The 288,358-nt window shown below is 44.5% G+C and overlaps 1 protein-coding gene across 1 annotated transcript; it reads right to left on the bottom strand.

Moving 5' to 3' along the window:
* Positions 1-53,917: 53,917 nt before the first annotated feature.
* HS3ST2 (heparan sulfate-glucosamine 3-sulfotransferase 2) lies at positions 53,918-250,755 on the bottom strand. Its single transcript, XM_069209664.1, has 2 exons — positions 247,521-250,755; positions 53,918-54,770 (listed from the first exon to the last, which is right to left on the bottom strand). Exons 1-2 carry the CDS (start codon positions 248,090-248,092, stop codon positions 54,152-54,154), a joined length of 1,191 nt encoding a protein of 396 aa, XP_069065765.1. The 5' UTR covers positions 248,093-250,755; the 3' UTR covers positions 53,918-54,151.
* Between the last annotated feature and the right edge of the window lie 37,603 nt (positions 250,756-288,358).

The raw sequence follows: 288,358 nt of genomic DNA, 5'->3' as shown, positions 1-288,358 counted from the left end.
GCTTGCCAGCTTGTGTGTGCTGGTGAGAACAAAACGAGTAAGTCGACATGGCACTCCCCTCAGGGTGCCATGCCAGCCTCTCACTGCCTATGCAAGTATAGGTCAGTCACCCCTCTAGCAGGCCTTACAGCCCTAAGGCAGGGTGCACTATACCATAGGTGAGGGTACCAGTGCATGAGCATGGTACCCCTACAGTGTCTAAACAAAACCTTAGACATTGTAAGTGCAGGGTAGCCATAAGAGTATATGGTCTGGGAGTTTGTCAAACACGAACTCCACAGCACCATAATGGCTACACTGAAAACTGGGAAGTTTGGTATCAAACTTCTCAGCACAATAAATGCACACTGATGCCAGTGTACATTTTATTGCAAAATACACCCCAGAGGGCACCTTAGAGGTGCCCCCTGAAACTTAACCGACTGTCTGTGTAGGCTGACTAGTTCCAGCAGCCTGCCACACTAGAGACATGTTGCTGGCCCCATGGGGAGAGTGCCTTTGTCACTCTGAGGCCAGTAACAAAGCCTGCACTGGGTGGAGATGCTAACACCTCCCCCAGGCAGGAGCTGTGACACCTGGCGGTGAGCCTCAAAGGCTCACCCCTTTGTCACAGCCCAGCAGGGCACTCCAGCTTAGTGGAGTTGCCCGCCCCCTCCGGCCACGGCCCCCACTTTTGGCGGCAAGGCTGGAGGGAACAAAGAAAGCAACAAGGAGGAGTCACTGGCCAGTCAGGACAGCCCCTAAGGTGTCCTGAGCTGAGGTGACTCTAACTTTTAGAAATCCTCCATCTTGCAGATGGAGGATTCCCCCAATAGGGTTAGGATTGTGACCCCCTCCCCTTGGGAGGAGGCACAAAGAGGGTGTACCCACCCTCAGGGCTAGTAGCCAATGGCTACTAACCCCCCAGACCTAAACACGCCCTTAAATTTAGTATTTAAGGGCTACCCTGAACCCTAGAAAATTAGATTCCCACGACAACAAGAAGAAGGACTGCCCAGCTGAAAACCCCTGCAGAGGAAGACCAGAAGACAATAACTGCCTTGGCTCCAGAAACTCACCGGCCTGTCTCCTGCCTTCCAAAGAACTCTGCTCCAGCGACGCCTTCCAAAGGGACCAGCGACCTCTGAATCCTCTGAGGACTGCCCTGCTTCGACGACGACCAGAAACTCCCGAGGACAGCGGACCTGCTCCAAAAAGACTGCAACTTTGTTTCAAGAAGCAGCTTTAAAGAACCCTGCAACTCCCCGCAAGAAGCGTGAGACTTGCAACACTGCACCCGGCGACCCCGACTCGGCTGGTGGAGAACCAACACCTCAGGGAGGACCCCCGGACTACTCTCCGACTGTGAGTACCAAAACCTGTCCCCCCTAAGCCCCCACAGCGCCGCCTGCAGAGGGAATCCCGAGGCTTCCCCTGACCGCGACTCTCTGAAACCTAAGTCCCGACGCCTGGAAAAGACCCTGCACCCGCAGCCCCCAGGACCTGAAGGACCGGACTTTCACTGGAGAAGTGACCCCCAGGAGTCCCTCTCCCTTGCCCAAGTGGAGGTTTCCCCGAGGAAGCCCCCCCTTGCCTGCCTGCAGCGCTGAAGAGATCCGTTGATCTCTCATAGACTAACATTGAAAACCCGACGCTTGTTTCTACACCGCACCCGGCCGCCCCCGCGCTGCTGAGGGTGAAATTTCTGTGTGGGCTTGTGTCCCCCCCGGTGCCCTACAAAACCCCCCTGGTCTGCCCTCCGAAGACGCGGGTACTTACCTGCAAGCAGACCGGAACCGGGGCACCCCCTTCTCTCCATTATAGCCTATGCGTTTTGGGCACCACTTTGAACTCTGCACCTGACCGGCCCTGAGCTGCTGGTGTGGTATCTTTGGGGTTGCTCTGAACCCCCAATGGTGGGCTACCTTGGACCAAGAACTGAACCCTGTAAGTGTCTTACTTACCTGGTAAAACTAACAAAAACTTACCTCCCCCAGGAACTGTGAAAATTGCACTGTGTCCACTTTTGAAATAGCTATTTGTCAATAACTTGAAAAGTATACATGCAATTGAAATGATTCAAAGTTCCTAATGTACTTACCTGCAATACCTTTCAAACAAGATATTACATGTTAAATTTGAACCTGTGGTTCTTAAAATAAACTAAGAAAAGATATTTTTCTATAACAAAACCTATTGGCTGGATTTGTCTCTGAGTGTGTGTACCTCATTTATTGTCTATGTGTATGTACAACAAATGCTTAACACTACTCCTTGGATAAGCCTACTGCTCGACCACTCTACCACAAAATAGAGCATTAGTATTATCTATTTTTACCACTATTTTACCTCTAAGGGGAACCCTTGGACTCTGTGCATGCTATTCTTTACTTTGAAATAGCACATACAGAGCCAACTTCCTACAAACCCTCACAGCAGAGGTCCAGGGGAGCCCACGTCCCTCCACCAGTGCCGCTCTAGTCTTGGGTGGAGGGGGAGAGAGGCCAGCAACGGGCTGTCCCTGGCAGTCACGCAGGACCAGGCGGTCCAGCTTTTCAGGCTCGCCCGAGGCCCCTGTCACCTGGGGGCCTCCGAGGTGTGTAGGCCAGCGGGCTGCAATATCAGTGGCGCCTGCAAACTCGCAGCCACGGTCCCCCGTCACCCCCCACTCATCACCGAAGTCACCATCCATCTGCCTCAGGGTCCTGGGTGTCCTCTGCTGTCGTTATGAAGGAGCTGCCCGGCCATTTCGGTCGGCGGCTTGGCCACGCCCTTCAACAGCCAAATCTTTGATGGAAAAAACATGGATAAGTTATATTAGTGACTACATAAGTTCGATAAAACCTCAACAGAAAATGAGACAATGAAACAGATTGAAGTAAAATAGGAATCCAGGTTGTATGGTCAAGTGGATGGGTGAGGGAAACAAGGCAGAAGATTGGGTTACTTTATCAACCAGTATTCAGACAGAGGAAGTTTTAAAATCCTTGAAAAGTTCAAGAACCAGGGAGTATACGATCCTTAACAATAAAACTCCAGTTTTGGCCTTGTGTCTAAAACCAGCTTGTACAAGTATTATAACCAAGGGAAGAATTCCACAATTGTTTTAGGGGGTATTACAGTCCTTAGCCACATGAAGGAAAAATAATGAAGCCCCGACCTCCCCACAAATTATAGGATGATCATCTTGGAGGAGAACTCAGGTAAAATATTAATCACGGGTAGAGGAAAATATTGTCCTAAAAAACAGATTGGGTTCCAAACTGATACCACTGCATCACAGATGGTTGCCTGGTACAGCACATGTTGACAGAAACATTTGCTGGACAGAAAAATGTACATTTATCTCTTGCACATGTCGTCCTTACTTGAGCTTTGACCTAGTCAACCAAAGAAATTGATGGGCTAGCATGGCTAAATAGAGGAATCCCTAGCTCTTTATTAATCTTAGTTTTTAGAGTTCATGAAAAATCATGGACAGAAGTTGTGACTTTATGCCAGAGTCATTGGCCAAGGTGAAAAGCAGAATACAGAGCATAATGACAGCTGCAATTTAAACATTGAAATCAATAAATGACTTTTTCTCCTTAGGATCTACTTTTTTGAAATGAACAATGTTTAGCAAAAAGGAAATCTTTATTGCAACATGTTTATTTTTTGCACACTGTAAGTCATTACAGGAAATATAGCATTCCTCTGTATATATCTACACATAATGAGCTGCAGCACTTTTTAAATCTCATTTACATTAGACTGATTAGACAAAGAATTCTAGTGGTTTGTGGGAAAGGTGATGGTGTGACCATCCATCACAAGGAATAAAATAGCTCTGGCTATATGTTAAAAGGCTATTAGAAATGGGGTATTTGGTTGGCAGTCAGGTTGTCCCTGTCCAAACAAGGATCCTCACTCTAGTCAGGGCAAAGGGGAAACACAACCAGTTAACCCCCGCTCACTCCTTTGGTAGCTCGGCATGAGCAGAAAGGCTTAACCCAGAGACAATGTGTAAAGTATTTGTACCAACAAACACAGTAATATAGTGAAACCACCACAAAATGACTCAACACCAGTTTAGACAAATAGCCAATATGTATCTAAGCAAAAGAAGACCAAAACAACAAAAATCTAACATACACAAGTCAAGATATGAATTTTTGAAAGATTAAACTTCAATATAGCGCTCAGATACACAAATGCTTCAATTAGGTGATATCGCAGCATTGTGACGGAGTTATTTCCACACTGCAATACCACTGGTGCCGTCTATGGAGTCACACGGACCCCCAGGTATAGTACCTTAGCAAAAATGTGAAAACAAACCGGTGTACGGAGTTGGGGATCGTGGCGTTGCTGGATCCGAGGCGGCGTGGGTTCCGGTGCTGTGGAGCGAAGGAGCAGAGGCATCATGAAGGGGCGTTGGGTCCTTGCTGCGGAGTGGTGGAGGTGAGGCGGCGTCGGTGCGAAGCGTTGATTCTTTACACTTCGGGCAGAGTGGATATCCGGCAGTCACGACGTGGTGCGGTGACTTCCACGGAATCGCAAACTTCAGCGGGGCTGCAGCGGTGTCAGGCCTGCGGGGTCGTCGCACTCCAGCGAGGACCACGGCTTCGGTTGCAGGCGGCGTCACAGGATTTGGCAGCAACATCAGTCTGGAGTCATCCAAAGTTGGTTCACTTTGTTTTCTTTGGTTTTCCACCAGCTTCTCCTTTCAAGGGCCCAGGGACTGGAGTCTTAGCAGAGAGTCCAGATGTTGGCAGAGGAAGTCTTTGATGGCCCTGAGACTTCAGAACAGGGGGCAAGCTCAGCCCAAGCCCTTGGAGATTCTTCTCAAGCAGAAATATACCTCAAAGTCAAGTCTTTGTCCCCATTCACAGGCAGAAGCAGCAAATGCAGGATAGTCCAACAAAGCACAAGCAGGGACAGCACTTCTCAGCTTTTCATCTTTTTTCCTTGACAGGGGTTCCTCTTTGGTTCCAGATGCAAATCTTGAAGAAATCTAAAGTCTGGGGTTTAGGGCAACTAGTTATATCCCTTTCTGCCTTTGAAGTAGGAAGACTTCAAAGGAAGGTCTCTGTTGTTCACAAGATTGTGCCTTGCCCATGCCAGGCCCCAGACACACACCCGTGGGTTGGAGACTGCAATGTGTGAGGACAGGCACTGCCCATTCAGGTGTAAGTGACTGCTCCTCCCTCCCCGCTAGCTCAGATAGCTCATCAGGATATGCAGGCTACACCCGAGCATCTTTTGTGTCACTGTCTTGAGGGGATTCACAAACAGCCCAACTGTCAGTCTGACCCAGTCTGGGAATACACAAGCAGGCAGAGTCACTGAATGGCTTAAGTGAGAAAATGCCCACTTTCTAAAAGTGGCACTTTCAAACTAACAATCTAAAAACCACCTTCACTAAAAGATGTAATTTTAAATTGTGAGTTCAGAGATCCCAAACTCCAATCTCTATCTGCTCTCAAAGGGAAACTACACTTTAAGGATATTTAAAGGCAGCCCCCATGTTAACCTATGAGAGAGATAGGCATTGCAACAGTGAAAACCGTATTTGACAGTATTTCACTGTTAGGACATGTAAAACACATCAGTACATGTCCTACCTTTAACATACATTGCACCCTTCCCATAGGCCTACCTATGGCCTACCTTAGGGGTGCCTTACATGTATAAAAAGCGAAGGTTAGGGCCTGGCCAGTGGATACACTTGACAGTTTGAATTGGCAGTGCAAGGCTGCACACACAGACACTGCAGTGGCAGGTCTGATACATGTTTACAGGGCTACTTATGTGGGTGGCACAATCAGTGCTGCAGGCCCACTAGTAGCATTCGATTTAGAGGCCCTGGGAACCTCTAGTGCACTATACTAGGGACTTGCTAGTAAATCAGAAATGCCAATCACGGATAAACCAGTCACCAATATAATTTGCACAGAGAGCATATGCACTTTAGCACTGGTTAGCAGTGGTAAAGTGGCCAGAATCCTAAAGCCAACAAAAACAGGTCAGAAAATATAAAAGGAAGGAGGCCAAAAGATTGGGGATGACCCTGCAAAAAAGAGCCAGGTCCAACAAAGGCTATTGGAAGTCACCTCAGTGTTCCATGACTGTGTAAAGGAACTTGGCCTTCGGACTCTCTATGGCCATGCAACTTTTTGGTGACGCACAATATTCTTTTAATGCTCAACAGGGGTCATTTTTTGCATCAATAATTCTCACTAGATAAAATTGTCAGTCTGACGTCATGACTCCCTTTAATTTTGCCCTAATGTTTTTTTATATTTCATCTGCATTTACCCGAGCCACCCCACCACACCTCTGTTTTGTTTCCGACCACCTTTTGTATTTATAAAGAGGTTTCCTTGGGGAGGGGGATCAAATCGCTATTACTTCTGAGATGCACCATTACCTTTGGGTCTGTTATTGCTAAATACATGTAGTTTTTGTGTTTAAGTATACATCGTGTGAGTAGCGGAGGTATTTAGCGGTACTTGATATATTCTGCTGCTTTGATCAATTGTCAGAGGAGTTACACCGATTTGCGTACTAAGCAAGGCAGCTTCAATTATGTAAAACAGGCCCCGGGTTTCCTTCTGAGCCTATACTGCGAATGTAATAACTAAATGCTGGTAAGTGGTTTTGCCATAGTGCGTGAATATTACAAAAACCAAAATGTAATAATTGAAATCAATGAGCTGCGTCAAGTAATCTGAAGGCGAGAATCGCTTCACTCTCCCCCTGACTGGTTGTCAGCAGACAGGCCTGCTCGGCTGACAGTTCTCTGATTTATGTTTGTCGGGATGTGCATTTGCCAGAACTGTGTGCTGTCTGTGTGCTAATTGCTAGCACAAGCATTGGCACAGCCCTCAACGCCAAGACAACGGGAGCCAACATTTGATTTCCTCCAGTGTCAAGCTCTGCGGCCTCCTCCTCAGCATGTCAAGGCAGCCATATTTCAGTGTTTAACACCTACAATAAAGAAGTATCCACATATAATTGTGTTGTGATTTTTTATTCGCAGCGTACAATAAGCAAGCACAGAGAGCTGGAACATGAGGATGTGGCCTAACAGACAGAGCCGCCGACTTTGGAGCTAAGGAACCAACTTCAAGTCGCGGCGTCGGCTCAACATCCTGTGATTCTGGGCAGATCACTTAATTTCCCCATGCCTACCAAAAATGAATGTATCCTTGTGTAATGTCACTGGTGCTCGTGTAAAGTGCTCCAATACGTTTGGGTCGAGTTCACGCTATATAAAACCACAAAAAAACAAGCAAATGTGCTCTGAGGAGGTAGAAGAGGGGCACGAACAGCAGCTTTGAGAGGTAGGACAAAAGATGAGTCAAAAAACCAGCACGAGGGGGAAAAGAAAGTCAAGGCGAGTGAGAACAAAATGGTAGTCAGAAGACGGGAAAACAATCGGAATGAGTAGTCACTGGAAAGCATGGGCAAGGCCTATGGAATTATGTGGCAGAGCAGGACTAAATTATGTGGAAGGTTTGACTAAATTATGATGAAAGAAAAGGCAAAATATGCGACCTAATGTGGCACATTAAACAGGTCCAGGGGACGCAATTGCAGACTAGTCTTCCCCTCGGATTTTCGCGAATGAGACGGGTTAGGGCGGGGATAGGTAGTGTTAGGGGGAAGGGGCGGGTGTTTAGAGAGATATAAAGGATCCAGGAGAGGCTGGTTCAGCCTCTTCCTTACTCCTGAGCACCACCAGAGGGTTAGGGGGATAAATGCTGGAACCACACACCCACCCTACAGATGTATGTTAATGGGTGGAGATTTGCTCTACCTGGTTGCATGGGTGTAGGTGGTATTTGGTGGGGGGATGGAGAGTCAAATGCACATATATCCCCGCTGTAGGGTATGAAGAGAGCACAGGCAAAGGAAGAAGTTGTGGGGGGTTCTTTGGAACTGGACAAAGAGATTTCATTGGCTTACCTCGTTAGGAAGTGAGAGAGAGATTGGGTAGTGGAAAGAGGTCAGTGAGTGAAAGGGGAAGAATGAAGCAATGTATGGAGCACTTGGGTGAAAGTCTGGTGAGAAGTGTGACTTGTTCGCTGAAAGAAATGACATTTTAGGGATGTTGGATACTATGTTAATGTTGTGCTAAAGTTGTTTAACTGTTTTTGCAACCTTGTCCTAATAAGTGGCCTTTTACGCTATGTGAAGGTATGCTGTGTGATTATTTCGCAATTTGTGATAGTAGTCATAATTTTGTCATTATTTCACGTTAACACAAAGGTTTCACCTCCTCTGTACCAGTTTAATATGCAAATTCAGTAATAAGCACTGGAAGATGACCAGACAACCTTGGCATAGGGATATCCACTATGCTGCAAGTTTAGTAACTTTTGATCCACTTCAGCCAGAAACATTTTCTTTTGTTAAAATCTGCAGATTACGCAGCAGACGATGGATTAAGCTGCAAATACATAATTATGGAAAAAACACTGCAGATGCAGGATCACATAATTCCAGTGGTCCTGAGTATGGGAAAGCAGCAATAAAGAGGAAGACGCAAGGATCTCTTAAGGGAGTCTGCGTGCAAGACACAAAGAGTCCAGTGGAGGACCATGTTTGCTGATCGATCAGGAATCACTTTAAGCCTTACTTAAAGCTGGCAAGTTTGCTGATGAGTCTAAGGTCCTTGAAAAACCTCTAGACATTGCTGCCTTCTGCTCAACTCAGCAGGTTTGCTCCAAAGCAAAGCTGGATTCTCCCTTTGGGGGATCTGGTGAAGGCCACAGAAATAGGCTGTGATTGTTAAGATTGCTTTATTGTCGAAACAGGACAGAAGTCTCAAAATCACATCCTCTGCCCATTGCCTTTTACACTAGAATAAATCCCTAAGTGTCAAACTTAAGCATCATTTTCAACAATTATTCTCGCACCTAAACCCATCAACTTTCCACTTGGTTCCAACACTCTCTATCCTGTCCAACATCTACAGTCTGATGAACATTTGACTTCTCTGCACCTCCTGGTCCTCTGTCTAGTCTCCTCGCTATTTTACCTCCTACTTTATCCTGACCTCATGGGCTTTTCGTTCTACCAGTTCACTGCCCAGGATGTCCACACAATGGAGAAGTGCTTCCTGCCATCCTATCACTCTTTTCCCCACTTGGATCTATGAGTCATACAGCAAGCTTGCCGCTCATTGGACCAGTGCTGCCTACCAGTCACCTTCCGTTCCGCCGGTGAGCCCACCCAATCTGAGGACCAGTGAAGCTGTAAACTCCAACCAATTTTGTTCATCTCTTGCCCCCAACAAAATGAACACCCTTTTAACAAACTTGAAGCTAATTTCGTTCTCTGGGCATTTTAAACAACCACCAGAAAACTAGCAGTGGGTGACACTTGTATAATTATGTGTATGTGCAATCAAGCTAAAAAAAATACATACAAGATTGTATTGGAATTATGCAAGAAGAGTAATTTTGCATTCAGAGCCAGTTTTGTAAAGCGACATGCACCCCATGTACATTTTGCATTTTGTGCTAAGAAAATAGTGCTAAATGCAACATAACTTAAACAGCATCACATTTGCTAAATGTGAGCTTTGGGTAGGATTCCCCCCTCCCAATTACTTTTTGTTATGTGATCAGACATAATCACATTATTACCAATAATTTTGGGTCAAAGCGTAATGAGGATGTGCCAAAATTACTCAGATTACTCCTGCATAATTGAAATCCCACCCAGGACAACAGAACTGTAGTGTTTTGTGGTTATTCCTCCAGAGATGTGTTTGTGAGCATGGTTGTAAGTTCACTGAAATGCCGGGTGAGGCAGGAATGACATCACACGCACTTTGACCTGCACTTTCACTCACACACACATACTTACACATACACACAAATTCACACTTACATACACGCTCTCTCTCACATAAAAACCCTCTTATCCGCGAGCACGATCACAACATACATTTAAAAGCATTTTTTACCTCAGCTGCCAGGGAAGGGCATGTTCCGGCTAAGTTTACTCCATTTTCATTACACTAATAGTGAATAATTTTATTCACTATTAGTGTGAACTGACAGAAAACAAATAAAGTGGAGCCCCTAAGGAAGAGCTGCCACTGTGTTACTGGCACTGATTTTGCCACTTCTGAGGCCTGGGGCTGCACAGGCAGTGCCAGGGGTAGCAAATGGCAAGCCGGGGTCACCGCTGCGACCCCTAAATGACCTCCACATTTATGGAGATGTCTGTAGGATGCAGTTCGAACACAATTTATGTCAACTTCAGCACAGGCCGATCCATCATATCCATGAATTTCAAAGCATCAAAGTACATTCCACTCAGAGTGTTTACACAAGATGGGAGCGCGATGGAGCGAAAAATAACACTGGTGCTGGGAAGGGAAGTATTTTAAACTCACATCAACAAGTTGTGCTCTTGCTTGCTTGAAGTGATGCAGAAATGTCATGCCCATTGGTGTCAATTCAGCAAAATGCCAGGGTTAGCAGAAGTGACATCAGACAGTATTTAATCTTTAGTTTGCTTCACACATACATTCTTACATATACACACACACAAAATTACACTGTCTCTCACATCAACATACTCTCACTCACAAGCGCACACACAACATACATTTAAAAGCATTTCTACTGAACTTAGCTGCCAGATAGTGTTCCATTCCGACTAGTTGTACTCTGTTTGTGTGACACTAATAGTGAATAATATTGTTCACTAAAAGTGTAATTACAAAATTGGCAGAAAACCAGAAAAATCAAGCCCCAACCAACTTCCATAAGGACAGCTATCATGGTGTTCCTGACACTGAAGTTGCCACCTCTAAGGCCAGGTTTCGCATAGGCAGTGCCAGGGGCAGGGGCATAGGAGACAATACATTTCTGGGGGGGACAGGGACAGCCTTGGGGACTTTCAATCAACCCTATACAAATCGCTCGTTGTTTACGAACTGCAGGCTCCGATAAATATACACAATCATATATATTGGAAGTGAAATAGGGAGAAAGGAAGGCATGTTTACACAGTCTGAAAGTATCTTTTATTGTTATTTATATTCACAAAGTAATTAGCTCAAATGTGAAAATAACATGTTGATTAACCTTTCATCTTCATGCACCAGGCAAATAAAGGTAGGAGGGTAAAGAGGAAGAACATACCCTTTGCGCCCCACACCCATCATGCCCTTCGCCTCATGCCAATTGGAACCGCACTGGAGAGATCAAAAGCGATTAGGTACAATAGTTGTAAACTGTGCTCGGAAACCATAGTTCTAATAACACTTCTACTCCTGTTTGTGATCTTGGGAAGCTCAGCTCCACATCAGTCATAACTAGAAGCATTTCAACTGAAGAAACTCTTGGAGTTACAGTCTATATAAACATGGATTCTCTAATCTCTGTATAAACTGCAGTCACTAATTTCTTTAGAAATGGCTGTTTTTGATGCACCAAGTCACAGCGTAAAAAAAGAAAAGACATTCACTGATTATAAAGAAAAGACATCAGAAAATGACTATGATAGGGTTATTACAGTCGAGTTCTGACATTACAATGCCTTCTGCCAGAGCTAGCAGCCAAGGTAAAAGGCGGATCAGGTCAAGGAGCATAATTAATAAAGCTGTTTAAAGCAAAAAATTGAATGTTGCTTTTCTTTCTTCTGCTCTACTTTAGTAGCTTGGAATGACAGAACCTATGCATTAAGGTTTTAAGTGGTTTGTGGGAAAGTTGGTGGTGTGACCATGTATTATATGGGGTAAATAAGGATATTACAAGTCACCTTAAAGTTCATACCTTATAAACAAGCAGTGGCAAAGCCAATAGGTCTCGCCTATGTAAGTTCTATTGCCTTTGCCAATGTGTTTTAGCCATGCTGTACACTAGTGAGACTACTATTCAGCATGGCTCAAAGTTAATGGCATAAAGGGTAATGATGTGTCATCGACTGGTGTGGCGTAGTGTCATGGAGTAAGTAGAGTGTCCTAGAATGGAGCAGTAAACTTAACTTTGAAGGAACAGGGGTCCCTGGAAAAAAATGCAACTCCACTCCCATAAACAATATTAAAGTAGTATGTAAATGGAATGTTTTATGCATTTATTCAATCAAAATATAAAAGATCAAATGTAGTGGGAAAACGTCAACAGGGGAAATTGAGAAAGACTGGTATTCGGGCATTACACAAGTTATCTGGATGACCCAATGTCGCCAATTACAAGAAAAATTTAAAAAGTAACCTATATAGTACAGTGGTTTGGAGGAGGCTGGCCTGGTTTGTTGTGGGTACCTATGGTACTTACACCTTATACCACATCCAGTTATCCCTTATTAGTGAAATGTAGGCAGTGCCTAGACGCCAGGCTCTCTAGGGGTGGCTGTAGCCAAGGCTTATCTAGGAGACATGCAAAGCTCATGCAATACCACTGTAGTCACACAGTACTCACACACATGAAAGAAAATACTCAGTGTTACAAAAATAAAGGTACTTTATTTTAGTGACACAAATGCCAAAAATACCATAGAGACTATACTCCCTTAGGAGGTAAGTAATACACCAATTATATACACTAGTATGCAACAATAGCAATAAAAACAGAAAACAGTGCAATTAGTGAAAATCACAATGGTTAGAAATGGGCCTAGGGGAAACACAAACTATGTACTAAGAAAGTGGAATGCGAATGTCGGTTTCCCACCTACGCAAGTGTGGTGTGTAGAGGGGCGCCGGGAGTATTAGAAAATACCAAAGGTAAGTAACAGAACCCACCTCAGAGCCCAGGAAAGCAGGAGTACATCACAGTAACTTTCCCAGAACACACAAGAACATGAGAAAGAAGATAATGCAAGAACCAGAAGATACTTCAAGACACAAAGGGTGGATTCCTGGACCTAAAGACCTGTGGAAGAATGGGACTAAGTCTAAGAAGCACAGAAGAGTCCAGGGAGGACAGGAGCCCCCGCTAACCCGAATCAAGGTGCAAAAGCACAACCACTGGTGAAGAACAAAAGTCAGTACTGCACCCAAGAAGATGGATGTGGGTTGGTGCAGATGATATCCCACACCGGATGGATGATTGCAGTCTGGTTTGCATCGCTGGATTCCACCAACAAGCCTTGGCACCGGCAAAGCTCATGGTTAGTGGAAAATGGCACTGCCAGGGACCTGGTGGACTCTACCCAGGAGGAGGAGTCAGAGGGGGCTCTCAGCAACTCAGTGAGCCCACAGAATACCAGCCAGCACACACAGGAGTCCCCCCAGCACGGGGACAAAGAAGTTGCAAAAGGAGGCCCACGCAGCACAAAAACACAGGATCCCACGCCGCCAGAGAACCACTCAGAAAGCTGTGCATCTCAGGAAGGAGTGCTGGGGGCCGGAGCTACATTGTGCACAAAGAATTTCATAGAAAGATGCCACACGCCTTGGCCTTGGCAACTGAAAAACATGTGGTGCACGGGGTACTGTCTTGTGTGAGAAGGCAAGCTCTTACCTCCACCAAAGTTGGGCAGTAGGACGTCAGGACCATCGGGACCACTTCAGTCTACCACCTGTGATGCAAGATCCATGCAACTCGTCAGGAGAGGGGACCCATGCAGATGGTCATCATTGCAGAGAGGTGCCTGCTGAAGCAGGGGAGTGACTCCTTCACTCCAAAGGAGATTCGCTCATTCTTCTGGTGCAGACTGAAGACAGGCTGTCCTCTGAGGATGCACGACCGGGAAACAGCCGCAGTTGCTGGCAGGAGCTGAAGTTACAATGTTGCAGAAGTCGTCTTTGCTTCGTTGTTGCAGTTTGTGGAGTTCCTGGAGGGTCCAGATGCAGTTTCTTCGGTGAGAAGGTGAAGTAAAGGATGCAAAGGATTCCTTCTGGAGTCTTGCAATCTGAATTTGAAGATCTTCCCAAAGGAGAGACCCTAAATAGCCCTGAGAGGGGGATTGGTCAGCTAAACACTAAGCACCTATCAGGGGACGGCTCTGACACCACCTGCTGGCACTGGCCACTCAGATGCTCCCAGAGTTTGCTACCAACTTGGAATCCAAGATGGCAAAATCCAGGGACCCTCTTAAGGAGCTCTGAGCACCACACCTGGGGTGGTGATGGACAGGGGAGTTGTCACTCCCCTTTCCTTTGTCCAGTTTCGTGCCAGAGCAGGGACGGGGGGTACCTGAACTGGTGTAGACTGGATTATGTAAGGAGGGCACCAAATGTGCCCTTCAAAGCATTTCCAGTGGCCTGGGGAAGGAAGCTACCCCTTCCAAACCTATTTTCAAAATGGGAGAGGGTGTAACACCCCTCCCCCAAAGGAAATCCTTTGTTCTACCTTCCTGGGCTTGAGCTTCTCAAGCAACAGGAGGGCAGAAACCTGTCTGAGAGGTGGCAGCAGCTGGGGCTGCCTGGAAAACCTCAGAAAGCTGGAATGGCAATACTGGGGGTCCTCTAAGGAGCCCCCAGAGTGCATGAAATCATACAACCAATGCTTGCAAAAGCCTTGGGGTATGATTCCAACATGTTTGATACCAAACATACCTATGTTCGGAGTTACCATTATGTAGCTGGGAATAGGGAGTGACCTATTTCCAGTACACGTGTAAAATGGCATCCCCGCACTCCTGAAGTCTGGGAAAATGGTCCTGGAGGTCGTGGGGGCACCTCTGCTAGTGCAGGGGTGCCCTCACACACAGGTACTCTGCACCCTGCCCTCAGGGCTGGAGGGCCTGCTATAGGGGTAACTTATAAGTGACCTGGTGCAGTGCAACTGGCAGTGAAAGGGTGCATGCACCTTTTCACGCAGGCTGCAATGGCAGTCCTGCAGAAGCCTTTGCATGGGCACCCTATGGGTGGCAAAAGAAATGCTGCAGCTCATAGGGATCTCCTGGAACCCCAATGCTCTGGGTACCCAAGTACCATATAATAGGGACTTATAAGGGGGCACCAGTATGCCAATCTTGGGTGAAATACAGAGTTACCAGTATGCAACAACCGTAATTTAAGGGAGAGAGCATAACTGTTGGGGTCCTGATTAGCAGGATCCCAGTAGACACACTCAAACACACTGGCAAACAGGCCAAATGTGGGGGTAACCAAGCTAGAAAGAGGCTACTTTCCTACAAGGTCAGCATCCACAATAATGATTTACAAGCTTTTATACACCCACTTTTACATGAATGACTCAAATAGTGAATCAAGAAGTCATTAGCTCATAGTACCTATGCTTATGCCAACTTATGTACAATATCACAAATTCAAGTCAAGGTACTTTGGCCGACTAATTTCGATCCCCTAGACAAGTATCAGGATCATCCTAAGCCTTCGTTAAGCTTGAGTTAAAAGGGTTACAGAGTGCTTGTAACCAAAACGGCCAAGATAAATCTGACTCACGTCTCATATGAGTGACAAGGCAATTAATGGAGATCTAAATCTCGAATCAAGCGCCAATGCCATAAAGTAGTAGTAGAGTGGAGTAGTGTCACAGTGTAATAGAGTGTCGTAGAGTGGAGTGGCAGAGTGTCGTAGAGTGGAAAGGCATAAATATGAGTCAACTGGAGTAGAGTGAACTAAAGTAACGTGATCTTGCATAGAGAAGTTGGGTAGAGTGCTGTTGAGCATAGTACATTGTTGTATAGTGGAGTTGCATAGAGGGTTGTGCAGTGGCGTTGAGTAGAGTATCGTAGATTGAAGTGGCATAGAGTGGTGTGGAGTGGCATAGAGTGGAGTAAAGTGGAATGGTGTGGCGTATAGGGAGTTGTGTAGGGAGTTACAGAGTGGAGAAAGTGTTAGAGTTTAATGGAATAGAGTGTCAGAGTCTAGTATCATGGAGTGTAATGTCAGAGTGAAGTGTCATAGAGTGGGGTTGGGTGGTCTACAGTGAAGTGGCATAGAGTACAGTGGTGCAAAGTAGATTGGTGTAGAGTGTAGTGGTATAGAGTGCGTTGGTTTTGAGTAAAGTGGTGTAGAGTGCATTGATGAAGACTGCACTGGTTTAGCGTACAGTGCAGTAGCGTAGAGTGGTGAAGAGTAGAGGGGAGCAGAGTGGAGTGGCACAGCATAGATTGCAGTGGTTCAGAGTGATGTGTCATAGAGTGATGCAGTGCATGGTAGAGTGGAGTGGTGCAAGGTAGAGTAGACTGGTGTAGAGTGCAGTGATGCAGAGTAGAGTGGCATAGAGTGTAGTGGCATATAGTACATTGGTGTAGAGTGCAGTAGAGTGGCATATAGTTGAGCGGTGCAGAGTAGAGTGCCGTGGTGCAGAGTAGAGAGGAGTATAGTTCAGTGGCAGAGTGCAGTGTTGCAGAGCAGAGTGTCATAAAGGGTAGTGGTGTAGAGTAGAGTGGCATAGAATGCATTGGTGTAGAGTGCAGTGATGTAGAGTAATGCAGAGTAGAGAAGAGTGGCTTAGAGTACAGTGGTGCAGAGTAGAACAGAGTTACATAGAGTGCCGTGGCATAGAGTACAGTATAGTGGTGAAGAGTAGATTGTTGCAGAATGGAGCATAGTGATGTAGAGTGCAGTAGCATAAAGCAGTGCAGAGCAGATTGGAGTGGCGCAGGGTACATTGGAGTGGTGCAGGGTAGATTAGACTGGCATAGCAAAGAGTGGAATTGCGTAGATTGCAGTGGCATAGAGGAGATGATTTCAAAGTAGAGTGAAGTGCATACAGTGGAGTGGTGTAGAGTAGAGTAGATTAGAGTGCCATGGTGGAGAAAAGAGTGCATTGGGACAGAGTACAGTGGCATTGAATGCAGTGGTGCAGAGTAGAGTGGCGTGGAGTTCAGTGGCAGAGTGTAATGTTGCAGATTAGAGGGTCGCAGAGTACAGTGGTGTATTGTAGAGTGGCATAGAGTGCAGTCGCCTAGAGTGCTGTGGCGCAGAGTACAGTGGCATTGAAAGCAGTGGAATAGAGTGCTGTGGTGCAGAGTAGATTGGCATAGAGTGCAGTGGCATAGAGTGCATTGGTTTTGAGTAAAGTGGTGAAGAGTGCACTGGCAGAGTGCAGGGGTGTAGTGTACAATGGTTAGAGTAGAATAGGATTGATTGCAGTGGCGTAGTGTAGAGTGCTGCAGAGTAGAGTGATGTAGAGTGGACTGGTACAGCATAGATTGCAGTGGCGTAGAGTAGCACAGAGTGGAGAAAAGTGGTGTAGGGTGCAGTGGCATAGGGTAGATTGTTTCAGAGTAGAGTGAAGAAAATATAAAGAAAAGATAATATACTTCAATATGCTTAAGTATGTAACGATAACAACAGCATAAATAATAACGCTAGGCATAACGGCCCAAAATGAAATATGGCTTCTCCTTGTTAGCCACGCTATAATCAAGCCCTTCATTACCTAGATAAAAAAGCATTAAGCATAAATCTTAGAAAAATATACCCTTCTAATAGCTAAATTGTTGTGGGAAAGGGTAAAATCTGGGCCCAATTTCGACTTCACTGTTTCACCAACTGGTGTGATCTTAGGCAAATACAAATACTGTGTTTCACAGTCTCCTTTCTAGCCTGCAGGCACCAGGCTGAGTGGGACTCTGTTTCCTCTTTAGATCTTCCTCATTGTTCTGCAGCTCCTCTTAAAGGCCTCCTGCAGTGCTCCTCTTCAAGGCGGCAGCACGTGATACAGACAGTAATCATCCAAAACTCTTCTCCTCCTCGTGCCCTTTGTTCTTATGAGCACCCTTAATGCCCACAGCTGTGAACAGGACAAACAAAATGGCAGAGGGCCTCCTGACTCACCTTCATTCTGTTACCATCAGATTGGAGGATGGTCCCTACAGGGCTATTAAAAGTAGCGCTTTTGTGCGCCTTTGAATAATAGATGTAAAAGGGGAAATTATTTTGTCCCCTTGTCCCCCCCACCTTCGTCTCCCGTGTCCCCCACCCTCCAAAGTCTGGGGGGGATACATCCCCCGCCTCCCCCACACTTCCTACGCCCATGGCCAGGGGTCACCAGAGGCAAGCCGGGGGTCGCTGCTGCGACCCCTAGCAACCCTTAAATGATGTCCATGGTCATGCCCCGGCAGAGGACCTCCTCAAAGGAGGGGACGTGTTAGTGGCTAGTTGCTGTTTTGCTCTGCTAGGAGCTGCCCCCAAGGACACTCAATCTGCCATTCATTTGTGACTTAAGATCAGGCAGGGTGTGAAAATAAGCTCCAGGGAAGGCTATAAATAACTACTTTTTGGGCTTGTCATAGTTGCCGAAGTTTAAATGTTCAAATCACTGAGCCTTGTTTGGTGTATGTAAACCGGTTCCACGTCTTTCTTTCCTTTCCATCCCTTTGCTGCGTACGACACCAACAGCACAGAAATCGACATTAAACCAATCACACGCCCAATCTTCTCCAAACCTATCTGGGATCCCTATGGGGAATAACATTTCCAAGCTTTTTTTTTTCTTAGCACTGAGGACTAGGGTATTGGTTGCAACATTAATTTCAAGGCGATAACCACATGAGTATTTTTTGCTGCAGGGTAATAAAAACATAAATTACAAGCAAAGCTACTTTCTACCCGTTCTTGTTTGGATTACTTGCCCTCAGGCGGGATGTTTCTGGTAGTATTCACATTACACATATTAGTATAGTGCATGCTATGGCATAGAAAAAATGCTAATTATAATTGGTGCTAACCTACTAACTACTAATCCTGGGTTCCAGAGTAGCATGCTACTCACCGAAAAGCACTTCATTGCCTCGTCAGGGGGTGTAGGGGCTATATATATATACATATATATATATATATATATATATACATTTACAATTTACATTGGCAAAGACCAATAGAGCTCGCATATGCGAGAGCTATTGGGTTTGCCAATGCTTGTTTTCTTTCCTAGAGCACCCTCAACACGTTTTGCCAGATTGGTCCCCCATCCATGTTTTCTACCCACTTCATTCGATATTCATGCCTGACAGGTAAAGAGTTCTTAAAATCCTTTGCTGCTACTTCTTTACAGACAGACAGATACATCAGCTTACTTTCCTGTTCATAATCTGGTTGGACAATTAAGCCAATAGTCTGAAAGGCAGCCAGTATCCAAAGGCCAATAAAGCATAAGCATTTAATTATATCATTACACCGCAATAATTATTTTGCAATTTAGTGAATAATTGTACAATAACCTTTGCCTTCATATTGTGGGCTAGCCTCTTATTTTTAGTTTTATGTTTTCCAGCCAGGCGTATGTCTTTCACATTCATTGAATGGACTAAGGAGGTAGCTATCACTAATAATCAGTCATTTGTATGGTATATGGTATTCCATATCATATCTCTTAGAAGGGGGTCATATTTGTGGAGAGGAGGCAAAGGGTCCTATTAGAAGATTAAAAATAAGAAAAAAGAATATTTAAATGTGTACCTAAAAGTTCCTTAAAATCTGTTGGGTCCACTCTCGATGTACAGTATACAACCCAAAGCTCTCATAAAGCAGGTAGGTCCCTGGCTCAAGGCTGTTTCCTGTGAGACAAAAAGGTGCATTACTGTATGTTCTTCGCACAATGTTTTCAATGGCTGTTGAGGGGAATGCTAGTGTCTAACCATAAAAAAATAAAACAATGATTTATTAGAAAATTGTGCACTGTTGGTTGGGGCAGGTAGTGCTCACATAAATTGTTGTCTAGAGGTGGCAATGAATGCCATTCCTTGGGAATAATGGTGCACTCTTCATTGATAATGGTCAATGCAGTGTGCTTGATGGGTGCGCCAAGCGACCATTCCTCTTATACCTTGGGGGGGACACAAAAGACGGCATGGCTGCTGACCTGTTTGTTAATGAGCTGAAACACAGGTTAGAGTTTGGCATGTGGGAAATGAGGTGCCCTAAAATAGTTTATTTGATGTTTTGTGCTATAAGGTGAAATCTAGTTGGAATTTACTCACCTTTATTTTGTTCTTTGTAGGGGTGGATGTCTTCCCAGCAAGGGACTGTCTTCACTTTCCTGGCAGAAGGCTTCCAAAAAGTTTTATCAGTTATGATGAATACTGATTGGCAGATATACACAAGCCTTATTGGTCAGATGCTAAAGGTTGGACCATCTTCTCAACTGGCCTACAAACTTTTTCATAACAATGTGCCAGATGTATGAAAAAGGCCTTTTGCGAATCGAAAATAGCGATTTTTAAGAAATCGCTATTTCTGATTCGCAAAATGCAATGTATCATATTTGCGATTCGGTAATAGCGATTTCTTAAAAATCGCAAATGCTATTACCGAATCGCAAATTGCGATACAGCCCCCATTCGCATCTATGTGCCTGTCGGCCCATATTTGCGAATATTTTGCATGTCCCAAATTGCGAATTCCTAACTGGAATTCGCAATTTTGGGAAATGCAAAGTCCAGGGTGCTGGGGGCCTCTGCTGCACCCCAAATACATTTTTTAGCAACATGTAAGGTGCACACATGCCAAAAGGGCATGTGTGCTTTACATGTAAATTTTAAAAATGCATTTTAAATACATTTTTAAAATTTGCACATGGTTACCACCAAGTTCAATTTGGTGGTAATAGCGATTCCTTAATGCCCAATTCGCATTAAGGAATTGCTTCATACATGTGCTTTAGAAATCGCAAATAAGGACTCCTTATTTGCGATTTCTTATTTAGAGAGTCACAATTTGCGACTCTCTAAACAGGGTCGCAATTTTGAGGAATTGCTATTTTTGCGATTCCTTAAAATTGCATTCAGAATGCCTTTGATACATTCTGAAATAGCTTTTTGCGTTCGCAAACTGGCATTTGCACTGTTTGCGAATGCAAAAAGCTTTGATACATCTGGCCCAAAGTCTTTCTTATCTGTGTTAATCCTCTAGTGGGACTAATCAGCAACATTTTAGTTGATAGATTAGAGTTGTACATCGCTCTATACTCACAATCTCATCCTATTCACCACTGACGCTGGCCTTAGCTCTCAGTGGACATTATTTGGAATGGTTTGTTTACTACCTTTGGATAGTCACAGAATATGAGTTCAAAGTTAATCAAAAGAGTAAGAATAAATTACACATGTAAGTTACTCAAGAGTGTAAGTTACCTTTGTGTATAGCCTCTACAGCTTGTAAATAGTCTTCAGGCGCTTCAATTTGGTGGAGACTGGTAAGTTACACCTTTGGGGTAAATGTATTCTCTGGTTTTGTGAATAACCCAACTAAATTTACTCAAAAGAGTAGGTTGCCTTTGTGAATCAGGCCCAAGATCTTGTTTGTGTTGTGCGATTGTGTAGGACCAGTAAATGTCATACAATTACTCTAATCCCCATCTTTAGAACTCCACTGGTACATCACTAGTTTTGAGTTTGTCTCTGGAATGTTTTTTCCTTGCTTCTTTTCCTTCACACTTTAAGAGACAACACTTAAATGTCTAACAAAGGATAAGGGCTACCTGTAGGTAGGATTTAGGGATGTTAAAATCACCGTTCCTGAAACAATTAATGTTTTAATAGTACAACTGCATCCTTAGGAAGACATGGGGAAGAAAACTTAGTGGTAAAGTCAATGATCAAAGGCAGATTCAGGTTAATAAGGTCATGGGCTACATCAATACAAATTAACATTTTAATTTGAAGAAATGATTCCTCTCAAGCGATGTTTTGCCAATTCAGTATTTATACCCTTCAGGGTGTTTGAAAGGATTTTGAGCAGGACAGCCATTGATTAGCTCAGGAAGAAGGTAACAATGGAGGTGAATGTGCAGATGCTGTCTCAGAACAACTCATATGGCAGTAAACCAGGGGGTCTTGATTAGAGAAGCTTAGTGCATTTGAAGCAAAGGAGCTATGTATATGTTTCTAGACGTGTTGCTGAAGGTGCTGTGGAAGGTGGTTGGTAAGTGCCGACTCAAGATTCTGAGAAACATTTGTTGGATTTTTGTTAGAAACTCACCCCACACAGGTGGTTTACTGGCTCTGTGAGGAGGCTGTAATGTTAGTTGTGAGCCTGCTGATTTATGTTGGCATGCCCCAAAAGTTAGGGAAAATTCAAGGATATGATTCTTGTGGAACAGATCATAGTTTATGTTATGCTGCCAAGGATTTAGAGCTCGTTCTTCTTCAATAATGTCAATGTGTTTTAGGAGCCCGTTGGAGAAGCTGCAGTGTATTGACATGGCCCTGTAAGCGTGGGCTCCCTAGTCATGTTGCGGAATGTTGACTGTGGATGTTGTGAGAATGTGACTATGCATGGAATGCTTGGTCTGGGTGATGGCATCGGCCTAGAGATTAATTTCAGCTGGAGTGAGGATGGCTCAATGCAAGGAGTTATGTGAATGTGGCTGGACCACCTACCATGGAATAACCTCCTGACCTGGTGGCTCCAAGTTCTATATTTAAAAGCCTGCCTTCCAACTAGGACAGAAGCCTTTTCTACACAGGGGTTGTACATGAAGTGGCACAAAGGGACACTTATTACAGACTAGGTACCTGAGCAGGCTCTGAATGCTGGCCTTTTATTGCAGCAAATGACTGTCTGCTCTAGGTCAGCAGTAGACAAAGCCCATTAGAATTGGGTAAGAACCGCTTACGCTTGATAAGCACAGAAAAAGAGGAAAAGGCATTTGTGCTCGGAGAGCACTGCTGACTCCCTTCCCTCTGGTGAAGGCTGTCTGTGCTAGGACCTCAGTAACACAGACCGTAGGATGCTTGCACTCTCACTTTGCTTAACGCATCATCGTGACGTTGTGACAGGGCGAACATTGCAGATATACCTTAGAATCCACTGGCGGCTGTCTGTGCTGACTCAGCAATAAACCCCTTCCTCATGATGCTTGCACTGACACTTTGCTAAACACCACATCAAGACCGTAGGGCAGAGTGAACATTGCAGACACACCCCAGAATGCGCAAGAGGATTTTTGTGCTTAGCAAGCACTGAAGACACATTCTACTGCAGGGTAAGGGCTGCTTGGTAAGCTAAAAAAAAAGAAAACAAGGGCACCCAGTATTCCTGGGACCCTGGGTACTAAAGTGAGAAAATTACAATGCTCCCTCCAATATAAAAACACAATCAGATAGTGTGTCTGGGGCCACCCCTAAATGACAGAGCCACAAGCAATAACACATATATTAAAAGGTTTTCATAACAGAATAAACTTGTAGTGCAGAAAATCACATTTAACAGACAATGTTGCGGTCTTGATAAGGGAGGTGCTCCGTGTGACACCGAGTGCAAGTAATTGATGAGTATGAAGTGAATCTGCAGAGCAAGAAAATTGAAAGAAAACACAGTATTGAGTGTATATAACAAATACTTGGAAGAGCCTGATAGCAATATAAATCTAGGCCCTGTAAGTCTATAAAATCGATGTAACCAGTGTGTAATTAACTTTGCGGGTAAGTCGATGTTTCAACCGTAAGGGGTATTTAATTATAGTGTCTTCTTCGGGACAAGAGATGACAGGATTCTACAAGTTGTGTAATAGAGACATAAAGGGTAATTTTATTTGTGTAGCCGAAACTATTGTCAGTAACACAAATTACTAATAGATGCTTACCTCAAAATTGCTAGAAAATACTACTTGTATGCACTTTGGACCCTCTTCCAGCATTCTAGGTACAAAACGCCCACGTAATACAACTTGTAGGATGTTGACATACAGTTATGAGGAAGGAAATCACACAATGTACTTCTTAAAGGGGCATATCACATGCCCCATTTGGAAAAATAAGTAAAGACGACTATGAATTATTAATTAATGAGGATCCTAGATGCGTGAAGCAATAAAGCATGGGAATACCTTTCATCCAATTGCAATTGGTGAATACAATCACACAGGCAAAACAGGATCACATTCACCAACTATGCAAAAATTGAAAGTATTCTTTTGAATCTATGAATTGGGTGATCTCCCAGGTTCAAACAAAAATCACGAATCGCATGTTTAAATAATGTTCATCAAAAATAGGGAAATTGTGCCACTGAGGAATGCGAAAGACAAATTTAAATCACAATCTTTAAATGGAAATAAGTTCATGCGGATTTACAATGGGCAATAATAAGGTATATGCATAATAGTTTCACAATAGGCGCAAGATTGTGGTTAACACATGGAAACTGAGGAATTGTGCATAATTATTAAAAAGTATAAGGGCCATATATACGAACGGTTTTTCCCATAGACACAGAATGGGTAAAACCCTTTGCTACATCTGGACCTAAGTGACACCTCATTATGGTTCTGGTTGGAAAAAAGATATATGGGTATGGTTGTGGCCATAAAAACCATACGGTACCGTACTGTAATTGCAATTATTTCAAGGGGCCAGGCTGAAATACAATATACAGTAGAGAAAACACCGGAGTTAGGAAACTTGATAGACAAAATTAAGTGGGCCTTGAATATTGTAAATGATCTCAAATAACAACTTAACAGAAACTATTTGCAAACCCACAATGAAAACCTGTTTAAAACCTGGTATATTGATTTGACACGGCCAATCCATTAGAATTCGTAAGGTACCAAGCAGACTACAAAGTTTACACCGTCTGGGTTTACCAACACCAATTCATCAACTTGTTAGCCCAGATCCTCAGAGGCATGTCCCAATGTCCTGAAGTGCTTGACCAAAGATGCTCCCTTGATTTTGCACTTGATCCTGCTGATATACTGGAGGATTCAGGCTTTGCTGGTTTATATCGTCCGACCAATATAGACCAGGTTGCAAGAACACCATATAGCATATATTAGGCCACTTGATTTCCAATTAGTGAAATATTTCAATTTATACTTGAGATCGTTATTTTAAAAATGTTTCTACGCTAATCTATATTGAGCACATTCCAACAGTCTAATGATCAAGATGTTAGATTCATAAAAGTAGTCTTCCTCTTTACAACAATTTAATCTAACTTGAAAAAATTGTCCAAAAGTTAAACTATCATAGAGACTGCATTGGCGGTGACCATTGTATCTTAGTAAGGTATTGTGCTCTATGGCATTCCTAAATAATGCTGTGTACAACTTATTGTCATCCACCATTTGGTCCAATCCAAAAAGGAATATTTTGGGTATTGAAGGATATTATAAATGTGTTATAATTTGAAATGGAATTAGCCCCATTAATGGAAAGACTTTAAAAAACGACATCAATATATCTCCACAAGGTGTTGATGTGGGAAAGGAAAGGATTATTGTTAGTGTAAATGTGTGTCAAAATCACTCATGTCGTGGTTAGCCAGATCTAGCGAAAAGACTGCCCCCATAGCCACAACTTTAACTTGGTAGTAGAAACCATTAAGGAATTTAAAGGAATTCTTGGTAAGAGCTACTTCAGTGAGACTGACAATTAAGTCGTTGTGGACATGGCATGGATACTGATGTTTATCAAAAGTTTGTTTTATGATTCTCAAAGCCTCTCACTGGGGTAAGTTGAGTGGAACAGTTAAAATCAATATTTTCTACATTATTAATAAAAAAGGGTGTCACTGATAATTGTCTGTGTTTCTGTTGCAAAATATTTAACAAAAAATATACATGCTGGCAAAGTGGTTCTAAAACAGAACCACATCTCGAGACTGTTGGTCAGCCTAGAGGATTAAAATTATTTTGTGTATTTTGGGTAGCAGGTAGAACTTAAGAATATGCAGACGTTTTTAATTGAGAAAGTCATATTCATTCACTCTTACTCAGGAAACCAGAAACAACTGTCTTACTAGCAGCTTTGACGTACAAATTTCTGATGTTCATCACACAATCCTTGGTAAGTTTGACATAATGATCTGAAACTGAACGCTGTCTAAGAATTGTGTTTGTTTTCTCAAGGGTGTCCTTCCTTGTCGACTGATTTTATAACACTAGGGGTTGTTTTTCAAAGTCTGAAGAGCATTATTCTCCTCTCTTGGCATGTTGTACTTGAAGTAGAACCTAATGTTAATCTTTGAATTTGATGTAAGGTCCAGTGTGACTCAGAGATTCACATTGTTTTCAATTGCAAGAATCTCAGTTGATAGTAGACGTGAGGATGGATGGAAAGAAGTGGGTGAAGTTAGGCCAGTAATGTCACACGGTCGTATGTAAGATTTGTCAACAAAAAACCAGAAGAAATCACCTGAGTTTGTGAAAAAAATGATGCATGTTTGCTTCGAGGTTGAAAAAATGTGGTCTGGTCTCAGGTACAAAACTAAGACCTCTGTTTAAAACAGCAGTCTCAGAAGATGACAAAGTATGCTTCCATAAGTCAAAATTGGGGGTGGGGCCAGATGTGTAGAAAGTGATGTTTGTTTGTGTGGGCCGGCCAGAGTTTATCACATGTAATGTCTGTGAGTCTGTCTCTATCCATGCGCTTCTTGGTGGTAGTAACCCCGCCTTACGCCTCTCCCTTTGCCGGCTCTGTTTCTCTAGGAGACCTCTCCTCGGCCCACAAAGGCAGTTTATCTTGTTTGTAACTGATAGGACTGAGGGCCCAGATCAAGCACTGGTACCAGACTGATGATTGTCAGAAAAAGTTACAAAATGTTTAGGGTAGCCCCTCCCGCTAATAAACGACGGCCTGACGATTCCTCTTGATAATATTCGACTATCAAGTATGAATATCTTTTTAATTTGTCATTATTTTTTTGTCTTTGGCTAATTTGCCAAGCACAGGAATCAATATGAATTCCCGTGTTGTAATGTATCACACCTCTAGGCCCCTCATTATCCCCACGCACTAATTAATATTAGCTCGGCTATTTTTCTACTGGGGCATGTGACACGCCCCCCCACCTAAGCAGCACGTTATGTAATTTTGCTCTTATAATAGCATTATACAACATTTGTCGGGTAGCATTATTGCATTATTTGTGCTTCTTGTACTCATATTCCTGGAAAAGGGTTCAGGGGGAACACAAGTGTCTTTTTTCTTGCAATTTTCAATTAAGCTTCTGCCAGTAACTTGTGTTACTAACAATCATTGCTGGTGTAGGAAATATAATTCCCCCTTTCTATCTCTATTACACAACTTACAAGATGCATCCCTGTCTTGTGCTGATGGAGAAGAAAAGTCAACTGCTCACGATGTTGACTAAACATTGACTGTATAGAATTGCAGGGACTAGAATATAGTAACGTAATAATAACAATAACGATAACAATGATATCATTATTATTATTATTAATTATTATTATTATTAATAATAATACAATTAAAGTAGTAATAACAATAATATGTATTACTAATAATATTGTTACTATTATTGTACTATTATTGCTAATATTGTTCTTATTATTATTGGTATTATTGTTATAATTATTATTGACATTATTGTTGTTATAATTATTATTTGATTGTTTGATAGAAATAGGGACTGATAAGCCCCGGACACACACTATGATGATGGTAAGCAATGTTAATGCTTGGTGAGCACTGGAGACAGATCCTGTGATTGGGTCACTCCTGCTTGTGTTTTGTAAGCACCAGGCACATGCGCAGTGCTAGAGGTAAAGGACGCTTGTGCTTGCGCATCCCAAGGTACGCGATGGAACGGTAAGATATTTGTGCATGCTAAGCCCCGACCGCATGCAGCTGACTGTGGTGATGGTTGTTGATGCTTGCTAGACTCCATACACAAGTACTATGTTTGTGATAAGGGTTGCTCATGCTTGCTAAGCACGAGCAACAACTGCTGTGATAGAAGTAAGGATTATTTTTGCTCCCGAATCACCATCTATGTGATGGAGGGGAACTATATTGCACATGGTAAGCATCAGCCACAGGCAGCATGACAGCTGAAGGAGTTGCTTGTATTTGGTAAGCACACAAGTTTATGTGTGCACTAGTTGATGGTTGTAGTTGGGAAGTACTGGGGTAGACCTTTTGGATGGGTAGTTGCTATTTGTGTTAATAAGCTCTAGACACAGACTGATAGGGGAAAGGGATTTTTTGTGCGTGACCACTAGAACCAGACCCTATGGTTGAATATTTGTTTGATTATGGGTTAGGCACAGAGGAATGTTGCCTGTGGTGTGAGTACTGTTGGAGTAAGGTTTAGGTTATTGAATCTTTAAGAATAACATTGTCCTGATTATTCAAGATGTCTAGTTTTCATTTGCTACATACATTTTAACAGGAGTCTGCATTCCCTGCTGTGTTTCATTACCAAGAGTTCAATCATGGTTGACAATAGTTCCTAGCACTCAAAACTGTGTTGTTCTGGTATTTGAGTATCATTTTTCTTCAAAGGATACAGGTTGCATGGTAAAACATCAAATTTGCAACTCTGATTTGCTCAATATTTGGTTGGATGTGGAAACTCTAGAAAAGGCAGTTGTCAAACGTGGGAGCAGCCTTGAATTCACAGCACCTTTGGACATGTGCACGAAATCTATTAATACCACCCGCCCCCACCAAAGAGATCCTTGCAACCTCCACCTGTCAATTTCTTATTTCCATCTGCCAATTTACTGTCTGTTGCTTACCTCCATCTGCCAATTTACAAATGATCTATTTCTTATATGCTATGCCCATTCTCTTCTTTGCAAATATGTTGACATATTCTAGATAAACAAAATATGGTGTGTTTGATATGATACATACATTTCTTTGGCAGAATCCATCAATCGTACATGGTAATATTTCATCATTTATAATTTCTTTATGCACGGGAGCATGAGTGTTTGCATTACGAGAGCAAAATGCAAATCTGACATTTAGCGTTATATTTTGGCATCATTTTTGTTCAGCAAGAATGTTTTTTTACACTAAAAATACTTAAAAAAAATAAATAGCTGCAAACAAGAGCCGAGCAGGTTGTGGTTGTTTTACTTGTTCCTGTGCTTCCATGCCACAATTTTGCAGCAAATGGTGGTTTAATTACAGGATGTGGCGTAATGGCCTCATTTCAGTAATTTTGCGTAAAAGCATAACACAAAATTTCCAAAAGTACACGAGCTGCAACAGAGTAGTTTGCATGTTCCCACATTAGATGTTAAGAAATCACAAGTCGGTTGTGAATGATGTATCTGAGTTTAGGGTCTTCAGAGCTGTGTTTCAGGGACTGGCTCTTTCAATCACAGTCAGCAGAGCCTTCCTATGTTTACTTATGCCTCAGTCCACAAAAGCTCAAAGGGCTGAAAGGGCATGTTTCCAAAAGAGCAGGGCTGATTACATATGTAGTTTCTGGCTCCTGGGAGCTCCTTGCAGACACAGACGTGGAGTGTCCAGTGTTTTCAAGGCGTCAAGTCTACAATAGTGCACAGAGATCAGGAAGAAACAAGGCCAGGAGATGTGAACAAACATCAGATATTAATGGATTTCACAGAGCCAGTGCTGGGGCCGGTGCAGCTGAATGTCTTATGTTCTGAATGTGCACATATTGCTCCCTCTGTGAACATCTAATTCAGTGCTTAAGTTGTAAAACAGTAAGTGCTGGGGCCCAAAGTTTTGATCAGAAGCCTGTGGCTTGCACAACCAATATCAGGGTGCTCAAAACTAAGATGTGCTATGATCCTATGATATCCTATGGTGATCGTAATACGGTGGACAGGATATCCCTCACTTTTGAGACTGATTATTCCTTCCACCAACATCTACATCAGGCCTCAAAAATCCATAGCATTGATTACTCCTTATGCTTCATTCATTTACCACCAAACACTCCCCGCCACTTTATTTCACTATTGCAGGTTATTTTTCATCACTGTTTTCTCCTTTATCACAGTTTTTCCATCTTTCTCCTCCAATTTCTTTCCTTCGTTTAGTGTTTTTCCCTGTTTTGCTCTGGGTGAAAGTCTGGTGAGGTAAAATAAGCGAAGATTCTCAGAAATGAGTGCCTGTGCCAACAATTTGAAACGGAGACTCACCAAAAACTCCTTTAAATACAGTCAACTCTTACCAGCAGTGAAGATTACGCTAGCTGTGGCCTATAGTTGTATAGAGTCACACTGAAACCTGAATTATAGGCCCGGGACACCAGATTTTTGTAACCTTGTGCTGTAACTTGCACAGTTACTATGCTTATCGATACTTTAATTTGTTGCGTCTGTAACTATATGTCCCCTTTCGCGGAGTCAGGAGGATTATTCGTTTTAGCGCAATGTTATGCCACATTTTGTACAGTTACTTTCCTTAATGTCACTTTGATCTGTTGCATGTCTTATTAAATGGCTCCTTGCTCAGAAACAAAAATGTCTGCACATATTGGACCAGAGTAGGGTCATTGTTCATCCCATAGCATCTAGGTGTGAGGATACACTATACAAATGCACTGTGGTTGGCGCTAGATTTTACTGGCCCTTATGCACTTTATCTCATCATCTTCCCTTTCAGTTCTTGGCATTGGTTTGTCACCCCAGTGAGTGGTTTTATCATGTATGGCACTTGTTGAAGTGAAGTGTTTTTCCTTTTTATTTGTAATCACTGATTGGCCTGTCTGTAATGATATGACTGATTTATCTTGCTATCCCCAGCACTAAGGTTTCTCACTTGTATGATTTTTATTATGTGGGGAGTCTGTTATCTGTAATGATATTATGGAATTTGTTCTATTTTAGATATGATGTTTGTACTGTGTGCTTTCATGGTTTCACAACCGAATAAAGATTTTATGCTACTACTACAGTCGACCCTTACTTTATGTACCTTACCTAGGGTATACGATGGGACCCGTTCTTGAAATTCAGAAGGATGAAAAACCACAATAAAGGTTCAGACAAAGGTTGCTTCAAAAACAGTAAATATGTATTTAATGGAAGCCAATAAAATGTTGAAGACAAATATGATATGTAGGAAATCTGTTTTTTTGTGCAGGGTCACCCCAGATTTTTCACCTTTTTAATGGACCCTATTTTTGCAGGATTTAGAACTCTGTGCAGGGTTACCCCATCAAACATGAGTAAAGTGTCCATGCTTCTCCTTTAAACATGGTTAAATTAACTTATCCTTAATTGACCTGTTTAACAACTTGCCTATAAGTTCCTAGTACATGATATATAGAATATAAATACAGGGCCTGGAAGTTTATTGTCACTTGTGAACTGCAGCACCTATTGTGCCACCCACAGATTGGGCCTGGAGTCAGGAGGATTATTCGTTTTAGCGCAATGTTATGCCACATTTTGTACAGTTACTTTCCTTAATGTCACTTTGATCTGTTGCATGTCTTATTAAATGGCTCCTTGCTCAGAAACAAAAATGTCTGCACATATTGGACCAGAGTAGGGTCATTGTTCATCCCATAGCATCTAGGTGTGAGGACACACTATACAAATGCACTGTGGTTGGCGCTAGATTTTACTGGCCCTTATGCACTTTATCTCATCATCTTCCCTTTCAGTTCTTGGCATTGGTTTGTCACCCCAGTGAGTGGTTTTATCATGTATGGCACTTGTTGAAGTGAAGTGTTTTTCCTTTTTATTTGTAATCACTGATTGGCCTGTCTGTAATGATATGACTGATTTATCTTGCTATCCCCAGCACTAAGGTTTCTCACTTGTATGATTTTTATTATGTGGGGAGTCTGTTATCTGTAATGATATTATGGAATTTGTTCTATTTAAGATATGATGTTTGTACTGTGTGCTTTCATGGTTTCACAACCGAATAAAGATTTTATGCTACTACTACAGTCGACCCTTACTTTATGTACCTTACCTAGGGTATACGATGGGACCCGTTCTTGAAATTCAGAAGGATGAAAAACCACAATAAAGGTTCAGACAAAGGTTGCTTCAAAAACAGTAAATATGTATTTAATGGAAGCCAATAAAATGTTGAAGACAAATATGATATGTAGGAAATCTGTTTTTTTGTGCAGGGTCACCCCAGATTTTTCACCTTTTTAATGGACCCTATTTTTGCAGGATTTAGAACTCTGTGCAGGGTTACCCCATCAAACATGAGTAAAGTGTCCATGCTTCTCCTTTAAACATGGTTAAATTAACTTATCCTTAATTGACCTGTTTAACAACTTGCCTATAAGTTCCTAGTACATGATATATAGAATATAAATACAGGGCCTGGAAGTTTATTGTCACTTGTGAACTGCAGCACCTATTGTGCCACCCACAGATTGGGCCTGGAAATCATGGCTTTAGGCCTAACATTGGTAGTCTAACAGCAGCCGGTTGAACCCTGCAGCTGCACAGACCTGTTTTTAAATATTAAATAAGTCACTCCTAATCACACAGTGTTGCCCGCAAAGTAGGGTGCATAACATGTAAAAGTGGAACAAGTGTGACACTAGATCCAAAGACTAGTCCCAAAATGGCATTGTCACTGGTCAAGCTGTAACTAAGAGAAAAGAAAAGTCAAAATTTATATTGTACACTTTAAACTTTAGTTTTTGGCCTCTACCAGTTACATACTCCTTTGAAAGGCTTATTTTTTTATGTTTAATACAACTCTCATCAATCTAATGGTGAAGTCGGATTTGTATTGAATATATTAGAAACGTAGCTGTTAGAAAACTTCTTTACCCTGCCTGAAGCTGCTGAGGCTAATTTGTGTTATCTTTCCAGCCACTGCCCATCCTGTAATTGGTCTGAACAGGGTCTAAACGAGGTGTGAATCATCTCCCAGAATACAAACAATGGCCTGGGAGTGGAAATTTGTTGTATTTTCCCTGACAGGCAGACCAGTTGTGGTGGACCTAGTAACTTAATTATCTTCAAGTAAATTTCAGGTGGTGCATGCAAAGGCCCCTGTCTTAGTCCTCCTAATCAAGTTGATACCAAAACAACTGGCAGGAATGTTACCCCCAGAACCTGTTTAGAGCAACTACAGAGGAGGGGAGTGCTCATTACTCTATTGACACCTCTGGTTGGAGGGCCATGCACTGCACAAGAGAGACATTGTTTCCAATCTTAAATTTTGAGAGTGAGGGACACCGTTGGATGGTTTGCAGTATGGTAAACTTCCCTGGGACCTTTTGCCCCATTGGTTAGGAAGTGTCCACGAGTCATCCTCACCCCCTAGCTAGTGCCAGCCATACATGTAGCACCTCAAGGCACTTTCCTTAGAACATTACTGGACATGCAGAAAGATTAGAAGAGGGCTGGGCCTCCTGTCAGTGACCTGAGAGGTCCCTAGAGCACTACTGGACATGCAGAAAGATTAGGAGAGGGCTGGACCTGCTGTCAGTGACCTGAGGGGAGCCCTGAATGACTGGACCTATCCCTTGTGTGCCTAGGACAAAGGAGTTGACTTCTGTGTGGCTACAGGGATGCAACAAGCTGCAAGAGGCCTCTTTCCGGAAGTGTCCAATTAATCAGTGGTAACTGTACCTGGACTGGACTTTGCTATTGGCCTCTGCTTGGCACACTGAGAGTCTCTAAATGCCATCCCCAAGGTCCTGTGGGCCTTAGACAGGTACTCCTGTGGTGCAGAAGAGAGTTTGGAAACTTTTGAAAACTTTTCCACCAAGAACATCAGTGGAACCCATTTCGATAAAGTATACTACCAATAGTTACACAGAGTTAGATTGGATTTCAGGTTTGTCCTGCTGAAAGGTCCTCAATTCCCACAGCTCAGAAAAAACTACTAAATCCTATTCTTCTTCAGTACTTTAAAACATTTTCAGTGAAAAATCTTCAAAGCTCCAGCGGGACAAACCTGCTTCAGGTATCTGGTCTTTGGTTCCACAGTGGCAGCCACAATTCCAGTGGCAGCTTGTGTGGAAAGATTTTCCTTCTCAAAAAGTCCCATTCTGCTTTGGAACGTATAAGAAATGTTAACACTTTTAAAAAAAATGACAATGCCCCTTTCTGAAGTGTGACTTAGAGGAAATGTCAGCACTTTTCTTTAATAAAGTGACAATGCCCATTCTGTGTGGGGACTTAGAAGAAATTTCAATGCTTCAAAAAAGTGCTGAAGACACTTTCTGAAGAAGGACTTCGAAACTTTTTAGAATGTTTTGACTTCCAGACTCACCAGGACCTATCCACTTGGTGTACGCAAACAAGATTCTGTCATGATCTGCCTCAAATCATTGCTTAGATCCTGGCCTACCAGTTCCACAGACCTCCATTGGGGCTTAGTGCTGTCTAGCACTGTTTTTACTTTAAGCTTTGAACAAATCATATCTTCAGTTCCCCTTACTGGATTTGTGTCATTTTGGTGTCATTTTGATGATTAAAGTTTACTCCATTTTTTTATTTCAATTTGGAGTTTTTATTCCTTGGTTAAGGCTTTATTACTGTTTTGGTACTTTATAAATACTTTACCAGGGCGGTAACTCCACACATAAAAAGAAAGGACTTGCCTTTCTTTTTATGTGCGGAGTTCTCCAGCTGAACTGCTAAGTCTCCAAACTTGTATGCTGAAAAAAAATGAAAACTTACATAATGTGTTAGTTTTCCTTTGTTATTCAGGCCTTTAAAGTCTTAGGGCCTGATTACGAACCTGGCAGTCCCATGACCGCCAGGTTTGGGGTGGAAGTCGGACCGCCGCCAATGTGGCGGTCTGAGCACCACATTATGACCATGGCAGTTCCTGGTGGTCTGGCAGTCCTGGTGGTCCTAATTTGCAGACAGTGAACATTGCGAGGGTGCTGGTCCACCCTGTGCACTACAGCATTGCCACCGGCTTGATTACGAGCCAGAGGCAATGCTGTAGGCCATTTTCCGCTGGGCCTGCAGGTGGAAACAGAGGTTTCTGCCCGCTGACCCAGCGTGAAACTCGTAATGGACCGGGCGGTGAGGCAGCCCCAATGGCAGAAACTTTCCCATCTGGATTTTGGCAGACGGGGTTTTCCATCCGCTGAAATCATAATAAGGCACTTAGTATCTTTGGTAAGTCAGAATCTTGCACTTGTAGAGGTTCAGAGGGTTTCCACCATTTGCGTTGGTGTCATTTTTCTCTGGTTGATAAAAGGTGGTACTTGACTTGATACGTTTTTGCCTTCTAATGTGGGGTAGTGAAATCTTGTTTATGGTTGGGAAGGTATACGATTGTCTTTGTTGGAGGAACGTAACTTTCATTTACAATGCAGGTTTCATATTTTTATTAGTTAAACAATGTCTTACACTATCTTTTTAAGTGTAATCATTTAGCGTTTGTGAAAGGCAGTCCTCTACTGTTGAGACATATATGGCCCTACATTGGTAGACATAGTATGATCTTCCAACTTGTACTAAGTACGAAAGCATGACTGTACATCAGTAGTATTGTACACATTTAGGGGAATAGGCTTTCACTGCCAAAAGTGGTGTGGTCAATAAATGGGTTTCATGATGTAATGTTGGTTGAGCTTTGCATGTCTTGGCTTTTATTGGTTTACGAGGTGCAATTGCTGACACTTGTGAACTTGTGCTTTGTAGGAACTGAGGGAATAGAAACATTGGTGGCATTGCACTAACAGAGGAGGTGTGGTTTTGAGTTAATTGTAGATCCTTGGTCTTTTTTGTCGCATCAATGGTGGTCCTGCTTTACATTTTAGAAACAAGTACATGGACTGTTTGGGAAGGCTCGTTTTTCACTATAATTGGCAGATTATGTCTGCACCGCTTAAGATTGGTGTTTCTTAAATTGGTTTTGGACACAGAGGTCTGATTTGATCTGTTTTTAAGGTGTGGGGTGTCAGTGTCTGTAATACTATTATCAAGCCGTGTTTTATGAGTATGATATTGCACTTAGTAGGGTAAGATTGCCTTACTATTGTGCCTGATTTGGAAGACATGTTCTTGCAATCATTGGGAAGCTGCTGCCTTGCATTTTTCAGGGGGGTTATTGCACTGCTTGGGTGTATATGACTCTGTAATCATTTGTGAAATGTGGTTCATAAAGTGTCGTATTGTATATTCAGGCAATTGTTCTTTGACTAGCTCTAGACATGTGGTCCCACCCTGACTGCGGAGATAGGATACTGCACTGACTGGTGAATTCTGGTGGGCGTGAAATATTTGTTTAAAAATGGAGAGGTGTTGTGCAGCGGCTGAAGCCGTGCATTTGTTCAATGATAGTACATTATAATATAGGGCATCATTACGAGTATGGCTGTCTACTGACCGCCAGACTTGGGGTGGCAGTTGGACCGCTGCCACATGCCGTGGTCTGACTGCCACATTATGACCGTGGTGGTTACGCCGCAGTCCGACCGCCAGCACCGCCAGGATTTGTGGTCCTGGCGGTCAGGCGGTCGTGGCAGTCCTAATCCACCAGGGCAGCGCTGCAAGTAGCGCTACCCTAGGGATTACGACCCCCTTCTCCGCCAGCGGTTTCATGGGAGTAACCCTGCCATGAAAAGGCTGGCAGAGATAGGGTGCAGGGGGCCCCACCACGGCCCCCTGCACTGTCCATGCACTTGGCACTACAACAATGCTGCTGGCTCTATTATGAGCCGGAGACAATGCTGTAGGCCATTTCCCGCTGGGCCAGTGGGCGCTGTTCCGGCAGGAAACTCATAATGGGCCTGGTGGGAAGGCTGCTGTAACACTGGCGGTAACCGCCCCGTCAGAACTTCTGTAGACGGCCTTTTCTGTCAGCCGAAGTCATAATGAGGCCCATAGTGTTGAAACTTTCTGAAATTTGTGGTTTGGGGTGGTAAATAATTTGTGTGAAATAATCATTTTGAAATGACTTAATTATAACTTTTTGAAGTGTGGTTAATAATGTGATATAGTTTTGCCACTTTGTATGAGACACCATTTTATTAAATGAATGTGGCTTTCTGGTATTTTTCTGTTCTTCCTGCTTCCTGCTCATCCCCCCCCTCCAAATTAGTGTCCCGCTGCAAATTATCTCTATCCACAGTTTCCGCAGAGCACGGAGTGGTGATGTAGTTAGTAACTTTCCTTAGAAAGCGTGAGTTGTGAATGAAGCTTTCTATCATGTTCTCCATGAATCATTTTGAAGGACTTTTGAGTTCAGATGTAGGCCTGGCGAGGAACAATGATGTATGAGCTTTTGTTAAGAGAATATTTCATATTGTATTTTACATCTCGACTGCAGTTGCTGAGGAAGCGAACAGAAGAATCGTTTCACCTTAGGAAATGAGCTAGTGTTAGGGGCTATTACAATGATGACTTTGCTTTTGATTTGCTCAATGTGATCTAACCATAATCATGTCTTGCTGAATCTGCAGTTCTACTAATTATTATGAATAGTGTTTATAAAAACCTCTGGTTTTGGGGGTTTGGGCGCAACTTCTGATTTTCCTCCCGTCATTGTCCGATTTACTTGACACTTTTCTCTTTAGGATGCTGTCAGTACTCTATGTGAGTCTGACACTTTGAATTTGTAGTGATTTAACTGCTTAAATATGAAAACAGGGAATGCTGTCACCTTGCCTTTATCAGGGAGGTTATTGCACAGCTGGGTGTATATGGCTCTGTAATGATTTGTGAGATGTGTTTCATGAAGTGTGCTCCTGCCTTGTTCTGGCACTTGTTCTTCGACTGGCTGTGGCATGTGGTCCTGCCCTGATTGCACGAACAGGATTCTGCACTGGGTGGTGAATTCTGGCTTTGCACTAAAGTGTTTAAAATGGAGAGGGTGTTGTGCAGTTTTAGAGCTGTGAGTTTTTCACTGATGTTAAATCATAATACAGCACTGGTTATAATACTTTAGTTTGCACTTTTTTCCATGCACTGGTTAAGTAATCACGGTTGTTATAATTTTCAAAGGTTGTGGTATCCAATTATTTGGGGAGGAGTGACTTTGCATTGGCATGTGAAGTGTTGTCTTGTTTTGATTGGAAGGCTATAGCCATATACTGACTGAAGATGCATTTCGTTTTCCTGATTTATAACACTTAAGATAACATTGATTGCAAGAGTGTGGAATTAGACTAGTAGGACAGGTGTGTTCGTCTATTAGTTACACATGCAGGTGATATTGCACTGACTTGGGACTAGTGTTTCACTCATTGTGTTTTATCACCCCTGCACTTGCTTTAGATTGACTAAAAAAAGACCCTTATGATGCTTTCTGTGACCCAGCAACCAATGTTTTTTTTCCTTTTTATGTCAGTCACATTATTTTTTTTTCTCCAAAAAATAGTGTAATTAAGATTATCCCAAGATCCTGGATTTCAACTAAAATCACATCAATGTTCACCTGCGGGGCCTCATTGACGTGAAAGCTTTTTTTAAGAAGAGATTAAAAAAATCAAGTTTGTGATGGTCATTTTTCATAAAAGTGTGATTCAGATCTGTGTAATTGTGCTATATAAGGCTACGATGGAAGACACCACTATAAAATAGAAATTAGGAACTGAGTAATTGGAATAAACATGACTTCTCTAACATCCATGTTTAAAGAGTAATCTGTCTCTTCCCTTGTTCAGTAACCCTATATTCTGCCACACCTTTCCCTTGCCTCCTTATTGCTTCAGCAAACTATATTTGTGTGATGTGGGCTTGAGGTCTGTATCAGGGTTTGACATAACTTAACCTCTTGTTCCCTCGTGATTAGGTCTGGGCAGAATTTAAATTATGGCAGAGTACTGTAGTAATTTCGGAAATTCTGTGTTACTTTTTACCATGAAATCATCTTTAGCGAGATTGAGTGGTCGTGCTCACTATTCGTATTTTGCTGCATTTATTGCTGTTTCTTAAAGCATTCTCGCCCTCATTTTAGAGACAGGGGTGCATTTTGTGCTAAGAAATTAATGCTAAATGCCGGAAGTAAGTCGGAGGTAAATCCTATCCCAAGAGCATATTTCACGCCCACGAGTGGCTACTCATTCCTGCTATTCATGTTCGGTTGCATTTAGCCCTATTTCTTATTAGCAAAATACATCCTTGCATCAACTTTAGACATGAGGGTGCACTTTTGCACTAAGAAATAGTGCTAAATGCAGAATTACTGTTTTTGCGTAACTGAAGAGTAATCTCAGTGAATTCTTAGGTAATTCCACATGACTGATTTACACTGAATTATGTGAGTTAAACACACCCCTGCTTATGATTGTCCTTGAGAAATAGCATTCCTTAAAGCTGGAACGCCCTCTGAGGGCAGTACAGCGCTTCCCTTAGGTGCTAGCCTTGGTGAGCCTGATTGCGTTCCTTATGTCACATGACGATATGAGCATCAAACTTGATGTCAATGGAGGCACAGGAGTAAGTTTCAGCTGGCAGCTTGTAAACGCTGGTAACTGGAGAATAAGGGCCAGATGTACTAAAAGGCAATTTTGCATTTCCTAAATGGCAACTTCATAGAAATCGCTATTTAGGAAATGCAAAATGCTATGTGCAGAGATACTAATTCCCTAATAGCGATTCCTACAAGTAGGAATCACTAATAGGAAATCGCAACTGAGGAATCCCATTGCATTTGTGTCAATGGGCCAATAGCTAGTAGGATATCACCATTTGGGAAATGCAAAGCCAAAGATGGCAATAGACAAAAGCCCACTCTTGGTGCACTCTAAAAATTGTGGTGCACACGTAGGGCACACACATGCCCATGCGGCATGTGTGTGCTCTATTGCAATTTTTTTTTTAAAGCAATTTATGTTGCTTTTTTCAAATTGCACAAGGATACCATCGACTTCAAGTCAATGGTAATTACATTTCCTAAATGCCCAAATCGCATTTATGAACTGCTTCGTACATTCGATTTCCTATTCTGGGGATCTCAAATTGGGGATCGCAAATTGCGATTTCTACAGGGTATTATTACAATTTGCTATTTCCTAAAGGCCTTTGTGCATCAGAAAAGGCCGTTTTGTATTTCTTAATGGCCCAAAATACCGATGCGGGCAGTTAGGAAGTGCAAAGGGGCTTTGTACATCTGGCGCCATATCTTTAACCCTGGCAGCTCAGCATTGCAGATAGATGGCATCCCCATCCTGAAACCCAACTCTAGTTAAGACTTGCACAGTACACCTATACAGGTCCTTTAAGTACTACGCTTATGTAGCTTTCAGTGATCCAGCTGACCACTCCCTTTAAAACGTGTGCTATGGGGTCTCAATGATTACTTGGGTTCCATGTTCAGTGTCTGAGCCCAATGTTTGCAAGACAAAATGGTTGCAAGTAAAAGGTTCACAATGCAAGCAGGTATGTCTAGATTTACTATTCCTAACTCAGCCTCTGCTTATTTTGAAGATATACATACTATCAAGTTACACAGGTGTTTAGTTAAATGTAGTAAAATTTTGCATACCCATGGAAATTCACATTCACAATATTTTTGTCCTCAATATTTCTGCCAGGATATTTCTTTCACATGATATTGTTCCTTCTGTATTCTGGTCAAACACCATGTGGCAGACAGACTCAGACTGGCCAACCGGGAATTTTGATGAGCTAGCAGGGAGGGGGCCAGTTTCACTGCGGGTGGGGGCTGGTTTTGTTGCTGGGGACCTGCCAACCACGTTGCTACATGCATCGCTTCTAAATAAACAATGCAAAAACAAATTGTTTTAAAATAACCTTTAAGCATGGTTTAAAACCATTTGTGCATCTGTTTTTGCACTGTGCATTTAGAAGAGCTGCTCATAGAAACAAGGCTGGTAGGACCCCAGCATCAAAACCGGCCCCCACCGTGTCAGCTCACTGGAACACCTGGTAGCAGTCTGGGCCTGGTAGAATAGGGTGTATTCCAACAGCAACCCCCCCCCCCCCCCAAGGAAAAGTACTCATAAACAGCAGGTTTCCTCCCTGTGTGATGGTGCAGGACGCCTACAGTGCTGCTGTGAGTGATATGGTGAAAGCCCTGGGTGAAAATACATGGATGTGGTTAATAGACTGTTTTACAGTAAGAAGCTCACAATTCTTTCTGACAATCCTACTCTAGAAATCCCAGGATAAGCACAGGATTCTGAAAAGCAAAACAGTGCTTAATGCCTCAACAAATCTTGTTTTTATTACAGTTCAATGTTTGCGTGAGGTGTGGACTGATAATCTGACTGGTCTGTGTTGTAACCATCCAAACTCTCCAGCCCGTCCATGCCTTAGGCAAGTGATTGTGCTTCTGTTTTTCCCCTAAAATTTGGAGGATGGTCAAAGAAATGCAGCAAAATAGTCAAGGCAACAACCATTTACTATTCCAACTCCAGTGCCTGAATATTCAGGAAAGGCGTTGCAACATTTATCTAAATCCCAGCATTTCTTTAAATTTCACCAAGAGTGACCACAAGCGAGAAAGATCTGCATGGGTGTCCATGAAAGGAAGCATGTTGTGAGTAGGTGGTGCTGTCCACTGGAGTAGTTGTGCTCTAGCGGCACGTGGGAGAGTAGTCATTCTCTAGCGGCATGTGGGAGAGTAGTCGTGCTCAAGTGGCACGTGGGAGAGTAGTCATGCTCTAGCGACACTTAGGAGAGTAGTCATGCTCCAGTGGCACGTGGGAGAGTAGTCATGCTCTAGCAGCACGTGGGAGAGTAGTCATGCTCTAGCGGCATGTGGGAGAGTAGTCGTGCTCTAGTGGCACGTGGGAGAGTAGTCATGCTCTAGCGGCATGTGGGAGAGTAGTCATGCTCTAGAGGCACGTGGGAGAGTAGTCATGCTCTAGTGGTGGCACGTGGGAAAGTAGTCATGCTCTAGTGGCACGTGGGAGAGTAGTCATGCTCTAGTGGCATGTGAAAGAGTAGTCATGCTCTAGTGGTGGCACGTGGGAAAGTAGTCATGCTCTAGTGGCACGTGGGAGAGTAGTCATTCTCTAGTGGCACGTGGTAGAGTAGTCATGCTCTAGTGGTGGCACGTGGGAGAGTAGTCATGCTCTAGTGGTGGCACGTGGAAGAGTAGTCATGCTCTAGTGGCACGTGGGAGAGCAGTCATGCTCTAGTGGTGGCACGTGGGAGAGTAGTCATGCTCTAGTGGTGGCACGTGGAAGAGTAGTCATGCTCTAGTGGCACGTGGGAGAGTAGTCATGCTCTAGTGGCACGTGGGAGGCAGCAGCAGGAGCTCTGGGAGGTGTGATCTCAAAATGAGCACAGCTCTGTCTATGTGGAAAGGGTGGTGGCTCTGTGGTGTTAGGAAGGACACAAAAACCCCGCCACAGGGTGCACATCCCTGGAACAGTGACCTCAGATCTGAGGGTGTTGTGGAGTTACTGTGAGTGTTTAGTGGCCGCTGGGTCAACCACAGCAGTTTTTGGCACTGATTCAGTTGGATGTGGCAAATAAAGCAGAGCGTGGGCAGTGGACTGTGTAAGAAAAGCCCATGGAGAGAGTAAGCATTGCAACTGCGTAGCACTCTCAAATCACCTACCTGAGGTGCATCATTGCAGGTCATCTTTCTAGTCTCGAAGGAGGAAGGTTGGGTGGTCCCCAGAAACAACAAATGTGCAAATCGGGAATGCTGCCAGTGCTGAGGTTCGAGAGCTAAGGGGTTTGAGTTTAGGAATGGTAGTCATTCATATCCATTAAACGGGGTACAGCCAGTCACCAGCTGAGTGTCTGCAGACAGGGATGAGGCGGGACAGCAGAGTCGAGGTATACAGAGGTATGGGTGGGTATGGTCCGTGTTCAGATTTAATGAACAGAAAGTCCCTAGTCTTCCTGATCATTGCAGGTGAGATTTCAGGATTATGCCTCAGTTTCACGTGGAACTGGTTCTATGACCAGCCTGCAAGAAAATTAAGAACAAGATATTAAAAGAGTTGATAAAAAAAGCAAGCGAGGTTAAGGGTAGCATCTGCAGATTTCTATCAGCGACCTTTTTTGTATTGCATCACCACTTTTCCCTAATATTTTATTTGAGTTGTGTTGTGGCATCATAATGCCTGCTGCCACAAACAGAACAGTTTATGAAGGCTGATTGCAAAGCATATTTAAAACTGTCAGCCTAAGGCATACCTAGGGTTTTCACCTTCTTTTCTTGTGGACTATCTTGCATGCAATTGAGTCACTAGCCATGGGCAGACATTGGTGGCAATGTTTTTATTTACTGAACTACATGAGTTCATTCCACGAAATCCAGTAGCCTGTTGTTGCATATTCTGAACTACAGACCATTTTGAAAGTGGCTTACATTAAAGTTCTTAAACCTTTTTTTTTACCAGGGCCTGGTGGTTCAGGTAACTATTGCATCCACTGAAACAATCTGTCTTTGACTTTATAGTCAAAGGTTTATTCAGAGTGGGGCACTGATATATTTACCTTCTTGTGGTGGATTAAGATGAATTCCACTATGCTGGATAATGGTTTTATAATGTGCCATAATGAATAAAATGCCCCCACTGTACCTTAAATGAGGATCAAAACTTAACTCAGAGCTGCGTGACTTTATGAAGGAACTAACATTCAGCCATGACCTGCAATGGTTACATGTCTCCCAAAATTGAAGGGTATAATAATCTGGATAAACAGACATGGGGACATCATAAGAAATCTAACTTGATGGCAGTAGCTTGACAAGTGGAGCAAACTGCATGAGGAGAGATGGCTTTGTTGAAGCACGTGGGTTGCAGATTTGGAGAACTGATTGTTTACATGATCAATAGTGGTAGAATGATGTAGGGCAAAGCTGTTTACAAAAATGACTCGGTGATACAGAGACGAGCAGTTCCAGATATGGACTACTACATCTGGTGGGAAACAACACGGTACGGCGCAAGAGTTTCAGAAAAGAAAGGATTACAGAGGTACTTGACGACAATGGGGCAGTATTGGCCTAAGAGTAGGCTGGATTGGGTGAAGCAAAGAAGCTGTAGCCAAGAGAATACCTTGATGAAGAGTCATTAGGAAAATGCTTGCTTTCGGGGGGAATGCTGAAAGATATCTGATGCTCAATGGGGTTATGTTTCATGCGAATGAGATGTCTAGGCATGATGGATTCACCTCCCCTCTATTCTCATACATTAATAACTGATCAGGATAGAAGAGATCATTGGGAAGTTTGTATTAGAATGAAAGTCTAAGGCAGAGGTGGGTTGAAATAACAACTCCACTCACTCGAGCGTATAGTTAGGTAACTAGTTCCACCAGTAAATATCCCCTCCGGCCAACAGGCTCCTGTACAAGTGCAGATGACTCGTGTGGAGGCTTCTCCTAGGTCTCTGATTAGTGACAGGCCCCACCCGGCGTCTCAAGTGCCAGGGCATCCGTCTTGCTTGCAGATGGCCACAGCTAGGGTTGGGGGGCAATCTTTAAATGGCACACCTTCATCAGTAGGCTAAAGTCCCTGACCAGTAGTCAAAATCCCAATTGAATCTTCCCCCTGACCACTGCGCTTATGTTGCCTTTCTCACTGAGCCCGCCCCCCACTCCAAAAGTCCAGTAATGAAACTCTTGCGGTCCTTAAAAATAATGTCTGTCACTGGTTGGTGCAACACATGGATTTTCATCTGTCTGCGTATGATGACATTCTGCTTGTTAGGAGGGTGGGTTGGGTCGGCCCTATGATACGGAGCATTGGTGGGGATTGTGTAGTCATCAACTGCAAGAGCCCTGGACTAACCCATCAGTTGATCAAGAGTGCAATGGGGATCTGTATGAAGAGAGCTGATATGGGTATTTTTCCCCTGGGGTTCTTCTACAAACACCTCCAATCTGAGAATAGAAAAGACCATGGAGCTCTGCCACTAAGGGTAATTGGCAATGTGGGACCCCCATTGGTGACTACCAATAGATTCCTGCCTCTAGGCGACTTGGATGGCTTAGATTGATGCCTAATATCAGCCAACAGTGAGCCCTCAGGCAATGGATTAGCTGGGAATCAGGAGTGATTATTCCTACGTTGGCCTTACAGAAAGTTGTACCCTATCTGACTACCTCTACCTGTTCTGAGGTCGATTCCTCTGGCCTTTGTGCATCACCATCTAAGAGTAAAGGTTTATCCTCCACACTACGGGTACCATCTGGCCTACGTGAGTTTGGTGTTTCCACCCTTCGGCTCCCGGTGCTATTAAGTTAGTTGCTTGTAATGTTGCTGAGTTACCATCTAAGCTTGCATATCCGATTTGAGGCAAGTGTATAGCTTCATTTGATATCTATATTTTACAGGAGACATGGGCATTAACCCCACACTTTTGCGCAGGGTTTGTCACTTTCTTTGTGGCTGCTATGACCGCGGGGAAAGTGAGGCCCTCTGGGGGATTATTACTTAAGGAAATCGATTTGGGCAGTTCATACAGCCAATGTGTCTCTCTATCATTTCCGGGTGGTGGGGTATACTATTTGAACATTTTGCATTGTAGACCTGTGGCAATAGTGATAAATGCGGGCAATTGATTTGATTAATGGACACCTGACAGATCTCGAAAAGGACTTTTTTTTTAAAGTGGCAGGAGATTTCAATTGTAAATTTGAGCCATTGTCCAGCTCCCATAAGGATTTTAGCAATGACAAGGACCAAGCCTGAGGAGTCCCCGGCATTTCGATCTCTCCTGTGAAAAGGTGGTCTGCTGCTATATTGCAGTTGAACACGTTCATGCTTCATAACTGTTTACGGACGTGTAATGGGAGAAATAAATCTGACTTGGAGGGGGGCACATGTTTTATCACTTGCAATTCACTAGCATTATTGATCACATTCTCCTGGATAGCAGGCTGTGGGCAGTTTTGGTTGATATGGAAGTAATTCCAAGCCAGGATAGTGACCACAACGCTTTGGGTTTAATGCTGGCAGCCCTGGGAGACTCTTTAAAAACCCAGAATGAGGTTTTAGATCAAAGGCTGGTTTCCACTAACAATCAGCCTAGGCTCAAGTGGAGTGTGGTGGCTGACTCAAAGGAAACTTTGGTAAAAGTGTTAGAGGTTGTACCTGCTGGACTGGATGCTGTGGTAACTTAAAAAGTATCAAATGAATGCCTCGACTCTCTGACGAATTTGTGTGCAATTCATAACTCCATGTTTGATTCCCTAAGAAATTTACTCACAAGGAAGTCAAAAGGTACGTTGAAAATAAATAGGAAGACTTCATGCTATACAAAATTCTGCGGGGATGCTAGACGAGGCCCATTGGAGCAGGGTCCAGAGAGGGCATTCGGGTACCTAGGTCGCTTTATAAAGCCATCATTTCAAAGGCAAAAAGAGACTTGGAGTGTTCCAAATGGACCACAATGCTGGACGCCATCAAAGGTAAAGGGCCATCATACCTTTTGGGGAATAGTTGCGGGTGGCGACTCAGAAATGTATGCGCCGCTTGATAGCGGATGCTTTGGTTGAACACTTTTCCCAGCTATACTCTGGAGATATAGCCTGGGAACTACCTACGGTACCCATGGTAAATACAGTACGGGAACCGACTTGGGCCAAGATCACTGTTCAGGGAACCAGGGTAGAGAACAACAACCTCTCTCTTGTAGCCTCTGATGCCCCCCCTTGACGAGGAACATTCCCATGCCATTTCTGGTGGTGAAAGATCCTTGTGGAAGGGCGGTATATCTGTTGATATGATGCCTGTCAAATCCTACATTGAATTAGCACCACAGCAGGTACCTTATATATCTAGTTTAAAGATTCCAAAGCCCTGGAATCAATGACACCGAATAAGGCATCAGAGCTGGATAAAGTGCCTAGGGACCTATTTAAGATGTACAGGGATATATGGTGCCCTTACTTCGTCTTGTTTTTTAATGCTCCACTGGCTGGTGCGTCCATGCCCCGCACCTGGGTAGGCAGAGATTTTTCCAATCTTTAAGAAGGGCTATAGGTCTTTACCTGCCAACTACAGGTCAATTAGTCTCATTGATAGTGCACAAAAATTGTTTAGCCATATAGTATTGAATAGGCTGAGTTAGTGGATTAGTGAGACAAATGTTCTGACCCCACTGCAAGCTGGATTTAGAGAGAGTGTGGGAACGATTGATCAGTTTTTTCGCCTGCAGTTGCTGCACTGGAAGTATGTTCCTCTGAGGGGAGGCAGACTTTATGTACTTTTTGTGGATCTTTGATCTGCTTTTGACCTCGCTCCTAGAGAGTATTTATGGAGGGTGTTGCTGGAGATGGGGGCCCTGCCTACCCTCTGTAGCCATCATTAGATTACCCACAAAGAACTACACCCAGGTTAGATGTGGGCCCCAGGGTGAACTGACTGACCCAGTTCCTGTAAACCGGGGAGTGAGACCAGGGTGCATATAGGCTCCATCTCTTTTTCTCCTTTACATTAATGGTTTAGCATCTCAATTAAAGAAATGCAAGGGTGATGTTCCATGCCTAACTGGGCCTTACTGTTTGCAGACAATACCCTTCTGCTATCCGAATCCCCCATGGGTATTCAAAAGCTTTTTGATTGTTTTGGGACCTTCTGCAGACAGTGGGGCTGGAGATTAACCTCAGGAAAACCAAATACATGGTATTTAGCCCCTGTCTGGTGGAGAACTGTGGAGTTACTTAGACACTATGGCCCTTGAACATCTATTTATGAGGAGCCTGAGCAACCTCCCAGGAAGTACTCCAGTGTGCCCTCTGTGGCTAGATTATGGCCTAAGGCAAATTAATGATATAGTTGGCTTGAAACTATTGTTGTTTTGGCAAAAGTTATAGTCAGCCCCCGAGCTCATAACCTTTTGAAGGGCTTTAGAAGAGGCAATAGGGCAGGCTGGAGGTAGTCAGATCCCTTGGCTTAGGATGGTCAAGAATCAATTGAGGCAGATTAGGTTTAAGAACCTCTGGTCTTCACCAGTAGATGCTATGTTAGTCCTGAAGCAGGAATTAAATGGTGCCTTTTGACAGTATTCCAACGATCTTACCTTAAGATCTTCCAAGCTGGGTTATCGCACTGTCTCGTTTTTGGGGTTCATAGATGATTACAGCCTGGAAGCATTTTTGGATGAGGGTGAAGCGTCCTTTGCGAAGACCCTATACATCCTATTACATATAGGTATTCTTCCCATCCACTCCTTCACAGGTGCATGGAAGCATGGACACCCTGATACCAACAGAACTTGTCCCTCCTGTCCCGGGAGGCAGACCCAGCAGAGCATGTTATTCTTTTCTGCCCAACCTCCCAGGGTTATCGGGAAAAGTGGATCCTTCCAGTTTGTCACAATCTAGGACTTAAGACCGCATATAGAATTTTAAGGAGCGATACTTGACAATGCTTCATCTTCGCTTTCTCTAGGTTCCCGATGTTTATGTGGAGGCTCAGACTTTCATCTTTGCTTCTCCTGTTAACTGTATGTACTGTCTTGGATTTGTATATGAACTGTGTTGTACCTGGCTTTTTGACAGGGTCATCCCCAAACTTTTTGCCTCCTTCCTCCTATTTTTTCTGACCTGTTGTTGTTGGCTTTTGACCTCTGGGCACTTTACCACTGCTAACCAGTGCTAAAGTGCATATGCTCTCTGTGTAAATTGTACTTTTGATTGGTTTATCCATGATTGGCTATTTAATTTACTTATAAGTCCCTAGTAGAGTGCACTATATGTGCCTAGGGCCTGTATATTAAATGCTTCTAGTGGGCCTGCAGCACTGGTTGTGCCACCCACTTCAGTAGCTCCTTAACCTTGTCTGAGGCCTGCCATTGCAAGGCCTGTGTGTGCAGTTTCACTGCCACTTCGACTTGGCATTTAAAAGTACTTCCCAAGCCTAGAATTCCCCTTTTTCTACATATAAGTCACCCCTAATGTGTGCCCTAGGTAACCTCTAGAGCAGGGTGCTGTGTGGGTAAAAGGCAGGACATGTACCGGTGTACATATATGTCCTGGTAGTGTAAAACTCCTAAATTCGTTTTTGCACTACTGTGAGGCCTGCTCCCTTCATAGGCTAACATTGGGGCTGCCCTCATACACTGTTGAAGTGGCAGCTGCTGATCTGAAAGGAGCAGGAAGGTCATATTTAGTATGGCCAGAATGGTAATATAAAATCCTGCTGACTGGTGAAGTCGGATTTAATATTACTATTCTAGAAATGCCACTTTTAGAAAGTGAGCATTTCTTTGCACCCAAATCTTTCTGTGCCCTTCAATCCACGTCTGGCTAGGTTTAGTTGACAGCTCCTTGTGCATTCACTCAGACACACCCCAAACACAGGGTACTCAACCTCACTTGCATACATCTGCATTTTGAATGGGTCTTCCTGGGCTGTGAGGGTGGAGGGCCTGCCCTCACACAAAGGACTGCCACACCCCCTACTGGGACTCTGGCAGACAGGATTGAACTGAAAGGGGGCTTGGTGCATTTCTTAGACACTCTTTGAAGTCACCCCCACTTCAAAGGCACAACTTAGTATAAAACAGGGCCTCTGCCCTACCTCATCAGACACTTGCTGGAGAAGAAACCTGAACCAGAAACTACATCCTGTCAAAAAGAACTGCCTGGCTGCTCAAAGGACTCACCTGTCTGCTTTTCAACAAAGGACTGCTGCCTTGCTGTTGGCCTGCTGCCTTGCTGAACTGCCTGGCTGCTTAAAGGACTCACCTGTCTGCTTTTCTACGAAGGACTGCTGCCTTGCTGTTGGCCTACTGCCTTGCTGAACTCTTGTCTGGCTGTAAAAGTGCTCTCCAAGGGCTTGGATAGAGCTTGCCTCCTGTTCCCTGAAGTCTCAGGACCAAAAAGACTTCTCTCTTTCATTTGGACGCTTCGTGCGCCGAAATTTTCGACGCACAGCTTGTTCCGCGGCGAGAAAAACGCCACACACCGACGCTGATTGTCGTGACGCCTTCGGGACGACCGGAACTTCGACGCACGGCCTCGCAAGGACAACGCCGCCCGACTTCCAGAGGAGAAATCGACGCTATGCCTGCCGTGAGATCCAAACTTCGACGCACAGCCCCGCGGAACGATGCGCAGCCGGAAAACAAGCAGGAGAAGCCACGCACAGACCCGGGACATCTGGTAATCCCCGCGACCCATAGAAGGAGACGGTCCGCGTGCCGGAAAACGACGCACGTCTTCCCTGAGTGAAAAATAACGACGCAAGTCCATGTGTGAAGGGGCGTAACCGACGCACACACCATTTTTCCACGCATCTCCTCTTCTGTGGCCCTCTGCTGAGATTTTCCACTCCAAACCAGGTACTTTGTGCTTGAAAGAGACTTTGTTTACTTTTTAAAGACTTAAGACACTTTATATCACTTCTTAGTGATATCTTTACAAATTCATATTGCAACTTTGATCGGTTTGACCTGCAAATACCCAGATAAATATTATATATTTTTCTAAACCCTGTGTGGTGTATTTTTGTGGTGTTATATTATGGTATTGTATGATTTATTGCACAAATGCATTACACATTGCCTTCTAAGTTAAGCCTGACTGCTCGTGCCAAGCTACCAGAGGGTGGGCAGAGGCTAATTTTGGATTGTGTGTGACTTACCCTGACTAGAGTGAGGGTTCTTGCTTGGACAGAGGGTAACCTGACTGCCAACCAAAAAACCCATTTCTAACAAACTGTAATTATAATTGATCTTTTATTGATGAATTGTTTTTATGTATTGTGTTCTGTTATGGCTAATAGAGCCGGAATAAAGATTCTGAACTGAACTGAATATATAATTAGTAAAATGTGCTATTACAATTGGCATGCTGTTGTGGCTCCGATACTTGTTAATAAACACAAGGTCACACTTCAGGCGTTACAATGCTGTCGGAAAATTTTGTTTTTGATAGCCATTCTAAACTTAAAATAATCTTGAATGCAACAAACTGAGAACAAATTCCAGAGAGATGGAGCCATGGCTTAGAAAAACGAACTCAGAGGTAGAGATGGGTGATAACCTTGTTAATGTGTTTTCTGAAACGGAAGTCATCTTTGATATAGGTCTAGTCTGTAAGACACATAGGTGGTCATTCTGACCCTGGCGGTCTTTGACGGCCAGGGCGGAGGACCGCGGGAGCACCGCCGACAGGCCGGCGGTGCTCCAATGGGGATTCCGACCGCGGCGGTAAAGCCGCGGTCGGACCGGCACCACTGGCGGGGTCCCGCCAGTGTACCGCGGCCCCATTGAATCCTCCGCGGCGGCGCAGCTTGCTGCACCGCCGCGGGGATTCCGACCCCCCCTACCGCCATCCAGATCCCGGCGGTCGGACCGCCGAGATCCGGATGGCGGTAGGGGGGGTCGCGGGGCCCCTGGGGGCCCCTGCAGTGCCCATGCCACTGGCATGGGCATTGCAGGGGCCCCCGTAAGAGGGCCCCTACATGTATTTCACTGTCTGCTGCGCAGACAGTGAAATACGCGACGGGTGCAACTGCACCCGTCGCACAGCTTCCACTCCGCCGGCTCGATTCCGAGCCGGCTTCATCGTGGAAGCCTCTTTCCCGCTGGGCTGGCTGGCGGTCTGAAGGCGACCGCCCGCCAGCCCAGCGGGAAAGTCAGAATTACCGCCGCGGTCTTTCGACCGCGGAACGGTAACCTGACGGCGGGACTTTGGCGGGCGGCCTCCGCCGCCCGCCAAGGTCAGAATGAGGGCCATAGGCCCTTATTTAGGTTGTCTCCGAAGGGATTACTTGGTCCCCCTTATTACAATCCCATGATCTCTTACAGAGATCGTTATAAGGCAGAAGGGATATCAGTCACGGTTGTGACTGAGTATTCCCTCTACCAAGACCTAAATCAGGCCCTTAGTTATAACTAGATTTCAAGTGGAAGTCAATGAAAAAATCTTGGTGATGGGTTATAACTTCCCGCAGAGCGACAAGTCCCAGTATAGCAAAGCAGCAATGGGCAGTCTCTAGTCCTGCAAATGAGGAAGGTCCTGAAAGAATCATTGCAGAGTCTCTGCTTGGGGAAGAAAGCATAAGATGCAGAAACAACACGTGTGCTTCAGTAGGTGAGGAACACTACCACTCACCTGTTCCTAAGTACGATAAACCTTGGGCGAATTCTCACCTGTCACTGGATTGTATCCGATGGGCAGGCTTAATACAGGCTTATGAAAAGGCAGTGGCCTTCCATCCAATCCTTCTTGCTCTCAATCATGTTGGGTGTACCCCGCGACCCAAACGGGACACAAACGCGACCCCTTCCCCCGCATACAGCAAAATGGTAAATAATGAACCTGCAAAGTATGCATTGCCCGTGGCACTTCACGGCTGCCTCCCACGGTTTGTTTGGCTTCAACACTTTCTCTCCATTGCAGGTAAAATGAGAGGAAGTGACGCCACTGAGCTGTGTAATAATCTGTGCTGTGTGGGGTTTGCTCTGACGGAGGGGCGTGGTCTTGCAGTTCGGATGCTGTCTTTAGATCCTGGAATCTTGGGTTCTAATCCTGACTTCAGCACTTGATTAAAATCGTGCAATTCTAGGAAGAACACTTTGTTGCCCTCGGTCTCAGTAAATATATTTTCTGGGCGACGTCCAGTACTTTCCCAACTGCTTGTCCCCACCCTTTTTCCCAGGTACTTCCTGGTTTCTGCGAGCACCCTCCAACTGGACACACAAACACACTAGTGTCATGTGCTTCTTATCTGACGTTTCACATGCTCCTGCCAAACTACAAATAGTCTGAGTCAATGTCAAACTGCTCATCTTAGGTCCACACTGTGTCAAACACATGAAATAAAGCAGAACAAAAAGAAAAAAGAGGTACACATTCAACTGGGCTTTTTGAGCAGTAAAAACAATTCAGCGTATGTGTTTCCTCTGCATAAGCATCGATTCGAACTAATGGATACCTGAAATGTTTCTCTTTTTAGAACCAACATCTTGTTCGCCTTCAAAGTTCGCAGGGACTCTGGCCAGAAGCGAATGATACTTATAATGAAGTATTAGAGAATTGTATTATCCAGACATGTCATATGTACTCAGGCCATAGGTTGAGTTACGTTTAAATATCGTTTATGTGAAATGAGAGACTTTGGTGAGTTCACACTGATTAAAATATTCATTATTAAATGCATTATTGAGTCACCTTATGATTAAATAGCTTTTAAAAACACTCATGTTAATTATAACTTCAGTCCTTTTTAATTACCTACTGTGGAAACCTCACCTTAATATTTATGAATCTCAAATTACTACCTGATGTATTTTTCTCAGTAGTATTGCCAAAACTTTGCACTGGTGCAAAAATGGACAAAGCAATTTTCACCATTTTTGATTCTCCTGTAATACGTAACCGAGCAAGCAGCATTTGCAACACGGTAGCATGATACAAATGAGTTCATATGTTTGTAACAAGCTGTAGACGGTGTGAAAGGTTGGACTATGACACAAATAAGTTTGTTCAACGTTCTATAGCTAAAGATATGCAAATTCAGTTTGCCCATTTGTTTTACGAAGGGTTGTTCATTAAAGACTCAGTGACCCATTTAAATTGAAATTATAAGCATGAAAATAGTGTGCTGTATCTGTTTCCTCATTGTGTGCTCTGGTTCAAAAACATTTCTGTGGTATGGACTGGAACACATTTGGATTGGACAATTATGTTTTACAAAAGTAGAAAAATAGTGGAAAATGGTTTTGCAGTGTTGTAGGCACCAGTGCAGAGTTTCTGTAGGAGGGTTGCTGGTGGTTAGAGCTAGCATGGCTATGGAGAGATGGCACCCACAAAAAACCTCTGCAGACGCTTCCACCTGCCACTGTGACACCCACTATTCACTGGGGGTCAGTGCTTAGTTTGTAAATAAGAAGGTGTTGGTGCTCAAATCCCTCCTCTTAAACACTTGGCTGCAGCAATTACATGTGCGAACACGGAATACTGGGACAGCGTAATCCTGAAGCCATCTTGGGCCTTTTCAGTCCGTTTACAGCCACTCCCTGCCCCTTCAGCTCACTCTTGCAGCTTTTTGCTTTCTCCCATTGTGACACTTTTTCGTTTTTCTCTTCCTCCGTTTTTCCCACATGTGTATTTTGCTCGCAGTAAATGGTTGAGGCAGAAAAAGAAGTGCCAGCCCTCAAAAATAAGTGCTGGTGCTCAGCACCAGAAACAACAAGCACGCATTTCAGCACTGCTGGGGGTGAGAGTAAATGGGGCCCAGTTCTGTCTCAGTCGTAAGATAAAGAAAAAGATAATACAGGTGGAAAGCAGAACTATTCAAATACATTAAATGACAAATATATGTTTCTATAGTCAAGTAAAATTAACAGAAACAAATTAATATAGAGGTAAACAAGATAAAAGACAGCCTAAGAACGCAAATTAAGGGATATTACCACTGAGATGTTTTGGTAAATTAAACAGCAAGATTGCCCCAATGCAGTAATTTTAAGAGTGTTTAGCAGAATAAACTGATAATGCCCCTATAAATTCTCTTTCAATAATAAAGAGATTCATTTGTGCATCTTTGAAACATTTTGGAAGGTGAATTTTATTGGATTGATTTCTGTGTAATCATTAGAAACCAAACAAGACACGATTAAATCTTTTACAACATCATCCCAGCTTCAAATTTCCAAGTATCCAAACCCATTCGAGATCTGGGATCAATCCTTTGGTCTCAGGGGTTCCGTGAGAACTAGCAGCTCTGTCCCAGGCACTAGATCCAGTGCCACATCTAAGGAACCCCACCTGGACATTGATAGCTATTCCCACCTAAAATCCTGCCCCACGGTTTCGTAAAACTTGATGTTGTAGGGCCGGTAGAAGTCTCTTAGATCGTCTATCACTTCCTGCTCGATCTGTACGTGAGTTCTTCCTTTGGACTTGCCCAAGCATCGGGGCAAGAAGCTGTTCTCAGTCTTCTTCAGGCATGGGAAGCCTTTGGTTTTGTTGAAGTAAAAGTGCTTGTCGGTGATAACCCTCTTGATGCCCAAGAAGTCCTGGATCTTGCCCATTTCACCAGCTGGGTCCGTGATGAGCCGCTCACCGCTCACAAAGTGCATCTGCGAGATGGGGAAGTATTGGAGCCAAAGGTCAAGGTGCAGGGCGTACATGCCAATGCGGACTGCGTTCCAGGAGGTGTCCACAAGGCCTGCACTGCGGTTGCGGAAGGCCAGTTCCTCGAAGCTGGGGATATCAGGCTTCTTGGAGAGTGTCTGAGTGTAGTCAGAGATAGCCCTGGTGACAGGGTTTCTCACCACAACAATGACTTTCATCTTCCGGCACATGCTGAAGATCCTTTGTGGAGCCTCGCGGGTAACAAAGTAACTAGGCGTTTTCTCTATGGTTATCTGGCTGTCAAATGTGCGTGGCATCAGACTCCTGAAATAAAAGAAAGCCATGTATTAGAGAAAACCACACCATTGCGACAGGAATACAACCCCTGAAATCTACATGTGCTCATACTGACGTTTAGACAAGTTCAATGAAAAAATGTGAGGTTATACAACATTTTCAACATTATTCTGGATTTGCCACAGAATCTGTCGTGTGATTAATCTACAGAATTTAACAAAAAATGTCTAGCTCAAACAGATCAAACGTTATTAAAATTGCTGCATCGAATGTTGCTGTGCAGCGCATGGCCCTATGCAAAGGTTAAGTGGTCCCCTTCCAGTTGCTTACTACTGTATGTGTGAGCTAAACTGGTTCAAAATTATCAAGTAATCCTATGTGCTGATTACGTCATATAATGTGCCTTGTTTCACTGCATCATTTAGTAAACCCAGCTGCATAATTTGGTCCTGTACTGCCGCATAATTGCAGTGTCCCCGACTATGAAGTACGGAAACCTTGTTTCCACCATATTGGTGATGGCAATGACCTTATAACACAGAATCTTTACAAATCTAAAGATGGGTGGTGCCAGGATGGGCACAGCTAATGGCCCCAAATGACTATACATTGAAACGGAGCTTCCATCGAGGGCTTGGCTGTGCATGAAAGGGCTGACTCGGTGATTTAGAGATGTTCGTCTTAAGGCCTAAAGCCTCTTTGTGACTGACACAAGTATGGAGGCACTTTCACCAGTAGGATCGGGTGGGCTCAGACTGTTGATAGGATGCTACATTGCTTGTGACGTGGAGGACTGGATACGCTCATGGGGTTGCCAGAGTGATGTATAGACTTTCACGAGAAGAACTGGATAGGCTCAGAGAAGCTCTACAGCGACACAGAGCCTTTCACCGGAAGGATTGGGTAGAAGTAGGGGATTGATAAAGTGACACAGAGCCTTTCACCTGAAGGACTGGATAGGCTCAGGTAATTGCCAGAGTGATGTAAAACCTTTCACCTGGAGGATTACATGGTCTTGACCATTGGCACAATGAGACCGTGCTCTCACTGGTAAATCTTCATGGGCCCCGGATTGGCAGAGTGATTCAGAGCTGTTCACTCACAGGACAGGGTGGGCTCAGGAGTTTCTCAGAGGGATTCAGGTCTTTTTCATTTGACGTCTGGATAGGTTTGTAGAACAGACCCTTGATTAGTGTTCCTTTCACTTGTAGGGGTAAAAGGGTCAGGCAGAGAGATGCACTTAGAAGACACCTCTGGGTGTGGGTGTGTTCTAGACTTCACACCTGTATTGAGTCAGGAGATTGGCTCACCATTATACTGAATGAGGTTCAGGTGATTGTCACATGGATACACAGCCTTCGACTGCAGCCATTCAAGGGCTTAAAGAATAGGGCAGTATGACAAAAACTTTAAATTCAAGGACCGAAATTCTCAAGATTTGCTGAAATATACATAAGTGTTAGTCGCTAATTATATCCCTTCTAAGGCTCTGTCACGCATGAGATATGCCTGGGATACAGACTCTGCCAGGCAGCAGGGATGCAAGTGCAGGAACCCTTTCCTTCAGGACTTGATGGACTCAGATGAGTGCCAAAGGGGTACTGATGGCCATCCCTATGATTGACAAGCAACCTTTCTCTTAGTGGATACTGAGACTTCGGAATGCCCGAAAAGGCACAGCCTTAAACACATGGGGGTAAGAAATCCTAGGGGACTGGAACAGGGTTAGAATGCTTTCGGGTTTATTGATCAGAAGTTACGTGTTTGTTAAGGGATAAATTGTTTAGTAGCTCCCCACAAAGTGATCACATACACAGACAATAATTTAACTGCTCCTGAATTTCACAGCATTTTTAGACTATGGAAACTCTTCTCTATTAGAAAAAAGAAAGGCAAAGCGGATGGTCATGCAACCCTACTTGGCCAATCATTCGACTCGTTTCACACACTCCTTAAGGATGACAATGGCAAAGGTTTGCTACAGTATGCTTCCGAAGACAATGGGTTTGCTCTGCCTCCTTTCCTGGATGGCCGCGGTTAAGCGGCGCCTTTGCGCGTGTTGGGGGCTGTACGCGTGATTCATTGCCTGGTGTCAGTGCGCTGTCGCCCCTGAAGGTTTCTCACGTCCCCCGGGAAACAATTATTCACCGAGAAGAAGAATAGACTAGCTGAGAATCATGTAATGTCAAGAGGTGTCAAGAGATTCAGCTTCCGGCCATGTTCACGTCGAGCAACTTCTACAGTGTTGCTGGCTCTGCTAATTTATGACTATTGAATCCTGGAAAAGATCCTAACAAATTTAACCTGTGAACACCATTGCACATAGTGAGCAAAAGTCCTCCCCGCTTCCCTTAACCTGTAGACCCCGCCTAGCTTTCAGAATAAAACTATTTAACTTCTGCCTCAGAATACAAGTTTTGGGATCATTTCACTAGTAGATGGACACAGAAAGAAAACTTGAAAACTGAACTAATGGTATTGTAAATCGAGCAACAATTACACAGTTTCTTTTCAGGTCTGGTGTTAGCCAAGAACTTTTGATTTTACTAAAATGATATGCACAATGTAATTACTTAAAGGGGCTTTCAGCCATCTTTCTTCATTCATTTGTCTGTTGTTGTATCATTCACATTTTACTTCTGCCCACTACACTGTACAGTGTGGTGCAGTGGGTCAGCCTCCTTCAGCCACTTGACTTTGAGTGACTGCTTTTTTCTCCTTCACAGTGAGCACATCCACACGCAAGCTATCCCCTTCTGTGCCAGTGTTTTTGTTCTTACTTTATAATTACTTTAGTGTTGCTTTTGTGTTTAGAGTTGGATGTGAAGGCAGAATGCTTTGTACCAGATGAGAGCACAGGCCACATTCCACGCTTTAACAATTGCTGTCTCTTACCAATGCTGTTGTAAATTCCCTTTAGAGTAACCTTTGTATATCAGACTGCTGGTATTTTACAGCAAACAGATTGCATCCATTTGAAACTGTTTTGTGTAAAGGCATTCTTTTTTTACCTGTTACATAAACTGAAAGCTTCAATGTTATACATGGCAATTCAGACACAGACAATTACTCAGAATATGTTTATTTCGTACTCAATTTCATTGATTGTTCTTTGATAAACTTTTTCCAAGAAGATAACCAGCCTTTATCATGTTTAATTTGCAGCACTTGTGATACTTTTTTAAAATATATTTCCTTCTGTCCTTTCTTCTTTCTTTCTCTCCTTCTTCCTTTGTTCTTTCTTTCTTCTCTTTTTCCTTCTTTCTTGCCTTCTCTTTTTTTATTGCTTTCCCTTTTGTTTCCTTTTTCTTGACTTTCTTCTTTCCCTTCTTTCTTTTTTCCCTTTGCCCTTCTTTCTTTCTTGCTTTCATTTTTCTTTCTTTCTTTGTTTTCATTCTTCCTTCCCCTTTCCTTCTTTCCTCTTTCCTTCTTTCTTCCTTCTGTTTTTCATACCCTTTTTCATTATTTCTTTCATCCTATATCTTTCTTTCCATGCTTCCTTCTTTCTTCCTATCCTTTCTTCTTTATATTTTCCTTCATTTCTTCTCTTTTTTCCTTCCTTCTTTCCTTCATCTTTCTATACTTCATTAGTTCTTTCCTTTTTCTTTCTTTCTCCCTTCTTTCTTCTGTGCACTCTGTCTTTCTTTCTTGCTGTTCATTATTTACTTCTTTCTTACCTTTTCCATTGCTTTTTTTGTTTATTAAATGCAAGAGGCTGGCAGCAAATGGCAGGACAATGGACTGTTTTAGGTCTATGCTAAACAAGACCTTTTGGTTTTACTAAAATTATGTGCATGATTTTGTTACTTATAAGGGTTTTCACCACACTTCATCTACTTGTCTTTGGTTGTGTCAGTCACATTTTTGATTCTGTCTTTGAGCATGCATCAAGGGGCAATGTACCAGCCCACTTCAGTCATTGGCTGACTTCACTGTGAGTTGCGGCATGCTGCCCTTTCACAAGGAACACATGGTAATCTGTGTTTTTTTTAGCCCAAAAAATTATTTTGCCTTTAGTCATTTAAAAAAAAATATATTTATGAATGACCGGCCACTTCAAAAACAATAACGTTTTGCAAACACCAAGAACAAACAAAAGAAGGATTGCCAAAAGGCTGGCAGATAATGCTAGACCTATGGTCTTTGCCAATGCTTGTTCTAAGAGGAATAGAGATGACAGATAACAGGGAAGTATATAAGACTTACATTTGAGATTTACATTTTGATTTCATTGACTAGCCTACAGCTTTCGAATTTAGATGTTTAATATCTCTATCTTCTAGAAAACCTGATGATAATGATGGTGATAATAATGGTAATGATATTAATAAAGGTAATGCAAAGAAAAAACAACAGCAAAAACACTGCTACTACTGATAAGAATCTATATTGAATTCTTGGTAATGGGGAAGTTTCACGCTATTGTGCTTTTGCTCCTTGTTCACTAGGTTGCCAGTAATTAAGTTGTTCAATGTGTTCTGGAAACTGGCATCGGTATTCTTTTTTCCTCTTGGGTTCATAAAAATAATAAAAAGAAAATACAAAGACCTCTGTATCTTCTAATAATGGAATAACTGCACCTGGACAGTATGTTCCTAATTTGCTGTGGGTGAAAACACCTTATTGTCTTCTTGCTTAAACTGACAAGAAAAGACCCTTAAATTGGCTCCAACATTTTCTTTTTGTAGGAGAAGCCCCCTCCTTTGTCCCTTTTGTGGTCATAACATGGTCATCTGTGGTTGTCTGTAAATACCCGAACCGTCCTCTGCAGATCATGAGTCCTCTGCATACCTCGGGTCTAGAAGTTTCCATCAAGTCTTTATTTTGTTTCTTTCTTGCAGCCAAGTGCCCAACAATTCTTTCTCTTCTTTGTATGCTAAATGCTTTTAGTCTCAAGAACACAGCATTAGAGCAGTGCTGGTCCCAACTCCTGCACTTTATTGTCATGCCAACCAGAGGTCAGGAAACGTTTTTAACAACTCCACTCTTCCTGCTCCACTCCTTGAGGCATTCTGTGTTCCTGCTTTCTCTTTTCATCCCACACCGTGTCCCTCAGCCGCTGCCAGCCCACACAGAGGGGAAAGAGCCGCAGCATGTTTCAGGGCCAGAGACCCCCAGTCTCAGGTCTCAGCTGCACACCATTGTCAATGCATCTGCAACAAGGTATTGGTAAGCCCATATTTCAAGTTAATAGTCCAAGTCTTCACATCATAGTCAGATTTTAAGAAGCACGTTCAGCCAAGTCAGTGAATCCAGTGGATATTTAATTGTCCATGCAGCCTGCGTCCACCTCTCCTAATTTAACAGCTCAACTCTGGCCTACGTCCCTGATATTTTCAATCACTTATACAGAGTCTCGAAATTCCTTTGCATAAATTAATAGAGGATGTTGGTAAACAGATTAATAATGTATCTTCTATCCGGTACAATTCAGTTTGCTAGAAATGATGAACACAAACAAAGCACACATTTTCATATTTTCTCTTTTAATTCGCCCATAATGAGAAAGTAAAATACATGAACTTTAAACAAGTGTTTTGACATCAATTGGATGCTTCATATTGCTGTACTTACTTTCACTGTAAAAATTTCACATTTATTGTTCTTACTTGCAATCACAATGTCTCGTTTAAATGAAGGAATAAAAAACCAATGTTTAAAAGAGAGCAGGATGAATTGTGATTGTGTAAGGATGCATTACAAGAAATAAAATATCCCCTACCGTCACAGTGCAAACCACTGTGGAATTTCATGACTTTATAACAGAGGCATGCTTTGGCCTCCTTGCTCTCTATGGCTGAGGGACTCCTCTGTGACTTGCAATATCTTTATAAAGATTCTGAGGGGCATATTAACAAGAAAGTGGTGCAATATGTATGATGCACCACTTTTCTTGCACTCCCCTCCCACCAACACCTAACACCACCATGTGTGTGCCGTATTTACAATACTGCACACCAAGGCGGCCGTTAGTACAATAGTGTCAACAGTTTTGACTCTATTGTGGCGCTTTGTTGCACTAGCATCAAAAATGTTAATGGTAGTGCACCAAAGCACAGAGAGGCCCTTTGATTACAATAGGTGCGTCATTCTAACACCTCCTCTGAGCAGGAATTAAAAATGATGGAAAAAATGGCGCACTGAAATATTGTAAATTTAACTGCACCATTTTTCAGGCCTTCCTGCACCAGAACATCCCCCCTTGCATACATTATGCCTGACGCAGTCATAATGTGGCGCAAGGGTTTGCAAAGTGGCACAATGCAGGCATTGTGCCACTTTGTAAATATGGTGCAGCAGAAAAGTCACCCTAGCTCCGCCATAGCGTCAAAAAAATGATGCTATTGAAGCGCTAATGTGGTTTAAGAGGCTTGTAAATATGCCCCTATATTGGGTACCTTCTCACAAACATAAATATAATGATTATTCTTATAGCATGCACAATGAACAACGAATGGTGCTTTAGCGCCTAAATGTTGCTACCTTCTTTTAATGAGTAGAACTTATCTTGTTTATTCCTATTTACACATTTAGGTCCAGATGAACAAAGCTTTTTTTGCTTTTGCAAAAAGTTCAGTTCGAAGAATCAGGACATTTGTGTCCATAGTTTTAACAGACTATGTAAAAATAGTGATAAGCCCTTCGCAAATGGGAGAGGATTCCCAAAGGACACCTTCCCCTTTGGGAAAGTTGACAAAAACATTTTTAAGAGTTGGCAGTGATCCCATGAACCACTGCTTACCCTAAAAAATGTTACTTAAATGTTTCTTTTTTTTTTTTACACATCTTGTTTTCCTTTAGAAAAAAGGGTTGCATTTGTTCTTTAAAAAATCCTTTATTTACAAGCAAAGACAGCTATGGTGGTCTGCTGACCTCGGTGAGCCACCATTGCAGTGATGGCTGTGATTCGTAATAGATGGCAATTTACAACCCACCACATTAATATTTATAAGGGGGGGTCGAATTGTGACACTACGAGTCAGGTTTTTTGTGCAATGACCTATTAGTTCACAGGTCAGTCATCAAAAACAGTTGGTGCCCACTTTGCGAACACTTTTACCAAATCCATTCTAATTACCTGTCCCTAAGTCCATTATTTGAAAAGGCATTCATCCTGACATCCTTAACACGGTATTTCCTCAAACTTTTTGTTTTCCGCCCTCCTGTTTGCTGAATACGTTTTTGTTGGCCTTAGAGCTCTGCACTTCACCACTAATAACCAAAGCCTAAATGCTTGGGCTCTTGCCTTCAAACATGGTGAAAGTTGCCTACACCTACATTGCACATTTAATTTGCTTGTAGGACCCTGGTAAATACTCCTACATGTAGCAGGCCAACAAATGAAATGCTACTAAAGGGTCTCCGCTACAGCCTATAGTGCAGTCTTAAACTGTGATCTCGAACTGCCAAAAAAACCTTCTTTTGCCAGGCCTAAACCTTCCTGTTTATTACTATGTCACTCCTAATGTATGCGCTAAGGTCTTATAGGAACGTGTGCATTGCATTTAAAAAGTAGGGCATTGTTTTTGAGTTTTATATGGCCTTACAGTGAAAAACTCCTAAGTCGTTTTTCGCTATGGTAGGCTATCTCTCTCATTGACTAACACTGGGTTACATTATTACATATAGTAAGTGCTAACTTTTAATTGGGAGCAGATAGAAATATGCTGTTTACACTCAAATGAATTGTAATTTGAAATCCTCTCTAATGGTGAAGTCTGATTTTAAGTTGCAATTTGGAAAATTACATTTTCTTGTCCCAACCAACTGTGCCTCTCTGCAATTGTTCTGGGTCACATGACTGTCAGTGGCTTTTCGGCTGAGGTTTGTTTATTACTTCCAGACAGTTACACAAAGGGCCCGATTTAGATGTTGGCCGACAGGTTACTTCATCACAACAGTGATGGATATCCCATCTGCTGAAATATAAATCCCAGAGGATACAATAGGATTTATATTTCGCTGGACAAGATATCTGTCACCGTTATGACGGAGTAACCTGTTCGCTAAAATCTAAAGCTGGCCCTGGTGGAAATGGCCCTCACTGCAGGGTCGTCGCCAGACTTTTTGCCTTTTACCTCCACTTTTTGAGGATTTTGTTTGTTGGCTCTAGGACTCTGGACACTTTAGCACTGCTAACCAGTGCTAAAGTGCATGGCCACTCCGCTTAAAACATGGTAACATGGGCTCATCCACAATTGGCATATATAATTTACTTGTAAGTCCATAGTAAAGTACACTACATGTTCCCAGGGTCCGTAAATTAAAATGCTACTAGTAGGCCAAAGCAACTGATTGTGCCACCCACTACAGTAGCCTTTCAAACATATCTCAGGCCTGCCACCGCAGGGCCTGTGTGTGCAGTTTTATACTGCAATTTCGACCTGGCAAATCCACCAACTTGCCAGGACCAAACTTTCCTTTTTATTACATGTACGTCATCCCTAAAGTAGACCCTAGTTGCCCCCAAGGGCAGGGTGCAGTGTACTTAAAAAGGTGGACATTCCCTTTTGATTTTAACATGTCCTGATAGATAAAACCTCCTAAATTCATTTTTAACTATTGCAAGGGCTATCTCTCCCATAGGATAGCATTGGGACTAGCTTAAAACATCTTTTAAGTGTAATGTCTAATTGGGAAGAGGTAACAATGTGAAGTTTGGTGTCCCTGGACTCAAAATGTAAAACCACAACTTATGGTAAAGTCGGATTTTAAATTGTAAATCTGAAAATGCCACTTTTAGAAAGTTGGCATTTTCTTACTTTAACCATTCAGTGCCTCTGTCTGTCTTTGAATACATTTCTGAGGTAGATGACAGCTGGTGGTTTGTGCATGCCCTCTAGAAAGACACCCACAATGGGGGATTAGGTGTGACTTGATGGGCCTTAATGGCCATTAGCTGGCTTGATGGGGGGAGGAGCTTAGCACTGCCTCACACCTGAATAGACTTGTCTTGTCCACTCACAATAGGACTTAACAGCCCTGTATTGTCACCCCAGCAAGCTTGGAGCCAGGAAAGGGGAGGCAGGGCATCCATACATTTCAAAGGAAGGCCGGGAAGTTTCTCCCACCTTCCAGAACAAGGGTGCCAAAGTATAAATACTGGACCCCAAATCCCGCCAAATCAGATTGTACTGGAACTAAGGATACTCTGCTAGGAAGAAGGACTGCTGTGCTGCCAGGAAGGACTGCCACTCTGCAACTGCATTTCTGTGATGGCCTACTGCTGCTGTTGTAGGAGGGACTACTGCTTTGCTATGTGCTCTGCTGTGTTGGCCTACTGCTGCTACTGTAGGCAGGAGTGCCACTTTGCTGTTTGTTCTTCTGCGTTGGCCTGCTGCCTGCTGTTTCTGTCTTACAGAGAGAAGAAGTGGACTTGTTTCTACATCCTTGCAACAAAACGTCTCCAAGGGCTTGCTGGCTTGCCCCCTGTTTTGCTGCAGGTCTCAGGGACATCAAAGACTACCTGCAATTCACCTGCTACACCACCTGGACTCTGCCATGTGTGAGTCTACCCTGCTAACTGGTGCCACCCCAGTCCTGGACCTTTTGAAGTGGGCATAAAGTGATCTGCCTTCTGTGGTTGTCATCAGAAGCAACGCAAAGTTAAACCAAGCCCCGTAAAGCCTCTCCGCTCAGCTTTTTGGAACAAAAGCTCTATGATGCGAAGCCTCACAAAGCAACGCCGCGCAGACCACGTACCAGGATTTAAGGTACTGTGTTCAGAGGGTCCAAGTGGGTCCCTGTAGTCAATCCATGCTCCATCGTGGTCAACCTGAACTTGTGACTTTGTCACGGTCCCGCATGACTGATAACCACTGTTGGCGCTTTGCAGTTCTATGCGCTATTTTCACCTAAATCTTTAAAATTGCGTATCTCAGGATCTACTTATTGGATTTTTGTCGTTTTGGTCTTTTTACTCTGAGAAATATTCTATATTGTTTTAAACTTGGTGTGGAGTCTTTTTGTAGTGTCATTTACTGTGTTACTGTAATTAGGTCCTGCACAAATACTTTACACATTGCCTCTTAAGTTAAGCCTGACTGTACCGTGCCAAGCTACCAGGGGTGAGCAAAGATTAATTTAGGGAGTGTAAATGACTTACCCTGACTAGAATTGTGCCCCCTACTTGGACAGGGTGCACATCTCTCCCAACTAGAGATCCAGTTTCTAACAGGCCCAAAAAGGGCCTAGATGTGGACAGGATGGGCTATCCTGACAGGATTGCTGTGGAGGGGCTGTACACAGCCCCAATTACACTTCAAAGGGCTTTTCTTACAACATACACAAACAAACCTGCAACCAGGCCAGCCCTGCCGTTTGTAACTGCAGACAGTTTGGAGCTTTGATGAGGGGACACATTTTCCAGAAGCAATGTTGGGAATCACACAGGGAGCTCCCCAACACAAAGGCTAGCACCAGTTATAAATACTGAATGACCACAGCCATTCTTAAGAACTCTCCTGGCCCTGAGGAAAATTCAGAGGAAGAACTGACCTGCGGCCAGAGAATTGCCCTTCTGCTTGAAGTACTGCCTTGCTATCTGAAGAAGATAGACTGGACCTGCATACCTTGCTCCCAGGATATACAGAGTGATTCCAAGGGTCAGATGACTGACCTCCTCTGTGAACCATGGAAAGACAATAGGCTTCAGCGGCCTTGCTGCGCCTGGCCAGTTGCAGCTCGACCTACCTTAGTCATATTGCTAGCCTCTCCTGGAGTTAGTCCTGATCCCACGAGGTGCCCCCCAGGACCTGGACCCCTTGCTGGCAGTGGAAGCTCCTCCAAGAATAAAAGGTGAAAATCCTGAAATGTGGCTCCTTGAGACTGAAACAGGCCCATTTGTTCTAAAACTTTGCTGCCTGTGACAACTGCCAACACAAAGATCATGTATGACCTGCTCTTCACGCCGGCAGCAACTGCCCACAATGACCTGTAATGTGAGACCTGCACTTTGTGTTACAGCATTGACAGCCCGCGAGGACTGCCAGCTCCAAGCACCAGTGACAAAAGGATCTTCGTGCTACAAGTATGACCATCCATGAAGCCCGACATGCTACTCGAGCCAAAAGCTTCCTTCTTGCTGCCTCCTCCAATGCAAATGAACTCTTTCTGCCAAGCTTAAGAAAGTAACTCTTCAGTGGGACTAACCTGGTCCTTGTATTTGAACCACAGTCCACAGTGTTTTGCCCTAACTTGTGAATTTCTCGTGCTCTAGACTAACCAGTTGACCATAAATGGCGCTTTGTGCTTTTAGGTTCTATTTTTACCAAAGACTTTCAAACTGAACATCTCCAGTTCTACTGATTGGATTTTTGACATTCTGGTATCATTGTATTTATTAAAATGTACTCTATATTTTGTTATTGGTGTGGGACTTTTCCTGTGATTTGTTGTCACTTTATTACTGTTTGGGAGCTGCATAACTACTTTACACATTACCTCTAAGGTAAGCCTGACTGCTTTGTGCAAAGCTACCAGAGGGTAAAGCACAGATGAATTCAGTGACTGTGGTTCACCCTGACAAGGCTTTTGGGTGTTGCCTGAGTGGAGCTTCTACCACCCCCAACCAATAACACAGTTGAACACATTATACTGTACCAGGCCAACTCTATTTCTACATAAACAATCTAGTTGCCATAGCTATGAAGCAAAAGTGCTCAATGGCTCACCATCCCTCATCTATCTAGAAGAAATCCCCAGGGTCAAGATCGGAATTACTTGGAAAAAAGCTGCACAAAATATTTCTGAAAAAAACATACTTTAAGGTTATTACTTCGTATTCAGCATCCCAACATTCGCATGTCCAAACCTGTCTTAATTTCACTTCGTAAAGATAATTACTAGCAGGTGTTTTTTTTCATAGAAAAATCGTTTTTGACTTTTTCTTCAACTGAGTAATATCTAAATTTTGGCCACATGAAAACAAAGCCTTAGTACACTCAGCCTTACTTTTTAATGTATGAATTTCTTCTGTAATTGTCTGATTTGGCTTATCATTACGTTCCCTTTTGTCATACTGTACATATGGACTACTTTCTATTATTTTATGATCTTTACTGGTTGTCAACAAACAGAAAATTCAAACAACACCTCTCGTGGAATGGCTCCACGAACTTCAAGACACACTATATCCTTTCTCCCCACGCTGTGTGCAGAACTTAAGATTGGTACGTGTACATCACTTCCTGTGGGATTGCTGCCGGCCTCTGCACTCACTACAGCATCATCCATCGTCCTCACTCTGCCATCTATACATTTCTAGAGAATCCTGCAATCTGCACTTGAGATAGATCAGAGACAAAAACATTCCTGCCTCTGTTCAGTGCCATCACACCTAGTCTATCTCTCTAAAGCTATCATTTGTACAACTATACCAGCAGCACATAGGAACATCACCTCAGACACCTCTACTCCTGCCCCTTATACAATAGACATGGAATATGTGTGTCATGCAAGAGGGCATTCCATCAGAAGGATTCTCTTCCCACAACCCAGACTTAGTCAACACATTTTCAGATATTGCCAATCACATCAGTTAACGCAAATCAACCTCCATGTCAGAAAGTGTGGCCCTTTTCCAGCCCAAAACTATAGGCCTCTTAGAGCCAGAAATCCATGCCAGGTCCCCCAGTCTGTAGCCACCACAGCTGCATATGCTAAAACTTGCTTCATACCAAGTGTCTCACAAAACTGCACTGAACAATCTAGACCACCATTGGGGAACATTCTAATACACCTTTCTGGACTCTCCCTTACCTGTCAGAATATTAGTACATAAACCAGCCCACTGCTAAACCAGTCCATTGCTTAACATCGCTCACATCAAGATGATTTCAACCAAGCAAGGTGTCCTCAAATTCATCAATGCCAGCAAGATCAAACCCAAACAAATGGTTAAAGTTGGTCAAAAATGTACTTGTTTTCAAAACTAATATTACTACAGGTCTCTACCTTCATCAATACTATGTGGCCATACTAGTTTTCTCAGGGCTTAAATTAAAATAAGATGGACAGGACTCTCAGACCTTGGGTTGAACAAAAAAGAGGTGGGGGTAGTATTTGTATTAATCTATGTAATTTTCACCTTTTCTGACCACGTTCCATTATATTATTATTTAACTAACCATGCCATCAGTGGAATTAACCAACAATATGCAAATCAATCTTGGCCCAGTCCTAGAAGCAACAATCCATCTGAAGCCTCCAAGCCACTTTCCCATCTGAACTGGGACACGGGCAACATTAACATGTTTCTGTCTTATTGAGTCAAGAAATTTGAGTTGCAGCTTGAGTTTTTTTGTTTTTCAGACATCAAGCTGGGCAGGTGCTGATAAGTTCTAATAATGAAAAATGAGAGCATTGAGGGACCTATTTAATTACTCTCAATATGACCTTGACAGAACTGACTGAAAAGGAAGTATTTACTAAACATGTAAATATGTGTCATCTTCTATACAGCCTATAAATGTAATATAATTCTTGTTGCATTTTATACCACCTCACCGCGATTGCCTCTCATTGTGTCTACCTAAACCGCTGCTCTTCATTTGTCTGTACATGTTGCTCCACATAGCATTTCTGTTTTAAGTGCTCATCACTCTGAATAAATAGACATACACACAAAGTGAATACCTTAACTTCATTAGTCACATTAGAACAGGTCATCCACCCCTTTTTTCCCATCCTCCTTTGACTGTACTACTTTGGTTCTGCCTATATCACTTAAATCTACATATGTCTTTAATTTCTTAAAGCTCAAAAATTGCTGTTTATGAGCAATCAACCTGGAACACCCTCTGGCCCTTAAACTAGCCAAAGAGGGCCACATGGGAAGAGGCTCCACAGTAAAATCACCCAAGTCAAGGTAGATGACTACTCCACATTCCAATGAATGAGAGTTTATGTTAACAAAGGGGAAGCAACTGCCTCCACCATATATGTTATCTAGCAACCCCTGGAGGACCGCCAAGTATTTTATTGAACAAATAATCTAACTCACTGTGCAATCTGTTAGTCCCAAAGAACATCTTGCAAGGATTCTCGACTCCCAATTCTCTCAATTAAGCACTTCTCTGAACAACAATAATTGGCCAAGACTTTGTATGGGCCACAAACATATGAAAATTGTTGTCATTTACCTTCTTTCTAAAGAAGCTACCCTGTCGAATGAAGTCTCATTATCGGCCAACTGTTCAGATCACTATCTCATTCTTTTCACCTTCAACCCTGTGACATTTAAGGTTAAGGGACAATCAAAGAACCCTAAACACTGGATCACTGACAACTAACAGATCAAACCCTTACTTTGACATTGAGGCTCTCATCTCAATTGCTACTTTCAAACAAGGTGCAGCTAGTATCCCACTTGACTAATCATTAAGATGTAACCTTGACCAACATCTTGAATGAAGTAGCTCCAAAGACACCAAAAAGACAAAAGTTCCTCCACAAAGATTGAATACAGAAGAAAACTCGGAAAACCTGAAGACAGATGGTGGAAAGGCACATCCACCACAAATGTGGTTCAATTGTACAATGGAAAAAAAGTATATAGGCCCTCATCACAACATTGGTGGTAACTACCACCTACCGTCATGGCGACAGCCGCCAACATACCACCGCCGTGGCTACCAGCCGTTTATGCGTATCATGACCGCAGACGGTATACCGCCAGAAGGCTGGCGGTACACCGCCGACGGTCATGGTGGTGGACGGCGGTAAGGCGGCGCTGCTGACAGCAGCACTGCCATGTCAGCAAAACACCGCCAACCGTATCATGTCCAATGATACGGCCTGGCGGTGTTTTGCTGGCGGATGCTGCTGCTGGCAGCAGGGCTGCGGACCGTCTCCAGCCAGAGAACCCCCTGCAAGCAGGTAAGTCGGGTTTTCTGACCAGAGAGGGGGGGTGGGGGGTGTTGTGTGTCTGTGGGGCGGGGGATGTATGTTTTGGAATGCGTGCATGCGGGTTTGAGTCACGTTGGATGCATGCGTTTTCGTGGCGGTAAATTTGGCACGAAAACCATGGCTGTAGGCTGGGTCGTAATCCCAAGGGCGGGATTGTGGCGGCCGCCGGGCTGGAGACCGAAGTCTCCAGCCCAGCGGCCGTTATCACCCTGGCGGTCGGTGTGTTCAAGTGGCGGTCTTGGATGGTGGTTACCGCCAGGGTCCAAATCCCATTTTTTTACCACCGGCTTGTTGCCGATATTAACGCCACTTTAACACTGACCGCCAGGGTTGTAATGAGGGCCATAATAACTATATCTTTAAGACCAGAACGTATAGGGATAGAAGTTATGAATTCCCTGAATTCTTTGTACAAAGGGTAAATAAAATTGAGCTTTCACCATAAGTAAAATGGAAACAATACCCAACCATGATAGCACTTAACAGTAATGCAGCAAGAGGCGATTTCAGCGAAATGAATGGAAAACCAACTTGTTATAACCATAACAAAACAGGGCCAATGTCGCACTTCTCAGACCTACCCTACTAAAAGAAGTCAACACTCACAGCTCTTCCTGCTGGACACTTCTTATCAACTTCTCTCTGGCCGAAGGCGAAGTACCTGAATGTCTTAAAACAGGATAGATCACTTTGCTACTAAAACAACTTGGGACAGACCCTGAAGAGCTGAACTATTTACAACCAGAAACCAAGCTCCCTTTTCTAGTAAAGAACATAGAAAATTACATTTCCGCAGAGCTCGGACTATTCATTATGGCTTTAGAGCATGCTGTAGTATAGAAAGAGCTATTCCCCAAATAATGTATGATACACTATGTCTGCTGGACAATGGAGGCTATTATTTACTCTTTCTTTTTAATGTATGCAAAGTATTTGTCACCGGCAGCCATAATATCCCTCTCGACAACCTCAGAGATTGAAAGTGGATTAGTGGCACAGTAATGAAATGGTTCTTCTCTTATCTGGAAAACTTATCTCAACAAATAAAGCTAAAAAAGCCGTTTCAGACCCCTCATACATTAACCAGGTTCTCTCAGAGGGTTCTATTCTATTGCCTACTCTCTTCAAACTGTAACTTATCCATCTGACCACATTCCTAAAACATTTGAATAGCTCATGACATCTCTATGGAGACATTCTACTTCAAGGGTAACCTCAAATCCTGCATATTTGACCACCAGGTGAAATTGAATCCCATGAAGGTGAAATTCCTCCTAATCACCCTTCAGAGTTCATCCCAATCTAATCTTGGATGGACTGCATGCCTAAAATTATTGAATGCAGAAAAACACTAGGCATAACTCTTGACAAAAATCTAAACCTATAGGCTTCTCCAAAGAATAAAACCCTTCAATCCAGAATTTTAAATGGTAGAACACTCCTGGCGTATTTTGAAACTAGACACTGGGAATGTGCTAGTCACAGGTATTCCCAAAACACACTTAGCTCCAATGAAGCTAAACTTGCAAGGTGCACTGAGACAGATCTCTGGTTGCGCCTTCATTAAATCACTAGTCCTGATGATGACCCTTATATCCTGCTGCATCGAAACGCCACTGACTTCCACCTTAAGAACGGAAATTTTAATATGTTCTAAATAGGTTTGGCAATCCGTAAACAATTCATTCAAAATCAATAATGTTTTCATTCATTATTTATTTTCAGTCATGAGAACATTTTGCACACCAAGGACATGTTTTTCACTCATTTACTTGCCATTGAATTTTTACTTTTTATGTAGTAGAACTCTCTTCTGTGTATTTTGGTACCTGGCAATGTATTTGCTTGATATTTTGTGTTTGTCCATATTGTGAGAAATTGGGTTGTTGGTTGACTGGAATGTGAGCCCCGGTCAAGCAGCAACCACAATCCTCATCAAGGTGAGGCACAACTCAACTCCAAATTAATCTGTGCTCAGCCCTCTTGTGGCTTGCCACAGAGCAGTCAGGCTTAACTTAGAGGCAATGGGTAAAGTATTTGTGCAGCACTTCAAACAGTAATAAAGTGAAAAAACACACACAAAAAAGGTCCCACACCAAGTTAGAATATTAGAGAAAAGTTTACAAAACAAGACCAAAATTACATAAATCCAACCAGAAGAACCAAAGTTATGAATTTTTAAAGTGTTTAGTGAAAATAATGTTAAAATAATGTTAAAAAGCAAAAAGCGCCAACTCCGGATATCTGGACCGGGTCAAAGTCACACTTCCAGAAGAACCAAAATGGAGTGCAGGTCAGCTACAATCACCAGTTCATGCCTGTTTATCTTCTTAAATTCATGCCAAGAGTCCCATTTGCATTGTACCGTTCCTCAAGAGGCAGGAAAAGTATTGCAGGAGGCTGTTGGCATAGTGCAAAGAGCAGGCTGGCGTTGCGGGTGGGCATTGCTGGAACTTCACGCTGCCTGTCCCTGCTGGTAGGGGGCTGGTGGAACCTCTTGTTGAATCACAGTGTGAGTAGTGAGGACTCGGTTTGAACTGGCCCATTTGCAGTTGTAAAGAGCCCAAAAGCTTGAATTCAGCTCCCTTAAGCCAAGCCAAAGGTCCAAGACCTGAGGGCACCTTTTGGGGTCAGGACCTCACTGCAGCTGTGTCCAGGGGCTGGTAGAGGATGTTGTGGAGTCCTTTATGTCCTTGAGGTTCAGATGAGAAGCCCAGCAGACTACCCATGGAGTCACTCTGGTGCCTCAGGTTCAAGGATAAATTTGCAGGTCCAGTTCTTCTCTCACCCAGGCAAGAGGACATCAGGCAACAAGTCACAGAGCGGGCAGATGTTCCTTCAGAGCAGCAGTCAGCACAGTGGCAGTCCTTTGAGCAGCACAACAGCCCCCCTTCCTAGCAGTGTATCCACAGATCCAGAAATGATATGAAGAGTTGGCACCTGAGGTCCAGTATTTATACCCAGGTGTGCTTTTGATGTGTGGAGAAGATTCTAGAGGCATGCCTTCCTGGTCCTGGCTCCAGATTAGCTACAGGGGGTTATGCAGCCCTTTGTGAGGAGACAGGATGTAGAGTTATGAAGTGTTAGTAGGGCTGACCCCACACCCAGGCATGTGACCCATAGATAGGCTGCCTGCACCAAATAGCTAAAGCATGAAAATGGCAAATTTCGACAAGTGGCATTTTCAAAACTGTAATTTAAAATCAATTTCAACATAAAGATTTTAAATTCCGATTTTAGAGACACCAAGAATGAACTGGTGACCTGTTCCCCTTTGGAAATTACACTTATAAAATGTAATATGGTAACTCCAACGTTAACCTATTTAAGTAGTGAAAACTTAATTGAAGAAATTTTTCACTACCAGGACATGTAAAAGTTTAAAAAAAGTACCTGTCCTATTTTTTAAATACATTGCATGTGCCCTCTGGGCAGTACAGGGCCTTCCCTAGGGGTGACTTAAGTATTAAAAAGGAAAGCCCGGGCCTGGCATTAAGTTTACTTTGCAAAGCTGAAATGACAGTTTAAAACTGCCCACCCATAGGTTGCAATGACAGGCCAAAGACATATTTACAGTGCTACTTGTGTGGGCAGTTCAGTGCCCACTAGTAGCATTTAATTTACAGGCTCTGGTCGCAGGTAGTGCCACTCAACAATGGATTTACAAGTAAATTAAATATGACAAATGGGTATAAACTAATTTAACATGCTTTAGGAAGAGAGTATAAGCACTTTAGCAGTAGTTATCAGTGGTAAAGTGTGCAGAGTCCTAAGACCAGCAAAAATGAAGTCCGCAAAAGCAGGAGGTCTGAAGGCAAAACGTTAGGGAAAGCCACACAGAGATGCCAGGTTTCACACAGAAGTACTCTGTTAAAAGTGTATGACCTCATTAATTGCATTTTTGACATTTGCTCTTTTGATCAGCAATAGTCTTCAGCAAGTCCATTAACCATTGTCCTCTGTTCATAATGAAATACTAGCCTTCAAAAACACATAAGTTCTACAGAACACTATAAATAAACAATGTGCAGTCAGGCCACTGGAATTATGCAATTATTTGGGTATGTCAATGACATTCTAGTGCACAATGAATCACTTACTACACTTGCCATGTATCCCAACAACTTCTGGATAATTTGCAGACTTCAATAAAAGAAATGTTGCTCAAAAGCATGAAACATTACTAAAAGAAACAGGGCACTTGTGGTGCCTCATGTTGGCAGATGCTTTGCAAAGCTTAACTTGTCCTCTTTCAGTTGTTGATTACTGTATTCAGGTGTTGATTTGTTGCCTTGACAGTATTACGTCTCCAATTGATAGGCCAGAGAAAGACTTTTGCCAGCATCACAAAAACAACATCTTAAAAGGTATGGATAGTGATTCTTTCTTTGTCAGGCAAGTCAAATGTATTGTTTAAATATCTACGCAAATTCATTTTACACCACATAAAGCCCCTCGTTACAAGTTAGTTCGACAAGGGTGAGGTATCGACTACACATGGTAAAATACTGTTAGCCAGGGGTGAGGTATTAACCATGTGAAGTAAATTCGTTATTGTCTGAGTTTTTAAGTTGCAAATTAGGAGTAACCTGCATAATTGGTGAATTACTTGCCAAATTTTGCAGTTTCGCATTTTCGTGGCCTTTTCCCCATCCCTGATACATTTATGCAGTTTCAACATGCCAGAATCTTTCAGGGGAAAAATGTGGAGATGTGGCCATTATCAAACAACTTGTGACTCTGATACTTTTGCAAACAAACATTTACATAGGGATCGGATTTTTTTTGTCCCACACTGTGATGATGCTCAAATAGAAGGTAATTTAAGAAGACACTCATGGTACAGAAACATCCCATTTTATTTCCCCTTTAAGATCTGATGTCTGCAGAAACACCACTCCTATCAGGAGAACATAATTCTATATGTTCACACATCTTTTGAAATATTCTACGTTATTCCTGGGCCCTGTTTATGAGTACCCCAGAGGGATGCTGCTCTTTAGTGCTCTAAAATGTTACTCTCCAGGGGTCATAATTTGTATATATGCCAGGCCCTTAGGGAATAGCATTGCGATTTTTATGCTTATCACACCAAAATGTGCATGGCACAGAAAATCCTGTACTTTGCTCGTCTGTTACATTCTTATAGGTGTGACCTCTCTAAATGTAACCAAGGGTGCAGGCTTTATTGCATCTGTTAGTTAAAGGGGAAATTAAACGCCAAACAATACTAACCCCTGAATAAACAAGGGTTTGTGCAGAGGTCAGAAATATCTAAACTGTACATAGCCTGGGCCCTCGAGTTAAAAGTGACAGTGTTAATAAAAGTGTAGTGCGGGTTCATGGGAGGGTAAATCAGTATTTGTTGGTGAATAGCTTTTTGAATATTCTCCAGTATAATTATTTATCTTTCCATCTTAAGCGCCCTAGTATTGTATAATATCACATACTTGCCTTTCCTTACTGCATAAATTAGTCAACCTACAGAATAATTCGATAATCCACTGCGGCATCAATCCAGTGCCCTCTGTACTGCAGAAACTTCTAAAAAATGTCAAGGCTCTTTAGAGCGGTACAATGAGCACAATAATACTCTAAACTAGGACTGTGTGTAATTTACATTTTAGCCACAAAGTCTACAAAGTTTACAAACTTCGTATGTGGCGAGGATTCTAAAGTTCTGTCAGTTTCAGAAAAACGCCCTACAAAAAAATCAGAGTGGAAGATTTTCTTTCAAAAATCATGGTTGCAACAAAATGTTTTTCTACTAAAAGTGAGTTTTTGCTGACTTTTTTTTTACCTACAAAGTATACTTTTGGAAACGTCTTCCAATGCATGCCCAGCAAGTTTGGATTTCTTGACTCCACCCTTCTACTGTCTCGTTCTTCTAATACAGATTTTCTCCGTATTCGAAAGATGTAAATCTTCGATCATTTCAAGAGTTGGACTATGGTTTGCAAATGTTTGTGAATACCCACAAACTCACAGGTCTTTAAGTGTGAAGCTATTGTGCAAGCCCTGGAATTCCTTTTCCCCATGCGGAAGGAAATTTATCCCAATTTAATTTGCATCATAATGTTGTATTATCACACACGAGAAAATCCATTTACAATTTGAATTTGTAAATTCACATTTTGTGAAATGGAAACAATAATTTGCACCAAAGAATCATGTAATTTGCACATTTAACGAGGAATTTACGTTTGCAAATGACCTTGCAAATCAGGCCTCTAGTTCCAAGAGAAACGTTTATATGGGGCCTGGTGGTGTTAAAGAGAACACTTTTCTTTCAGTTGTTAAATCCAGGAGGGGAATGCTTAATCCTAGGTGATGCCAGTGGTTGAAGTCTGGAATATCGAATACCGAGATGCCAGAAGATCATAGCCAAAGTATGGATGACCAAACTATTGAATAGATAAGCCTAAATAATTAAGTATAGAATTGCTATTCTTAACTCCATATCTTTGTACCTTGAAGATATACCTACATCTATAAGGTATATAGATGTGGATTTAAAAATAGTAAACCTAAACTTAATGAAATAAACTTACCTGTCAATAATTTGCTTCTCAATATTTTGACTACTATACTCCCAACTTCTGTACCTCACCCAGGTCAGTGCCTACGACTTGGTATGTATATATGTTGTCAGAGAAATAGAGGTGAGGTACACAGCTTGCTTTTGCTTTGGAAGCTCTTGAAAGTGCAGGGAGCAATTACTCTCCATGAGAGTAGAGTGCCCTCCCGTGTGTGGAAATTACGAAAGGTTAGTTAGTACATTTGTGGTTCTTGTTTTCATGTTTTCACTCAAACTGTGCACTTTTGTGCTGGCATCTTCAGTTTTGGAGGAGGTCTGACCACGCTAAGTATGCTTGGCCTGATGATTGCAAGCATACACCAATGTGATGAAGGATGCTCCAGGAAATAATTACATCACCGTGGATTGTTTTTCTAGATTGCAAGGTGACATCACTTTAGAAATTGTCGAAGAAGAATTTAAAGAAATCACAGTGGGGGAAGTTGGTACAGTAGCGCTACTAAAATGAAGTTGAATGGAGGAATTTAACCTGAGTGATTCACTCTTACAATAATGGAAGCATTGAATGCAAGGAAGAAAAATGGCCCAGCAATAAGGGATCAACTCTTTACATATTGCCTCATGTGCATTTTCCAGCTATATCAGATGAGCTTTCATGTGAGGGTGAAGACACTTTACATGCTGATAAACCTACTAACCATTTGACAAACATACCCTGCACACTTTTCAAGCTAAGGAGAGAATTCCATAGCAACAACATGTTTGGTTGACAATTCTTTTGTAAGTGAAGTTATGCAAGGTTGATAAAACATTGCAATGTGCAAGGTTAACACACTTTGTTGACAATATTTACATTTCAGCCATCTCTGGTATGAGTGAATGTTTACTGCAAGTGGGCTAAACAAAAGATATCTTAGAGAGGTTGCTATGGCTGGATACAATGGGAGAAATTCAGGTATCTTGGTAATGACAGTTATGTAAGCAGATTAACGGAAAGCTCTGCAGTATGCAACAATAGTGGCAAAAGGCAGAAGACACCTATGGCTCACGATGTGCAGCTAGATGATGTTGTCAACTGGATTTAAGACAACTGGCATCTTTTCCCCCTACCTGCACAGAACAAGTAAGGTTGGGTCTCAATTGACCTACTAAATGGATAGAAATAAAATTTGTGAATGCTAACAATACTGAAAAGGCTATCTAGTTAATTCTTAAATAAGCTATGTCAACAAAAGGTTTCCCAGAAGACCTAATCATAAAGAATGTTGTGCAGCTATCTTCACATGAAGTGGAACATTTCCATAGAGAACGCTGTGTTAGGTACAAAATCAAAGTCTTGTACCATCGTAAGGCTAGTGGATAAGCGCAAAGACTTAAGTCTTAAGAAAGAACTCCCCTTCTCTGCCAAAGTCCTCGAGAAGGCTATCAACCACTAACTCGCCAAATATCTGGAAAGAAGCAACCTGCTGGACACCTCCCAATCTGGATTCCCCTGAAACCACAGCACGAAGACCACCTTGATCACTGCCACCAATGATATCAGAAGCCTCCTCGACTAGGGAGAAACAGCAACCCTGATCTTTCTTGATCCCTTAGCAGTATTCAGTACAGTATCCCACCACACACTCATCAAATGACACCACCAGATTGGGATACAGGGAAACCTCCTCAAATGGATCACATCCTTCCTCAAAGGACAAAACCAAAGAGTCCACCTACTTCCCTTTATCTCGGAACCCAAGTGTATCATCTGCGGTGTCCCTTGAGGGTCATTCCTCAGCCCCACATTGTTCAAAACCTACATGACGCCCCTGGCCAAGATCATCAGAACCCACCGTCTCAACATCATATCTTACGCAGACAACACCCAGCTCATCCTCCAACTCTCAGAAGGCACCTCCACCACTAGAAACAACTTCCACAGCTGCATGATGAGTGTGGCAGACTGGAAGAGGACCAGCTGCATGAAGCTCAACACTGACAAGACAGAAGTGCTGATTTTTGGAAACAATACCTCCCCGTGGAATAACACCTAGTGGTCCTCCGAACTCAGAACCACACCCACATCGAAATCCCACAATCGCAACCTTGGCATCATCCTGGACAGAAAACTCACCATAAAGCAACCGATCAATGCAGCCTCCTCCCCCTGTTTCCACACACTCCACATGCTCTGACAGATTTTCAGCTTGCTGGACTACAGCAACCTGCTCTACACAGGGATCACCTCCCAACTCCTGAAGAGACTCCAGACAATACAGAACACAGTGGCCAGATTCATCCTCATCCTCCTCAGATGGGACTCACATCACACCCACCTAAGGAAACTCCACTGGCTTCCCTTCCAGAAAAGATGGCAATTCAAGATGCTGACACACGCTTACAAGACCCTCCATGGTCAAGGATCAGTATACATCAACCACCGTCTGAACTTTAACAAACCCTCTAGAAACCTACGCTCCACCTCCCTCACCCTCACACACACTCCCCGCATACGCCGTAGCCACAGTGGAGGAGGATCATTCTCCTACCTCATCGCCAAGTCCTGGAACAAGCTTTCCCCCACCTCCGAACAGCATCCTCATTCCTAGAATTCTAATACTTACTCATGAACAGGATCTTTGACTGAGCCCAGCATGAATCTATCACCTGAATACTCTTGTGGGTGATTAGTCGTGCTCTACAAATCCAAGTGATTGATTGTAGTTTGAGAGTGTTTAGAAGTCTCCCAATCATCGTGAGTTACAACAAAAACAAGCCGCCAATAAGGAGAAATTGGAGTATCAATGTTTACAACATGGTTTAAAAGGTAGAATGTCACCATCTGAACTGCTGAATGGATACAGAAGATACACTATTTTATGTCTACAGTGGCTGCAAAAGAGTAACAAAATAAATATGTTTTGTATTGCAGACTTACAGGCAGCTAAAGAGAAAGTATGAGAGGTACACTAGAAGAAAAAGTGAAGAATTCCAAAAGCTATGTTATGTGCAATAAGGAAATTTGTCTGAGTCAGAATGATTGGCTGGGGTGCCAAGGGTACGATCAAATACTCCGATCCAGAGAAAATCAAACAGGCGGATGGAGATTCTTTCATTATGGAAATTGGCAGTTGTTGGAATTTTGATGGCTGGCTAAGTATTGTGTGGCGTGGATATGGCTTCTTCTAACTTGAAGATGTTTTAGTTGCTGGTGAAATGGTATGGGGCACACATAGGAAAGAAGTGGCACGACAGACGTGGAAATTTTATTTTATTAGTTTGGAAACTTCAGTCAATTGTGACAAGAATCAACTATATATATATATATATATATATATATATATATATATATATATATATATACGTGTGTGTGTGTATGTGTGTGCAATTTCACTTTTCAATGCAAGCATTAAGCACAAGTTATGCTTATCTACATAGAGAGGTAGTCTGTATGCATACTGAAAATAGATGTTGCAAGCATCAGTTAGGGAATCTCTTTAGGTTTTGGAGTACAATACACGTGCCACTAAGAATTTCAGATTTAAAAGAGAAGTAAATATTGTACCCAAAGTGAGGTACCTCAAGTGCAATAGGGAAGCCATCAATGTTGTGCAAAAAAAGCTTCACCTCTCTGTTTCAAACATTTTTGTTTCTTCTAACTATTTTTAATTGTTGTGTTCAGTTTTTCACAACTAATTTAAAAAAAGCTGTTTTTCTCCATCTGAATGGTACAAGCATGCACATATACGCGGCTGCAATTGTGGATGAGTCTATTTCTTGTAACATTAGCGGCTCGTGGCAATACTCCATTTGACGATTACTGCTGGTGAGTAGAAATTACCCAATGTTCTCCCCTCTACGTTTTTCACGAATATTGTTATACCTTTGGCAATACTGAAAATGCCCATCTCATTTTTTACATGCTCCACCATACTGGAAGGCTCATATTTCCCATTGTTTGAGCACTGTTGTAAGTCAATTTCTCTTCACATTTTGGATAGTGTCTACATCATTATCACAATCAAGAGCTTGATTTGGAACTACCCTCATTTTCCAAAGCTTTTTTGCTTTTTTTTGTCTCCTTTGTCCTAAATGTAAATTAATACATCTGGTACCCTTTTTGGACAAAAGGAGACTGGACAGGTGGCTCTCTGTACTCTCTCTTGAATTATGTTCTATTGATTAGGAAATGTTAAGAGTCAGCCAAAACTTGACAGAGGAATTCTCATCTAACACAGGTGAAGCCTCAGAGAAGCTCTCAGAAACAGATAGCTCACACAGTAGTTGTTATTTCACTATGATTAGTTATTTAATATGAGTATTTCGTCTACAAATCATGGAATAATGATAATTATTTTATAAATATCAGCAGTCATAACTAAAGCGAGGACATACCTTACAAAGGTCCCAAACATATTTCACCACAGAGCCCAGCGTTATTAGTCTAAAACCTTCCTAGTTTTCATAAACTTTCTAGAGATTATACCGTTAACTAAACAATCTTTATTATACCACAGTGTCAATATCCCCACATTTCTGGGTGCATCTGCTTGGTCTGCAGTCAGAAACCTAAATCTCTGCCTGCCCTTCTCAGAAATGGCTCCATGTGAGCCTCATCTCCCTAAATTGTGACAACAATTAATTAGGTGTTTCTGTCCAATTATTGTCCGAGTAATTACTACACAAGGTGTGAGGCTAGTGGAGGGAGTATTAGCCAGGCTATCACAATCAATAAATGCCAATGCCCAAGCAGATATACTACTTTCAAAAAGCATGTAGACCTGATTTACACCATAATTACAAGTGGCCTCTTAATTCCAATGGGGCTGGTGACAGCAGTAAATGGCTCCATCTGAATTTTGAGTTCTGCAGGAGCTTTGCAGATGTCTTTGCACTCTCACTGTGATTCCAGCACCTGAAAACGCCCCAAAGGTCCATGTGAAAGTTTTGGAAACATTGAAGAATAGCAGGAGAAATGAGACCGGGGATTAACAATTCCCCGCACTGTTTGTCCTTTGTTGATGGACCAACTCCTAATGTGCTGGTGTCACCGAAACTGGAAGCTCCAGGGGTCAACAACACAGCCCCATCCTCCAGGCCACTTAGAAGTAGGGCCTTAGAGTTAGGTAGTAACAGGAAAACCTTAGATTTTTGGAGGAAATGCTAAATTCGAAATAGACTCCACAACCGGAATTTTCACTGTGAAATGGACAGCATTTGACTTTAACTCGACCAGTGGATTAACATCCAAATGTAACAATCCTTTGATAAACTGGAGGATTAAACATTAGTATCCAACTCGGCCCTATGCCTTTATTACACATACACACAGATAAATATAATAATTGCATGATGGTCTTGGGTGAAAACACTCACTGGTGGTCTCAGCCTAATTATGCTATGGCCTTACCACAACAGAGCTGTGTAAAGATGGCAGATGTATCTCTAAGGTCAGAGGCCAATCAGAGTAGGGAAGTGAACCTGGTCTGGTGGAGGTGGAAACAAATGGAGTGAAGTAGGTTCAAGGGTGTGGGTGGTGATGCTAAGGATGTAAAGTGCATAGTGCCCTGCTTCCATTGTTCCATGAGCTACCTCCTGGGTTGCAAGAGGGAGCTCTTTTATGGAAGGGATCTAACAACCTGCTGTAATTTTTCTGTCTTGAAATATACTTATTATTGTGTAACCGGCCCTTCTTTGAAATGTGTATTTCTTTTTTGTCCCTACTCTGAGCTTCGGGGATTTATGCCAAGAGCAGGATGTTGGCAAATAACCCAGGAGCCTTATTTATTGATGTGTTCCTTCTGATACCTCAGTTTCATCCTCTCCTCTTCAGCACAGCACAGCCTGCTCAAACACACCTGCCCTCGGGGCTCTTGATTTTCTTCTAGAAACAATATTTGCTGAAGACATGTCCTTTATAATCTGTTGTGTCTACATAACAGAGACTGTCACGGATCATAAACCCCTCAACAAGATCTGAATCATAGTCTGCTGGAGCATTGTACCAGCATCCATAGGTACAGGAGCCTGGAGTGCAATGTGCATCTGAGAGTCTGAAGTAAGGCACTGAACAGACAGACTACAATACCCTTTTCTTTAAGATTGACTTCTAAGCAGCATCATTCTATGTAATGAAAGTGACCTTTTGAACAACACCCACCACAAACTGCATCATCTCCAGGTGACAAAGGCAGATATATATTAGAGGATACATGTTATTGTATGGCAAGTTGTACTAAATGCATTAGGCGGTCTCTGTCATCAAAGAGGATGAGACTAGACACTCAGGGCAAGATTTACTTTTGTAAAGCCAACCGGCGCAAAGTGTCAGGCTAGTGTTTATTAACCAATGCAAGTCTGCGTTGCGTTGGATAGTATCCTGAAGTTACGAAAAGTCGTACTATGTGCTGCTGTCTGTTGCTTTGTGTCAAGGGGGTGTTCCCTGGGTTGTGCGTGGGCATTCCCATGAAGCCACCCACGGATTTTGATGCAAATGTATATCTACAAACATTGGTAGACAGAGACTTGCACCAAAATCTCCTGCCTCCCGGAGGCAGGCGTAGCAGAGAACTGTTTTCATTTCTCCTCATTTTCCAACATTGCATGTGTGCTGCATTGTACAGATAAAGATACAAAGTGAGGAAAGCATAGCCTTTGTACTGGGAGGGGCTTCTTTTAGTACAAAACATACACTTCAGAGAATGCGCACGTCCTTGCACTATTCACAAGTGTACGTTAGTTGGTGCATGGCCGCAAAAAGTATGTGAGCGCAGAGGAAAAATACACCTTTCTTAGTGGATATGGCGGATTTTCCTCTCTTTTTGTTACTAGGCAGTGCAGAAATTTTGGTGCGGCATTGCCTTGAGTCCAAGAACACCAAATGTGGACTCCAGTGTGCCATTATAGGGAGCAAACAAGAATATAAACCTCTTACCAGGTATGTTCAGATCTTTCAAATGTACATGGTCCATCTGCCCAGATGATACACAAATCATTGAAAAAATGTACCTCCACAAGTCAAAACTTGCCAAATGCCTCTGTGCCTTATGTGCATGGATGCTTTACCATCTAAAACAAAACACTGCACAGGTAGAGATCATCAACTGTGGACAATGGCACAAAGAGCAGCCTAAGGTGATATTGTCCAAGAAACTTGATGTCCCACCACATGTGTCATAAGAAATCTCTGCTAACCCTGATAGCACATGCTAATGAGGCCACACTAACAAGGAGCACCTTCTACATAATGAAAATGCTGTGTTGCATCTTCCCATACCATGAAAATGATTAAAAAAGCTATCCTCGATTGCCAAGCTCAGCTATGTCAACAGCCTATACTTTGCTGCCCCTGCTTAATAAAATGCAAAATACAATCAACCCACAAAGCTGCAGCAACACTTCTCCTTCCACTTCAGCCCTGAGAACACATGATGCAGGTGATGCAAACACTTCAGCTGGTATCTGTAGCTGCAGGATAAATGTTCAACGCATTTTGGATTATCTATCTGGCCTTCCAAGAAAAAGGACCACATTGATCATACGTATTATTTAAATGTAAGCAATACAAACAAATTAGGGCTCATCATTCCACCTAATGTTAAAAATTAATTGATGATAATCCTGCCAATATAAGCATAGTCTAGAGCTATTGAACCCTACAGACCAGCACACTACACCAAGAGGACTGAAATGGGCACTCACCCCACATTAGGGATCTCTGGCTAGTATAACCTCACAATTATCTCCAAATACAGATGGTAATTTATAGGTTTGCTTCTGTAATCAGTACTGAAAGCACCGCTGCTACTGTGCCACTGAAGACTGGAGGACAATTTGGGAGCCTTCCTCCCCCAGACCTCCCATACGAAGTACATTAAGCACATTAAGCTACCTTCTACCACTAACCTACAGATGGAGGACAGTAAATCTAGTACTTATGATGGTCCAAACAGTATCAATTTAATATAATCCGTGTCAGATATCATATCATATATCAGTTCTACTCCTGATCCCTCATCATCAGCAGGGCAAGCACATCATGCATGAGAGGACCTGTGGAACCTTGCCGGCAACTGGCTAGCACAGACTCAAGCTATAATAGCACGCTTAAATCACCACCTTATCCTAAGCAGATATGCCTGTGAAACCAAAGAGATCTGCAACAAATTGTTGGTCAATGGAGCTCTCGAACATTGTCCACCCTGGAAGTCCCAAATAGTTACCTGCTTTGATGGATGGGATCATATAATTACTAAAGGAATGACAATATTGCAGACCACCTTAGCAAATAACTTCAATAGACACTCCTTAAAAGCAGTCATGCACAGGAGGACTGTGAATGTTAAATCCAGTGGATAGTCCTCTAGAAGAAAGGCAAAGATTATTGTCACTGCAGCAGGAACTTTTCCACAACTTTCCTTCCCAATTCCAGCCTTCGACAGAAACAACTCTGACCACTCAAATCCTATCATTCCATTAGCACTGTGGCAGAAACAGTACTAATAAGGAAGGGAATGGAAGAGGCTGGAGGGGAAGAAGAAACCTACAACAACATTTAATCTATACAAACCTAAATATGCATAAACAGCACCACACACCATTCCCTGAAAGGTGAAAGATAACACAAATGTGACATACTTTGCTTTACATTTCATTCCACTTTCACTGTTCTGTTAAAATGTCAAATACAGCCATCATCAATCTCGGCTGCACCGCGAATCACCTTTGTGATCCTGTGCGTCCCACTGAAATGTGATCAACTTTGACTTTTGCCCGGCACTTTGATCTTCACCACATCTCCAACTTGAAGAGACTTGGGCTTACATGACGCATGAACATCATAGTACATTTTTCTTTTGAACTGCATCTGTTTCTCTCTTTCTAACATTTCCTTCCCCTCTTTATGATCTTTTCCCTCGCCCCTATTGTAACCTTTCTCACAGGGAGGATCCAGAGAGCTATTGGGATTGTGTTTCTTAAAAGGAACGAAGGGGTAACACCTGTGGTTGAGGGCAGTGTTAATCTGTATTCTTCGACTCTCCTTTTGACTGCTTGGATCCAACTATTCCCTTTGCTCTTCACAATCTGATTATTCTCTTTGAGACTCTGTTAGACATATCTATCATCCCATTTCTCTCTGGATGATAAACAACACACTTTTATGCTTTGTGCCTCTGTCAAGAAATTCTCCATTTCCTACGATGCAAATTGCAACCCATTGTCTCTGAGAGTGAATTTGGAATTCCCTTCTCTGGGAAAAACGTTAGATAAAGTTGTGACAGACTTGGTACAAATGTCCTGCACTACATCAACTTCGGGCCATCTTGACAACATATCCATTGCTACAGACAGATAGTTAGTAGAACCTTTAGAACTAATTGGCCCAACTAGGTCCAGTGGTACTTTCTTACATACATCACCTGTGAGTTCCCTGCACAACATGGGCACAGTTCACACATGGCCACTTCAAGAAAAATATAACCTTGACATGTGGAGTGCTCCCATTCACTGAAAAAGTTAGTTTTGGGGTATTTTAGAGTAATTCAGGGCCACCACTAGATGACGCTTCAAGACTGTGCTAATGTCCCGTGGAGCATGTGCAGTGGGATTTTTTAGATCATATCTTGAAGCTCTGGCAGGAAAAGATTACGACCATCAAAGAATATTGAAATGTTTACCTGGATTTGAAAAATATGCTAAAGCAAGATATAATTCATGCCTTTGTGTATTCAGCAACCAAAGAGGATGTTATTATTGGTGAAAATAACTTAGTCTGACAGGCAGTGTCTAATTTGTGCAGCTGGCTGCAAATGGTGGGCACCAGCACTCATTTTTTTAGGGCCTGGACTTAATTTCTGTCATTAGATTTTGATCTAGATCAAGAGAAAGAAAGGCAGAAAAGAGTAAAGAAGGAAGAAAGAGAATCATTGGAAAACTGAAAAAGAAAAAGTAGTGATGAACCTGCAAGAGTGAAATGAAAAGACAGGAAGTGTATGGTGGTGGATAAAAGAACCATGAGGTGGAAGGTGGTGGATAAAAGAACCATGAGGTGGAATCAAGGCTAGGCAGCATTTGTATTCAGCACCTCTGGCCTTTGGCAGCAGCAGCCGTGGGCTCTTGCAAAAATCTTGCAGCACCTGCCCCTATTATTCTGCAAATTAGGTGCTGGACCTTGGAATACATTTCATCGCATGCCCCATTGAGAAGGTAGAAAATCTCCTGGCCGGGTCTGTGGATTATAGAAGCAGTGCGTGGTTTTGAAGACATCACATAAAACCAAGGGATCACATTTCAATGCATATGAATAGAAAGATGGTGCAGCAGAGAATGGAACAGCAGATAATGCCAGGGTGAAGGGTACGGTTGAGGTTGTCAGGGGGATTAAATAGTCTCAGCCACTCGTGATGGAAATGTGCGTCAGAAAAGACAGCGGAATATGTGCTGTTGATGCTGAGATGCTTGGGGAAATTAGGAGGAAGGAATTATTGTTCAAGGGAGAATGTAAAAGATGAGAGTGTTTCAGTGTTCATGGAAAGTGTATGAATGATAAATCCTGTGCTCCAAGGGATGTACCTAGGAATTGGCCTAGATGTGTTTCAGCACCAAGACCTGTTGCATCCAGTGGCCAATGTCATGGGAGTATGTGAAAACATCACCACAATAGTGTGAACTTGAGACACTATTGACTGCAAAGTTTCAGCTTGAACAATCTCCTCAAGGAAAGATCACATAAGGGAGGATGGATTTATTGTTCAAACGTTGCAATCCATATTGCAATCCATATTGCTTCTAGTAGATATTTTAGGGTTGATGATTTTTGTAGCCTTGCTAAAGCCCCAGGCCTGCACGCTGCATACGAGTTAACCAAATCTTTCTGTATATAAAGTGTTTCGCCATAAATCACTGTGCTATGAATGGAAATTATGAGCTTAACTATGGTATTGAATTTTGGAGATGTTTCCCTTTCTGGAAAATTATGTTTAATATAGAAACAATTTACTTCTACTGTCTGTCCTGCTCTTCTCTAAACCAGCCAATGAATGAGCGATGAATGAATGGTTGTGGCCCATCTGGCTCAAACTAAATGAAGACAAGACTGAAATCATGCTAACCTTCTGATAGCAGACTAGGCACCTTTACTCTCCCGACATCCAGAACATAGGTCTTTCTTCAAGACGACTTGCAGTTAACTACTCAGGTGGAAGTATTACAGCTGTCGCCTCTTTCAGTTAAAGTGTCTAGAGAAAATATTACCTTACCTTACATCCAAAAGGAAAAAGTAAGCTGTAGCAACCATAATTGGCCAAAGCTTGATTACATCAATTCTCATCTTGGCTCTCCCAAGCATCTTCTGATGCAGCTTCAATTTATGCAAAACACTGCAAACTTGCCGGCTCCCACTAGTTCACCATGCTGCTCTTGCATTGCACTCGCTTCCCACCTCTGCCAGAATTCAGCTGAAAACTCTGGGCTTTTTTTAAGGGATGGTGGGTGGACCGCCGTCTGTCAGGGTGATGGAGGCAGGGGAGTAGCTTGATCGGTAAGATTGGGAGGGTGTGAGGTTCCAATTTTCTGACAATTAGGTTGGCATAAAATGTTTAAATACATTATACGACAAGCAGGGTTCATGGGAGGGGCCTAAAGGGCTGTTGAAAGGGAGAGGAATGCGGATTGGTAGGAGTACTAAGAAAGAAAACACATTTCTTTTTAAATGACCAACAATTTTAAGGACTTTCAAGACAGACAGGGAGAGTGTGTGTGAATTTTTATCTGTGTGTATGCAAAAATCCGACTAACATCTCACAATACCTAACTGAAAGCACCTGTACCCAACTATTTAACAGAAAATACATTTAATAGGGGTGGTGTATCCCCCCGAACACCCTCCCCTAAAGCTATTCCCCCTGGATGGAGGTCATCACCTATTTCCACCTGGCCAGACTTTCCTTTCCATATCTATAGATCACTCCAGCCTTCTGTGATTTCTGTGCCTTCAGAGGAGTTGCAGTCATAGCGGCTCCTGTGAAGCCACAAAATGTTTAGTGTAGGTCCTCTGTATTTCCAAAGGCCATGCACCAAGCATTTTTTTCCTTTTCATCAACAAACTCAAAGTGGGAGCTGATTTCTGAAAAAACAAAAAAGCAATGCCCACCACACCCTGTGGGTTTTCTCCAAGGATGTGGGTGTCACTATTTATTTTTCTGTTTGTTATAACCAGGATTCATCTGTCGGTGATGGACCAAACAAAAGGACATCAAACCATCTGCTGTAAACAGTGTGTGGAATCTAATGTCCTTACACAGATGGCTCCCACTCCATTGGGCCACTGGAGTATATTGTCCAGCATGAAGCTGAAGGTGAAGCAGGAAGGGAACTGTGTTATATATCCAGAAATTAAGTAAAATACTAGATTGGTTATATCAATGGGAGATCAAAGCACCAGCTGAGTCATCGTAATGGGGCTTGCGGGTGCTACTCAAAATGTGCAAGTTTGTTTATGAAACCTAATGGATAAAAGGTCCCTGAAAGTGGAATCAAAGGTAATGACATTCTTTATGGCATTCAAAGGAGACATGGGGAAGGCACGATGCTTGTGGGAGTATCTGCTGAAACTACACTTGAGGGGTTATGTTAAAGGACATGTTTTACTCCATATAGTACCTCATAAAGTACTGAAGGTGGTACATGCCTCAAGGCATATTAACCCTCTCCGCTACATTATGACGAGTCAAAACTGCCACTGGACAAAACTCTCATCTCTCTCCCTAGCAGGAACATTAATCACAAGCTATATCTTGACATTTTAATTGCTTCCTGAAAGCTGGGTGCACAAGGAACTTTTCAGCAAGTGTATTTAAATCGCAAGTTTCATAAGTTATTGCTAAACACAGGCCCCCCTTGAGGTCAGCGCGCCCCGCCCAGGCCAGGTCAGCACCTGTTTGCCTCGCCCTAAAGATAGCCTTGATTCCCATTCACTGCTAAGATGAGTGTACTGTCCTCTACATATTGCTTGCACCTACAATGTTTTGCATTGCCAGAGTTTGAGTGCTTTGGATGGATATAGCAGATGGATATCTGAAAGGGGTAAAGTCTGGGTGTAAACAATGGTTTTAGCAAGACACAGAGGGCTTTGAGAGATTGAACGGACCTTGCACTTTCTTCTTACCCTGAAACTTTGATCAATGATTCACCTTTGTCATTGAATAGAGGTCACATATAACCTAATCAGTGAGTTATCAGAGAATGTCTGTGCATTGTTTTGTGTGTATCATTATATGTGTAATGGGAAGCCCCATGGGGAGACGCTCTGAAAGGGAGGTAGATCTTGCAACCTTCCACCAGACCGATGTGTGTGGATGGGTAGCATGGATTGTGTGAGTTCTGTAGGGGGGCAATTGTCTAACCCTGGTGTGTTTGATCTGTTACCATGCACATTTTAGGTATTACTAAAAGGGGTAATCTGTTTAGAGGAATAAACAGTTCAACCTTCTTAAAAACCTGGACCAGCAATCAGAAAGTCATTCATTATTGTTTTGGAGGTTTTCTATAAACTAACCTTGATATGTATATGTATGTATATCCGTATATATGGTATTTCTATAGAACAAACTTAGCCAAAAGGCAGTGGAGCTCTGTACAGCGTCAAAGACAAGCAATAGGTCTGTGTGTGAGAGGAGAGGCGGGTTATGGAGTATTGATGCAATGTGATGCAGTGTTCATCAAGAAGGTGAGTTTTCAGCATTAGGGTGGCCTGGATGGAGATGAGGACTTTGTTCAGGATCTTGGGTGCATAGATGGAATAGCTTGCTGCCTTGTGTTTTCTTTTTTTAAACTTCTTAGTCTGCAATCTGATGGTGTTCTGGCTGTTGGTGTGCTGAGAACCACCAGAGATGGAGAGCTTGCCTTCACCTGGTGTGGTTTGACCTGAAGGAATATATGCTGCTTAGGTCTGATCCTGTTGTGGTGTGTCAGCCTATGTGTGAATATGTATTTAGAAGGTTTTACCAAAATTACCTACGAATGGAGGGTGCATGCTTCATTGTGTGAGGACTACCAGTACACAGGTTGCCCCAAAATGCTCTTTTATAAACTATTTAATACAAGTTTTCTTTTTCTTTTCTGACGATGGGCTACAAATCAATTATCTTGCTGTAACTATCTCAAGGTTCCAGGTTGTGAAACGTTTACTGCAGTTGCAGCTGGAAAAATTCAAGCCCAATTATTCTGTTAATACATTTCATTTTCCACATCATTTAAATTAATTAGGTTTCATTCTTCCTGTTTGGTGCATTTTTACTGTCACCTTTGTCATTTCACCAATTATGTTTCGCACAATTGCAGGTAATTATTGCTATTATTCTTCAACTAAATCATGTTTATGCCTACATTTACATATATTTAGTGTCACTCATCTGTAACAAAAGGTGGTGATTTCCCTTTTGGAGCTATGTTGTGTATATTATTTTGATAATTACATTATTTAATAAAATTACTGAGTAAACAGCGCTCCACGTAACTTCGTCACATTACACCTTCAATACAGCCCCGCAGAAATAGTGGTCGAAATGTTTAATTGCTAATTAAAAGCTGGGAACTAAATTGACAGACACGTTTCATTATTGCCAACTCTGTGAGCATGAAGACAAGGGCTATGAGTCTGCTGAAAGGGCCTGATTGCAAGTGGCCCTATAACTGTGTGTTTGCACAAGGATCGTAATTACAAAGGGGGAGGGGGAACCCTATAATACCAAAGTAAAAAAAAACATAATCTGTTCCCCATAAAGTGGGAGTAAGCAACAGCTACAACATTCACCTACATATGAACACGTCAGTTTCAGATGTTATTGGATGCAACAGAGGGCACTTGTAAACAGGCCCTAAACGTTGTAGTTAAAAATAAACGTTTGTCTATGTGGGTAATTCTTCTAGCGTTACAGCTATTATTGCATTTTAGGTCTTTGGGTCCCAGTTAATTTTCCCCAGGTGTTCTACAGGGAAGGACAAGCTAACTCGGAGTAAGCTCAGTTTTTCCATCTGTAAAAGCCTTGCAGGGGTGAGATCTCATGGGGAGGTGAAAGCAAGCTAAGTGGCTGTATTACAGAGTGACACTTACGGGCCAATTACAGGTGGTCCAGTAATGAGGCATGGTAATACTGCACACAGTATTATTGTTAATGGGTGATATTAAAGGGCATTTACAGGGCTTTATGAGTTTTGACATTTAGAATGCCGAGTAACATATGGAAATCCGCGTTATCATCCTGTTTTTCACTTTTCTCCAAATTCAGGCCTTTCTCCAGTACTTTTGCACGAACGTTTAACAGGTAACAAGCGCCCAGAGACATTCGTAATCCTGTTGTGGCCAAACACTGGAGTTTTTGACTGCAAACATGATTATTGGGCCGTGGGAAATTGGCTCTGAAACTACATTTTGATAGACCAGGTCTAGGATGGAGACCTTTCAACGCCCTGCCCACATCTTTTGGAGCTTCTATTGCATAAAAACATATTTCTAGAAGGACAGTGTTGGAACTGCAGAGCAAAGTCATCTTAAAGGAGTCTAGTGCCACTCAGGAAGGATGCGTTGGCAAGTGCTTCAATTCATGTAGGTTCTTGGGTTACAGCAACAGCAGGTAGATCATGCCAGGGTCCCATCCTCCCTCCAACTATCCACATAAACTACATTCTCACTCCACTCCACACAGCAGTATTCTATTACTCCATTCATCCTCAGCATTCAAGACACCAGCTCAGACATACAGGGAAGGAGACCCACAGGATACTATAGATGTGCCCTGGCATTTGGGGCAGAGCTACCCTAGCAGCATGAATGTGTATGTCCATCGTGATGCGTACAAGTATTCCTCTGTGTGTTTTCATGCTTATGTTTGAGTGAATGTCTGTGACTCTTTGTGTGGTTGTGCCTATTAGGTGGTATTTCTGTACCAAGGAGTGTGCTTATGATCCCCCTTGGTTTGTGGCAATGGTCATCGCCAGAACCTGCATATCAAGGGAATGGCTAAACCCAGATCCCCCACTTTTAAATCAAAGGATGGTGCAATATTATGCTTGCTATCATACCGAAATAAGACAGTTTAACTATAAAGGAAGGAAGGTTAGGAATCTGGGTTTCATAGTTTCCCTTGTGAATTGTCTCATTAAAACAGAAGCAGATGCCAACTATTTGGAAAAACAGGTGTCAAATCGGTGATCTCAAGTAAATTTCACTACAATAGTTCTATTTTTGTGGGCTGAATCCGAAGGATGGCTCAACGTAATACATCATGGGCCTGATTTAAATCTTGGCAGAGGGAATACTCCATCACAAGCCTGACGGATAGCCTGTCTGACGGATTATCATCCCCATAGGATAGAATGGGATTGTAATACGGCGGATGGAAAATCCATCAAATTTGGGACAGAGTATTCCCCTCCATGCTCCATGTCTCTACTTATATCTTTTTGTGCTTTTATTGTCTGAAACCATGTAGCCATCCATGGATTTGGTTTTGATTGGTTCAGTTGTATGTAATATATATACCTCTTTTGGACAAAATGATATATAAAAAGGAAATTAAAAAAAAAAGAAGGCCCTAAAGAAATCCCCAAACTTGCAATTAAAGCTATGAAACAGCATCTCACGTTCAAACAGAAGCCCTCAATATCCTGTCAAAATCCATGATACAAAACATTGCACATTCTGCCCTTGTTTTGCATTCATTTCTGTTTTAGTGTCAACCAGTGAAATATGAATATAATTAAATTATCAAGAACAACACATCAGTCCTGCTGTCAGTAAACATCCTTTGCATTTTCAGTGGCTCATTTATGAGAAATCTGTGATCTCACGTTCTATAGTTGCCCCTTGATCAAGGATTATGCCTTGAGATGAGGCATTGCGAAAAATTTACATTTGACACCACTACTATGGGGGGATTTCTAAGACGTTCAGTGCCTAGAGGATAACTGGAATACTAACATTCATTCCAAGGCATATCCACATGCATAATTGCTTATTCCATACAATGAAACCTAAAAATGTCTTGTGTGAGTGCAGTTATACTTCACAAGTTTTTATAATCCTTTATGTCTTCAGAGAAAATATGTTTTTCTATGGAGAAACCCCCTGCTCCACACCCTTACTGGTGTTGTAGTGTTCCCGTCACATAACCACCCTGGAAACTAGTTAACCACTACCAGTGGCTGGAGTAATTCTCCAACCTTTACCAGGCTGTGACTGGGCTGTGAAAAAGTTTGTGACTGCTCATAAATAACTATTGTTGGTGGTTTTCACCTTTTAGGGCATAATGGTTCTCGAATGCCAACGACCTGGCCTATACAGATTTACAAAAAATAAAATTATTATTATTTACCATTATCAATGTCCTATGAAATCCATTAATTTCAAACCACCAGTGCATTTTTTTGGAATCACAGATACTTTGACAAGGATTTAAATCATGAGGTTCACATATCATCCATCAATTGATCAGAAACATAGACCAGGATTTAAATAATGAGGTTCACATGTTGCTTATTAATTGATTTTAAACTTAGCAAAAAACTCATGTAGTCAGTGTTAAACCACACTTTTCTGCTTTTGAATATCATTTATTTGGAGACATTGTGTGTATTTTTCTATTCCAACCCATTGTTTGCTGTTCTCACTATTGTTCGTTCTGGTTCCCCGCCCTGATTCACCCCGACACAAACAAATTTGCAATGTTTCTGATTGTCTAGATCACGCTGCCAAGAGTCGAGTCACTGGGAGTTCAGTCCATATACCTTAGGAAGTCGGGAGAGCTTAGTATCTTATGTGCATCAGCTGGCGCTCACCCCGAAAATTTCCTCTGCCTCCTCGAATGTAATGAAGAAGTCTCCCACTTATGAATCCTCAAGGGTTGCACCCCTTTCCTCCATCTGGCCACCACCATTTCCCTGCTGATACGCTTAACAGGTTGTAGGCTCAGTATGTTCAATGTGGACAGATATGGACAGAGTTCGGACATTTTCATAACTGTCCTTTCCCATTTGTCCCCCACCTGCTGAACTATGTACGGGAAATTCTTCGGGATGACTCAACCCATTAGCAACAGCTCGACAAGCGACGTATCTCTATGGGCGCCAACCAGCAATTGCTTTTCCCAATTGTTGCCCTCTGCAACCCACTATGTTGCAGCCTGACATTGAGCAGCCATGTAATAAGCCATGTAATAAAGTCTGAGGTCCAGAAGACCAAAGCCTCCTTCCTCCCAGCTTCACTTCAGTGTTTCCAGCTGAAACCTACTTCTCTTCGCCACCCAGGCTGAAGGGATCACTCATTGCTCTTGCTCCCTGAATGAGTCACGTTTTCTCCTAATTTGCGTGTAGGCCAGTTCTGCTTAAATAGCTCCAGTTCCACCGATAGGATTAGAAGTGTGTCATGCAGCAGCTTTAGGTAGGTATCATGCCGTCAGTGTACATTTACACTAAATGTTTAATGGAGGCAATCGTGCTCCTCCAGCCCTGCAGCTCTGCTTGTATCCTAAGTCTCAGTCACTTGACTGCAAGGTCAGACAGTAGTAGGGAAGAGGGGCATCCCTGCCTCGATTTGATCCTGGCTGTGGCATTGAAAGAAAAAAGCTGGGAAAGCTCTGCCCAAACACCATTGCCTTCAGTACTCCTAACAAGAACCTACATACCATTGTATCAAAGGTGTTCTCTGTCTCTAAGGTTGCAAGTGCGTAAGCCTGTTCTACTGAGCACAGAGTATGTAAAACATGCCTCAGCAAGACTCTAAATTGAACTCCTAACTTGAAAAGAGCCACACTGATCTTCAAGGCCAAGTGTACCCACCAGTCTCAACAGACTATTAGCTGAGGTTTTTCTTAATATTGTGACATCTGGATGAATTCTTAGTAGAGTCATAAATGATGTGGAGCTGTGTGGGTCCTTCTCCGGGTTCAGAATAATGGTAATAATGAGTCTCCTAGTTTTGGCCTGCAGTTCTCCGAAGGATTGGGCTTTTATAAGAAAACACCTAAAACTTCTAGTAATTTCTCAGAATGTTCTACAGGAAATCTGTCATGTATGTCCACCAGGAAGCCATCCCTGCCTAGTGTTTTGCATCTTGGCATCTTGGCATCCCTTTTAACAGCCCTTCCTTCATCAGCTGGCCTCAAGTGAATCCCGCTATTTAGTCATAAACCTGGGTGGGACCGCCACCCTCAAAAAAGCCTTAATCTTCCATACCATAGTCTTTTGGCAGACCTGTTTGTATTGGTCCTCTTTCAGGCATCTTTAAAAGGCACCCTTCATTCTGATTCTTTCACAAGCAAGCCATTCCTGCAAAATGTAATCTCAAAATCACAGGACAAAGCTCTCCCTTTTGGACGACTATGCAAGAAGTCTTTCTGATTGATCGCCTTCCCGTGAAGCCCCTGCCTGTAGTTTCTATTTGTAAACTTGTAGAACTGTCCTAGCTGCTTTTGACATAAATTAATTCTAGCCTTTTTCTGGGTGAATCACATCTATCCTACTCAGTTTGGTAACTCACTTTGCTTGAGTTACTAAGGGCCAGATGTATCAAACATTTTTGTGATCGCAAACATGCGTTTTGGTATGTAACAAGTCCACTTTGCGATTCAGTAACTTGTTACCGAATCGCAAATTGGATTTGCGGCTACATACTGATTCGGTATTAGGAAGGGGCGTGTCAAGGGCGTCCCTTCCTAATACCGAATCGCAGATGTATGTATGATTGTCTTGTGACTGTGAATGTGGTCGCTAAACAATTGCATTTACCACCAATTTCAAATTGGTGGTAACCCATTCACCTTTGTGAATGCATGAAAAAACGTTTTTTTAAGAGCAGGCAGTGGTCCCACGAACCACTGCCTACTCTTAAAAAATGAAACTTTTCATTTTTCATTTTTAAACGCATCCCATTTTCCTTTAAGGAAAACGGGCTGCATTTAAATAAAAAAAGATTGCTTTATTGAAAAGCAATCACAGACATGGTGGTCTGCTGAGCCCGGCAGGCCACCATCCCTGTAATTGTAGCCATTTGCAATGGATCGCAAATTGCGACCTACCTCATGAATATTGATGGCGTAGGTCCATTTGCGAGCCCTTGCGAATCGCTATATGAAACTTCTAAAGTTTCATAGATTCCATTAGCGATTACTTAGTTGTGATTAGCAAAAAATCGCAAATAGGTAATCGCTATTTTAAAGATTGATAAATCTGGCCCTAGATTCCTTCTCTAACAGTAGTCTGGCGCCTACCATTTTACTCATACATTCACCTATTAGGACCACTCTTAAGGCTTCCCATTCTGTTGCTCTTTTGGTCCCCAGCTTTCCTCAATGTAAGCAGTGACTGTATCTCTCACATTCCTATGGGCTCCTGTTCTTAATTTCTGTGTTAGAATAAAGATGCAATCAAATCCTCCTGTACATTTGAGCAACAAAGTGCCATGGTCAGGCAGAAATGTTGTTAGATGGCAAGCTGCCCCAAATCTATGATGGTTCTCATAAGATATCAGAATGCGATCAATCCTGCTATGGATATTGTGCTTGCCAGAGAAATAGAAAAGCACAGGCTTCTCCGGATGTCAGCAAGGTCATACTGAGGCATGATCTCTTCCAGAGAAATTGCCATCCCTGTTTTTATATACATGTTGGAGGTCGCTTGCCCATCTGACCATCTGAAATACAGTTCATACTCCCTGCCCAAACCACTGGGAGGTCAATAGGTGACCTTGCTACTCCTAACACTGTGACAGATACATATATGTTTAGGAGACACATATTCCAAAAAACAGAATCTATCTCCTTTCTTTGTGTACTTCCTTATATCGAAGCTCAAAGGGGACTCTTGGCACCGTTTATACCGAGACCCCACTCCCCACCCACAAATCCAGTGTATGCAAATTAAATGATTTAATAGCAGAGATCCTCCATTTCTTATGTAGCTTGGCTCCTTGGGTGCCTTCCAGATGTGCCTCCAGAAGGAGCACAGTTCCCACTTTGGATCATGTGAGTTATGAATTTACCTAATGTCTTTTGGTAAAACTGCTAAAACCATGCACACTCCACATGATTATTTTAATGAATCGTCCTATTCAACTTTTCCAAATAACTTGATGTTCCCAACTAAAACAAGTCTTCCCCAGGCACAGAATACGCTTTGGTGTACCAAGCTGTTTTTCTATAAATCTCCCTCATTGTAATCCCTATTTGATTCTTCTCTGTCATGATTCTTGAAATGATAATCTCTGGTTCATCCCTCTCAGCCCCGACAAACTCCATCAAATTAGTACTTTGATTTCTGCTCTACAAGTACCTCTGAAGACATCCCTCTCAAAAAGAGCATCAGTACTTTCAGGTTGTCCTCTTGTTCATAAACCAATCAACTAACTGAATCTTAGTGAGCACAATGGTTCAAGCCAATTGTATAACCTCTTCTTTTTCTAACTCAGTCTAGTTAGTCATACCCAAAGGAGGTTCAGTTCAGGCAGGACCATGCCTCTCATTGACCATGCTGTGCCGAGAAGTACTACACACTCAGCCATCTCATGCTATTATAAGCCACAAGTAAGGTAAGACTTTTATAAAAAGGAGGAGTTGACTAAATCATTTTATGAGTGCAAAACCTTGTTATGTGAATGGTAAAAGTGGATCGCACCTTTAAAAGCGGCTATTTGCACATGTAAGTTGAACGTACATGCTCAAACAGATTTTGCAATCAGACTTTGTGTTTACAGCGCGATTACTGTGCCAAGTTGTATCTGAGTTGTGAACATGTAACCACCTCCTGACCTGCAGCTTGGCTGCCTGACCTTCTACCTGAGAGAGTCATGTGTCCTGAGGAAGTGAGTGGTCAGCCAGTTGGGGTGCAATAGTGCCAGGAGCTCTGCCTCACTGGTGGCGAATGACAAAACAGCGAATAATGCCAAGTAACCACTGTCTCTCCCATAACCCAAAGAAAAGGCCTCAACCTGTGTGCCACACAGAGATGGGATCGGTTTCTGTTAGATTTAGGTCTAATGCACTCACAAGCCCATTTTCAAACTATTCCTAAGGCTGGTGAGTTCCTGTACCTACTCACAATATAAACACAAATCCGTATAATGCCTGTTTTCCACGAGGTCATTTAAATGGGGAAGAGTATGCCATATTGTTGCTAAATGCACCCAAAGAAGGATAGGTGTTACCAGGCTCTGAATTAGACCTGGGAGAAAATGCTTGTTCAATTGGTGAAGTTCTGCACTTTTTTACCTTCAAAATTTCACCCAAGTTTGCATACCTTGTCTTCAGTAAGAGGCTGGTTCAAGCGTATCATCTCAAGCAGGGACACTTCCTTCTTCAACAAGTCCATGGCTTGCATTGTATTTGAGTTTTGACATACATGAGATATGCCCTCATTGTCAATTTTCAAGCTGGATGGTGTGAAATAATGTTTTGTGAAATTTCGTAAATTTAAATTTAGTAATTTCGCACAGTTCTACTCAGAATGAAAGCTGAGTATATTGGAAGGTCTATCATGCCAATGTATTGGAAATAAGAGCTATCGCTTCCCGTCTGCGGAAACATGGCTCATGATACATTTGTTCAGTCTTTTATTTGTGTCTTTGTGACCCGTGACCTTAATCTGTCTCCCTCCAGTGTCTGTTCACAGGATTAAATCCCTCTTCAAATCTCTCTAAAGGGCTTATCTACTGTTGGGACAGAGTCTTACTGCCTACGTATTACCTAAGAATGATATGTGTCTGTCAGGAGATTAGCAGGTACCCAATGTATACTACTAAGTTGTGGCTAAATATCTGTTTAATATCAAACATAAAGGCAATAGGTTAACTTGCATGATATAAAACTCATAGTGCTGTAGGGTATTTTACGGGGATAGGTGCCATTCAGGGATACAAGTACCAGACATTTAAGGAATAAAGTACCCCCTCTTGTACATTATAAGGATATTGCAAATCACTGAGGAGTTCCAAACTTATACAGGCGTACAAGGCCGAAGGCAGAGTTCATTTGTAAGGTTATGGCACTCCAAGGAGACTTGCAGTATCCTTATTGTTGCACCTGGCCCTTTTTTCAGGGTCATCCCCAGTCTTTTTGCCTCCTTCCTCCTAATTTTTCTGACCAGTTTTTGTTGGCTTTCGGACTTTGGGCACTTTACCACTGCTAAAACAGTTCCAAAGTGCATATGCTCTCTGTGTAAATTGTACTGTTGATTGGTTTATCCATGATTGGCACGTTTGATTTACTGGTAAATCCCTACTGAAGTGCACTAGAGGTGCCCAGGGCTTGTAAATCAAATGCTACTAGTGGGCCTGCAGCACTGGTTGTGCCACACACATTAGTAGCCCAGTAAATATTGCTCTGACCTGCCACTGCAGTGTCTGTGTGTGCAGTTTTAAACTGCCAATTCACCTTAGCAAGTGTACCCACTTGTCAGGCCTAAACCTTCCTTTTTTACTACATTTTAGGCACCCCTAAGGTAGGCCCTAGGTAGCCCCAGGGGCAGTATGCAGTGTGTGTTTAAGGTAGGACATATACTAGTGTCTTTTATATGTCCAAACAGTTAAATACTGCCAAATTCGGTTTTCACTGTGCAAGACCTATCTCTCTCGTGGGTTAAAATGGGGGCTGCCTTTCAAATATCCTTAAAGCACAGATTCCCTTTGAGAGCAGATAGAAATCTTGAGTTTAGGGTCTCTGAGCTCACAATTTAAAACTACATCTTTTAATGAAGTTGGTTTTTAAATTCTCAGTTTGAAAATGCCACTTTTAGAAAGTAGGCATTTTCTTGCTTAAACCATTCTGTGACTCTGCCTGTTTGTGGATTGTCTGTCTGTGTCAGTTTGACAGTTGGGCTCTTTTGCACCTCTCTAGACAGTTACACAAAGGGGCAGGTTATAGCCTGCATATCCTGATGAGCCATCTGATCTAGAGGGTAGGGAGGAGTGGTCGTTCACACCTCGACACTGTAGCTGGCCTGCGACGCCGCGGCCAGCCTGAACTATTGGTTTTGTTGATCACAATGCCGTGATAGCCCCAGGTGGAGCTATCAACTTCAAGGAACTGTATTTTTGAGTAAATCTTGCAAAAATTTTATCTTTAACACTGTTGGATTTTTATCGTTTTGGTCTTGTTTTACACAGATAAATAGTGGCTATTTTTCTAAAACTGGTCTGGTGTCCTTTTGTAGTGTTTTCACTTATTACTGTGTGTTATGTACAAATGCTTTACACATTGCTTCTGAGATAAGCCTGACTGCTCGTGCCAAGCTACCAAGGGGGTGAGCAGGGGTTATCTGAGTGAGTATCTCCCTTATCCTGACTCGAGTGATGGTCCTTACTTGGACAGGGTGCGTACTGACTGCCAACTAGAGACCCCATTTCTAACACTTATCATGTATGTCTCAAACAAAATTTCACGTGTCTTATTGTGTGTGCATCCTCCAATTCTTCTACCATGTCCTTATGAGAAGGAATATTTCTGACCTGGTGTATTTTTGGTTCCACTTCTTTGGTGACCGTAACTGGGTGTATTGACAGCTTCTCAAATGCTCCCTGAGCACTTCTGGGAAATCTTTCATAACATTCAGTGCATCTCCACTGCTACTGTGTGTCACTCCTACTCCTGTTCCTCACTAGTTGGCTTAATTTCTAAGTCCCTGTGATCTCACATTTTGTTATTCATATAGAAGTTTTATATAGTACAAACTTGGTCCAAGGGGATTGTTTCCTTTACATGAGAATCAGCTGTTTTACACGTTTTTTAAGGCACTGGGAGGTTTGGACCGATCGATGGTGGCCTGAGTCTTGTGGGACTTTACCCATTGCAGTGACTAAGAATCTGGGGTGTTGTTTGACAATTCCCTGACTTTTGACACTCAGGTCAACAGAAGAGCGAGGGCTTGTTTCTCTATTGTTAGAATGTTAAGAAAAGTTCTATCCTTTGTACCCAAAGAACTTAGAGTATCAGTGGCCCTAGCTCCTATTATATCAAGATTGGATTATTGCAATGCACTGTATCTGAACGTTAACCAATCATGTCTGAACAAACTTCAGCTTATTCAGAATCCAGTAGCTTGATATGTTCTAGGACTACCCAAGTAATCCTCAGCAAGTGAGGGTTTGACACATCTTCACTGGTCACCGATAAGAAAATAAGTATCTTTCAAGGCTCTCTGCCCCCTCTTATAAGGCCCTCGACCTTCAGGGGTCCGGGTATCTGCAATCTTCCCTGATGTGGTATACTCCTAGTCCCCCCATAAAGCTTCCAGAAGGCATATGCACCACTCTGTAAGAAAGCTATAAGGGGTGACCGGGCCTTCTCTGTGACTGCAGCAAGGCTTTGGAACTCCCTCCCAGGTCAGATCCGAATACTTACATTTCCGCAAGCAGCCTAAAACCTGGCTCTTTTCACAGTAGCCCACTGTGGTCCATCCTCTTGTTCTCGCCTTGCTATTCAGTGCTTTGATGCCTCTAGGTTGTATGCGCTTATGCAATACCTCAACTTGAATCAGGTTAATTGGTTTGCACAGAACCACTGGATGTTGAGCTGAGGCTGTGATTGGAGCCACATAACCTCCCCTATTTAATTTAGAGAGAGACACATTTCTACTACATACAACTTTCCTTGGACCTTCTTCCCTTACAGAGGTAAATCAAACTGCTGTACCCTAACATGGGAATTGGCAACTCACTATATCCATAAGATTGATAACTTTAGAAAGTTAACTCCTCCCATTGGACTACACATTTTCCTTCAAGGATTTCTCACCTGCTGTAGTATGAGGATATGCTAAGCTTGTCTCCTTGTTTTATTCAGTAGACAACATATCTTAACCTTACACACTGGAGACCTGTTACTCAATTTGCAAATCTCCTTTATAAGTATTTAGGCCTAATTCCCTACAAGTCTGCATGTAGGTGTGTGCTTCTGGTGAGGACTAAGGTCTTGCAGATCAGGTAGGCCAGGTGTTTGGAGGCCTGGAAGTAGACATACAATCACTGTTATCTAGGATGGGGAAGCTGATGTAAGAACCCAGGGGGTAATAGTTGACCCTGAAACATTCAGGGAGGACAGTTTTTGTACTGTAGATTTGTCTCTAAAAACAAAGACAGTGCTGAAGACAGTGGGACTACTTTGCATAGGTAAAAACACGTGTAGATTTATGCACATGTATACTCACCACGATACTTAGGTGTAACTCTAGACTTTTATTCTGTTCATCATTTCTGAGCGTAGATGTATACCCAAGTGTAGACTTGCATGTCTCCATCCCAGGTGAGGCTCCTACAGCAGGATTTATGAGTGTAAAATTCCTACTAATCATTTTTCACATAGTTCAATGTGAAAAATATGTGTATTTAATAATATTTTGAAAAACTTAAAAAATGTATTACCCTAGAACTAATAACATAAAATGTTACTGCACATTAACTCATTAACTAAATAATTCATTCAGTAAAATTTATTTATTTTCTAATAATATTTCTTGTAGGATAATTTACAAAAAAATGACCACCCACAGTAACTTTGCTCCAATAAAGCACATACTACTCTGCAAATAAATTATAAGAAGCAGCATCATGTTGACTTCAGAATGATTGGCGATACCCAACGGTGATGAGAATGCAAAAGAGTGGAGTTTAGTGGATTCAGCAGCCTGACTTATCCTGTGATAAGTGTCTTGTTGGTGAAACAAATAAATCAGGCCAAAGCACTAGCCCTGCTCAAAGGATACCACAAGCCACATCCAAGTGCATCATTATAAGTTCCTTGTAGTTATGCCTGGTAACTCTAACCCTATTGGGGAAACTAAGGTTTGGAGGTGGCAGAATTAACAGGGATTACATATGAGATTCTGAGAGACTTCTTACAAATATGAACTTTTAGGGGGAATTGGTCGATTGGGATCTGATTATCCATTTTCTGCAAGAGTTTCACAAAGAAATTCCAGCAGTTTAAATTTCTCGGTGAAGCTAAAAGGATCTACGGTGTTCCCATGAATCTCTTAATTGTGAGGACCTGGAAGCTTCTGTTTCTTGCTACATAGTTACTACCGAAGAACTGGTAAGGCGACCCCTGGTGTCTCAGCCCTTCAATGCAAGCAGGGGTCGAGCCATCATTGGTGCAGGAGGTGAAAGGATGCTGGAGCCCAGGGCGTGAGCGGCGTCCGGCACAATAGTTATGGTCGCGTCTTTTCCTACCCAACAGGGAGAGGATGAGAGCTCATTTTCTTTGCATGTATTAGGGTCTAGCATAAAGCTGCTATGCCACTCAAGAGACTTTTTTAAGGCATAGACAAGGTGGGCTCTGGCCCAGGGCACCAGCCTTTCAGAGAGCCTCTGATAAAGCAAGCTCTGTTCTGCAGGCTTGCCCTGATGACCTTGAGGAATTCTTAAGCAGATTGTTTTAAATACCATTTCCTTTACTTTATTGTTAAGCTGGTGATGTATGACAGTCTATTGCAGACATTCTGCAGAGAAATGTGCTTATGTTTCATGCAACATCCTTAAAAAAGTTTCTTTTAGATCAAAATAGGACCTCACATATGAGAAATAGGAGGGTAGCAGAGCTCATGTGAAGTAATATTAATGAGCTGCTGCTCTTTACAATATTGAAAACATGTCACTATCCCTGAATATGAGACGTAAAGACATAGAACGTAGAACTTTTGAGAGTGTGCCTGGGCACCGTCAGTCACCTGGCAAAAGAGGACATGAAAGCGGCGATATTAGGTCATGAATTCAAAACTGTTCCGAATAGAGTCCCCCCTAAATAGTTTTGGTCCAGGGCCCCTACGTTGTCACTGACGCCACTAAATGCAGGATTGAACCCTCCACGAGGCACATTTGTTCAGCCCATGTCCAATGCCCCCCCCCCCATGCAGCTACCCCCTGTTCAATGGATTCTTCGGTGCCCCACCCCACCCATTCCCCGACACGAGCACCACGTCGTCCGCCCACGTGGCCTGCGCCTAGAAACATCCCTGCTGCGAAGCCACTATAAACTCTTCTCAGCTTGTTCTCCGGCACGATGGGTAAAGACGGACTTGTCGAGGCAAACATATTTCATCTTCTGCACACACTGCTGAATTATAAATGACAAAGAATGCGTGAGTGTGCCGCTCGGCTGCTCAGGACGTAAGGCACGCAGGGAATAGAGACGTCTCGCCCCTCCCCCGAGCATCCGTGTGCACAAGGCGTTCCGCAAAGAACAGGGTGCACAGCCATCGACCTCAATTAATCGTGGAAGTGACATCAACGCCTTTCATCTTTAATTTCAATCACACACACGCTTACACATACACTCACTCATACACACTCTCTTTTACATAAGCACACTCTCGCCCGCAAGCATGAACACAGTTTAAATGTGTTTTTACTTACCTCTGCAACCAGGGAGGGCCATATTCCAGCTAACTGTCCTCTAGTTTTTTGTTACACTAATAGTGAATAATATCCTTTTATTCACTATTAAAGTAATACAAAAACTGAAAACAAGGGAGTAGAGCCCGTGACAACGTCCATGCGGTGAGATGCCCCTGTGTCCCTGGCACTGATTTTGACACCTCTGAGGCCAGGGGTCGCACAGGCAGTGCTAGGGGTCGCAAGAGGCAAGCCAGGGCTCTCAGCTGCGACCCCTGGAGACACCTAAATGACCTCCATGTACACAGCTCCAGCTGTGTGCATTGCACAAGACTGTGGGGGTCATTCCGACCCCTGCGGTCATTGACCGCCGAGGCTGGGGTCGGCAGGAGCACCGCCAACAGGCTGGCGGTGCCCCGCAGGGCATTCTGACCGCGGCGGTATGGCCGCAGTCAGAACAGGAAAACCGGCGGTGTCCCGCCGGTTTTCCGCTGCCCTGAGGAATCCCCCATGGCGGCGCAGCTTGCTGCGCCGCCATGGGGGATTCCGACCCCCTCACCGCCATCCTGTTCCTGGCGGTTCCGACCGCCAGGAACAGGATGGCGGTGAGGGGTGTCATGGGGCCCCTGGGGGCCCCTGCAGTGCCCATGCCAATGTTGTTTGTGTAGTTAAAGCCCTCCTATCCTATAAGTTTGCTGAGAACGGGTGCACATTTGCACAGTGTTGTGTTATGTAATTTCAGAAATTTTGCATAACTTGTGTAATGCAACATTCCTGAAATGTGTGTATTTTGCCAGTGTAATTTAAAATTTGCCCGGGCCTAGTTCTAGATTTAATGGTGCTACACCTTCTGTTGTGTTGTTCTGGGTTGTTTTTTTGTTTGCTTTGGTTTAATGGGATTGTATGATGATTCTTACATCAAAGAGCATTGCTGTGACATTTGTTGTGTAAAAGAATGTTGTTTCTTCTTGAGTTGTACCACGGGGTGTCTTTCATCCTGTGTAGTGCTTCAGCAGTTTTCTCTGTGCTGTGTTCCCCTATTGTTTTTTTATTTTTATTTGTGCGGTGCTACAAAGTGATGCCTTCAGTTGCAGTACAGTGGGTTGGTCTGATGTTTGTGGTTCTAAACAAGGTAGCTCTGTTGTGGCATTCAGAAGCATGTCTGTCTAGTGTTATAGAGGTTCCATACTGTTTTGTAGCAAGATTGATGTTGTGACTTTGTACTATGTTGCACAGTGTTCTTTAGGGATGTAATACTGTTGATACAGGGTGTATATATTGTATGGGCAAGATATTCGCCAAGGCAGATATTGATTTCTAGCGGCATGGAGGTGATACACAGCTGTACCTCAAAGCATAGCACAGATGATGTTGACACTCTGGTCAAAGGCCTATCTGACTTACGCTCATAGATGTTAAACTTAACTCTCAAAAGTCTAAGTTCCTCCTACTATTACCTTACAACTTTGAGGTGCTCCCTCCTAATGGAATCGCTGTGCTATAGTCCTTAAACATCTTCCCAGAGATGGTGAAATCAGCCAAATTCCAAGGCATCACACCAGATTGCTCATTCTGTCTTGCTCTCCATATGAAAGTAATCACTGAGGTCCCAGTTATGAGCAAGGAGGAATTCTGGGCAGAGATTCGGGGCAGCTGGAAGTGTCAATACCAACTAGTATCTCACCATAGAATTGCTGCTATTAAAAGTTACACCACTCTTTCCCAAAGTCATTTTATTGACTGGGTTTTCTGGCTGGTAAATTGACCCGGTGCTCCTACATTCGCTAAATCTAGAAGTGGGAATACGGGTCCACTGATAATAGAGCAGAGTGCAATTCCAAACAGGAATTCTGTTCTGCACTAGTTGTAACTGGGGCCTGAGTGTGCTCTATTTAAACTCAAACTGTACTGTAACATCATATCCTTCATCTCCAAACACGACATTGAAGCCGCTGTACAAGCACTGGCGATATCACCCTTAGAATGTGGGAATTCTCTAATACCCGGACAACTTAAGACCTGCCTAAACCTTTTAAAGCCCTCTTCCACTGAGTATCCAGGCTGATCACTCACACGAGGAAATGCAGCTGAATTACTACTCGTTTAATCTCTTAAAGTGGTTAACACTTGAATCTTTCTCTTCTTATAAAACAGCCTGCTTCATATACAAAGCAATATGTCTTAATTACCCCTCCTGGGCACCTGCAAAACAACTGGAACTGTCTGCTAAAAAGCACAGCCTAATGAAGAGCAAAGCTAAATATCTTCTCAAAGCACATTGTTTAAAAAGCATGTCCACCACCAAGTGCATCTTCTCAGGGAACGCACATAGGATCTGGAACTCCCAACTAACCCACATGAGACTTGGACCCACATTGCAGATCTTCAAAGCCAAACTAATAAACCTCATATTAAACCCGCCCGCTCACTTTGTTGGTGCCCACTGACGATATATACTTTCCACAGTGTTCCACTCATGTGGTACTGCTGCTAACCTAAAATGCATGAAACCTGTCAGTTTCAGCACTACACATCATGCCAAATTAAATTACCACAGAGAGATTCAAGTGTGTGTGTCATATCTCCTTCATGAACTAACCACACCTTCTTTCCCACAACTGCTCCTTATTACAAATATATATGTTACAGATTTTATTACAGTACTGCTGATCCCTTCGATTTGTGGTAGCTATAGATGATTGTATATTTTAAATGTGTATTTGTTGCTAGTGAGTGTCCTTGGATGTTCTAGAGCACGCCCTGTCTTGTATTGTTCAGTGTTATGCTGTGCTATGAAGAGAACACTTGTGTTGTGCTTTCCAGTGTGCTTTGCATTGTGCTATTCCGTGTGAACTCTTCTGGGGTGTTCTTCAGTGAGCATTCGTGGAGGTGCTGCCCTCTGGAGGGTGGCACTGTGCTGTCATGTATTGTCCAACAGGTGGGAGTCTCTGCTCATGTGCGGATTATGTTGTTAAATATTGTGATATGGTAATTGCACAGCTTTTGGTCTGAATTAACTCAATTTTTTCCTACATTCTTTGTATTGCACAAAAATGACACCAGTCAAGACTTGGGCTGCATTATGTACGAGGTTCCTATTGTTCTGTTTTTACTGATATTTACATAGACGTAGAAAACAACTTGTTTGCTTGTCGGCATCTATTGATTGAAAGGGCAAACGACTGTAGGGAAATGTAGGCTAGTACTGCTCTCCTCAGATGTGTTGGCTTTTATGGGACTGGATTTACTCTCCTGTTCACCTCTGGGCAATGTGAGGTTACTAACACCTCAAGTGAAGGTTTTCTAACCTCGAAAACAAGGTGAAATGGATACATTCCAATTGCCATATCTGACCAGTTAATATGGTCAGTAATGAGGCAAAAAAAATCATAAAATGTGAGCTGCATTGTGATGTTACATCAGCCTCGTGTGTAACTTTAAAATAATTACTTGCAGGCCTGGGAGGCTGTAGGAAAACTGCAGCGAGGACTTGTCCAAAGGGACAGTTTTATAACACATTAAACACCTCAATTTGACATTATCTAAGACACCTACATGTAGTGTCTGTGATCCTGCTCAATATGCAAGAGTGAGGCATGTCTAATATTCAAATCGGAATGTCCCTGCAGTAATTGGATACCAAACACTAGCTCACTACACAGGCTGTTGCGTCTCTTCCCGGCGTAAAAGCATATTGTGAATATAAGTCACAATTTTCATATGTTGCCTTGGAAACAACTTCTGTTCGGGCTCAAGCTTCATTGCTTTGTTAAGCAACAAAACCCTCCACAGCACCAAAAAGAAAAACACTGCAGTAAACAGACAAGTTAGCTCACATTAAATCAATAAAAACATAAACAACTGCTTTAATAAGAATAGTTTATGTAACGTGGCGTTATAGGTGGAATGGAATGCTTGATTGTTGGCACAACAGTAAACCAAAGGGGCATGCGGCAGTGGTACCTCAATGTTACTTGAAAACACTTTCAGTGGTGGGTCTGCTGAAAGGCCATTGAAGAGCCTACTAAACATTTTTGTCCTAGAGCATGCAGAACGTATTTTATTCTCTCAACATTAAGCTGCGGTTTCAACTTCACCATAGAAGTGAAAATAGTGCATAAGTAAATAACAGTATTCTTACACCTTCTTTCACCCTAATTGTGTTCAGGTGCCAGCTTAAATTGGTACTCGTCCATCCAAAAAAGTCTTATTTTTTGACAGGGTCATGTTTGAATAGTTCACTCATATTATACTCCCCTCAATCTGTCTAGGAGATGTTCCAGACTGATTGATGTTTTGCCTAAAAGTAATAAATTACATACATACATCAGTATAAATGGGTGGTTTCTTATCTTTGTCAAAACACCTGGCTTGTGAAAGTGACTGTGGCAGATCTTGCAAATAGAAATAAAGAATAAAGAGAATAAATAGAATAAAGAGTAAAGGACAGTAAAACCCTTGTTTTACTTCATTTGTGGGTTTAAATATAGTAGATTCTAATTTTCCTTTACAAACTCTACACTAGGTTTCACTGTGTGGGGCTTGTGCCAATTTTACAAATCCTAGGTCAATACCAAGGTCATGAAGTTTCATCCTGAGTTAAGTCCTACTCTAGTTTTGCAGAGTTTTTATGGAACTCTCTGGAAGTCCGCAGAGTCAAACTCTGCGAGTGCCGCCCACCCCTAATCAGTATTCTGGTGCCATTTGGTTTCTGATATGGCCTCGCCTGCCTCTACGTTGCCCTGGTTGCCCTCCTTGACTCCCAAGTGCCAGAAGAGGTCGCTGTTTTTCCTCCTAAGCGATTCAATAACTTTGCCTCATTCATTGTAAGCCCGGCTTCCTTTTGCATCTTTTATGACTTTGCACTATTCTGAAATCATATTACTATATTCAACATCTGTTCTGGAGCGGAGTGGAGTACGCCTCAGCCCTGTTCTGCTGCTGACTCTTGTTTTCACAAAAGGGGACATCCTTGAGCCATTGTATGGTCATGTCTGTATTCTTATAATTGAAAAATTTCTGTTCCTATTTTGCAGTGGACACCAATTGAATTGCTATAGCTTTAAGGAAGACGGTCTCCACCTCAGTTCTTGGATATCAGTTGTCTATCAAGGACTTTGGGCCTGATTACAACTTTGGAGGAGGTTTTAATCCGTCCTAAATGTGACAGATATACCACCAGCCGTATTACGAGTTCCATAGGATATAATGGACTCGTAATACGGCTGGTGGTATATCCGTCACTTTACCGTCACTTTTGGGACGGATTAACACCTCCTCCAAAGTTGTAATCAGGCCCTTTATGTCTACTGACCATTTTAAACATCTTTTGATTTTGATTTTACTCTAGTGGCCTACAGTGAGGATTAACTCATTGGAGAGATTATTTTAAAAGTAATTACTTGTTTATGATGGTCGCTCTTTGTACATGTTTTGACAAAGTAATCTGCTTCATTTTTATGAGTACAATCAAGGAAAATATAGTCTAATGCATTAAAAGCCTCTTATTTGAAACATGCAGCAGATTATTTATTTGCATGAAACTGGCCTTTAAACACCTATAAAAGGATGGGGGGCAAGTCTTCAATGATTTTCTTACTAGTGCTTCAGGTGCGCTGTTCTGGGTAAACTTCAGTTTGGCTTTCCAAATATGCAATTATTTCTTTATCTGATATATCATCTAAGCCGCTGAGCATTAAATTCCCAAGAACAGTTGCAAACGTGGGAACTAGTTATCAAAATCCAATTTAACTATGAACATAAAGTTCTTTAAAACATACTGCAAAGACGGATTTGATAAAACCTGATTTTCTGGTCAGTAATTAATTGAGTTTTTCCAAGCTCCCCCTCCTCCAGCAGCGGTTATTAATTATTTAAGCAAGTGTGACTACTTATCTCAGGAGACCGCAAGCTTGGCCTGCCAGAAAAGCCCAGTCCCGAAGGCTGGGAGGAGTTAATTACAGGCCACCCCCCCAATTAATCTGTGACAATGCTGGTAAGGTGAGCTTTAAGAATTAGCAGATGGGCATTACTGAAACCAGGCTGGGACAGCCATGTTGTCACCTATCTGTAGGATGGATCCTGGCCTACGACCGAGCCAAGGTTCGTTTTCTAGAGGATTTTTATCATTTTAATACAAGAACCTCTTTGAGGAGTTCACAGCCGCGCACTGTGGCATTGGGGCCTTGAACTTGGAAGACTCCAAACAGAGTTTTCTGAGAAATGTACAGTAAAATAGGAAAAGGGAGGAAGGACTGGAATAAAGGCTGACTACAAATTCAGCATCCTTTTGAGGATAGGATAACGTCTAATAGCCCATCACTAGCTGGTGTCTACTATAGGAAAGACTTCCTGTGATCAGCACCTCAGAGCACAAGACAAGGAGAAAAGCAGAGATGGAAGAGCAGGCTTCTTAGCAGCCCTTGAACCAGTTCTTCCTCGCCCCAAGTATAGGAAGCGCTTCTCAAGGGTCAGATCAGTGACCAGTGATCAGAGGGTCTCGGTCTCTGAGACATAAAAGGAAAGTCAATCCCATTTTCCGAAGTAACAGCCCATCAGACCAGGGGGCACTATGGCTTGTGCTGGCGCAAGTGCTTGAGCCAGCCACTGATATCTTGCACCTAGAAGGTGTCCTTGGCAGATGGAGCTTTAGGAGGGGTCAGGTAGAAGATATGCAGTATTTAAAGTCATTAGGGCTCTTAGGTTTAGCTCAAACATGCAGGAGAAGGAGAAACATGTCTCCCTCTTGGAGAAGATGGCTCATTTGAAGTAGACATGAGCAGGTCACGGAGACTGGACTTTGGCTGTTGCTCTAAGGAAGCACATTTAGTGAGGTGCGCCTCCTGCTTGGAACTGTGGCAAAAGCCCTTCAGCCAACCCTGAAGAGCCCCGGGAAGATTGGAAGCATTTGAGCATACAAGCCTCAAGATAACTGACCTTGCTGCTGCAGTCCCACTCTGTGTCAAGGAGCGCACTTTGCTGGTAAGTGACTATTGGTTTGGATGAAAGAGTGGGCTCAGATAGCATCATTTGGCTAAGCACATAGACTAACATTGACTTTTACTCTCCTATTGTTCCTATTGGAGTTTTTGGTAGTTTCTTCAAAATTCATATCTCTCGATTCCCTCACCCATTTTTGTTCTTTTGATATTGCTTTATTTAATTACATGTTTCTTTTTATGGAACTGGTCTGGGATTTAATTTGTCTTGAGTTTACTGTTCGTCGGATGTTGCTTGAATTATTTACTCGTATTTCTATGAGAAAAATCCTGCAGCTTTGTGTCTCAGCTACTGAGGGCAGCAATAGGTTTTTCTCTTTTAAACTATTTATCTGGAGTGGGAATTAGTTGTTACTTTTATGGGAGCTCATTTCTTGACACATGCCAATTCATGATCCGCGATTTTACAAAGCAGACATTCGATTTTATTTTGAGGGCTCCTTCAGCCTGCTGATCTAGGGTGTCAGTTCAGTGGCTCTCACTTTTGACACCATAGAGAGGTTAAAAGGGGGTGGGGGCTGCTGCTGACGAACCTTAAATACCTGAGGATGTGCACATGGTGATGCTTTCATGTGAAGAAGGCTACTTAGGGCACTAAAATCAGAGAGCGGTCAAAGTGCACGCACAGGTGGCAACGTCATGTTCAAATCCACCCACACAATATGAATGAATACCACAAGAACGAGAATAAAATAAACATGGACTTTTCGCTTCTGTATTTTAGTTTTGTTAACCGAGGTGTCTGACCGCAGAAGTTGTTAAGTTATGGTTCCCAAGAGGTCAGGGCAAACCTTCAGGAAACTAAAGGGTGACGTTGCCCCGTGAGGTCAGAGGCAACCATCGATGCAGAACGGGTCAATGTTTGCTTCAGCACCGTGGACAGCGGCGTGCGCGTGAAAGGCAATCACCCCTCCGGGCCACGCGGGAGGGATCACAGGCTGGGTGAGTGGGTGGATCTGGACTGACCGGCGTTGCTGCTCTTGAAATTGGCGGATTTCTAGGTCCTCGGTGCAGTGTCTGTGAGTAGAAGTGATCGCTCTTATCTGTTCCTGTCTCACAGCACAGGGGGATGCTCTGATAAGTACGTTGGCAATCAGGATATCAGCGGGTGGCGCAAATGCCATCTGGGGACTCAAAGTGGGCAAAGCGCAGTAGAGAGCTCAGTACTCGTACGAGAGTAAGTGTGGCATCCCCTCAGCAAGGTACGGGCAGCAGAGGCACCCTGGGGGTACCAAGAGGGCGAAGGGGACAACTGCAGAGCTGAAGGAATGAGACGTGAGTCTGGGCATCAAACAGGGCAACAAAAACGACAAAGCCCCAGTCTGCTCTGCCAGGGGAGGAGAGTTTGAGTCGGGGACCGCACTGGCAGTGGCTGGACATTACAGGCCTTACAGGGGTGCCCTGGCACAAGCAGTGGAAGTCAGCTGCAAATGAAGGAGCAAATAGCATACATGCACTGTTTCCACACCTTGGCATGGGGAGTAACCTGCCCTTTGAGCTATCACTTGGACGACGGTGCAAGACAACTGCAAAAGTTTATAAACTTCCCAAATTGCAATTTTGTCGTGGTTCAGGTGAAAACAAAACAATCTCACGATATGAAAAAGCTAAACGACTAAGCCCCATGTGAATATTTGCTCTTCTGCAGTCTCTGTCATGCTGCACGTTAGTACTGAATCCATGCGTTGCTGTGGCCTGGGGCAGTCTCCATGTGCCCACTGTATCGAATGCTCAAACGCAAAGCATGGCATAGAGATTGCAGTAAAGCACAGTATGATATAAAGTCTGCACCAAAGCACACTATGATGGAAAGTCTGCACCAAAGCACAGTATGATAGAAAGACTGCACCAAAGCACAGTATGAAGAAAGGCTGCACCAAAGCACAGTATCATAGAAAGACTGCACCAAAGCACAGTATAAAGAAAGGCTGCACCAAAGCACAGTATGATAGAAAGACTGCACCAAAGCACAGTATGAAGAAAGACTGCACAAAAGCACAGTATGAAGAAAGGCTGCACCAAAGCACAGTATGAAGAAAGACTGCACCAAAGCACAGTATGAAGAAAGGCTGCACCAAAGCACAGTATGATAGAAAGACTGCACCAAAGCACAGTATGAAGAAAGACTGCACCAAAGCACAGTATGAAGAAAGGCTGCACCAAAGCATTTTAGAAGGATTGCACCAAGGCTCAGTATGGTAGAGAGACTGCACCAAAGCTCAGTATTATAGAAAGGTTGCACCAAAGCACAGTATGGTAGAGAGACTGCACCAAAACACAGCGTGAAAAAAGACTGCACCAAAGCACAGTATGACAAAAGCCTTCATCAAAGCACAGGATGGTAGAAAAACTGCACCAACGCACAGTATGGTAGAGAGACTGAATCAAAGCTCATTATTATAGAAAGGTTGCACAAAAGCACAGTATAGTAGAGGCTGCAACAAAACACAGTATGATAGAAAGACTGCATTGATGCACCGTATGGTAGAGAAACTGCACCAACGCACAGCATGGCAGAGAGACTACACCAAAGCTCAGTAATATAGAAAGACTGCACGAAGATATAGTGTGGTAGAAGGACTGCACCAACGCACAGTATGGTAGAGAGACTGCACTAAAGCACAGTATGATAGCAATACTACTCCGAAGCACAGCATGGTATGGAGAGTGCACCAACGCACAGTATGTTAGAGAGACTGCACCAAAGCACAGTATGAAAAAGAGATTGCATCAAAACACAGTTTGTTAAGAGGCTGCCCCAAAGCACAATATAATGGATAGACTGCGCCAAAGTACAGCACGGTAGAGTGACTACACAAGACACAATATGATAGCGAGGCATCACTAATACACAGTATAGTACAGAGACTGCACCAAAGCACACCCATGCAAAGTAAGTTAGAATGGCTGCACCAAAGCACAGTATGGTAGAGAGACTGCACTAACGCACAGTATGATAAAGAGACTGCACCAAACACAGTATGACAGAGAGACCACACTAAAGTACAGTATGATAAAGAGACTGCACTAAAACACATTATAATATAGAGACTGCACCAAAGTACAGTATGATAAAGAGACTACACTAAAACGCACTATGACAGAGAGACACCACCAAAGTACAGTATGATAAAAAGACTGTACTGAAGCACAGTATGATATAGAGACTGCACCAAAGCACAATATGGTAGCAGGACTGCACCAACGCACAGTATGATAAAGAGACTGCACCAAAACACAGTATGACAGGGAGACCACACTAAAGTACAGTATGATAAAGAGACTGCACTAAAACACATTATAATATAGAGACTGCAGCAAAGCACAGTATGATAAAGAGACTGCACTAAAACGCAGTATGACAGAGAGACTGCACCAAAGTACAGTCTGATAAAAAAGACTGTACTGAAGCACAGTATGATATAGAGACTACACCAAAGCACAGTATGGTAGCATGAATGCACCAACGCACAGTATGGTAAAGAGACTGAAGCAAAACACAGTATGACAGAGAGACCGCACTAAAGTACAGTATGATAAAGAGACTGCACTAAAATATATTACAATATAGAGACTGCACCAAAGCACAGTATGATAAAGAGACTGCACTAAAACGCAGTATGACAGAGAGACTGCACCAAAGTACAGTCTGATTAAAAAGACTGTACTAAAGCACAGTATGATATAGAGACTGCACCAAAGCACAGCATGATAAAGAGACTGCACTAAAACACAGTATGACAGAGAGACTGCACCAAAATACAGTATGTTAAACAGACGGCACTAAAACACAGTATGATTTAGAGGCTGCACTAAAACAGCGTATGGTATAGAGACTGCACAAAAGCTCAATATGAGACTGCATCAAAACACAGTATCATATAGAGACTGCACCAAAGTACAGAATGGTAGAGATAGTGCACCAGAAGACAGTATGGCAGGGAAACTGCACCAGCGCACACTATGGCAGAGAGACTGCACCAGCACACAAGTATGATCGACTGCACCAGTGCACAGTATGACAGACTGCACCAGCGCACAGTATGATAGACTGAACCAGCACACAAGTATGATAGACTGCACCAGCGCACAGTATGTCAGACTGCACCAGCGTCCAGTATGACAGACTGCACCAGCTCACAGTATGATAGACTGCACCAGCACACAAGTATGATAGACTGCACCAGCGCACCGTATGTCAGACTGCACCAGCGTCCAGTATGACAGACTACACCAGCGTCCAGTATGACAGACTGCACCAGCTCACAGTATGATAGACTGCACCAGCTTACAGTATGACAGACTGCACTAGCTCACAGTATGATAGACTGAACCAGCGCACAGTATGATAGACTGCACCAGCTCACAGTATGATAGACTGCACCAGCGCACAGTATGATACACTGCACCAGCGCACAGTATGATAGACTGCACCTGCTCACAGTATGATAGACTGCACCAGCGCATAGTATGATACACTGCACCTGCGCACAGTATGATAGACTGCACCAACGCACGGTATGATAGACTGCACCAGCGCACAGTATGATAGACTGCACCAGCGCACGGTATGATAGACTGCACCAGCTCACAGTATGATAGACTGCACCAGCGCACAGTATGATAGACTGCATCAGCGCACAGTGTGATACACTGCACCAGCGCACAGTATGATAGACTGCACCAGCGCACAGTGTGATAGACTGCATCAGCGCACAGTATGATACACTGCACCAGCGCACAGTGTGATACACTGCACCAGCGCACGGTATGATAGACTGCACCAGCGCACAGTGTGATAGACTGCATCAGCGCACGGTATGATACACTGCACCAGCGCACAGTATGATAGACTGCACCAACGCACGGTATGATAGACTGCACCAGCGCACAGTATGATAGACTGCACCAGCGCACGGTATGATAGACTGCACCAGCTCACAGTATGATAGACTGCACCAGCGCACAGTATGATAGACTGCATCAGCGCACAGTATGATACACTGCACCAGCGCACAGTATGATAGACTGCACCAGCGCACAGTATGATAGACTGCACCAGCGCACAGTGTGATAGACTGCATCAGCGCACGGTATGATACACTGCACCAGCGCACAGTATGATAGACTGCACCAACGCACGGTATGATAGACTGCACCAGCGCACAGTATGATAGACTGCACCAGCGCACGGTATGATAGACTGCACCAGCTCACAGTATGATCGACTGCACCAGTGCACAGTATGAGAGACTGCACCAGCGCACAGTATGATAGACTGAACCAGCACACAAGTATGATAGACTGCACCAGCGCACAGTATGACAGACTACACCAGCGTCCAGTATGACAGACTGCACCAGCTCACAGTATGACAGACTGCACCAGCTCACAGTATGACAGACTGCACCAGCTTACAGTATGACAGACTGCACTAGCTCACAGTATGATAGACTGCACCAGCTCACAGTATGATAGACTGCACCAGCGCACAGTATGATACACTGCACCAGCGCACAGTATGATAGACTGCACCTGCTCACAGTATGATAGACTGCACCAGCGCACAGTATGATACACTGCACCAGCGCACAGTATGATAGACTGCACCAACGCACGGTATGATAGACTGCACCAGCGCACAGTATGATAGACTGCACCAGCGCACGGTATGATAGACTGCACCAGCTCACAGTATGATAGACTGCACCAGCGCACAGTATGATAGACTGCATCAGCGCACAGTATGATACACTGCACCAGCGCACAGTATGATAGACTGCACCAGCGCACAGTGTGATAGACTGCATCAGCGCACAGTATGATACACTGCACCAGCGCACAGTATGATACACTGCACCAGCGCACAGTATGATAGGCTGCACCAGCGCACAGTGTGATAGACTGCATCAGCGCACGGTATGATACACTGCACCAGCGCACAGTATGATAGACTGCACCAACGCACAGTATGGTAGACTGCACCAGCGCACAGTATGATAGACTGCACCAGCGCACGGTATGATAGACTGCACCAGCTCACAGTATGATAGACTGCACCAGCGCACAGTATGATAGACTGCATCAGCGCACAGTATGATACACTGCACCAGCGCACAGTATGATACACTGCACCAGCGCACAGTGTGATAGACTGCATCAGCGCACAGTATGATACACTGCACCAGCGCACAGTATGATAGACTGCACCAGTGCACAGTATGATAGACTGCACCAGAGCACAATATGGCAGAGAGACTGCACCAGCGCACGGTATGATCGACTGCACCAGCGCACGGTATGATAGACTGCACCAGCGCACAGTATGATAGACTGCACCAAAGCACGCATGGTAGACAGTCTTCACCAGGACACAGCATCACATAGAACTGTTGCAAATGTTGGAAACAAATATCAGAGCTTTGTGCTCAAACTTTGAGACTCTTTGGATGCAAACAGCTTTGCCTAAAACGAGATTACCAGAGCCTTCATAATCGGGGTGCAGTTCTTTTCTGCTAGGCATCCCTTGTGCAGAACTATTTTGTTAATGTTTAATGTATGCTATTTGTCTTTGTAACGTGTGCGCCCCGCCTGTAGGATATACAAATACACAGATATATGCAACTTAAAGCGCCTCAAAAGTCTTGATTTTCACAATAAACTGACAGCGAAAAAACGCATATTTTGCAGAACTGCAAAGTTTTGTATAGACTCCCAGGTACGTTTAAAAAACTTGTTAATTATATGCACCTCCTTATTTCACGCACGCCACCTACGCACCAACCTGGAGTATTGAGAATGTGCCCTGTGAATCGGATAGGTGAGGGGCTACACATCACTGCGCGGTGGAGGCACACATCACCCCATACATGGGAGGAGGTGGCACGGGGAGGAGCACCACAGAGGGGGAGAAGCTTACACGTGTCCTGGGACAGAGGAGGGTCACAGTGACACATGACACGTGCATCCCACCCTGTGCTTGTGGTATGAGGGTCTGTGACACGGAACATGCACATCATACCTTCTGCTGGTGGTACCTAGGGTCTGTGATGTCTGAATGAAGAACATGTGCTGGCTGCATGAGGAGCCTGTGACACAGTGTAGGCACACCACACCCTGTGTTGGTGGCATGAAGAGTGTGTGACCCAGGACATGGACATCATTCTCTGTGCTGGCAGTGGGGGGTCTGTGATGGTAGAACGAGGAATCTGGCGATATGAGTGGTATGTTACACAGGACACACACCACAGTCTATGCTGAAGGTATGAACACTCTGTGACTCATGACAAGGCCATCTTACCTTAAACTAGTAAAACGAGGGGTCTGTGACATAAGAAAGGCACATCACACCATATGCGTGTGATATGAGGGGTCTGTGACACAGTGAAGGCACATCACACCCTATGCTTGTGGTATGAGGGGTCTGTGACACAGTGAAGGCACATCACACCCTATGCTTGTGGTATGAGGGGTCTGTGACATAAGAAAGGCACATCACACCATATGCGTGTGGTATGAGGGGTCTGTGACACAGGGAAGGCGCATCACACCCTATGCTTGTGGTATGAGGGGTCTGTGACATAAGAAAGGCACATCACACCCTATGCTTGTGGTATGAGGGGTCTGTGACACAGGGAAGGCGCATCACACCCTATGCTTGTGGTATGAGGGGTCTGTGACACAGTGAAGGCGCATCACACCCTATGCTTGTGGTATGAGGGGTCTGTGACACAGGGAAGGCGCATCACACCCTATGCGTGTGATATGAGGGGTCTGTGACACAGTGAAGGCGCATCACACCCTATGCTTGTGGTATGAGGGGTCTGTGACACAGGGAAGGCGCATCACACCCTATGCTTGTGGTATGAGGGGTCTGTGACACAGGGAAGGCGCATCACACCCTATGCTTGTGGTATGAGGGGTCTGTGACACAGTGAAGGCGCATCACACCCTATGCTTGTGGTATGAGGGGTCTGTGATACAGGGAAGGCGCATCACACCCTATGCGTGTGATATGAGGGGTCTGTGACACAGTGAAGGCGCATCACACCCTATGCTTGTGGTATGAGGGGTCTGTGACACAGGGAAGGCACATCACACCCTATGTTTGTGGTATGAGGGGTCTGTGACACAGGGAAGGCGCATCACACCCTATGCGTGTGATATGAGGGGTCTGTGACACAGTGAAGGCGCATCACACCCTATGCTTGTGGTGTGAGGGGTCTGTGATATAAGAAAGGCACATCACACCCTATGCTTGTGGTATGAGGGGTCTGTGACATAAGAAAGGCACATCACACCCTATGCTTGTGGTATGAGGGGTCTGTGACACAGGAAAGGCACATCACACCCTATGCTTGTGGTATGAGGGGTCTGTGACACGGGGAAGGCACATCACACCCTATGCTTGTGGTATGTAGGGTCTGTGCCACAGGGCACGGACATCATACCCTGCACCGGTGATGTGAGGGGTCTATAACATGGACATGTAGATCGGCACCTGTGCTGGCGGTAGGAGGGGTCTGTAACACAGCGCATGAACGGTGGGCCCTGTACTAGTGAAATGGAGGGAGGGTCTGTGACACAGGGCGTTCGCATCTCACTCTGTGTTGGTAGCATGCGGATCTGTGATGGTAGTATTAGTGATGGGCAGTGTAAGGGGTCTGTGAGACACGACCTGCACTTGTGGCATGATGGGTCTGCGACTCAGGACATGCTCATCTCACCGTGTACGGCAGTACGAGGGGTCTGGGACACAAGACATGTGCATCGATCCCTAAGCTAGTGGTACGAGGGATTTGTGACACAGGACATGGTCATCTCACCCCGTACAAGCAGTAGAAGAGGTTTGTGAGGCCCGACATGCACACCTGTACTTGTGGTATGATGGGTCTGTGACATAGGACGTATGCATTGAACCCTATGCTGGTGTTGTGGGGTCTGTGATATAAGACATGTGCATCGATCCCTATGCTAGTGGTATGACGGGTCTGTGACACAGGACATGCTCATCTCGCCCTGTACAGGCAGAACGAGGGGTCTGTGACACAAGACATGTGCATCGATCCCTATGCTAGTGGTATGACGGGTCTGTGACACAGGACATGTGCATTGATCCCTATGCTAGTGGTATGACGGGTCTGTGACACAGGACATGTGCATTGATCCCTATGCTAGTGGTATGACGGGTCTGTGACACAGGACATGCTCATCTCACCCCGTACAAGCAGTAGAAGAGGTTTGTGAGGCCCGACATGCACACCTGTACTTGTGGTATGATGGGTCTGTGACATAAGACATATACATCGAACACTATGCCGGTGTTGTGGGGTCTGTGATATAAGACATGTGCATCGATCCCTATGCTAGTGGTATGACGGGTCTGTGACTCAGGACATGCTCATCTCACCGTGTACAGGCAGTACGAGGGGTCTGGCACACAAGACATGTGCATCGATCCCTATGCTAGTGGTGCGAGGGATTTGTGACACAGGACATGCTCATCTCACCCTGTACAGGCAGTATAAGAGGTCTGTGAGACACGAAATGCACACCTGTACTTGTGGTATGATGGGTCTGTTACATGGGAGATATACATCGAACACTATGCTGGTGTTGTGGGGTGTGTGACACAGAACATGTGCATCGATCACTATGCTAGTGGTATGACGGGTCTGTGACACAGGACATGCTCATCTCGCCCTGTACAGGCAGAACGAGGGGTCTGTGACACAAGACATGTGCATCGATCCCTATGCTAGTGGTATGACGGGTCTGTGACACAGGACATGTGCATCGATCCCTATGCTAGTGGTATGACGGGTCTGTGACACAGGACATGTGCATCGATCCCTATGCCAGTGGTGCGAGGGATTTGTGACACAGGACATGCTCATCTCACCCTGTACAGGCAGTATAAGAGGTTTGTGAGGCCCGACATGCACACCTGTACTTGTAGTATGATGGGTCTGTGACATAGGACATATACATTGAACCCTATGCTGGTGTTGTGGGGTCTGTGACATAAGACATGTGCTCGATCCCTATGCTAGTGGTATGACGGGTCTGTGACACAGGACATGCTCATCTCGCCCTGTACAGGCAGTATGAGGGGTCTGTGACACAGAACATGTGCAAGACATCCTGAGCATGGAATTGGAATGGGTGTTACCTGAACATGCACATGGTGCCCTCTTCTGTACCAGAAGCAGACTTTGGCACAGGGAAGGATTATCACACCGCTTGCTTTGGTAAGAGGCGGGGTCTGTGACACAGATAATGTACACTACATTGTGTGTGGTAAGGCCTGACTGTATATGGCACAAGACAGGCAGAGCACGCCCTGTGCTAGGGCCTGCGTGGAATTACCTGTGTCCCAGGACTGCCACGTCACACATTATGTTAAAGAGGATGTATGTGACACAAGGCAGTCAGATCACACCCCACGCTTGGGCTGGGGTGGTATTATGTCACAAGCCAGATACGTCACTCTGTATGTGAGTATTCTAGTGCTGTGGTAGGCATGTATGTATGTCACAAGACAGGCAAATCACACCCTGTTAGGTGCCGAGTCATGGATCTGTGTCCCAGAAGAGGCAAATCACATCCTATCTTAGGGGCTGGGGTGAGGTTGTATGCGTAACAGGACAAAGACACCGCACTCTACACCGGAGATTGGGTTGGGAATTAATGTAACATAGGACAGGTATATCACACCCTATGTTAGACTTGGAGTGGGATCAGTGTATCACAAGAGAAGTATTCACACCACATGTTAGGGCCTGGAGTGGGATCTTTGTGTCACACAGGAAGCATATCACAGTTTATGTTAGGTCTTGGAGAGGAATCTGTGTGTCACAGAGGAAGCATATCACACCCTGTGTTGGGGCTTGGAGTGGAATCTGTGTGTCACAGAGGAAGCATATCACACCTTATGTTGGGTCTTGCAGTGGAATCTGTGTGTCACAGAGGAATCATATCACACCTTATGTTAGGTTTGGAGTGGAATCTGTGTGTCACAGAGGAAGCATATCACACCCTGTGGTGGGGCTTGGAGTAGAATCTGTGTCTCACAGAGGAAGCATATCACACCTTATGTTAGGTTTGGAGTGGAATCTGTGTGTCACAGAGGAAGCATATCACACCCTGTGGTGGGGCTTGGAGTAGAATCTGTGTGTCACAGAGGAAGCAGCATATCACACCCTGTGGTGGGGCTTGGAGTAGAATCTGTGTGTCACAGAGGAAGCATATCACACCCTGTGGTGGGGCTTGGAGTAGAATCTGTGTGTCACAGAGGAAGCATATCACACCCTGTGGTGGGGGTTGGAGTGGAATCTGTGTGTCACAGAGGAAGCATATCACACCCTGTGTTGGGGCTTGGAGTGGAATCTGTGTGTCACAGAGGAAGCATATCACACCTCATGTTAGGTCTTGGAGTGGAATCTGTGTGTCACAGAGGAAGCATATCACACCCTGTGGTGGGGCTTGGAGTAGAATCTGTGTGTCACAGAGGAAGCAGCATATCACACCCTGTGGTGGGGCTTGGAGTAGAATCTGTGTGTCACAGAGGAAGCATATCACACCCTGTGGTGGGGGTTGGCGTGGAATCTGTGTGTCACAGAGGAAGCATATCACACCTTATGTTAGGTCTTGGAGTGGAATCTGTGTGTCACGGGGAAGCATTTCACACCTCATGTTAGGTCTTGGAGTGGAATCTGTGTGTCACAGAGGAAGCATATCACACCCTGTGTTGGGGCTTGGGGTGGAATCTGTGTGTCACAGAGGAAGCATATCACACCCTGTGGTGGGGCTTGGAGTGGAATCTGTGTGTCACAGAGGAAGCAGCATATCACACCCTGTGGTGGGGCTTGGAGTAGAATCTGTGTGTCACAGAGGAAGCATATCACACCCTGTGTTGGGGCTTGGAGTGGAATCTGTGTGTCACAGAGGAAGCATATCACACCTTATGTTGGGTCTTGCAGTGGAATCTGTGTGTCACAGAGGAAGCATATCACACCTTATGTTAGGTTTGGAGTGGAATCTGTGTGTCACAGAGGAAGCATATCACACCCTGTGGTGGGGCTTGGAGTAGAATCTGTGTCTCACAGAGGAAGCATATCACACCTTATGTTAGGTTTGGAGTGGAATCTGTGTGTCACAGAGGAAGCATATCACACCCTGTGGTGGGGCTTGGAGTAGAATCTGTGTGTCACAGAGGAAGCAGCATATCACACCCTGTGGTGGGGCTTGGAGTAGAATCTGTGTGTCACAGAGGAAGCATATCACACCCTGTGGTGGGGCTTGGAGTAGAATCTGTGTGTCACAGAGGAAGCATATCACACCCTGTGGTGGGGGTTGGAGTGGAATCTGTGTGTCACAGAGGAAGCATATCACACCCTGTGTTGGGGCTTGGAGTGGAATCTGTGTGTCACAGAGGAAGCATATCACACCTCATGTTAGGTCTTGGAGTGGAATCTGTGTGTCACAGAGGAAGCATATCACACCCTGTGGTGGGGCTTGGAGTAGAATCTGTGTGTCACAGAGGAAGCAGCATATCACACCCTGTGGTGGGGCTTGGAGTAGAATCTGTGTGTCACAGAGGAAGCATATCACACCCTGTGGTGGGGGTTGGCGTGGAATCTGTGTGTCACAGAGGAAGCATATCACACCTTATGTTAGGTCTTGGAGTGGAATCTGTGTGTCACGGGGAAGCATTTCACACCTCATGTTAGGTCTTGGAGTGGAATCTGTGTGTCACAGAGGAAGCATATCACACCCTGTGTTGGGGCTTGGGGTGGAATCTGTGTGTCACAGAGGAAGCATATCACACCCTGTGGTGGGGCTTGGAGTGGAATCTGTGTGTCACAGAGGAAGCAGCATATCACACCCTGTGGTGGGGCTTGGAGTAGAATCTGTGTGTCACAGAGGAAGCATATCACACCCTGTGTTGGGGCTTGGAGTGGAATCTGTGTGTCACAGAGGAAGCATATCACACCTTATGTTGGGTCTTGCAGTGGAATCTGTGTGTCACAGAGGAAGCATATCACACCTTATGTTAGGTTTGGAGTGGAATCTGTGTGTCACAGAGGAAGCATATCACACCCTGTGGTGGGGCTTGGAGTAGAATCTGTGTCTCACAGAGGAAGCATATCACACCTTATGTTAGGTTTGGAGTGGAATCTGTGTGTCACAGAGGAAGCATATCACACCCTGTGGTGGGGCTTGGAGTAGAATATGTGTGTCACAGAGGAAGCAGCATATCACACCCTGTGGTGGGGCTTGGAGTAGAATCTGTGTGTCACAGAGGAAGCATATCACACCCTGTGGTGGGGCTTGGAGTAGAATCTGTGTGTCACAGAGGAAGCATATCACACCCTGTGGTGGGGGTTGGAGTGGAATCTGTGTGTCACAGAGGAAGCATATCACACCCTGTGTTGGGGCTTGGAGTGGAATCTGTGTGTCACAGAGGAAGCATATCACACCTCATGTTAGGTCTTGGAGTGGAATCTGTGTGTCACAGAGGAAGCATATCACACCCTGTGGTGGGGCTTGGAGTAGAATCTGTGTGTCACAGAGGAAGCAGCATATCACACCCTGTGGTGGGGCTTGGAGTAGAATCTGTGTGTCACAGAGGAAGCATATCACACCCTGTGGTGGGGGTTGGCGTGGAATCTGTGTGTCACAGAGGAAGCATATCACACCTTATGTTAGGTCTTGGAGTGGAATCTGTGTGTCACGGGGAAGCATTTCACACCTCATGTTAGGTCTTGGAGTGGAATCTGTGTGTCACAGAGGAAGCATATCACACCCTGTGTTGGGGCTTGGGGTGGAATCTGTGTGTCACAGAGGAAGCATATCACACCCTGTGGTGGGGCTTGGAGTGGAATCTGTGTGTCACAGAGGAAGCAGCATATCACACCCTGTGGTGAGGCTTGGAGTAGAATCTGTGTGTCACAGAGGAAGCATATCACACCCTGTGGTGGGGGTTGGAGTGGAATCTGTGTGTCACAGAGGAAGCATATCACACCTTATGTTAGGCCTTGGAGTGGAATCTGTGTGTCACAGAGGAAGCATATCACACCCTGTGGTGGGGGTTGGAGTGGAATCTGCGTGTCACAGAGGAAGCATATCACACCTTATGTTAGATCTTGGAGTGGAATCTGTGTGTCACAGGGGAAGCATTTCACACCCTATGTTAGGGTTTCGAGTGGAATCTGTGTGTTACACAGGGGAAACATGTCACACCCTATGTTAGAGGTTGAGATGGGAATGAATCTAACATGGGACCTGCATATCACATCCTGTGTTAGGGTGGGGAATGAGAGCTATGTGTCACAGGCCAGGCACATCACATCTGATGTTAGGGTCTGGGGGAGAGGTGTATGTGTCACAAGACAAGCATATCACACTATACATTAGGGGCTGGGAGGTGCATTTGTGTGTGACACAGGAAAACACATCTTACGCACTGAATGTGGATGGCTGCAGCACAGGAAATGCCTATGCGTTCTGCTCAGGTAGGAGAGGTGTCCGTCGCACACAAAGCGTACATTAAACACTCTGCATGGGAAGGTGCGGGAGTATATGATATAGGAGACACACATCACACCATACGTTACTGGTTTGGGTGAGCAGAGGTTGAAGTGCATTAAAAAAAGTATGGGAACTGCTATGCTGCATGCAGTGGAGGGGCGGGGTCAGTGTGCGTGGGGCCGGGTCAAAGATGTGGCAAAAAAAAGTTGTGTTGGTCTTTCACTGTCAGGTAGCTACACCGAAAATATTGTGCAGGTTAAATGCAAAAATAAATTTAAAAGGTTGGTATTCAGAAGGAAATGCACTATGGTAAATTACACACAGTATAAGACAGACTGCTACAAAATGTGCAAAAAGTTTTAAGATAAAATGATACTTACAAAATATAGATTTTAGTACTACCCAGCCTGTACATAATGCATTTGTTTTTACTGTACTGTCCCTTCAGCGCATCTAGAGGTAGCAAGCGCTACATAATTTCAATTAAAAGCACACACTTTAGGCTCAGTTGTGAACTCTTTGCACTTCCAGCGGCGTAGCTTTGCCAGTCAGACTGGGGAGGTGAGGGCTTCAGATGCACAACAATCACCCTGGCATATGATGTTAAAAAACATTATACCACAAGGAGGCGCATCAGAGGGGTTTAAGCGGCAGTAGAAAGCGGGAGGAGTGTGAATTGTTAAGGGGACTAAGTTGGAAGCAATATTTTGTAAAATTACCAACAGTCTTGAAGACCTTTGAGAAAGAGAGAGATTCACAGCACAGGAGACTCACTGAACAGACTTCAGCTGAAGCCTTTAAAATCTCGGAGCTAACTGTCCCGGGACGGTTGTCTTTTTACAAAAAGCAGGGGGGCAATTTCTCATAATTCCAAAAAGTATAGCAGTTCTTGCCCTCTGACCCCGCCCACTCGACCTCTTCAGGTGAGGTTGTCTGTGTCACAGGACAGACACATCACATGCGATGTTAGGGACTGGGTTGAGTGTGTCTTTGGCAAAGGAGACACACATCCCCCTGCGCGTGAAGCGGGGTCATCTGTGATCAAACATCTACCGGGAGGGGGACGTTGTCTGTGACGCAGGAGTGCTTTACACCCTTTCCGTGGACAAACGTGGGTGCTCGTGACACCACACCTAGGGTGACCAGATCTTAAGACATAAACACTGGGACATTTTGTAGAAATAGAAGAAGGACTACAATTGTACATCATCGGAGCAGCTCAGAATGACAGCTCTCAACATAGGTTCACAGAAGAGGCACTAAAAAATAAATCAAATGTAATTTTAAAAGCAAGCATAATTTCTGTTAATTAAATTGCTTACTTATAACAGCTGCTAACTAGCACAACTTTAGAACACCTAAAAAAAGTGCCTCTCGCTGTTTTCAGTCGGCCCCCTCTAAAAACCGGGACATGAGCTAGATTTGATGAAATCTGCTGGGACAGCTGTTAAAAACCGGGACTGTCCCGGCAAATCCGGGGCGCCTGGTCAACCTACCCACACCGCACCAGGGTTACCACTTCACTCAGTGGGTGGACAGTTGGCGGACACTGGGTGGACCTGGGACCAGCGTGCACCGCGGCGGGCAGATGCTTGCTAGCTTCAGAAAGGGCCTTTCTTCCACTTCTGAAGAGGCGGAGAGCCCTCGGTAATGCTTCTGTTTCCAGGGATTCATTGTTAGCCGAGCATGAATAAATAACCATAGGGATACATATTTATAACCCATAAAGCTAGCAGGCGCGAGGCTCTGCTGCAGTGAACTGACTCCGAGCAGCCAAAGCGAGAACCCTTATTTACTTTCCTCAGATGACGGTCTCCGAAGAAATGAATATATTGCGAGTGTCAATCCCATAAATCCAACCCTACTTAAAGGAAGAACACTGCCTCGTGCAAATCCCTTTAACTCGTTCAGTCCTGGATGTGAAAAATAGGTTCGCACAGGGCCATTTAACCCGATTGACAGGTTGCGTCTGCCTGCGCCAATCAACTCTCAACCACCCAAAGCTACAAGTGAAAGAATCGGTGCCCCTGTGTCCATCACCTCAAATATCCACCACTAGAGGTGAAAGAATCTTCGCCCCAATGGCAATCACCCCCACCCCAAAATCACCCAACACAAGAGGCTGAGGGATCTTTGCCTCTGTACCAATCACCCCCAAATAACGCACCACTAGAGGTGAAGGGACCTTTGCCTCTATATCAGTCACCCTCAAATAACACAACACGGTAGGTGAAAGGTGTCTGCCCAGAACCAGTGACTCTGACCCATCCAACACTAGAGGTGAAAGGTGCACTGGCCTGCACCAATGACTCTCAACCATCCAACGCTAGCGGTGAAAGGTGCACTGGCCTGCACCGATGACTCTCAACCACCCAACGCTAGCGGTGAAAGGTGCACTGGCCTGCACCAATGACTCTCAACCACCCAACGCTATCGGTGAAAGGTGCGCAGACCCTCGTCAAAGATTGTGGACCACCTTGCACTAAAAGTGAAAGGTTCTGTACATTTATCAATGACTCTCAATTACACAGCACTCGAAACGAAAGGTTCTTTGCTTTTTAGCAATGACTCTGACCCATCCAACACTAGAGGTGAAAGGTCCACTGGCCTGCACCAATGACTCAGAATCATTCAGCACTGGAGGTGAAAGGTGAACTGCACTGTACCAATGACTCTGAGCCACCCAGCACTAGAAGTGAAAGGTGAACTGATGACTCTGAACCACCCAGCACTAGAAGTGAAAGGTGAACTGATGACTCTGAACGACCCAGCACTAGTGGTGAAAGGTGAACTGCACTGTCCCAAAGACTCTGAACTAACCAGCACTAAAGGTGAAAGGTGAACTTCCCTGTACTAATGACTCTGAACCATCCAGCACTAGAGGTGAAAGGTCCCTGTACTAATGACTCTGAACCACCTAGCGCTAGAGGTGAAAGGTCCCTGTACTAATGACGCTGAACCACCTAGCGCTAGAGGTGAAAGGTCCCTGTGCTAATGACTCTGAACCACCCAGCGCTAGAGGTGAAAGGTTCCTGTACTAATGACTCTGAACCACCCAGCGCTAGAGGTGAAAGGTCCCTGTACTAATGACTCTGAAACACCCTAGCGCTAGAGGTGAAAGGTCCCTGTACTAATGACTCTGAACCACCCAGCGCTAGAGGTGAAAGGTCCCTATACTAATGACACTGAACCACCTAGCGCTAGAGGTGAAAGGTCCCTGTACTAATGACGCTGAACCACCTAGCGCTAGAGGTGAAAGGTCCCTGTACTAATGACTCTGAACTACCCAGGGCTAGAGGTGAAAGGTCCCTGTACTAATGGCTCTGAACCACCCAGCGCTAGAGGTGAAAGGTCCCTGTACTAATGACGCTGAACCACCTAGCGCTAGAGGTGAAAGGTCCCTGTACTAATGACTCTGAACCACCCAGCGCTAGAGGTGAAAGGTCCCTATACTAATGACACTGAACCACCTAGCGCTAGAGGTGAAAGGTCCCTGTACTAATGACGCTGAACCACCCAGGGCTAGAGGTGAAAGGTCCCTGTACTAATGGCTCTGAACCACCCAGCGCTAGAGGTGAAAGGTCCCTGTACTAATGACGCTGAACCACCTAGCGCTAGAGGTGAAAGGTCCCTGTACCATTGACTCTGAACCACCCAGGGCTAGAGGTGAAAGGTCCCTGTACTAATGACGCTGAACCACCTAGCGCTAGAGGTGAAAGGTCCCTGTACTAATGACTCTGAACCACCCAGGGCTAGAGGTCAAAGGTCTTTGTACTAATGACTCTGAACCACCCAGGGCTAGAGGTGAAAGGTTCTCTGTTCTTTACCAATGCTTCTGCACCACCTAATATTAAAAGTGAAAGGTTCTGTACCCTTCATCCTCATCAAAAGTGAAAATCTATTCGAATAAAGTCCAGATAATCATAAAAGTTAATTTAATAACCATAAAAAATCACTTGAAATCACTGAAATACAGAAAGCATGTGTAACAATGAATCGCGCATAGAATTCCAACAACAAACAATACTCTATAAAAAGGAGCCAACGGCCTGGCATACTTCATGGACACTTAATAATTGTAAAAAGTGCAAGGTAGATAAACTGCTTATAAAATATTGTGACTTTAAGAGCGGAATTAAGAACCTTTTTTGAATACCAAACACAGAATTTGCAGGAACAAGTAAAGTTCAGCAGTGCTTGTTTGGAAGTCTCATCACATTCACAGAGTGCAGTGCTATTGATAGCGTCCTGCCCCAAGGGAAAACATAATGAAGTGCAAATAGTGCCTGTTCTAAATCTAAAAGCAAGGCCCACTCCCAGTGGCCATTCTTGCGCAGAAGATAGGGAAAATGAGAGGTATTAAGCGCTAAAAGCGCTAAAAACAATCTGATACTAGATTTCCTGAGTTCTGTGGCATCAAGAGTTGTTTGACCTATTGTTAAGAAGGGGTCCTTGACACAAAGAATGTCCTTCTTACAAATGGTTAAGTGTTTAAAAGCTCCACTCTGCCAATCGAATTGGAGAACTGTCCTCCATAATTAGAACATTGGAATGTTGGGAGATCGATCGACAACAATGGAGTGCTCTGGGCTTCTAATGGCCGGTAGATGCCCGGAGCTCCAACATTCCAATGTTGTCAGGTTCACAGCTGTTGCTGTGAACAAAGGACCTCGGGATCCATGAGGCCTTTGTTTTATTTATTAGAACATTCTGCCCTCTAGTGACACAGGGGGTCATTCTGACCCTGGCGGTCACCGACCGCCAGGGTCAACGACCACGGAAGCACCGCCAACAGGCTGGCGGTGCTTCCTGGGCCATTCTGACCACGGCGGTAAAGCCGCGGTCAGAAAAGGGGAACCGGCGGTTTCCAGCCGGTTTACCCCTGGCCCAGGGAATCCTCCAGCGCCGCCATGGGGATTACGACCCCCTTCCCTCCATCCTGTTCCTGGCGGTTTTTACCGCCAGGAACAGGATGGCGGGAACGGGTGTCGTGGGGCCCCTGGGGGCCCCTGCACTGCCCATGCCACTGGCATGGGCAGTGCAGGGGCCCCCTAACAGGGCCCCATAATGATTTTCAGTGTCTGCTTTGCAGACACAGAAAATCGCGACGGGTGCTACTGCACCCGTCGCACCCCTGAAAATCCGCCGGCTCCATTCGGAGCCGGCTTCCTCTTTGCAGGGGCTTTCCCGCTGGGCCGGCGGGCGATCTTCTTGAGATCGCTCGCCGGCCCAGCGGGAAAGTTGGAATCACCGCCGCGGTCATTTGACCGCGGTGCAGTGTTTGGGCGGTTTCCGCCCAGCGGGCGGCGCCCGCCGGGGTCGGAATGACCCCCATAATGTTCTAATAGCCTTACAGCCCTCCGTAGTTGGGATATACCGGCATTAAGGTCCTGCTCGCTTATTAAAGGCTCTCGCCTTCGGCTCAGGCTGTTATCACAGCGAGCCTTTAATGGCCGGTATAGCCCTCTATGGCAGACTATAAAGCTATATTAAGCCATGGAGTTTACATCGATCACATTTTAAGCTATTGTTAATGACCTAGCTATTTAGAGATGCACTCTCATTCGACCATACAGATAGTCAACACCTTAAAGGGGCTACCTCTAGATAATCTTCAATATATTTAAGCCTCAGGTCCTAATGACATCCAAAATGGGAACTGATTGGAGGAATTGAGAGTAGTCGCTGGGAGAACCCATTTTCCTCAGCTTTGTAAGGACGCGGTCTTAGAGTAACCCCATAGACCACCACCAAAAGTGGAAATTAAGAGACCTTGATGTTTATAAATTTCAAGGAAAGGTAAAAGTGGTTTCCCTCTCAAGGATGGGGTAAGACTAACTAATGCCCCAACCAACTGGGATAACCTTTGTCTCCTAATTGAGATATTGGTATGCCAATGTTGGGTGTTGTCAAAGGTGACCCCTTAATAGTGGAAGTTGGTGACTCTCATTAACTTATTCCCCTAGACCGAGATGAAACGCATGTGAGTGTTGAGGCGTTTACCACATGCCATGGTCCATGCCTTGTATTAATTATTGTCCAGGTCCAAATCTGTCATTAAAGAGTCAAAGGCAGAAACCAATTTCATGAAGGTAACAGGTGTACAAGCCGCAATCACAGCGTCATCCGAGAACAACAGCTCTTGGGCAGCAACAGAGTTTTCTGTAGGCACATCAAGACCCTGCTCCACTAAAGCTGAGTTATGACAATTAACATATGATATAAACAGCATCTGAGGCAAGATACGGCCCTGATGTACCCCTTGTTTTTAGCTAAAAGAGTCAGAGCATTCTCCCAGAGTTCGAAACCTAACCACAGCACTCAAATCATTATGTTGCAGCAACTGAAAATTAAGCGAAATTGGTGAACCCCATTTGGGATTGCTTCGACCGGTTAAAACTGTGGGAAGCACTCAGGAGGTCCATGAGAGCCAGCTACAATAGGAAGCACTTGGCAAATATCTGTTTGTAGATAATAAAATGCAGACTAAGGCACTGTTCCATAGTACCTACCCCCTCTCTGAACCCTTATTGTCAAGTGAGCAGTATACCCTACTCCTGTGTCTAGAGGTTGATCCTATTAAAAAATAACCCTGGCCAAGACTTTCACAGTTGAATCTTTAGTGAAATGGGCTTGTAACAGCATGAATCTGATTGGTTACCTTTTTTTAAAAAAATAGGTACAATTATCAAACTTGTGCAAGAATCAGGTAGATGTGTTTAGCTTAAGTTGTTCAAGACATTGGTGAGCAAAGGAGCCAATGAGCTGATATTGCATTTGAAAACATCATACGGCATTCTGCTGGACCCCGGAGCCTTGTTGGAGGGAGAGACTAAGGGGCATATTTACAAGCCCCTAGCGCCACATCGCGCCACCCTAGCATAGTTTTTTTTTATGCTAAGGCGGCGTTAAGGAGGCCTTTCTACTGCACCATATTTACAAAATGCTGCAATGCTTGCATTGCACCACTTTGTAAACCCTTGTGCCAGGCATAATGTATGCAAGGGGGGCATTCTGACACAGGGAGGCCTGAAAAAATGGAGTAGTGAAATTTACAACATTTCACTGCGCCATTTTTTCCATCGTATTTAATGCCTGCTCAGAGCCGAGTGTCCGATTTTTATCTTGTTCACAATTCCCAAAAGGTCTTCAGATTTCTGTGTTATCAGTGTCTCTGAAACACCCAACACTTGAAGTGAAAGTTTTTTTTGTCTTTTACCAGCTACTCTGAACCACGCAGCACTGGAGGCGAAATCTCTGTCCTTTACAAATGCTTTTGGACCATCTAGTAAGAGGTTCTGTACCCTTTATCATTGAATCTGAAATACCTGCACCTAAGATGAAAGGTTCATTGCCCTTTACCAATGACTGTGAACTACCCTGCAATAAAAGTGAAAGGTTCCCTGTCCTTTACCAGTGCTTCTAGATCACTGATGCTAAAGTTGAAAGGTTGTGTACCAATCGGTTCTAGAGGTGCAAGGTTGTATAGTCCAGTACCAGTCATAAGAGCAATCAAGTTGTCTCCCCGGTGACAATCTACTAGGCCAGTCACTTGTAGATGTTAAGATTCTCAAAGTGTCAACACCTAAATTATCCCGCTCTAGGAATGTCATTCTCCCTGTCCCTAAATTGATCCCATAATCCATGCATTTTAATGACAGAGGAATATGGCCCAGATTTATCAAACATTCATGCAACGCAACACAGCAAGATACCTAGCTGTGCTGTACTGCGGGAATGGGAGAAGGCAGGAATGTGCCATATTTTAGATTATATGGAGGATTCCTGGCTCCAATGCAGGCATCCTTGTGCCATGTTGCAGCGGTGCCTGCATTGTAGGTATGATTGGTAATGTGCAAGAAGGGACACCTTTCTACACAAAAGCAAACATCTGAGGCTTTTTCCTCTGTCTATATTCGCTGAAGAATGCAGCACAAGCAGAGAGAGGAAAAACGAGGAGAAATAAACAGATTTCTCCTAGTTATGCCCCTCAGGGAAAACATAGCATTTTGATGTATTCCCAGGTCTACAACTAGTGGTAAATATAGGAATGCATCAAAATCAATGGGTGGATGTGTGGGAATACAAACCTTCCACCCATGGAAGGCCTCCCTGGAGCAGAGTAACGCAAGGCAGTGACTTGCTCTGCCTTGCTATACTCAGGATTTACCAAGCACCACAGGGCCTCGCAAGGTGGACTTGCGTTGCTTGGTAAATCTGCCTTTAGTGTTGTGTTGTCCTTGTGCTACCTTGCATGATGCAAGGGAATCACACCACTATGATAAATCTGCCCCTATTTTTCTGTACACCATTGGCCTAAATTAATCAACTATAGAAATGAACCCATTTTTATCCAGGTACTAACTCTATGTAAGAGTCCAGTGATGGGGTGAAAGGCAGTATCACCCTATTCAAATCACATTATATATTTTAGCCCCAAAGTGCAAGGTTCTGAATTCTATTATTAATCCATTATCAGCAGCTATTGCTAAAAGTGAAAGGTTTTTAATGGTGTGAAAATCCCAAAGCATGGTCCTATCCTAGCACCGAAAAGCTTTGTACTCAATTCCATGATGTATCCAGCTCCAGAGTTGAAAGACACTTTCTCTGCACGTTGCTTCCAATCCTGTAACCCCAACCAGTCAAGAGATGAAAGGCTTTGGGGAATATTTCCAAGAAAGTGGCGCCACTTTCTTGTGTCCCCCCTTACTGGCGCCTAACGACACCATGGTTGCACCTTATTTACAATACGACACACAATGACGGTCGTTAGCACAATAGCGTCAACATTTTTGATGCTATTGTGACCCTTTGCTACGCTAGCGTGAAAAATGCTGATGCTAGTGCAGCAAAGCACAGGGAGTCCCGTTGAATATAATGGGTTTGTCATGTTAACGCCTTCTCTGAGCAGGCATAAAAAATGGTGCAGTAAATGTTGTAAATTTCACCGCACCATTTTTTCAGGCCTCCCTGAGAGGGAATGGCCCGCTTGCATATATCATGCCTGATGCAGGCATAATGTGGTGCAAGGGTATAGAAAGTGGGGCAATACAAGCATTGCGCCCCTTTGTAAATATAGCGTGGCAGAAAAGCCACCTTAGCATAAAAAAGGATGCTATGGCAGCGCTAAGGTGGTGTAAGGGGGTTGAAAATACACCCACTTGTGTCCCCGTGCCAGTACCTTTAGAATTCGCAGTTAGAAAAGTAAAGGGCTCCTTGCCCCTGCGTGGATCACATAGAAATGTCATGACTTCGAGATGAAAGACTCTGCGTCCTTGAGAAAGTTCACTGAACTATCAAACCTAGAAAGGGAGAGATGAAAGGCTTTGTTTCCCCATGCCAATAACATGGGAGCTTGCAGTCCGAAAGGTAAAGCGCCCTTGGCCCCTCTGCTGATCATACAGAAAAGGCATGAGTTCGAGATGAAAGACTCCGTGTCCCTGAGAAAGTCCACGGAGCTTTCAAACCTAGAAAGGTAGAGATGAAAGGCTGTTTAACCCTGCACCAGTCTCCAGAACCAATCAATTCTCCTGGCTGTGCATCTCTATAAACCTATGTGGAGAAGGCATGCAATGGCCTCAGACTCACCCCTTCCTTCCCCCTTCATCCAAACCCACTATAAATGACGCCTGACACCCAATTTTTGTTCTAGAGATTCTAATCTCAGGCCGTATTTATTACATAATCATGACTCACAAAACTGCATAACACTACACAGCACTCACATTTCCACAGTTGTAACAGAATTATTTTCCTACAACCCCAATTCTTCACAATATTTTTGTGACTTGATGGTTTGCCCTTTCACTTGGTCCCACTGACACCTCTGATCTTCCAGGTCCTCCAAGGGCTCTACCTCAGACCAAACAAATGGACCACCAGTCATAAGCGAATCCCTGCTTTCTTCACTTGTGCCAGAGGCATGCTCACCCGAGAGCAATCCTACCTGGGGTACCCCCAACATCTGCCAGAGAGCTAGTCTGGGCAACCGGGCATTGACTTGGTCCATTGGCACAGACCCCATGCTCCAATCACCCAAAAGGGCCACCACCGCTTAGCTCAAATTGTGCCTGTGTAGAAAGGTGGGTAATGACCTCATAAGTGACGGACTCAACCCTCACAAAACTGCAGCTCTTTAATGATTGCAGCAAGTGCCCCAGTTGAAGTTCACATGAAACTTGTGTTCTCTGTGCCTTATTCCCTGTGAGATGCCAAGGGGGCCTGACGTGTCCCCGCTAACCATGAATTCACCCACTCCAATATGGCAAAAAGGCATAGAACATAACATTGCATTTGTAATCTGCTGCAGAAAATCATAGAGAATGCACAAATGACAACTTTACACCCCTTGAACTCTACTTCACTAAGAGATGGGTGCGTGGAGAAAACATGATCCCCTGTCCACATCGGCTTCCTAAGAGCTGCGAGTCCCACAGTGGATGGCAGTGCAATCACGGAGAGAAGGGCAGGAACAATGAGTCTGAACCATACCTTGTCACACCTTTAAATTACGTTGGCTGGAGGCCAAGCCCACTAACACCCCCGGCCCCACAAGATCGCCCAGTGGCGTAAGGCCCTTGAGGAAAGGTCCAGGCCAAACAGAGTGGGTATTGCCTGTTACCTCGCCATATTGGTCCATCCACGCCCTGCCACTCCCTCAATAACGTTGTCCCTCCCCATTGTGCGGGAAATCCTTAGGACATTGCCTCTAACACCATGGTGGATGGGCTTGGGTGGGTTCTCATGGTGACAGAAAGCAGTAGCTGTATGTTGCTACCCTGCAGTTTGTAGTTTAAAAAATATTCTACTTTAACTAATATGTTTGATATATAAAGTGGCCTCTATGCCAAGTGGCAACCTGGATACCACTAAGAGGGTTCCATCAGCAGAGCCCTTGTTTTTTGTTATTTTCATGGGGTCCAAAAATGGCCCCTGAAATAATCTGGAGGAGATACCACAGTTCATACTTTGCAAATAATTATATTTTTTATGTCAGAGGTTGGTATGTTTTGGGGTTGTGCAGTCTATATAAAGTATTCCAGGTCTAAGGTCCATAGGATTATGCCATCCTTTACATGCACTCTCTTTCCCCGCTTTGGTATGCAGTGGAAAATGTCTGTGGCCCATTTTTAAATTAAATGATGCTTGACTATAATGATGGAAGAGTGCCTGCAGGTGAGCACTGCAAACATGATTATCTGCAACTCCTGCTTCACCATCTTAACATGAAGTCTGTCTTCAGGTTTACACATAACTTGCCAGCTAGCCAACCCTCTTGAGAACCATGCATGAAGAAACCTGCGTAGATATCCTGCCAGAGGCAGCAAGGAACATCAAATGAGGAGTTGTGTTTCCGTGTCTGACTTGAGACTTAAAGTCAGCATCCTTTTCCAGTTCCAGGCTGATACCGTCAGTCCAGCAAAACCGACATGGGCACTCTTCCCGCTCAAGCTGTGGTGTACAGCCAGGTGGAGAACAGCACAGTCTCCCAGGGCCTGACTAAGCATCAAACCAGACCACTCAGACCAATCCTTGCGCTTCTTTCATGCTGGGTATTACCAGCATGAGAGCAGTATCTGGATAGGGCAGTCTGGGAGCCTGTGCATGGAATGCCAGGACTCAAGGTGAGCAGAGGAGCACAAGAGCATCGAGGTGGTGACCAGCAGTTAAGTGCTATTTTATTTATTTCTCCCCCATGATGTCCCCGCCACCCCCACGCTACCCCCTCACACTGCTCCACCAATTTTCTTTCCCAGCAGCCACCTCTGGTTAAAAAAAAAGAAAATTGGTATATTTCTGATTGGAGCTGAGCTCTGAAGACAACTCTGAGGCAGAGGGTTGATTGAAAGGAAAGTTGTCATGCCCAACATTTTTTTTAATGATAACCGAGTGTGGAATTATTGTACTCCTGCTTAAAGGTGTAGCTTGTTGTCTTGGTTTATTTCACAAAGTGGATTGATCACTATCTGTTAAGAGATCATGTATGTCATCTCCTTTAAGGTGTAATTGATATGATAATTTGCATGAACTGCACTCTTGCACTGTAAGTTTCTTTGTTTTCCCCTTATTTCACTAAAACTAATAAAATGCAGTTTAAAAAAAAATGTTTGCTTTACCCGTTATAAGAATGTCTTCTTTGGAGTTGGTTGGAAAACTTCAACAACTTCACCTTAATTCGTCTAGGTGACGCTTTAAGCTCCCATTGATAATTTCTTCATGCGTCATGTCCTGTGGATGGAGCATCTTGCAATAGGAAGTGTGTCTGATCCTTCAGCCCTCCCAATGTTCAGATAAGAGGTGGGGTGCAGAGCAGAGATTCGGGTGGGAAGGCTTTGGGGAGAGGGGTGTTTGGACAAGAGGAGAGCATAAGGGTGCTTGGCTGAGTGGGAAAGGTGATGGGGCACATGTGATGCACAGCTCCAGACTAGACTACCTTGGTCATGGGAGGCAGAGACTGAGGAGCTTGTGACTTGTCCTTTGGTGTTGGCCCTTATGCGCAGACTGTTGGTAAGTGATGTCAGGTCAAATGCTATCCTTAGGAGCAGACAGTAGCAGGAGGAATCGTCGTCGTCCACTGCCGGAAAGGACCCTTAATGTTTCTGCTTTTTCCTTTGAACGTTTTGATCTTCATGAACCTTGCAAAGTTTAAAAAAAAGCTATGCAAAGTTGTGAGTTGGCTGACTTTGCAACTCCAACACACTTCTGATAATAGCTCCTTTTGAACGTATTCACCTCTGTATCTGTTTAAAGACATTGTACATTGATAATTATTGTTTGTGTAAACATTAGCTCTTTCGTATCTGTCTGGCTCAACCTTGACACCGCCTCCCAAATTTTGAACGAAGCTACTTAGCAGAGGAAAAGAGTCTTTGAAGGCCCAACTTTCCATGTCAGACCTAGTTCTCAGAATTCTCGTTATTATGTAAGACAAGCAGACACAGAGGTTCCCTCCAACTTCAGGATCTGGAAAGACGTCTGGTGCTATTGGAGAAATAAAATGTTGTGTCCTTGCATCAGTCAACTCACTCAGACATTTCCAAAGGTGACGAAGTCTCTATGAGCGGAGGCACACGTCAATGACACCCGTACACGTCCCGCCAATGGTGCACTTCTCACAATATGGTTTGTGTTCCTCTCTTTCGTGCTTGTCTGGCAGATTCTTTTTTATACCTGCTCATTGAGCCCCGACACTTGGAAAATCTCTTAATGGTGTTCTCTGACACTCTTGTAGTCACTGCTGTGGCTCTATGAGTGTATTGTAAATGTTATAGCGGTACTAACAGTCTACAAATCCCTATTTGTGACTCTCTCTTACCATCTTCAAATCCCTTCCCAAGGAAATCTCCAAAACCTTTTCAATTTATTTATTCATTTTGCAGATTTGTGTGTATCAGAACCAAGATGGGTGACAGAATGATTTAAATAGTTACATAAGTGAGTAGCTTCAAAAGAAGCAAAAATACCACAAAACAACAAAGTAACATTCTTTATGTGATGTACTCTGGCAGTCTTGCGGTCCCTTCTTTTTGATAGTCTTCTGTGTCTGAATGGTGTCCTGGTACAGTGTTGCAATCTCCCTATTGATGCTCTCTGACAGTTTATCTTCTCTTTGATGAGACTCTAGTTTTACAGTTCCTTTTGGTGTGGTGGTGTCCTGTTACAATATCACAGACTTTCGTGGTGGTGTTCCAATGTTGTATGATTGCCCACTGCTGAGGACTATTGCAGTTCCTAAAGGCCCTCCACATAATTTATAAGCTCTAGCGCCAGGCAAATGCCTGTAATGAGATAGAGTGAGTGAGAGGGGCTTTTACAACCAGTGGCTATAGCAGAAGGGCCATAAAGCTACTCAATCATCCCACTTACTGAGGGTAAAAATGTTCTAAAACATTCACAGAGAAACAGAAAGACAAACATTGGAATATTGGAGAAGAAGTTCTATGCACAGCCATTATTTTCCCTTGGCAACTTCATTATTCTCACTGGAGCTCCCAGCATTTCAATGTTCTATCACAATTATATTTCCTTTGATGAATATTACGGGGCTACAACAGCTCTAAGTTCTCATCAGCAGGGTCTTCAGCTGTTACTGAATGGAGGAGCTAGAAGTGCCTCCATCCTCCAATTTCACCTCTATGGAGTAATCTTCTTAATGGGGTGATAACCAGAGGGGTGTCAGTCTGTAGTATGTTTGAGGTTGCTCTCTTTCTCCGTATCCTGGGAGTGAGTACTACTGATGACACTGTGTGAAATGCATGTAGTCCTCCAAAATGAGATCTTGTCTTTACACCCATGTGTGCGGTAAGATGACAGTAATGAATGACTTGAGCTCCCCACCCAAGGAAATAATGCCTGAAGTACTGTACAGTTTTACCCTATGTGACCCACATTCCCCAGATCTTCCTGGAAATGACATGCCACTAAGTGTTGTTTTTTTTTGTTAGGCTTGGTTGAAAATGTAGGCCCTCATTATGACATTGTCGGTAATGACCGCCTACCGCCGCGGCGACGGCCTCCAAAAGACAGTCGCCACGGCTACCTGCTGTCCGCCATATTACGACCATAGCCGGAATTCCGCCAGCCTTCTGGCGGAATTCTGGCTATGGTCATGGTGGCCGACTGTGGTAAGGTGGCGCTGCTGCCAGCAGTAGCGCCATGCCAGTAGACCGCCGCAGACCGTATCATGAACCATGATACGGCCTTGCGGTGTTCTGCTGGCGGACGCTGCTGCTGGCAGCATCGCCACCTCCCATCTCCTGCCAGAGGACCCCCTGCAAGCAGGTAAGTCGGGTACTCTGACAGGGGAGGGGGGCATTGTGTGTGTGTGGGGGGTGCGGGTGTATGTTGGTGTGTGCGTGCATGCGGGTGAGTGGCATGTGGAATGCGTGTGAGCATGAATGGGTGTGAGTGTGCGTGTATTTGGTGTTGTGTGAATGATTGTGTGTGTGTATGTATGTCAGTGTGTGTGAATGTATGCATGCATGGGTGAATGCGGGTATGAGTGTGTGTATGTGTGTGTACGTTGTTGCGTGAATGTGAGTGTATGTCGTAGGGGGTTGGGAGGGGGAGGGTGGGAGAGGAGTCTTGGGAGGAGGGGGGGAGACCCCTATCAGTGTCAGCGAAGGAATTCCCTCTCACTGATAGTGCCTACCGGTAAGAATGCCACAAAAACCATGGCGGTAGGTGGGGTCATAATCACGCGTGTGGGACAGTGATGGCCGCCTGGCTGGAGACTGAAGTCTCCAGCTCGGCGGCTATTACCACCCTGGTGGACAGAGTGGTACGGAGTGGTACATTGGCGGTTTGGCTTTAGCCAAACCACCAATGTCATATTTTGGGGAAAGGTACCGCCAGCCTGTTGGCAGTACCTTTCTCCAAAATACCGCCGTCCACCAGGGTTGTAATGAGGGCCTTAGACTCCTTTAATAAATTCACTATATCAAACCTTTCACTGAACAAATATTTGCAGGTTTGACCGTGAAACCATGAAAGAGTCTGCATAAATTACCTCTCCGTGGAATATTTATGACGTCTATGAGCTGAAGAAGACCTTGCTTTAAATGGGAGTTGGATCAATACCAAACCCCGTCAGATGATTGACAGTATGTTGAGTAACCCTGAGGCCTTATGTTAGCATGACATGCGCATTATTGGATTTTGACCTGTATGGTGTCTATTCTCCTTCCTCTGGGACCAGTCCGGACAGTCTTCTCTTTCTGGAGCATGACCTGATTGGCCTGTCTTTTCTGATCTTCCTTCACGTCTGCATTGAACACTCTTCAGTCAAAGCAAAATGCCTGTCTGAAGCTCAGGGCCATCTTTACCTCTCCTGAGATGAAGGTGCTGCCTAAAGAAAGTGTTCGGCTGAGCCACAAAGGACCCACCAGGTGGCCATAGGCAGTGTGTACAGGTGAGCAGTTCACGCAGTGACCCCATCTGGTGGCTACAGATACTCTACATTTATTATGTGCTAGTTCTCTGCCCTGGGTGCTTCTGATGAAGGTTGTGCACTCCACGCTCCCTCTCCTTTAAAGGATTCTTTCCAGGAGCCCTCTTGCTCTGAACACCTGATTACGCTAAGCTACAACTGAGCTGAATTACATAATCCCCAGTTCCTGTGCACTGTGTGTCTAAGGGATGCACTCAGTCATGCCTTAAGCTTCAGCAATGATGTTTGAGGGGGGGCAGCCACTGGGTACTCATACCAGATCTAGTCAGTTAAAAATCAGCAGTTGTCTGACCCTGTCCCCACAACAAGCCATGAATGTTATGGAGAGGCTGACGAGCAGAAGAGATCCACAGTCTGAAGAAAATATTACCCTAAGCTGACCAAATGAGGTTGCAATTTCTCCATGGCTCCAAACCATCAGCCTGAAATGGCCAAGGCTCCAGGGGAAGCTGGGAAATAGAACATATCAACTGTGGCTGGTAGATTCTGAGATATAGATTTATTTATTTCCTTGATGGTCCAACAGTAAATGTTGTGGATCATCTGATAGGTACCCCAAGCACCATTAATATATTACCTGAGGAAGTCAATTTGGTGTTCTAGGCTTCTTTGTGTTCTGCTGGTCCCAGTCCTTACCAAAAGTAGCAAAAGACAGAAAGCCTGACTCCTCGGAGGTGGGAAGTTTTCGAATGCAATAAATAGTTCAGATTCCAAGTTTTTGGGATAAGAGACATAAAGATTTTGTACACCACACTAAAATGTACATGTTCTTAGAATAACTAAATGTTTATCTGCTGGTAAGTCTATGCAGACTTGACCTGCTGAATTTTGCCTTTGAAAAATTGTGAGGGTCGGTGTTAGCATCAACAGTCATAATTGTAACATGTGCAGTACCAGGAGTTACCACGCATACCAGAATTTAATGGGCCACAAATAATGAACCTCTCAGTGTTAAAAGAAAGGTTCAACTTGTAATGTTATTGGGGGTCAAAGATTATGTGATGTCACTTCCACTATCCCTTGCAGCTTTGTGAATCGATGTTCATAGGTGTTAGGAAATCTATGAAAGCTGTAAATTTTAATCGTCTCTCTGTCCTCCATGTGCAATTCAGTGTATTGTCTCCAGAGCAGACACCTACACTGCAGCACATACTGGGAGACCTGCAAAAACACTTTTCCAAATTACTCCACTGGGAATACATTTTTTTTCGCCCTGGAGAACCTCATTTTCCTACACTGCTCATTTCCCTTCCACACCTGTAAAGGCACTAAGGGCCTGATTTAGAGTGGATGGGTTACTCCGTCACAAATGTGACAGATATCCCGTTCGCCATATTAGCATCTCCATAGGCTATAATGGGATCGTAATACGGCGGACGGGCTATCTGTCACATGTGTGATGGAGTAACCCCTCCACCAAACTCTAAATCAGGCCTTAGTCCCACATAATTATGCAAGCATGTCCTGGGTAGTATGTCACATGCAAGATGTTTGGTATTACCTATAAAGTTACAGGTGTGTCACATGTTGCATGGCTACTCTTCCCCCTAAGCCAGTTGTGCTGCCCTTAAGTTTACCTACGATGGTTGACAATTGATGAAACTTGGGGCCAGATGTGTGAAACTGGCCCATTGCGATTCGGTAATTGCGATTTTTAAGAAATCGCAATTACCGACTCGCAGAGGGCCATGTATCACATTTGCAATTCGGTAATTGCGATTTCTTAAAAATCGCAAATGCAATTACCGAATCGCAAATTGCGATACTGGCCCCATTCGCAGCTATGGGCCTTTTGGCCCATAGCTGCGAATTTTTTGCATTTCCTAAATTGCGATTTCTGAAACAGAAATTGCAATTTGGGAAATGCAAAAGGCCAGCGTGCTGGGGGCCTAAGGCCCCCTCTCCTGCACCCCAATTTGTTTTTTTTTTACAATGTAAAGTACACACATGCCAAAAGGGCATGTGTGCTTTGCATGTTAAATTTAAAAATGCAGTTTTACTGCATTTTTAAATTTTGCACCAGGTTACCACCTGGTTGCAGACAATGGTATTTTGCATGTGCAAAATACCATTCTGCGAAAAATCGCAATTTGCGATTTTTTGCAGAATTACCTTGCGACCTGGATTTTGCGAATCGCAAATTGCGATTCGCAAAATCCAGGTCGCAACGCAGTAAATCGCAATTTTTGCGATTTTCATTTTGTGGTCTGCGAATGCCTTTGATGCATTGCAGACCACGATTTTGCACTCGCAAACAGCCGATTTCGCAGTTTGCGAGTGCGAAATCATTTGATACATCTGGCCCTAGATGATTACACGTAATAGTAAGTACTATCTGCATCACAAATGTCCACTAAACATTTTGTTCTGTGTCTGCATCAGTAAAGTCACAGCTAGAGAACGGTGTGTTGCATTTGTAAGTTAGAATAAAGTGTGCACATGTTTTTTAATCAGGCCCCGGCCTCGGTGCTGTATTTTTTGCAGACTCTCTTTGTGTTACTAATAGTTCCTTCGCCTAGGCTCAGATTTCCTGTCCTTCATTCTGCAGAGTGGTGCATGAAAAGTTGCAGTGCTGCATTGAGTACAATAAATAGTGCAGCACCAAATTTAGCCTGTGTCGCCTATTGATGATGTCATTGGTGCTGCTAGGTATGTGTGTTCTGCATTATGCTCAACCATGTGCCACAACACAAAGGAGATCCAGCAATGATTAATACTGTCCAGTACAAATTCACCACACCGGGGTCAGATGTGTAAGTGTATTTTAGAGTAAAGCATACCTGGGACATGAAGGTATATTAGATGACATAGCCCCATTCCTTGCTCCTAATTTCACTTGGTGTTAGGATTTGATGCAAAGACAGATCATGCTACTTTAGTGGATCTGGCTTTTGCCAAAATCTATACTTTTGTGCTATCTTGCCCCAGACACATCACCTTTGTGTAAATTATGTGTGGGTGAGTGTTTTTCAAAGTATCTTCTGATATAAGTTGATTATTGTTGCTGTTTGCACCATTTTGTGCCACCTTTAGTCACTTTACATCACATGAGCACCAGTGCAAACCTTGAGCGAATCTGACCTGTGGTGCACCTCACAACAACAAATATCCCTATGCTCTGTTCTTGGGAGGACAATACCTGAGGGAGGGTTTAGGATCAATGCCTGGAATCTTGAGGTTACACACACGCTGAGGAGGTTGGGGGTGGAGGAAGGGGGCATCTGACCTCCTATGGTGCTGTTCTGACATTTAGTTGGGTCTAACAAACAGTTTTTCCAAGTCATACTTGGGAAATTGTGCTGGGAGTGATGGAGCCACCTCCTTTATGAAGCAATCTCACCTTCTGCAGATTACACAATTTTTCCCCGCAAATAGCCACATTGGAGGCCTGCAGCTCCAGGACCTACAACTGTGACCAGCGCAGCACCTTTGAAGATGTTGTTGTATGTTGTTGTGAAGTATCTGCACCATTGGTACGAGCCCTGACGAGAGCACACTGTACAACCGGTTATTATGCCCACTTTCATTCAGATTGGCTGATGAGGTGTTCAGCACCGCCCAGGGAGCTGATTGGGGTCTTGCAGACTCCGTCAATTGTGTGGACTTGCGTATCTCTGGCCTACTAGTGTGTCTGATAAACGTTTTAAAGCCAATTTCAAAGCTGCTGATTGGACTTCCTGCAGCCATGCGTCTTGTTCATGGTGCTGCCATAAAGGACTTTGTATTAGTCTCTCAACGATGCTGGCACTGAATTGAGTTTTGCACATCCTGTCCATGGTGCTGATTTGAGTCATACACATCCTGTCCATGGTGCTGATTTGAGTCATACACATCCTGTACATGGTGCTGATTTGAATCCTACAGGGCCAGTCCTTAGTGCTGATTTCATGGTGCTCGTTTGAGTCTTGCACGCCCTGTCCATGGTGCTGATATCAGTTTGTATAATTTCTCTTTCTGGTGCTGAAATGAGTCTCGCAGGCCCTGTCCATGGTGCTAACTTAAGTTTTGTAGTCCTCGTCCTTGGTGCTGATATGAGTCTAGCCCACTGTGTCCATGGTGAGAGTTGAGTTTTGCAAATCCCGTCCATGGTGCTGATATCGCTTTGTGTAATTTCAATCTACGATGCAAGTGCTGATTTCAGATTTGTAGTCCCTTCCCACAGTGCTGATTTGAATCTTGCAGCCACTGCCCTTGGTGCTTGTTTGAGTCTTGCACGCTCTGTCAACGGTGCTGATTTCACTCTCGCAAGTCGTTTCCATGATGCTGGTTTCCGTCTTGTGCACTCAGTTCATGGTGCTGATTTCAGGTTTGCAATCCCTGTCCATGGTACTGAGTTCAGGTTTGCAATACCTGTCCATGGTGCTGAGTTCAGGTTTGCAACACCTGTCCATGGTGCTGAGTTCAGGTTTGCAACACCTGTCCATCGTGCTGAGTTCAGGTTTTCAACCCCTGTCCGTGATGCTGATTTCAGGTTTGCAATCCCTGTCCATGGTGCTGAGTTCAGGTTTGCAACCCCTGTCCATGGTACTGACTTCAGGTTTGCAACACCTGTCCATGGTGCTGAGTTCAGGTTTGCAACACCTGTCCATCGTGCTGAGTTCAGGTTTTCAACCCCTGTCCGTGATGCTGATTTCAGGTTTGCAATCCCTGTCCATGGTGCTGAGTTCAGGTTTGCAACCCCTGTCCATGGTACTGACTTCAGGTTTGCAACACCTGTCCATGGTGCTGAGTTCAGGTTTGCAACACCTGTCCATCTTGCTGAGTTCAGGTTTTCAACCCCTGTCCGTGATGCTGATTTCAGTTTAGCAGATCCTGGTGAATGTGCTGATATCAGTCTTCCATCCCTTGTGGATAGGTTTGAGGTTTGATGCTTTTGTCCGTCGGATTGCTCTGACAATCTTGTAATAGTCCAGCATTATAGCGCTGTGCATGAATGGCGCTATCCTCATCTGTAGGACTGAAATGCACTATGCTGTCTTTGTTTATGCCCGTTATGGCAAAAGTACGTCCATCTGCATGTTGCTGATTTGCTCCCTTGATAATAATGCATCTCCTCTGTATCGTGGTCTTTTAACTGTTGGACACCTCGTCCACTGTACTTGTTTTGGCCATCTTGCAGCTCCCTCTCTCCCCTCCTGCACCCATGGGGTAGATTTGAGGCCTGCATGCCTCATCATCAGTGCTGCTTTGAAAGTTTTGCAGACCGGTCAATGGTGCTGAATTGGTCCTTGCTTTTGCTGCAATGGGTTTGGACAGTCTTGCGTCGCTTCGGTGGTACTGATTTCACTCTTGCCGGTTCTGTGTGTAGTGCTGATTTGAATCTTGCCCACGCTGTCCATGGTGCTATTTTGAGCCTGGTAGCACCTGTTCAGCGGCTTCTCCTTGTGTTGCTTTGAGCCTTGCGATCCTCAGCCATGCTGTTACATTGGCATTCTTGCAGCCTTTGCCATTGATACTCTTCTGGGAGTTTTGCAATCCTTGGTCATGGTGCACAGGTTGACAGTCTGTAGGGACTGTACATTTGAGCCTTGCCGCCCGAACCCATGCTCCTGCATTGGCAGTCTTGAAGCCTTCTGCACTGATGCTCTTCTGCCATACTTGTGGTTCTTGACCATGATGCTGCATTAGCAACCTTTCTCACACTGTCACAAATACTGTTCTGTCAGTCTTGCAGTCCTCTCCCGTGGTGCTGGATTGGCAGTCTTGCAGCCCTTGCCATGGTGCTTCATTGGCAGTCTTGTGGTCATTGCCCCTGGTGCTGCGTTGGCAGTCTTGCCCTCTCTGTCAGGCATACTCTTTTGGCAGTCTTGAGGTTCTTGGCCACTGCGTTGCATTGGCAGTCATGCCCCCTTTTCTACTGGTACTCTTTCAGCAGTCTTGCGGTCCTTAGCCATATTGCTGCAGTGGCAGTCTTGCACCCTCTCTTACTGGTACTCTTTCAGCAGTCATGCGGTCCTTTGCCACAGTACTATATTGGCAGCCTTGTGGTCTTTGGCCATGGTGCTGCATTGACAGTCTTGAAGTCCTTGGACATGGTGCTGGATTGGCAGTCGTGTGGTCCTTGGCCATGGTGCTGCATTGGCAGTCTTGAAGTCCTTGGACATGGTGCTGCATTGGCAGTCTCGGGGTCCTTGGCCATGGTGCTGCATTGGCAGTCTTGAAGTCCCTGGACATGGTGCTGCATTGGCAGTCTTGTGGTCCTTGGCCATGATGCTGCATTGGCAGTCTTGATGTCCCTGGACATGGTGCTGCATTGGCAGTCTTGTGGTCCTTGGCCATGGTGCTGCATTGGCAGTCTTGAAGTCCTTGGACATGGTGCTGCATTGGAGGTCTTTTAGTCCTTGGCTATGATGCTGCATTGACAGTTTTGCCTCCTCTGTTATTGGTACTCTTTCTGCAGTCTTGTAGTCCTTGGCCATGGTGCTGCATTGGCAGTCCTGCACCCTCTCTTATTGGTACCCATTCAGCAGTCTCATGGTCCTTGACTATGGTGAGCATTGGCAGTCTTACACCCTCTCTTATTGGAACTCTTTCAGCAGTCTTGCATTCCTTGGCCATGGTGCTGCATTGGCAGTCTTGCTCCCTCTGTTACTGGTACCCTTGTCGTCCTTGCCATGTTGCTGCATTGGCAGTCTTGCACCCTCTCTTATTGGTATTCTTTCAGCAATCTTGCAGTCCTTGGTCACTGTGCTGCATTGGAGGTCTTGCCCCCTCTGTGACTGGTGACTGGTACTCTTGTGGCAGTCTTTTGGTTATTGGCCATGGTGCTGCATTGGCAGTCCTGTCCCCTCTGTTACTGGTACTCTTGTGGTCCTTGGGCATGGTGCTGCATTGGCAGTCTTGTCCCCTCTGTTACTCGTACTCTTGTGGTCCTTGGGCATGGTGCTGCATTGGCAGTCTTGTCCCCTCTGTTACTGGCACTCTTGTGGTCCTTGGGCATGGTGCTGCATGGGCAGTCTTGTCCCCTCTGTTACTGGTACTCTTGTGGTCCTTGGCCATGGTGCTGCATTGGCAGTCTGGAGGTCCTTAGCTAATGTGCTGCATTGGCAGTCTTGCACCCTCTGTTATTGGTACTCTTTAGGCAGCTTTGTTGTCCTTGGCCATGCTGCTGTGTTGGCAGTCTTCTGGTCCTTCACCATGGTGCTGCATTGGCAGTCTCGCACCCGCTCTTACTGGTACTCTTTCAGCATTACTGTGGTCCTTATCCACTGTGCTGCATTGGCAGTCTTGCATCTCCTGCACATGGTGCTAAATTAAATATTGCACCCTCTGTTTATGCATCTGCATTTAGAAACTGGATCACGTGCACTTGGCGCTGATTCGAGGCTTGGTGCACTGTCCATGGTGCTGCAATGCTTGTCTATACTGGCTGCACAATGTGCTGCTCAAAGTCTTGCAGGCCCCGTCTGCACTCTAAATCGAACACCCTCTGCCATGATGCTGCATTTGCAGTCTGCAGCCCTTGCACACGGCTCTTTTGCGAGTCTTGCAGGTTCTATCCAAAGTGCTGCCTTTAGTCTGACGCGCCTGCGCTTCGCGCAGCACCAGTAGCTTTCCTTGCCTGGATCCTGCACACGGCGCTGCTTGGCATCTTGCAGCCTCTGTCCATGGTGCTGCATTTACAGTCTGACGCGCCCGTACGTTGTGCTGCTTCGAGTCTTGCAGCGGCCCTGTCCTCTGGTACTTCACGGGCATCCAAACAGCTTCTGCCCTAGTCCTGCACTGGCAGTTCAGCTCGCCAGCGCCTCCGCATGGCACTGTTTCTAGTCTTGCAGCCTACGCCCGTGGTGCTGCATTCAGGCTGACGCACGTGCGCATGGCGCAGCACCGATGGTCCGCCTCGCTTGGCTCCTGCCCATGGTAGAGGTGTGAGCCTGCCTCCGCTGCGCACGGCGGTGTGCTGTATACTGCCACGTACATCTTGGGGTGGAAGGGGAGCTCCCCCTCAAGTACTGAGAGCCTTGACTCCTCTCTGTCCTCCCTTGCTTGCTGCTGTTCCTCTCAGGCACGCACTGCCGCTCTGTAACCCTCCTGCCCGCTCCACCGCACTGGAGGCGCGCCATATTTTGTCAGATTTGGGTTGACGTTTGTGTCTCTGCGCCAGCCACGTCCTGCTCTGAATAACGAGTCTATGAAGGCGAATGATTCCTCGTTCTCTCATTATCCACTTAGTCTGTGAAGGAGCGAGACAGCCCCTTTCACCACGGGGAACGGAGCCGCCTCTGCTTAACAAACATGCGCTCGGCGCGCAAAGCTCTGCGCCTCCCGCAGGCTCGCTAAGCTACTGTGTCTAATATTGGATTCCTTCGGCTCGGCGCTCCGCAGACTCTGGGCTCCGGGGGTCAAAGAAATGTAATTTATTGCAGTACTCGGCAGCCAGGAAGTCTTTCCTTCGCGCTCTGGCAGGCCTCCCTCCGGAGCAGGATCGGGCATCGATCGAGAAGAGATGGGGAGCTTTCTGCACGAGGCACGGGTGGCGAGGTGAAAACAATCTCTCGTGCCCGGCCGGAGAGCCTCCCCGGGTGGCTCTGTGATGGAGGGTTTTGGGTACAGCGCGTGCCAAATAGGGTATGCGGCATGGGGTATGCGGCATGGGGTACGTGATATGCGGTTTGGGACCCTGGGGATAAGGTTTAGTTATGTGATGTGACGTTTTCGGAGTTAGCCTACAGTTTATGGGTATAAGAGATGGATGAATTCAGCATAGTTAGCAGGGCCGGCTTTACCGCTGGTAACGCCCGGTGCAAGAGTCTTTTTTGCCCCCACCCCATGACGTCATTCTCCATGAATTCCCTGACTACCACCCTGCAACAGTGCCCCTCAGCTCTCCATAGATTCCCCCCCACAATTTAATTTTTAAAGCGTAACTCACAGCTCACTCACACTCAGTTCTGTGATCTGCATGGTACACGTTCTTTGCAGCAGGCGCGTTAACCCTCTGCGCTACTTTAGGATGAGTCAAAACTGCCGCCAGACTAAGGGCCAGATATATCAAAGGATTTTACATTTGCAAACGGGGCAAATCAGTAAATTCCACCGTTTGCGTATGCAGAATCGCCTTTCACGATGTATGAAAGGCATTCGCAGTGCAACATTAAGGAATCCCTAAAATAGTGAATCCTTAAAATTGCGACTAGATTTTGTGAATCGCAGACTGCCATTTGCAAATTCCGAATTGCCATTCAATGTATCAAGCATTCGCAAATTGCGATTAGTCGTAAAAAGGGGTTTTCGCACGTGCAATTTACTACAAATTTAAATCAGGTGGTGAACAGGTGTAACCTATATAAAGAGGCCCAGAATGCATTAGCTTTTCCCAACAATGGCTGCACTCTGTGTCCTGGCGAGGAGGATGAGTATCCTGGCCGGTTTGAGGAGAGGAAGGAGGAGACAGGAGCGCATTTTTGAAGTGCGCATTACCCCATTTGAACAGACATAGGAGATTTTTGACAAGTACAGGTTGAACTCTGCCAAAATACTTGACTTGATGGCTGATTTACATCCCCTACTGCAGTGACACACACAGAGAACCAATGCCATACCCACTCAAGTATTATGCTCCCTGCACCTCTTAGCCTCAGGAAGCTATCAAGGGGTCATAGCAACAGCTGGAGGTGTCTCTCAAAGTGCGCTTTCACGCTTCTTTAATGCATTCCTAAATGCGATGTTAACCAAAATCTATCTGCACATAAAATTCCCCAACACCCCATACGATTTGCAAAAAACTAAATTTGATTTCTACCAGGAAGCCCAATTTCCACACGTCATTGTCTGGATTGATGGGACACATGTAGCAATCTGTCCACTATCTGCCACGAGTATGTATAAAGGACTAGGAAAAGTATACATTCCAGGAACATACAGGTCATATGCAATGCCTCCAACGTAATAACGGATCTTGTGGCCAGATACCCTGGTAGCCCACATGATTCCTACATCTTCAGACACAGTGGAATACACACAAGACTTTTTGCTGGGAAGTTTAGCGAAGGATACCTACTTGATAATGTAACAGTGAACAATGTTTGCATGACGTCTATGTGATGTCACAGATAACAATAACTCATTTTACTCTCCTGTCATTCTAGGAGACAGTGCATATGCAGTACGGTCCTTCATCTTGACACCCTATCTCAATCCTGCTATGCCAAGTGAAAGGAGATACAATGCAGCACACAGGAGGACACATAGCGCGATTGAGAGGTCCTTCGGCCTGCTGAAGAGACGTTTCCGAAGCCTGCACAAGAGTGGGGGCGCACTGCAATACAGTCCAGAACCACCCGCAAAATCCTGGCCAGATGTGCAATGTTGCACAACATCGACAAGAGGGATACTAGTGGAACCTTCAACCAGCAGACAGAACCAGAGCAGCAGAGGGCAGGCAAAGACGTGCTGAGATTATGTGCAACTATTGCTGATGTAAGTAATGACAACACCACATCTACTTTCATTTATTTCTGTAGGTGTCACATTTATTGTCTTGACTACAGGTAATACATGTGTGAAAAGGACATAGGTATACAGTATACACAATCAGGTCCCAGTTACAGTGCGACACTATTGACATCATAGTATCACTGCATTGCTACATGATATGCAAATCCCCTGTACTTCTCCACATTACTTTTTACGTCCACGCACTCCACTTGAAGGCTCAGTGGTCTCAGTGGCACCTCTTGTTGCGGGTTCAGAGACAGTTCTGTGTCTGGAACTGTGACGCCTGGGATCCATCACAGGGGTTATGACACTTCTAAGGCTAGAGAGCTCCTCACTATCCCCACCACCCAGATTGCTGTTTGTAGCACTCTGGGCTGTCTGCATTGTCTCCAATACATTGGTAACTTTCACCAATCCTCATGCAACATCCTGACTGCAATGTGCCATGCCAACTTGCATGCCCGCAGAACGTGGTGAGACCAAAGCAGTTGTGGTAGTGAGCCGATTGACAGATCTGCTGCACCCATCCAACCTACCCATCAATTGGTGATGGCGCCTGCGGTGCGTGACATGCTCCTGCTGCATCACAGTGCAGAGTTCCTTAATGGCATTTGTCATCTCCCTTGCATGTTCTGCTGTAGTTTGCTGTCCCTCATGCAGCTTGCACATGTTGTTATTGATAGACACCAACTGCCTGTGCATTGACCTTATGTTGTGATTGATAGATACCAACTGCCTGTGCATTGATCTCATGTGTTTACATTGCAGGTGCAGCACTTTCAGCATGGAAGCCTCAAGGCCACCGAACAGTGATGGGCCCTCACCTTCCTCTGTGCACTGCCTTCTTCATGACGCCTCCTGAGGGGAGTGGACTGAGGCTGGAACAGAGACTGCTGTCTGTCGGTGCTTCTAACCTCTGGAGGTGGTGTGGGCACTTCTTCCTGCAATTCATTGGAGTCCAGGGTAAACTCAGGGAGGGGTAGCATCCTTGCCCTGCGTCTAGTTGGTTCTTGTACGATGGACTAACTGGTGCTTGAATCTGACTGTGGCTGACTTTCATCATTCCCCCCTTTTCCACTTTCTGCTGCATTAGGGCCTGGAACATCTGCAACAACAATGCGCAGCATGTCATTCATGATGTTCACCTTGCATTTGTAATCTTACAGTTACTTTCTTTATAAACATTTCCCAGGACATAGTGTCTCTAATTGTCTGTCATGTTATTTCTCTGTTTGGTTTTACACTGTATTGCTATTTCAGTAGTAGATGCACTTTTGGGGTATGGACTACCACTCTCTTCAGGCATTGTGTTGAATGGACTATGTGGCATGGACTACTTATCACTGTGCATAGTGCCATTGCTATTTTCTAAGGGGCATTTGTACATGCACATATGGTGATTCATATCATTACTGTCCTTACCTTTGCTGGTGCTGGGTGTGCCTGAGGTGTCAATGTCAGGCAGCAGTGTTGACTCCACCATGTCTTCCATGGGGATGGACAGTGTCTGGGTGGGTGGTCCTGCTCCAGTGCTCCTTGCCTCTTTCAGCCTGCTTGCTACCCTCTCTTTGGCACGTGATCACAAGTCGTACCAGTGCTTGCGTATCTCCTCGAAAGAACGCTGCCCAACACCCAGCGCGCTTATTTTGGTCTGGATGTAAGTCCACATTTTTCTCTTCTCACTTTCTGGGACCTGTAGTGAGTGTTTGCCAAACAACTTGACCACCTCTTCTGTGAGCACCTCCAATGCCTTCTCACTGAATTTCATTTTTCTCTTTCTCTCTCCTTTGTCCTTCACATTCCCATCAGTGGCCATTGTGTTTTCTGGTCCAGGCTGACTCTCCTGAGAGCCTCCCTGGTGCTGTGCTGGGTCTCTCTCCCTGCACCAGTGGCTCAGGCTTCTCGAAACTGCATGCACTGACTCACTTCCTGGTTGTGATGTCATCAAACTGGTCCAGAATTCAGGAATCACAATTTGTGATTTCCACATACCGACTCGCTATTTTACCGAATCGCTGTTTGGTACTCGCTATTTGCGATTGCGAAATTTAAGGAATCGCAAAAATTTCTGTGATGATGTTGTTACTTCGCATTTTGCGAATCCCAGTTAGCGATTTGGTAAAAATCGCTATTTGGTATTCACAAATGAGAACCTTCATACATCTTGCCCTAAATTCCGATCTCTCATCAGTAGGAACATTAATCACCAGAGTTATCTTGACATTTTAATTGTTGCCTGAAAACTGATGGATGCACAGGATGTTCATGTGTTTTTAAACCAATAGTTATTTTTAGACAAGACCCCCCCCCCCAAAAAAAAAAAATCAGCACCAGGTGTGGCTGCACCGGTCACACCACCCTAAAGCCCACACTGCTGGCATAATCGGAGTATTTTCAGTAATTATACATTACTCTTGGGATACAAAATTATTGAAACTACACAATTACGCCAGCTTTAGTAAGAGTAATTTGGGGCAGGCATCCTACAGTAGAAGCACAGGAACAATGAAATAAGAGAGAATGAGCAGCTGCTGGCTACATGTGTTTGTGTCCTGTAGCATTTAGTGCTATTTTTGTAGTGCAAATGTATCCTCTGACTCTCTTTGGATGTGAGGGTGCATTTTGCTCTAAGAAAATAGAGATAATTGCTGGATTACGCTTCTTACATAATTCCACAAAACTATGAGTAATTTTGATGTAATTATGAGTAATTACATGACAGTGAATTACGCCAGTTATGCTCACCCATAGCATTGAGGCATACCATATGGAAGTATTTGGGGTGGCAAAGGTAGAAAGCATCAAGTATGGTTCATGGGTTATATATAGGGTATGGGCAGGAAGATGGGAGTCGATCGTGGAGCAAGCTGTGAGGCATGTTGTAATGAGAAAGGTGTTTTTGGCAAGTGACTGGTATATGAATGGGTGCGGGAGTTAGAGCTGCTAGTAAGGGATAAAAGTTGGTGGGTTATGTGGTGAGGGTCATAGGTTACCTGGCCTGGGCCATTTCGTTTGGTTCATACCATATAGTGCATGGGATGTGTACATAATATACAGAGTCTTTGGCATGGACTGTGGACTTTGGGGTATGTGACATGGGGTATAGACCATGTGGTATTGGGTGTGGGACATGGGAGGGTGGTAGCTATGTGGAAGGTGGTTTGGGGAAGGGGGTATTAGGCATTGAATAAAGGCTATGTTAGAAAGGGGGTCTTTAGTTGGCAGTCAGGTTACCCCCTGTCCAAGCAAGGACCCTCACTCTAGTCAGGGTAAAAGAGAATCACCTTCAGCTAACCCCCACTCATCCCCTTGGTAGCTTGGCACAAGCAGGCAGGCTTAACTTCAGAGTGCTAGGTGTAAAGTATTTGTACCAACACACACAGTAACTTAATGAAAACACTACAAAATGACACAACACATGTTTAGAAAAAAAGAAAATATTTATCTAAACAAAACAAGACCAAAACGACAAAAATCCACACAATACACAAGTCATCAATTAAAAACCAAAAAGAGCGTTCATGTAATTTTAAATGCAACACTAACGCTGTTAGTGTGGAAATGTACCTGGGTGCATCAAAAATAACCCCGCACGGGTGAGTGTGCGTCAAAAGTAGCTTGCGATGCGTCGATATCACTCACGAGCGAGACCGTGCATTGTTTCTCCTTCAGTCGAGTCAGCATGCGTTGTTTCTTCTCTCTGCAGGAGAGCGATGCGTTGATTTGAACAGCACTCTCGGGTCCGGGCAGGCCTTGCGTCGCTTTTACATGCCCAGCATTGTTTGCGTTGGAAATCCTGCCGCATGATGATCTGAAAACCACAGAGCGCGGGTTGCGATCTCACCAGCCTCCGTCAACGATGCTGCGCGCCCTTTCTTCAGCCGCGTGCATCGATCTTCCAGCCGCGGTGCAGGCGAGCATTGAGGTTCAGCCACAAAGCCGGCGGCGCATCAATTTTTCAGCCACGTCTCAGAGTTGTGTCAATCTTTTCCCCGCACGGCAGTCTGTGCGTGGATTTCTTACTCTTGTTCTGCCAGCTTCTCCTTTCAGGGTCCCAGGAACTGGATGGGTACCACTTGGAAGGGTAGGAGTCTCAGCAGAGGCTCCAGGTGCTGGCAGAGAGAAGTGTTTGCTGTCCCTGAGACTTCAAACAGCAGGAGGCAAGCTCTAAATCAAGCCCTTGGAGATCTTCACAAGAAGGAAGGCAACACAAAGTCCAGTCTTTGTCCTCCAGCACAGGCAGAAGCAGCAACTGCAGGATAGCTCCACAAAGCACAGTCACAGGCAGGGCAGCTCTTCTTCCTCAGTGCTTCAGCTCTTCTCCAGGCAGAGGTTCCTCTTGGTTTCCAGAAGTGTTCTAAAGTTTGTGGTTTTGGGTGCCCTTCTTATACCCATTTTGCCTATGAAGTAGGCTTACTTCAAAGAAAAGTCTCTCGTGTTTGTGAAATCCTGCCTTGCCCAAGCCAGGCCCCAGACACACACCAGGCGGATGGAGACTGCATTGTGTGAGGGCAGGCACAGCCCTTACAGGTGTGAGTGACCACTCCTCCCCTGCCTTATAGCACAGATGGCTCATCAAGCTATGTAGGCTACTCCCCAGCTCCCTTTGTGTCACTGTCTAGTGAGAGGTGCAGCCAGCCCAACTCTCAAACTGACCCAGACAGGGAATCCGCAAACAGGCAGAGTCACAGAAATGGTTTAAGCAAGACAGTGCTCACTTTCTAAAAGTGCCATTTTCAAACACAATCTCAAAATCAACTTTACTAAAAGATGTACTTTCAAATTGTGAGCTCAGAGACCCCAAACTCCACATGCCTATCCACTCCCAAAGGGAATCTCCACTTCAACCATATTTAAAGGTAGCCCCCATGTTAACCTAGTATAGGGATAGGCCTTGCAACGGTGAAAACTGAATTTAGCAGTATTTCACTGTTAGGACATATAAAACACATCACTCTATGTCCTACCTTAACCATACACTGCACCGTGCCCTTGAAGCTACCTAGGGCCTGACTGAGGGGTACATGTAAGAAAAGGGAAGGTTTAGGCCTGGAAAGTGGGTACAGTTGCCAAGTCGAATTTAGAGTTTAAAACTGCACACACAGACACTGCAGTGGCAGGTCTGCGACATGATTACAGGGCTTCTAATATGGGAGGCACAGCCAATGCTGCAGGCCCACTAGTAGCATTTGATTTACAGGCCCTGGGCACCTCTAGTGCACTTTACTACGGACTCACTAGTAAATCAAATATGCCAATCACGGAGAAACTAATGAACAATACAATTTACACAGAGAGCATATGCACTTTAGCACTGGTTAGCAGTGGTAAAATGCTCAGAGTTCTAAAGCCAACAAAAACAGGTCAGAAAAAATAAGAGGAAGGAGGCAAAAAGATTGGGGATGACCCTGCAAAAAGGGCAAATTCCAACAGGCTATAAAGCAAAAAATGATTGATTAGAGTATGGGTCACGTAGGTTTTGACGTAGGGAATGGAACATGGGGTGTTGACTATGGAATATTGGATAAGACGATGAACATGAGGAACAAAGCATGTGGTGTTTTTCTGGGGTACTTTGCTTGGGGCATGGTGTAAATGGCAGGGGGAAGAAGCATATGGTATAGGATATACAGATTAGGGTATGTTATCTGGGTAATGGGGACGGCGTATAGCTCATGGGATATAGTGCACGTGGTATTGATATTTGGTATTCGCAATGGGGTATGAGTATTTGGCATGGAGCAGCTAATAACATTAATACTGGAGTCCTTACAAACACCTTGGTGAATCACCCAACCTCACCAGATGCTGCTCTGTGCACCAATGTTACTGCCTAAACCAAAGTCTACAGTTTGGGACTGTACTTACTAGTTGTTGTCTCCAGCTTCTTCAAGCACATACCTACAGTAGAACCCTCTTCCTCTTCAGAAAGTGGCACTTTACCCCTATGTTAGTACATGGACCAAAGTCTCAGCTTTGGAGTGTAATTACTAGCTGTTGGAGCCTTCTTTCTCAACAGCTCTTGGTGGTGTCTCCAGTTTCTTCAAGACACTTTTTTTCAGACACTGACTGTTCTCACTTATGTTCGTATATAAACCAAAGTCTCCAGCTTGTTGAGTCTACTTACCAGCTGTTGGGACCTTCTGTCTTGGTTCTTGGTGTGGTCTCCAGCTTTTTCAAGTGCATACTTAGGGTAGAGCTCTCTCTGCCATTTCAGATAGTGGCTCTTCCCACTTATAATAGTACATAAACGAAAGTCTCCAGTTTGTGTAGTGTACTTACCAGCTTTTGGAGCCTTCTGTCTCTAAAGCCCTTGGTGCTTGATGGTGTTTCCAGCTTCTTCAAGCACAGTCTTATAGCAGGAGTCCTCTTCCTCTTCAAGCACTGGCTCATCCAACATATGTTACTGCCTAAACTAAAGTTTGAGCTTTTATAAGAATGTCATGTGAAAAACTAGCAGGAGCTTGGTTCGAGGATGAAATGCCTCTCATCAAGATTATTTTAAGCTCAAAGTAGTGTTAAGTGAGCAACAAAAATCACACAAAATTGAGGTGTATGAAATTGCTGTAATGTGCAATTCACAAATTTCACAAATTTTGCGAGCGTAATTAAAATTTAGAGGTGCCTACTCATAGAGTCATACCCATGTCATTCAATATCTGTTACTGTCCTGCTCCTCCTCACCTGTTCTAAGTGCAACTGGAATATCCTTCCTCTCCCTGCCTCCGTTCGGCACCCACTTCACACGCAGCCTCGAGATGCAGTCACTCACTCTGTCCATGCTTACTGCCCAGAGTTGGATTTTCTGTTTCAATAGCCTCTTATTGTTACTGGCTAATGTAGATTATTTTATCCCCATTCCATTCATGCTGCACATTTCCATTGGATACTTGTTTCTGCAGGTTCCCCATCTTATCAAATACCACCAAGTGCCCAAGTGGTTTAGGAAAAGCTTAATACCAACAAAGGGCGTAAGGGGGTACCAGGCGAGTCACAGAAATCAGGCTTCAAGGTGTCAGCTGATGTGATGATACAGCTCTACAAAGGCACTCTGTGGCACCTATAATGTTGTTGCCTTGTAACTATTGCAGCACACTCTGTAGTGTCTGTAGCTCATGGATTTTTTAGGTCATTTCTTATGAATGCTATCTATCTATCTATCTATCTATCTATCTATCTATCTATCTATCTATGTATCTATCTATCTATCTATCTATCTATCTATCTATCTATCTATCTATCTATCTATCTATCGATCAAAACTTAGTGAAAGGAATTACACTAATTCATGAAATTCACACTGTATGGGTAAAGATCTAGCTTTCTGGCAAATTTGGTGTAATTCTGTTCAGACATTTGGGCTGTAGCGCTATTTTGGAAGTGTTTGTAAGCATTTCCAGTGCTGAGGTTTTGATCTGCAGCTGAGGTTTGCTGTGCACTCTTTCTGGTTGGTCTTAAGGCTGCATTATGAGCCCAAGGAGTTTAAAAGAAAGACTCTAACAGGTGATTTATATTTTCAACAAAGCCAATGGAGTTGACTTCTTACTTTGATGTGGTGACCCCTTAACAAAGCCAATAGGATTGTCACATAATATGATGTGCTCACTTCTTGACAAAGTCAATAGAACTGCTTTTTATATATTGAAGTGGTGACTGTTTGAGAAAGCCAATAGACCTACATTATTTAAAATGTCACCTCTTTATATTGTGATGAGCATTCTCATTGACTGGCTGTGCATGGTGGGATGAGACTAGGGATGGCCGCCCCCAGGGATTGAGTCCAGGACTTGTCCACCACAAGCCAGTGATGTTACAATTAGGTATGGTAGTAAGATCATACATTGCATTAAAAAACACACCTCAGAAATTCACTGAAAAAAACAAACCTTACATTGATGTTATAGTTAGGTCAGATAATAATATCTTACTTTACTTTACTCATCACATGTTCAGTGACATCACTCATGATGATATGTATATATATTTTGATAGATTATCCAGTGGAAGCCATCTCTGGTTAGTTATAGTTATGTCAGGGTTTCCATAGGATATGCCTTTTTTGTTTTCCTAATACCTTTGGTGCCATTTGACAAAGCTTCATGAAACCTTTCATAAAGGTGTGCTTTTTACCTAGGTTGTGCATTAAAAGTTTGGGGGACATCCACCAAGTGGGGGCTGAGAAAAAGGTGGGTTGCAAAACCCAAAATCCTCATGCATTTGCCATAGACTTTTTAAAACAGCACTACCACAAAAATTGATGAACAGAATTACACCAGATTTGGCAGGATGTTAGATTTTGCTTGTGAAAAGGTGCTTTTTGTGATTTGGTGTAAATCTGTTCAGTAGTTTTTAAGATATTAAGGATTAAAAAGTATTTGAATATCTGGATGGTCAGGTAGGTTCAAGGGACTCTGGTGAAAGTCCCTTGAACCCAGTTTCCAGAAAAGAGCATTCTGATTGGCCCAGGGGTGATTTTCTTCCCTTGGGCAAATTCTCCCACTAGAGTAAGGCTCCAGCCGGAGCAAGCACTCTGATTGGCTGCCTGCAACATGGGGAAAAATGTTGCAGGCAGCATTCACAGGACTCTGTGACTCAGGGGCTGCTTTAGATCTCAGAGCGGGGGTTACTCTATCACAAAGGTGATGGATATCCGATCCGCCGAAATCTAAATACCATTGTTTTCTACGGTATTTAGATTTCAGCAGACGGGATCTCCATCACCGTTGCAATGGAGTAACCACTCTACTGAGATCTAAATCAAGCCCTTAGTTCCCTTTCCTGAATTTATTGTTATAAAAAATATACAACATTTCTATGTGGGAATGGTAGAGCTACCCAGCCCCCCTTAGGCTCTGTGAGGGATTTTATTTTTCATGGGATCTCTCATAGGATCACAGCATTTAATTTAAAAAAAAATTAAAATCCCTATCCGCGTTTAAGATTTTAATAATTTGACTACTGTGATGGGCCAGGGCCTTTATTATAAATATTTGAGGAGGGGCGTGAGTGGGGCCACCCTCCCTGAGCTAATCCTGGGTCTGGGGAACCTATTCTCTGGGACGAATTTGCAATAAAGGGGAGGGAGCAATGCAGCCCTCCTCCCCGAGCCTCTATTGGGTCTCAAGGACCCCAACCCCTGTGGCTGAATGTCCTTTATAGTGGAGGGGGGAATGCTGCTCACCTCTCCGAGTCTCTATTGGGCCCTGGGGAGGAGAGGGGAATGTGACCCTCCTTGCTGAGCCTCTACTGGGGCCAGGTACCCCATCACCTGGGGCCAAATATCTCAAAAAGGGGAGAGGATGTGCACCCCCTCACCTTGCTGGTATACCCCTGTGGACGCCAACCCACAGGGCATAATACTACACAGGCCCATGGATCCCACCTCCATGACACTGTGGTTCCCTGACCAGGAGAGTGTGGGCATACCATGCCAACACTCGCCCAAGCAAGGAACTCAACATTGCTTCCATCTGGCAGCAACAGTAGACAAAAACTGCACCCAGCTAAGCACTCAATGGAAATGGGATCCCTGGGGCCACTATTGGCTCAGAGAGTGGGGGTGCCGCTCACCCACCCCCCCTTACAAAAAAAAGGTCCTGGGGGTCCCGGAGCCCAGAGTGCATTGGGGAGGGTCCCTTCAAAATAACAAAGGCCACAAGGGATGGGGTCACTGGGGCCTCATAGAGGAATGACGAGGGCAGGCTGTACGCCTCCTTCCCAGTGCAAAATAAGAAAGACCCTGGGGGAATGCAGTCCCCAGGCCTGAAATGGCTGGGGGAGGGGGGTGGCTACTTGCCCCCTTCCCTTATTAAAAAAAAAAAGGCTTTGAAGCATGAGGTCCCCAGGGCCTGCAAAGGCTTGGGGGGGCTGCCATGTGCCCCATTCCACTTAATTAAAAGGTACAGCGCCAGGGGAGTGGGTCTCCGGGGACTGGAAAGGTTTGGGGGTGGGTGGGAGGTGTATGTCCCCTTCCCTTTTTATTTTTATAAATTGGGCTCCGTCTGCCTAAGTGTGGCCAGGACCTGCAAGACCAACTGCATGCTGCGATGCCAGAAAGCTATGCGTGGTTGGCTGTTCGCAATAGGTTGGTGGCAGGCTTGCCCAACCCCACGAAGCACACGGACAAAGGCCGTGCATGGCTGCCTGCGGAGTTTGCTGCCTGCGGAGGTTGCCCACAGATCCTGGCCGCAGACCAGGCTGTGCAGTGAACCCCATGCCAGAGACCGCTGAAGGCCATGTGTGCTATGAGTTTGGCTGCCCATGTGGGTGTGCTTTATGTATGGTAATAAAATATTAATTTACATTAAAAAATAGTACTTTATGTTTTGATAGTAGATTCAATATTTGCCCCTGTAACTATCTGAGTGAAAGCAGCAACTGTATTTCAGGCACGGAAGGGCTTGGGAGTGGCAAGACCTGGGAGATTAGCTAACTATGCTTCTATGTCGCTTTGAGGTGTGTTTCTTTACTTCTTAGAATTCCCTGAAAGAGGAGATGGTGTCTTGTTTTCTAAAGGGACCCATAGGCCAGATTATGAAATGAGGTTACTCCCAAGATTTCCTGACCACCCTATACTGTCCCCACACTGATTCCCTCTGAAGGTTCTCCGGACATGGCTCCAAAAGTGAGTGATTGAGAACATCTCACCTAAACAGCTAGGTTCTAGTTTCTGCTCTACATATTTCTAGGAAGAGAAAAGATTCAAGAGAAGATGCCTGCATCCAGTGCTTAATTTGTAAAAATAGAAGTGCCATAGTCCTTGTAAGGAGGCCACCGCGGCTAGCATCACCCATTGCCCTAGACAGCGGTGCCAATAATTGTACCCAGACCACTACTAACCATGATACTCCTACAAGAGTGACAATTCAGACTATTCTAGGCCCACTAAAACTATAGGAATAGTTGGGCCACTGGTGCTAGTCATTTTTCATATATAAATAGTTATTAAATAACTGTTTTTTTGTTCATCCCAAAATTAAACATCCACCATGTGGATGTTATTAGTGCCGGTGCTGACAATAAAGTGTAGGTGCCCAGCACCGGAAACCACGGGCTCAAATTAAGCACTGCCTGCATCATTTTTTGGACTTTCACTATGTGAAGAAGTTCTGGAACAAGTGCAAGGTCCACACAATGACGTCTCCTGTGGCCATTCACATATTGAATACTGTGATGGTTATATCCCTGGATTCCCAAGAAGCATACTTGCTCATCTCGATGGGGCCGTGTCACTCAGTGATCTTCAGGTTAGTTGTGCCTCACTAGCATTACCAGCTTGTGATGCAGATTTCAGCCTGACATCTGCACTAAGAATTTTATAAAACTGGAGGCAGGGTTTGTAAGGCACCTGGTACAGTTGAGAATGTATGTCTGCTCCTTCAAGAGAGATGACTGCTCACAGTAAGGTCTCCTTCCCTAGGTTTCTTCAACTTATCCCGGCATAAGGGTATGTCTTCTTCTAAGGGCTTCCATTTGAATAAGCCATAGTATTCCTTAGTGCTTTTCCAGAAGCTCCGCTTCACCAAAGCAATCTGCACATTAGGGGGGATTATTTTATTACAATAGAAGGGGATAGCCATTGAACAAGCAATTTATAGGTCCCCTTCTGCCGTACTCATTGCATTGGACATCACTGACATCTGTCAGGCAGCCACTTGGACTTCTCTCAGTCAATTTACTAAGCATTATCTGTTTGATTGTGAAGCTTAGGATAGGCTCTGCTTCTTTTATATGCTTCTCATGCCCTCCTCCAATAGGATTTACTGCAGAGGTAGACTGACAGAAGACAGGATCTATGCAAAGACATATCCTATAGAAGAATGACTTTAGTTTGGCAACAGTTTCCCTGATGTTTAGGATTTCTTCCTAGAGAGTTCCCATCACTGCCTCTCCTCCGCCGTCTGAGTGCTGCTGGGTTTTGTGCTCTAACACTTTTTGTAAATCGATATACTTTGTCTTGCTCTGTCTTTTTTTCTTTATCTCCCCGGAGCGGTGGAAATTAGATGGAAGATATATCATCTCTGCCCGATATAGCTTTTATGAAGCCATGGTGTTACAATCAATGATCCCCCTGAGACTATGCAGCATGAGTGCTCTAATCCCAACTAGTTCCCGTTAGCTTGATTACAATTTTCTGGATCCTATCTGACAAATGAGAAAATATTAGAAATTCGACCACAGGAGTGAGACATGGAATTGAGGTTAGATGCTTGAATTACTGAGTAGCTTTTAACACATAAAATAGCCTTGAATTGATTTTTAAACGCTTTGCCCAGACCTGACAGTCTTACGACTGCATTTTGTAGCTCGAGACAGTTTTCACATGATCAGACCTGATGTGCAAAGAGGTCTCCCCATTCTTAGGTCAGCATTGAGGCTGCCTACCCTGGGTGAAGGAAGACTGTGGACCTTCACAAACCAGGGAAAGGGCTTTTGTAAAACAGTCTGACCTATCTAGTACATTAGAGAGTTTTAAGGTTGTGTTAACTCTGGAACATTCAATGGGAACTCCTTACTATTGGCCAGAGTATGTGAAAGGCTGAGTCGAGTTATGGAAACTAAATATGGAGTAAAGTTTATGAAGCCTCACAGGAAATGGTAAGTTCACTGTTACCAGACACAAGTTATCCATTTGCAAAAATACATTCCTAATTTTCAGAAGCATAGCTGTTTCCTCGATGTGAAGTTTATAGAAATACACGATTTTTGCAATTAATTCAAATCGATAGGAATTGCAACTCTTCTTGAAATAGAAAACGAATCCATCCATAAAATAAATATCCTAGTAGCTTTGTGTGCCTCCTCTATTCCAAGTAGCTTTCAATAGTGGACCTTTGGTTCAGTCAGATAGCAAAATACTGAATATGCAAACGTGCACTTCTTTCATTGTTTTCTGTGGCTTTGCAAAAACTATTGTCCAACACCCACGGCTACTTAGCATCGCTTAATGCATACTGAAAAGACACTCGAACTGGTGGTACATCGTTGTACTGATGAATGCTCAGAAACAGACACAGGTAGAAACATGTTGATTTCAGTACCAAAAGATGAAGGACCACATTGAGGGGAGGATGAAAATGAAACATCTGCCAAAAGTTGTTCTGCCTTCATCAATAACATAAGTGTCAGCTGGTCCACCCTGCCGCCAAAGAATGGAGGACCTGCAATGTTTTTTCATCCCTGGAACACTTCTACAACGGATGCTGGAAATAAATATGTGTTAAACCACTGGACAACTTACTGCGAAAGGGGTTGATGCAGTGCTTAATATGTGCTTGTTGCTTCCAGTGCAAAGCATAGGCACTTATTTTTGAGGGACGGCACTTATTCTTCAGTCCCAAGCATTTGCTGCAAGCAAAATAGGCATTTGGGAAAGGCGGAGGAAGAGAAAACGAAAAAGTCTCACAATGAGAGAAAGCAGAAAGCTGCAAAAGTGAGCTGAAGGGGCAGGGAGCAGCTGTAAATGGATTAAAGCGGTCCGAGATGGCTTAGTGATTACGCTGAGTCAGTATTCCGTGTTCCCACATTTAATTGCAGTAACAGCGTGTTTAAGGGGAGGGCTTTAAGCACCGGCACGTATATATTTACAAATTTAGCACTGGGTTGATGCCCTATGGTTGTCAGCGATGTTGACAAGTGCATGGGCCATATCAGAGTCCTAACTTTCCGAGAGAGGCCGCAGGGAAACAAAGACATAAGTCACAAAATGCAAGCCCAAAATGAGGCGGAAGAGTTCCCCTGCGAGAGGGAGGGTGGATGAGGGAGGAGGAAGAACAGGGGAGGTCTGGCAGAAGGATGTCAGTGAGGGGGTAGACCATGTGTATATGTGTGTGGTTATAGGTAGGCAAGACGGCAGGGACAAGCCAGAAAGGGGAAGAATAGAGGGATGTGACAGGTGTAGAATGATGAGTTTGAGCCGGGGAGCACGTGACATTAATGAGGATGGGCAGCAGGGAGCCCCCTTGAAAGTAGGGGTGGACAGAGAGGCCTAGTGATTGGTGCTTCTAGCCCACTGCCACCGTATCAAGGTCGTTGGTGTCCTCTCAAACACCTCTGTTCTGAAAAAGAGTCAAATGACCCACATGTCGGCTTGAAATCAGAGGGGTAAGGTAGGACCCTGAGGAAGCACTGCCCCATAGGAACTTTTAAAACCACCTTCATTGCTCACTTACACCTCACCTTTCCGTGCTTCGCTCCACGAATCTGGCACAAGTGGCTTCAAAGACATAGGGTGACCAGATATTAAAAAAAAAAAAAAACATCACACTTCACTAAAACAAAAGAATCACTAACATTTTTAGGTTGGGCACACAAGTGCTCTGACCTGTTGTATTCTGTCTGTGGACTTTTAACCACGCCCACCTCATGCCAATTACTATCACTCGTTCGTGGGCCTGCCTTTCAAAAACCGTTTGTTATCATTGGTAAATGTTTTACGTTTGTCCCTCCTTGTGGCAGTTTTGTTACCGCCTTGGCCATCGACCCTGTTACATGGATAATTGCACGCTTGCTGATACTTTTGACTGCAAACCAACTTGTTTTTACTTTGTGTCTCTCCTTCGAGCTCATGCTCATGGCAGCCGTGGTGCTTTGAACCGGCTCCCTTATGTCAACTGTTTTACTTTTCATTTTCAATTTAAGTTCAAGAAAAGTCCAGTTAGGAATTTACAACATTACTAGATATAACTCAAGCAAACCCAAGACCCATTGCATTGCAAATGCTTGTTTTTATCAGCCAAGGGGCACAGAATGACAGCGCACATCAGTCTAGAAAAACAGAGGGGGCCCTGAGAGAATAAACAAAGTGGAATTTTTAAGCCCCGTCACACCTGTCAATTAAATTGCTTTCTGAGAACAACAGCTAACTAGTGCTGCTTTGGGTGATATAAAAGTGTGGCTCCTCTGTTTTTAGTCAACTCACTCTGAAAACCAGGACATGAGGCAAATTTGCTGAAATCTGCTGGGACAGCTGCTGGAAAACTGGGATTGCCCTGGCAAATCTGGGGTACCTGGTCATCCTATAACTAGCCCTTTTTCTTCTCCTCTTCTGCCAGGTGCCACAGACGCAACTCTCATTTCATGGTAAAATGGGGGCTCCTCCTGCGCCCATCACTCCGGCTCCTCCTTTGCGTCTATAGACTGGGGATTTCCTGTAGGAGACTGGTATAAGAAGTAAAAAAGCCTGTGACATCATGCTCCGGTTACTTACGGTAATCGTCATGACTCCAGGTCCAAGTCTTCCACGATGCCCTGGGATTCCCCCCTCCCATTCCCCGGGTGGGGGATTGATTATATGTGGTTCTTTTTTTCTGTGGTTTGTTTGGTACTACGATGTGTGGATTGCCTACTTCCCCTTTGTAGTGGCCCCTGGGTAATGGCGGGGCCATGTCGGGGGAAGTATTTTGAGTCGTGCAGGGAATAGAGTCTGCCAGAAGGAGAGGAGATCTCACGTGTAAGGACTGGATCGGGAAAGAAGGACATGGAGGTAATGGCAGCGGGCTCATGGCTGCGGCTCTAGCCGGGCCGACCAGTGCTGCGTAGTTTCATTTACACTCAAGCCGCCTGTACTGAAACTGACAGCCTAATGGATTCGGGAGTCAGCCACTGAGCCAGGGGCGGGAGAGGCATTAAGGCAGGCGCTCAAGCAATTCTTATTAGGCCAGATTATTTCCCTTGCAGCCTCTTTCTCTCTCTCCTTCCTGTCTCGCATACCCTCTTTCTTTCTCTCTCACTCACCCTCTTTCTCTCTCTTTCTTCCATTCGCTTGCCTGCGCGCTCTCTCCCTTTACCTCTCCATTATCCTCCCTCTACTCTTATATATGTTCTCTCTCCCCCACATCTTTTTCTCTCCTTCACGCAGCCATGTCATGCACCTCTCTTCCACCGTCTGTCGTCTGACAGCCTCTCCCATCCCTCCACCTCTCGGCAACTTTCTAACTCGGACCTTATAAACTGTAGACTGCCAGCCTAGTTTATAACCATAAGAATCTACTGTAATAATAACTTATTTATTTTGTTCTATTATTATTTGATGTGTAGAAAACCGCAGTTTTTCCATAAAAGTTCACGGAAGAATATATCATTTTGTGAACTAAAGTAGCAGTATCTCATGTGACAATTAAACACCAGGGTGTAGGCACAACACCCTAGCAAGAGGACTTTGTGCGACAGTTTGTACTCCCAAGAGACTGCTTCTGACCAAACCACTGTCCTGCGGAACAAAACTGTATGAAATTTAGGGCCAGATTTACAAATCCCTTGCACCACACTAACATCAATTTGTTTATGCTAATGTGGCGTTAGGGAAGCCATTTCCCCATGCCGTATTTACAAAGTGGCTCAATGCTAGCATTAAGCTACTTTGTACCCCTTGCACCACATTATACCTGTGCTGGTATAATGTATGCAAGGAGGGGGGGGGGAGTTCTCTGGCACAGTGAAATCTACAAGATATTTTTTCCATCATTTTTAAGGCCGGCTCGGGGCAAGCGTTAAAGTGATGGGCCCATTGTAACCTATGGGCCTCCCTAGTGCTTTGCTGCACTAGCGCTATTTCAGCACAGTGCCACAATAGCATCATGAATGATGACGCTATTGTGGAAACGAGCGCTATGGTGCGCTGTATTGTAAATACGGTACAACCATGGTGTCGTTTGGTGGGTTAAGGGTGGGGTAAGAAAAGTGGCGCATCGGGACTGCAGCACTTTCTTGTAGATCTGGCCCCAAGTGTTTCATAATTTCTGACTATTTTGTAAGGTTTGTGTAAACTTTGCAGGCGTAATAAAAACCTTTGCCAGAGCTTTGCATGCACACAGCATGAATTATCCCCGATAGGAGCACTGGAGCCCTGCATGTAGCAGCCTGAATACACACCTCACATGCAGTGTTCAGAAACACGTGGAGACATTGACAAAACAGATTGCATGGAAGAACTGATCGCTTGGAGGAAACAAGCATTGGCATAGCTAATAGGTCTTGTCTTTGGGACCTTATATGTTTAGCCATGCAGCACATTATTCTAGGTCGTTCAGTTATAACTTTATTCCTGAATATGTGTAAGGTTATATTAAGCCAAAATTGCATCCATTAAAAAAAACAAAGTGCACACAAAATAAAAATATGTATGCCAATTTGCAGGCACAAGAAGTGTGAAGCAAAGTAAACAAGTCTCATGAAGATGAAGATATCACCCATCCCACCCTGAAACGGGCATGGGAATGGAGATATGCTCATTTAGATAAGGCGGAGTATGTCAGAAGACCCAGTAGGAGGACCAGAGAGGTCTAGGAAGGGGCCTACCATAAAAGAACCAGGAACTGTGCAACAATAGAGGGTTGAAGCTTGTATTCATCACAACTAGGAGGGGTATATCCAAGTACCACGGAGGCCATATAAAAGGAGATGGGGGAGTATATATACTTGACAGGAGTATCTAGTAAAGGGGATCATTGATCAAAGGGGGTAGGGACAGCATATGAAAGGGGGCTAGTGAGCAAGCACCCAAAAGTGAGAAACTTGCATTTCAATAAGGAACCAGGAGGAATAAGTACATAATTGACTATGCAGGGTATGTAAATATGGCAGTGTTCAGCCCATATATTAAAAAGGTCAGAGAGTATATCAAATCGCCTAGTACAGCGAATCAAAGAGACCAGCAAGAGTATGTAGGATGTAACCAGGAAAAGGACGTGAAAAGGAGGATGTGAGAACATTTGCTTTGTTTTGTGTTACACCAGATTTATGAAACCACTCAGGGCCACACAGAGAGCCCATGCATGACTTCATAAATCACATCTGTGGTTTGGGTTGTGCATGTATCACATTGCATGGTGCAAACACGACACACACCACCTCATAAATATTCCTCTAAGTCTGGCTGTTCTTGATTCCACCTCATATCTCTTTCTCCAACCACCCTACACTTCTTGTCCTCTCTCTCACTCTTACAGGTTCTTTTCCACTTCTGAGGAAAGAGGTAGATAGAGAAAAGGGAGAAAAACAAAGCACAATAGAAACTAAGAGAGGGGCGAGACAGAGAGATCAAAAGAAAGACAGAGCCATGGTTAGAGAGCATGCAGAATATCGAGAAAGTGAAACAGAAAGCAGTGGAGTTATAGAATGAATATATATATATATATATATATATATATATATATATACATGTATATCACAGAAAAACAAAGGTTACATGGACGTTATAGTTAGGTTCTGAATTTACTCATACAAAACCATAGGAATTCAACAGTTATAGTTAGAGTTAATTCAAGTAACTATAATTCGCACCCTAAGTTAACTATAACTCACGCCCCGCCATGCACAGATTTCTCACAATAATTTTATTGCAAATTTTGCTGCGCTAATATCAAAGATGCCATAGAAGGTGTCATCAATGATATAAACTGTGGAGTAATTAGCTGTGCATGGTGAAGCGCGAGTTATAGTTACCTTAGGGCGCGAGTTATAGTTCCTCGAAATACCTCTAACTATAACTGCTGAATTTCTATGGTTGTCCTTTTTATCACAAATATATTTCCAAACTTTCACTGAGAAATTGCTCTTTCTTGGATCATCCCACCACTTTTTCCTTAATATAGTCATGTCTTCCATGACAAACTCCTGCAATAAGGCAATCTAATTTCCTGGCGGTAACTGCGGGCAAAATGTACTTCTTGGTTTCAGCCCACTCTCTACTCGATGATCCGTTTCAAATCCCTTATCTTTAAGGGCATCTTTTTGAGGGGCTGATTCTTTTGTTTCTTGATCTCCCAATCCATCATTAATATTTATTTGTGTGGAAGGTTTTACGTCCCTATTCATATGAGTGCTAACCAATTGCATGGTGTTCACCATGTTCTCCATTGCCAGATCATTGATGACAGTAAGATCAGAGATGTCAGATACTGATCAATATAAATATATATATATATTAAATGTTGTGCATTAAAAACCAAGCTCCCCACCACCACAGAACGTGCCCAACGCTACACAAATTGTCTAAATTAATATGTGCAAAGAATATCACTATTCACAACAATCATTATGTCCAAACGTCTCAGTTGTAACTCTCTATTTATAGAGAGTTACAACTGAGACGTTTGGAGTCACGGTTCATAATACAGCTCAAAACCAAAAGCCAGAGGGGTCTGAATGGGGATGAAGAATTGCATTATCATCTGTAGGTTAAGGATATATAATGCTCTTGCTAACAGTTATTAGATAAGATTACCTGTGGATGTGTGGATAGAGGACATTTATAGATAAAGATCAAGGAGAAAATGAGGTAAATTTAGCATGTATATGAGAAAGTATGAAAACAATAATAGATAAGTGCACCAATCTATTATCAGGTATATATAGCAATCAGAGAGGTAATTGCATTAAGCAAGGTTAATAGTTTCAACAGAATAGAAATGGACATAATGATTGTTGTGAATAGTGATATTCTTTGCACATATTAATTTAGACAATTTGTGTAGCGTTGGGCACGTTCTGTGGTGGTGGGGAGCTTGGTTTTTAATGCACAACATTTAATTTAATTTATTTTCAATAGACTACATGTCCCACAATGCACTAATAGGGATCATAGGAGAGACACTATAAATAGGGGACATGGAGATAGGACTAAGTTACTGTGATCAAGACCAGTAGGTCGAAACGCGTCAGTGGTGAAGGATGGTGATTTAATCATGACTGCAATAAAAAGAAATAATTTCCTCCTGGAGTGCGGTGGTGAAGTTGCTTGCAACTGTTTGTTTTTGGATTCATGAGAGGAAATGGTCCATTCCTCACACCTGCACCAACATGAAAGAGCGCGCCAGAAGCAGGACCAGTTTGTTTTCTCATATATATATATATATATATGTGTGTATGTATATATACAAACATGTGTGTGTGTGTGTAAATAACTGTTTTTTTTTTAAATCGCAATCCAGTGGGAGTCCTGCAGGAGTATCATAACTTTTGTATTTTTTTTAAATCGCAATCCAGTGGGAGTACTGCAAGAGTATCACAGGACCCCTCCCTTTTTTATTTAAATAAAACACCCACTGGGGTAAGAATATATACACACATATAACCTACTTGCCAACAAAGCTCTCTACCGCAGAGCCCGTGCCATGAGTGCTAACAAGAAGAAGTAATCTGGGGACTCTGTGTTAAAAGGAGCAAGTACCAAGGTAGAGCTCACTGCTGTTGGCTAACCAGTTCTCCTCAATGGAAGTGGAGTCCAGGGCACTGCATTCAGCAAGAGTACATGTGGGTACCAGCCCAACAGAGAGCATGCATCCGCTCCAACACCCCAACCGATCATTCCTGTCACCCAACACACAACAAATTTCCAGCCACAAAACGTATTTTTTGAAAGGAAGCTAACATGGGAATTCAATCCACCTGGAAACCCAGTTGCAGTTAAAGTAAAATGAAGTGGTACAAGCAGGCAGAGAAACACCGGAGGAAACCCAACCACTCCAGATAGAGCAACACGAGGATCTATAAAGAGACAAAGGATAAGGAAGTGATACAGACAGAACAACACGAAGAGCCTCAAGCAGAGCAACATGAAATGCTGCAAAGAGTTAGAGCCACAATAACCACTACAGACAGAGCAACGCAAAGAAAAGCTGCCGTCAGAGCACCTTGAAGGGCTACAGACAGAGCAATGAACATGAAATAATACAGAGAGGGCATCATGACATGCTACAGACAGCAACACAAAAACTACAGGTGGATCAACATGAAGTGCTACTGACAGACCAAGCAACAATAAATATTACTAACAAGGGTATTATGAAGTGCTACAGACAGGCAGAACTACATGCAATACTGCAAAGAGGGCAATGATCATAAAATACTACAGAGAGGGCATCATGACATGCTACAGACGGAGCAACACAAAAACTACAGGTGGATCAACATGAAGTGCTACTGACAGACCAAGCAACAATAAATATTACTTAAAGGGTATTATGAAGTGCTACAGACAGGCAGAACTACATGCAATCCTGAAGAGAGGGCAATAAACATAAAATACTACAGGGAGGGCATCGTGAAGTGCTACAGGTAGGCAGCACAAGATGGAATACTACAAAGAACATCGTGAAGTGCTACAGGCAGGCAGATCAACATGAAATACTACAGATAGGGCACCATGAAGTGCTACAAGCAGAACACTCAAGATGAAATACTAGGGAGAGGGCATCATGAAGTGCTACAGGCAGAACACTCAAGATGAAATACTAGGGATAGGGCATCATGAAGTGCTACAGGCAGAACACTCAAGATGAAATACTACAGAGAGGGCACCATGAAGTGCTACAAGCAGAGCCCTATACTTGAACTACTAGAGAGAAGGCATCATGAAGTGCTACAAGTAGAGCACTCAACATGAAATATCACAGAGAAAGAATTATGAAGTGCTACAGGCAGGCAGAAGAACATGAAATACGACAGAGAGAGCATTGTGAGATGCTACAGGCAGAGCAATAAACATGAAATACTATAGAGACAGCATCATAAAGTGCTACAGGGAGGCAGAAGAACATGAAGTACGAGAGAGGGCATCATGAAGTGCTACAGGAAGCGCACTTAAAATGAAACACTACAGATAGTGTATCATGAAGTGCTATAGGCAGAGCACTCAACATGAAATGCTACAGAGAGGGCACCGTGAAGTGCTATAGGCAGGCAGAAGAACATGAAATACTACAGAGAGGGCACTATGAAGCGCTAGAGGAAGATCACTCAACAATAAATACTACACAGAGGACATCACGAAGTACAGGCAGACAGAACACCATGAAATGCTACAGAGAGGGCATCCTGAAGTGCTACAGGCAGGCAGAAGAACATGCAATACTCTAGAAAGAGCATCATGAAGTGCTCCAGGCAGGCAGAAGAACATGCAATACTCTAGAAAGAGCATCATGAAGTGCTACAGGCAGGCAGAAGAACATGCAATACTCTAGAAAGAGCATCGTGAAGTGCTCCAGGCAGGCAGAACAACATGAACTGCTGCATACAGGGCAACACAGATAGCTACAGAGAACAAAAGTAAGGCCAACGGACAGAGAGAAAAAAACTAAGTGTTACTCAAAGAGCAACACCAATTGCTAAAGACAGACAATATTTTGAGTCGATATTTAGGGCCTGATTTATATCTTGGTGGTGTCACTGTCACACCTCTGTGGCAGCGGGTCCGAGAAGACTGTCAAGTTGACGGTCTTCTACCCGCTGTATTTATTTACAGTCCTGCAGGCGGTGTACTGGTGACAATTTGCTCACGGAGAGAGGACAACGCTGGACCCGATGGACATCAGACAATGGCAGTGGCTACTGAATAGAGATAAGTCTCACACACACACACACACACACACACACACTGTACCTTTGCCATATGTGTCCCCTTCATCATACGGTACAGAACACACCACACACACACACCATTATCCATTGCCATTCCACCACAACACATACATGCTGCAAACACACTTTGACGTACATGCATGACAGCATGCACACACTACTAATACACCCACACATGACACAACCACACCAACCAAGACAACTACACACTCATCTACACAGACACACTCACAGAACATCACAACTGCACACATCACGACAACAACCGCCACACAACAACAGTCACTGAATGTTGCAGGCAGCAACACAACACAACAACTCAGAAGTGGAGGTCAGACTGCCACATTTTGCTTAGCGGTAAGGCATATCCAAATCTGCATGGCGCTAATTGTGGCTGGGGTCCCGCCACCAGCCACACTTTCCTATGGTGCTGTGACAGCGGATGGGAAACCTTTGCGGAGTCAGCGGGACTTGGGCTGGTTACAGACAATAGGACCGCCAGCATCTAAATTGGGCGGGCAGACCAGCAAGTCGGCAAACTGGGTTTCCGTTGAAAAAGTGGCGGCAAACCCATTACTGATATCTAAATCAGGCCCTTAGTTGGAATTTTGACCACAATATGAAAGGCAAGTATATTGTTGTTTAGTAATTTTACTGCTACATCAAAGTTTAGAATATTGTTTACATCATATAAGAGTGAGAGAGTAGAAAATGAGAAAGAGCAGAGGGTAAGAAAGGAGAGCTGGAAAAAGAATGAAGAAAAATAAGGAGAGGAAAAGGAAAAGAAAGAGCGTCAGAGAGAAAGAGAGGTAGAGGCATTAATTGAAGGAGAGAGAGAGGATGGGGAATATAGAGAGAGAATAAGAGAGACAGTGATGGATGAGGAAAATGAAGCAAGAAGGAGAAAGGGATGAACAGAGTGAGAGAGAATCAGAAATGAGATTTACGCTCTTGTGGCAGGGAGTGGGGGTGCGCTCATGGCAGGGGTCCTGCACTTGTGGCGGGACCTCTGTACTGCAGTTACCCATTGCGAGGTCCCGCCACGAGTGCGGGCCCCCAATATGAGTGCAGCACCCCTCCTCACCACAACTGCTTGGCCTCCGCCACCAGTGCAGAGGCCCTTTATGAATCTGCCCTAAAGTGAGTGAGAGAGGAAAGGAGAAAGAAGGAAAGGTGGACAAGGACAAAGAAAGAGGAAGCAACAAATTAAGAGGTGAGAGAGGAAGGGAGAGTAAAGATGAGAAAGAGAAGTGCAAGATAAGGGATGGGAGAAGAGAGAGGAAAAAAGGGGGAGAGGAGTTGAGAGAGAGAGAAGAAACACAAAAGAATGGAGGGAAAAAGAGTAAGATGGGGAGAGTGAGAGGCAGGGGTAAAGGGAAACAGGGTGGCAAAAGAGAGAAAGGGGCTGGGAGATTGGGAGAAACCAGAGAGAGCAATGGAGAGGTTAGGAAAGAGAGGGTTGTGAATGAAAGACAACAAGTGAGGGTGAGGCCACAGAAGAGAAGAGAAAGAGAGAAGGGATTGAGGGAAGGGAGTAGCAGAGAGAAGTAGGAAGTGAAAGAGGGGTGTGGAGGGTGAGATAGCGAACACGTGGAAAAGAAAGAGGGATAGACAGGATGAGGAAGACAAAGTGAGAGAGAAGAAGAGTGAGAGAGCAAGAGAAAGAGAGGGGGGAATGGAGGTAAGAGAGAGAAATAGAAATAGGGAGAGAAGAGAAATTGAAACAGAACCAAAGAGAGATTGAGCCAGAAAGGGAGATAGAGGAACAGTAAAGAGAGAACTGGTGGAGGGAAAGTGTGGGGGGGAGGGGTGTGTGTGTGTGTGTGTGTGCATGTGTGTGCGTGCATGTGTGTGTAATGCAGTACTGCAACAAACCATGTGGTGTTTGCATTTTATGTCAACCTTTGATTTATCTGGCCCAGCTGAATGTCAGAATCGTTAATAAAGAGAAAGGAGGGAGCTGCCAGTTCGTTACCGTAAATCTTCCGCCAAGTGGCTTGAAGCCTGGCTCAGGCTCGGTGTGTCCAGGCAGACCTGTGTGCCTCGCACTCACTCCAGTGGCATCTCTCTGCAATCACAAGGTGTGCTACAGTCTCACAAATAATCGACAGACCAGAATCGTCTCCCCCTGCTCCCAGCCCGTGATATGGCATTGCCCACGTCCAATGTCTGTGTATTCATATGTTGTAAAACAGTGGTTCCCAACCTTTCTACTCCTGAAGACACCCACTTTATCATTACTGGAATCCGGGGACCCCCACTGAATCAATATTGGAATCCAGGGACCCCTCACTGAGTCATTACTTGAAGGCGGGGCCCCCGGCCTGAACATTGTTGATGATTTGAACAGCAAAACATTACACAACAAATACAGAAACAAGCATTTATCAAACACATACACAAATTATAATACATTTTAGTTAATTTGCAAATAAATAGAAATACAAAAATAAAAAAAATAATTTTAATAGGAAGGTTGGAGCTTTTCTAAATTCAATTGAACTCACACATCTTCCATACTATATTCTTTTAGATGCAGCTGCACTGCTCCCGCAAATCAATCAAAGTATATTAATTTCATTTTTAGCCTCCAATATTAAATTCTTTGACATTTACAGTATGTTCTAAAATGTTCAATTGCACATTTAGCCACTTTATTTATATGCACTTTATCAATCTGTTAAAATTGTTCAATTTTCTAAGCAGTGCTGGACCCCTTAAGAAGGCTTTGTGGACTCCCAAAGGTCCCCTGACTGCAGGTTAGGAACCATTGTTGTACAAAGATACAGTCCTGGTGTCAAACACTTCACAGCGTTCTGGAGAAGCCCTCCTTAAATTCAATTTTAAAATGTCTGGCCAAAGCACTCCTGTTAGAAATGGGGTCTTTGGTTGACAGTCAGGTTACCTCTGTCCAAGCAAGGACCCTCACTCTAGTCAGGGTAAAAGAGAATCACCCTCAGCTAACCCCTGCTTACCTCCTTGGTAGCTTGGCATGAGCAGTATGCTTAACTTCAGAGTACTAGGTGTAAAGTATTTGTACCAACACAAACAGTAATTTAATGAAAACACTACAAAATGACACAACAGAGGTTTAGAAAAATTGAAAATATTTATCTAAACAAAACAAAACCAAAACGACAAAAATCCACAATACACAAGTCAAGTTATCACTAAAAATGCAGAAAGAGTCTTCATGTAATTTTGAAAATGTACCTTGGATGCGTCAAAAATAACCCCGCACGGGCGAGTGTGAATCAAAAAGGGCTTGCGAAGCGTCGATATCACTCACGAGCAAGACCTTGCGTCGTTTCTCCTTTAGTTGGGTCAGCGTGCCTCGTTTCTTCTCTCAGCAGAAGAGCGATGTGTTGATCCGGTCAGCACTCTCGGGTCCGGGCATGCCTTGTATAGTTTTAAATGCCCAGCGGTGTTTACGTCGGAAATCCAGCCACACGATGATCCGAAAACCACGCAGCGCGGGTTGCGATCTCACCAGCCTCTGTCAGCGATGCTGTGTATCGTTTCTTCAGCCCCGGGCGTCGATCTTCGGGTCACGTTGCAGGCGAGCGTGAATTTTCAGCTGCAAAGCCGGTGGCACGTTGATTTTTCAGCCGCAGATCGGAGTTGCATCGATCTTCTCCCCGCACAGCGGTCTGTGCTTGGATTTTGCCAGCTTGCCCTTTCAGGGTCTAAGGAACTGGATGGGCACCACTTGGCAGAGAAGGAGTCTCTCCAGAGACTCCAGGTGCTGGCAGATAGAAGTCTTTGCTGTCCCTGAGACTTCAAACAACAGGAGGCAAGCTCTAAATCAAGCCCTTGGAGATCTTCACAGGAAGGTAGGCAACACAAAGTCCAGTCTTTGTCGTCTAGCACAGGCAGAAGCAGCAACTGCAGGATAGCTCCACAAAGCACAGTCAGAGGCAGGGCAGCTCTTCTTCCTCAGCTCTTCTCGAGGCAGAGGTTCCTCTTGGTTTCCAGAAGTGTTCTAAACTCTGTGGTTTAGGGTGCCCTTCTTATACCCATTTTCTCCTTTGAAGTAGGCCTACTTCAAAGCAAAGTCTCTCTTGATTGTGAAATCCTGCCTTGCCCAGGCCAGGCCCCAGACACTCACCAGGGGGTTGGAGACGGCATTGTGCGAGGGCAGGCACAGCCCTTTCAGATGTGAGTGACCACTCCTCCCCTCCCTCCTAGCACAGATGGCTCCTCAGGAAATGCAGACTACACCCCAGCTCCCTTTGTGTCACTGTCTAGTGAGAGGTGCAACCAGCCCAACTGTCAAACTGACCCAGACAGGGAATCCACAAACAGGCAGAGTCACAGAAATGGTTTAAGCAAGAAAATGCTCACTTTCTGAAAGTGGCATTTTCAAACACACTCTTTTAAAATCAACTCAACTAAAAGATGTGTTTTTTAAATTGTGAGCTCAGAGACCCCAAACTCCACATGTCCATCCTCTCCTAAAGGGAACCTACACTTTAATCATATTTAAAGGTAGCCCTATGTTAACCTATGAGAGGGACAGGCCTTGCAACAGTGAAAAACGAATTTAGCAATATTTCTCTGTCAGGACATATAAAACATTACTATATGTCCTACCTTAACCATACACTGCACCCTGCCCTTGGGGGTACCTAGGGCCTACCTTAGGGGTGGCTTACATGTAAGAAAGGGAAGGTTTATGCCTGGCAAGTAGGTAAACTTGCCAAGTCGAAATTACAGTTAAAACTGCACACACAGACACTGCAATGGCAGGCCTGAGACATGATTACAGAGCTACCTAGGTGGGTGGCACAACCAGTGCTGCAGGCCCACTAGTAGCATTTGGTTTACAGGCCCTGGGCACCCCTAGTGCACTTTACAAGGGACTTACTAGTAAATCAAATATGCCAATCATGGATCAGCAAGTTACATACACATTTTGTATAGGAGCACTTAAATGTTAGCACTGGTTAGCAGTGGTAAAGTGCCCAGAGTAACAAAAACATCAAAAATAGAGTCTAGCACACATCAACAACCTGGGAAACAGAGGCAAAAAGTTAAGGGAGACCACGCCAAGGATGAAAAGTCTAACTACTCCCCAAACTGAATTGTGCAATAGTGTTTAACTAGCAGGTCTCAAAATGTTCACCCACCGCAGCAGTGCTTCTTTTACCAGCATTAGTATGATGGAAGGCTGGGTTGGCCCATCCTAGATGTAAAACTGACCTACAATTTTCGGACAGATGTCAGAATCATGCACTCAATCTATTCAGCCAAGACACCACCATTGTGTTTTATGTTCCCCAGTATTCACGTCACTGGCTTCGTGATCACTGGGGACTGGTGCAATTACACGTGTAACACATATTGTGTACCTTGTTCACAGCGGCCGTTTCTTTAACAAACATTTATCTGTATTCCGTGCGCCTCTATTCAGTGCTGGCTGGTACAATCACACTTACAAGGCACCTTACAAGTCCTAGTCACAAAGCAGTTGTTTGGCTTATGCAAAAACGTGTTTGAAAGTGGAAAACGATGTGTGTACTTCTCATGTTAGTTTGTGTGACAGTATGCACTCAAACAAAGGCTTTTGTGTAATCCCTAGAAACCTTCCATGATTGCATGCTTCGAGGAAGTGGAAGCTCCTCCGGTATGGCGGAGGAGCGTTGCCCCCTGCCAGCAGCAGCTGCAAAACTTTAAAAGTAAAACGATACTAAACAATGTTTATTAGCGTTTTCTTTTTAAAAGGGCAGGGTCATGGGGGACGACAGACAGGGAGGGGGAGTGGTGTGCACTCCCCTCTGTGCACATGTGTTTTTGGCTGGCCATCTTAGTATTGTCAAACATACATGCGCCATGATCTGTCCCCAACCCGGACTGTGTTGCCGGGTTGGAGACAGAAGGCGGAGGCTCCCAGTCTGTTTGGGAGTGCAAAGCCAGGGTGCCCAGGCCAATCCTGATGCTGCTCTGATGCTGCCAGCAGCATGAGAGGAGCGTTAGAATTGGCTGCAGGGCAGTCTGGGAGCCTGTGCCTGCCTGCAAGAGAGACCTGAAGAGCAGCGAGGCGCCAGGGATCAAGGTAAGCTATTTTTTTATATATATTTTTTTTTTTGTCTTGGTCAACCCCCTCCCATCCCCGCCGTGCCAATTTGCCCCACTACCAGCTACAACTGCTTCCAGGTGTAACCTGACAAACGTTTCTGAATTCAAAAATGAGAAAAATCGACTGATTTACTCCTTCGTCTATGTTATCCTAGATTTCATGCACGGTGTCTGGGGCAATCACGCTTAAAGTCACACACGTTGTGTAACAACTTAAGGCATAATTTGTGTAGGTTCAACATTCTATGAAAGACAGCACCGTGGACCTTCCTGTGTCTTTTTTCCGTGATTTTGGATTTTTGTAGTTTTGTAGTTTTGTCCTCGGTAACTGATTCGTCAGCCCTATGCCTTCCTTCAGCTGAATACTAGACTGTGCTGGGCCTGGGTACACACCCAATCTGCACACCCATCAATAGTGGCGGGAGTTTCCAGGCCTACCGGAATTCCAAGCTTTGCTGACGTCACACCGATATTTCGGCTGCTGAAAACTGACCATCGGCTGAAAGCAGCCAAAATCTCTGTGAAAGACTTGCCAACAAAACATGTGAAGTCATTTCTGCATGTTCGGCTATACCCCAAACATTTGTATTTCTTCCTATTTCCTGGACAGATTCAGTGAGGCTTCCAATAACAGTATTTTGAGGCGGAGAATCTTTCTGGGCCCTCATATATGAGACCCAGTGGTTAATTTGATCCGGTGGTTTCCAACCCTTCGTTTTCTGCTTTACTATGAGCAAAAGACACATATGCGAAAGGCAGAGGAAGAGAAAAACGAAAAAGCTTCACAAAGGGAGAAAGCAGAAAGCTGCAGGAGTGAGCTGAAGGGGCAGGGAGTGACTTTAAATGGATTAAAGAGGCCCGAGATGGCTTCAGGATTACGCCGCCTCAGTATTCCGTGTTCGCACATTTAATTGCAGCAGCCGCGTGTTTCAAAAGAGAGCTTTGAGCACCGGCACCTTTTTATTTACAAATTAAGCACTGATGAGACCTGAATAGTATGCACAGCCCTTTTCACCTGTACACTGGCGTTTACTCTGCCTCTTGTGGATAATATACTCAGACCCTCATACCACACCACAAATATGTAGGGTACCACTTGCTACATTTGAACTTTATTTCCCGTGTCAACGATGTCTTCTGCAAGGGCACATGAAAGAACATTTCAACGGACTGCAGTCTAAAATGACTATAATTGTTTGGAGGTTATTTAGAGTTCGGTGAATCTGGGACATCTGTCAAATATTGCTGCCTGTCCGGTCTGCCATATTCAAAGTGTGTACCCGGGTAAGCAATCCAAATAGGGCCAACAATTTTTGACTGTTGTCTTGTTTCTGCCAAACTCTCACTAACACCCTTTGTGCCTAAGTGCTATGTAACATGTGTGGTAACATGTGTGGGTTCACTCTCAGCATAACTCTGTGCTCTTTTTCTTTGTAGAATGTTATTTTACATGTCATATTCCCCTGATTTGTAAATAAAGGCTGAGGACCTGATTTAGGGGTGGGCAGCAACAGGACCTCTCCAACAAACCTAGAACTTGGCTAAAGGAAGTGCCTTTGCTTAGTTTGGTGTACATCAGTTCAGTAGTTTTCAAGATACGAAGGCCCATATTTATACTTTTTAGCGCCGCATTTGTGCCGCTTTCTGACGCAAAAGCAGCGCAAAATTACAAAATACAATTGTATTTTGAAAGTTTGCGCTGCATTTGCGTAAAAAAATGACGGAAATGCAGCGCTAAAAAAGTATAAATATGGGCCTAGCATTGCAAAAAATGTGTCAGGTGGGACTGAAAGGGTTACAAAGTTATAGATATCTGGTCTGCCGGTCTGCCAGTCTGCAAAACTCCAGGGCAGATCAACTCTCAGGCCTATCCTGGCACTGCTCTCATGCTTGCTTTATCATGAGACTACACAAAAGAAACAACAGCCAACACTGTAATTTCATTGGAAAGAATTATTATTCACAATGAGAAGGCAAAACCAATTACTTCTCAATGGCATCAATTCATAGCATTTATAAAAAAAAAACAATTTTAATTGAAAACATTTATCGCACACAGAAAAACAAATACAGAAATGAACAATTACCTCATATACAAAATTGGCACTACGCAAACATTACTTACATCAAAAACATTTGACAATAATACAAATTAAAAGACAAACAATAACACATCACATTGAAAAATAAAATCCAGGTTCTGCACCAATTTGAAAAAGAGAAAACTAGGAACCTAACTCATTCGAAAGAATTTTTGGGGCTCCTCCTTAAAGAGCACAAGAGCTTGGAGGTGCTAATTGTAAATCTTTGTGATGGCTCAATCAGGAATGATGTACATTACAAGACAAAACTTTAGATTCTCCCTGGAGGCCTAATCTTCTTTAATGGCGCTCATGGCTCCTCCCTATTGCCTACGCATTTTAAACCCACTGGATTTAAGGGTTCCCTTCAGGACACAGAACACCTAAACACGACTGATTAGTAGGAACTGCCATCTTATGAATGCCTACCACCAAAGCAGGAGTCGGAGAAAAACACTATCCATCTATCTATTCACACACTTATTGCTACAGTGCAAAGGTCAAATTGCAGTTTATTACCTTAATAGAGTGCACTCTGGCTATTGCCTTACAATTTACATATAATACGTAACACATGAAAACAATACTCCTAATTGCCTGAAGGACCTTTCGTTGTGTTTTTAGCTTACTGAACAATTGTAGCCACTTGCATCTTAGTTGTAGTTCAATACAGGTTTTTTTAAACAAATAAACATGAAAACATGCCATGGTATAATCCAGAGGTCTCCAACAATAGCTATTGGTAGTCCATCAGCACCCACAGTGTAGCTCACAGTGGTGCAGCCAAACACAGTATCTCATTCAGCGAGTCTGTGCACATCAAAGAAGGCAGAACTGCTCATCTCAAAATCCTTAGAGTGACAGACAGCCACACCAATGGGAGGGCCTCATGATAACGCTCACACACGCCCTCTGTTGATCTATGGGGTGTGTCACATGACCATCTGTATCCACTCTCAATCTAAGTCACGGTAAAATTGGCAGTGATGTAGGCTCTGCTGTCAGCCGCTCCATGTGTCTGAACAATGTCCAATGAAACAAGAGGGACCGCAGTAGCTTGAGCAGTAACCAGTGCTGACCCAAGGAAACGAGGGACTGCGGGAGCAAGAGTGAAAACGTGTTAGTGGTGTCCATGATCAGCCTTAGAGCTGGGGTGAGCAGCAAATGAATCCAGAGCAGAGAATATTAAGAGCCTCATCTGAATTCATTTATGTGTGTCTGTCTGACATTGTCTCCCTACCTAATAAGCAGTGATGCTTTCTTCAACCTATGCCTGATTGCCAAATGTGTATGCTAGCCTCCACCATAAAGGTTTTATCTCGGCCACAATTGGGCCCGTTCATGGCATTATAGTGTAGATAGCATAGTAATTGTTATCCTTGACTATTTTGGGCTTTTCAGGTCTGGCCATGTTAAATATATTACGGGCGTGACTGTTCTACTTTTAGCCAACCCTGATGTAATTGTGGCCGCCCTTGCATAATAACGGGCATGACCGATATATGTTGGGCATCCTAGCTGTTATGGCGTCCAGTCTTGGCACAGTGGTGACCCTGGCATAACAGTGGCTTTACTGGCATAACACAGGCATCTCTGCTTTTGGGGTGAGCATCTATGGCCTATAATTGTAATGCCTGGGCATTCAAAGCAGAGTCTGTCTATGTGAGACACTTGCATATGTGAGTACTTGATGGAAATGACAAGCTGGTATTTAGCAGCTATGTAAGTCCAAAAAATGAAAACTGATATTTTAAAGGCAAAAATGAAGCTTTTTTTTTTTTTTTTTTTTAAGGGTTTTCTTCTGCAAAATTGAGTTTGTGTGCCCAAAATGGAAGTTGGTATTTGATTTAAAAAAATTGTATTTTCAGTAACTGATATGCTGACAACGACAGCATTTCCACAGCACAAATAAAATTGAAGGTTGAATGATATTTAAAACTGAGGTAGGCAGCATAGTCCTGTGATTATGTCCTTTGGGGCATAGGTGCTGTGATGACTTGAATGTTACTTCATTAGTCACGTGGAGGCACTTGATACTGATAACTTTTTCCTGGCATTTCTGCTGGTAACCTCTAAAGAATGCTTATTAGTCACATCAGGTAGGACTCTAACAACTTTAAAGAATGCTTGGTCTTTGCACTGGGCTGTAATCCAACCCCTCTAAAGAATGTCAGGTCTTGGCAACAGACTGGGATTTAACTTCTTTAAAGAGTGCTTGATCTTCAACTCATGATGTACTCTAACTCCTTTAATGCAATGTCTTCCCGTCAGGCTGGACTATGACCCCTTAAAGGAAGGTTGGGACTTCTTTTTAGTCTGGGCTCTAACTCCTTGAAGGGTGCCGGGTCTTGGCATCAGGCTGGACTTTAACCCCTTTAAGGAATGCTGGGTCTTGGCATCGTGCTGGTTTCTAACCTACTTTAAAGAATGCTGGGTCTTCGCATCAGGATGGAGTCTAATCCCTTTAGAAAATGCTGGGTCCTCACATCAGGCTGGACTATGACACCTTAAAAGAAGGCTGGGACTTCTCATTAGTCTGGGCTCTTACTCCTTGAAGAGTGCCGGGTCTTGGCATCAGGCTGGACTCTAACCCCTTCAAAGAATGCTGGGTCTTGGCATCTGGCTGGTCTTGGCATCTGGCTGGTTTCTAACCCTTCAAAGAATGCTGTGTTTTGGCATCTGGCTGGTCTTGGCATCTGGCTGGTTTCTAACCCCTTCAAAGAATGCTGGGTCTTGGTATCTGGCTGGTCTTGGCATCTGGCTGGTTTCTAACCCCTTTAAAGAATGCAGGGTCTTGGCATCGGGCTATGCGCTAAACTGCTTTAAGGAATTCTGGGCCTTCGTATTGGGGAATACTCTATCCCTTTTAACTCATTTTCACTTGATTGCCCTGTTTTTTTTATCTAGTGCTTAGAAGTGTCCAGAGGCATGGCTGTGCTCTACTACCCCTGAAGAAATAAATAGGATGAAATCTGATTATATCCCCTCCCTCAGCCTTCCATAACATCTTTCAGGGCTGGCCTTTGCCCTTGTCCTTTATGTTCCCACAGAAATCCTCTGAAGATTTTGCTTAAATCACCCTGCACCCTGCAGCAGGGACCTACAACTGCCCAGCTGTTCCAGAGGTAAACACCTGCTGAACTCTTGCACATACCAGCAGGAGCAGGATTCAGCCCTCTAAGCAGTGTGGGGTTTGTGACAGTCTGTGGGGATGAATGCACACACTTAACTAAACCTTCTAAACAAGGGTTAGAGACTCTCCATCTGATAGGAGATGGCAGTCATCAGCTATAAGAGACAGCCCAGACTGGGGTCAGCACTGCTATTTCCCAAGCTGCCTTGTGGAATTAGCTTGTGGTCCGCGGTGCCCATTGGCGGGGACTGCGCCGATAATGATTCCATTGTGGACCTGAGGTTACATACCTGGGTGAGCAGATCCATCCACTGTAACAGCTGCAATTTACTGAGCAAGTGGAAAATCAATTCCGCGTTTTACACTTTCCTGAGCAGAGCACTTAACATCCAGCACATCGGAAAGGTCAGTGGAGCCCACGCAGAGTGTGAGAGGGACGTTCAAGAACTCAGGACAGTGAATGTGGAATAGAGGGTGAACATCCAAGAACACAAAACAGCACACGTGGGATAGTGGGGAACGTCCACGAACTCAGGACAGCGAATGTGGAATAGAGTGGAACGTCCAAGAAATCAGGACAGAGAATGTGAGATAAAGTGGAACGTCCAAGAACTCAGGGCAGTGAATGTGGAATAGAGTGGAATGTCCAAGAACTCAGCCCACGCAGAGTGTGAGAGAGACGTCCAGGAACTCAGGACAGTGTATGTGGGATACTGGGCAACATCCAAGACCTCAGGACAGCTCACATGGCATAGATTGAATCATCTAAGAAATCAGGGCAGCGCCTGTGAGACAGAGTGGAGCATCCAAGAACTGAGACAGCACATGTGGATAGTGGGGTACACCCATGACCTCAGGGCGGCGAATGTGGAATAGAAGGGGAACAACCCAGAGCACAAAACAGCACACGTGGGATAGTGGGGAACATCCAAGAACCCAGGACAGCGAATGTGAGATAAAGTGGAACGTCCAAGAACTCAGGGCAGTGAATGGGGAATAGAGTGGAATGTCCAAGAACTCAGCCCACGCAGAGTGTGAGAGAGACGTCCAGGAACTCAGGACAGTGAATGTGGAATAGTGGGCAACATCCAAGACCTCAGGACAGCTCACATGGCATAGATTGAATCATCTAAGAAATCAGGGCAGCGCCTGTGAAACAGAGTGGAGCATCCAAGAACTGAGACAGCACATGTGGATAGTGGGGTACACCCATGACCTCAGGGCGGCGAATGTGGAATAGAAGGGGAACAACCCAGAGCACAAAACAGCACACGTGGGATAGTGGGGAACATCCAAGAACCCAGGACAGCGAATGTGAGATAGAGGGGAACGTCCAAGAACTCAGGACAGAGAATGCAGGATATCCAAGAATGAAGGATAGTGCATCTGGGACAGTGTGAAACATCTAAGAACTTAAGAATTTAGAACAGAATACGTAGGGTAGTGTAGGATGTTCAAGAACTCAGGATACCACAAGTGGGGTAGTGGGGAACGACTAAGAACTCAGGACATGTGAGTGGGATAGTGGGGAACATCCAAGATCGGAGGGGACGCCTGTGTGGTGTGAGGGAGAACAGCTTAGTGGCCAGGGCAGGCCATGAGGGGAATTTGTGGGACACTGAAGAACTAAGGGCAGCACTTGCACAGAGTGCATGGGTTAACAGAGCTTAACTTGTAAAAGTATGGGTGCCGATGCCTGAAACTCTGCTCAGATGCCTGCGGCCAGTGGAATTAAACTTCAGCGCACGGAATACCAAGGCTGTAGCTTTAAAACAAACTCATACGTCTTTAATCCACTATCGGCCACTCCTCTTCATAACCTCACTCTTCTTTTTCCTGTGGTATTGCCCTCTTTCTCTTACACTGTTTTTCAGATCTATGTAATTTCCCTCTCTTGTTCCCCCTAAATAAATAATGCAGAAAACTAAGTGCCGGTCCCCACAGTTCGGCAAACACTGGCTCAAACTAAACTGTCCAGGGCAGAGCAGAGAACTTAGGTCACTACACGTGAGGTGTAGAAGAACTGCATAGGGGTGAGAGCACTCTGCTCCAGGTGTATGGCAGACGCTCAAGAGCTCAGGGCTGCATGCATGGGGGGTAGAGGAACAGCATAACAGTCAGAGCAGTCCATAGGCCCAGATGTACAAAGCCATTTAGCATTTCTTAATCCAAATCATTATTTTGGGATGTTAAGCAATGCTGAATGGGCTTTTCAGGTGTACAAAGCCCTTTAGGGAATCACAAAATGTGATTTCTACCCAGTAAATTGCACTTTGCAATTCAAAGCTCATGTACAAAGCATTTCCTAAATGCAAAATGGGTATTTATGAAATGCACTTACCATTGACTAATCAATCAATGGTAACCATGTGCAATTTTAAAAAAACACCCAAAGATGCTTTTTTTAAAGTGCAATAGAGCACACAAATGTCCCCAGGGCATTACATCTGCACTACTATTTTTGGGGAGCATCAGGAGAGGCCTATTACCCATAGCAATCCTTGTTTTTGCATTTCCCAAATAGCAATTTCTATGGAATCGCGATTTAGGAAATATAAAATTGCATATTGATACATCGGGCCCCAAGTATACTTAGCAGCTTCAGCAACTCAAGACAGATTAGAGCACCATCCATGAAACATATGTGGAAAACACAGAACTCTGGATTCCTTTTAGATAGGGATACAACCTATTGGGGAGGGCAGTAGCCACTGTGGTGCAGTGGAGAGGACTAGTGATCATGGTAGCGTGTTTGGGTTCTAAGGGGCTAGCCTGTGGTCCCAATCGGAGGCACAGAATGATGGGGGACAGCCAAGAAGTAGGCACTCTGTGCCTTGTGGTGTACAGGAAGATGCAGAAGTGAGTATCATCTAATGGTGAAATCAAGAAGCACTATCGGGCTTGTAGGGCAGCACACCCCAGGGTGTATGGGAAGAGGCTACCAGACTAAGTCGTGCATATGGGTCATGTGCAGGGATTCCAGAAACTGAAGGGTGAATTGGAAAAATCCTAGAAGTTGGGGCAGGGCGATAGTCTGTGGGATACCAGTGGCCGGAGCTGTGGTATGGGGAACACCATAGAACTTGAGGCACAAAGCATTTTGGTGGAATTAAGCTGCATCCTAGTGGTCAGGGCAGGAAAGAACACGGCCCAGGGGAACCAATCTGTAGTGACAGCAGTACGCCTTTTATGGATAGGGGATATCCTAGTGGTCACAGCTGCACACCCGGGAGTCAAGGGGGCATGCAAGAAGTAAGGGCAGTGCACCTTAGGTGGTAAGGCGATATCCAAGTGGTCACACCTGCACACCCGGGAGTCAACGGAGCATACAACAAGTAAGGGCAACATGCTTCATGTGGTCAAGGGATATCCTAATGGTCACCGTTGCACACCTGGGAGACAGGGAGGCATACAAGAAGTAAGGACAGTGCGCCTTAGGTGGTAAGGCGATATCTTAGTGGTCACACATGCATACAACAAGGGGAGCATACAACAAGTAAGGGCAGCGTGCTTCATGTGGTCAGGAGATATCTTAATGGGCACCTCTACACACCTGGGGGACAGGGGACATACAAGAAGTAAGGACAGTGCACCTTAGGTGGTAAGGCAAAATCCTAGTGGTCACAGTTGCACACCAGGGAGTCAAGGGGGCATACAAGAAGTAAGGGCAGCGCGCCTTGTGTCATAAGGGGATATCCTAGTGGTCATACCTGCACACTTGGGATTGCAGGGGGCATTCGAGAAGTATGGGCAGCATGCCTTGCGTGGCATGGGAATATACTAATGGTTACACCAGCACACCTGTGAGTGCAGGAGACATGCAAGAAATATGGGCAGCATACCTTGTGTGGTAAGTGGATATTGTAGCGGTCACCTCTGCACACCTGGACACCTGGGAGTGCAGGGGGCATGCAAGAAGTAAGGATAGTGTGCCTTCAGTGGTAAGGCAATATCCTAGTGGTAACACCTGCACACCTGGGTGTGCACGGGGCATGCAAGAAGTAAGGATAGCATGAATTGTGTGGTAAGGGGATAGCCTAGTGGTCACAGCTGCATACCTATGAGTTCAGGGGGCATGCAAGAATTAAGGGTGGTGCACCTTCCCTAGTAAGGCGGTATCCTAGTGTTCACAGCTGCACACCTGGGAGTGCATGGGACATGCTAGAAGTAAGAACAGCGTACCCTGTATGAGAAGGGGATATCCTAATGCTGATCTAGGAATGCAGGGGCATCCATGAATTAAGGCCCTTGTTACGAGTGTGGTGGTCTTAAGACCTCCACAATCACGGTGGTGGTATTACCGCAGCGGTCCCAGTGGTAAAGACTGCCGCATAGCAAGTTTGGCCAAAGCCAGACTGCCACAACGTCATCAGTACCACGCTGCGGTCAAACTGCCGTGGCCGGCACTAAGCACCTCCGTGCTGGCGGCATACCTAAGACCGCCGGCCGTATTATGAGGCACCAAACCACCAGGCTTTTCGTGGCAGTCGCCCCACCACAAAAACCCTGGTGGTAACACACCCGGTGACAGGAATTCCCATTCCTGTCGCCGGCACACGCACCCCCACATGTCCACACACTTGCAGACACACACCCCCACTCGCCCACGCACTTTCTGACACACTCCCCCACTCACCCATGTACTTTCTGACACCCCCCCCACCCGATCGCATGCATACATACAAACACCCCTTCCCGACGCACGCATTCAAACACCCACACCTGACCGCACCCATACATACAAACACCCCCAGCTGACTGCACGCATCCAGAGGCGCACCCCCTCCGCATTCATACACACACATCCCCTCTGCATACATGCACACACACCCCCTCTATATACATGCACACACACACCCTCCATACACGCATATAGACAAACACATATTGTTATCCATTCCGACGCACACATACACGCACACACCACACACATGCACCTACCACACACACCTTTCGGTGGGTCCACCTACCCATCTGGGCTGCACAGCAGCCCATGTCAAGGTGATCGTCCGGGAGGGGAGGAATGTCAGCGGTTCCACAGCCAATGCCACACTGCTGTGTAAAGACCGCCGTGCCAAATTACTTCTCGTAATATGGTCAGCGGAGTCCCTGCGGCGTGGTGGTGCTGGTGGTGGAACCGTCTCTCACCTGCCAACAGTCAGGCTGACAGTGTCGGATTTCTGCCTGTTTATGGGCAGAAATCCGTTGGGGAGTCCTAATATGGCGGTCTTCAGACCGCCAACATTGGCAGTCTTTGGCACCTGCTTTGACGACAGTCTTGGCAAAAGAACGCCAAAGTCAAAATGAGCACCTAAGTGTGGTGCACCCTGTGTGGTAGGGGGTATCCCAGTGGTACCTGCTGAAGACCTAGGAGAGCGGGGGGCATACAGGATTCAAGGGCAGTGTGTCCTGTGTGGTAAGGGGACATCCTAATGGTGACCTCTGCACATCTAGGAGAGAGGGGGGCAAACAAGGAGTAAGGATAGTGCCCCTTAGGTGGTAGGGTGATACCCTAGTAGTCACAGCTGCACACCTAGGAGTGCAGGGAGCATACAACAAGTAAGGGCAGCATGCCTTATGTGGTAAGGGGATATCCTAATGGTCACCTATGCACACCTTGGAGTGCAGGGGCATGCAAGACATAGCGACAGTGTGTCTTGTGTGGTAAGGCTCTATCCTAATGCATACCTAGGAGTGCAGGAAACGTGCAAGAAATAAGGGCAGTGCCCCTTGTGTGGTAAGGTAATATCCTAGTGGTCACAACTCCACACCTGGGAGTGCTGGGGAGCATACACAGAAGCACATATTTTTCTACTTGAGTGCTGAAATGTTCATCTCTAGTGTAGGGGTCCTGCCTGACAACACATTTCGCGTGACAATGGCGTTAGTGCAGGAAGTGATGCTGAAGTCTTCAAATAAAAGGGAGCAGGAAGCAGGAAGCAAAAGGGTTGAAACATATATATATGGATGGAGGCTTGTCAGGGGGGAGGGCAGGTGGCACTAACTGCCCCAGGCCCAGTTCTCTTTGGGGAAAGAATACCCCCCAGACCAAGGCTGACGTGGTGTGTGACCCGCTAAATATATGTCTGTGGGGTGGGGTCCAGTGCTTAATTTGAGTTGATGGATTCTGGTGTGGGGCACCTGCACTTATTTTTGAGAGCCGGCGCTTTTTTTCTGCCTCAAACATTTACTGCGAGCAAAAGTCAAATATGGGAAAGACGGAAGAGGAAAAAAGCAAAAAAAATCACAAAGGGAGAAAGCAGAAAGCTGCAAGAGTGAGCTGAAGGGGCAGGGAGTGGCTGTAAATGGATTGAAGAGGCACGAGATGGCTTCAGGATTACGCTGGCTGCCTCAGTATCCCGTGCTCGCACATTTAGTTGCAGCAGCCGCATGTTTCAGAGGTGAGTTTTTGGCACCTTGACGTTTTTATTTACAAATTAAGCACTGCCAGGATCCATTCATCCCGTGTGAGTGACAAGTAGTGGGTGATTAATACTGGACGATGCTATGCTTTCTTTGATTAGTATAAAGAAAACAACATAACATTCAACACCCAGTTTAATTGAATGAACTAAGCAATTTAATTAGTTACGTGATTGTTTTGGATTTCATTCCTAAATTATATTTGTCCAAACAGGCAATTAATATGATATTTCAGATGTTTCCTGTTGAAATGCCAGCGAAAACTAGTTGCAACAAAGAAGTTATAATCGCCATCAAACAAATAAGCCCTTGACCAACTAACAGCTGTAAATTAGACCTGGGATGTAAAAACATTGACTGCAGTCACATAAAAAATATAATTGCTAAAGATAAACGTAGATTTTTAGGAATAATGCCCTGATGACTGGGTGACCCACCAGATAATCATGTTTGTGATAGGATCTATATACATTGTGTATTGTATTTGTATGTATGAAGCAGTGTGTAAAGCAACAGACAACACACAGACGTTACACAACACGCTGAAGTGAATAGTTTATAAAAGTTCCTAAGCTGTGCACTTAAGCAAATTGATTCAGGGTGTGTTAAGATGATTTGCCCAGGATCACACATTTTGATGGAATCGGGAATTTAGCGTCTGAGCTCAGGGCTCCCAGTTACCAAGTATGCAATTCAGGCACAGTAATTATCACCCCAGGTCTCTAGATGCTCAGGGAATTCCATTGATTTGTGCACACGTTGTCTTTTCAATAGCTAATACCTTTGTTTAGCAATGCAGCCTTGTAAACTTTACAAAACGCATGATAGACCAGCCCAAGACTGCATAAGGAAGATTTCTGTGAACAAATTAGACAAATCAAAAATGTTTGGGATACAAAAGGGCCAAGGGCATGAAAAGGATAGTTATCTGTGTATAAATCAGTGGAACATTCGATTTATATGTAAATAATACTGTCCTCCCTTGACCCGAATAACACAGGTGTTTCAAAAAAGCCCATCACTGGAGGCAACGGATGCAATTAACAAGACAATAAGGGCGCACGGTCTCAGGTCACATCCTGTCAGTGGAACAGATCTCTGAAATTCGGCTGGCGGTAGGATGCAGGGCCTACTTTCACATTCTTCTATTAGGTTTACATCAAACCAAAGTGTCAGGAGGAGGAGGGAAATACATGCTGGGCTTCATTTGTACCCACACTATGTCAAAGCAGCTGCTCTTCATGTAACAAGGCTCTGCTTGTGTTCCTTTCTTTACAGAACAGGGGAGGGAGGGGCAGTTTCCTGGCTGGGTTGTTGCCTGCCATTCAAATGCAACCTGAGGCTGGGCCAAGAGCAGCCACTTGGCTCCAGCCAGGCCTGGTTGTGAAAAACAGGGGATGCTATGGGTTTCCATCCAGCAAGTCCTGGGGCCTGATTTAGAACTCAGTAGACGGGTTACTCCGTCACAATAGTGACTCATATCCCATCAGCCGAAATCTAAATCTCACTACGTCCTGTGGGATTTAGGTCTCGGCGGACGGGATATCTGTCATCGTTGTGAAGGAGAAACCATCTGCTGAGTGCGCCCCCTAGGGGCCTGATTTAGAGTTTGGTACACGGGTTACTCTGTCACCAACATGATGGATATCATATCCGCCGTATTATGATTCCCATAGGATATAACAAGATCGTAATATGGTGGACGGGCTCTCTGTCACGTTTGTGACTGGGGAACCCCCTCCGCCAAACTCAACATCACGCTCTAAGTCTGGCGTGTGATCGACAGGCACATAGAGCTGCCACCCGGGTGGTTTTCATTCTGATGACATTTTCATGGAAAAATCCAGGCTACAGCACACAACTCCTGTCTGTCACTTCACACACAATCATAACTTTCTGAATTTAACAGCGCTACATAGAGGGGGAGGCAAAGTTGTACTTTCCAACACAGGACTTTGAGGTTTGGACATAGTAAAATTATATAAAGTTTCAGGGAGAGCCTAGTGTGCTATTTCAAAGAGATTGGGGAGCTTATTTTGGGGGAACTGGCGTAGGGCAGCGCTGGAAGTCTTCTTGCTCTGTTGGCCTGTGCCAATGTGAAAGGGCAGGAATTAACCGTATTTATACAATATGGCACATTCCTGTCCTTTTCCACAGTGCTGGTGCACAATTGACTGCCTAGCGCCAACGCAGGCACCCTTGCACCATGGTACAAGGGTGTCTGTGTTGCATGCAGGATTGTCTTTGTGCAGGAATGGACACCTTCCTGCACAAAAAAAATCCCAAGAGGCGTTTTCCTCTCTCTACGTGTCCTGCAGAAAGAGGAAAAAACTAGGAGAAATACAATGATTTCACCTCATTATGCCTGCTCCGGGAGGCGTAAGGTTTTGGAGCTGCCCAAGGTTTACGTGATTAAATAAATCTGGGGCAGCTCAAAATCCATGGGTGTTGCTTGGGAAAACCCACTGCAAAACCCATGGAATGCCTCCCTGGCACAGAGTAAGGAAATGCAGCAACTTGCACTGTTTTGTCTTCCTCCATATCTATGAGGCTATTCAAAGCCACGCATAGGGCTTTGCGTGGCATCATGGATATGGTTGAGAGGATTGTGCCCCCAGAGCATCAAAAAAGTGACCCTCAGTCAGCGCAAGTCTCTCATAAATATTCCCCTGGATGCATACTTATATAAATAGGGAAAATAATAATTAACCAGTGCCTCTCAGAGAAGTAACAATCATCTGTGCCCAATGCATGCCAGTAGTCAGTTTGATAGTTACGCAGTAAATATCTTTAGAAGATGATTTCTTGTGGCTTAATGATAAACAGAGGTGCGATTCTTATCCCTCTGGAGACAATGTTTTTTTTAATCACTGCCGGAGATGGCCCAGATCCTCTGAGAAGAAACTGACAGGTCAGCAGTAAATGAATGTATGCCTGTTCAAACTGGCCTCCTTTGTCTCCTCAAAACATAATATACACACACCACAGGGATATTAAATCTATTTCAACAAGTAGTTTGAGGAACCAATCAGGACAATTCTGGATCTGCCTGTACTGACCCACCATTTAACTGCCCAATTTCTTAGTCCATTATTGCTTGCTCTTCTCAGTCCCAGAGAATCGGAGGTAGAGCTGTTAAAGTTCCAGCCCTTTTTGAGGTCAGGCATAGCAGCACGCAAGCGCTGCTTTTCCAACGTGTTATCTATTTGGGCTTTTAACCACACCCACCGCACGCTCATCACTATCGCTCGTTCATGGGCTTGCCCTTAAAAAATTCTCTGTTATCATTGTTGAATGCTTTACGTTTGTCCCTCCTTGGGGCGGTTTGGTTACCGCCTTGGACATCGACCCTGTTATATGGCTTATTGCACTTTTGCTAATGCGTTTGACTGCAAGTGAACTTCTTTTTCTTTTTGTGTGTCTCCTTCATGCTCATGGTGGCCATGGCGCTTTGAAGTGGCTCACTTATGTGAAACTGCATTATGTTTCATTTTCAATTTATGTGGCAAGAAAAGTCCAATTAGGAGTTTATATCGCTAATAGTTTTAACTCGAGCAAATGCGAGACCAATTGCATTACAAATGCTTGCTCTCAACTACACTCCTTGGGAAGCAGGGTATCATATCTTGGGTAAACTGGGTAGAGTATCTTCACTTTCACAGCATTTAACAGCAAATTCGAAATTAAATTCTTCGCACCACAATTTTCAAAAGTCAGTCTCCTACATGCCCCAGTCACACTGTACCACTGCCAACGGGCTAGACTTTCAGGAGAGAAACTTCACGAACCAATGGAAACCCCACAAAGCCAGCTCTAGAACCCAACGTGCCCCTGCCGAGATAACAATGCACACCCATGACCTTGACATCACAAAAGATGCATGTGCAGAGACACCTGCAGAGTGATGATATGTAAAGAAAAGTATGATTACCTAGAATGACGTGAACCAAAACTTTACCGGGGACTTTAACCTGCTCTTGTATCAAGCACTGTAAACAGGGTGCACATAGATAGCTCCCAGAGGTCAATGAACACCCATGATGATGAAGAGTCACTTCCAATGACTTAGAGCACTACGCATACTGATGCTGGACATCCCTTGTTGGACTGACAGACTCAGTGGTGCGGGACAGACCCTTGGGATAGCTGAGTACCTCAGAGGGCAGTGCAAAGTACCTGGAAATTACTGCTGAAGATTCAACCAATCAATCACTAATTTCTAAAGTGTGGCTAATCACCCGTAGGGTCTGAAGGTGCTGTTTGTGGGCGTGCTGGTCAGTCAAAGAGCCAGGACTTAAGGTCCTTCCGGAACTGCTTCAGTGATGCGGTCTGTCTCAGTTTGAGAGGTAGTGTGTTCCATGTCTGGGCTGCGAGGTAGGAAAAGGATCTTCCTCTTGCTGTGCTTTTCCAGATCTTGGGAACAGCTGCGAGGGTGAGCTGGGATTTGCCTGTTGCGTATGTAGAAGGCCAGGCGGTGGTTGAGGTATGCCGGGCCCATGCTGTGTAGTGCCTTGTAGTTGTGGATCAGGAGTTTGTATGTGATGCGCTTGTTGACTGGAAGCCAGTGAAGGTCTCTGAGGTGGGGGGAGATACGGCTGTGTCGGGGATGTCCAGAATGAATCTGGCTGCTGCATTCTGGATGATTTATAGTCTTGATTGTAGTTCCTTGGTGATGCTGGCATAGAGTGCATTGCCGTAGTCCAGGTTGGTAGTGATGAGTGCTTGGCTGACTGCCATCCTTGTGTCGGAGGGGATCCACTCGAAAATCTTTCGAAGGAGTTGGAGGGTGTGGAAACATCACAACTGAGACGGTGTTGACTTAGCAGGTCATGGATAGCAAAGAGTCTAGGATGATGCCCAGATTGCATGCATGGTCCATGGGAGTGTCCCAGTGCGGTGGGCCACCCGGTGGAAGGGATGAAGCCGATTATGAGGATTTCCGTCTTGTTCGAGTTGAGTTTGAGGCAGCTGGCTTCCATCCAGGTTGCAACTGCTCTCATCCCATTGTGGAAAGACTCCACAGGTCTTAGCAGCATCTGTGGCTTCGAGAGATTATGTAGCATAGACCAGGGTTCAGAGGACAGAGTTAAAATTTGGGCAGCAGACAGGGTATATTAGCAGACCCACTTGGATTCTGTGTCCATGGCTGACCAAATTATGTGGCGAGGTTGGCTGATGGATGTGCTAAATGAAAGGCGTGTGATGTGGCATTTTTGCTTCAAATCCATAGGCCTTCTTCTCTAGATAATTTAACACATTGATGCAACAGGGATCCCAGTGCTACAGAAGGTTTCTTGGCTCTTTAAACCAAACTACACACATTTAGAGGTTCATTTTTAAATTTTTATTGGGCAACATTTAATAATTTGATAGATTATGGAAGCACAGGAAAGCTTTTTCATTTACAATGTCCATTTTGTTTCCAAGAACAACACATATGCAACGTTTCCCTCAGCAGTGTGCAAACCTACTTAGAAGCTGTTTTCAGTGTTCAATTTACTGCATGCTCATAAAATAGGGCCTGTGAAAGCAACACTTTCCATTAGGAAAATCCCCCACAGAACAATATTGAGCATCACATGTTTATTATGCATGTATCTCGCCTTAGGGCACTTTAAATGTGAAGACGTCAGACCTTAAAAAGATATGCGAGGTGTTTGGGAACTGTCTGAACTCTGAATGACCCCTTGAAATACTGTAATTGTGGAGGAGTGTCTGTACCACAAACGTTACCCTGAGAACAGTGTCTGAGCAGCTGTAAATATGAATTTGCAGGAAAAACGTTTTCTGGAGAAGGAGGAAATCATTCATCCCACCCTGTTTAAACTATATAACGCATCTAAGTTGTTGGTTTCCTGCTACAGACAAAACATCTTTCGCCGTCCATCAGTTGGGGATATTGACAACATTTGTACAAAATCAGAACCGCTGCAGTGTCTGCATCCAGTAATCAACAACCTGAGGGCACCAGTCCACATTTCCAAAGTGTTTGGCGAAGAAAGTGAAACACGCATGCAGCCTTTTATTCATTTTCAGAGTTTTTTGAAGACATCTGCGAACTATGCTGCCGAAGTGCAATCGTGTGACAAAGCCTGGTCTATGTAGGCATCACCGCAATAGTGCAAATGTGTAACACCGATATCACTGACTATATTAGAGGTTGGGTTTTACACACAGTGCTAGTGATGCAGTGGTGAGCACAACATATCCAGTGATGCAAGGACACTTTCTTTGAACAGTATGCATGGGATGGGATGTCCAGCCTGTGACTTCCCAGTCCACATCCCAGTGGCCACTTGTTCCCCCACCCCCTTCCATCCATGTTAAGAAGCATTGTTAAATGTCTGGGAGGAGTCGCCCTGTTCTGATTGGCTGGGAAGAAGGAACTCAGAGATGGGACAATGTATGAGTGAACCATGGACCCCTCACCAGTGCCCACAACATCAAGTATATACTGACCTTGTCTGTTTTAGACCTCTGGAGGAAACTTTCAGAATCTGCTCTGAGCTTCAGTGCACGGAAGAGGACATTCTGAGGCTGTAGCTAAGCCCATGGGTAGAGGAAAGGCATGAACCCCTGACCCACCATGAAGGATGAAGAACTGGACACCAGTGTGGGGAAGAGCTGGTCTGACCGAGGATGGACATCCAAGATACCTAAGTGGCTGGGCCTTTTGTGAAGATGACTCAAGGCAATTAACTTCTTTAACAATATTACAATCCGTAGCAAAGCTTACCTGGGCTAAACCTGAATTGAAAACATCACCATGTCTCGAGAAAGCCAGGCACATCCCAGAGACACTAAAAGCCTGCCTGTGGGTGGGTCTGCCCTGCTTCTTTAGCCTACATACACACGTATGCGCCCTACAAACCACTAAAATGCTCCTGGGTCAATGACCAAGTGGTTGACATGAAATATTGCCTCGAAAGGGTCATTACCAGCCTATTTGACCTTGCAGGGCACCTGAATCTCCTTTGGTGAAAACTCCTAGAGTGGCCTTCACTGTGTGGGTCTGGTCAGCCACTGGAAACTTCTTTGATGACCTGGGCTACTGTGGTCACACGAGGTGCCATGCCGTTCGGTAGGTGGTCCCCAGGATGGCAGGTTCCCCCGATACCTTAACCCCTTACAGAAAAATGCATTTTCTGAGCTACAACCCCCTGTAGTTCTTGAACACCTTTTAGAGACAACCTTGAGGTAGCATCCCATTTTCCGGTCCCACTGATCACAATGAGCTGATTTGGGACCATTTTGAGCCTCAGCTAGTTCTGTCAACGGTGTTAAGCAAATCCTCTGCTAGAACTGCCAGAGCCCGGACACCCTGTGTATGGGCCAGTTTGCTCACTTCAGATATGATGCGCTTGCTCGATGCAGCTCGTCCAGTGTTTTTGGAATCCCCAGCTTAGGTCTGTTTATGTTTTGATCTTTTTGGAGTGAGCACTGCACTAGTGACTGTGATTCACTGGACTCTTTTTCTTGAAGCCTAGGCTGGGGCACATTGGGCCATAGTTCTTTAAATTACACTGTGGCCACCTATCTGCCACCTTCCTGACACCAAACCGTCACCCACTATAGCATAGGAAATGAAACCTATAAGTACCGGAAAAAACTCCCTACACCCTGAAGAGATGCGAAGTATGCCGGAGTCTTTGCAATCCCTCCCAGTATTACAATGTAACCTGTAGGGTCTCGTTCACTGATGTCATTTTCTTTGGAGTGTCTTATTATACAAATCCCGCCTGTTCCTACTATAAATATTTCTATTTATCTATTTTTTGCGTGTTTTCTCTGACTACAAATGGACTTTGTTGCATGTGATTAAGGCATGCAACCTTTTCAAAACTACAACCTTTTCCTTGAGTAAGCCATGACGACCCTATGTTGCTTCTGGAGCAATAGCATACTTGGTCAATGTAACAGGAATGTGCATATGGAAATAAAGGCCCTGGAGCACCAGGGATAAATCATAACTATGATAGTTCCCAGTAACTTCTGCTTCCCACAAAAAATGGCCAAAAGGTCTTGTTTTCTATTTTCTGCATGTCTCTGTGCACTCGCCTTGCGCCACCAGAGAGTCACTTTTTCTGACGCTCCGGTGGTGCTGTGCTCTGCTCCATATTTACAAGGAGGCGCCAAGCCACTTTTTGTGGTTTAACACCGCCTTGTAAATATGGGCCCCTCCGACGCAGTTTCCTGCGGCAGAGGGGCGTGTAATGCTGTTGCTATGGGCGTTCCACCGCAACGCCCATGGCTTTTGAAGCTGCCCCATATTTACAAAAATTCGTAAATCTGTGGCAGCGCCAAAAACTAACTCCACCCCAGGGGTGGTGTTAGCATGGCGCAACAAGGCAAAATACTTTTATTTCTCCTCGTTTTTGCTTTTTCTATGTGTGCTGCATTCTGCAGCACACATAGAAAGAGCAAAGCTGCCATGAATAATTGTTTATGTGTAGAAAGGTGTCCGTTCCTGCACATAAACAATCATGCAATGATAACGATTTGCTGCATCTGTGTGTGCTGCATTCTGCAGCACACATAGAAAGAGCAAAAGGCCATGAATGATTGTTTTTGTGCAGGAAGGGACATCTTCTTGCACATAAACAATCATTCCTTTCAACGCAGACATTCGTGCACTATGGTGCAAGGATGCCAGCTTTCATGCTGGTATATAAATTTAGCACCAATGTTAGGGGAAACACAGGGGAGCGCCGTATTTGCGTAAATATGGCGCACCCCTGCGTTTCACAAGTAAGGCCGTGCTGCGCCACTTCTGTGTGACTATGCCCCATAGTGTTTACACTGGCATGTTATGTGAACACAGCATAAGTGGCTTATTTAGCGATCTCCATCTGCCTGGCAGAGATATCGATGCTGTTGAGGAGCCAACGCCACAGTGGCTCTTCTGAAGGTACACAAACTTTACGGTGTGGGCGCAAGGTTCAGTACATTGTCAGAGCAAAGTTGTTTCCTCTTAAGAAACAAACTCTGAAACCTGGAGTTTGTTTTTAAAAGCAAAACCATAAATGTCCCTGAGACTCTGGGAGATACTTTTTTCCCAGGGTGAGAGGTCATACATTTGTTTTCCAGTTTGGGACAGACAGACTTTCCATGGGGGTCCCAAGTAAGAAACAAATATGTCAGAGCATCTGTTCTAAATAGGGCAAGTGGTCTGGGGTACTTTGAACCAACAGCTTCATGTCAGTCAGGGCATCAGTCAAGGTTTTTTGGGGGCAGAGTCAACTGTCTGCCAAACTGTGAATAAGACAGGCTGTTTTGCGCCTAATGACAATCTGTCCTTTCCCTATGAATAAAGTCTTCAACGGAGCTCTAGGAGGACTCAATGAATCTCTATGACTATGTACATTAGTTACATTTAGTTATGTTGTATGCAAATGTATCTTATGTAAAAATCTGGTATGGACAGATTCCTCCCGGATCTACACTGGCTTCCCCTTCCCTCCTGAACTGTACAAGTCCATCCCTTGCTCATAAAGAGAAATCCAGTGTGTGGTTCCTTAGGCAAAAGTCAAAATATTTCCAGTGTGTAAGCTTGGGCGAAATTCTTATAAATTCATTGCTGAAAATGCTCTAAAAGCCCCAAAATTATAGGAAATTACATGTTATTACATGATGTGTCAGCGTTGGCATTTTTGCACTATATGTTTAGCACCCAATGCTCCTGCAACCCATTGTTCCTGTAAGGATGCATTTTACGCTAAATATATAGCACAAAATTGCTGGTGACTCGAACAACATCTGCTTGCGCTTGCTTTCAGTTTGTTCACATTCTAACCTATACTCTTGATAGAGGATTTTGACCCGAACTAGGGGCCACATGTATCAAATGTTTTTGTATTTGCAAATGGTGTGAATCGCTAAATTCGAACATTTGCGAATGCAAAAGTACCTTTCCAAATGTATGAAAGGCATTGGCAGTCCCATTTTAAGGAACTGTAATGTGCAATTCTCTAAATATGAAATTGGGACATAGGGATTTCCTATTTGTGATTCCCTAAACACGTGTAATAAGCATTTCCTAACGCGAAATGGACATTTAGGAAATGCTATTACTATCAACTCCAAGTTGATGGTAACCATGTGCAATTTATAAAAAATACATTAAAAATGCATTTTTTTTAAGTGCCATGCAGTGCACACATGCCCATAGGGCATATGTGCACTTTACATGTGCACAATTTATTTTAGGGGTGCATCAAAGAGGGCCTAATAGGAAATCGCAAATTAGGAAATGCAAAACCATTTGCACCTGGCCCATAAGAACGAATGGAGTCACAATTCCTAATAGCCATTCCCTAATAGCAATTGTGATTGTGTAAGAATCGCTATTAGGGAATCGCTATTTTGTTACATACCATTTTGCATTCTCTAAATATCGATTTCTTAAAATTCGCGATTTAGAGAATGCAAAATGGGATTTTGATACATCTGGCCCAAAGTCTCAAGTGCAAGACATGGTTTAATGGCATAATCGCAGACATTTCATGTGACAATCAGAATGGAAGGTGCCAGAAATCATGCAAGCGTAATTGAAGTTTCACCATGGCCAATTCAGTAGCCCAGATCCTGTGTGATTAGCCATATTCCTTCAGCCTCCTGTGAGATTCAACTGGCCATACACTCCAGCTTTGGAATAAATTCTGTCATGTAATCCCTCAGGGCAAGGTTGTCCTTATCCAGCCACTCGGGTTTAAGGTCTGCCTAGGTTGTTGAATGTCATTTATGGTGGGGCACGTGATAGTGAATACATGCGAGTTCAGACACCCCTCACAGCTCTCGAGACAGAATAAACATAGATTTCAAAGGAAGGCACAACAGGGAGGTTCATGGTGCTCAGACTGAGAGCTGAGCCAACGCTCCACAGGGAAATAATGACGTAGTACAGTGCTTAATTTGTGCCGGTGCTTGAAGGTGGTCTCACTAGCACTCATTGTTAGGCACCATCACACTTTAGCCCAGGGAAAGATGGGGGCAACAGTGAGAAAAGGGGAAAACAGAGATGATGAGAACGCCCAAGAGTGTGTTTGAGGGAGAGGGAGAGGGAGAGGGAGAGGGAGAGGGAATATGAATGAATGTAAAATGGTAGGCATGAGGTGTAATCAAGGCTAGGTAACCTTGCATATGGCATCCATGGCATTCGGCAGCAAAGGCCGATTCCTTAAAAATACATTTTTTATTTGCAAATTAATTGTTCTGAGTGGTTGTGGTCGGCCAGTAACGCTCAACAAACATTGACAAATAAAGAAGCCAGGTCAGTATTTTCAATGCTCTGCCAGCAGAATGTCCTCTCTTGGCTCCTGCTGTTTCTATCAGCTCCTGGCGGACACTGTGTGCCAAGCTGTCCTGTTCTCCTGCCCAGATCAGAGGGATCCCCTGCTGTTCCACACTACTAGCTCGGCACGCAGACATCATGAGTGCGCCAAGCAGGGATGGAGAGGGGACCAACATCAACCTTGGGAAGAAGCAGCAAACCAGCCCCTCACATTGCACCGCATAAGCCAGCCTATAGCATGCTGTGTCCTCTGTGAGATATTTGTGGGGGAGACTGCCACACATTATTCAACAAGCATTGGCAAAGCCAATAGGTTTAGCCTTTGTCTTTATTTCCTATGTAACTGGCTCACAAATATTCGAAAAATGTTATAATATTGCTTGTATTAAATAAAAAACAAACATTGTTATAATATTTTTCTAATATTTGTAAGACACTTACATAGCAAAAAAGACAAAGCTGAAACGTATCGGCATGCGGGAAAGACAGAACAAGACAGGAGAGCACAGAGGAAGAGAGAAGATGGCAGAAGAGAGAAGAGAGAAGTGGGAAGAAGACAAAAGATGGAAGAAGACGAGACGGCAGACTGAAGAAGAGGGAAGACGGAAGAAGAGAAAAGAAGGGAGAAGACAGAAGACGAAAGAAAACAGAATACGGAAGAAGGGAGAAGACAGAAGACAGGAGAAGAGTGCAGACGTGAGAAGACGGCATGTGGTAAAGAAGACAGCGAAGACAGAAGATGGTATGCAGAAAGAAAAAAGAAGATGGGCAGCAACAAAGAAAGAAGACAGAGAAGGCATCAAAGAAAGAAGATGTCAGTGAAGTAAGTCGATGGCATGCAGGAAGAAAAAAGAAGACAGCAGCGAAGAAAGAAGACAGAGAAGACATTAGAGAAGAAAGAAGACTGCAGCGAAGAAAGAAGCACACAAGAAGAAAAAATAAGTTCTTTTAGCATCGCAGCTGGTGGGAAGGACACTTGCCAGTGTCCAATAGAAAGTGACCAGAAGGAGCACTGGGTCCACAGGCAACTCGACGGCAAGATCGGCGAAGAAGACGATGACAGGAGTGACATGAAGACAACGTGCAAGTCAATCCAAAGCAGGTAAATCAGAGTCACATTGGAGTAAGCCCATTGTAAGTTCAATTAAGTAAGGGGCTGGTTCCAAGCCCTTTTTAAGTTTTTTTACCAACAAAAGATTTTGTAAGCATGTGCGCATGCGGGTGTGCAGGAGAAACCTTAAAAGGGTCCAAATGGTGCCTCATACTACACCATTTTCAAGTATATTTGCTAAAATAGCAAAAGATTTATATGCAATTCTAAATGGAAATTAATTGAATATTCCAACAACTAATGTTCTGACAGAGAAGGAGCCAGCAATATTTCTCCAAAACAGAAAATCATGTATGTATCTCGCACGTAATCTGTAGGAGGTTCAAAAAATAAAAAAAACAGATGAACAAGTGGCAAATGCGTGTTTCACATACTCCACTGAGTAAATGTAGATACAAAATAATGTATCTACAGAAATAACAGTTTTAATTGATGTGTCAAGATACAACATTCACCACTGCTCCTGTGCCAAAGAGGAGCCCATCAATTCCTTCAATGCAGCGCCCAAAGAAATGCTAAATATACCAGCCTACCCTGTACTGTAACTCAAGCATGTCAGGGCACTTCTGAAGGTGCCAGTCAGACAAGGGTAACCTTTGTTGACCAACAAGGTTAGTGCCCTGGATGGTGACACGACGCAGAATGCTGTGCCGGGGGATGCTCGCGGGGGCAGGCCTATTATCCAGGGTGCCAGCAACTAATTATAATGGATGTTGGTCTCGGACATTAGCAATGGCGGCTCCTCCGTTATGCCAGCAGAGGCAACGAAAAATAAAATGATAGTAAGAGGTTTATCATCATTTTATTTTTCGTTAGCAGCCGAGTCTTGGGGTGGGGCCATAGTAAGAATGGGGGAGGAGTGGTGGGCACTGCTGTCAGTGCATGTCTCGGTTTGGACGGCCGTCTTAGGATGGCCGAGCTGACATGCGCATTGACATCTGTCCAGCCCAGCTGCATTGCAAGGTGGAGAACCACAGCAGGCACGGGCTCCCAGTCCCCTGTGGAGTGCAAAACCAGCCCGCTCTGCCCGATCCTGATGCTGCTTTCATGGGTATTACCTGCATAAGAGTAGCATTTGGATTGGTTGTAGGGGAGTCTGGAAGCCTCAGCCTGTGCCCACACAGCAGAAGAGCGGCAAATGACTGGCGGCAGGTAAGTTCTTTTTTTGTTTGTTTTGTTATTGCTCCCCGCCCCTGGGCTGCCTAACTACCTTTCCCTTACACCAGCCGCTACTGGACATTAGAAGTATCCATTATGTTAAAGAGACAATGACAGCATGTAGATTGCCCTTGTATGAAAGCCATATATTGCCATTTCAGTTTCTATATTTCTGCAGTACATAAAATGCCATTGCCTTGCTAGAAACCACATGGTGGGGATATGCAAATCCACACAATCATGCATGCTTAAAACAGCATTGTCTTGCACAGCCCAATTGTCACAAGAGAATTCACATGTCTGTAGCATGTGCAGATCAACGGTCATGCCAACTCTGAAGCCATACCGCCTGGGTATGCGAAACAACCTAGCAATGCAAGTGTTTGCAGAGTCATAGTGAGTGCAGCACCGGTAGGAATCATGATAGAGTGTGCACTGTACAACTATGTTAAAGCACAATTGCAATGTGAGCATTCATATAGAAATAGTTACAGCAACATTAGCAATCTTGGTACAGTGTGCGTTGCACAGCTACAATACAGCACCATTGCAATGCAAGCATTCACACAGGAACTGTATGTATACAGCACTAATAGCAATCTTGGTAGAGTGTGCATTGCACATCTACAGGACAGCACCATTTCAATTCAAGCATTCACGCAGGAACTGTATGTATACAGCACTAATAGCAATCTTGGTAGAATGTGCACAGCACAGCTACAATACAGCACCATTGCAATGCAAGCATTCATATAGAAATAGGTACAGCAACATTAGCAATCTTGGTAGAGTGTGCATGGCATGGCTACAATACAGCACCATTGCAATGCAGGCATTCATGCAGGAACTCTATGTATACAGCACTAACAGCAATCCTGGTAGAGTGTGCGTTACCCGGCTACAATACAGCACCATTGCAATGCAAGCATTCACACAGGAACTGTATGTATACAGCACTAATAGCAATCTTGGTAGAGTGTGCATTGCACATCTACAGGACAGCACCATTTCAATTCAAGCATTCACGCAGGAACTGTATGTATACAGCACTAATAGCAATCTTGGTAGAATGTGCACAGCACAGCTACAATACAGCACCATTGCAATGCAAGCATTCACACAGGAACTGTATGTATACAGCACTAATAGCAATCTTGGTAGAGTGTGCATTGCACATCTACAGGACAGCACCATTTCAATTCAAGCATTCACGCAGGAACTGTATGTATACAGCACTAATAGCAATCTTGGTAGAATGTGCACAGCACAGCTACAATACAGCACCATTGCAATGCAAGCATTCATATAGAAATAGGTACAGCAACATTAGCAATCTTGGTAGAGTGTGCATGGCATGGCTACAATACAGCACCATTGCAATGCAGGCATTCATGCAGGAACTCTATGTATACAGCACTAACAGCAATCCTGGTAGAGTGTGCGTTACCCGGCTGCAATACAGCACCATTGCAATGCAAGCATTCACGCAGGAACTGTATGTATACAGCACTAATAGCAATCTTGTTAGAGTGTGCACACCACAGCTACAATACAGCACCATTGCAATGCAAGCATTGATATAGAAGTAGTTACAGCAACATTAGCAATCTTGGTAGAGAGTGCATGGCACAGCTACAATACAGCACCATTGCAATGCAAGTTTTCATGCAGGAACTGTATGTATACAGCACTAATACCAATCTTGGTAGAGTGTGCATTGCAGATCTACAGGACAGCACCATTGCAATGCAAGCATTCATGCAGGAACTGTATGTATGCAGCACTAATAGCAATCCTTGTAGAGTGTGCATTACACGGCTCCAAAACAGCACCATTGCAATGCAAGCATTCACACAGGAACTGTATGTATACAGCACTAATAGCAATCTTGGTAGAGTGTGCACACCACAGCTACAATACAGCACCATTGCAATGCAAGCATTGATATAGAAGTAGTTACAGCAACATTAGCAATCTTGGTAGAGAGTGCATGGCACAGCTACAATACAGCACCATTGCAATGCAAGTTTTCACGCAGGAACTGTATGTATACAGCACTAATACCAATCTTGGTAGAGTGTGCATTGCACATCTACAGGACAGCACAATTGCAATCCAAGCATTCACACAAGAACTGTATGTATACAGCACTAATAGCAATTTTGGTAGAGTGTGCGTTGACATCTACAGGACAGCACCATTGCAGTGCAAGCATTCATGCAGGAACTGTAAGTATACAGCACTAATAGCAATCTTGGTAGAATGTGCACGGCACAGCTACAATACAGCACCATTGCAATGCAAGCATTCACACAGAAATTGCATGTATACAGCACATGTACCAATCCTGACAGAGTGTGCACAGCACAGCTACAATACAGCACCATTGCAATGCAAGCATTCACGCAGAAATTGTATGTATACCGCACTAATAGCAATCGTGGTAGAGTGTGCGTTGCACAGATACAATACAGCACCATTGCAATGCAAGCATTCACACAGAAATTGTATATATACAGCACTAATAACAATCTTGGTAGAGTGTGTGTTGCACAGCTACAATACAGCACCATTGTAATGCAAGCACTCACACAGGAACTGTATGTATACAGAACTAATAGCAATCCTGGTAGAGTGTGCATTAAACGGCTGCAATACAGCACCATTGCAATGCAAGCATTCACACAGAAATTGTATGTATACAGCACTAATAGCAATCTTGGTAGAGTGTGCACAGCACAGCTACAATACAGCACCATTGCAATGCAAGCATTCACGCAGGAACTGTATGGATACAGCACTAATAGCAATCCTTGTAAAGTGTGCATTACACAGCTCCAATACAGCACCATTGCAATGCAAGCATTCACGCAGGAACTGTATGTATACAGCACTAATAGCAATGTTGGTAGAGTGTGCACAGCACAGCTACAATACAGCACCATTGCAATGCAAGCATTCACACAGAAGTCGTATGTATACAGCACTAATAGCAATCTTGGTAGAGTGTGTGTTGCACAGCTACAATACAGCACCATTGCAATGCAAGCATTCACGCACGAACTGTATGAATACAGCACTAATAGCAATCCTGGTAGAGTGTGCATTACACGGCTGCAATACAGCACCATTGCAATGCAAGCATTCACACATAAATTGTATGTATACAGCACTGATAGCAATCTTGGTAGAGTGTGCACAGCACAGCTACAATACAGCACCATTTCAATGCAAGCATTGACGCAGGAACTGTATGTATACAACACTAATAGCAATCCTTGTAGAGAGTGTATTACACGGCTCCAATACAGCACCATTGCAATACAAGCATTCACGCAGGAACTGTATGCATACAGCACTAACAGCAATCTTGGTAGAGTGTGCACAGCACAGCTACAATACAGCACCATTGCAATGCAAGCATTTGGTATAGAAGTAGTTACAACAGTAGCAATCTTGGTAGAGTGTGCATGGCACAGCTACCATACAGCACTATTGCAATGCAAGCATTCATGCAGGAACTGTATGTATACAGCAATAATAGCAATCTTGGTAGAGTGTGCGTTGCACATCTACAGGACAGCACCATTGTAATGCAAGCATTCACGCAGGAACTGTATGTATACAGCACTAATAGCAATCTTGGTAGAATGTGCACAGCACAGCTACAATACAGCACCATTGCAATGCAAGCATTCACACAGAAATTGTATGTATACAGCACATGTACCAATCCTGGTAGAGTGTGCACAGCACAGCTACAATACAGCACCATTGCAAAGCAAGCATTGATATAGAAGTAGTTACAGCAACATTAGCAATCTTGGTAGAGTGTGCATTACACATCTACAGGACAGCACCATTGCAATCCAAGCATTCACGCAGGAACTGTATGTATACAGCAATAATAGCAATCTTGGTAGATTATGCATTACACGGCTCCAATACAGCACCATTGCAGTACAAGCATTCACGCAGGCCCTGTATGTATACAGCACTAATAGCAATCTTGGTAGAGTGTGCACAGCACAGCTACAATACAGCACCATTGCAATGCAAGCATTCACGCAAAAATTGTATGTATACAGCACATGTACCAATCCAGGAAGGGCGTGCACAGCACAGCTACAATACAGCACCATTGCAAAGCAAGCATTGATATGGAAGTAGTTACAGCAACATTAGCAATCTTGGTAGAGTGTGCATGGCACAGCTACCATACAGCACCATTGCAATGCAAGCATTCATGCAGGAACTGTATGTATACAGCACTAATAGCAATCTTGGTATAGTGTGCATTGCACATCTACAGGACAGCACCATTGCAATCCCAGCATTCACGCAGGAACTGTATGTATACAGCAATAATAGCAATCTTGGTAGAGTATGCATTACACGGCTCCAATACAGCACCATTGCAGTACAAGCATTCATGCAGGCCCTGTATGTATACAGCACTAACAGCAATCTTGGTAGAGTGTGCACAGCACAGCTACAATACAGCACCATTGCAATGCAAGCATTCACACAGAAATTGTATGTATACAGCACATGTACCAATCCAGGAAGGGTGTGCACAGCACAGCTACAATACAGCACCATTGCAAAGCAAGCATTGATATGGAAGTAGTTACAGCAACATTAGCAATCTTGGTAGAGTGTGCATGGCACAGCTACCATACAGCACCATTGCAATGCAAGCATTCACGCAGGAACTGTATATATACAGCACTAATAGCAATCTTGGTATAGTGTGCATTGCACATCTACAGGACAGCACCATTGCAATCCCAGCATTCACGCAGGAACTGTATGTATACAGCACTAATAGCAATCTTGATAGAGTGTGCATTGCACATCTACAGGACAGCACCATTGCAATCCAAGCATTCACGCAGAAATGGTATGTATACAGCACTAATAGCAATCTTGGTAGAGTGTGCGTTGCACAACTACAATACAGCACCATTGCAATGCAAGCATTCACACAGAAATTGTATGTATACAGCCCTAATAGCAATCTTGGTAGAGTGTGTGTTGCACAGCTACAATACAGCACCATTGCAATGCAAGTATTCACGCAGGAACTGTATGTATACAGCACTAATAGCAATCTTGGTAGAATGTGCACAACACAGCTTCAATACAGCACCATTGCAAAGCAAACATTCACACAGAAATTGTATGTATACAGCACTAATAGCAATCTTGGTAGAATGTGCACAGCACAGCTACCATACAGCACCATTGCAATGCAAGCATTCACGCAGGTACTGTATGTACAACACATGTACCAATCCCGGTAGTGTGCGTTGCACAGCTACAATAGAGAACCATTGCAATGCAAGCATTCACACAGAAATTGTATGTATACAGCACATGTACCAATCCCGGTAGAGTGTGCGTTGCACAGCTACAATACAGCACCATTGCAATGCAAGCATTCACGCAGGAACTGTATGTACAACACAATGTCCAATCCCGGTAGAGTATGCGTTGCACAGCTACAATACAGCACCATTGCAATGCAAGCATTCACACAGGAATTGAATGTATACAGCACTAACAGCAATTTTGTTAGGGTGTGCGTTGCACATCTACAGGACAGCACCGTTGCAATGCAAGCGTTCACACAGAAATGTTATGTTCTTGGTAGAGTGTGCTTTGCACGGCTACAATACAGCACCATGCAGCAAACTTGTCGGGTGTGCGCTGCCCAGCTGTGTGCAGCACTGTTGAGATCGAAGCATTCACATTCCAAACCAAAGCCGAAGGTAAATCAGGTGAGTGGGCCGGCGCCTATGGTCCAGCCTTGGTACCAGTGACCCTGACTGACATCTTCAAATTTACACAAGTTCGTGGCAACAAGTTGAGGGGCACAATCGGCCTACAATTTCGGAAGTTAGTTCTGTTGCAAATCCTTATTTCATAGTTGTTAGGCCAATGTGTGTTTCACGAATAAATCATTTAACCAGCGCCACATCTCATTTTGTCTAACATCTCTGAGTAGAAATCACAAATCTCAGGTAGATTTCTCCTTCTTCAAAATCTTACTTCCGTTTCTTATTTTTAAATGTCTTATGCCAGTGACAAAATAATAACCGAATTATAGCTCAGCGCCTTCTCCGAAAAGGATTTAAATATCACGGAGTTCAGTTCTTAGTGGCAATAAATGTTATATCCTCACACCGCCGTTAGCGTGTACTGAAAGACGGTGTAAGGGAGCAAGATGGACGTGCTTAAAGCCCGCCACCTCTGACTGTATGCCGTGGTCATGGGAAAACCCATAGTAGCCAGGGGCGTCATTCCTCTAGTTCTCTAACGCACCTGGGGGTGACGTCACCTACAGGCTTGCAAAGCGGACCCTTCTCTGCAGAGGCTGGGCATGCAGCCTCTGGGTGACGTCACCTACAGGCTTGCAAAGGGGACTCTTCCCTGCAGAGGCTGGGCATGCAGCCTCTGGGTGACGTCACCTACAGGCTTGCAAAGGGGACCCTTCTCTGCAGAGGCTGGGCATGCAGCCTCTGGGTGACGTCACCTACAGGCTTGCAAAGCGGACCCTTCTCTGCAGAGGCTGGGCATGCAGCCTCTGGGTGACGTCACCTACAGGCTTGCAAAGGGGACTCTTCCCTGCAGAGGCTGGGGATGCAGCCTCTGGGTGAAGGCACATACAGGCTTGCAAAGGGGACCCTTCTCTGCAGAGGCTGGGCATGCAGCCTCTGGGTGACGTCACCTACAGGCTTGCAAAGGGGACTCTTCCCTGCAGAGGCTGGAGATGCAGCCTCTGGGTGACGTCACCTACAGGCTTGCAAAGGGGACTCTTCCCTGCAGAGGCTGGGGATGCAGCCTCTGGGTGAAGGCACATACAGGCTTGCAGAGTGGACTCTTCACAACAGAGGCTGGGCATGCATCCTATGGGTGAATGTACACACAGGCTTACAGAGGACACTTTTTAACACAGAGGCTGGGCATTCAGCCAGAGGGGACTCTGCCAGTGTTTAATTTGAGCCGGTGGTTTCTGGCGGGGTCTCTGGCACTTATTTTTGAGGGTCGGCACTTTTTCTTCTGCCTCAAGCATTTACTGCGAGTAAAAGACACATATGGGAAAGATGGAGGAATAGAAGAACGAAAAGGCGTCACAAATGGAGAAAAGAGAAAGCTACAAGAGTGAGCTGAAGGGGTAGGGGTTGGCTGTAAATGGATTAAAGCGGCCGAGATGGCTTCTGGATTACGTGGCCTCAGTATTCCATGTTCACACATTTAATTGCTGCAGTCGCATGTTTCAGAGGACAGCTTTGGGAACTGGCACGTTTTTATTCACCACTTAAGCACTACTCTTCACCACAGAGAATGAAAGTGCATCCTGTGGGTGACATACACACAGGCTTGCAGAGGGGACTCTTCTACACAGAGTCTGGGCATGCATCCTATAGGTGAATGTACACATAAGCTTACAGAGTGGACTCTTCTCCACGGAGGCTTCGAATGTATGCTGTGTGTGTGAAGTAAATCCATAAGAAAAATACCAATTCAAAAAGTAAAATACATGTTTATTTATTCAAGTCCGGAAGAATGAAAGACCCTAGCTGCTCCTGCTCAGCTCCTTCTTTAACTGCCTCCGATCCCCACATTCCAGGCAGCACCGTTCTAAGAGCAGGGAGAGCAGGAAGATACCATTTCACATAACATAAATAAACGAAGTGTAAAGGGAAAGGGTAAAGATATAATTACCTGAACCTTGAATTACAATTTGCATACATAAATGTTTCCCCAACAAACAGAATACCACAGTGTGACTTCACTCACAGGCCTGCAGAGGGGAATCTTCTCCACCGAGGCTGTGCATGCATACTGTGGGTGATGTCACACACAGGCTTGCAGAGAGGACTCTTCACCTCAGAGGCTGGGCATGCATCCTGTGGGTGACGTCACACACATGCTTGCAGAGAGGACTCTTCACCTCAGAGGCTGGGCATGCATCCTGTGGGTGACGTCACACACAGGCTTGCAGAGAGGACTCTTCACCTCAGAGGCAGGGCATGCATCCTGTGGGTGACGTCACACACATGCTTGCAGAGAGGACTCTTCACCTCAGAGGCTAGGCATGCATCCCGTGGGTGACATACACACAGGCTTGCAGAGAGGACTCTTCCCTCAGAGGCTGGGCATGCATCCCGTGGGTGACGTCACATACAGGCTTGCAGAGAGGACTCTTCCCTCAGAGGCTGGGCATGCATCCCGTGGGTGACGTCACATACAGGCTTGCAGAGAGGACTCTTCACCTCAGAGGCTGGGCATGCATCCCGTGGGTGACATACACACAGGCTTGCAGAGAGGACTCTTCCCTCAGAGGCTGGGCATGCATCCCGTTGGTGACGTCACATACAGGCTTGCAGAGAGGACTCTTCCCTCAGAGGCTGGGCATGCATCCCGTGGGTGACGTCACATACAGGCTTGCAGAGAAGACTCTTCCCTCAGAGCCTGGGCATGCATACCGTGGGTGATGTCACATACAGGCTTGCAGAGAGGACTCTTCACCTCAGAGGCTGGGCATGCATCTTGTGGGTGACGTCACATACAGGCTTGCAGAGAGGACTCTTCCCTCAGAGGCTGGGCATGCATCCCGTGGGTGACATACACACAGGCTTGCAGAGAGGACTCTTCACCACAGAGGCTGGGCATGCATCCCATGGGTGATGTCACATACAGGCTTGCAGAGAGGACTTTTCCTTCAGAGGCTGGGCATGCATCCCGTGGGTGACATACACACAGGCTTGCAGAGATGACTCTTCTCCACAGAGGCTGGGCATGCATTCCATGGGTGACGTCACATACAGGCTTGCAGAGAGGACTCTTCCCTCAGAGGCTGGGCATGCATCCCGTGGGTGACATACACACAGGCTTGCAGAGGGGACTCTTCTCCACAGAGGCTGGCATGCATCCTGTGGGTGACGTCACACACAGGCTTGCAAAGAGGACTCTTCACCACAGAGGCTGTGCATGCATCCTGTGGGTGACATACACACAGGCTTGCAGAGGGCACTCTTCTCCACAGAGGCTGGGCATGCCTCCCGTGGGTGACGTCACATACAGGCTTGCAGAGGGGACTCTTCTCTACAGAGGCAGGGCATGCATCCTGTGTGTGACGTCACACACAGGCTTGCAGAGGGGACTCTTCTCTACAGAGGCAGGGCATGCATCCTGTGGGTGACATACACACAGGCTTGCAGAGGGCAGTCTTCACCTCAGAGGCTGATCATGCATCCCGTGGGTGACGTCACATACAGGCTTGCAGAGGGGACTCTTCACGGAGGCTGCAGGGGGAATCATGTACTGCAGAAGCTGCGCCTGGACGATGGATGTGTCGACGCACCGAGGCCCGAACTAAGGCACATTCTGCAGGCCTGCAGACGTTATTCAGATTCCAGCTCACTTCTTCTATTTGGTGTCAGCATGAGTCCTCGCACGCGCTCCACCACCGACTCCAATTTGTGCACAGGCTGCACTCGAGGCAGTGGAAGAGCCGCCTTCGCTGGCCCTGACAGCCATTGCTGTGTTACTCCCCCCATGCCTTCTGTTCTTACAGCAACAGTGGCTCGCCTGCTGCTTTTGTTGACAGAAGGAGACACAGGCGGCCTGTGATCTCAACAGCGAGGGCCGAAAATGGAAGTGATGCAAAGCACATTCGGTCCCTGCACTGCTCAAAGTGAACGTGACTGCATATCAAAATGTGACCCTGTCCTGTCACGGAATGGTGATCAGGAATCGTGCCCGCTTTTCACACTGCTGACGTTTCTAACAGCACAATACTGGGTGAACGAAAATGAGGCCTTGGGGAGCAGCCGAACGTAGTGGGGTCTGACCCTTGGAGGGATTTGGGAAATGTAGTGGAGTCGCACTGATAACTCTCTTTAAGGTTATACTGGGAGTTTTGGGCTTCGAAGCCCAATGTAGCCCAATCTCCTTACATGTAGGTTCCTTTGGGAGTCTCTTCACTATTTTTAGGTCGAGCATAGCACCGCGCAAGCGCTGCTTTTCTGACGTGTTGATATCTATGTGGACTGTTAGCTACGCCCACGTCACGCATATCACTTTTACTCGTTCCTGGGCTTGCCTTTCAAAAATCCTTTGCTGTCATTGGAAAATGCTTTATGTTTGTCCCTCCTTGAGGCAGTTTTGTTACCACGTTGGGCATCGACCCTGTTACATGGATGATTGCACAATTGCCCATATGTTTGAGAGTGAGCTAATTTCTTTTTCTCTTTTTCCTTTTGTGTCTCTCCTTCACACTCATGGTGGCTGTGGTGCTTTGAATCATCTCGCTTATGTCAACTGTTTTACTTTTGATTTTCAATTTAGTAGCATGAAAAGTCCAGTTATGAATTTACAGCGGTTATAGCTCTAACTAGAGCAAATGCGAGACCCATTGCATTGCAAATGCTTGTTGGTTTTGTGACCTGGTGGCTGGCGACCCACTTAGTGGCAGATTATTTTTTGCAGATTCATTTTCAATTCACTCTCCTTGGCGTACTTAATGCTACTCAGAAGTGTGAGAATGGTGGCTAGTGCCGACTAGCTAACAGAACTGTTGTTCTTGCTGTGCGAGGTCGGATGGTTGAACCTCTGGAAAGAGACCGAACAAGGAGAGAGAGAAGGGAGACCCAGGCTTCAGGCATCAAAAAGGGTGGCTGCGATTGTGGCCGCATGCTCCCTACCCCAAATAATGAGATCAGAGGCTTTGCAGGTAATCAGGGCTGCTCTGTTCCCACACGGGAGGCCTCTTGGGAGGAGTCAGGGCCCTCGTGTTCCGCTAATGGGACAAAATGAGATGGACTGGATTGAGCATATATTTTCTGATGTGGCAGGAGGACGGGGTTTTAGCCTTTATTGTCTAGGTCGGTGGTGCGCAGAAGAGTGGCCGACAGTAGAAGAGAGGGGGGAGAAGCATTGCATTCCTGCAGCTTTTCCTGCTTGTGGTAGCAGTCACACTGTGGGGGGCTCACCGCAGGGTGTTGTTCAGGGTGGATAACATGGCTGTGGTGCAGGAGGTCAACAGGCAGTCAGTCAGTGATGAGCTGGCATTGAAACTGTTAAGAGGTTTTGTCTTGCGTTGCTTGCTCCACGACATTGCTTTCAGAGCGCTCCATGTGCTGTGGTTTGACAATGACATTGTAGATGCTTTTTTCTCATTTTCAGGAGGAGAGATTCCGTGGCCTGGCCAAGGAGACAGAACGTTTCAAGACCCCCATCCCAGAGAAGCTGTGGTCAGGAAGCAACAAAAGGTGGTATAATTGGTGGTACGGTCCCTCACAGGTCTACCAGAAGATCATACAGTCTGACTTGGGCAGAGTGTTTAGCATCCAGGGCTCAATACAGGAGGGAGGCTTGAAGATGACCTGAGGATGTTATTCAATTTATGCTGGAATTGATGGACAAATGTATGTCTCGCATTGCCATTATTGGGAAGTTAGCGGGTATCTCCTTTATGGGGAAGTTGCTATGGGGGTACACTCCATCGGCCGGAGAACTGGGACAAAGAATGCTGGAAGGAGGGGCAAGAGAGCAGGGTTGAACAGGGAAACTTTGAAGGCTCATTTCCATGACACTCTTCCAATGTATCCTCCAGCTGTTACCTTAAATATGCAGAGGGGAGGAAGATACTTGCTTATTTTCCACTCTAATATTGTGGATGTTTTTCAAGGCTTTTAGAGTATCTGAATTATTGGACAACAAAGACAGGGAGGGGGTGTTGTGGGAGGACGTGTCCCTGAGTGTGGCCAGTGTGGTGGTGTGGCTGAGCAGCTCAAAAACGGACCAGAGAGCATCGCGTAAAGATGTAGTTCTGCATGGTTTCCTAGATTCTGGGATTTTTCTGGTGGTTTGGGGGACAAAATGGGCAGTGCTGCACAGGGAGCACGACAGGGTGGTATTTCAGTGGCAGACAGGTCATAGGGTGACAGAATTGCAGCTGCTTTCCATATTGTGCAAGTTCCTTTCAGGTTTGGGCCTTCCCCCTTCTGATTTTGATACATATTCTTTCAGGATTGGTGCAGTAACTGAGGCAGGCAAACCCTGTTGGGAGCTGGAGGACATCATGAGATTGGGTTGTTGGTCGCCAAATTGTTTTCAGAGGTATATGAATGTCGGTGGGGAGGAAGGCTGCATTCCCTCCTTTTCAGCGAGATATGTCTCTTTTTCTGTTGCAGGTTCTGTTGCGGGGCCAAAGGTGGAGGAGATTTCCATATGGATGGTAGGACACTACTTCATCAAATGGGCAGAACGGGAGGCAGCTAGAAGAGGATTTGGGTCCAATTTGGGCTTACAGCATCACAGGATTTCGGTGCTATGGAGAGAGAAGGGTGGCATGAGATGGTGTGAATTGATATGCTGTTGGAATGGTATGCTGGTAAAGGGTACATGCCTGGACATGTTGATTCTGCTCTTGGGAGAAAATGATTTGGTTCAGGAGAAAGACGTGGTAGGAATGAGGGCCGTGAAGAGGGATTTGAGGCAACTCAGGGCCCAGTGGTCCGGTTGCTTTGTTTTATGGACTGAGTTTATCCCTCGAAGGCAGTGGAGGGGTGCAGTCAAGCCCGCAGCAGTAGACAGGGCTTGTAGAAAGATTAATAGAGAAATTAGCCCTTTTTGCAGAAATTTGGTTTTGGCAGGGTTAGCCATTCTGACATTCAACACGACAGCGTGGAATTTCTTTGCTGTGATGGGGTCTCTCTAGGATGGGGATGGAGATATACTTGTTAGAATTTAAGGAGATGGTAGTTAGAGCATTGAACCTGGGGAGATGAAGGGGCAGATAGAACAAGGGCAGCATGGGGGGGTGCAGAAGAAGTCAGGGTCTGCCTTTTTCTAGGTGCTGGTGGAATGGAAAGTTTTGACAAAAGCTTACACAACATTATGTGGACTTTGCATTGGTAAAACACAAGGAATGGGGGTAGGCAGGAAGTATAATGTTAAGAGGTAGTTCATTAGGGGCTGGTTGTTAACAGTTAAGATTTACAGTTTTGAGATTGAAAGAGTTTGTTAAAAGTTGGACATGGGGTTTTAACAAGGAGAGGCTTAGAGGTGAGGGGTTTCTGGGATAGTTGGAGTGGGAGGGTAGGTTTGGGTTTGTAATTTAATGTTAGCTAGGAGTTAATTTTGTAAGGCCATTGGCCTAGGTTTGTGACTGTTGAATGTGCACCTGTTTCAATAAATGTGCCTTTTTCACACAATAGAGAAGGTCCGTTTTTGTCTGCATACTATTTCCCAATGTGACATTCCCAGGGAAAAATATTTGTCATTCTTAACAAAATGGCATAGTGAACCTTGAGGGGGCTCCCTTGCAAAACATATGGGGAGTGGCCACACGCTCCAGACTCAGTCAGGAGCTCTTAGGTGAGGGGCCTGGCTGCCCGTGCACAGAGCGGAAGGGCTCCCAAGGAACTCAGGCCCTCATTCCGACATTGGCCGGCGGCGGTCGCCGCCGGCCTGTCGGGGGCCGCCAGAATACCGTTCCGCGGTCGAAAGACCGCGGCGGTGATTCTGACTTTCCCGCTGGGCTGGCGGGCGGCCGCCTTCAGGCCGCCCGCCAGCCCAGCGGGAAAGAGGCTTCCACGATGAAGCCGGCTCGGAATCGAGCCGGCGGAGTGGAAGCTGTGCGACGGGTGCAGTTGCACCCGTCGCGTATTTCACTGTCTGCGAAGCAGACAGTGAAATACATTTAGGGGCCCTCTTACGGGGGCCCCTGCAGTGCCCATGCCAGTGGCATGGGCACTGCAGGGGCCCCCATGGGCCCCGCGACCCCCCCTACCGCCATCCGGTTCCCGGCGGGAGAACCGCCGGGAACTGGATGGCGGTAGGGGGGGTCGGAATCCCCTCGGCGGCGCAGCTAGCTGCGCCGCCTTGGAGGATTCCTATGGGCGGCGGTACACTGGCGGGAGACCGCCAGTGTTGCCGGTCCGACCGCGGCTTTACCGCCGCGGTCGGAATGCCCATTGGAGCACCGCCGGCCTGTCGGCGGTGCTCCCACGGTCCTCCACCCTGGCGGTTTGAAACCGCCAGGGTCGGAATGAGGGCCTCAGTGTTCACCCCTGCACTATAGGGGTTTCAGGGGCTATTGTTACGTCACTGTCTTAACACTCTCAAAGCAATTATTATGTTGTCAAATATTTTCACATTTACAGTATCAAACTATGAAACTCCCAAAGCCAATATGCAGGGACATTCAGAACAACATTAGTTTCACACAAAAGTTGCAAACACAAATGTGCGCATAAATGCACACAAACACAACTACCTGTGTTTGCACACACTCACAGGCAGAAATATACATATTCACTGAAAAAACATAAGCAGTGGCAAAGTCAGTAGGTCTGACCTATGACAACTGAGCACAGACCTCTTGCCTTTACCACTGCTTTTTCCCCCAGATTGTTGCTATGTATGTGCATGCATAGCAGCCATCCTGGAAGATGACTGCTCCCCTCCCACCACAAACAAAGCAGTAAGGTTGGCAGTCAGAGCACCAAATGCATGTGGAATAAACAGGCAGTGGGGGAGTGGAGGAGGGGACTAATGCCTGCACAACAGCAGTGTTGGGAAGTAAGGGAGGAGAAGTGAGAACAGCGAGCGAGAGTGTGATGGAGTTTACATATCTCTCATGCTTTGAATGTAAGGTCCTGATGTCACCAGTAAAAGGAAACAACACATCCAATCAAAATATGGTGAGACTATGATGCTTCTTAGAATAACAAACTCATGAATAAAGAGACTGGAGTAAGAGGGAAGTAACGTAGAAAAGGGGAACATAGAGGGAAGGTAGGGGAGAAAGGAACATAGGGGAAATATATGTTAGGCCACCTGGTTTGAAAAAAATCGCAACTTGCTTAAATAAACCACCTTTAATCTATAGAGTTGTACACTTTTCAAAACCTCAATAATAAAATAATGGAGATTATGCATCAACATGGCTATTTACAAAGTTAACTTACACTTGTGAGTAATTTGCACATGTTTTTATTATTTCACTTTTGAGTATCTTTACTACTTTGGCTCTTCACAAAATCTGAGTGCAAAGTTGCACACTGCAAAAAGGGGATGGAGTGAAAATTACAAGTGTAAGTTACTACTGACAAAAAAGAAACAGTGGTAAGTCCAGCACCACATATAGCCAAATACTGGTACTGCAACACCCCCCTCCCCATAGAAAACAACGGAGATAGGAACTTAAAATAAAACTCCACAGGAAATAATATTGAATTAAATTATTTAAAATAGTTAACAATATAAATGAATATAGTTTAATGGCCATGTGTGGTGCTGCAATTACTCAAGCTCTGTAATATACAACTGTTTGGGGTCCCCTTTGGCTGCAGTAACTTTAGAAGTGCAGTTTGTGAAGGGTAATGGGCTTACTCTGTTGTGGGTGGGTGCTTGTTCCTTCCTAAATCCCTCCCTAGCCCTCACTTAACCCCTTCTTAATCCTCTCAAACCCCTACCATTTAGGAGCAAGTAAACACCTATCTTCCAGCCACTCTCCCTGGCCCCTCCCACATTTACTGCTAAAGTAGTAAACGTACATGTGTGAGGATATCATCAAAGTAATGGTAGGAGAGGTGGAGGTGGATATTTACACTTGTAGTTTTTGTGAATTGTATTGTGCAGTATTCTTGTATTACTACTTAGCATACTAAAACAAGCTGTTTGTGAATAGGACCATATCCATGATTTGCAAACAATCTCCTAAGGTACTAAGAGCGTTCAGATATACTTACTCAACTCAGTAGAATTCTTTTGTCAGCTTTGGAAGGATAAAAGGCTGAGTGGTTACGTCTGGATCCAGACATATCAGACCTTCAGGGTTCAGGAAATTTCCACACCAAAAACAATTTTTGTGAGATGAATCTATGGCTCAGAGTGCTTTTGCTGTTTTTTTTCTCACACAAACTGATTTGTACTAAATATTTATTCCTGCCTGTTAGACCTGTCACACTTAGCATAGTCTTCCCCCAATCATTTTGCTTTTTCCCCTCCTATTTTGTTGAATTAGTTTTTGTTAGCCTTAGGACTCTGTACACTGTACTACTGCTAACCAGTGCTAAAGTGCTTGTGCCCACTCCCTAAAACATGGTAAAAATGGGTTACACCTGACTGGCATATTTAATTTATTTATGAGTCCCTAGTAAAGTGGTATACCATATAAACAGAATCTGTAAATTAAATGCTACTAGTTGGCCCTCAGCACTTAATATGTACCCACTTAAGTAGCCCCCAAAACATATCTCAGGCCTGCAGTTTAAAAACTTTGGCCAGGCTTATACCTCCCTTTTTAATACATGTGTCACCCTTAGGGTAGGCCGTAAACAGTCCATAGGACATAGAGCACTGAATCTAAAATGCTAGGCATATACCTTTAGGTTTTACATGCCCTGGTAGTGAAAAATGATTACATTTGTTTTTCACTACTGCAAGGCCTACATCTCTCATAGGATAACATTGAGTAACCATATTACATTTAATAAGTGATAACCTTTTAAATATCGGTAAGTAGGAACGTCAAGTTTTGTCTCTAAAGAATTGTAATTTAAAACCTGTTTTAATGCTAAAGTCAGAGTTTAAGTAACAGTTCTGAAAATGCCCCATTTAGAAAGTTGGATTGTCTTGGCCTATCCATTTGGTGTCCACAGCCTGCTCCTGGGTCACATGACTAAGTGAGATCGGCAGTTGGCCTTTGGGTATTCCTCCAGATAGCCACACACTAAAGACTGGGTACTGGCAGGATGGGCCATTTAAGCAGGATGGGTGGCAGAGCTCTCACCTTCCACACTTGCATTTCAAAAGGGCTGCCTCAAAAAACTCATAAAGGGCTTCACAAAGGGACAACCTGGGACCAGGGGAGGAAGGCAGGAGATACAAGCCACGTCTGTATGTTGGGAAACTCCAGAAGCTTCTTCCACGTCATTTGTCAAATTTTACTCTATTTTTTAAAATTGGTGTAGGATTCTCTTTGTGTTCTATTTTCACCGTATTACTGTTTAGGTGCTGCATACATTCTTTACACATTGCGTTTAAGTTAAGAATGACTGCTTTTACGCCAAGCTACAAGAGGGGTAAGCATAAGTTAATTTAGTGACTTTTGTGGTTCACCCTGACAAGAACTGTGGCTGTTGCTTAAGAAAGGCTCATACACTCCCTCAACCAACAGCTCAGATTCTCACACTGCCGATGGTAGAATTGCCCAACTCAAAAAAGGAGGGTACGGCACCATTAAGATAAATTGTCCCAGCATTAACACCCCCAAGAAGATTAAGTAGGCGGCATTAGTGGCCTTGTGCTCCCTCTGCTCTCATGGATTTTTCCCATGTACAAGTGAAGATGATGAAGCAGCAGATTTCAAAATAAAACTTTACAAAGTTTCAGAGGAAAAACCTTCACTAATTCCCATCTGTCAGGCGCTACACTACCATCTTTTTTAAATAAAAAAATCCCTATCTTTAGATGGGAGAGCCTGCTGAGCAGCTGCTCCTCCACCTCATTTTTTCACTGTACGCATTTCTCATATAAGGAGTGTTTACTTGTTGTAATTATAGCGTTTGTTAAAAAATATTTTACACACCATTTACTTAACAGAAGTTTTAGTACATGTGTTCCATATTTTGAAGAAAACTCCACTGTGCATACAAAAACCAGGCAAAGGACTCTTGACTAAGGGTTCAGCTCAATGCTGATGGATGGAAATTGTTGAATTGGTGTAGACCAGTGGTTCTTAACCTTTTGAGCTATGTGGATTCCCAGTGAATCATTAATGGAAGTCAGGGACCCTGGCCTAAGCAGTTTCTACAGTTTGAACTTAAAAACAATAAACAAGAATAGAGAAATAAAAATACATCAAATAAAATACACACATTTTGAATTTTTCTATCTTTTAGAAGATAATATACAAATCTAAGAAATTTTACTTTACTGAGAAAGTTGGATTTTTTCAAAATCTGACTTTATTTCAGAAAGGCTAAGGGCCTAATTTAGAGTTTTGTGGACGAGTTGCAGACCCCCAGGGGCCCATGGCCCTGAGGTTAGGAACCATAGATAATAACTCTGGGCATATTCCATTTTACCATTTCTTAACTTCTCAATGGAGTGACAAACCAATGAACCAATCAAGTGTATTTTCATCTTTGCTATGCTCAAAAGGGGCAGCCCATACCAAACGTTGATATTGCTTCTTCTCAAACAAATTACAATCAACCATGAACATATTTTGACTTGTTGGATGTCACCCATGAGAGGTGATTTCAATTCTGGGAATACCCTGAGCCAGATCTACAAGAAAGTGGTGGATTGGCGCAAGAAAGTGGCGCATCATCCATGGTTGGGCCATATTTACAATATGGTGGCCCATGGTGCTCGTTTCCACAATAGCATCATAATTTATGACGCTATTGTAGCGCTTTGCTGGATTAGCACCATAAATGATGGCACTAGTGCAGCAAAGCAGTAGGGAGGCCCATAGGTTACCCTGGGCCCATCACTTTAATGCCTGCACCGAGCGTTAAAAATTATGGAAAAATTTTTGCAGTGAAATCTTGTAGATTTCACTGCACCATTTTTTGCAGCCTCCCTGAGTGAGAATACTCCCCTTGCATGCATTAGACCTGGTGCAGGAATAATGTGGCGCATGGTGTTACAATGTGGCGCAATCCTAGCATTTTGTAAATATGGTGTGGGGAAAAGGCCTCCTTAATGCCACATTAACTTTTAAAAAATGATGCTAGTGTAGCGCAAGGATATACACAAAAAATTAGCAGGCAGGGACAAATCTATTCATTAATTAAACTAACCAATAAACTCACTTTTGGTTAATAGGGTCAATTACTTTCCCATATATATTTATTTATTTATTTACAGATAGCAATGTATACCTCATCATGAAAACATATATAAAGACATCAGCAGTTACACATCATATCAATAACTATTACATAAATTACACAACACAATTTACTTAAAACTAAGCACAACCAAAACATCAAAATGGGAAATGCCCAACGAAATAACTCATAAAGGTCAATATAGCTCAATTCTCATTGTGATCCTGCCTTATAAAGATGACCAAGGGGTTAGCACCCAGCTGAAAACACCTAGCAATTTTTTAAGGTATTTATGTAGTGCTTCTGAATTTTTTAACCTCTCAATACATTAATTACAAGCCCTTGATCCCACAAGGCTAGTGTCGACGCTTTTCGGCCTCTAAACTCGTGGCCTCTTCAGGACAGTCGAAGGACACTGGCACCTCTACAAAAAGTAACACATATATATTAAATATTAAAAACCAGAAATTACACAGTATTAATTCTCTATCTTTCTCCAAATGTATAGAGTAACAAAGTCTGAATATCATGCTGTCAATAAAGTAATCAAAACTTAAAGCTATAATTATTCCAAAATGTTAATGAATATGAATAGTCTAAATTAAGTCTCTCCCAGTGCACTGTTTAAGTGAAACCAAAATAATACAACACCACCATGCATTTCAGTGTGGTGTTTATAAAATACCCCAAAGGGTAAAACCCATTCAGTGAAACCCCTAATAAAACCTACCTTTCTTTAATCAACGTAGTCACATATTGAATACAATCGTCAGGCCAAATTGCCTATTTGTCTATTAGTATTATCCTGACACTTCTGGTTTTACAGGGCTGTAATGGCACCATGCAGTCAAAAGCCCGTATCAACTGCCAAAAAAGAAATAGGGAATTTCTAAGTCTCAGTGACTGAACGTTCGATTACTCAGCCTACTTTTCATTGCTGCTATTACGCGCAATCTCATTCCACCAGCGCATACTTTTCAGAAGTTCGCTTATTCTTTCATCACGCCGCATCCCGGTCCATGTCAATAACTTGCTCCTAACTTTGCGTGCGGTGAAGTAACGCGGACAAACATACGTCCGCCATTTTAAAATATTGACTCGGCGTATGCTGGTCTACTGCTGTTTCTCTTCAGCGTCTAACGCTGAGCGCCATATTGGGGGAACCGCGTCCATTCCTTATTATTATCTGAACTTCCTCCACGTATTGTATGACTAAATCACGGACTCTCTTTATGATTAAATATGTTTACAGCGCTGAACCTACCTACAGAATAAGGAGCCATTACCAGAAGTACCCAAACCACGTCTATCATCTAAAACCATTGTAAACAGCAACAGGTTGTAAGTTGTCACGTTAACAAATGCAGCACAAAACTTATTTCCTATATATTTTTTCTCACATCAAGTCCATATTTAGTTATCTTCAACGGGGCTTCTTCATATCACCATCTTCTCATTGTTATTTTCACACATTACTTTGATTTAAATTTACGAATTTTTAAACACGTTCCAAAAACATTACAAAAATAGTTATTGACTAGATAGACAGATTATATTCTCTTAGCCTGAGGCTCCAAATCGGTATGATCAACCTCTTCTAACTATGCTTTTACACCAGCTCAATAGAAGTATCAATATATCTAAACCACTTGGCAATATGCTTTTTAAATGGATTATTTTGACCGTATATCCATTTTTGTTCAAAAAAATCCATCACCAAGTTGGCGATCTCAGGAGCAAAGCTGCAACCCATGGCAACTCCTTTAACTTGCCGATATAGCTTTTCATTAAAGTGTAGAGCAAGGAGGCACAAGGGTCTTGTACAACTGGCCCCCGTGTCTAGGTATCACCCTCTAGAGTTAGAGAGGCTCTCAATATGCTCACCAGAGGGGAAAAGTGAAGGTTGAATATGCTTTAATCAGTCTGAACTGCTGGTGATTACAGCAGAGTTCATGTCTAGTATCTAACCCACAGGTCCCTGTTCCAAATGAAACCACCACGAGGCTTTGCACTCTGGAGACCTAACTGTACTTTTGAATAATACTGTTTATGTTTCTTTTCATGAATGAAAAAGCCACATAGCGGATAAGGAAGCCTTTATGGTGCAATATCTCAAACTGAAACACATCTAGGTGCTACCAGAACTGAAACAAATAGTTCATTGTTTGGGGAACCAAGGGCCAGATGTGCGAAAGGATTTTACCCATTCTGTGTCTATGGGAAAGTACATATGGCCTCAAATGTGGACATATTATTTTTTTAAATACGTCATCCCACAATATTAAAGCTGTACATTCTGCTGGATTTTCCAATCAAAAGCTATGTCCATACTTCTTTTTTTAAATGTATTTTAAGTCGTTTTCTGAGTTAATAAACATGTAAACTTTGTGTCTTTAGTACTGTGTTAGTTCTGTAGACTGCACTATCTGTCTTTCCCTGATTTAACTTCCTGGTTCAAAGATTGATAACAGTTCACGAAATGTCTGACAGCCTGAGTATAAAAAATCTCGACACAAATAAGGTTGCTGGAAGCATGTGAACTATGTAGGAGGTCTGTAATGCGTGTGCCCAGCACATTTCTAAGTGCTCTGAATTTCGAGTTGTTAGGGATCAATGAAGTAATTCACAGAGGAGCTCAAGATGCTAATCACTTGGGCATGGCAAGAAGTGATCATTAATTGATGTCTAAGTTACTAGGTGAGATATCCACTAGGTTACAAGATGCTCCTGTTTCAACCAATGGTAAGAGATAACAGAGAGTAGGGCTTCTGTTGGCCCTCCTGTGTTGCCTACACTGAATCCTTCCATCTAGCCATAAATATCTTTCCGCAAGGAGTCCACTCATTTTATCTCAGGGAAGTCTTTCTGGACTCTGCTTATATGCTGATCATATCAAGTCTGAGGCCCTCATAATGAGCTGACCGGTATTTGGTATTATCACCAAATCCGCTAAGTCAGAATTCATCGAATATGATAAATACCACCTAAAGACGCGTTTTTTGGGAGTGATATTCGTTTTTTGGGTGCTGGCCACATGAAAAATCGTTGTTTTTATTATGCCAGGTTGACATCAATTTAATGTAGTGCTTGCAGTCTCAATATGTGCGATAACAGAAGTTACAGCACATATTGGAATTTAAAGTCTACCTTGTAATGGGGCCCTGAATGTACAACCTATGTGTCTTTTATTGCCCGCTCTCACTGTACAGCAGAGAACCTTTGCCACAGTGCGGTCCCCACTGAAACAGACTTGCCGTTTGAGATTTGATTTTTAATAAAGTTCCTCTATCATTTATTTACTCTGGATAGCAGTGCTGGATAGACAGTGCGTGTAAACTACAAAGACGCTTAGATTGGCTTCTTGCTCAGTGCATCCATCTCCCTGTGTCTACATCTCTACATGCTGTAATATGAGACTGATGTCTCTCCAGGTTGCACCATCTTATGAATGTGGGCCCTCGCCACCACAAGCAGAGCAAGCAATACCAAAGGTTTCATGTAGGGAAAACATTTTAAAAAGCGGGTAAGGTGCTTGTGGACCTGTGTCCATGACCCCCTATCCCGCCCGCCTCGTTCCCTTTCTTCCATCGGATGGACCCCCCCCAAGCCCTTGGAGTGAAAGGATGAACTGGACAGCACTGGCCATGTCCGACGGTCCGGCTGAGGTTACAGATGATGAGGGTTGACGTGCTGTACGTACTTGCTGGCAGCTGAGGTTTCTGCGGGCAGGTGATTTGTGGTTCTGTGATGGTGCCTGAGTCACAAGGCCACGAGACATGAGAAGAGCTGATGCTTTCCCACAGTGCCTGCCAAGGTTACAGAGTAGGAGGCGGAAATGTCAAGTTGTTTTGTGTTTAAAAGATAGTAGAGAAGTCGACGAGTGATGAAATGGAGGTTTTGCATCACGGAAGCCTGCTTCAGCGAGGTACCTGCCAGGGGATAGCCCAGCTTTGGTTCAGGGGTATGTTTGACCTGTGGATCACAGGGAGGGGGGATTGGTGGTGGAATCATTCCACGACCCTTGCACAGGCTTTCCAACCTTCTTAGGGAGTGAGTGAACCAACAGAATGGCACCATGACTCCCACCAAACAGGCACTTTGCAGCCATGTCCCATTGCAAGACAGCCACTGTCCAGGCTCTTTGCAGCACACCCCCACACATAGGCATGTGTGCACACACACGCCAACACCTACACGCACACACCTCACATGTGCGCGTGCACACACACACACAATGACATACCTATAATTATGAGGACCGGCCATTGGCCATAACGAAGTGTGTATTTACTATTCTAAGTCCAATCGCGCTTTGATAGTAGGTAAGGTTATAAAGCGGACCGAGGCAAACATAACTGCACTTTTCATTTTTTGATACACTTGCTCTAAACTACCTAAACAAACACACACACACACTCACTCACTCACTGTGGGGACTGCCAGTCATATCATGACACAGATCTTTGACACATGGTGACTGGATGTGTTGCTGGCCCTGAAATTGTAGTCAAACTATTGGTGTGAGTTTTGTGGGGCCATCAGACTTATGACAGGGTAGCCTTCATTCCTGGCCTTTTAGCGGTGTGGGAGCGGGAGCTAGTGTGGGATCGAAGTAGAGTGTGGGTGGTGGAAACAGAGAGGTGAAAGACTGCCTAACTGCAGCACATAAGATTGGCGTATGAACACGATAAATATCTGAATGTGAGTGGACTTCCCTGATGCGAGGTGCTACTTCAGGCATGTAGAGCACGTATGGCCTCTGGGGAGCAACCTAGCTACTTGACAGGCAAACCTACCATATAGGCGGCCATTTCTGCTAAGTTCGTGGCCTCCCCATACATATATGGTGCATGTCTCAGTATACACCTACCTGCCATACAGGAGTCATCTCTGGCATTTCATGAGCTTCACTATCAATTCTGTGGCCTTCTCTGGACTATTGTACCAATCTCTAGCCTTAAGGGGGAACCCTAGCTTTAGGTGGCCAGACCTGTTATTTACCTGCCAACAGCTAGCCTTTGCTGGCCGTCCATTATAGGATGCTGTCTGTCTCTGAAACTGCTGCCCACGCCTCCGGGACTGTGTCTCAAACCCCAGGCATTATGTGGACATCTCTGGCGTAAGGTAGGCATCGCAAGCGTAGAGGGGGGCCTGCGTAGCTAGATGGAGGCCACTGATGGCATCTGGTGGACATCACATACAGTTGTCAAGCATCCCTAGCATATGATGGCGACGTATTAGCCTGTAAAACAATGTGTGTCCATGTCTGATTCTAGTAAATGTAAGCAATAAAAACTTGCCAAACTATAAGTAAAATATAATATATATATATATATATATATATATATATATATATATATATATATATATATATGTGTGTGTGTGTGTAAAATAACTGGTGTTTGGAGAGACAGTAATCTGTTTAAAAATATTGGAATGGATTAGGTAATTTGTCAAAAGTGAAAACCTAGCATTTGTGAATATTTTCTGAACATGATAATCTGATATTCGGGTGTAATTTCATTTGTGCTTCCTATTCCTGGTTTCCGATACAGATGGAGACATTTCCTTCTGTGCATTGATAGCTTTTTGTAACATTATTATCATCACTGCCGTCTAAGGCCCGAGCCTGTAGGATTGCTGTAACCTAGGGTATAAATGTCGGTTTCTGAACCTACAAGGCCTCGGTTCTGTGCCCTGAATAGCAGCTCTTTTGTATGGGCTGGTAAAGTCTGTCTAATGAGAGGAAGTGCAGGCAGTGTCATTGTCCATCACGGATAATATTCAGGGATGTAGAAGGCTGAGATTATTTGAACGAAGCAGAAGGTAGGATTGAATAAAATGTCCCGTATATTTTAATTAAGGAGTGGTAAAGCCAATAGGCCTGGCCCTGGAAAACACTACAAGACAGACAATGGATGAAGTGGGCCCACCTCTTGCCCCATGCTGTTTGCTGTCATGAGTGGAGGCAAAATGTGACTGTCCCTTGAATAGACAATTGTACGAAGAGGTCTAACCAAAAGCCTATGTGTGTGTCTTTATGCATGTGTATATGTATGCTTCTTTATTATGATTTCTTTTGCAAAATATAAGGTTTGTGCGAGAACAAAAGTTGTCTTTAGGGCAGATCTAAGCATGATAGTAAAGCATGTCCAATTTTAAACCTACATTATTTGAATTGTCTTTCAACCTACAAAGTTCTACTTATTTGTGAGGCCACAACAGACAAAACTAAAGTCCCTCAAACACTGGAATCGTAAATCTGAAATACTTCTAAGTATGAAATATTTTATGTTGAAAAACACATTTTAAGTTGTTTACCAACATTGCGGTAATTTAAAATACTGGCAAACAATGGTAATTATTAACATAGTAGTCTGATGTTTTGCAAACTTTTAATGTTTTTTCCCGTGATACAGACATTCCATGAAGTAAGCTATAGGGTTCATCCCTACAGTAAGAGCTGCTGAGGTTAGTCCCAGGTTTATTCTTAGGGCTCAGTTCTAGGCTTCAGCTGAATTTCGCCATTAGGTTTAGGGCCAGGAGTTTAGACCGAAGATTAATCTAAGGCTTGTGGTTCAGATTAGACTCATGATTAGGTTTTGAGTTGGTCCCAGACCCTTGAGTGTTATGTTTGTATGGACACAGTGCAAACCTGGCTGGGACGCGCTGGATCCAGACCCGATGACTGATACCTTCATTTACAAGCCAGGCAACAGTTAGATTTCTAGTGCCTTGGAGGGTTGTCCTCGAGGAGCTCCTTCAATTTCTTCCTGAGCTGCGGGAGGGTCGGAGCAGTTCTGATATCAGCGCGGATCTTGTTCCATATCCTGGTGCAGAGATTGAGAAGATCAGCTTTTTTTTTTTTTTTTTTTTTTTCGCTCATTTAATTTCAGGTCTGAAAACATCCTGGTTTATGATGTGGAATGCCATCGGGATTACTGAAGTATTACAAACTTTTCAATCACGTTTCTAGGTATTTAAATGTAATTATTTTGTTTTCAGTCTAATATGTTTCAGGGAATTATGGTTTATATTTTATAAATGGTTACTCAAGTTAGGAGTATAAAATTGCTTGCACTGCACCATCCCTCATTCAGGAATTCAACCTTTCTCCTTGTTCCTCCTTTAAGCAGTGCTTAATTTGTAAATAAAAAGGTGCCAGTGCCCAAAGCCCTCCTCTTAAACACGCGGCTGCTGCAATTAAATGTGTGAACACGGAATACTGAGGCGGTGTAATCCTGAAGCCATCTCGGGACTCTTCAACCCGAATAAAGCCACTCCCTGCCCCTTCAGCTCATTCTTGCAGCTTTCTAATTTCTCCCTTTGTGGCGCTTTTTAGTTTTTACCTTCCTCTGTCTTTCCCATAAGTGTCTTTTGCTCGCAGCAAATGCTTGAGGCAGAAGAATAATCCCCGGCTCTCAAAAATAAGTGCCGGTGCTTAGCACTGGAAGCAACAAGCACAAATTAAGCACTGCCCTTAGGTCATCAGCAGTTGTGTGACTGGCAACATCCTAGCAGCAGACGCTTTGGTGGCACTGCATCCAATGTATACGTTCATGTGCCCTTCCTGTAGCCTAGGAGTCCTAAATATTACACCCTTGTCCTTAAATATCTATTTTTCTTTAAGACACAGTCTACAGCAGGGTGGAGATTCATTCCTTCACAATACAGATGCTAAAGGGAAACTTTACTAAAGTAATTCTGAGTATCTCAGCATGAAAAACCAATTGTCAGTACTCTAGTGCGGATACCAGGCCTCCTCCATGGATAATTAAGTGAATTTATTCTCAGTCTACATATTTTGGGCTGAGAAATAATATGTAATGTAGCTTTTATCTCACTTTCTGCCTATATTTCCATATAATCATTGTCATATTTCTTGATGCTAGTGTGACCAGACGTCCTGGATTTACCAGTTTACATCCTCTTTTTCATCTCTGCATCTCAACACTTTCCTCTAAAACAAGAACATGTATGTGTTAGACTTGGCATCCTTGGTTTGGTCTCCCCTAACTTTTTGCCTCTACTTCCCAGGTTGTTGCTATATGCTGGACTCTGTTTTTGATGTTTTTGTTATTCTGTGCACTTTACCACTGCTGACCAGAGCTAAAGTGCAAGTGCTCCCTATGTGAAACTATATGTGTAATTGGCTTTTTCATGATTGGCATCTTTGATTTACTAGTAAGTCCCTAGTAGAGTGCACTAGAGGTGCCTGCGGCCTGTAAATCAAATGCTACTAGTGGGCCTATAGCACTGATTGTGCCACCTACATGAGTAGTCTTGTAAACATGGCTCAGACCTGCCACTGCAGTGTCTGTGTGTGCAGTTTTAAGCTGCCAATTCGAGTTGGCAAGTTTACCCACTTGCCAGGCTTAAACCTTCCCTTTTTATACATGTAAGGCACCCCTAAGGTAGGCCCTAGATAGCCCCATGGGCAGGATGCAGTGTATGGTAAAGGTGGGACATGTACTGATGTGTTTTACATGTCCTAACAGTGAAATACTGCCAAATTCATTTTTCACTGTTGCAAGGCCTATCTCCCTCATAGGTTGACATGGGGGCTGTCTTTAAATATCCTTAAAGTGCAGTTTCCCTTTGAGAGCAGATAGAAGCTTGGAGTTTGGGTTCTCTGACCTCACAATTTACAAATACATATTTTAGTGAAGTTGGGTTTTAGGTGGCTAGTTTGAAAATGGCCCTTTTAGAAAGTAGGCATTTTCTTGCTTAAACCATTCTTTGACTCTGCCTGTTTGTGAATTCCCTATCTGGGTCAGACTGACAGTTGGGCTGTTTGTGAATCTCTTCTAGACAGTGACACAAAGGGAGCTGGGGTGTAGCCTGCATATCCTGATGAGCCATCTGGGCTAGAGTGGAGGGAGGCGTGGCCACTTACACCTGAATGGGCTGTGCCTGCCCTCACACAATGCAGTCTCCAACCCCCTAGTTGTGCATGGGGCCTGGCCTGGGCAAGGCAGGATCCTGTAAACAACAGACACTTTTCTTTGAAGTTGGGTAAATTTAAAGGCAGCAAACCCCAGATTTTAGATCACTTCAAGGATTCAAGAGGAACCTCTGCCTGGAGAAGAACTGATGGAGAAGTACCACCCCTGCCTGTGACTGTGCTTTGTTTGGCTATCCTGCAGTTGCTACTTCTGGCTGAGAAAGGGGACAAAGACTGGACTTTGTGGTATATTCCTGCTTGAGTGGTGTCTCCAAGGGCTTGGACTGAGCTTGCCCCCTGTTCTGAAGTCTCAGGGCCATCAAAGACTTCCCTTGCCAGCACCTGGACTCTCTCCTGAGGATCCTGCCCTGCCAAGTGGTGCCCTATCCAGTCCCTGGGCCCTTGAAAGGAGAAGTTTGTGAAAAACCAAGAAAAACCAGGTGTATCGACTTTGGACAACTCCGGACTGATGCCGCTGCTGGATCTTGTGACGCCGCCTGCAACTGAAGCCGTGGTCTTCGCTGGAGTATTATGACCCTGTAGGCCCGATGCTGCAGCAGCCTTGCCATAGTCAGCGACTCTGTGAGTCCCTAAAAGTGCTGTGTCACCGACGTCCGTGATACCCGACTTGCCACATCATGCCATGACCGTCGTATATCAACTCTGTTGGAAGTGCGCCGATCCAACACTTTTCACCGATGCCGCCTCACCTCCACTGGTCCACAGCAAGGACACGGCACCTCTTCTTGATGCCTCCGCTCCTTTGCTTCATGGCACCGTGACCAATGCCGCTTCGGATCCATTAGCATTGGATTGTTGGGAACGACTCTGTCACGACGCCATGATATCACCAATTTGAAGCATTTGTGTTTCTAAGCGCTGTATTGAACTTTACATTTTTTTAAATTCATAACTTGTGTATGTTGGATTTTTGTCATTTTTGTCTTTTTTTGTTCACATAAATATTGGCTATTTTTCTAACCTGGTGTTGAGTCATTTTGTATTGTTTTCACTGTATTACTATGTGCATTGACACAAATAATTTACACATTTTCTCTGCCTTACTCCTTTCTGCTCGTGCCAAGCTACCAATGGGGTTAGCGGGAATTAAACGGGTGTGTTTGTCCTTTGCCCTGACTAGAGTGAGGGTCCTTGCTTCGACAGGGGGCATCCTGACTGCCACATAAAGACCCAATTTCTAACTGTATGTATGTGTGTGTGTGTGTATATGTATATATATATACAGTCTAAACACATCTTGGAGATTCGAACCTTGACCCCTCTGGGGATGAATCAGGATGAGGAGTTATTTGTACATTTGTAATTTCACATGGCAGCCATTGCAAATAATCATAAAACACAGTTTTTTCTATTTTCTATTTTCTATTCTGTAGCACTTGCAGCTAATATTCAGTTTGGTTAATATTTTAGTTTTTTTATTATGGGGGGGAGACACGGACAGTATGTCACATACGCACATTTATGAGGTGTATCAACATATTGGTTAAATTGGTTTTGTTTTGCGGTAACTACAACTCCCAGAATGCAGCATTATAAGTTTTAAGTGCACTAGTTAATAATTACATTTATTTGCAAATTATGGGTGAGTTTTAGTTGTGCAGACCACAGTTATTAAACTTAACAAGCAGAGAGAAGTAGTTTCTAAGTGCATTTAGAAATATGTTGAGTCTTAATGAATTGTTATCTGTAGATATAAATGTGGAAACAGAAACCCCCTACCGGAAATGCCCGTGATCAAGGTCTCTCAGACCGAAACGTGTAGGGCAGGTGATTGTTGAGCTGTAAACGAAGTTAACGGAGCCTGAATAAATGAATTTTGTGAAATAAGAGATCCCGGAGTGCGGTCGTTCGTGAAGTATTTCATGAATGTTGTTGATATATATATATATATATATATATATAAATATATATATATATATATATATATATATATATATTAGGCTTCCAAATGAATATTTTTCTGCAGCCCATTATAAATTTAAAACCTAACCCAAAATTCGATAATTATATGATGCTGAACTGTCTACAGGCGGGAAGGGAGCCCACACCTTTACACTAGGCTCAGGTAAAGTTACTTTTCTGCTGAGTTGAGAAACGTGCATACTTTTTTCACTTCATGAAGCCGCAAAGTCTGTAAAAGGTAAGTGTTTGTAAAGTTTTTGTAAAAATATGTTTCCCTAATTTTTCTGGGTCCTTTCATTTGCCTCTTACACTGCCTAGAAAAACTGTTCTTATAGATGGACTGGGACAAGTGAAGCTCTTTGTTCACCTGAACACCAAAAGAACTGAAAAAAACAAATTGGTAAATTAATACAAAGAATTCACCTACTGTTCTTCGACAGGTAAGTGACAGATTTCAGCATGAATGTTCACCCCATGAACATGTTTTACGATCATTTGTTAAATGTAATGAACAAATACACCAAACTATACCTTGCAAATATCTCGCGTAAAATTGAACTGCAAGGCTTTTATCACATTCAGAAGTCAAACGATATACAGCTAGAAGGTTGGTACAAAGAGGAAATGGCTCTTGGCCTCGGTTTTACTGCTCCCACAAGACATTTTTGCTCGATCCAGCCCCCTCCCCTCAAAAAATCACGCCAAATTTAAGGGCTGTAAAAGCTCACAAACATTGTGTAACACGAGGTTTGCAACATTTCACCTGTGTAAGTACATTTCAGCCAGTCCTAGTTCCATGCCACTCTCATGGTCACATATTCGCCAGTCTAGTGTGACCTAGTAGGGTAGTGCTCGCGCCGCTGGTCGACCAATCAGTGGCACGTGCCAGAGTAAGACCAGAGGCCATTTGTATGTCACCTCCAAGCAAGAAGGGCTTCCCAGGCCGGCATCTGGCCAACCCCGTTCCTTTCATCTCCTGAGTAATCTCTCTCGAGTACAAAAAATTATTGGTTCTCAGTAAGCGTCACTCTTCGAGTATTAGCATTTCCAAGATAATACACAAATGATGCATGGAAAAAAAATGATTGTGAACCAGTGGTAAGTAACTATGATGAATTTCATTCAGTCGTTTTTCAATTCAACTGTGCCATTACAGACGGAGATAAACCGTGTCTAATCTCTTTTGTTTAATCCCAAAAATGGTCAGACCAGACGGGCCTGCTAGGCCTTGTCAGCACCATGTTGTGGATGCAGACAATTTTTTGTGCAATTTTACAACGAATATATTGGTATACAAATGTATCAACAAAATATTACCGTTAACAGCATATTCAGCAGTACTTTATTAGTTAATTTTTTAATAGATCATTTATCTCCTTAAAGAGTTTATGTTTGCAGTCGAATTTTTAAGCAATGTTTTGGTGACAAATATGGAGCAACAGAATTTACTGCATAGTCTATTTAAAGGTGCTTTCCTGTGTATACTCCTAACAGAAATGCTGACACATTTTCCAGCAAATGTCCTTTTATTAGCTACATTCTGGTTGCTAAAACTGCTTTTCGCAGCATAAATATTTTTTTTTGTTTTGTACCAATATTTTTTTAAGGCGTTTTACAGAAGAATCTTTCTAACACCTGAAACAAGGTCACACAAATTAAAACAGCACCAGACAACTTTACATAGGTGCCAGACAAATTTATTCAGGCTCAGCGCAATTTTCCCCCACCTTTAATCGTCACTTGCACCTGCGAATTGATACGAAACTGTTACACGTTTTTGACTTGGACCAGTCCCAAAACCCTTTTTCATCTACTCTGTGCTGCAAACATCACTGCAAATATGCTCAGAACCAGTCTAAAGTGCTTGACTCTGCTGCAATAATGTTATTTGGCGAAATTTATAGTCTAATATTCGTAATCTGTTTATACCAGGTTATTTGAAACATAATAATTAACATTAATTAGAGTCCTATCTTCACACTGCAGTTTCTCCAAGCGTTAAGAATCTCTCTTAAGTCCAGCACACATCACTTAAACAATGCGGCCCGGAATACAAGTGGACCAGAATAGGGTCCCTTTACACCGGAATGATGTATTTATTGGGCACGGTAAATAGTCCTTACTCCAAGTAGTCTCAAGAAAAACTGGGGTGCATCCTGCTCCAAATTCCAGAAGTATTGGAATTTACCAGGCATTTTACAGCTGTAAATTTACCTATGAAAAATGGGGTGCGGCTGTGGCCATACAATGTATAAGTCCAATCAATTTAGGCCCATGATTGGAATTCAGCCTCATATTCAGCACCATGGCTTGGATGAACTGTTATATTAAAGATGTGGAAGCCCCGGGCAAGACATATTTTGGGTATCCTGTTCATAACAACTGTGAATTTGATTACCCATGTTTTGCTCAAGTCTGCATGATGCCAAACAATATTGGGTTATATATGAAAATTTGAGGATCAGGATAATTCGCAAACAATTTAAATATGTCTTGTCCTTTGCCACTAAAGTCCTTGAGATGACATTGGGTAGTCAGAGAGAGAGAGAGAGAGTCAGAGTTGTGATAGAGAAATAGAAGAGACTGAAGTCAACTAGACAATTCACCTTCTCAAGGGGCACTTAGGAAGATGGACTTGTAGACAAGTGCCCACTTTCCCCAGACCATAGAACGTGTTTGGATGAATGACAGGACCTGTGTTTCAGATTCCTTTCACATATAGTTTCCCACTACTATGCATTGTTTGACGGGAAATTTTTCAAATTTGCGTCCTCAGTTTTCCTGATGAAGGGTCATGCTGAACCATAGACATTGGGATTTGGATTTGTGAAAAGTGGAATGCATTGGAGTCATGGGTGTATTGAACAACACACCCTCCATAATGATTGATGTTTTGCTAGAAGCAAATACATTGTACAAAGCAGATTCGTCTATCAATTAATAAAGAAATTATGTTCAGAATTCGGTGATCAGCGAGTTTAATTTGGTTTAAGTGGATTGAGCCTGCGAGCTAACTTAAGGCAATGTGCCTTGGGACTGGGAAGCAGATTTCTGCTACCACCACCGTCACATAGTAGAACCGGTGCTCACATGGACAGAGTACACACCAAAGACAGCACATTATATTTTGTGTACATCCAAGTGATATTAGAGTCATAAAATCGACTGCATCTATCAGTCTTCAGCTTCAATTTTAGAAGTAAAATTGTGCAAGATCACTGAGGAACCTTTCAAGCTTGAGTTTTGACCTTGGCCTTTCAAGAGTTCATGGTTGTGGGTCTTCTAACAAATGCTGTCCATACACGAGGTACCATGAGATTAAACAGGGGTGATGCAGAGAGTAGAGAGTGAGCTTCTGTTCAGACTGAAGGTCCCAAGACGTCAGCTGCAATACAGGGTCACCTAGACAGCCAGCCAGAGAGACTGGAAGTTAGGAGGATGCGCAAACTCTGATAAGACAGTGAAGATGTTTCCACAGGATCTATGTCAGTGGAGTAATGTTTACTAGTTCTATGTGGAGCTAAGCCATGCTTCATCCTAGAATCTGCCATTGACAGAGGGTGCACTTATCTAGCCTCCTCCAAGGAAGATGACTGTTCTTTGTAGATATTTAGATGTAAATTCAGCCCTGGGGACATCAAATGGTAGAGGGGTGTATAGCCCTGTGATGTGATAGAAGATGGTGATGTGCACTGGGGTTCTATGGGGCAAAGGAGTGATAGACCGTGGCAATCTGTGATGCAAAAATAAGGATCTTTCTGGGTATCTCTCATAGTAGATTGGTTCTGTTCCTGGGATCTCTGATGGTAAGGGTAAGAGGTGGTGCTCTGCTCTGGGTATCCAAAATAGTAAATTGGTGTTTTCAATGGGGATCTCTGATTGTAGAGGAGTACCACCCCTCCACCCCTCCCCATTTACTGAACGTATATGAAAACAGCTACTTGTTATGCTCTCTGTGCATGTCTATTTTGTGCTGTACTTACAAGCAGGACTTCTGCATCTTATGTATTTCAATGAATAATCCACAATAAACATAAAACAACAAAAACTACTCCCTGGGCTTTGATGATAACGAAAGGGTGATCTATATGGGACCTTTGAGTGTAGTGTGTCCTTACCTAAGGGTCTATGATGGTAAATTGTGTTCTTCCTAGAGATCTAGAGATGGATATTTTAACTGGAGGATCTTCAATTTAAAAGGGATAGTCTGCTAAGCAATTCTGTGAAGGTTAAGCAACTTCCTGCCTAAGAATCTTTGATGTGAAATGTTGTTTTTCAAAGATACCTCTGACGGTGAAGAGAAGAGCTGCTATTACCTAAATGTCCCTATGGGCAGAAGGTCGATCTGTCTTGAGGCCCTCTGATGGTAAGAGAGTACTCAGCCTTCGGAGTTTATGGAGGCAGGGAGGTACTCTCCCGTACATGTTCCTGGTGGTAGAAGGATGTTCTTTCCTAGAATTTCTGATGGCAAAGTGCTGCTGTTCCCTTGATTTCTCTGGTTGTAGAGGTGCAGTCTTTCCTTGAATATCTCTGATGGTAGAGAGATACTCTTTATGAAGATCTGTGATGGGAGAAGCATACCTCTCCCCTCCCATACCTCTCTAACCTTACATCTTTACGGCTACCCTTCATGAAGATCACTGATGGTGCATGAGGATCTTCGATGGTACAGGAGTACAGTTCCCTTGATTATCTCTGAGGGATGCATCTCTTGGTTTCTCTGATTATAGATGGGTACTTTCCCTAGAAGATCTTAGATGGTTGAAGGGCACTCTTTTATGAAGATCTAGAATGGTAGAGATGTTTTCCTTTCCTGAAGATCTCTGTTGAGGGTTACTTTTTCCCTAAAGAGCTCTGATGGTAGAAGGGTAGACTTCATGAACATTTCTGATGGTAGAGGGGCACTCGTTCCCTGAAGATTTCAGATAGTTAAGAGTAGACGTCAGTAATATCTCTGATGGTAGAGGGATACTCTTTCCCTGAGATCTCAGGTGGTAGAGGGCTGCTCTTCCGCTGGTTTCTCTGACTCAGAGGGGTACTCTCTCCTGAAGATCTCAGTTAGTAGAGGGGTACTCTTCTATGCAGCTATTCAGCGTTGGAGTGTCTTTATATCACGAAGCATCTCTGAAAGTGGAAGAATACTCTTTCACTGAAGACCTCTGATGTTTGGGGTATACTTTCCATGAAGCTCCATGATGGTAGAGGGGACCTTTTTTTCCCCCTGAACATCTTTAATGGTAGTGGGCTTCCTTTGGTTTCTCTGTTTGTATGATGTTACTCTCCCCTGAAGATCTCAGAAGGGCAAAGAATATTCTCTGATGGTAAAGGGAGTACTCTTTCCATGAAGATCTCTGATAGTAGAAGGGTAGTTTTACACCGAAGATCTCTAGTGGTTGAAGGGTTGACTTTCCCTGGAATTCTCTGATGGTAGAGTGGTCCCCTACCTACAGCAATCTCTGATGTTAGAGGGGATAAACTTCAATAAAAATCTCTGGTAGCAGAGGAGTGTTGTTCCACTTATTTCCTTCATGGTCGACAGGCACTCTTTTGCTTTAAGATATCTGATGGTAGACAGGTTCTTTTCCCTACAGATTTCTAATGGTAGAGATGTGGTCTGTCTTGAGAATCACTGATGGCAAAAAGATGCTCTGACCTTGGATTTTAAGGTGTAGGTAGGCAATTTAAAATGGATTGTTTTAAATGTTAGAGGGTCGTTCTTTTGTGAGAACTCTGATTGTAGAAGGATGCGCTACTCAAGATTTCTGTGATTGCCAATCCCTGTACTCACTATGGATTCCTCACAGCATTGAAGCCACACAAATGGAAAGATCTCCAGTGATTTGTTTACCACTGAGTTTTATAGTAGGCGGTAGTGATGTTCTAGCATTTCCATGAATTAATACAGATTCTTTCCATGGTTGTCTCTGATTATCTTATGTTTCTATAATGGAAAACATGGTGTGCCCTGCCTCTGGTTCTGTGATGGGAGAGAGCTGCTCTTCCCTGTATTTTTTAAAGGAAGTGAACCGGTCCTTAGTGTGCTTTCAAAGCTCTGAGGTATGTGCTTCCTAGAGATCTTTAAAGGAAAGAGATGAAGGATCTCTCACTTGAGTTCTATGATGAGAGAACTAGGAAGTTACTCTTCCGTGGTATGTTTTGGATATCTGAAAGATGATCTTCCTTGGTGTTCGATTATGAGAGTGAAGCACACTCAGTGTGAGATGATCATGGGAAAGCGGTGTGTAGTGTGACTTGATGTGATGTGTATGCTTGGGCTATGTGGTGTGTTGTGCAATGTTTAGCATTGTATTGGGAGAGATCATGCACAGAATACTGTGGAGTTTGTTCTGGGAAACGCCTGGCCATTAAATCACTTGAATGGAGGTCTGACATTAAATAGGAGCTCCTGGTTATAAGTATGGCTAGCATTTGATTAAAAAAATGCTAATGTGTACCTGTGTCCCTCAAGACTAGTCTAAGCAATGATCCTTTCCTCATCTTCAGCAAGTCTTCTTTTTGGTGGGGAGGTTCTTTGATGAGAAAATGATGATCGCCTTACATTTTCTTGACATAGTAATGTCATCTCACAATTGTTTTGGGATTAGAGTAATGCTCTACCCTGTACCTCTGTCTTTGGCGCTAGGAACTTTCCCTGAGAATGCATGATGGCTCATGGGTTTCTGTTCTCTATTTTTCTTTTTGGGAGCGAGATGCTTTTTCCTGTGGGTCTTTGTGGGTAGACTGCAGGAGATGTTCTTCCCTTTGCTTCTGTGATGGGAAGTATGTGCTCTTCCTAGAACTTCTATGACAAGTTACAATTACTATTCCCTGACCTGGAATTTGTTTAATGGGAAAAAGATGTTCTTCCATTGGTACTTTCCGAGACGTTTTATAAAAGGCTCGTCTTCTCCCCAAGGTGCCTTAGTGGAAGGAAATACTCTAGCAGGGGAGGGATGGATATCGGAGACGCTCTGTCCATCCATCTTCCTTAACATCCATCTTCCTTGACACTCTGTCTTCATCAAGTCATATTTTGTCCCTCAGGCTCAGCAACCAGCAAACACTATTGTGTGGTTTGGAGCAGAAGCTGAAGGCAGTGGCTGTAAGTGTTGTAAGGAATAAAATTCCCCATACCAGATGATGCAAAAATTATTTTTGTACGATACCTGAGAGGGACCTGTGCCATATCTTTTCTACTGCTCTAACTTCCACTGCTCTTTCTGCTTCAAACAGTCTTTGCACAAGTTCTCTAAATGTTCAATTGATGCTGACAGCACACACACATTTGGATGTGTATATGTGCACATACACACACACACACACACACACCGACACAGCCTATCAAATGTAAATAACACTTAGCCTATCAGACTCCTTCATCGGTTTGTCAAAAGAAGGTTGTGCCCTCCTTCACACTTTGTCACTGTGATGACTCTGTGACCCAATGTTAAGCACATTAAGCACACACATCAATGAGTAAATACTTGTTCTTTTTTGAGGTCCGTGCACCCCCTAATGCAGTTACTGTTCAGTTTCAATGCCTAAGTTCAGTCTCTCAAGAACATTTTTCGTGGTGAAAAAGAAAACATGAGAGCGAGAGACGCAGAGAGGAAGGCCGTGAGATGGGGAAAGCAGGGGCAGAGAGAACTAAGAGAAGATAGAGCTACTGTTACAGAGAGAGAGGGAGAGAGATAGAAAGTGACAGACTTGGGGAAGGAAAAAAGGCACAGAGAAAGAGAAACAGAGCCACACTGACTGGTAGGGATAAAGGAGAAAAAAGAGCGATTGAGCAAGACAGAGGGAGGGAGATAGGAGGACCGCGAGGGAGAGAGACTGAGGACAGGGATATGGCGATACAGAGAGGGATAAAGGTGGTAAAAGGAAATATAAAAGAGAATATAGAATGAAAAGAGAGAGTGTGAGGGAAATATACAGAGAGTGAGATTGAATGGCAGATAAAGAATGAGGGAGGGAAGGAGAACATAAAAAACAGGAAAGAGAGTGCAAGAGTGAGAGAAAGGGAAGGACAGAGACAGAGTGACAGCGTGGAGTGGCTCGGAAGAGGCAGCGAGAGGAACAAAGGAGAGAAGGATGCTGGAATGACTGAGATATTCGGGCAGAGGCAACAAGTTAAAGCAAGAAAGGACAGAGAGAGGGAAAAAGAGAGAGAGAAACAGAGATATAGACTTAGGAAATGGAAAAGCAAAACTGGCAGATGTGAATTAAGCCAGATTATGACGGTGGGACACAGAGGACATGATGTACAGATACAGGTGTAAATTAAATTTGAGTGAGACAGAGAGAGAAATAGGGGGCCTCTTATAGTAGGTCCAGTTCTCTGTTCCTTCTCCTCCCCTTCCCTCTATGTCCCTCCATCACTCTTCCCCACCTCCATTCGCTTCCATCTTCTACATGTCTTTTCTCCTTCTTCTCTTCAATTGTGCTTTACACTTTTCTTGAATCAGTGTTGTTTCTGAATCTTTTTTCACAACCTTCTCTCCAAGGTGAGGCAGTAGCATCCTCACCCCGGTGCACTAACCACATGACCTAAAACCTGTTTTGAAGGCTCTACCAATCCTTCTTTTGAAATGACCTGAGATAGTTCTTTGAGGAAGGTGGTAAGTTCACAGGACTGTCCTCCTTAAGGAGAGGTGGGGCATGCCTTTAACTAACGCATTAAAGGGCTGAAATGGACATAGAGTGAGTGCATGTTCAGAGGAGGGGCAGATCACAGAGCTGGGCAGTTTAACAAAGTCCTGTCGGAGTCTGCTGTCGTGATCAAGGTGATTGGGGCTGGCTCTAGCGCTGGTGGCGCCCAGTGCAATAATCTAATTTGGCGCCACAAATGACCTTCTCCACGGATTCCCCCACTACCACACACCAACAGTGCACCTCATCTCTCCGTAGCTCCTCTCTCACATACATTTCATTTGTTTTAAAGCACAGGTAAAGGCTGGCTACTAATCCACTCAGCTATCCAAATAAAATATAAAACTGTTCTTTGCAGCAGGCACATTAACCCTCTGCGCTACCTAATGGTGAGCCATAACTGCCACTAGAAAACAACTCCCATATCTCTCTCTAGCTGGAACATTAATCACAAGAGTTATCTTGACATTTGTGTTGCTGCCTGGAAGAGGGCACACAAGGAGCTCTGCAGCAGGTGCTTTTAAATCACAGTGCCCCCCTTATAAGTCAGTGCCCCTTCCAGGTCAGCGCCCTGTGCGGTTGCACCAAGTGCACCACCCTAAAGCCAGCCCTGATGGTGATACACAATTATAGGGCAAAGCTATGCTGAGTCAGGGCCTCCAAGCCTTCAGGGGCCCCTTTGCAGCAAAAGGTCAATGAATATCTGTAAGATATAGAAGACTCAGGGCCCCATCACCCCATTCCGCAGGGGGCCCGTCACTTTGAGTTACGCCTCTGTGCTGTGTGCATAGTGTTCAGTTAAACTTGAACTGCTGAATGTGTTTGTGGTTTCCTAGCAGGTAGTGCTGTTGTAGGCACATTCATTACCAACTTTGTAGAACATCAGTGTTATTTGCATGAATCGACTCCTGCTAAATTTCATTTTTGTCTCAGCTACTCCTCCTAAATATTGTTTTTTGCACTGCTAAATAATGATAAATGTTGACATCAAAATTAATTGCATCGAACTACTGCCCTCCACCTGCCACCTAATAGTGCCATGGAGACCATGACCCTCATTACGAGTGGCTTGTTAATTACCCCGCTAACCTCGGCTGCCACCGGAGTCATTATACCAGGAGCACATGTAATTCCAGAGGACCACAGATACTGGGGGATTAGAAATAGGACACTCAAGGTCCCTCTGGACCTGAGGATTTGCATGGGGAATCGGTAATTCTGAGTCTGATTTCCCTGATAATTCCTCTTGTTTCCTCAGATTTCCATGCAGAGATTGCAAGACTGAAATCAGCTGAAATATCTGTGTGAAAATGAGCAGTGGAGTTCCTGCAGATCTCATAAATCTGATGGGACTGATAACTGCAATTACCAGCCCCACAGAAATTAGGAGACCACCTATAATGATGGGCTGAGTAGCGTCTCATGATTTAACGCTAGGAAGATGTGGTGGACTTTGACTGGACGATACAGCTGGGGTAACAATCACCACTTATTTATCTCCTGCCGCTCTCTCTGCACAGACTCTGCCCCTCATCTCCCCTTCATCCATTGACCCTCAGAGGATTCCCTCCCAGCAACAGGATATTCTGGCCCCAGCTTCAAACACTCCTACAGTAAGCCCTATCCCTTCTCTGGTGTCCTCAACCCACATTCCACTGATCACCTCCACCTATTCTGGGAATACATCAGTGCTGATTTCAATCATACACCCAACATACTCAAAGATTAAGGTGTGCGCCAATGGTCAATCAATAATAATATGAGACTAGCTTCAGGGTGATACAATTAAAAATACTACGCCGGAAGTACTACACCAGAACAGGCTCTTCAAAATGAGGAAGGCTGAGGCAATAGATGCCTTCAGGGGCGGACAAGAGGGAACACTGGTGAATTGCCGAGGGCTTGATTGTGACTTCGGGAGTTCAGGGCATGCACACTTCTCCTCACACAAACCTTCAGAGCTGAGCTGGACTTTAATGCACAGTTGATTTGCCTGAGATGTGAAGGACCAGACAATGCTGAAGTCGGATTTACTGCTTTGCAGTATAGCAATAATGGTTGGCCAAAGAGATGCTGTGAAGATGTGGGGAAGAGCAACATTACCCAGAGTGATGTAATCTACCTAAAACATGGACTGGTGCTAGCAACCTCTAAAAGCTGTGCACCCAGCAAGAGACTGTCCTCAAAAATTTGTGAAAATATGGGATTCTCGGCAATCACCTACTGGACATTGGAGGAGACTGCGAAGGTGGCAGGGGAGATCGGGCCAAGGCGGACTGACCACTGTGCAAGAGCTATAGCCAAGGGATGGGTTACAGGTACCATAATGCACCAGCGTTTTGCACAGTGGGAAAGGTACCTGCCCCTACAATGTTTCTGTGGTTAACGTATACTTGCTGTCAATTATTTCTATTGTCTTCCAACAAAATGTTCTGAGATTCCCAACTTCGGGGGTTTAGTTGTATGTACATATGTATAACTTTAAAATGCACAAAAAAAAAAAATATTAAAAAACAACATGATGCTACTTTATGACGCACTTTAATGAATACCCCAGTGCATTCTGGGGCTTCTTACGGTCCGTGCAATGATCACCTCAAACGTTTCAGAGGCTACTCTTAAACACATTGTGATGTTCACTCCAAAATGTCATGCATCTGTTTCTGAAGATCTCAAGTGATATCCCTAAATAATCCAAGATTACCTCAGGGGCTTGATCTCCCCAAAATATTCAGAGTCCACCTCAAGAGGCACTGCAGTGATGACCCAAATGTATGCAGTAGTTTAACTTTTTCGGGCCATCACAGTCCCCAGTTTGTTTACAATTACCCCCCAGGATAAACAGCAAACAGCTCATTAAGGTCTTCTAGTGCAGACCCAGCAATCACCCGGGCAACTGTATTATGTTATGAATGATTCGTAATGTGCCCACTGCCGTCTGAAGCCGCTTCAAAGCGCTTCACTCAAAACAGTGTCCTCACACTCTGTAATTACTACTCATTTTCAGGAAACCTGAAAAAATGAAGCATGTTGGAATAGATTTTACATACCTGTACCAGTCCAACCCTTTGTCAAAGTTCCTGTCAAAAAAATGGGGTTCAGTTCCCATAGCCCTGACGTCCGGGTGCACCCGAATAAACTCCAGCACTGCCCGAGTTCCACCTTTCTTTACCCCAACGATGATGGCCTGGGGCAGCCTCTTACTCCCCAGTTTAGGTGTGGTGGTGTTGTTGTTGAACTTCAGTTCCTGATCTGTGGTCTTTGGGGTGGTCCGCACAGGCCCAGCTCTAGTACTGAGGTTCTGATTACTCCATCCTTCTTCGGAGGGTCTCCTTTCCTTGCCCTCAGGGGCGGGACTGATGGCTTGAGGTTGTATCTCCTTGGCCAACACTGACAGAGTGCATGCTGGTGACTTCTGCAGAAGTTTCTTGCTGCCAGCATCCTGGACCAGGAGGCAGCTGCGGTCCTCATAACCGCGGCCCTCCATGATGTCGTCGCAGCAGAAGATCAGGCTGTAGCACAGGTACGTGCAGGACAGCGACAAGGTGAAGATGAAGAGGAACCTCCTGGTTAGCCGGTGGGGAGCGGAACCGACTCTGCTCGTGAGGGATCTATATGCCATGTCGCCATGGGGAGGGAGGATGCATTTTTCTTCCTTCGGTTCACGGAGTGTGGTTCAGACATAGATGGCTCATGGGTGGACCAGGTATTAAATGTAGGCAAAACGAGATCAGGCTTTAATTCACTGACTTTTGGGTGATTCAGAGAAGAATTCTCACTTATGCTTGAAGCAAAGAGGCAACACGCAAACTAGTCAAGCAGACAAATAACCTTTTTCTCACCATCTTGCAGATCCAGCTGAGAGGTTCTCAGCTGCCAGAATGGTGGAGCCACCATCAAAAAAATCTGCTTAACTTAGCTGTGGTCACAGGTTCGGTCTTACTCAGGTTGGGTTCTGCACTAAACTTGACTTTAGACATCCATCACAGACTTGGCTCTAACAAGGTTGGGTTCAACTCCAGCCAACTTTATACAGACCTATAACAAGCTTGGTTGTGGCCCAGCTGGGTAAGGGCTCCAGTTGCCTCTAAGGTCCCTCCCTCGGCTTGACTCTCACCTAGTTGATTCCCTCCTGTGCTAACGTCTCAACCCTTAACCACACGCTCAGTTCTGCCCCAGGCTTGGCTTAGCCCTGCCCTGAATGCACTTCTACACACCAGTCACCTGGTGGCTGTGACCTAGTCTGGTCTCAATGCGTGCTCAGGTTTCTAGCCTTCAATGCAGCCAGTTCTGATACAGGTTTAACCTAATTCTGAGCACACACCTCTAGCTCCATGAAAGGGTTAGTTTAGAGGCAGGACGCGTTCTTTTCTCTTGGACCCCCACCGTGAGCCTGGACAGAGGCCTGGTTCTGACCCATGTCTGGTCCTGTCTAGAGACTATGCTGGAAGCCTCTCTAGCCCTAACTTCTGAGAGCCTCTTGGAGTGCTACAATACCCACCTAGAGAGCAAGTGCCCTTCGCCTCTCTGAAGCTCCCTACACTATTCACCCTGTCCCCATATAGACGGCCGCCTCCTCAGGACATCACTTCAATGTTCTACTCCCTTCACTTTCACTCTACAAACAGAAGTTCTCTCTCCGTCAAGGAACTGCCCTCCCCTTGAGGTATATGGGGGACGTCTTCACTTTTGACTGTTCAAGCTCAGCTCTGTTTCCCAAAACAGTTTTCAGCTGTTCCAGAAGTAGATGCTGCTGGCTCGGTGCGCTGTGTGCGTCTAGCAGTAGTCAGTGGGGCAGGTGATGGTTCTGTTGTTGAGGTTTGTCTGTCTGCTTCCAGCTGAGGTCAAGGCTGCAAGGGATTGGTCCTCTGGCACAGAGGGTTTCTGCTCTCAGGTGGATCTGTGGTCACGCGGGTGTTTCAAGCTTGGCAGTGCTGTCCTTCCAGGTGTGGTGGGTGTTCATTGCGCCAGCCTCCCGTCCACTCGTGTTCACGTGATTGATATCTACATAGCAGTGGTTGGTGTTTAGCATCTCGGTTTTTGGTGACTCCTTTCAGCTGGATTCTAGGGGTTGGTTCTGCCGGGCTAAGCTTGGCTTCCTGCGTTTAACTTGATTCAGGGCCGGGATCTCTGCTTGCTAAAGATCCCTTGTCTGCTTTTAGCTGTTCTCCACGGGTTGCTTCATTGGCCCAGGTTGTGGTGTCTGCTCAGAGTTTGAGTTTGTGGCCCTAGAGTTGGTTTTGGTGTCTCAGGTTGGGCTGTCTGATTTTAGGTGCATTTCGTAACCCAGTAGTCGGTGCCTGTTGCAGGTTGGCTTGGCGCCTCCAGTCCGAGTCTGGGCTACAGATGTCGGTTCTGTTGGTCCGTGAGTTGTATTTTCCGGCTCAGGTCTGACTCGGTTCTCAGAAGCTGACTCTGCTTGGCGGCAAAACCAGTAGGCTGAAGTTATTTTCCCCGGCTTCTTGATCGGCCTAAAGGTGTGATCCTCGACACATCTCCGGATATACATGTATTTTAATGGGCCAATATACAAAACACGTGGAACACTTTCAAACAGCCAAGCTCCATTATTAAGCACCACTTGTATTAAAAACAAGCCGCCCTGTTTACTGGCCCAGGACTATATATTTTATTCCAGTTGGATTCTGCGATCCCGAAGTTAGTTTTACTCTGCCAATAACTGCTTCTTCTAGAACTGGCGCGGACAGTTTCTCCCAGTTGTGTTCTTGCATGTGAGTTTTACTTTTTCTCTACTCTGCCCTCTCCCCAGGTGCCCTCCTTCACACCCCCTGAAGTCTGCCCACTCTGCCCCCCTGGCCCTGCTCCGGATGTGGCACAGATTCGGTTATTGCCTAGGTTTGACTGTTGTGGGCTCTGTCCGGGGTCTCCCAGCAACAGCCTGGTGTCCAGGTCTGTCCCAGTACCGGTGGGTTTCTGTCCCAGGGTGTCCCTCGGTTTCTCGCTTCTGATCCTGCAGAGGTGGGGTTCCGCCCCAGGATGGGCTGTTGCCCGGTGGTGGAGGTTGCTCTCGGGGGGTAGTTCCCCAGTTTTCCCGGCTCCGGTCCAGCACTGGCCGGATTCTGTCCCAGGCTCCGCTGCTCTCTCGGTCGGTGCGTGGTGGCCTCCTCCAGCTCCCCTCGGTCCTGTCTCAGCACTGTTCCGGGTCTGGCCCAGGCTAGGCTGGTGTCCGGGCGATGCTCAGCTCGGGTGGTCGCCCACAGCCCCTCTGGAAGTTGCGGTGCAGTCTGAGCTGCCTCCACCTGCAGGAGCCGCCGAGGATTATTCTCAGCGCCTGAAAGGATGGAGCCGCTTGACGTCAACTGAAGGGACGAGCACGCCCCCTCCCGCCTCTCCTCCGCACCCCTCCCGCCTCTCCTCCGCACGAGCCTCTAGGCGCTTAACGCCCTACCATCTCGGCGCTCACCACGCCCACCCCTCTCTGCGGGCAACCTCTAGCGCTCAGCACCCTCTTTTAGATACCCGCCTCTCCTCCGCACCCTCCCTCTCCGCGCTCAGCACCCTCACCTCAACAGCCGTCTCTCTCCGCACGAGCATCTAGGCGCTTAACGCCCTATCATCTCCGCGCTCAGCACCCCATCCCAAAGCCCATCACTCTGCGGGCAACCTCTACCCTCTCTTAGGTACCCCCTCCCGCCTCTCCTCTGAACCCTCCCTCTCCGCGCTCATCACCCTCATCTCAGCAGACATCTCTCTCCGCGCGAGCCACTAGGCGCTTAACGCCCTATCATGTCCGCGCTTAGTACCCCATGCCAACGCCCATCCGTCTCTGCGGGCAACCTCTAGCGCCTAGCACCGTCTCTTAGATACCCCTTCCCGCCTCTCCTCCGCACCCTCCCTTTCCGCGCTTAGCACCCTCACCTCAGCAGCCATCTCTCTCTGCACGAACATCTAGGCGCTTAACGCCCTATCATCTCCGCGCTTAGTACCCCATCCCAACGCCCATCCCTCTGTGCGGGCAACCTCTAGCACCGTCTCTTAGATACCCCCTTCCCGCCTCTCCTCCGCACCTTCCCTCTCCGCGCTTAGCACCCTCACCTCAGCAGCCATCTCTCTCCGCACGAGCATCTAGGCGCTTAACGCCCTATCATCTCCGCGCATAGTATCCCATCCCAACGCCCATCCCTCTTTGCGGGCAACCTCTAGCGCCTAGCACCGTCTCTTAGATACCCCCTCCCGACTCTCCTCTGAACCCTCCCTCTCCGCGCTCATCACCCTCATCTCAGCACCCATCTCTCTCCGCGCGAGCCTCTAGGCGCTTAACGCCCTACCATCTCCGCGCTTAGTACCCCACCATCTCCGCGCTTAGTACCCCATCCCAACGCCCATCCCTCACTGCGGGCAACCTCTAGCGCCTACCACCCTGTCTTAGATACCCCCTTCCCGCCTCTCCTCCGCACCCTCCATCTTCGCGCTCAGCACCCTCACCTCAGCAGCCGTCTCTCTCCGCACGACCATCTAGGCGCTTAACGTTCTACCATCTCCGCGGTCTGCACCCTACCCCAACACCCATCACTCTGCGGGCAGCCATTAGCGCTTAACACCCTCTCTTAGGTACTCCCTCCCGCTTCTCCTCCGCACCCTTCCTCTCCGCGCTCATCACCCTCATCTCAGCACCAATATCACTCCGCACGAGCCTCTAGGCGCTTAACGCTCTTCCATCTCCGTGCTCAGCAGCCTCATCTCGGCAGCCCACCCATCTGTATCCGCATAAGCCTCTAGGCGCTTAACACCCATTCCTCTCAGCGTTCAGCGCCCCGTCTCAACAACCATCCCTCTCAGCGGGCAACCTCGGCACCCCACCCTTCTCTCTCCGTATGAACCTCTAGGCGCTTAACACCCATCCCTCCCAGCGCTCAGCACCCCATCCTAACACCCATCCCTCTCAGTGGGCAATCTCTAGCGCTTAACACCCTCTCATAGGTACCCCACCGCTCATAACACCCCTTCCTCGGCACCCTCCCTCTCCGCGCTCTGCACCCTCATCTCGGCACCTACCCCTTTCCGCGCCTAGCCCTCTAGGCGCTTAACACCCCTCCTCGGCTCAGTACTCGAGTCCTCAGCACACCTCTTTCTCGGCGCCCAGCACCCTTCCGCTGCCACGGTCCCCAATATGCGCACCCCGTCCCTCTGAAATCAGTACCCCTCCGTCCTGTCCGCTCAGAGCCCCCTCTATCCAAGCACTCCTCACTCTCTGCTGAGTACCCCATCATCAGCACCCCATCTCCCGTCTCTCAGCACCCGCCTCCTATCCGCACCTTTTCTCCCAAGCAGCACCCCGTCCTCTCCATTCTGACCTCCCCCACAGTCCGCTCTAACCCACGGGCCTGCCCACCCCCAGGGACCCTGGAGAGCGGCTTAGAGAGACGGGGTGGTACGGAGAGCACATGGGCAAAGAAGGGTGGACGGAGAGCATCGGGCTAACGAGGAGACAGAGGGAGAGCAGCACGGAACTTACCTGGGAGAGAGAGAGGGATAGCAGCACTGAGAGATTACTCTTGGGAGACAGAGGGAGATCAGCACTGAGAGCTCATGTGGGAGACAGAGGGAGAGCAGCAAGGGGAGCTTACCCTGGGAGACAGAAGGAGAGCAGCACTGAATTTACAAGGGAGAGAGAGGGGGATAACTGCCGCGGGAGAGACAGAGAGGGAGAGCAGCAAGGAGAATTTACCCTGGGAGATCAGCACCAAGAGCTCATGTGGAGACTCAGGGGAACAGCATGGAGAGCCCATGTGGGAGAGAGAGGGAGAGCAGCACGGAGAGCTAACCCTTGGAGACAGAGGGGGAGCAGCATGGAAATTACCTGGGAGAGAGAGGGATAGCAGCACTGAGAGATTACCGCAGGAGAGAGAGAGGGAGAGCAGCATGGAGACCTTACCCTGGGAGACAGAGGGAGATCAGCACGGAGAGCTTAACCTGGGAAACAGAAGGAGAGCAGTATGGGGAGATTAACCTGGGAGACAGAGGGAGAACAGCACAGAGAGCTTACCCTGAGAGACAGAGGGAGAGCAGCACAGAATGCTCACGTGGGAGATAGATGGAGAGAAGCTTTGAAAGATTAGATGGGAGACAAATAGAGAGCATCATGGAGAGCACAAGAGGAGACAGAGTGGGAGCAGATGGAGAGCAGCACTAACAGTTCATGAGGGAGAAGTATGGTGAGCTTGTGTGGGACACAGACTGTGAAGACTTTGACCCTCATTACGACTTCAGCAGACGGAAAAGGCCATCCTCTGAAGGCCCATGGTCAGGTTACCGCCAGTGCAGTCCCCTTCCCGCGGCCCCTATTGAGAGTTTTCCCACTGGGTCAGCGGGTGGAAACAGAGTTTCCACCCACTGGCCAAGTGGGAAACAGCTCACAATATTGACGCCGGCTCATAATAGAGCCAGTGACAACGCTGCGGTGCATAAGGTGCACCAGTGCCCATCACACTTTTCACTTTCTGCAGTGAAAAGTGCGACGGGGCTGGCAATGGGGGACCCCGCACCCTGTCTCTGCCAGCCTTTACATGGAGGTATTACTGCCATGTAATCGCAGGCGGAGAAGGGACTCGCAATCCGCAGGGCAGCGCTGCTTGAAGCACTGCCCTGGCGGATTAGGACCGCCAGCACTACCAGCCCCTCCGGTAGAGGAGAAGTGTCGGTGCTGGTGGTCTGACCGTGGCGCAACTGCTGTGGTTGTAATGTGGCTGTCGGACCGCCACAGCAACACTGGCAGTCTTAAGCTTAAGAGCGCCGGGGTCGTAATGAGGGGGTATTATCTGTGGCCTCTGGGCATCCAGACGTCCCTGCGGTTATTAGCCCTCACTTGTATCAAATAAGGTCATTTACCACTGGTCTTCAGGTGTCCCCATACTATTGGCAGCACAAAATGAATCCCAAGAACACCCCATCAACACTTAACTCTCAATTTATTGAGTAGTCCAAGACTTACGAAGAGCTCTGATATATACTGTAAACTCTGAACTCAGCAAAACACATAGTAATACTCAACAAATCATTTAACTGTCAAAAACAAAACCTGCTTCAATGTACAGAAGATAAATATTACACATAGAATCACAAATGTATAAAGAATGCACAGTTGGCAAAACAGTATACCACCTGGTACACACATTCTTGGTTGGAACAACTAATTTAACATTATACCTAAGGGGTACTAACAGATAGCCAGGGTACAAATCACGCACACTATAGATTGATCAGATGGAAACTAATCCAGTTCAGTGCTTAATTTGAGCTGGTGGTTTCTGGTGCTCAGCACTGCTAGTTAATTGTCAACACTGACACTTAAAACAGTCTGCCACATGGTGGTGCTGTTTGTGTAATTTGGAGACGAGCAATAAAAGTTGTTTATTAGTTCAATACACATTGAATATGACTAATACCTGCCACCCAAGACAATCTTATTGCTTTAGGGGCCTGAAATAGTCTGACTTGTCACACTTTTAAACCAAAAAACATCCAATACAACTTGATTAATCTAAGGAATGCATCCACAACCAAACAAATACAGGGAGTGCAGAATTATTAGGCAAGTTGTATTTTTGAGGACTAATTTTATTATTGAACAACAACCATGTTCTCAATGAACCCAAAAAACTCATTAATATCAAAGCTGAATATTTTTGGAAGTAGTTTTTAGTTTGTTTTTAGTTTTAGCTATGTTAGGGGGATATCTGTGTGTGCAGGTGACTATCACTGTGCATAATTATTAGGCAACTTAACAAAAAAAAATATATACCCATTTCAATTATTTATTATTACCAGTGAAACCAATATAACATCTCAACATTCACAAATATACATTTCTGACATTCAAAAACAAAACAAAAACAAATCAGTGACCAATATAGCCACCTTTCTTTGCAAGGACACTCGAAAGCCTGCCATCCATGGATTCTGTCAGTGTTTTGATCTGTTCACCATCAACATTGCGTGCAGCAGCAACCACAGCCTCCCAGACACTGTTCAGAGAGGTGTACTGTTTTCCCTCCTTGTAAATCTCACATTTGATGATGGACCACAGGTTCTCAATGGGGTTCAGATCAGGTGAACAAGGAGGCCATGTCATTAGATTTCCTTATTTTATACCCTTTCTTGCCAGCCACGCTGTGGAGTACTTGGACGCGTGTGATGGAGCATTGTCCTGCATGAAAATCATGTTTTTCTTGAAGGATGCAGACTTCTTCCTGTACCACTGCTTGAAGAAGGTGTCTTCCAGGAACTGGCAGTAGGACTGGGAGTTGAGCTTGACTCCATCCTCAACCCGAAAAGGCCCCACAAGCTCATCTTTGATGATACCAGCCCAAACCAGTACTCCACCTCCACCTTGCTGGCGTCTGAGTCGGACTGGAGCTCTCTGCCCTTTACCAATCCAGCCACGGGCCCATCCATCTGGCCCATCAAGACTCACTCTCATTTCATCAGTCCATAAAACCTTAGAAAAATCAGTCTTGAGATATTTCTTGGCCCAGTCTTGACGTTTCAGCTTGTGTGTCTTGTTCAGTGGTGGTCGTCTTTCAGCCTTTCTTACCTTGGCCATGTCTCTGAGTATTGCACACCTTGTGCTTTTGGGCACTCCAGTGATGTTGCAGCTCTGAAATATGGCCAAACTGGTGGCAAGTGGCATCGTGGCAGCTGCACGCTTGACTTTTCTCAGTTCATGGGCAGTTATTTTGCGCCTTGGTTTTTCCACACGCTTCTTGTGACCCTGTTGACTATTTTGAATGAAACGCTTGATTGTTCGATGATCACGCTTCAGAAGCTTTGCAATTTTAAGAGTGCTGCATCCCTCTGCAAGATATCTCACTATTTTTGACTTTTCTGAGCCTGTCAAGTCCTTCTTTTGACCCATTTTGCCAAAGGAAAGGAAGTTGCCTAATAATTATGCACACCTGATATAGGTTGTTGATGTCATTAGACCACACCCCTTCTCATTACAGAGATGCACATCACCTAATATGCTTAATTGGTAGTAGGCTTTCGAGCCTAAACAGCTTGGAGTAAGACAACATGCATAAAGAGGATGATGTGGTCAAAATACTCATTTGCCTAATAATTCTGCACTCCCTGTATATAAAAATGAACGATTGCTCCAGGAAGACTAAATAATAAAGAAAACAGTAAAAATGGTAAAACATAATCAAGAACCTTTCCTTGAAAATGAATAATAAATAAATGCATCCTGAGGAAAAATAATGTCTGCTATTGAAAATAAAACCGGTAACATAAAAACATATAAACCCATTTCAACAGCATTTAAAACCAAAATATTAAACAGAGCACATAAGCATTTATGCATTCATAACAAATAAAAATTACATACAAATATGTTAAATTACAATAACGTCTATCACAATAACCTAAAATAAATAATATTGATTATTCTAAAAAACAACACATTAAGACAACAGCAGCTAAGAAACACTACCATAACTATTTCTTAACACCAGTGCTTAATTTGTAAATAAAAATGTGCGGGTGCTCAGAGCTCTCCTCTGAAACACGCAGCTGCTGCAATTAAATGCGCAAGCACAGAATACTGAGGCAGCGTATTCCTGAAGCCATCTCGGGCCTCTTCAATACATTTAAAGCCACCCCCTGCCCATTCAGCTCACTCCTGCAGCTTTCTGCTCTCTCCCATTGTGACGCTTTTTTGTTTTTCTCTTCCTCCATCTTTCCCAAATGTGCCTTTTGCTTGCTGCAAATGCTTGAGGCAGAAGAATAAGTGCCGGCCCTCAAAAATACGTGCCGGTGCTCAGCACCGGAAACAACAAGCACAAATTGGGCACTGCTTAACACCTTTACCAAACACTAAAACCTTAAAAAGAACTGGTAAATTACTTGCACTGAATCGAGGTGCATGTGCTGGGAACCGTGACTCCGCAGTTGACAAACAGAACAAAATTACAAAGACAGATTACAAAATCAAAGAAACAGCAAAAAACAGAAATGGACATGATAGAAAGACTTACATTCCGTAAGAAATGGTAGATTAATAAAACTGTATATTTTCTATTGTAGACCTGGCCTTTTTTGCAGGGTCATCCCCAAACCTTTTGCCTCCTTCCTCCTATTTTTTTCTGACTCGTTTTTGTTGGCTTTAGGACTCTGGGGACTTTACCACTGCTAACCAGTGCTAAAGTGCCTATGCTCTCTGTGCAGATTGTATTAGTGATTGGTTTATCCCTGATTGGCATATTTGATTGACGAGTAAGTCTCTAGTAAAATGCACTAGAGGTGCCCAGGGCCTGTAAATCAAATGCTACTGGTGGGCCTGCAGCACTGATTGTGCCACTCACATGAGTAACCCTGTAAACATGGCTCAGACCTGTCACTGCAGTGTCAGGGTGTGCAGTTTTAAACTGCCAATTCGACCTAGCAAGTGTACCCACTTTCCAGGCCCAAATCCTGCCTTTTTTATAAGGTAGGTCCTAGGTAGCCCCATGGGCAGGGTGCAGTGTATGTGAAAGGTGGGACATGTACTGATGTGTTTTACATGTCCTAACAGTGAAATACTGCCAAATTTGGTTTTCACTGGTGCTAGGCCTATCTCTCTCATATGTTAACATGGGGGCTGCCTTTAAATAACTTTTCAGTGCAGTTTCCCTGTGGGAGCAGATAGAAATTTGGAGTTTGGGGTCTCTGAACTCACAATTTAAAAATACATCTTTTGGTAAAGTTGTTTTTTTAAATTCTCAGATTGAAAATGCCATTTTTAGAAAGTGGGCATTTTCTTGCTTAAACCATTCTGCAACTTTGCCTGCTTGTTTATTCCCTGTGCTGTGAGACTGGCAGTTGGGCTGGTTGTGAATCCCCTCTAGACAGTGAGACAAAGAGAGCTGAGGTGTAGCCTGCATATACTGATGAGCCAACTGGGCTAGAGTGGAGGGAGGAGTGGTCACTTACACCTGAGCCACACAATTCAGTCTCCAACCCCCTGGTGTTTGTCTGGGGTCTGGCCTGGGCAAGGCAGGATCCTGTAAACAACAGAGACTTTCTTTTGAAGTTTGCCTACTTCAAAGGCAGAAAGGGGTATACGTAGTGGTCCCAAAACCCCAGATCTTTAGATCACTTCTGGATTCAAGAGGAACCTCTGCCAGGGAGAAGAGCTGAAGAGCTGAGGAGAAGTGCTGCCCCTGCCTGTGACTGTGCTTTGTTGGGCTATCCTGCAGTTGCTGCTTCTGCCTGTGATAGGGGACAACAACTGGACTCTGTTGTGCATTCCTGCTTGAGAAGAATCTCTAAGGACTTGGACTGAACTTGCCTCCTGTTTTGAAGTCTCAGGGCCATCAAAGACTTCCTGTGCCAGCACCTGACTCTCTGCTGAGACTCCTACCCTGCCAAGTGGTTTTGCTTCCAGTCCCTGGGCCCTTGAAAGGTAAGGTTGGCAGCAGTGCTTAATGTGCAATAAAAAATGTGCCGGTGCTAAAAGCTCTCCTATTAAACATGCGGCTGCTGCAATTAAAAATTGCGAGCACATAATACTGGGGCAGAGTAATACTGAAGCCACCTCGGGCCTCTTCAATCCATTTACAGCCAATCCCCGCCCCTTCAGCTCACTCTTGCAGCTGCCTGCTTTTCCCCTTTCTGACGCTTCTTCTTTTTTCTCTTCCTCCGTCTTTCCCACATGTCTTTTGCTCAAAGTAATGCTTGAGACACAAAACTAAGCCCCGGCCCTCAAAAATAAGTGCCCAGCACCGGAAACAACAAGCACAAATTAAGCACTGGTTGGCAGGACAAGGACTGAAATCCATGCACAGAACTCTGTGCAGGGAAATTTTCAACGCACCTCCTGCAACGCAGCAGATAAATGACACGCCGCCCACTTCACGACTAAAATCAATGCCCCACCTGCATCGCTGCTAGGAGATCGATACATTGCGGCTTGAGAAATGACGTAACACCCGCTTGCCGCTGCCCATAATGACGCAAACCCCACGCAGCACGGTTTTCCAACACCGTGTGACTGGATGTCACATGCATCATCGCTGGGCGTGCAAGTCATTGTGAACCTACGCGGATCTGAGATGCCCTGTCCGGAAATCGACGCATCACTCTCTTGTGAGGGATAAAAATGACACATCGCATACCCGACCGGAGGAGAAACAACACACGGCCTCACTTGCGAGTAAGGAATTGAAGCATCAATGACTTTTCTGACGCACGCTCGCCCGTGCGGTTTTACTTTTGTCATAAACCAGATACTTTATGTAACAACACTGTTTCCATTGCATTCTATGGAGTAAGACTCTTATTCTTTTGAACATGTATATCTGACTTGTGTATGTTGGATTTTTGTCATTTTGGTCTTATTTGGTTTAGATAAATATTGCCTATTTTTCTAAAATAGTGTGGTGTTCAGGTTGTAGTGCTTTCACTGTATTACTGTGTGTGTTGGTACTAATATTTCACACATTGCATTTGAGACAAGCCTGACTACTTGTGCCAAGCTACGATGGGGGTGAGCGGGGGTTATCTTGAGTGTGTATCTCCATTGCTCTGACTAGTGTGAGGGTCGCTGCTTGGACAGAGTGCAAACTGACTGCCAATTAGAGACCCCATTTCAAACATCTATTAATATTTCGAAAATAATGAAAAATATTAAAATATTGCAATGCGTTTTCTGTTAAAAATGTACAAAATGTACAGTGAATGTATATTTGAAATACTAAAAACAAATGCAAGAATACGTTTACACTTCTATTTAATATATTAGAACTACTCTTACAAATCAATATAAACCATATTTCAATAAATTATATAACTACATTAGATAATATAGGTACAATAAAAGTCTATTCAATGGATACTTATTTTTCGCACAAAAACTGTCAATTTATTTTATTCAAAATATGTTACAATAATTTTGTTATTGTTTTTAAAATATAATCTTATCTAAATTGTATATATTATAATATCTGTTGAGAAAATGTCTCATCTGTCGTCCGACTTACTATTCTCACTACAAATCTATCCACACTGGGAAAAGTTTTGGAGATTGGGGATGGGCAGGGTACGATGATTTACTACTCCCACTCCAAACTTAACCACAGTGGGAAAATGCTGAGCTTTCGAAGGGGTCTGTATTAGTCCTATACAAAATTAAGCCATTTTGAGGAAGGTGGCAGACTATGCAGTGGGCCAGATTTTTTGTTCCCATTACAAACTTAGCCACAAAGGAAAAATCATTGGATTTTGGGGGTGATGGGGGTTCATTGCATCGGATTTACTATTCCCACTCAAAAACCAGCTGCACTGTGGAGAGGGTTGGACTTTTGGAGGGTCAGAGTTAATATTCCCACTCCAAACGTAGCTGCATTATGGAAATTGTTGGACTTTGGAAGGGTAATTTGTTTTATTCTCAGTGCAAGCTTGGTCACACTGGGGAAAGTGTTGGACTTTGCAATTGGTCAGATTTACCTGTTCCTTTCCAAACTGAGCCACGTTGGGGGAAGTGTTGAACTTAGGGGAGGGGTCAGCTTTAAGAATTGCTCTCCAAATGTAGGCAAATTGGGGAAAGGCTTTGAGTTTGCAAAGGTCAGATTTACGATACCTACTCCAAATTTAGGAGGTCATTACAAGTTTGGCAGTCGGAAACATCTGACCGGCAAACACCAAATGAGGAGCAGGCATGGCCCGTCATTTAGGGCGGAGGGGCCACCCCCCCACCTTTTGCCCATCATGAAGAGTGCCGGTCAGGCAGAACAGATGTCAGCCTGACAGACACTCTTCATGTCCAGGTCAGGCAGCAAGGGGCAGACATGCACGATTTGCACAGACTCCTGGCTGCCTGAGCTGAACTTTGCTGGGCTAAAGAGGTCACAGCTCTCGGCTCAGCAAAGGTGCCTCGAGTTCCTCCCCCGGGTGACGAGGGAAGCGTCACCTATTGACTTGGACCTGGGTGCTTCAGGTTTAAGCCCTGAAGCGCCCAGTGCGAGTGTTTATCAGTGACACCTCTTCACAGAGTGGGGTGGGGTCAGCAGTCTCATTCACCCCACCCCACTCTGTGACGAAGTTGGGACTGCTGCCTTCCCTCATTGGCTGACCTAAGGTCAGCCAGTGAGTGAAGGCAGCAGTCCCAACCCTCCTGGGACCTCCGAAGCTGAAGGTAAGTTTGTGTGTGTGATCTTTTTAAATGAATGTTTGGTGTGTGCGTGCATGTTTGAATATTGATGAGTGTTGTTAATGGATGTGCGTGCGTGTGTGTGTGAAAGAATGAGTGTGAGTATGCCCCCCTCCCTCCTAAAACTGCCAGCCGCCACTGATGGGGAGACTGCTACAGTGCTGGCAGTCTCCCCACCAGCCCCATTACAAATTTCCCACTGGGATGACGGGCGGGAAATAAAGTCCTTGCCCATCAGCCCAGCGGGAATGGTGCAGCATCATTGTTCCCAGCTCATAATTGAGCCGGCGGCAATGCTGCCACATGCAGGGTGCACCAGCATTCTTGTAATGCATTTACAGGGTGCTGGGGGGGGACCCTGCACTTCCCATGCCATGGACACGGGCAGTGCTGTGGCCCCCTGCACTTGTTCTGTGCCAGCCTTTTCATGGCTCGTGGAAAACAAGATTGTAATCAGCAGCGCGGCGCTGACTTCAGCGCCGCCCTGGCAGATCACAACCAAGACCACATTCTTCCCATCCCGATCAGAGATTCTGGCAGAGATGGCGGTCCCCGGTTGGTCGCACAGCCAGGGTCATAATGTGCCGGTTGGACCGCCACCTCTTCAATGGTCCCACTGCCACCGAGACTGCCAGCCTCGTAATCAGGCCCTTTTCCACATTGGGAAAAGTGTTGATCTTTGCAGGGGGTCACCGTTCTAACTTCAAAGTTGTAATCCCCAGGGCAGCACTGCCCTAACAGATTAGGACCGCCAGCACCACCAGGCTGACATGAAGTCGTAATCTGGCAGTGCTGGCGGTTAGACCATGGCCACTGTGACCCTGGTGGACATTACACTGCCAGGGTCATAATGAGGCACCCAGTGTCGGAATGGCTGTATGTATAACTCTGGTTGTGTCAGTGACTGTATGAAAGAGTCAGTGGGTGTCTGAGGGGCTGTATCCTAAACTGAGTGGGTGTGTCAGTTTTTAAATAGAATAGTGAGTGGATGTGTGAGAACTTGTGTTGGTCAGTGAGTGGCTCTGTCAGTGGCTGCATAGGTGACTGAGTGGGTATGCCAGTGCCTGTTCACATGAGTGAATTGGTGTGCGAATAGGTGTATAGTTGAGTGATTGCGTGTGTAAGTGACTATACTGATGAGTCAGTGACTATGTCAGTGACTGTATAGTGAGTTTGTGGTGTGTCATTGCTTCTATAGCTGATTGACTGGATGTGTCTCTATATGAGTGATCTATTAACGGCCTGCGTGAGTTGTTGTATGGGTGTATGAATGGGTGTGTCAGTCGGTGTAGGGTGTATGAGTGGGTGTGTAAGTAACTGTATTAGTCTGTCAATACTTGAGTTAGTAGTGTATGGGTGAGTGGTTGTGTCATGGCTGTTTGACTGAATGAATGTCTGTTTATCACTACTTTTATGCATCTTTCGATAAGTATGTGAGTAGATGTGAGTTCAAGGGTACACAAGAGTTAGTGTCAGCAAATGAGTGGGTGTATGACTGTGTGGATGATGTCATCAGTGATATCACTGACCATGTCATGAGTCATGTAATATGTGAGGTCAAAAGCAGTGCCTTACATGAGCACAAGTTATAGTTAGTTCAGATGACTATAACTGCTGAATTTCTACAGTTTTATGCAAGTAAATTAAGAACCTAACTATAACGTCCATGTACCCTTTGTTTTTTTCAGTGAATTTCTAAGTTTTTTTAAAATTCTATTTCCTAACTATAACATCCCTGTAACCTTTGTTTTTTCCAGTGAATTTTTAAAGTTTTTTAATTCTTTTTCCTAACTATAGCATCCTTGTAACCTTTTGTTTTCAGTGAATTTCTAAGTTTTTTAAATCCTATTTTCTAACTTTAATGTCTCTTTAACCTTTTGTATTTTTATGGAACTTCTAAAATTTGTCTTGTCGTGTATTTTAAAACTATAACTTGTGTATAATGTTGTTTTTTATAGATAATTATACATTTTTTTCTCGTTCATACTTAGATATTAACCCCAGATGTCTGGGGAAAAGTTTTTATGAATCCTTTCATTAAGCTCTCTGCCACAATGAAACGCACCAACCCTGAACAATGTTGCAAATTAAATTGAAGAGGTAGAATCCTTCTTATAAAAGTGCTGCTGATACTCTTTTATACTTTATTCAGTATTTTCACAGTTGTGAAGTAGTATCCTAATATTATTATTTGTTTACTTAATTTTGGAACCGCAGTGCCATTCGCAGTTCTAAAGAAGCAGAGAGGCGAAGCTCTATGGTTTCTGTCTGGATCATGTGACTGGAATGAACCTGCGGTTCAGAACCACGGATCTGTGACCATTTTTAAAAAAATACATCATGCACCCATATCTTTCCCATATAAATAGAAGACTGAAAATATGTACAACTCAAAAACATATTTTACTTACAATAGAAAAAAAACCTTATATTACAATTTTTGTGGAACTGCGATTCCAGTTCGGAACCATGGGGTCGCTCGATGTGAGAAGAGCACTCAGGCATTTCATTGGTTCCTTTTGAACCACACCTAGTTTTGGGTAGGTCCACGCCCTAAACAGTTAAAATTCTGCTAGCTCTTGGGAGAAGCATCCTAGCTGTGATTCTCCTGCTGCAGATCTTTCCTGAATGGCTGAAGGGAGTCCTCCATCACTACCTGCACAGTCTCAAGATATTCCTGAAGAAGATGATTCTCAACGGTTGGCTTCTTCATCTAAATAAGAGAGTGAAGTATGGACATTTTTTACCATACCTAATGGGGAAAAAGTCAGTGTAAGAATTGTGAAATGCAATCTGTGCAAAAAAAAGTTCTCTTGTGGTATATCAAAGGTATACAGCCACAGACCGTTGAGTATGTGAAAACATCTGTGCACAATCCACGAATGGGCATGTCAACGAATGAGAAAATGAACTGACACATTTCAGTGCAGAACCTGGTACATCATTATCTAGACAAGCTACTGCTCAGAATATCAGTATGGCAGCCACATGCATCGATTTATGTCAAATGGCAACATCTTGCAGCATCTGCCATAATCTTGTGGTACCAAAGGTTAAAATTGTCAACAACTTATTTTTGCAGGTCAAAAACCACCATTGTTAATTTTTTTTCACAAGGTTTTTCTTCACTCTAGCTGCTATTGCACACTGTTGTGCTTTCATTATGCAAAAGTATTGCATTTAAGTTTTTCCCAAGTTTCCAATGCATTTTCTGAAAAAAATAAAAATTAAAACAATTAAAAACTTGTTGAAGGTTCTTGTTAGAACCACCACTGAATCAAACAAAGAGCTGTGATCAAGTCTTTCTTACTCATCAGTATTTCCATATCTGTGTGAGTGCATATATAACTTTTCCTTTCCCTGTATAAGTGTATTTATCAGTTTCTATCTTGGCCTCTCAATCTATCCATAATTGTGTCCCTGGGTATGTTAGTGTATGTGTAAATATGATTCTGGGTATGTCAATGTATATGATAGTGTCCACCTGTATGTTTGAATGGAAGCATTACTATACAACTGGCTTTGTTAGTTTCTGCATTATTGTCTTGTCTGTCTGGGTCTCTCAGTGTATGCATCAGTGTGTATCTCAGTGTGTTAGTGTCTGTATTAATGTGTCTCTGGATGTATTAATTCTACATATCAGTGTGCATCTGAGTGTGTCAGTATATGCAATCATGTGGACCTGGATTTGTCAGTGCATGCATGATTTTGCATTTGGATGTGTCAGGGTATGCAGCAGTATCTGTGTTGCTGTATCAGTGATTGCATAAGTTTGTACATGGCTCTCTTAGTGTCTTAGTGTATACATGAGTTTCTGTCTGGCTATGTCACTGTATGCATCAGTTTGTGCTTAAGTGTCCCAGTGTATGTATGAGTATGTATCTGGATATATTAGTGTGTACTTCAGTGTCCATGTGCGTTTGTCAGTGTTTGCAATAGTGTGCACCCGGGTGTCTTACTGTACGAATGAAAGTTTCAGTGTACAAACAACAGTGAACCTGAGTGAATCAGTGCATGCTTCAGTGTGTTCTTGTGTGTGGTAGTTTATACATCATTGTACACCTAGATGTGTGAGTGTCACTCTATCCATTTCTCTCTCCCTGGGTATCTCAGTGTAAGTATCACTGTATATTTGAGTGATTCTCTGAATACATCAGTGTCCACTTGCCTACATCACAACATGCACCAATATGTGCCTGGATCTGTCAGTAGATGCATAATTGCATCCCTGGATGTATCAGTCTATGTAAGAGAGTGTCTCTGGATGTATCACCTTATACATCATTGTGTGCCTGATTCTCTCAGTCGATAGATAAGAGTGTATCTCTGTGTCCGACTACATGCATTATTGCATACCCAAATGTCTCGGTGGATATGTCAGGGTATCCTTGGATGTGTCAGTGTATGAATCACTGTCTCCTACATATTATAGTGTACACATTGCAGTGCACCTGGGTGTCTCAGTCTGTACATCAGTGTCCACCTGGTTGTGTCAGTGCATGCCAGGGTGTGTCACTCTACTCATTAATACACATCTGGGGATGTTAGTCTATACATCACAGTGTGCATAGGTGTGTCAGTGTACAGATCAGTGTGTGCCTAGATGTGTCAGTATATCCATCAGTGCATCCCTGATTGTATTATTGAATCTATTAGTGTGATACCTGGTGTATGGCTTGGTGTATTAGCATGTACATTGGTAAATACACAAGTGACTTTATGGATATTTCACTAGGTACAAGACTGGCTGTATATTTTCCTTATAAGCTGTATAAGTGCCAAATGTTCTAGTAGAGTGCATATATACCTGGGCATAGGCCTCTACAACGTTTCAACTCATTCTATAAAAATCAGAACAACATACTTCATCATTTAATAAAGATACACTCTCTTCTATAGTCTACATAAAGGGTGACTTTCCTCACAACACACGGTATAAACCTACTTAAACACGTTTTCTAATGCTAAGGTGTACTTTAAAATAAAACTGTATACCTATGCTCACAATTTATTTAAACCACAATTTATATAAATAAGAATCTATATTATCAATATACAAAACTACAAATTGCATTCAGTATATTGCATTATAAATGCATCTCTTGCTGTAGCCTACGTACTTCAATTCTCTATGTCTACATCAATATACAAGCGGTTGTTAATGTCTCTAAATTAGTATGTCTTCCTTTATATTTGTATTATTTTCTATCTCGTTAATAGTATACATCAGACAGTATACATATACCTTAACATTGCAATTGCACTTTTAACACACTAAAAATCAAACACTTTTTACTCTTCTATAGCACAGCAACCTCCCCTTCAGCCTATATACAGTATAGTATCTGACCCCTTCACCTTATACAGCAAAAAAAAAAACTATTCAACCTGCTCTCACCCAATCCTTTTTCTTACATTTTCAATTAATATACTTCACTCATATCAAGGTCTAGGTCATAGTGAAATAACCTCTATCGCCTCTTAATAGATGTGTGACTCTCACAAATTCAACATTGCTTTTATACTGATTTCTTCATAGACAAACAGATTACATTTGTGAACTCAATATAACATTTTGAACCATTAAATTAGTCATTAGTGCATTCTCCATACTAGTTTCAGCATACATGAGGAATCACTTTAATATACTAATAAAAACTAGAAACATCCTTATCCAAGTTCAGATGAAAACCTTTCTTATAAAATGAATTACTTGTATAATTCCTTTACGTAAATCACAAACCTTGTATTTTATATCTTTGATTGCATGTTGTGAACACACTGCTTACTTTCTCCAACCTAATATTAATGTATTCATATACTAACACTTTATAAAATAAAGTAAATTTCACTATACATACCTGATGATTCTCTTTCTTGTGCTCTATGTTTTTCTTTCAGTAGCAGTTAGAATTTCTTCTCGCTGAGCAAACCTCATTAAACCAACCACAAGAATGGGAATCCACTCTCATAGCAGGCAACCAGTAATGGCAACCTCTTCAACTCTCTTTTCAAGGTTACTGAGTCAGTAAACCAATTACAATCTCCCTTTCATGTTTCCCACTGGTTTGTATAGTGAACCCTTTGCAGTGCTCCTGAAAAGTTAGCCAATACCATATAAGTTTAGCTGGATCCGCTGATCCACAGCAGCACTCAGTGCTACCCCCTTTGTAAATTTACAGTAGATCCACAGATCAGTTCAAGAATTATTTTTTTGATCTTATATAAAAAAAACACATCAATATAAACACTTTTTTAGAACACAAAACCAAATCATAACATTCAATAATAATATGAATCATTACTGCCTCTATATATGTGGTAAAACAAAGTCACACTCTAGTCTTTCTTTCCACACCCTTCCCCCTCATGCTCCTCTAGTCCTATTACCATGGTTACGCAGTCTGCAATATTCTGCTTCACCAGGTCACAAGTTCATAACAGTTTCTGACAACAGCATGCTTAGCTTCAAGCCACATTTAGCAGGTGTGATTGAATCATTTATAGTAAACATATCACAGCTATTTTTACTGTCTCCCAATTTTTCTAAACCCAATCCAACATATACTTACTATTCACATAACTTCACCAGCTACCGTCACTCCATCCTCCATTTCAACTGATTTTCGTTTCATACCACCCTCATTCAGGTGCAGCCATCTCCTGCGTGCTTCTCTAGTTTACCCCCAAGATGCTCTCTGTGGATTTGGGGTCACCGCTTTGGGTTTTGGGCCAGAGAGAGTGCAACAAGAAGTGGTACTGACAGGGACCTAGATTTGTCTAAAGTGGATATAACTTGGATTGGCCACAGAGGGTTAATGTGGCATCAACTACTTCATTTGGTAGAAACTATTGTATTGTATTGTAATCGTATTTATATAGCGCTTACAACCCCTGACGAGGCGTCAAAGCGCTTTTCGATGAGTAGCACGCTACTCTGGAACCCAACAAGAATTAATGATGGATTAGTATTGTTAAATAGTGAGTACAGTTTTAGTATTAATATGAGTTAATTTGAGCCGCGGATATGAGAGTTTGTTAGTTAGATTGACTGGAGTAATGGAGGAGTGGAGGAGGAAAGAAATCCAGAAGTGTTAATTGGGAGTATATCCTTCATTTACTCAACCCAAAGGCTTGGGATGAGTAAAGGGGGGTGGAGGGGGAAGAGTATGTGGAAGGGTTAGGGAGAGCACAGTAGCAGGGTGAGATAAATTCAGGAGAATTTAGTAGGGTTGTGTGGGAGGTCACAACGGTAGAGTGAGGTTTGGTGAGTTAGATGTGGAAGCGGAGGGAAGAGCTTAGGGAGAGATATCTGGGGGATGAAAATAGGTGAAGGGATTTGGGATGAGTCAGAGTGAGAATGGAGGATAGTTTGATAGAGACATGACATATGATGATGAGTAGATAAGTGTGATAAGATGAGAGCAGGAATTCATAGATATCTAGTATAACAACCCACCCAGGAGCCATGCAATGATCCACGAACATGCCAAGCACAGAAACAACATATACACATACATACATATATATGTACACACACACATACACATGAATTCACACACATATGCACATACAATACATAATTAGAACCATAGGTAAAAAAATACTTAGTCAAACGGGTTTAAAGAGTGTGTGTGTATTTTATTGTTATGACATAGTAGCAATACATATTTTCTAAAGAAACTATAAATAAATAGAAATATACATATAATCTGAAAAAATATTTATCAACATAGGCATATGCAGTTCATAGTTGTTTGAATAAGGTGGTTATGAAGGAAAGAGCCAACTCTTGAGTAGTTTTCTGAAGACAAGACAGTTATCTGTGGCTCTTATAGTTGGGGGTAATGAATTCCATAGTTTGGCTGCTTGGACGGAGAAGGATGTACCACCTATAGTCTTTTTCTTGTATGGTGGTGTTCTAAGGCGGGGTGCCAATCTTGAGTGGAGGGTTTTTTGTTGGATGTATTTGGTAATTTTCTTTATGATAAAAAGCGGTCCTGTTCCATGTATAGCTTTGTGGGTGATACAAAGCAGCTTGAAAGTGCATCTTCTGGCAACGGGTAACCAGTGTAGTGCTCTCAAGGCAGGGGAGATGTGGGCTTGCGGCTTTATATGTAATAGTAGCCTGGCAGCGGAATTCTGGATACGTTGTAGTTTTTTCATAACAGATAGAGATGACCCATGGTTGAGGCTATTGGCATATTCCAGTTTGGATAGTACAAGCGAGATAGAAGCTTGCACCTTGTGTGGAAATCCGAGGTGGGGGAAGATGTGTCGTAAAGTCTTTAAGGTGATGAAGCTTGTGCGTGCTAATTTGTCCACTTGGGCATTCATAGTTAACTTGGAATCCATGGTGATTCCTAGGTTTTTAACTTCCTTGGATAATTAAGGAGGGGGTCAAAATTCGTCAGGCCAGATGCACAGAGGGTCATAATTTTACCAGTCACCACATATGAGTATTTCTGTTTTGGAGGTATTTAGTTTGAGATGGCTCCAGGTCATCCACTGATCAACGGCTCTGAGGCAACTGAAGATTTGTGAGTTTTCAATGTTTTTGGGGCATTCTAATTTAAGTAGTATTTGTGTGTCACCTGCATAGCTGTAGCATGTGAGATGGAAATCATTGATCAGTTCTGGTAAAGATATCATGCAGATGTTGAAAAGCAAAGGGGAGATGATTGACCCTTGGGGGACCCCTGCTTTTGTGAGGTAGGGTTCAGATGAGAAAGGGGGCAAGTGGATGATATTCGATCTTTTTTGAAGATAGGAAGTAATCCAGTCGAGAGCAATCCCTTGTATGCCGGCTTTGTGGAGTCTTTGAGTTAGGGTGTCATGGTCAACTGTATCAAAGGCAGCTGAGAGGTCCAAGAGAAGTAGTGCAGTAACTCCATTTCGGTCGGCTGTGTTTTTAAGATCGTCCCAGATTGCCATGAGTGCCGATTCAGTGCTTCTTCCTGGGCGGAATCCAGTTTGGAAGTCTGAAAGTATAGAATTGTCTTCAATGAATTGTGACATCTAGGCGAATGCTGCTCTTTCTATCAATTTGCCCAGGAAAGGTCCATTTGTAATTGGTCTGTAGTTGTTGGGGTCTTGCGGGTCTAGGTTTGTTTTATTTAATAAAGGTCGTATGTATGCCTTTTTCAGGTCTACAGGAAAAGTTCCTGAAGTTAAAGAGTTGTTGATGATTCTTCTTACAGGTGTGACAGCAGAAGTAGATAGAAGGATGTTCTTGAAGATTTGTGGTGGGCAAGGGTCAGAAGGGCAACCAGAAGGTCTGCTTGCTTTGACCAAATCCATAAATGTATCCTGGGATATTTGTTTGAAGGGCTGTAGAGGTTGGGTTGGTTTATTCTTAAAGGGTATTTTAGGAAAGGGGTTGGTGCTGATGGTTTTCTTCTGTTTTAAATAGGAGTCCAATGTGTCTGCCTTGGTTGTGTAGTGAGTTGCCAATTTGTTTGTGAAATCTTGAGTAGTGGGATAACTTCCTTCCATGCATATAGGTTTTCAAAATTCATTGAGAATTTTATAAAATTCCTTGGTTGTAGCTTGAGCATTTTGAATTCTGTCTGAGTAGTATCTTTTTTTAGCTTTTTTGATGGATGATTTGTATATCCTGTTAAGTTTGTGTAGCTGCAGTTTGTCTTGACTGTTGTTTGTTTTGCGCCAGGTCAGCTGCAACTTTCTGATTTGTTGCTTTATCTTTTTAAGTTCTGTGTTTCTCCAAGGTGTTGGTTTTCTTTTGTCGTGTTTAGTTTTTCTGAGTGGTATTAGGACATCAAAAGCTTCCTTTAGCCACTCATAAAGTTTTGGTACAGATTTAATTGTATCTAGATCTGTGTTTGCTGTTAGTTGTGTTTCTAAGTGATCCAAATTGAGTTTGCTCCATGGTCGATAGGTGTATGTATGTAAGTAGTTGTGGGGTGTGTTGATTTGTGGAGTTGTATGTCAGAAAGTTATCATATGGTGGTCTGACCAGGTGATTGGTGTGATGCTATGAATTGTAACTAGTTCAGGCTTAGCAAAAATGACATCTAGGATGTGACCAGCGATGTGTGTGGGCTTGTGTACAATCTGATGTAGGTTCAATGCGACTAGGCCAGTGGTGATAGCTTTTGGATGAGGCACATTGGGTTTGTCAAACCAAATGTTTAGATCCCCAAGAATGCATAGATTGGAGTATAGTGTAATAAGGGTTGAGACTGTGTCTAGAAAAGCATCTGGGAAAGTGGAGTTGTTAGATGGAGGTCTGAAAAGGAGGAGAAAGTAACAGGAGGAAGTTGGAGTAGGGTGGCATCTGGTAAGGAGGGCTTCACAACCTTGTATGGAGATGTTGTCTGTTTTACTGAAGTTCATTGCCTGTTTGAATATAATAGCTAGTCCACCTCCTCTCTTACCTATACAGTTTTGAGTGATGGTTTGATAGCCCGGAGGAACGGCTTCGTGCAACACTGGTGCCATGTCATCTCCCAACCAGGATTCCGTTATGAATAGTAAGTCAGGTTGTGTGTCTGTGAGCAGGTCATAGATGTGGTGCTTTTTTTTTGAGAGTGATCGAGCATTTATGAGCTGGCAGTTTAGAAAAGGTGCGTTAGTGGTAGTGTTGTTTTGTTTAGTAGAAGGGTAAGTAGTGTAATGTGAGCTTGAAGCAGGAGTGTTGCTAGTTGTGATAACTGTGTGAGGCTCACAATAGTCTTGCTTTTCAACATAGTGTTCCTCTTCCAGCAGGTTAAGGAGGCATTTTGTTGGGTCTGTGTGTGTGGGTGGTGGACTTGGTGGCTGAGAGAGCCATGAGGAGTGTACTGTTTTTTGTAGGGTAGTTTTATTATGTAACAGACAAGGGGATGCGAGGTTGCTATGAGTGGCATGTTTTTTATTTTGTTTGCGTTTGTTTAGTGTGGTTGGAGTATGGGTTAAGGGTGGTGGAGGAGCATGTGGATCATGATGTAAGGCTCTAAATTGTGCATTGGAGGAGAGGCGAGTGAATGAAAGTTGCTGGATTGGGGTGCTTGTGGTAGGTGTTTGTGAAGAGTTGGGGGATAGGGGTGGAGATAGGATGGTATTTGTATTCTTTGTGTAGTCCTGGGGGTGGGAGTGGGTATGACAATGAGTGTAATGTAAGTTTGTGTTGCTTTGATGTGCTGATGTTTGTGGTTGGTATTGTTTTTGTGGAATAATGAGAGGGGATATTGGTGTAGTTGTTTTTGGTGAGGGATTTGTATGTGAGTTAGTGCTGGTAAGTGGATTTTGAGTGTTAGATGGGGTGTTGATGTGTTTTGGAGATGAATGTATGAGGTGTGTAAGAGGTGATGGGTGTGTGTCAGGGGAGTTAGTATTAGTTGTGATGACTGGAAGAGGTAATATGTGTGGTGGAGTGAAATGTGGGGATTGTATGGTTGTGTGTAATTGATGAAGAGAGGGGAAGAGTGTTTGTAGATGATGTGTTTGAAGGCAGGGTTTGGGCATTGTTATGATGACAGGTGGTCTGTGTGGAGCAAACAGCGGATAGTGTTGGTTAGTATGAGCAGAGAGTGTGTATCTGGGAGACTGAGACTGAGAGAAATGTATGCTGTAGTTTTGTATTGTTTGGGTGATGGCAGGTTGTGTTAGTGGGAGTGGACAGAGTAGTGTTGGCTGTGAGAATGCAGGCGTTTGATTGTAGTAGTTGTGGGGGATAAGTGTATTTGTGTTGTATATAGGGTATTGTGTTGGGTGATGGGGCAATGCAATTGGTCTGTGGTCAGTTTGTGATGCATGAGTTGGATGTCTTTGTTGAATATGTGTTTGAGTGTTGAGGGATGTGTAGGGACAGAAACCATTCATGGTCAAAATGAATTGGGCATCATTTTTGGCCCTAGTCCCTACCTGTCCCGAACAGGCCCAAACAGACAACTGCCCTTGTCCTCTCCGCCCTTTGCCTCGACGCCCGGGCTGAGACACCCTGAGTCCTAGCCTTTTATAGCCCTACTGGCCAATAAGAAGCTGGTCCTAACCCTAGCCAATCCAATTTCAAGCCCTGATTCTAACAACTAATGGGAGACCCAGCCTTAATCACCAATTATAGCCCTATTCCTGACCCCCAATCACAGCTCCAGCCCCAAAACAAGCAACCAATCAGGATCCCAGCCCTATCCACCAATCACAGCCCTAGAACCAACAGCCAATCAGATTCTCAGATCTATCCACCAATCACAGCCCTAGAACCAACAGCCAATCAGAATCTCAGCACTATCCACCAATCACAGCCCTAGAACCAACAGCCAATCATAATCTCAGACCTAGAGCCAACAACCAATCAGATTCCCAGCCCTATCCACCAATCATAACTACAGCCCTGGAGCCAGCAACCAATGAAAGAACATCTCCCAACAACCTATATAACAGCATATGCAACAACCAATAGGAACTAGTATAAGGAGCAAGTTAACTGAACTCTAGTCCCTGTGGTCAGGGGGAAAGGCAACTGCTGCTCTATTCAGAATCTCCTTGGATACAGACAGGCTGAATCCACACTTCAAAGCTAGCAGAGTCTACTTTCCAGGTAAGGGGGAGATTGTTTAAGAAACAAACACTGCAATAGTGCTGGGCACACTCTAAAATCGGGCTTTTTTAAAGGCAAAAATACAGGGGGGCTGACAGTTTTTCAGCACAATTTAAATCACATAAACAGATTAAAACAGTCTCCTAAAAGACACGCTCTGCAAGATGTATGTAGCCTTTTTACTTAGGAGAGAAAAAAGGACACAGGGGAGATGCACAGAGGCTCACAAAATTAAGGACCTCCAACATCCAGACCTGATAATTGTACACTGTGGTGGCAATGACCTAGATGTAGTCACAGGAGTTGATTCGGGGAATCCTAATGAAAGATAGCATTGGAAAATTGATGACCCTCTTCCCACACACTGCCTTGGTTTTTTTCAAACATTTGCCAAAGCCACAAGTGGAACTGGTCAACTCAGTTCTGCCCACAAATAGAGAAATCCAGGAAACATGTCAAGAAAACTGTTTCTCTATTCCTCAGGGACCGTAACATGATTTCTGTAAACCACAACGACTTACACTTTGACATGGAAGGTTTATACAGAAATGAAGGAGTTCCCCCAACAGAGAAATACAACAAACGTTTCCTGCATAACTTGAGAGACTATGGGCCTGATTATGACCCTGGCGGACGGCGGAGGCCGTCCGCCAAGGTCCCGCCGCTGAATGACCGCACCGCGGTCAAAAGACCGCGGCGGCCATTTAGACATTTCCTCTGGGCCGGCGGGCGCTCTCCAAAAGAGCGCCCGCCGGCCCAGAGGAAATGCCCCTGCAACGAGGACGCCGGCTCAGAATTGAGCCGGCGGAGTTGCAGGGGTGCGACGGGTGCAGTTGCACCCGTCGCGTATTTCAGTGTCTGCTTAGCAGACACTGAAATACTTTGCGGGGCCCTCTTACGGGGGCCCCTGCCGTGCCCATGCCATTGGCATGGGCACGGCAGGGGCCCCCAGGGGCCCCGCGGCACCCCCTACCGCCATCCTGCTCCTGGAGGGCGAACAGCCAGGAACAGGATGGCGGTAGGGGGTGTCAGAATCCCCCATGGCGGCGCAGCAAGCTGCACCGCCATGGGGGATTCTAAGGGCAGCGGTAAACCGGCGGGAGACCGCCGGTTTGCCTCTTCTGACCGCGGCCGAACCGCCGCGGTCAGAATGCCCTGCGGGGCACCGCCGGCCTGTCGGCGGTGCTCCCGCCGACCCTGGCCCCGGCGGTCTTAGACCGCCGGGGTCAGAATGACCCCCTATATCCTCTATCATGTGTAATAATCACCTACACATTGTAAACACAAAGGCTCTTTTCAGAGCCAACCTATTACCCATATGAATATATAGTTCTATTTATATACTTCTTGATTTTTTCAAATCTCGCTTGGATCCACGAATGGCTCTGCAGAGAAAAACACTTTTTTTTTATGCAAGGGCTGGTGTGAAGTGTCTCTCTGAGCGTGAGAGTGAGTGTGAGAGTATCTGTGTACATGTGACAGTGAATGTAATAGCATCTCTGTAGGTGTCAGAGTGGCTGTCACAGGGTTCTTCTTGGATGTCAGACTGGGTGTGAGAGTACCTGTCTAGGTGTGAGGATAAGTGTGTGGGTGTGAGAGGGCGTGTGACAGTGTCTGCCTGCATGTGGGGGTGGGTGTGAGAGTGTCTTTCTGGGTGTGAGAGTAAGTGTGATACTGTCTGTTTAGGTGTGAGAGTACTTGTAACAGTGTCTGCCTGGATGTCAGACTGAGTGTGAGAATAGCTGTCAGGGTGTGAGGGTGAGTGTCAGAGAGTGTGTCTGGGTTTGACACTACATGTGAGAGTCTCTATATTAGTGTGAGACAGAGTGTGAGAGTCTCTGTCTGAGTGTGAGACAGTGTCTGCCTGGATGCAAGGTCCTTTCCCTTTTGACACCTTCTCCCAGCCAGAGTACAAAATGACAAAAGAGGTTATTGATGGCCCATTACAGAATGGTTTACTGCCACTCAATAAAACAAAACACTGCTATCAGTATAATGCTTCCTTTGGCCAGAGCCTGGCACCTCCCCTGGGAGCACTTGAGGCCCCCCTAGAGGGGCCTGCCCCCCAGTTTGAAGACATCTACCATAGACAGAGCGTTTTTTTGTTTTGCTAATAACTTTGCCACCGTTTGACTAATCTTCATAAAAATGTCAAAACTAGTACACTAGTCAGTTCAGCTGGTGACTGGAAAGTTTTGGGGTGATTCCTCAAGCGGGCCTGAAGGAGGGGTCCCAAACCCCATTTTCCCCATGCCATTTCCTATAGGAATTTTGAACACGACCACAGCCTGATTCCCATAACAGAATTACACAAAACTTGGTCCAGAAAGAGCCCCATTTGTAATTTGGTGTAAATCGATTCAGTATTTTATGAGTTAATAAAGAAAAAGTATTTATACATATCTAGGGGTGCGGTCGGTCCATGGATCGGTAAGATCCCATGGTGAGATCTGATTGACTGCCAACAGTTCAACCATGAAGAGTCAGCCGAGACGCAAGAATAAAAGGAAAAAAAAGCAGAAGATGGCAGAACCGTGACCCCTAGGCCTGGTCCCACATGGACCCCACCCGGGAACAATTTCTTTTTCATTTTTCTTGTGAATTCACTGAGAATCTACAAATCCATAGGATTATTTTTTTTTTTTTAAGTAAGCGAGCAGAGTTACTTGCGCTTGCTTTCATTTGCCCCCCCTATTCTGGGCCAGGCCCTGGGGGAAAACACTTTTATAATTAAGGGGAGTGGGTGTACATGGTCCCCCTCCCTGGACTGTTTTTGGCTAATAGGGACCCCAACCCCCGGGGCCTGGCTGTAAACTGAAAAAGGGAGGGGGGCCACCTAGTCCCATCCCAGAGCCATTAATGGCTCCAGGGACGCTTTCCCCTAAACCGTCTCAGCTAGGCCCTTGAGTACCCACATCGGGGCATAGCAATTTCCCTCCCTGACATGGTGCGGCCAGTGAAACCTTTGTTTCCTCTTGGTTGGTAGAACCAATTTAAAGGTCCCGCCAAGCAAGAGCAAACTCTAATGGCCTCATTTACAAAACTCTGATGCATCAGGTTTGATGCATCCAATTTCCTGCGCTTCCCTAAGATCCCCTAACGATACCATGAATGTGCTGTATTTACAATACAGAGCTCCATGGTTATGTTTTCACAAATACGTAAAAAATTCTGACGCATCTGTTGGTGCTAAACTCACGCATGATGGAGTAGTGTATTAAAAATTACGCTACTCCAGCAATGCAAGGAGGCTCATTGGAAAAAGCCCTGCGTCAAATTTACGCCTGCTCTGAGCAGGGAGAAAATTTCTGATGCAATGAAGTCGCAGCATGACACAGTGAAATGTTATAAATTTCACTGTGTCAGTTCTGCATGGGTTTTTGCCTGGGACAGCCTACCTTGCATATGTTAAACCTGGCGCAGGGTTTTAAAAACTGATGCATTGGGCCCAATGCAGCAGTTTGTAAATCTGGATCAATGCTGTGCACTGCTTGCACCACCACTGCATAAAAAAGTGAAGCAGCGGTAGCACACAGGGCTTGTAAATTAGGCCCTAAGTCCGCTGCCAGTGGGCTAGGGCATCAAAAATGCTCCTGCCCACTGGGAGCAAACTTTTCATCAGTTTTCCTGCCACTGTGAAGCGGCAGGGAAACAAATGAAACAATTGCTCCCAACTGTCGGATGCAGCATTTATTGCTCTTCCTGTGGGAGGAAGTAATGCCAGCTCCTGCGGGGGGCAGGAAATAGGCTATATTATGTGGTCCTACCCCAGGAGATGGGTCCCTGGGGCCAATATTGGCCCAGGGAGGTGGGCTACATGCTCCCCTCCCCCTTCTAGATATGGCCGGGCACCAGGAGATTAAATGCCTAGGCCCTGGGAAATGGGGTCCCAGGAGCCAATTTTGGTCTAGAATATGCTTTCCAGAAGGGAAGATTCTGTAGCTGAAAGTATCCAAGACAGAATCAGGACAGTATTGACCACATTATATCATTCCTTAGAAATCAGTCCCCTTGGTGTCTCACACTGTCAGACTGGCTCGTTGGTAATCATCTACATGAAGGTCACTAGAAAAGTGTTGATTTAGTGGGCATTAACAATCATTATAGCCCTTGGCAGTAACCTATAATTCAGTATTATAGCCCTCAGTTGTTACGACTCGGTCGTCCCATCTCTAAGGGGCGCTGTAAGGGGACTGTCGGAAGCCTTGGAATCACCTTAAACACTTATCTAGAGTCCCTTGCTGACTCCTGTTTGTTTCTCTTTTCCCTATGGTACACTTGTGTAGTACTACATTTGCTTCCTGGGACTGCAAATCCCATAATGCACAGCCTGGTAGTCAGGAAAGCCCGGATTCTGTTTCCCATTGTTTTCAATGGGAGAAGTCCAGTTGCTCCTTTTCCCCGGATCCTCTCCTCCAGGACATGCAAGTGTCTGAAACTACACACACCTGTGACCTCTCCTGTGCAGCCCAGCTTGGAACTGCTTATAAGCAGCCATTTCCTCAAGCTCCCCGTCGTGCATTGGAGTTCGATGCCTTTGTGTTACAGACCCCTTGTCGGATGGTGTTCCAGTTTTGTTCCTGTTCTGTTCCAGCTTGATCCTGTTTCCTGTTTCTCTGTCCTGCTCCTGATTGTTCCAGCCAGAGTCTGCTCCCTATCTCTTAGCCTTGTACCTGTTTGTTTCCTCCAGAGCCTGCTCCCTGTTTCTCTGCCCTGCTCCTGCCTTGTTTCAGCCTGAACCTGCTCTCTGTTTCCCAGTCCTGTTTACTACTTATTCCTACTCCCTGTATTCCAGTCCTGTCCTTGCCTGTTCCAGCCAGAGCCTGTTCTCAGTTTCCCAGTCCTATATCTGTTTGTTCCAGCCAGAAGTGTGCACCCTGTTTTCAAGTCCTAGCCCACCTTTACTTCAGCCTGACCCTGTTCCCAGTTCTTGCCTCTGCCTCTTTGTTTGTTCCCTTCTGTTTCTGTTTCTTCTTGGTTCTTTGTGTCTGGTAAGTGTTCTATCAGTCTTCACCAGTGAATAAGTGTTCTCCTTTGTACTGGGGTTGGCTCCTGGTTTCCAGGAGGCAATTCCAGCCCCCATCCTTGTCTAGTGTAATACATTGTCTTTCGTGCCTAACAGTGACAGGGTGCTATTGCTGTTTTCTCAAGAATCGCCACTGTGTTTCCAGCTGGACCCACAAGAGCGTGTCTTGTGTATGTAAGTACTATCCTTGTTTGTGCTCTAGGGTCCAGAGACAGAATCACTTCTGCTGCCTCCTTTCTATGGGGCTGGCAGGGTGACTATCTGTAAGAGCAAACTGCACCGAGGCATTGACATTCCCTGTCACTGTGGGAGGTTCTGCGCCTTACTCTGTGTACAACCCCAGCGTGTTTGTCCATTAGTAATCGGTTTCCTGTTTGTTCACACAAGGGTTGCTCTAATTTACTTTCCTGTTTCCTGTGCCTGTCCATAGCTGTCCTTTCCGTGTATGCCTTTAGCTGATCTTCTGCCCCAGCACACTACCTCTTTAGGATATTCGGTGACCTCAAGGGGTGTCCCAATTATAGTCCTGATCAGACCCGCCCGAAACCGTGACAGAATGCACAACCCAAACATTTCAAGCTCCCCAGGCAGCAAAGGCACACACAGACCTAAAATGCTTTCCTATCATGTTAAGACACCCCTTTCTAAGCCTATACATTCTCTGAAATCCTCTAAAAAAGACCTTAGTTTAAAGGATAGACTTGTTAAAAAAAACCATAACTAGCAAGTTCAATACTATACTAAGTGGCTTTCTAATCTTTCAATGATAGACTTTTATGTTATTTGTGGCTATGACCCCCAGTCCCTGTCTATAGAAGAATTACAAGGACGTAATGAGTTTTTGCAATATCTATTAGCTGAAGCCAGTAAGAATGTTCGTAACCGTGGAAGTGCTTTTGCTACCTCTGCACAAGACACTCACACTCAAGAAAAACTGGTTAATTCCGTGCCTCATGCTAGTGCATCCCAAGTTCACCCCCAGGACTCTGCCATAACAAAGAACCCTGACACTGTTTACGAAGCCACACTAGGGATTCCCTTGTTTTCTGTTTAGTGCTTCAGCCCATCTAGGCCAGTTTCTCAGAATTCAAAGTGCAGTGCTGACTCTTATAAAGATCTATCAGTCCTTCAGAGCTTTCAAGTCAGCAGGCTAGGCCCTGTATCTAAGAGATCAGTAAAAACTGTGGGATTCTTTAGTTCAACTCAAATGGCTTGTGCTCTTCCCAAATTGGATGACAGTACATCAGTCTCAATTCCTAAATGTTGTGCTGACTCTTATAAAGACCTACCAGTCCCTCAGGGCTTTCATGTCAGCAGTATAAACTCTGTACCAAAGGGATCAGTAAAGACTTTGGGATTCCTTAGTTCAACTCAGAAGGCTTGTGCTCCACACAAACTGGATGATAATACACCAGTCTCAATCTCTAAAAGCTCTGCTAAACTCTTTTCTATTCTGAGTGGGTTTGATAACAATATGGACATACACACACTAAAAGAGCAGTTTGGGCAGATTAAAAGGCAGATATTGGACTTCTATGATGATTATGTTGTAACATACACAAGAAATCGTGCACGTGGGCTCTTTTCATCCATGCATATTTCACTGTTGCCAGAACCAGACATTCTGTCTATCTGTAAGGTAGAAGAAGTAACAGAGCAGCTGATGGAAACTACTGCAAGGCAATTTGAAAACTTGAAAAAAGAAAATGATCACCAGCTTTGGCTTAAAGAACAGTATGCTACTTCATGTGCCTCTCCAAAGACTTCTATAGAGCAGATTGTCCCTTCTATTAATGACAGTCAAAAGACAGCTCCAGTTATAAATATATCAGCCCCTTCAGACTCTTTCTCAGCCTGTAGTTCTCCAGTGAAAATTCCTGTACAGTTGACTGGATCTCTGACATCTCTGAGAGATTTGACACCTCTTGATTCAAAGGATGGATCAGAGTCTTCAGAGGGAAGTGTCTCAGCCCCTCTATCAGAACAAATAAAGCCAAAGGAAGAAGAGCGTTCTGATGCAGACTCCAATAGCTGTACCTTAAGAAACCAAGATATGACTTTACTGGAGATCAATGGCAAGTTGTGCAACAGTGTTGAAGAATCTGAATCTAGTGATGACAGTGGTTCCTGCCCTATGGTGAAAAAACCTGCAGATAGTGCTGTTGAAATGGCGCCCACACCAGAATTTTCAGATTGTGGGGATACTCCTGCCCTTTCAAACAATATCATAGAATTTTCAGACAATGAAGAGACAGTTCCTGCTTCAAGTGAACTAATGGATTTTTCTAACCGTGAAGAAATACCCCCAATTACTAAGAATGTAATTGACTTCTCAGAAAGTTTAAAAATCTCTTCTGTGTCAAAGCAAACCGTGGAGAATTCAGACAAGGAAGAAAGCCAGCAATCTGAAACTAAACAGCCTGTCATAAGAAATGAGAGCCTTCTCCTAGAACTGGACACAGTTGCAGCCTCAACCACTGATCCTGACTTACTGTTCCTTGCCACTGTGTATCCTGTTTCCAGCTCAACGGTTACTGAAGAACAGATCTTTGATCTACCGGTATCTGATCTTAATGTAAAACCAGCCACACCAACGTCACCTGCTCTGTCCCTGAAATTAAAGACTCCTGAAAACCAGCAATTTGAAACAAAAGTTCAAGTGCTGAAACATGTAATATTTCCCACTAAAACTAAAGACTTGAATTTGAATCTTGTATTTGAAGATCTGATGATAAGTACTTTACTTTGGGGGTGATTCTAACTTCGGTGGGCGGCGGAGGCCGCCCGCCGAAGTTCCCCCACCAAAATACCGCTCCGCGGTCGAAAGACCGCTGAGGGTATTTTGGGATTTGCCCTGGGCTGGCGGGGGCCGCCAAAAGGCCGCCCGCCAGCCCAGGGCAAATCAACCTTCCCACTAGGACGCCGGCTCAGAATTGAGCCGGCGGAGTGGGAAGGTGCGACGGGTGCAGTTGCACCCGTCGCGTATTTCAGTGTCTGCAATGCAGACACTGAAATACTGAGTGGGGCCCTCTTACAGGGGCCCCTGCAGTGCCCATGCCCCGCGGCACCCCCTACCGCCATCCTGTTCCTGGCGGGAGACCCGCCAGGAACAGGATGGCGGTAGGGGGTGTCAGAATCCCCATGGCGGCGGAGCGCGCTCCGCCGCCATGGAGGATTCACCCGAGCAGTGGAAAGTCGGCGGGAGACCGCCGACTTTCCGTTTCTGACCGCGGCTGAACCGCCGCGGTCAGAATGCTCGTTGGAGCACCGCCAGCCTGTTGGCGGTGCTCCCGTGGTCGGTGACCCTGGCGGTCACCGACCGCCAGGGTCAGAATGACCCCCTTAGTGTTTTATTGCAAGAAACCATCATCACTTCAAAGGAAAGAGCTGAAATTGTAGAAAACAATGTAAAGGTGATTTCTGAAGAGACTCCAGTTCCATTTCCTTCCAAAGAACAACCTTTCAGTGTTAACAGAGTTGAAGATCAACTACCTGTAGTAGAAACGCCTTGCAAAGAAACCATCTCTGATACCACGAAAACACCACAGAGCACTTGCAATGAAGAAATCTCAGTCTTGTCTGAAGATCACCCTAAAGAATTAGCTTGTGGAACTTCTACATTTTCAGATGTTAATCCAGTTTTTAAAGACTTGAAAACTCTTGTTGCTCCTGAATTTGATACTCTGAAGTCATCCAAGATGAAAGAAAATTCTGACTTTTTCATGTTTACCTTGAGAACACCAGTTACCCAAGTCTCCCAAGTCTCTATGCTTTGCAAGCCTCAGACCACAACCATTGCAAATACTGCTGCAGAAATTGACATATCCTGCTTATCGGAAGGTGTTACAGACCTGACAGTAACTAATACGCCAATAATCTCCTCCAAAGAAGAAAGTATTGAACAGGAAACTAATGTCATAAAGAATACCGCCCATAATGCCATTCCAGATCTCCTTGCTCCTGAATCCACTTCACCAGAAACCAACTCCATGCACTCCTCCCATATCACTCAAACAATAAAGAGGAAAGACATCGGAGCACATATCGGTATTAATACATGCTTTGCTCATTGGAAGATTCACCTATGGCAGGACTGTAAACTTATCCATCAAGGTTGGTGTTGGATTTTCTTGCTGTGGCTTTTCCGCTTCAACTTTTTTCAGCCAAAGGATCACCTTCTCTTCTTGAGCAGACTGGTGGGAGGGGGTATACTGTTACGACTCGGTCGTCCCATCTCTAAGGGGGTACTGTAAGAGGACTGTCGGAAGCCTGGGAATCACCTTAAACACTTATCTAGAGTCCCTTGCTGACTCCTGTTTGTTTCTCTTTTCCCTATGGTACACTTGTGTAGTACTACATTTGCTTCCTGGGACTGCAAATCCCATAATGCACAGCCTGGTAGTCAGGAAAGCCCGGATTCTGTTTCCGATTGTTTTCAATGGGAGAAGTCCAGTTGCTCCTTTTCACCGGATCCTCTCCTCCAGGACTTGCAAGTGTCTTAAACTACAAACACCTGTGACCTCTCCTGTGCAGCCCAGCTTGGAACTGCTTATAAGCAGCCATTTCCTCAAGCTCCCCGTCGTGCATTGGAGTTCGATTCCTTTGTGTTACAGACCCCTTGTCGGATGGTGTTCCAGTTTTGTTCCTGTTCTGTTCCAGCTTGATCCTGTTTCCTGTTTCTCTGTCCTGCTCCTGATTGTTCCAGCCAGAGTCTGCTCCCTATCTCTTAGCCTTGTACCTGTTTGTTTCCTCCAGAGCCTGCTCCCTGTTTCTCTGCCCTGCTCCTGCCTTGTTTCAGCCTGAACCTGCTCTCTGTTTCCCAGTCCTGTTTACTACTCATTCCTACTCCCTGTATTCCAGTCCTGTCCTTGCCTGTTCCAGCCAGAGCCTGTTCTCAGTTTCCCAGTCCTATATCTGTTTGTTCCAGCCAGAAGTTTGCACCCTGTTTTCAAGTCCTAGCCCACCTTTACTTCAGCCTGACCCTGTTCCCAGTTCTTGCCTCTGCCTCTTTGTTTGTTCCCTTCTGTTTCTGTTTCTTCTTGGTTCTTTGTGTCTGGTAAGTGTTCTATCAGTCTTCACCAGTGTATAAGTGTTCTCCTTTGTACTGGGGTTGGCTCCTGGTTTCCAGGAGGCAATTCCAGCCCCCATCCTTGTCTAGTGTTATACATTGTCTTTCGTGCCTAACAGTGACAGTGTGCTATTGCTGTTTTCTCAAGAATCGCCACTGTGTTTCCAGCTGGATCCACAAGAGCGTGTCTTGTGTATGTAAGTACTATCCTTGTTTGTGCTCTAGGGTCCAGAGACAGAATCACTTCTGCTGCCTCCTTTCTATGGGGCTGGCAGGGTGACTATCCGTAAGAGCAAACTGCACCAAGGCATTGACATTCCCTGTCACTGTGGGAGGTTCTGCGCTTTACTCTGTGTACAACCCCAGCGTGTTTGTCCATTAGTAATCGGTTTCCTGTTTGTTCACACAAGGGTTGCTCTAATTTACTTTCCTGTTTCCTGTGCCTGTCCATAGCTGTCCTTTCCGTGTATGCCTTTAGCTGATCTTCTGCCCCAGCACACTACCTCTTTAGGATATTCGGTGACCTCAAGGGGTGTCCTAATTATAGTCCTGATCAGACCCGCCCGAAACCGTGACATCAGTTGTAGGCTATAATACTATACTCATAACAGACTTTATGAAGCCACAGCAGCACTTGGTTATAGAGTGTCTAGAGTCTTCAGTCTCTGGCATTTAGATAAATCACTCTTCCTATTCACATGAGTGTGTGTAACAACTGGGCGGTATCAAATGGCAAGAGGGGCCATAGATCTCCTTGTGGTGGAGCAGTGCCTGAAATACCTTCCTGTGAGGTCCTCAGTAAGTTGTGATACTGCAGAGGATCCAATGTTTACTGGTGGCTGACCTTCACAGGCATGCCAGGCACAGGTCATTCATGGGTCGTACATGGGATCCCAAGTACCAGGGAGTGGTTAGTCTCCACTCATTACTGCAGTACGGAGGTGGGGGGGAGGCTTTGATGGATAGTCAAATATGATGGATAGTAGTTGGTAAGATTTCACTGCTGTAGGGTCAGTACTCTGGGGCAAATAGACTAAGGTTTTGTGTTGGGGTTCCATCACTTTTGTGGTTCAACCCTCACGTGAAATCCTTTTTGCCATGTACTAAACAACTTTGCGTGGCTTCGTAAATACAAAGTAACACAAAGTAGTACATAGCACAGCCTTTCATTACCTTGTGTTGGGAAGGTGTTCCATGGTTGGACATATGCGTTCCCTTGCATCCGCCCATAGAATTTGGCACATTCCTAGATTTATAAAGACTTTTCAACTTGGGAATGTGTCAAGAATGTACACTTCCCTGAAGCAGACATAACAAAGAGAAATGTCTTTATCTACATTTCTTCATTTTTATGTGTGCTGCGTTATGCAGCAAATATAGCAAGATGAATATGCCTCTTTGGGCTGTTCTTGTGCATGAAGTTGTCCCTTCCTGCACAAAAAACATCCTTCCTGTAACACAGGCACTCGTGCTCCATGATTCATGTGTGCCTGTGTTGGCGCTAGGCAGCAACAGGGCGCAAGTGCTATGAGACAGCAAAAATACATCATATCTTAGTACATGTGACCCATTTCTGCTGTCTCCCTTTCACACATGGCAGTGTAGCAACTTTGCTTGTTGCCCTTTGTTGCGTAAACTGTAAGTAAATATGCCTCTTATGTGCTCAATCCAAGAAGCCTGGTCCTAAGATGAATGCAGACAAACATGTACATGTCCATATATGGCACTTGGTATGTATGTATTTAGGAGCACATACTCATTGCCAATAGAGGGCGTTTAAATAATAGATGCATCCAAGTAAACAGCAAGACATTGAGAACTAGGGTGTTAATGCTTTCAAGTAAAGAAAATAAATATATGTATGATTTAATTTTCTGTTTCGATAGCTTTAATTTATAAGCACGGGCGTGCAGCATTGCATCTACAGTCTTTTATGCGATGTTCAAGACATTCTGTGCTTTGTTCATCAATGATTTAATTCACGCAGTATTTGAATTGTTGGATGAGCGTAATTTACAATTGTAATTTAAGTACAGAGCATCAAATGAATTGTGAAGGAATCCATATTGAATTGTTAGTCATTGCCAGCTGAAAAATACATGTCATAACAATAAAGTGAATGTTCTGGGCATGGAGGTTTTTTTTTTCCTTCGATGCACATTAGGCACTCAGTTTAGAAAAACAAATCCTTCAAATTTAATTGAGTATAAGGGACACTCTATACTTTCTGAGGCCTTTGATTTGGCATTACAGAAATATCACAGTCATGTATCATGAAATGCTTTATCTGGCCCAGTATTGATTCACAGAAGGTGAAGCCTCGCAGAAGGTATAGCCTCACAGTCAGGGAGAAACATATTTTTAGGTGGCTTGTTTTAGCCATGTTATAAAAATGTCAGGTGCCAATAGAATCAAGCCTCAAAGATCATGTGTGTCATTCTAAAATTTTGAAGGATAAAATAGAAGAAAACCAACATGGCAAGAATGATGACAAGAGTGAAAATTATAAAAACATAAAATAAATAAAAGATCATAACGCAAGAGAAAATAAGATACAAATTGGAAAGTGAGTAAAAAAAAAGCAAAGTAGAAAGATATAACAGACCAGATGCAAGAGAGAAAAGGAAACAGTGTGACACTTCAATCCAGTAGGACTACAAAACGAGGAAAAATATCTTAATATAAGAAGAGATAGAAGATTTTGTACATATAAAAGGATTTAGGTAAATTGAAACAAACTTTATGGAAGGAAGGATAGATACACAAAAGTAATAAATGAATAAAGGGATTATAGGTGGAAGGCACAAAGTTAGAATGTGAAGAACATGGATAGGGCGCAAGGGATAGGAATGACTAATATTTAAAATCTGTTCTCATTTTAAACTCAGGGGTCGATTACGAGTTTGGCAGTCATACCGCCAGTCCACCGCGGTGGCGGTACCAAGTGCACTGCTGCTCCGGTGGTCTCCCGGCTGCCGTATTATGATGTATGCTGGTTGAACCGCTAATTGCGTCAACATTGTTCTGTCCACCAGCAGCACAGCGGGCTACAATGTTAGCGGTGTGTACTCCGTGGCCGTCATGGCCGCAGCCAACTACCGAGTCTATTACAAAAACACAGTTGACATGGCGGGCCCCTTGCAGCAGGTAACTGATGGCGGTTGACCATCCAACCTACTCCTCTCAGTAGGAAATGTAAATGCGTCAAAGGGCAGTTGACAGAGTGAATTCTGTATGCACCACCTTGTGCACACAGGAGGATATTAGAAAGAGGTGGTATGACCTGAGGGGTAAGGTGCATTCCCTGGCCTCCAGGCAACAGAAGGAGTCTCAGAAGACTGGTGGTGGTTCTCCCAGCACCCCATTACAACTCTTTCTTTGGGAGGAGAAGGTCTTGGCCATCCTGGGTCCGGAGGGCTAGACAGGAATAGCTGGGGGAGTGGAGTCTGGTAAGTCACACCAAAAAAACTGTCACAAACCTTCGGTGTCTTGTATGCTCACATCTCAGCTTTTGTAATTGTATTGTCCATCTACTTTCATAGCCTGCAAAACCCCCATAGTATCAGAGATGGTAGACTGTTAATGTGTATTGTCATACATAACATCACATGTCAATCTACATTACATGCCATATGTTGGAATGGGCTCTGTAAGTGTTTTCATATTTAAAGATCATCCCAGGACCCATGGTATGCATCAACATGTAAATGTATGGTCCAACCTAACTGCAGTGTGGTAACAGGTGTGTCAGACTAAACATTTGTCTAGTGTTGGGAGGTAGAAGGTGACATGACTACAACTACCATGAGGCCCTCTTTATATAACTTAAACCAAGAGCCCATTGTGCACTTGCACAAACACACTTGTCAGCCACGTCACAACTGATGTTAACTCATCATGCTTAACTCGGAGATGTTTTTGCCTACCTAGCTTGATGTTGTCCTGGTAACCCCAAATTACACTATTGATGCCAGGAACTACACCTTACCAAGTGTGTATATCAAGTAGTTGTAAGGCATTAATCTGCTTCAGCCGATTGGAGGTGGCACACATTGACTCTGCACTGCTCACATGATGCTTACTGCTACATATACAACCAAGTAGTGA

Source organism: Pleurodeles waltl, chromosome 10 (genome assembly GCF_031143425.1).
Source record: "Pleurodeles waltl isolate 20211129_DDA chromosome 10, aPleWal1.hap1.20221129, whole genome shotgun sequence".
NCBI lineage: Eukaryota > Metazoa > Chordata > Amphibia > Caudata > Salamandridae > Pleurodeles > Pleurodeles waltl.
The sequence above is the reverse complement of the archived record's forward strand: the minus strand, read 5'-3'. Positions and strand labels throughout refer to the sequence as shown.

Excerpts from the sequence above, each read along its gene's own strand:
- HS3ST2 (XM_069209664.1), bottom strand. The coding sequence starts at position 248,092 with ATGGCATATAGATCCCTCACGAGCAGAGTCGGTTCCGCTCCCCACCGG. Across the intron at positions 54,771-247,520 it reads AAAGGGTTGGACTGGTACAG|GAGTCTGATGCCACGCACAT; the intron begins GTATGTAAAATC and ends CTTTTATTTCAG.